The 280,701-nt window shown below is 51.3% G+C and overlaps 8 protein-coding genes and 1 long non-coding RNA gene across 32 annotated transcripts; 6 read left to right on the forward strand and 3 right to left on the reverse strand.

Moving 5' to 3' along the window:
• Positions 1–1,113: 1,113 nt before the first annotated feature.
• On the reverse strand, positions 1,114–12,859 carry ZFTA (zinc finger translocation associated). Of its 4 annotated transcripts, none has more exons than XM_075939109.2 (6): positions 12,598–12,744; positions 11,396–11,668; positions 9,510–9,974; positions 8,735–9,115; positions 8,016–8,450; positions 1,114–6,895 (listed from the first exon to the last, which is right to left on the reverse strand). In XM_075939109.2, the coding sequence occupies exons 2-6, from the start codon at positions 11,460–11,462 to the stop codon at positions 6,363–6,365; spliced, it is 1,881 nt and encodes a 626-aa protein (XP_075795224.1). In that variant the 5' UTR covers positions 11,463–11,668; positions 12,598–12,744; the 3' UTR covers positions 1,114–6,362. The 4 variants fall into 4 exon arrangements, with proteins under 4 accessions (XP_075795224.1, XP_075795226.1, XP_075795227.1 ...); XM_075939111.2 differs by having other exon boundaries at positions 12,650–12,718; XM_075939112.2 differs by lacking the exons at positions 11,396–11,668; positions 12,598–12,744 and adding an exon at positions 12,764–12,859.
• Positions 9,076–18,869, forward strand: SPINDOC (spindlin interactor and repressor of chromatin binding). 7 transcript variants are annotated; one of them, XM_075939113.2, is made up of 8 exons: positions 9,076–9,208; positions 15,548–15,734; positions 15,877–16,137; positions 16,389–16,502; positions 16,616–16,762; positions 17,055–17,174; positions 17,527–17,670; positions 17,860–18,869. In XM_075939113.2, exons 1-8 carry the CDS (start codon positions 9,167–9,169, stop codon positions 18,303–18,305), a joined length of 1,461 nt encoding a protein of 486 aa, XP_075795228.2. In that variant the 5' UTR covers positions 9,076–9,166; the 3' UTR covers positions 18,306–18,869. The 7 variants fall into 7 exon arrangements, with proteins under 7 accessions (XP_075795228.2, XP_075795230.2, XP_075795229.2 ...); XM_025185654.3 differs by lacking the exon at positions 9,076–9,208 and adding an exon at positions 12,832–12,976; XM_089781161.1 differs by lacking the exon at positions 9,076–9,208 and adding an exon at positions 13,662–14,748.
• Positions 18,870–20,687: 1,818 nt separating this feature from the next.
• LOC102460830 (dual specificity protein phosphatase 10-like) lies at positions 20,688–30,950 on the reverse strand. The gene is made up of 4 exons (XM_006125055.5): positions 30,778–30,950; positions 25,498–26,672; positions 23,705–24,037; positions 20,688–22,052 (listed from the first exon to the last, which is right to left on the reverse strand). The coding sequence occupies exons 2-4, from the start codon at positions 26,657–26,659 to the stop codon at positions 21,781–21,783; spliced, it is 1,767 nt and encodes a 588-aa protein (XP_006125117.3). The 5' UTR covers positions 26,660–26,672; positions 30,778–30,950; the 3' UTR covers positions 20,688–21,780.
• Positions 30,951–43,041: 12,091 nt separating this feature from the next.
• Positions 43,042–161,153, forward strand: MARK2 (microtubule affinity regulating kinase 2). 10 transcript variants are annotated; one of them, XM_006125064.5, is made up of 19 exons: positions 43,042–43,061; positions 135,977–136,156; positions 140,007–140,060; positions 145,842–145,890; positions 146,328–146,393; positions 146,519–146,589; positions 147,018–147,074; positions 147,353–147,589; positions 148,008–148,127; positions 149,019–149,118; positions 149,861–149,973; positions 150,278–150,410; positions 151,150–151,325; positions 151,555–151,652; positions 153,201–153,359; positions 154,469–154,720; positions 155,835–155,861; positions 159,152–159,196; positions 159,430–159,448. In XM_006125064.5, exons 1-19 carry the CDS (start codon positions 43,044–43,046, stop codon positions 159,431–159,433), a joined length of 1,959 nt encoding a protein of 652 aa, XP_006125126.3. In that variant the 5' UTR covers positions 43,042–43,043; the 3' UTR covers positions 159,434–159,448. The 10 variants fall into 10 exon arrangements, with proteins under 10 accessions (XP_006125126.3, XP_089637290.1, XP_006125118.1 ...); XM_006125056.4 differs by lacking the exons at positions 43,042–43,061; positions 159,430–159,448 and adding exons at positions 43,710–44,219; positions 159,502–161,153; XM_075939099.2 differs by lacking the exons at positions 43,042–43,061; positions 159,430–159,448 and adding exons at positions 64,702–64,821; positions 159,502–161,153.
• Positions 161,154–164,322: 3,169 nt separating this feature from the next.
• On the reverse strand, positions 164,323–175,010 carry RCOR2 (REST corepressor 2). 2 transcript variants are annotated; one of them, XM_075939100.2, is made up of 12 exons: positions 174,104–175,010; positions 171,774–171,830; positions 170,986–171,066; positions 169,518–169,570; positions 168,950–169,111; positions 167,558–167,682; positions 167,293–167,362; positions 166,820–167,053; positions 166,577–166,654; positions 166,288–166,345; positions 165,856–166,082; positions 164,323–165,600 (listed from the first exon to the last, which is right to left on the reverse strand). In XM_075939100.2, the coding sequence occupies exons 1-12, from the start codon at positions 174,228–174,230 to the stop codon at positions 165,253–165,255; spliced, it is 1,620 nt and encodes a 539-aa protein (XP_075795215.1). In that variant the 5' UTR covers positions 174,231–175,010; the 3' UTR covers positions 164,323–165,252. The 2 variants fall into 2 exon arrangements, with proteins under 2 accessions (XP_075795215.1, XP_075795216.2); XM_075939101.2 differs by lacking the exon at positions 174,104–175,010 and adding an exon at positions 172,278–172,482.
• Positions 175,011–191,564: 16,554 nt separating this feature from the next.
• On the forward strand, positions 191,565–224,181 carry NAA40 (N-alpha-acetyltransferase 40, NatD catalytic subunit). Of its 2 annotated transcripts, none has more exons than XM_006125067.5 (8): positions 191,565–191,732; positions 197,582–197,677; positions 207,225–207,277; positions 208,504–208,599; positions 209,787–209,945; positions 212,515–212,598; positions 215,944–216,021; positions 218,088–224,181. In XM_006125067.5, the coding sequence occupies exons 1-8, from the start codon at positions 191,727–191,729 to the stop codon at positions 218,227–218,229; spliced, it is 714 nt and encodes a 237-aa protein (XP_006125129.1). In that variant the 5' UTR covers positions 191,565–191,726; the 3' UTR covers positions 218,230–224,181. The 2 variants fall into 2 exon arrangements, with proteins under 2 accessions (XP_006125129.1, XP_025041447.1); XM_025185662.3 differs by lacking the exon at positions 191,565–191,732 and adding an exon at positions 203,872–203,929.
• Positions 224,182–236,966: 12,785 nt separating this feature from the next.
• Positions 236,967–241,817, forward strand: LOC142830942 (uncharacterized). The gene is made up of 3 exons (XR_012906503.2): positions 236,967–237,109; positions 238,986–241,494; positions 241,598–241,817. It is a non-coding gene; the product is annotated as an uncharacterized LOC142830942 (long non-coding RNA).
• Positions 241,818–247,034: 5,217 nt separating this feature from the next.
• On the forward strand, positions 247,035–255,617 carry LOC106732155 (uncharacterized). 4 transcript variants are annotated; one of them, XM_075939093.2, is made up of 7 exons: positions 247,035–247,211; positions 248,321–248,377; positions 250,446–251,053; positions 251,651–251,822; positions 252,329–252,499; positions 253,309–253,368; positions 255,213–255,617. In XM_075939093.2, the coding sequence occupies exons 2-6, from the start codon at positions 248,375–248,377 to the stop codon at positions 253,336–253,338; spliced, it is 984 nt and encodes a 327-aa protein (XP_075795208.2). In that variant the 5' UTR covers positions 247,035–247,211; positions 248,321–248,374; the 3' UTR covers positions 253,339–253,368; positions 255,213–255,617. The 4 variants fall into 4 exon arrangements, with proteins under 4 accessions (XP_075795208.2, XP_075795207.2, XP_075795206.2 ...); XM_075939092.2 differs by lacking the exon at positions 247,035–247,211 and adding an exon at positions 247,246–247,285; XM_075939091.2 differs by lacking the exon at positions 247,035–247,211 and adding an exon at positions 247,308–247,605.
• A 3,330-nt stretch (positions 255,618–258,947) lies between these two features.
• Positions 258,948–273,021, forward strand: OTUB1 (OTU deubiquitinase, ubiquitin aldehyde binding 1). Its single transcript, XM_075939089.2, has 7 exons — positions 258,948–259,098; positions 264,538–264,599; positions 267,427–267,525; positions 268,107–268,225; positions 270,084–270,168; positions 271,677–271,871; positions 272,648–273,021. The coding sequence occupies exons 1-7, from the start codon at positions 259,044–259,046 to the stop codon at positions 272,843–272,845; spliced, it is 813 nt and encodes a 270-aa protein (XP_075795204.1). The 5' UTR covers positions 258,948–259,043; the 3' UTR covers positions 272,846–273,021.
• Positions 273,022–280,701: the final 7,680 nt, after the last annotated feature.

The raw sequence follows: 280,701 nt of genomic DNA on the forward strand, positions 1-280,701 counted from the left end.
GGCTGAGAATCATTGGCAGCTCCACTCCAATGGGCCGTTCTGCCTTCCTGCTCTCTGCAGGAGGGTATCAGTGTTCAATTTGAGGCCAGCCTATGGCAACGTGGCCATACTGCCTGGGGCAACAGCTGTGTAAGGTTTTGACATTGCCATGGAGCTAGAAATGCTTACATCATCCATCAATTGAACTGTTCCTACCCATTTGATTAGCACAGGATACCAGTGGCCCTTGTTTAGGAGGAATCCAGACTCATTTCAACACCTGAATCTGCTTTGAAGTGTGTCTGCATTAGGGGGCAAAGCCCTGAATGATTAAATCTGTCTCTACAAGCACTTGGTTCAGCTGGGCCAGGAGGAAACAAAACCATTCTTAAGTGGGGTAAAGTTACTTAAAGAGCATCTGTACGAAGCCGGGTGTTAAATCAGTGCACACAGCTCTGCAACAGAGCCATTTTTTTTCTGAACTCTCGTTCTTTGCACTAAAGAACTACAGTCCATTCCAACAATAAGAATCTAGCCCAGGGCTACTCAACACATGGCCCATGGGTCACATGCAGCCCACAGCCTGTTTGCTTGCAGCCTGCGGTGCAGTTTGGGTTTACATGGGGGCTCAACACGTGGCCTGCAGTTGGGATCCTTTGAACATGGCCTCCACTGGGAACATGCTCCACAACAGCAAGTCCTCTCCCAGGTGGGGTGAGCATTGAAAGACACAAGCAGACGGGCTGGCTGGAACAGATGGGTACAGGGTGTCATTGGTTCTAGCTCTCAGGGAGGAGATGCCGGGAACACCAGGGCATTGTGGGAAGTGCTGGTTGGGTGGAGCTTGAGAGGTGCTGACTGGCTCACACTGGCCATGCTTGGGTCCAGTGCCATGGCTTAAGGTTTAAACTTTGTATTCATTCCCATCAGTGTGAAAGAAGCTATTTGCATATAGATTTGCATGCATACAAAACCACACTTAAGTTGTGGCCCCCAGGGCTTCCAAAGTTGAGTAGCCCTGATCTAGCCAATTTAAGTGGAGAAGCACTGGTGGCAACAGTGTTTTTATTAAGGCAGTACTGCCCTTCCTCCTCCCCTGCCCCCCTCCCCAAATTAATGTACTTCAGAGCTGCATCATTTGAAAGGATTTATTTAACATGTTTACAAAACATAGGCATATAAAATACTGATGCAAAACACTTTTTCACAAGGACCACATACAAATATTCCAATACTGTCACTAAAGTGTAACATAGGCATATAAATATAATTGGTAATAACATTTACATGGTAGCTACAAGGAGCAAGTTGCTCTCTGAAAGGAAGGGTGGTTATAAAAACGTTTCACTTGAAACCACTCAGGCTTCACATAGGTCTTTACTGAGATGATTATAGCCAAGGTGGGCACAGCTAAGTCTGTACCTCAAATGACCCCAACCTGCCACCTGATTTTTCAGTGGTCATTGGCAGGGGAGATTAGGATTTGAATCAAGCTGCTATTCTCCCCATACCTGGAAAACATGAGGCTTCACAGCTGGGCTACCTACCTCCTGTGCTGGCAAGTGCGACTGCTCCTGTGTCTGACCTACCATCTTTCAGTACCTACGCTGTTTGTAAAATGACAATTTATAAGGGCACAAAAACCTAACTCTATGGCAGCTACTAATCACTACAGACATCCCATGAGAGTCTGAAACCTGCTAGCTGGACTTGCCTGCTGCATGTGTAGCCGATGGCAAAATGCCCTGACTTTGCATATCTTTGTATGTTAAGAACTCGCTTTTCCCTGCTGGCCAGAGCAGGGCATTCAGAGCTGGAATGGAAGAAGAGAAGCCCCAAAAGATGGCTCTGAACACCATCCATGCAACCCATTAGGAACCACAGAGACTCGTGGCATCCCTCCTTGGGTAGCCACTTCTGATGAATCTGGTGTGATCCCTAGAGCATGATCTGAGGTGTGGGAACTAGCGCTAACTCAAGGTAAGACTACAAGAAAAATGTCTCTGGTATGCAGACTGCTGCTTCTGCATCCAGAGGGCCAGCCCATGCCAAGGAGGTAGGGGTGTGTTACCCATTGACGCCTGGAATATTCTGGTAGGATCCTTAACTCGTGCCATGGCTTCCATTCTCCCACCAAGCCTGCTGTGTTGGGCAAGGGATTCTTGGGCTCATAGACTTGCTTGGCTCTTTAGGCCTATACCTCAGGGCTGACTGTTTGACCACGATTTGTGGCTGAGCAAATGGGCCCTAGTGCTACTGGCATCCAAGTGTACCCAAGGCAGCATGGCCTGTGTATGAGCTGTGCCAGTCCATGTGCAAACAAGAAGCAGGACTGCACAAAGGCACCTGGACACCAGCTAACTGGGAGGAGCCTCAGCCCTGGCAGTTGCCAGCTTTGGAGGAAAGAGTCAAGGAGTAGCTGTGGTTCTACCAGCTGCCTGATGCTCAGGTCTGTCTTCCTCCTGCTGCGCTCAGCTGTTAAGAGCTCAGAGGCAGCAATGCTGCTGGGACCCCAAGCTAACCTTGAAGAGGGGGATCTTGCATGGAGCGGTAAAGTGAGGCTCACAGTGATGCTGTTAGATTTGCATCAGCCACACACCCACCAGTCCTGGGCTGAAGCTGAGCTTAGCTGGAAGGAGGATCCTGGTGGCTTTGAGCTGGGTGGGGAGAGAAGCTGCAGGGAATTCTGCACCACTCAATACCTCTACTCTTCAAAGCTACAGCCATGTCCCCTGCAAAAGGGACGACGATTCCTCCCACAGGGGGGTTGGTTAGCAGCAGATCCAGCCCTGCATGATTGGCTCCAGGGAGTAATGTGCTAGCTCTGCCCCCTTCCACTGATACAGTGTGAGGCAAGCCAGGGCAGAGGGGTTTCTCCTTGCATTAAAAGGGAGAAGCTGCACGAGACCAATGCATCTCCCCACCATGCTAATCTAACCCTGCTGTAACATCTAAGCACTGTTTTGATTTAGATCATGCAACATGAATCAGAACCAGAGGCTATAGAGCTGGTACCCCCCGCCCACACACACACACAGCCATGTCCCCAGTTCCTTCCCCGGCTCTGAGCAAAGGGCCCAGCCAGGCTGTTCCCCCACTCCCATGCTCCAGATCAGACCCATGGCTCCATCTTCCCTCCAATTCTCATCCGTTCCTACAGCCCACCAGCTGTAACTTTTCAACTAAGGTACCACTGAACGTGAGCCCTTCGGAATCTAAGGCAGGTATCCACCCACCCCCTGGCAAAGAGCACAACCCCTGTTGCCTCCATTGTACAGAGGGGAAACTGAGGCACCACCTAAGTAACTTGCCCAAGGAAACACAGGCAGTTGGTGGAGGAGCAGGGAATTGAGCCCATGTCTTCCAGGACTGAGGTTAATGCTTCCCTCTTACCTCCCATGCAGCACTATCACCCCCATGGGCAACTTCTCTAACCTGAGCCAAGCTGTTAGGCTCGTGCAGCTGCTCTGAGGCAGGGCCTCCAAGGGGACTGCCCGCCCTGGTGACCTTTGAAGAGGAGGCTTGCTTAAACCCCACCACTGTGAAGCCTGGGGACGCACGTGCAGAGCTGCTGCAACACAAGGGGCCAGCTGCTGTATCTGAGAGCGAGACTGGAAAGGGAGCTCCCTCCTCCCCCAGTGTAGAGATGACAAATGGGGGGAAGTGCTGAAAGATTTCCAAACGGGTGGCTAAAGAGTCATGAGCAAAGGTCCTCTGACAGGAGGAGGGAGCAGAACGAGGTTGGTGGGTGTCACCCAGGGCTCCCTTGCATGATCCAAGGTACAGCTCTGCCACTTTGCCAAGGAGCGAGGGGTGGGCCAGTGTGGCTTGGCAACCCTCAACAGGGGGCTGCTGGCAGGTTTGTCTCCATTGGGCTTCCCAGCCCCTAGAGCCGCAAGGCTGGTCCCTCTTCCAGAAAGCCAGTCTAGCATAGGGACAGCCCCTCTGGGCCTCAGTTTCCCCAATGTAATGTGGGTGCCATTTAACCGGGCCCCAGAAAGCAGCAGGGAGGGGCACAGTTGCTAGCGGCTGCAAAGCAGTGGCCGGAACAGGGGGCTCAGTGCACAGCCACGGTGCGTTCTCTGCCCCCAGCAGGAGCAGCCTTGGCAGGCATGCCGGTAGCGTTGCCTGTCTCTCAGCTGCAGGCAGGAGCTGCCAAGGGCTTGCAAGGAGCTTTCACACTGCATCAGACCAGTGACCGTATGGGCCAGGTGCCCCTTCTCCCTGCCCCAGCTCGGACTGCAGGGTCCATCAAAGCCAGTGTACCCCGCCCGCCCAGCATTACAACAGTAGGCCCATCTAGCCATGTACCCGTTGCAAGCCCCAAGAGACTGAGGCAATGCCATGCAGGAGTGCAGCAGGCACAGCAGCGAACCCACCCCGGCAGCGTGGAGCAAAAAATGAGGCTGAGGGATCGCTGCCCCTGCATGGTGAAGGGATAAGGGGCTAGTAGCCGCAAGAGGGGCAGCTTAAGACAGGACTCTTGGGAGCCCTGGCAGCTCAAGCAGACAGTGGCCCCTCCTTTTACAGCTGGCAGCAGGGCATGAGCCCTCAGGGCACGGCTGACACTGGCATGAAAGCAGCAGTGTGGAAGCCAGCAGGGGCTGGGCTGACTCACAGCAGCTGCTGCTCTGCCCCACTGAATCTTCAACTGGGAGCTGGAAGCTCCCTAGGCCAAGCCATTAGTGGGTAAGATGGACCCCGTGGTCAGAGCACTGGCCTGGCCTGCAGGAGATTTGGGTTCAATTCTCTGCTCTGCCCCAGATTCTTTGGGGGATGGTGAGCAAGTTCCCCCCTCTGTAGCAGGCAGGGTGCAGATCTCAGCTCCTGCCAACTGACTTGGAGTGGCAGCTCCTGAGCCACTGGCCAACAGTGGAATCAGCTGTATCTTCACTTCCCCTAAGGCAAAGGTTCCCAACAGTCAGGCCAGGAGGAATGTTAGAGGGGTGCAGGCCTGGCCCAGCCCCCAGCCTCAGTGTGACACTGCACACAGAGAGGGGCCCAGCTACAGCTCTGTTCCTGCTCCTGTCCCTGGTGGCAGCTCCCTCCTCGTCTGCAGTCCTGCCTCAGCCCCCTTAACCAGCCTGACCTGGTCATGGAGTAAATGGGGCGGGGGGCTCACCCCTTAGGTCCCAGTGCCCTCAGGGCAGTTTCCCAGCAGCACAGGGTGGGGGTAAGGACCCCATGAGTTCTTGGCCAGCACTGCAGGGGGCAGGGCCAGTCCGGGTTGCTCAAGCCCTTGCTCTGCCTGACCACAGCTCTGGGGGGATGGAGCTGTCCTTGGCCACCAAGGCTGGGACCTCCAGCTGCAGCCCCTGTTGGCCTCCTTCCATCGAGCCTTTATCAACTCACTGGAGCACTTGAAATTCCAGCCCCCGTGGCGCAAGATGTCGCGTCCCCCGTTACACCAGTCGGAGGGGAGTGCAAAGCCCTCTGTGCCAGCTGGACGACTGGCCACGCACCCTTGGCATGGCGATAAACACCGGCGCATGGGGGCCGAAGCCTTGCGTGGCTTGGGTAAGCAGCACTGCTTGGCGGGCAACAGGGGATCTGGTTACTTACCGCGACCCCCTGGTGCTGGCAAGGGAGGGTTTCACTTCAGCCTACAAAAGGCTCTTAAGATGTTGCATCTAGATTAGGAGCGGTGACTCGAACAGCTAATTAAGCTGCTAAGCATCTTTACAAAGGCCAGTCTGGATGCTCCACGGAGGGCGGCATTTTCCTTGCAGCAGGCAGGGGAGCATCTACAGTTACATCCTGTGAGCTCTGAGGGACACTGATTCCAGCCTGCACCTAAGCCAGGAAGAGGCTGCTTGGGTGAAAACCAGCAGCTGGTGGACAGAAAGGCCCAGATGGGAAGGGGGGGGGACAGGCATTGGAAGCAGCAGCTGTGGCGTATTAGCCTTTCAAAGCAGCTGCCCGGCGGGCCAGGAAGAGTCCCAGGGAGGGATTGGAACGGGCCCTTTAAACAGGGCAGCTGCCCCCTTGCTGACTAGTGAATGCCCTAGTGCCTGCCCTGGGCAAGGAAACAATTTCATCCCTTTCTGCCCCTGCCTTTCCCCACGTCTGGCAAACACCAAAGAGATTGCTTTGTTGCTCGGCCCCAGCTTGGATAGGGGGATATAAAGCTATGGGGGGAGGTCAGCGTAAGGCCCTTTCTACCACCCCGTGCTTGGGCTGAGTATCAGTGCATGAGGACCAGATGCATCAGGATGGGGGTGGGAGAAGGTGCTGTGTAGTTTATGGGGCAATGTCTGTGGCATGGTGGGGTGCAGAACCCCCTATCCTGCTCCCACACAAGCCCCCTAAGGAAGGGGTGTCCCATCCATAGCTTGGACCCCCTCCGGCCCTGCTCCCGGGAGTCAAGATATCCTCTCCATCAACTATGCTGTGCTGGTGGGTGGGGCACAGGTCAACTCCACCCCTTCCTCTTCAGCAGGAGTGGCCTGGAGAAAGGGGCAGGACTTAACTTCCGATTCCTCCTCCTGGGCAGGCTCATAGCGCAGGGCTGTCTCATTGTAGGCCTCCAGGATGGTCTGCCGCTCCTCTGGGGTGAAGTCCAAGGAGAAGGGGTGCACCTGCAGGATGTGGCGCTTGATGGTGCTCACCTTGAGGGTGGCAAGCGCCCCCCCACACACCATGCACACCAGCCCATGCCGTCTGCCATCATAGTCCATCAGATACTCTACCCGCCAGTGCAGCTGGTAGTTCCGCCGCTGCTCCCGCCGCGGTACAGGAGGCGCTGGGCCTGGCTGGGGACCAGCTGTGGCATCTGGGGGGCTTTGTGGGGTAGGTGGAGGCGTCCCCACCACTAACACACTCTCATCCTCCTCTTCCTCCTCCCCCTCTGCAGGCATCTGCACATCTTCATCCAGCTCTTCGGGGCCTGACAGCTGCAAAGGATTGTGGGAATCTCCTGGAAAGGCAACAAAGAGAAAGGTCAAGTCAAGCTAGCTGACATCCGCTGCCCCACCCCCACTCACTGCACTGACTCAGGCTTCATTCTCATGGCCCTGAGCATGGTGGAACTGCTGATCCCGTGATTTCCCAGCACAGCTTCAGGGCCCTGCCCTCACGGCTCAGAGATCAGGGCACTGCTGCTGAACCAGCCTGGCTAGGAGGGGGAGGGAACATTCACAGCATCTATGTGCTGTTCTGATTCAGCCCGAATACAGGGGGATTTAGGGTGCCTCTTGGGCACTGGTTCCAGTTCAGCTTGGCTGTGGGGAGAGGGGCTCTCTGGTGCTGGTTCTGATCCAGACCTTCAAGAGCTTGCTTGGGAGAAGCCAGTTCTCACATGGGTTCTGGGGGGAGTCAGGCATGCAGCTGCTCTGGTGGGGGGGCAGGGGAAGGGTCACTTATGGAACTGGGCGTAATGCTGTCTGCTGCCACCAGGGGGGCTCACAGAACAGCTGCCACCTGGAGGCCTCATGGAACAACTGCCACCTAGAGGGCTCTGAGCTGCTTCTGGGTGCAATGCTGCCCACTGCTACCAGGGGGACTTGTGGAGTTTCTGCAGGGTGCAATAGCCCTGGGGCTGCTGAGGGGAACCCACAAGGGGCTGCAGGGTGCAGAACCCCCTCCTGCCACCGGGTGGTGTTCTGGTCCTTGCAGCCCATGCCCTGCAGGTAACAGGGGGAGGCAGCCCAGGGCTGTTAGAGTTGAGTCCAGGACTTCTGCCCATGGTCCCAGCTGCCTGCACTCCCTTCAGCCCTAGCACTTGCTGAGGCTACTGAGCACCCCGGCATCTTCTGCGGGAGGGGAGGGAGTCACCAGCAGCACTGCTCCCAGCTGACCCTGTCCCTGGCTACTCAAACACAGCCACTGGACACCAGATCTTCTTTGCTTGTCCCCTGCCCCATAAGACACTAGCAGCAGCTCCCTCTGCCATCTTGCCCAAGGCTGGATGGCCAGGCATGACCCTTGGCTTCCACTCCATGGAATACACTGATGCCCAGGGCTGGATGATTCTCTGCTTCTTAAACACCCACGGGAAGGCCAGCAACTGGCTGGCCCCAGCCTCTCCTGCCACTCACCTGAGGCCTGCTCTGGCAGAGGTGTCCCCATCTCCACCAGCTGGGAGACCTTGCGGTTCCACTCCTCCACGATCAGGGCTTTGACCTGGTGGCTGAGCAGGGTGGAGTCGGGATGCCGCTGGCGGATGTGGCGCTTGATGGTGCTCATTTTGAGGGTGGCCAGCGCCCCCCCGCACACCATGCACACCAGCCCGCGCCGCTCGCCGTGGTAGTCCATCAGGTACTCCAGCCGCCAGTGCTCCTGGAAGTGGCGCCGATGGTCCTTACCCCGCAACAGTCCCCCCGTGCCCTCTGCATCCAGCTGCCATGGTGCCTCAGGCTCCTCCTTGGCCCAGCTTTCCGGGGAGGTGCTCTCCTCTGCCTCTGGGGCAGCCACCGCTGGGCACGGCTCAGGGGACTCAGCATCAAGGTCCCAAGGGGAGGGGGCATTGGGCTCTGGAGAGGTCAAGACAGGTGCTGGGGAGTTCACATGTGGGTGCCCCATAGGCACAGAGAGATTCTGCTCCTGCCCCATTCCTCAGATCCCCCACCTTACACACAGCCCCTCCCCACCACTGGTTAAGATTGCCCCCTACCTGTATCACATGCAATTACCCCAGCCCACTCCATAGAGGGGACACAGGATATGGCATGTTCCCCTCACCCACAGGCTCCCCAGCCTGGTCTCCCAGTCCCTGCCCACACAGGGTGTCCCCTAGCCTGTCTCTCTGCCCCCTCACCTGCAGGGGGCTCCTCCTTGCCAGCCGCCAACACCAAGGCTCGGGAATTCCAGGCCTCCAGGATGGCGCTCTTCTCCGCGGGGCTGAAGGACAGCGAGGCGGGATGGGCCTGCAGCACATGGCGCTTGATATCATCCAAGTTGAGGCTAGGCAGCCCACACCCACACATCATGCAGTGCAGCCGGTTGCCCTGGGCATCGTAATCCATGAGGAACTCGGCCTGGAACCAGCTCTGCAGGGACTCGCGCACGTAGCGTTCTAGCCGACGGGTGCTGGGCGATGCCTTCCTGCCCCCAGGCGCCAGCAGCCGGGCAGCGCCCTGTGGAGATGGGCATGGGGTGCGCCGCCGCCGCCGGAACCCATCCCCTGCCAACAGCATCCCTGGGGGAAACAGACTGATCAGCATCCTGCACCACCCCAGGCCTTGGCGAGATGGCCAGGGGGCACAAGTGCCCCTGGAGAAGACAAAGACAGGTCAGTGCCCCAGACATCCCTAACCACGGTCGGTCGGTAATATAGGCAAGGGAAGGCACGGCCTTCCCAAAACTGCCTACACGCCCGACCACCTAAGGCTGGGGCCACCTGAGAAGGGGGATGAGTGCTCACGGGAGGGGGCTGCCTTCAAGAAGCCTGTGGGTGCCCAGGGCAGTGGAGGGGAGCCCAGATGCAGGGGGATGGGTGTTCAGAGATGGGAATGCACAGGAGCAGTGGGGAGAGCTACACAGATCGGGGGATGGGTGCTTGGGGTGACCAGGGCATAGTGCTTGTGCTCTACCTTGTGTGCCCAGCAGGCTATCAGATGCCTGGGCAGAGTCCCTCTGCCCCCTCAGCTCCCCTTTCAGCCCAAGGTGGGTGTCCCAGCTCTGGATGATGACCTGCTTCTCACAGGGCCCCCAAGCCCCTGAGTAGGGGTGCTTCTGGCGGATGTGACGCTTGATGGTGCTCAGCTTGAGGGTGGCCAGGGCACTGCCACACACCATGCAGATCATGCCATGTCGTGCCGGGTTGAAGTCCATCAGGTACTCAGCCCGCCAGTGCTCATGATAATAGCGCCGATGGTCCCGCCCGGGGATGCGACTCTTCCCAGGCCGAGATGCCCGTTCCTCACAGTGATCAGAGTACTTCCGCCCCCCTGGGGCCATGAGAGGGAGTTCCTGGGGGGTACTCCATGACAGGGACCCCCCTAACATCAATTCTGAGTCCTCGGTGCTGCCGGAGTTATCCTGGCTTGGGGATTCCCCTGGTGAAACAAACCACAGAGGTAAGGCCCTATCAAATTCACAGCCATAAAAAACAGGCCACGGAATATGAAATCTGGTCTCCCACCATGAAATCTGGTCTTTTGTGTGCGTCTGCCTTATACTGTAGATTTCACAGGGGAGATCTGCATTTCTCAAATTGGGGGTCCTGACCCAAAAGGGATTTAGTGGGGTCACAAGGTTATTTTAGAGAGGTTGTGGTATTGCCACTTTTATGTCTATGTTGCCTTCAAAGCTGGGCGGCTGGAGAGCGGCAGCTGTTGGCTGGGTGCCCAGCTCTAAAGGAAGCACCCTTCCAGCAGCTGCGCAGAAGTAAGGGTTGCAGGGTTGTAGGACTGCAATCTCCCTACAATAAACTTGTGGATCCCCCTCCACAATTCCTTTTTTGGGTTGGAACCCCTACAATTATAGCACTATGAAATTTCAGATTTAAATAGCTGAAATCATTAAATTTGCATGTTTAAAAATCTACGACGGTGAAATTGACCAAAATGTACCGTGAATTTGGTAGGGCCCTACACATGGGCAGAGGTGTGTGAGAAACGTATCCTGGCACCTGGGCAGAACTGTGTGCATGGGAGGATGGGCCTCAGATCAGGACTGAGGGGGCATCAGCAGAGCTGTGGGGGCAAGCCCAGGGCTGGGATGGCTGGGGACTTCGGGTTGGGATTGAGGGGCATTGGCAGCACTATGGACAGTGTTTGGGGAGGTTGTCCTTTCATGTCCTGGGAAGAAAATGGCCTCTTGCCCCTTTAAAGGGCCTGGAGGGACACAGTGAGGGACACCTGAACCTTCCCTCTGTGCTGCTATGCTACAAAGAGAAGCCCAAGGACCATGTCCTTTAAAACCCCAGCAAAGGGCACTTCTGTCCTGCCCCATAAGAGCTGGGGCTTGAGAGCGCAAGGGGAAGAGGTTACTACTCTTTACATCCCCACCAAAAACGTGGGTACCCCCTCCCGTTTAAATGCCTTAGAGGCCCTCGTATGTCCCCAGGATAAAGGGGCTGGAGGAGCTTACCCCTTTAAGAGACCGGGGGGGGGGGGAGGGCAGGGAAACAGGGGACAAGACTCCTGACCAATAAGATGGGGTGGGGGTGGGGGGGCTTAAAAAGGCAGTGGGAATGGGCGGCAGGGGAGGGGAGACCTGCTCTATAAGACTGCGTGTGTCTTTAAAGGCCGGGGGGGTCTTAAAGTGCCGGGGGGGGCAGGAGAGAGAATTCGCTCCTTATAAAATGGGGGACTTGCTGCTTTAAAGGAGGGGGAGGGAGTCTTAAAGGGGGGGTTGAGGCTTCAGAGAGCCGGAGAAGGGAGTCTTAAAGGGGCCGTCACCCCCACCCGGGTCCCTTGGGCGCCTGCTCACCCCAGGGCCGGCAGGTGGCGCCGGCCGCCCCCTTTGTTCTCACCTGCCTCCGGATCCAGGGGCTCCCGTTTGACGGGGCGGCGCGGGGGAGGGGAGGGAGGCGGCTCCATCCCTCTGTCCGTCCGTCAGCACCCGCCCCCCTCCGGCCGCCTGTCCATCCGCGCCGGGGCCGCGGGGCAGGCTCGGGGCTGCCGCAGAGCCCTGCCCGCGCGGGGAGGGGGCTCCCGGGCTCCGTGCGGCGGCTGCGGCCGAGACAGGCTGCTCCGGCCGGGGTGGGGATTCCTGCCTGGGGCCCCTGGGGCTCCTTTAAGGGCTCCTGGGTAAATTTAAAGGGGCCGCGCTCTATTTCTGCAGCGTGGGGGGAGGAGATGGGGGCACCCCCAGGGTCTCATCCTCCCCCCGACTGCGCGCCTAGCCCTGGAGGGGGGACGGGGATACAAGGGGGCGGTATGGGGCGAACAGGGTGGGATATGGGGTAGAGGGCTGGTGGTAGGTAACGGGGCTCGGATGGTTATTAGCAGCCCCAGGTCTCCCCCCTCGCCACTCACCCCCCTTTGACTCCGAGTCCCCCACCCAGCAAGAAGTCGGGGAGCTGGGCTATAAAGGGGTGTTTGCGATACACTGAGCTGCCCTAGGTCTCTGCTGCTCCCCATCAATGCGCCGCCCAATTCTAACACACAGCGGTGCGCTCCCTGCAAGCCCCCCGTTAACCTAATCTGGAGCCGGGATAGTGGGAGCAACTACCCCACGCAGCACAGAGCCCCCTTCTGAGGGGACCGATCGCTGTGCCTGGGCGAAATCCCCCATACTGTCTCCCACTTCATGGGAACCCCCGTGCAATTACCACACTATCTCACTGCTCCAACCCCCATCCCTTACAAAGAATCCCCCACACGTGCTCCTGGGGATACGGTTCTGCCCCATGGAATAAAGTCTCCTCCCCCTCCTCGTTTCTCGGGTGCGAATCAGTCCCTGTAGAAGCCCCTTTCCCTGGGCTCGCCTAGCCCATATACATTGCCCCTCCCGTGCACGAGGGGGTGGGGCTCAGCCCTATGGAAACTCCATCGCTTAAATTCCCTCGCCTTTTTCCTGACTTGTCCTTCAAGGCAGAGGCGGAGCTTAGCCGCTAAACTATCCCTTCCCCTATAGTCCCCAGGGAACGAGACTCAACCCCTATAGAATTCCCTTCCCTCCCCCTATGGCCGTGGGCTCAGCCACTTCCCTGTCTGGGGGGTGAGCCTCTACCTGCTCCTATAGAATGCCCCCTATAGAAGCCAGTTCCCACTCCTGTCCTCACAGAGCGGGGCTGTCCCCATACAGTCCCCTCTTCCCACGTCCTGCAATCCCCGCTCTCGGTCGGTAGGTGGCGCTTGGCCCAGCCCCGCCCCCCGGCTTCGCCTAATTCTCGTACCCACACGCTGATTGGTTGGCTCTGAAGGAGGCGGAGTTTAGGATGGCTGAATTCTCACGATTGGCTGTGCGCAAACTAGAGAGCCCCTAGCTAGGAGAGCCGGGACAATGAGACCATAGAGTGGGAGATTGGGGGGGCTGGATGGGAGGTGGGTAGTGCCGCTCCTTCCGCCAAACTCTATGGTGCCGGGCCCGGGAGCAGCAGCGCGAGCCGGTGAATGGGGAGGGGTCGCCAGGATGGATCCAGCAGCGAGGGGAGGGGCTGGGATCCGGTGGTGGGCGGGGCTGGGATCTAGCGGGGAGCCTGGGGGATGGGCTGGAATCTGGGGGGGCTGCGGAAGGCGCCGGGGCTGGGATCCAGCGGGGATGCAGGTCACGGGGGGGGGGGGGCTGGGATCCAGCGGGGGTGCAGGTCACATTGGGGGGGCTGGGCCCCAGCGGGGGTGCAGGTCACATGGGGGGGCTGGGATCCAGCGGGGGTGCAGGTCACATGGGGGGGGGCTGGGCCCCAGCGGGGGTGCAGGTCACATTGGGGGACTGGGGGGGGGCTGGGATCCAGCGGGGGTGCAGGTCACATGGGGGGGGCTGGGGGGGGGCTGGGATCCAGCGGGGGTGCAGGTCACATTGGGGGACTGGGACCCAGCGGGGGTGCAGGTCACATTGGGGGACTGGGATCCAGCGGGGGTGCAGGTCACATTGGGGGGGCTGGGATCCAGCGGGGGTGCAGGTCACATGGGGGGGGCTGGGATCCAGCGGGGGTGCTGGTCACATGGGGGGGCTGGGATCCAGCGGGGGTGCAGGTCACATTGGGGGACTGGGATCCAGCGGGGGTGCAGGTCTCACTGGGAAGGGTGGGGGCTGGGATCCAGCAGGCAGGAGGGGGAAGAGCCAGGATCTAGTGGTGCTGCTGGTGGGGCCCATGACTGTGATTTATAGGGACTGGGATCCAGCCAGGGCGTGGTTAACACAGGAAAGGATGGTTGAGATCAGAGGGGCTGGAACAATTTGTATAGTAGGGGTGCTAAGAGCCACTGGACCAAACTATAAACCCCATATAGGATGGAAACCACTTCAAGCCCTAGGGTCCTATCCAGCATCCCGAGTTCCAGCCCCTATAGCTGGGATTCTGTGGGTGTGTGGGAGGAAATAGGGGCTGGGATTTAGTGGAAAGCACAGGCCATACTGAGAAGGAACGAGGGGCTGGGGTCCAGTGGGGTGCACACTGGAGAGGTGGAAGGAACTGAGATCAGGATCCAGTGGATGGTGTGGGTCACTTTGGGGGGCAGGGCCTCGGATCCAGTATGGGAGGAGTTGCACAGCAGAAGAGCTTAGCAATGGGATCTAGGGGCTGTCCCTGTGGAAGGAAAATTAGGGAATTGAACAGACTATCATGGGAAAAATGAGGTCCAGCGGGGGACTAGGTTACTCTGGAGGGGAGAGTGGATTACATAACAGGGGTGGGATGCAGTAGCGGCTGTCATTGTACATGGATTGGGGTCTGGAGGCCAGATTCATAGCAGGATTGCGGGGGTCTCTATTCCTGCAAGTTGAGATCTTGCTTGGTCTGATGTCCTGGGGACCCCTCTTCCATAGCAAAGGATGTCTGGTTATTAAACTGCTTCTGTGGCCTGCACAACTCCACAAATATGGCTGCATCTTAGTGCCTGGTGCATTGGTTATAAACCTCTTTGGGATCTTTTGCAATCTGGGGTGTCCATCTTGGAATCTTTCAGACTCCTGGGTTCTCTTCCCAACTCTGGGAAAAGAGCACTGCCTCTTTGACTCACTTGGAGCTGGTGCCTTAAAGCCTTCTACCCAGGCTCCAGTGGGAGTGACCCCCCCCCCCCTTTTTCTTTTTCCTGATACTGCATGGCCCTGCAGCCATCCCATCCCATGCCATGGGACAGCCACAGAAGGGTGGGGAGGGACATCTGAGCAACTGGATTCTCAGGGTCATTAAAGAACTGGAAAAGAGGGAATCTGCAGGTAATCCCAGGATCAAAGAGGGGGACACTTGGGAAGGGAAAAACCATCATTGGGGCCAACAGTTCCTAGGGGAGAGGGTGACTCCTAAGATTAAGGAGGGGGCTTTGGAGGGGAATCCTAGGATTATGGGGATCTAGGAAGAAGGGGAGGTTTCCAGGGGGTCAGTGGGGAAAGAGGGTTGGGAAGGACATGTTCAGGGCATAGGTGCCAGAACTGGTTTACAGTTTAGTTCAATGGCTCTCAGCACCCCCACTATATAAATTGTTCCAACCCTCCTCATCCAGGAATCACTGAGCCAATGTGGAGTGGAAAGGGGTCACGGTGATTGGAGGGGCCGAGGGATGTATTTCCCAGTGTAAAAAAGGATCTAAGCCCCTGGGAGCGGCCAGACACTGGGTCCTTTGCGGGGTTCCTGGCTATAGTGGCCCGACTGGGCCTGGGATCCCCCAGAGGAGCACAAAGGGGCTGTTGCTAGGCCTGAGTGCCTGGAGATAAGGTGGGAGTGGGACGGCCTTGAGCTGAGGCCTGCGTGGGATTGTGAAGGAGAAGGCAACATGTGGGTGGAGAAGCTCTGCCCAAGGTCAGCCAGCGCCTCAGGGAGGGAGGGAGTGGCTCCCATTCCTGGATTCTCTCCCTAGGTCTGGGCGGGGGAGTGGGACTTGTGGTGAGAGCAGGGCAGGGCAGGACTCCTGGATTCTCAGTGTGAGGGATAACGGCATGCGGCCAGGTTGGCTCTTGTGAAAGGGTCCAGGAGTCTGAATTCCCCTGACTAACTCCCTCCCCCCCACACTGTACTTAGCTCTGCCTCGGCCCAGCCATGGACGTGAAGGCAGAAGCACCCCAGCTGGAGTACATCGCCGTCTCGCTGAAGTGCGAGGCAGAGGAGCCAGTGCCAATTGCAGCCTGTGCCCGACTCTGTGCCCCTCTGGGCGACCTCGCTCCCGCGGTCAAGCTGGAAGAGGCTGACAAGGAGCCTCTAGACAGAGGTATGGACTGTCCAGCCAGGACTGCGGTTTCTAGCCCCCGCTCTGGGAGGGGAATGGTGTCTTCTGCTTAGAGCTGAGGTGGCCGGGTGCCAAGGACTCCTGAGTTCCCGTTCCCCTGAACACATTCTTTCTTCCTTGCTAGGAGGAGCACGAGCAGAGGCAGGGCCTAGTAGGTCCTGGCAGCAGGAGTACCTAGTGGGAGACTGTCCGGGGCGCGGCGGGGCCGTGTGCATGGTCTGTGGCACCTTCCTGGGCACCTGTGGGCCGAGCGCTGCCCGGGAGCATGTTCTGCAGCATCATGCCCACTCATTGGGCCTTAGCCCAGAGGAGAAGCGCAACATTCTAGAGGCCTGGAGCCAGGGGGGCAACCTGCCTGAGGGGGCACCCCCACCTTGCACCCCAGGTATGTCCCCCAGCCCCTCCTGCATTGGTGGGGCCCAGGGCTGGGGCAGCAAGTGAGCTGTGGGTCGGCACTGAAGGGCACCAGCAGAGCTAGCAAAGGAAGGAGCCTAGGGCTGGAGTAGCAGGCAGCTGCAGGCCAGGAGCAAGGAGCACTAGAGCTGGGGTGGGGGTGGGGGACCATGGGTTGGGATCAAAGGGCACCAGCAGGGCTGTGGGTGATGAAGCCATCCCAAAATCTCACTCCCCCTCTAGGTCAGCACCATGGGGCCAGGGAACCAGCGGAGATCGAGGTTCTAATTGATTCAGAGGAGCAGACAGTGACCCGGAAACGTGGGCAGCCCAGAGGGCGCCCTGCCCCCCAGCCAGGTGAGTGGTAGACCTGGGCAAGCACTGGGGGTGGGGACCATGCTCAGCCATTTGGGGGCCCATCTCCTCTTTTTGAGGGGCTGCCCCTCATGACCCCAGGTGTCTCATTGCAGATGCTAGGGCCCTGGAGCCTGGGCAGCGCCTGCGGGGCCAGAGGAGACGACAGAGTGTGGGACCTGTGGAGGGTGTGGCACTGCCAGCCAGGGAGCGGAGGAGCAAGCAGCTGAGGGAGGGACAGGACACGGGCACCGAGAGTCCAGGTGAGTGGTGGGAGGAGCAGGGTTCCTGGGTTCAATTCCACCCAGGAGGGCAGTGGGGCCTGTGGATTAGAGCAGCTGGGGCTGAGATCCAGGATGCTTGGTTCTGCCTGGGCTATGGGACGGGGAGTGGGGTTTAGGAAAGGAGGACCTGGGAGTCAGGGCTCCTGGGGTCTATTCCTGGCTTGGAAAGGAAAGTGGAGTCCAGTGGGTTAGAGCAGGGGAGCTGGGAGTCAGGAGCCTGGGTTCCTTCACAGGCTCTACCCCACCTTTACTGTTGTCTCTCTCCACACAGGGACAATGTCCCACTCAGAGGAGGCTGCCCCCAGTTCGGCACCCCCTGAAATTTGCCTCTTCACTGATGGTTCCTTCCCAGCTGGATTCACACTCAGGTTGTACTGCAGACCCCAGCCAGGTGAGGGTGCTGTGGGAAAGAGAGCATCCCCTGCAGCCACCCTCATATCCCCAGAGCAGAGCTGAAAGCACATCCTCCCCCCATTGTCCTGTCCCTCCAGGGACCCATGCATCCCTCCATGAGCTCAGCTAGCTCCCAGCCTCAGATGCTGCCCCTGAATGGTTCCCCTTGGCTGGGGGCCGACTAAGTTCCAACCCACTGCTGACCCCATCCTGACCTGGGGGAAAAAGGGGCAGGCACTCCCTTCCTGACCAACATGCCGTGGGGCAGCTGGAGAGGACACCCATAGTAGCTGGTGAAGGGCGAGGAGGCCCAGCGATCTCCCACTCGCTGACCCTCTCTCTGCTTGCAGCCTCTGGAGGGAGAGAACTAAGGAAGAATCCAGGCATCCGGGAACAGAAGAGCCCTGGGGACAGGGGCAAAGCCCAGGCACTGGGGAAGAGACAGAAGCAGCAAGGCAAAGCAGGGACTGTGAGACAGGGTGCAGGGAACCAAGGTGAGTGTGGGACGGTGGCTATGTGAGGAGAGTCCCTAGTGGACCACTAGAGTCCACCCCAGAGGCAGCTGCATCTTACTACTGGACAAGGGTCCCCTGTATTAACAGCTCCCATACACCCCATCCCAGAGGCAGCTGCTTCTCGGCACTGGCTGCTGGTTCTCAGCATTAACCTTTTGTCCTCTGCAGTTGGCAGCTGCCCCATCTCTGCACTGCCCAGCCAGGATCTAGACCCAGGAGTCCACCGCCTCCGCCGCAAGGGCTACTCTCACCAAGGCATCACCCGGCGTCTCCGCCTGAGCCCCAGTGCTGTCCACTGCACCCTGCAGAGCTGGCCAGCAAGGGGCAAGGCTCCACCAGCACCTCCCCCATCTCAGGCCAAGCCCTTTGACCCGGCTTGGCGCGCTGACTTCCTGATGGACTACGATGCTGGCGCCGGCACCATGGTGTGTATGGTCTGCGAGTACTCGTTGCTGCCCATTCGCCTGGGCACTGTCATGCGCCACATCCGCCAGTGCCATGCCGAGACCCTGCACCTTCCCCGGGGGGTGCGCAGGGCCATCCGTGAGGTATGGGAGACCCGGGGACCTGTCCCTGCTCCACCCCAGCATGGGGTGCTGCAGGGGAAAGAATGAGGCTGAAGGGGGAATAGGGGCCTGGGACCTGCTCTCACTCCACCCCAGCACAGGGCACTGCAAGGGAAGGAGCGAGGCTGAGGGATGGATAGGGACCCATTCCCACTCTACTCCAGCAGGGGGCGCTGCAGGGGGAAGCTGTCCACATACAGCTGTGGGTGACCTGTGCAGGGCGGGATTATCTTGCGGGGTGAAGTAGGACGCTCCCCTTTGACCCAGCCATACAGGGACACTGAGAAACACCCTCTATGGAAATGGCCTTTGACTTCTGCTTCCTTTGTCCAGCCATCCCCTTCCACTGTCTGGGGGGATGTGGTGCTTTGTTGCCCCCAGCACTGTCCCCCTCCACATACCTGTCCTGGTGCCTGCTGCCAGTGGGGGCAGGGAGCGCTGGGCCCTACCTAGGCTGCAGTTTAGCCCTAGCTGCAGGGGACAAGCCCCCGTCTCCCACCCCACCAGGTCTAGGCAGGAATGGGGTACCCCTGCATTTACCCAGAGAAGCCACACAAGCGCACCCCCACAGAATGTAAATAGAGCCAGGAGCAATAAATTATTTTTGATGAAGTTGATTGGCATTTAATTCTTGGCGTGCCTTGACCCCGGCGCCCTGCGCTGTCTCCAGCCCCTGTCCTGGAGAGGAGCCCTCCTGGCCCTGGTGTTGCAGGTTGTTTGCTGCCCTTTAGGGAAGCTGGATGCATTATAGGCCCCTTCCTTTCAGCCTTGTCCCCACCCAGAGGCAGGGGCTGGAGCAGGAGAGGATGGGCAGAGGAGGAGGCAGGACTCAGGGAGGGGGGCACTAGGCTGGGGCATCAGGCAGGTTGGGTGCTCTCCTTGTTTGGGGGTTGCTCAGCCTGTGCCACATCTCCAGGCTGGAGCCTAGCTGGGGGCTCTCATTGCCCAAGTGAGGGGCTAACTTGCCAACAGCCATTTAGCTGCATCCCCACCTGCCCCTGTCTGAGTTTCAGCGCAGCCCCACACAGGGCTTGTCCCACAGACTCCCATCCCTCCAGGCGAGGTGCTGCAGGATTCGTGGCCGGGGTGCCTGGCACCTGCGGAGTGCCCCTCGATGCCCCCTCCCCACCTGCCAAACAGCTTTGCTGGGTCTCAGCCTAATGCCCAGTGAGTCAGGCTCAGGCAGCCCTCGGGTGCCCCTGATCCGTGTGTGGGGCCTCTGGCCTCCCTCCTAGATTCTCCTCCCTGTGCCTTTCCCTTCCCGCCAGTCGCAGATCCCCTGGGAGGGCCTCCTCAGCGGCTTCCTTTTAGGCCCCTCCCTCCCCAGATCTCCCTGTCCCCTCCCCAGTTACCTCCCCAGAGCACATCACCGCCTTGTTACAAAAATGAATCCACGTTTAATAAATTATTCCTGGCCTCAATAAATAACAACAATTTCCAAAGAGAAACAGCAGAGCTCCCCCCACCCACCTCGGCTCCTCCGCCCAGGGGTGGGAGGGCCTCTTTAAATACAGAGCTCGGAGATCCATGGGGAAAAGGGGGGAGCCCGATACGAGCCCCCTCTGGGGACAAGGGGACAAGGATTCTTGCACACGGTCTAGCCTCTGGCTGTGCAGTGTCCCCTAGCCAGCTCCCAGAGCAGGGCAGGAGATGCATGACTGGCTGTGGGGCAAAGGATTGTGGTCAGTGGCTCATTGGCCACTATGCCAATGGGGCCTGTGCTCTGGGGTCCTGGCTAATTGGGGCCCCAAGAAAAATGGGCCTTAACTTTCTTCTCCTGCCCAGAAGCAAGCTTGGGGTGCTAGGGCTTCCCCTGCCCACCCAGCGCGCCTGCCTCCCTTGCTTGCCCAGCAGGAGAGTGGGCAAGACCCACACACTGACCCTGGCAGGATCACCAGGAGGGGGAAGACTGTAGGCAGAAGGGTGCGATTGTGTGAAGGGGGAGAGCTGAGTCTGCATGGGTGTTGTGAACACGTGCATTGGGCTGGGGCTGTGTAGGGGGGCTTTGGTGTGTTGTGTACGTGCGTGGCTGCCCATAGGTTTGCTGCCCCAGGTGAGGCTCTGCCTTCCCTCGGTGGGGGCTAGGCCCTGTAAAGCCTCTTCTGCAGCCTTAGCTACCAGTTGGGCCTTAAGACCTTTAAGAGCCAGACCCCAGGGGTCCACCCCTGCAGGAAGTCCCAGCCGGGCTGTCCAGACACATGGGAACTCCTGAGTGAGGGCACAGTGGGGTACACGGCCAGACTCGGGGGTGGGGGGCTCTGGGGCCATACCCGGTGCACAGGGCTGTGGGCATGGTGTGTACAGGGTGCCTGAGCGGGGGTGTGGATGAGCGTGCATATGGGGCAGCAGTGTCTCTTGCTGTTCAGAAGTGATGGGCTCTAATCGCTGTCACACACACCCCGGCAGAAATTGGCTCCATCTTTTATTCCACACTCCACCCCCCCCCCCCCCATCTACACCTTCTCTTGTGTGGGGGAGCCAAACGCACTGGACAGAAGGGGGAGGGGATGGAAGACATTAAAAATGGGGGGAAATTTCCCCCAGCTTTTGCAGGACCATTAACTATAGAGTCCCCCTCCCATTTGAGGGAGCAGGGAGAATAAAGGGTTAAAAGCCAAAAATTCCTACTGCATTTCAGATAAATAACCCTCCTCCTATGCGCCCCAGCCTCCACAAATCTTCCCCTCCCCCCAGAGGAGCGCTTCTTAAAGAGACAGTATCCAGCAGCCTCAAGAAGCAGACCAGCATGGTACAAAAGCAAAGGAGGATCTCCCCTTTTGGAGCCCCTCCCTAAGTCGTTAAAAATAAATATCCCCTAATGGAAGACTATTCTGATTTACTATTGCCCTGGAGAAGGGTGTGTCTCCTACACTGGGGGCTGGGATGGGGTAGGAGACTCCCCCCATCCAATTTAATCCCTGCCCCCCATGCACACAGGAAAGGTGCTACTGTCACTTTAAGACAACAGTCAGTATAACAGGTTGACGGTCAGGTATGGAGCAGCAGAGTCCAAAGAATAGGGTGGGGGGGCAATAGGGCCCCCAAAACTCCATCCACTGTTGGCGCTGTGCATCAGTCTGGAAGAAATTCTGTGATCATCCTGAGTTTTCAAATAATTTGCTAGTTTGGGGGGACTGGCCTGTGTCCCCCCAATTCCTGTAGGGTCCCCTTTCTCCACAGTGGACTTCAGCAAAGCAGCACCCAGAGCCAAGAGGCCACGGGAACAACAGGTCATGGGGAACCCCTCCCCCTAATACACACACACACACTCCAATAAATAACAGCAGGCACCAGCCCTCCCCAGCGCGCGTGCACACACACACATATCAGTCTTGGGGTAAAAACTGGCCCCTCTCCTCAGCCTTCTGTCAACGAGCGTGGAGTGGGCAGGGTGGGCATCGGTGCCCTGGTATCTGGCCCGCAGGCCTGGTCTGTTGGAAGCCCGTCTGACCAATTATTGCACACGCTCCTTTCCCTCCCTGCCCCGCCCTGAGATCGGTGGCCTGGCCCAGCCTGGGCCCCCTCACACCTCGGTCTCCACCCCTGTAAGCTTGAGCTTGGGGGTGAGGATGCGGGGCGTGACCCCCGCATTGAGATCTGTCTCGAACTCCAGCAGCTGCCCCATGAAGTTGAGGTTGGGCGAGATGATGGGGCGTTTGCCTTTGACGTACTTGTAGGCATCGCTCATGGTCATCAGCGTGTGCTTCATCAGGTAGGCGATGACGATGGTGGCTGAGCGCGAGACGCCAGCCTGGCAGTGAATCAGCACACCCTTCCCCCGCTGGTGTGCCTCCTCTGGTGGGGCGAGAGAGACGGGGGGTCAGTACAAAGCATGGGTTGGAACCATCTCTTTGCCATCCAGCCCTAAACATAGCCCTATACAACCCCCCTGCATCTTCCACTATCCCCTGAACCCCAAAACCTGCTACCCTACCCTCTGCACTCGACCCCCTGCACCTCCAAACCTGCTACCCTACCCTCTGCACTCGACCCCCTGCACCTCCAAACCTGCTACCCTACCCTCTGCACTTGACCCCCTGCACCCCCAGACCTGCTACCCTACCCTCTGCACTCGACCCCCTGCACCTCTAAACCTGCTACCCTACCCTCTGCACTCCGACCCCCTGCACTCCCAAACCTGCTACCCTGCCCTCTGCACTCCAACCCTCTGCACCCCCAGACCTGCTACCCTGCCCTCTGCACTCGACCCCCTGCACTCCCAAACCTGCTACCCTGCCCTCTGCACCCCCAGACCTGCTACCCTACCCTCTGCACTCTGACCCCATGCACCCCCAGACCTGCTACTCTATCCTCTGCACTCGACCCCCTGCACCCCCAAACCTGCTACCCTACCCTCTGCACTCTGACCCCATGCACCCCCAGACCTGCTACTCTATGCCCTCTGCACTCGACCCCCTGCACCCCCAGACCTGCTACCCTACCCTCTGCACTCTGACCCCCTGCACCCCCAGACCTGCTACCCTACCCTCTGCACTCCGACCCCCGGCACCCCCAGACCTGCTACCCTACCCTCTGCACTCCGACCCCCGGCACCCCCAGACCTGCTACCCTACCCTCTGCACTCGACCCCCTGCACCCCCAAACCTGCTACCCTACCCTCTGCACTCTGACCCCCTGCACCCCCAGACCTGCTACCCTACCCTCTGCACTCTGACCCCCGGCACCCCCAGACCTGCTACCCTACCCTCTGCACTCCGACCCCGCCACCCCCAGACCTGCTACCCTACCCTCTGCACTCTGACCCCCGGCACCCCCAGACCTGCTACCCTACCCTCTGCACTCGACCCCCTGCACCCCCAGACCTGCTACCCTACCCTCTGCACTCTGACCCCCTGCACCCCCAAACCTGCTACCCTACCCTCTGCACTCTGACCCCCGGCACCCCCAGACCTGCTACCCTACCCTCTGCACTCTGACCCCCGGCACCCCCAGACCTGCTACCCTACCCTCTGCACTCTGACCCCCGCCACCCCCAGACCTGCTACCCTACCCTCTGCACTCTGACCCCCGCCACCCCCAGACCTGCTACCCTACCCTCTGCACTCTGACCCCCGGCACCCCCAGACCTGCTACCCTACCCTCTGCACTCTGACCCCCGCCACCCCCAGACCTGCTACCCTACCCTCTGCACTCTGACCCCCGGCACCCCCAGACCTGCTACCCTACCCTCTGCACTCTGACCCCCGGCACCCCCAGACCTGCTACCCTACCCTCTGCACTCGACCCCCTGCACCCCCAGACCTGATACTTAGTCCCCTTCATTCCTCCAGCCCTGCTGTGTCCCCTCCCATGCAGGCCCATCTCATGGTGGGGACGGGCACAGTGTTCAGGAGGATGGTGCAGCCTCCCAACCCCTCCACCTCTGGGGACAACACCCTGCCCGGCACTGCCCTGCTCCCCAGAGCACCCCTGCTAGGCTCCCGCACCGATGAACTCGAAGGCCTCCTCGAAGTACTGGCGCAGGTCCTGGCGGCTGTTGTCGGTGGCGGGCAGGCGCTTGTAGCGCAGGCGCCCGCTGTGGGCATGGTAGAGCGGCAGATGGGTGGTGACGTTCAGCACGTGACCCACGTTGAGACTCAGCATCTGCTCCAGGTCCTGCGCGTCGCGCTCGTTGCCCAGGAACAGGAAGGGCAGGATGGGGCTCAACTCGGCACTCTCCAGGTCAGGGGTGAGGGGTGGCCCCCCGGGGTCCCCATCCAGCCCCTCCAGGGCTCCCCCAGCTTCCTCCAGCGGCTCTGAGGGCAGCACGGCCACACTCCCTGCAGGCAATGGCTCAGCATCACAGAAAGTACTTGGGCCCAAATGTAGACCTGCCCCGATCTGAACCCCCGAGTCCCCCAGCCTGTCCCCTCTGCTGCCCCAAACCCAGACACTCCACCTGACTCCCCAGCCACAGCACCCTAGCTTTGCCTTCCTCAGGGGTAACCATCCCTTAGAACCTCTGAAACTTAGCCTCTCCCCCGCCCCCCGCTCTGGCCCGAGCCTCTAGCTCAGACCTAACAACCTCCAGTTTTCTGAATCCTAAACTCAGAGCCTCCGGGAGTCTCCAGACTCCAGCCCTGCCTCATAACTCAGCTGTCCCTCAGCTCAACTCACAACCCTGGACCCTGCGACCCAGCCAGGTTGCAAACCTGCTGCCACCCAGACTTTTGGTGCCTATGTCCCTCCTTGCCCTGAACAGGCACCCCGTCCCTGACCTTCGACCCCAAACACCCCTAACACTGACTTTCAAGCACTGAACTCCCCTCACCCAGACTAACCCCCAGTCTCTGACCTTCTCCCCACAACCCTTCACCCCAAACTCTGAGCTGCACAAGGTTGGGGAGAGGAAAAGTGTTGACATTTTCTGTTCTGTTCACTGCCCTCCCCTCCCAGGGCCAGCACCTCCCAGCAGGATAAAATGTGGTGGGGTCCCTATGTGGGTCCAAGCTGGGGTGGGTTGTGAACATTGGGAGGAAGGGACTGGGAAGGGGGATGCTGGGAAGAGAGACACATGGGGAGGGGCTTGAGGGAAGGAGGTTGAAGGGGGGGGTCTCTGGGAGAAGGCAGGGCCAGTGGAATTAGCGGTGCTAGGGGCGGTAGCACCCCCAGATTAGATATAATCCCAGCTGCTCAATACCTGGCCCCCATCAAAACCAGGAGTCCCAGTTTTGTTCAGTGGCTGTCAGTGCCTTGCAGGGAACCAGAGAGGGGAGTGATGTCATGTCACCAGCTGGGCTGGGATCAATTCCGCTCAACAGGCTCAGAGCAGGTGGGAGAGGAGGGAGCCTAGACAGCTGCATTGACTGCCCCCCACCCTGTAACTCCACCATCTGTTCCCTCTGGATCCTGCTGGGATGAGGTCAGAGGGTCCTGTGCTGGGGCATGGCGGGAGGGCATGGGAGGGACAGGACGAGGTTTGGGACAAGAAGGGCAGGAAGGGTTCACTGCAGGAGTTGCAGGATCTGGGGGTCAAACCTGGGAGAGGGGAGGGTGCATTGGGAAGGGTGAGTCCTGGGGACTTGTGGGGGGTGGATCTCTCTCCAGCCCTAGGAATCCCTGTGAGAAGCCCTGTCAGGTCTCAGCCAGGACAGGTTTTCTCTTCTCCCCTCTGTGCACCCACTCCCCTGACTCCCCCCCCCCACACACATCCAACCCCCTGAGGCCTCCAGGGGCTGGGGCACCATGTCCACCACAGCCTGCCCCCTTAGCAGCACCATCACCCCCCATGCCCACCTACCTCTCCTGCCCTGCACCTCCTTATTGAGTGAGTCCAACATGAGGTGGAGATTCTGGGCAGGCAGGGTTTTGGGGGGCTCAGGAGGGGCCAGAGGGACAGGGGTCTCCCCCGCTGCGGCACAGCAGCCGTTCTGCTGCTCCTTGGGCCAGAGGCGCTGCAGGGAGTCGTGGGGGTCCTTGGAGGCCATGAAATCCAGCATGGCCAGCTTGCCCTGCTGGAGGCGCCGCCTGCCAGCTGCGTCCGACACACTGAAGTGCATGGCGCCCTGCAGCTGGCTCTTGGTGTACTGCACCAGGTTGCGGCAATCCAGGATCAGGGGCGCCCCCTGCTGCTGGGTGCGGGAGCGGCTCATCTTCTTGGCCAGCTCCTCAGGCCAGATGGTGCGCACACTGTAATCATCCTCGTCGTAGCTGGAGGGGGACGAGCTCCGGGCTGGGGGGTCGTAGGCCACGATGGGGTCGCTGCTGCAGAAGCTGCAGGAGGAGCTGACCGACTTGACCGAGGGGTTGCATGCCAGGCAGGCCAGGGACTTGAGGGCTGATGGGGTGCAGGGCAAGCACCCCAGTTTCTTGACTGAGGGCGGGGAGCAGCTAAGAGAGGCCAGGCTAGAGTGGCAAGACAGGCACCCCAGGGAGCGTAGCCCCGGCTTGGGGCTGGCATCGTCGCAGCGCATCAAGCGCCAGCAGCCGCGGCAGCTGCCTTTCAAGGGGTGCATGGTGCCGGCGCCGGGGCTGGAGAGGCGGGAGGAAGTGGGTGATGGGGTGTCCCGCCCGGCCGGTCGTGAGTTTTCTTTAAAGCAGCGTTTCTTGAGCTTGGCTTGAGGCAGCAGCACCTTGAACTCCGGCCCCCCACAGGATCTGTTGCCGCCCTGCTGGAGGTCGAGCTGCAGAGAGAGGTTGCGCTCGCGTGTCCGGCTCTGCCCGGCCCCCACCGTCAGCTTAATATCAATGGTGTGGGAATGTGGAGGCAGGAGGCAGGCCGGGGGCTCCTGGTAGGGTGGGGCAGCCCCCGTGCGGTCCTTAGGGGGTGGGTGGCTCGGGGGTCTCTGTGCCCGCGGCGACAGAAGTGGCTTGTCGGCAGGGAAGCTGTGGTTCAGGCGCAAAGCCAAGGTCTTGGGGCGCTGGAGGATGGAGAGACGGTCTTCCAGGGGTGACGGAGGCATTGGGAAGGGTGACCTGAGGAGAGGGGAGAGAGGGGGACAGGGGGCTGTGAGATCCTAAGGGGGCACAAAGGGCTGATCCCCACACCAGCAATCCTCCCCCCCGCTCTGCAGGCCTCCCCAAACTGCACCCTGTGCATCACCCCTGGACTGAGATGCAGCAAACTCGTTTTGCACCCTCCCAATAGCTTTTTAACCCTTCACATACTGGCTTTGACATTTCAGGTGACTGGCGCCCTACTGGCTTTGCTGTTCAATAGTCCCTGCCAAAGGCATCTGCACCCCAGTGCTGGGATCCCCGTATAAACCAGAGGTACTGGGCGGGGGAAGGGGAGACAGAGCAGCTGCGTTAGGGTTGCTCTAGGCAAGCCCTCCGGATCCAAGCTCCTAATTGCAGATTTTCTCCCCCCCCCCCCTCCATTTTGGTGCCTTATCAGTTCCAAACAGCCCCTGCTCCCTGAGGCTGTCAGACTCCAAGAGGCCAATTCATCTCCCTTCTCTGCACCAGCCAAGATTAAACTCCCCCTGCCATGTGCCTTGTGGGCTCAAGCAACCTGCAGCCCCACCTTGCCCACACAGCCGGGGCACAGGGCTCTTGGTGGGGAGCATATCCCATTGGGGCCATGAAGGGATCTTGTGGGAAATTACACTCTGTGCCCCGACCCCCACATGCCTCCCCTTCACACACGCCCGCCCACCAGCCCCACACAGCCCTTCCCTGGCCCCCTTAGCGATTCCTTAACCTCCCCTTTCTCCCCGTGTCCCAGGGATGGTCCATCCCCCTCCATTGCCACCCCTCTCCAGCCCCTCCCCATGGTCTCTGCTGTCCCCACACTTCTTGTGTCAGTATCCCCAGGACTCTGCTCTCCAGCTCCCCACCTGGCCAGCCCCAGAGCACTCTCCCCCCAGGACAGCAGCGCTACTCTCAAGTGGGGTGACAGGGCCAGCTATTGCCATCCGCACCCCTGGCAGCAGAGAGAATGGGAGGGACAGACCTGTGGGAACAGGGGGTTCCCCCCATTCCAGTGGAGTGCCTGTGCCCCTTCAGCCTAGGATCCCCCCCGAACCCACCAGGGGCTGTTGAGGGCTGCAGGGCCTGGGCTTGAGCCACTCTTAAGTACCCCCACATGCACCCGCCCAAGGGGACAGCCATGCACACTCACAGCTGTGCATAGCCCTACAGGCTCACACACTCCACACTCAGCCACAGGTGTGCACAGGTCCATGCTTGCACGTGTTCTCACACACACACACACACACACACACACACACACACACACACAGGTGCATGCTCCTAATACTCATGCTCATTTGAATGCACACACTTTTGCAAACTTACACACACACGCTCCTCTGGCTCTTGCCTCCATGCACACGCGCATTTGTACTCATGGAAACACGCGTGCTCACATCGGTGCATACTAATACCAGAGCACGCTTCATCAGTGCACACTCCTGCTGATGCACACGCACCTCCATGTACGTACAGGCACGCTTACATCAGAGCACACTGAGTGGTGCACGCTCAGCCTAATGCAGGCTCACCCATGCACACTCATGCCCACATGCTCTGCTCTTTAGCTGGCAAACCAGGTCCCTGGGGCAGCATGTTCAGTCCCTCCGACAAGAAAAAGCACGGCTCTGCTAAAAATACCCAGCTGAGCTCAGGGGCTGGCAGCGCCCGAGAGGGGCTTGTGCTTCCTCAGGTTACCACCCAGGGTGAGCTCACCAGCTGGCCCCAAAAGTGCTGTGCTGGGCAGAGTGAGGCAGGAGGGCAGGGGACTGTTCAGGCAGCTGTCCCCATCTCTGTCAGCAGGGGGCACTTCTAGCCTCATGAATCAAAGCAACCCCAGCTCTTGGGGATAGGGGGCGGGATCCTTGGCCACCCCACCTCAGGATGTGGTACCCACTGCAGTAAAAGTTCCCTGCAGATTCGGACTGGGGAAAGGGCCGTTCTCCCACCAGTGAAAATTCTGATTAGCTAGGGTCCAGGCTTAGGGTTAGGGTTAGGGTTTTCTAGCTGGAAGGGTGGTGCAGCTGCTCCTGCCCCAATGCCTCTCCCCACCTTACTGCTACAAGGTTCTCCTGTCCCTAGACTCCCCTCCAACTCCTGTCCCCATGCCACTCCTCCTGCTCCCATACCCCCAGTCCTGCCCTCCCTCTTCCTGCACCGCCCCTCGCCAAGTCAGGCTACAGCCCCCATTCCATAGCGCTAGTTTACCTTCTCCCACATTTTGCCCCATTCCAAGATGGGAAATACTCCAAGTGATGGCAGCAAGTGGCTCTTTGGTGAGCAGCTGCCTGTCCCTAAGGTAGAGATTGGGGTAATGAACAAGAGCCTGAGGTGGTTGTGTGTCTGTGTGTGTCAGGGTACTTTATCGTGTGTGTGCACATGTGCACTATGGGATATGTATTTGTACAAGCTTTTGTACATCGTGTGCAGTTCTGTGCATGGTAGGGTGTGAGCGTGCACTAATGTGAGTTGAGTGTGCATCTCTGTGAGCTTTGGTATGCTATCCTGTGCAAATCTCTGTTTATGCACTTGTGCATGTTGTGGCAAATATATATTCTGGTGGATGTGGACACTTTGCAAGCTTTGGCACACTGGGAAATGGGAGCTGTGATAAGGCTAGGTTGTGATGGTGAGGGAGCGTGTGCAAGCTTTGCATATTGTATGTGGGTCTATGTATGCATTTGTGCAAGCTTCATAGCTGATTGTGGGTGTCTATTTATGCAGGCATGGACATGGGTGTGTGTCACAGCACAGGTGAGTTCAATCATGCATGGTCCTCTAGCAGCTATTTCCACACTGGTGTGTGAGATGGGAGTGTAAAGCTCAGGAGCCCATTGGCCAGCCCCAGAAGTGCCACCAATAACTCCCCTCCTGAGCCCCTCAATATGGTATCACAACCCAAAAATAACCCCTTGTGTCAGTGCAGCGCTGAGCGCAGCGTGGGCACAAGCTCCCTGTAAGGTCACAGCTGGCCAGGCTGACAATACCCCCTCCTGCCTGGGTGCTAAGCCATGAACCCAGTTACCACTTGCAGCTAGTAGGATCCCACTCAGCCCCCTCCACAGCCTGACATCACGCTTGTCCTGCACCCCTAGTCTGGCACTGCCACCTGTTCCCCCCACTGTGGCATTGCTCCCTATCTCCCCAGTCAGCCATGGCCTCCCCAGCCTGGCTTCACCCCACACCCATCCGCCCAAGTGCCCATTCCCCTGCCTCTTGCATTGTCCTCAGTCCGCTCCAGCCTGGCATCGCGCCACATCTCCCCAACTTACCATCAACCCCCCAGCCTGGCATCACTGCCCATCCCCTCCTATCCTGGCACCATGCTCCCATACACCCCAGCTTGGCATCACCGCCCATCCCCTCCTATCCTGGCACCATGCTCCCATACACCCCAGCCTGGCATCACCTTCCAGCCCCTCCTATCCTGGCACTATGGTCCCACCCCCCACCCTTAGTCTGGCATCCCTGCCTGGAGCGGGAGCCCGTCTGTCACCCATGATCGCGGCTCCAGCCTTCCCCTCCCACGCACCCCAAAGCTCTGCCGTAGCAAGCTGCGCTGCCAGTCCCCACAAGCCGTGCTGGCCTGTCCCCGCTCCCCGCTCCCTCCTTCCCCGGAGCCCCGTTCAGACAGCAGGATCCCCCGCCATCCCGGCTGCCAGCCGCCACCGTGGACAGCTTCACCCTCCCCTGCCGCCGACCGGCCCTCTGCCCCAGCTGCCCCCATCAGCGCCCTGCGCCCCCGCTCCAGGTGTGCGCCCCCGGCCCCCAAATGTGTTACAACGCACCGTCCAGCTGCTGCCGGCTAGGACCCCCTGCGCCGGGGGTCACCGCTTTCAGGGCTGTCTCCTCTCCCTCCCCCCGCACCCCCGTTCGCCCCACCTCCAAATCTTTGCACCCTCGTCCACAAAGCGCTGCGCCCTCCCCCCGCGGGTTTGCACCCCGGCACCTGGAGCCAGCCAGATGCTGCTCCCCTTGGCCCGGAATCTTCCCTTCCCCAAACAAATCCCCCGGGCAGAGGCAGCCCCGTGCCAAGCCCACCGCGCACTGAGTGCCAATCAGAGCCCCCCATCTCCCCAGGGCACAGGGTACCCAGGCACCCTCTTACCTGCATCAGATCCCTGCACTGGGGCTCCAGCCCATGTGGGCTGAGGGTAGGGGGGTCCTTGGAAGCCAGCCCCTGCGTCCCCCCAGTGCCCAGGCAGGTTCCACCCCCCAAGTTGCTTATTTACTCCCCCCCACCCCCACCACTATCTGGTGCTGAAGCTTTGCTTTGGTGGGAGGGGGAGCCGGGGGAGGAGGGGCTAAGGGGTGACATCATCTGTAGCCAATGAGAGAGAGCCCGGATCTCCGGGATGGTTAGACACAGAGTAGCACGTGACCCAAGCTGGTTTCATTGTGAAAGGAAGGAGTCCCCTTGGCTCTGTCTGTCTGTCTGTCTGTGCACGGCGGCAGGCGCTGGAGAAACACATGGAGAACGACCTATCTGCCTAATCCCATATAGCCATAGATCCATCCAGCTCATAGACAGCAACCAATCTAACCCACAGGTCCCCTAGGTCCATCCATCCAAGTCGATTTATTCATTCATCCCCCACACATCCATCTAACCAGATCTCCATTCAACCCTCCACGTGTATTTATGTACCTATCAATGCCCATTCACCAGCTATCTGTTCCTGCACACATCCATCCAGATCTGGCTATCTATCCATCCCTGGACACATACCCATCTATTCCCATAAAATCTATCTGGTATCCTTCTGTCTATCTATCACTATCCATGCTCCTCCCCACACCTTTTTCCTTACTGTGGTGTTTCCCATGGCAACATATTTTGTTTCAATTTTATAACTATCACTCTCCCTCCCTGAAAGGTTTACAGCTGGGAAAACTGAGGCAGTGTGAGAAGGAAGAGCCTTGTGCTGAGTATTATGCTGTGTGTCTGCAGCAGGGCTGGGAGGAGAACTCAGGAGAAGTCCTATAAATGCTTCATTACAAAGTGTGAGGGGCAGGGTGGCTTAAATGAATTTAGCAAAAAACTCTGAGATCCAGGAGGAGTCAGTACATTAGCATAATGCCTCTTGGTGTCTCCATCCCTAAACTCACTGCTAGGAGCCATCTGTCTGTCCATCCCCAGTAGTACAGGCTTATATCTGAGCTTCCCAGGGACAGTAGGAGTCATATGAGTAAGAAATTTAACAGAATAGTTGGACCTGGATCCTTTGCAGCCCTTGATTCACAACACATCTCCCTTGCCACCCTGCCATGCTGAATGGGAGGGTGGGGCACTGTGGGCCTAGTGTGCAAATACATTGTGCTTGTTTTGCACACCCACTGAATCCCAAATCCAGGCAAGCCACACCCACTGCACACAGCAAACAGATACCAATCCCTGCTCACACCAACACCATGCCATGCTCTGCTGCCCCGAGCATGCTCCACAGGGCAGCACAGGCAGCTTTGCCTTTGCATATCAGTGCCTTTGATGTGAATGCTATTTTCCCTCCCGCTGACATCTCAGGGGTGGACTTTAGCACAGGTGTGGTGGATGACTCCATAGCAGTTACTCACTGAGTGACACATACCTGGGCGGGGACATGGCCAGCCTGGAACTGGCTCAACAAGAAACTCCTTGAGCCAAAGCCAACAAGTTTGTTGGTGAGGTCATGAGGGTGGCAGGGGAGACTCAGACAGCACAAGGTCAGGGGCCAGATCCCCAGCTGGTGTAAACTGGCCACAGTTCCACTGGCATCAATGGGAACTAATGCTCCAAACTGTGTTTCTTTATTGTCTACTGATTTATACGTGTGTGGGCTCGCACGTTGAAGAACCCCTTTCTAGGGAGTGGGGACCCTTCCCACTAGTCTCTAGGCCTGCCACTCCAATCTCTCTGGGGCAGCAGCACCCCAGAGCCAGAGCTGCCTCCATACAGAACCTAACAGCCTGGCCTACCTGGACTAGTCCCATGGGCAGAGCTGGTGCGGGGCAGCGTTTCCAGGCTCTGGCTCTTCTAAAACTTCTTTCAGGAGCAGTCATGTTTCAGGAGTGCTTGCATTGTCCTTTGCACTGGCACTGCTGTGGGAGCGCCCCCCTCAACCTCCCAGGGTGCCTTTCCACACCTATGAGTCACCCGGGTTGATCACAGTCCTGCCCATGTCCACGAGCTAAAGGGGCTTTCCTAGAATTGGCTCCTAGGGGATTTCAAGGAGGAAAGTAGAGAACCAGGCACTATACACTCACTACGACACCCAGCTCAGTTCAAGGGGCCATGCATGTCTGGACCAGATCCTGGGATTAGGTGCAAATTTGTTAGGACTCCAGAGTTATGTCCATAGGTGGAGGGAGAGCAGAATGGGGCATGCTGCCTGGATGGGGAGGGTAATGATGTGGAATCCCTATCACTGATCTGATCCACTGGAAGCCTATTCCAGAGCTAGCCCTACAATTAGACAGATGTCCCTAATACGTGTGTGTATTTGGGTAGGGTATGTGTGCATAGGAGCATGTGGATGCATGGCTGTGAGGCAGGAGTATGCATGCAGGGTAAGTATACATGTAAACATATCTGTGTATGTACAGACATGCAGTCTTGCCCTGGGCCAGGCTGATCCCCCAACCCTATAGCTCTGTGCTAGGTCTGTGCAGTTGAGAGTCGGGGGTTGTTTCAGCAGTGTGTTTGTGCATGTCACAGGGGCACTCTCTAGAGATGCAGAGTCAGACCCACTGTGCACTACCCAGCTGGGCTCATCCACAGAGATCCCACTCCGGGGTCCCAGGGATGAAGTCATCAGCAGCCAATCAGAATGGGTCACTCACGTGCTGAGTTGAAAATCTCTTTCATAATTCTGCAGTGGGCTGGGAGAAGGAGGATTCTCTTGGGACTGTTCCATTGTCACAGCTAAACAAGAGGGGTGGGGGGAGAATGGGACCAACTAACCATTATAACACACATCTGGGGTCTTTGTCTCGCTATCAGATTCGCTCTCCTGCCCTTAGGGAGTCAGGACTGGTTCTATTCACAGCTCTGGAAGGACAGTGGGATCTAGTGGTTGGAGCCAGGGGCAAATGGGGGGCAGATTCCTGGTTCCCCAGTTCAGGGAGGGGAGTTTAGTGGGCTAGAGTGGTGGGGCTGGGAGTGAGGACTCCTGGGTTGCTGTTCCCTGTGTTGCAGAGAGTGGGGTCTAAGTGGGCTGGGGTGGGGTCTGAGCACCAGAACTCCTGCGTTCTATTCCTGATTCTGGAGTAGAGTAAGGTGCAGCCACAGCTCCTCCTGCTCTAACTATGAGATCCCAATTTCATCTGAGAGCTAGAAACAAAACCCTGACACTCAGCCCCATTCTCCCCCTGCTTATTTTGTCACATGCACTGTTTGTAAGCTCTGCTTTGTTACTGAGGCCAGCAGCGGCTGCATAAGCTTATTTCTAATGACCCAGTAGTTATTGAACTCGCACTATAAACAGCTTTTGCTACCACTGACTTGGGGGTGGAGAGTGGAATCTGGAGTCTTTCTTTTTAGGGGGCACTAGCTCTGATTCAGCCTCTGGATGGGGGACTGGAAGGCTAAGAGGGAAGGGAATAGGATATAGTGGATCATCTTAGATGGACAGGATGGCAGCAGTTTCTGGGAATCCTTGGAGGTGCCAACTGAGATGCAGCAGGGCATGTGCTGTTTTAGAGAATCCTGGGAAGGAGGATGTGGCGACAGGTCAGCCCTGCAGGTATCTGCCCCCCCCACTCCCCGCACCTTGCTCCAAGCATGGAGGGAGATTGCTGAAATAAGTGACTTGCCCCACCCACGCATTATCCGGTCGATCTCTGACGCCATCAATCTCTCTGCAGCCAGAAAAAAATCTATCCTGTCCCCTGTGCTGAGAACATGAGCATTTCCCCCCCCAACCCACGTGACAGCACTGCCCCCCTGCACAGAGCTGCCTCCCCCACAATACAACTGCCCCCTCACCCACAGCACCCCAGCCCTTGCACATTATAGTGCTGCCTCCCCATCTATGACAGAATTTCTTCCCTCCCACCCCCTGGCACTGCTGCTTCCCATCCTCTGGTGTGCTGCTGTCATTCCCTCCCCTCCCAGCCAGCCCTTCACGGTCCCAATCCTTGGGAGCAGATACAGCTAAATAACTGCTCCCAGTCGGACTTATGGGCCTTTCCAGCCTGGTATCCCTCCCTCCCTCCACTCCACTCCACTCCACTACCGGGATGATTTCGTTGGGGCTAGTCCTGCTTTGGGCAGGGGGCTGGACTCGATGACCTCCTGAGGTCTCTTCCAGCCCTGGGATTCTATGAGTCTATGACCCTGGAGCAGACTACTGGGCCCCCGTAGGTTCTTCCATCCCCCATAATGTACCTGTCTGGCAGGCCAGTGCTGCAGGTGTGCTAGTGGGACTTTCCTTCCAGAGCCTTAACTGGGATGACCCTGGTGGTACCAAGTACACATGGGCAGTCGGAGGGGATAGCAGAGTGGGTGCCAGCAGGGGGGCAAGGAGCTGGCATGTCAGGTGACAAGGCACATCCTGGCTCACAGTGGGTGGTAACAGCCTTTTCTTACCTTGCATCTTTGCTTCTCAAGCACATGAGCAGGGCATGTGTGCACAGGCTGGCACAGGGTGGGGCAGGAGGATGACTGGATAGTAGCTGGCATCTGCAGAGGTTTAAATGCAAGGAGGAGCATGTGGCTTAATAATTCCCCCGCTCCAGCTGAGAGTCAGGTGCTGCCTTGCAGCTGGGACACAGTGCTGCTGCCACCCTGCCCTCTAATGGGTATCGACACAGACACCGTGTGGGTGGCAATCAGCTGACCTGCCCGTAGGGGATCCATCAACACCACTCCCTGCGAAGGCCTGGGATGTGCCAGCGGCAGGATTTAAAGCAGGCAACACAGGAGGGGATGGGATTCAGATTAACAAAGTGCAAAGCCCGTAGATGCAGCCACCTCTGGAGCAAAGCTTAGGGCTGTTGATACAGTGAGGGAGACCTTGCCTGGTGCTGAGATGCAGCTGCCTCCGGAGTGGGTCACAGGGACTGTTTAACAGCCAAGGGTACAAAGTGAGGAAGACTTGAGGAGGTGGATCCCAGCTGCAGTTAGGCCAGGACACAGGGCTTAACCCTACTGTGTTGTCATTCATTTGACTAGGATATACCCACCTGGTCCCAGAAACCACCTGCCCAAAGCTGCACAGCAGGTTTAACCATTTACTTATGTCATTACCCAGAATGTTTTGCAGGAGAAGATTCTAGATGGCCCAAATCCCACTCCCCTTGCTGTGCTGTGCCTCCCCAGAGCTGGCTGCATCTCAGCTATGGCATGGGGAGAAAGACTAATACTTGCATAGTATATGACTTATTACCCCAGGCCTGCTGTCATGCAGGTGAAGAACAGCATGGCTGTGTCTAGACTGGCAAGTTTTTCTGCAAAATCATGTGATTTTGTGGAAAAACTTGCCAGCTGTCTACACTGGCCATTTGAATTTCCGCAAGAACACTGACGATCTCATGTAAGATCGTCAGTGTTCTTGCGGAAATACTGTGCTGCTCCCGTTTGGGCAAAAGCCCTCTTGCGCAAATGATTTGCGCAAGAGGGCCAGTGTAAACAGCACAGTACTGTTTTCCGCAAAAAAGCCCCGATCGCGAAAATGGTGATCGGGGCTTTTTTGCGGAAAACCGCGTCTAGATTGGCCATGGACGCTTTTCCGCAAAAAGTGCTTTTGCGGAAAAGCGTCCTGCCAATCTAGATGCGATTTTCTGAAAATGCTTTTAACGGAAAACTTTTCCGTTAAAAGCATTTTCGGAAAATCATGCCAGTGTAGACATAGCCCATGTGTATTGCTGTCTTCGTTCATGTTGCCATTGCTAGTGGCAATCCTGGATATGTTAGTATCCACCATGCACTTGGTCACACTTGCTAGCTTTCCATAGATGTGGTCATTCATGTAAGGACTCAGTCATCTTAGCGCTGGATTATGATGTTATGCATATTATACTTCATGTCTGTTGTCATGCACATTAATATCCTCCAGTTATGTTAGTTCCCATGCATATTGTCACATGTTAGTATCCTCCCTTCATGGTAGCATATTTCATGCATGTTGTCACATGTTTTCGCACTTACCATTCATGTTAGCACAATTCATATATGTTGTCATGCATGTTAGCATGCCCGTGGGTGATAATTCCCATGCATGTTGTCATATATGTTAGCAACCTGTGTGTGGGGAGCTCACAGCAGATCCTTGCTGTGGGGTTGGGGATCAACGTTCCCTGCACGACATGTGTGTGTGATTGCATTAGAAAGGGATTGCTGTGGGGAGGGGAGAATGCCCTGGCAGGGGGATGTACTGTGTTCCTCAGGTCTCTGTGGGGGACTAAGGAGATTCCCTGTGTTATGATGCCAGGAATTGCAATGGGAAAGAGGAGCACCACTGGTTCCTAATTCTGGGGGGGATGGGGAAGTCCACAAGTCAGTGGAGGTGGTTCAGGGCCCCTTTGAATTGCAGGCTCTGGGATCAGGGGTGAGGGGTGTCAGACAGTGACAGAAGGGTGTTTTCACGGGGGGGGGGGGTGGCTCTTACACAAGCCAAGAAGGTAGGGGGCTGGCCACCAGGGCCGTCCATAGAAGCTTTGGTGCCCTACGCAGCCCCTTGCTGGCGAGGGGGAGAGCTGCATTCAGAGCTGCAGGGGCCAGGAGCTTACTCCTGCCCTCACAGGCAATGGTGGTTAGTGGAACAACCTGGGCCCTCTGCTCCCCTGGTTCCCAGCTGTGTCACCTAAAGAAGGGAGTTTGGGGGAAGAGACGGAACCACCCCCTGCACTCATGATGGTGGGAAGCGGAGCGGTGTGGCTGGAAGCCAGTGGAGAAGAGCAGGCTGGGCCTGGGTCGCTACCCTTCCCGTCACTGGTGAGTGTGGGACTGGGCCTGTCCCCTGTGCCGGTGCCAGGCCCCCCGCTAGTCCCCTGGGCCAGGTCGCTTGGAGGAGGGGGCTTGGGAGAAGATGTGGAATGTGGTTTTGGGAGGGGCTAGAGCAGGGGTGGGAAGAGACAGGGCAGGGGCAGAGTGGGGTGGGGCTTAAAAGAAGGGGTGGTGTGTAGCCGGGACGAGGGCACAGTAGGGACGGAATTGGATTGTTCCAGGTCCCATCCCCCCCCCCAGGGGTGGCCCTGATGGGTGCAACCTGTTGGGGGGCAACCGAGTGATGGGGCTGGTCACTGGAGCCAGCGCTGCCCCATACGCAGCAGGCAGCTGTGTAAGAACCACACAATGTAAGGCAATGTGGTGCCCCAAATTTCATGGAGCCCTATGCAGCTGTGTATTTTGCATCCAGGTGGGGGCAGCCTTGCTGGCCTCCCATCCACTCGTCCAGTGCATCCTTGGGCACTGGGTGCCTGGGAACTTGCACACTCCTGGTCGTCCTCTTATGCATTGCACCCCATGGCACCCTCCTGTATTGCATGGATGCAATTGAGTGAATTAGTGTGTCCACTCATCCCTCCTGCAGCCTGTACTTAGAGCCCCCTGTGGATAGGATGGCTGGGATTGGGGGGGAGTCACTGGGAGAAGAGCATAAAACTGAAAATCCTAATTTCCCCACCTGGCTGTACCAGCCCAGCCCTGCAGATACCCCTAAATCCCAGCCCACCTTGGCCGTGGCTTCTTGGGGGAAAGTTGTGGGGTGCATATGGACGTTCTGTTTGTGTTTCCTGGGGGGGCTCATATTTGGGGGGGATCTTATTCAGTCTGTGGGGGATGGCCTGGGGCTTCTCTGTATCCCACCCAGGGCCCATGGAGTTCTCTGCAGTGGGACAGTAGGAGGCAAGGCCCTCTCCTGAGCAGTAACAATTGGCCTGTTCCTCCCCCTCCCCTTTGACTTTTGTCTTCCCTGCTGCCATCTGGGGGGATGCCCCTGCTGGTTAGGAGCTGGCACTGCATCCCTGCTGCTGGGAGTGTGCTTCCATGCAGAGGGGAAGGAGGATCCTGTTCACAGGTGACTCTGGCATCCTGACGATTCTGGGACCCAGTGGGCAGGGGGATTATGGGCGTTTGGCCCTTTTTCTCTTGCTACAGTCCCAGGCTGGTGTCAATCCTCTACAGCACAACGGGGCCCAGAAGAATCCCAAGGGCTCCCTCCATTCAAAAGGCAACAGGGCCTGGGAACAGCCTTGGGGAGGTGCCTCCACCCATAATACATGGGGCTGGGAGCAACTATAGGGGTTGCCCCTACCCATAATACACTGGGGCATATGAACCCTACCCTTGACCACAGGGGTTGCATCCCTCACCTCCCTGGGAGGGAGGGGGTTAGGATGCAGACATAGTAGGAGATAACGGGGCCAAGGAAAGTGGTCTAGGGGACATAGGACTAGGGGGATCAGTGGGGAACACATTAGAGAAGAAAGGGCCTGGGGAACACAGGCCTTGGGACTCAGAGGGAGCTGGTGGGGAAGGGGTTTGGGGTCACAGGATTGAGGGGGTTTCAGACAGGTCTGGAGGGGAAAGGGATTTGGAGGGCACAGATTTGGGGGATTCAGAGGGGACTGGAGGGAAAGGGGTCTGAGGGCATAGAACTGGGGGGAGGGCTCAGAGAAGGCTGGAAGGCCCAGAGGGGGCTGGTGGGGAAGGAGTCTGTGGTTACAGAATTATGAGGGCTCTGAGGGGGCTGGAGGGCTCAGAATAGGATGGAGGGGGAGAGGTCTGGGGGCACAGAACTGGGGGGACTCAGAGGGAACTGGAGGGAAGTGGTCTGGGGGGCACAGGACTGGGGGGCTTGATGGGGCTAGAGTAGAGGGGGTCCAAGGCATACAAGACTGGGGATGGGACAAAGGACCCAGAGGGGGGACAGCATGTGTGGTGCCTCTAATGATCCCCAGGGCCATGCCAGCCGGTGGTGGGAGTGTCTTGCTCCTTCCTGCCTTGGCTTTAGACATTGATTTGCTCTGGTTCTCCACCGGGAGCAGGGCTCCTTCTTATGGTCCCTACAAAACCCTCTCCCAGTGCACAAAAACTCTCCCCCCCCCCCATTGGTGTTCAGGACCACCCTCTGCAGCAGGGAAAGCTGAGTCTCCCTCAGTCCAGCAGCCAGAGAAGGGACAGAACAAGAAAGAGTTAACAGCAGAGCAGCTTCCTCCCTCCTCCATCTGACCATGTGACTGCGCCACTAGCACCTCCCTCTTGCCGCGATGGGGCTACATAGTTGGAAACTCCTACTCTAAGGCAGAGCTGGGGTGGGGGTGGGGGAATCCTGACTCACAGCCCCCCTCCAGCCAGCAGGCTTCCTTCCTTTCCTGCCTCCTCTCCCCAGCCTCTAGGTTTCCTTCTGTCCCCCCTCTTTGGCTTTCCCTCCAGCCTGCTGACTGTCTTCTGCTGCCCGCTCCAGCCCTTGAGGTGCCTTTTGCTGCAAGGACCATTCTCTCCATGGCCGTCATAAATCATCCCCGGCAAACACTCCAGAGCCCAGCCCCTGGTTCCTGAGGAAGTCCCAACAAATCAGGAGAACAACGAACTACTGGCTGGCCAGCCTGCAATTGATCCCCCAGGGAACCTAGGACTAGTTCCTTTGCGATCTGCTTTTCCCCAGTTCCCTTCAATTTTGATTGGAAGGTGTTTCTGCTGGACAGCAACCTTGCCCCTGTTGGCAGCTGAGTGGCGCAGTCTCCTGCCCCCATATTGCACATTCTTTGCTCCCTTGGAAGCCACAAGGGATGAGGGACCATATTTTTCTGCACCTCCTGGCTGCTATGGGGCATTCCTTATCCCTGGCATCAACCCCAGGACTCAGGGGTTTGAGACAGGAGTAGAAAGCCAAAGTAACCTCCTTCCAAGCAGGTCAGGCTGGCTCAACAAGCCCTAGCTGCTATTAAACACAGGCTGCTCTGAGTCAACACTCTTGGGTCCAAGCTCTGGCTCTCCCTTTGCCTCTAGGTTTGCAAACCATGGCCCTGGGGAATAATGGGACCCAGTGAGTAGGGCACTGGGTTGGAACTCAGGATGCTTGGGAGTTGTTCCCAGCTCTGCCACTGACCTTGGGGAAAGGGCCTTCTCGTCTCTGGGCCTGCATATCTCCCTCCAACCTTTGTTTAGATTTTAAGCTCTTAGGGGCCCACGCTGCCTTTCCTATAGTGCTGTGATTTCAGCTGGGGGGGAGGTTGTGTCTATGCAGCCTATGGCACAATGGAGACCCTGATCTTGGTCAGTTTGTGAAGCCACAACACAATGGGGTCTTGATCTTGGTCCAGACGATCGTGGATACACAGAACAACAATAAAGCTGCACAAAGTAGTTCCCCACTGCGTGATTCTGGACGGACATTCAAGAGCGGCATGAAGCTCTGTTCATGACTGGGGCCCTCCAGTGGTAGGCTGAAAATTTTGCTTGGTGTGCTACATATTCAATCTGGCTAGGGATCCCTGGGGAACTGGCCCAATCAGCAGTCCCTCCTTGCTGCTGTAGTGCTGTGTGCCAAGCTGCTAAGCAGAGAGGCAGTGTGTAGCTCTGCTGCAGTGTGCAATTTGTCATGGTGTGTTTGAACACAACAGTTTTGATAATCCTCCTGGTGTTGCACTGCACTGGAGGCCTGACTTGCTTCTTTGCTAGCTCACTATGCCCTAACCCTCTGACTGGAATCTCTACCTCTTTACAGGATATTTGGTTCTGGGGGAAGATCAACAGAGACCCAGATTTGGGAACAATTCACAAATGCAAGCATCAGCCAGTCCCACTTGGTGGTGCTAATGTTGGCTACATGATATATGAGCATCCTCTAGTACAGTGTTTCTCAAACTGTGGTTGCATGGACCAGCATTAGACTTGCTGGGAACCAGGGCTGAAGCTGAAGCACATGCTCCACCCCACCCAGGACAGTGGGGCTTGGACTGTGGACCCCTTTCCTCCCACCCAGGGTGGTGGGATTCAGGCTCCAACCTCTCCCCCCCGGATCATGCATTAACTTTATTGTCAGAAGGGGGCTTGTGATGCAATAAGAACCCCTGCTCTAGTGTGTATGTGGATGCAGAGATATTGCACAAGTGTGTGCATGTAGGTGTGAGTATGTGCATGCAGCTGAGACTCTGGGAAGGTATGTGGATGTGTTTGCACATCAACATTGCACAGGTGTGTGTAGGCAGCTGTGACTCAGGGTAGGAGTGCTTGAGTGTGTGCACATGGCTGTGCAAGCAGATGTGTATTTTTGTGTGTGCACAAATTTACATGAGCATGCATGCAACTATAGGTATATGCATGAAGCTGCAGATGTGTCCATGTGCATGAAGCTATGGATGCATCTGCATGTCATTGTGGGTGGGTATCTGTAGCTGTTGGGAGTATTCCCGTATGTCAGGGGTGGGGAACTTTTTTTGGGTCTGGTGCCATGTGACCCATAGAAAAATCAGTCAAGGGCCACACACAAAACACACACACTGAAGCGGCTGATTGAGGAGAAAGACACTCCCTACATTGCCCTTGCACACCAGAGCCTGGCGGGCCCAGCCTAGTAGATTTTGTGTTCTCCAGCCCTGTGGTTGGGCAGCGGGGGGGAGGGGGCACTGGAGCACCAGCACAGGCTCCCCAGTGCAGGGGGGTCCCTGAATCTCGGAGTCCGGATCTGGGCAAGCCGGGGTCCACATCTGATCCCTGGGCCTGAGGTTCCCCACCCGTACTGTATGTGATTGCCACTATGGGCCTGTACCAATGTGAGTGTGCATGATTGTACATGCAGCAGTGAGCATCTGTGGATATGCAGATGTTTGTGTGTGCAGTCCAGCCAGGAAGTGTGTGAAAGAGGCAGTTGGGACCCAGATTGTCTGTGTGTGCACTGCATGCAGCTGTGGCCATGTGCAAGCCATGCGAGGGCTCCCCCTGCCAATTCCTGGAGCTCGTACACTCCGGCTCCGGCTAACTGGGGCGCTGCACGTCGTCACCAGGAATCAGCTCCCATCGCATCTCCAGGACGCTGCAGTGGGTGCTAAGCGCCAGCTGCGTCAGCCTTTGCTGCCGGCCGGCACCAACTGCAGTTCCACCGCTTCACAGCAGGTGGCGCCGCTAGCGCACATCAGCCCGTGGGGCTGGGTGACGAGGCTTGGCAGTAGCAACCGGGAGAAGGCGGGGTCTCGTCGCTTTGGAACGTCACTGCGCGCGCGGGGGAGGGGGGCGGTTGGGTAGCGCCAGCCCCCATGCACGGAAGAGACCACTGGGAGCGGGGGGGGGACCCTGTGCTGTAGGTGGGTGAGGCAGGGACGCGCGGGGGGAGGGGCGTTACGGGTGAGTCTTGCGTCTCCAGGGGGCGCATGAAGCGCAGGTGCAGATGGGAGTGCGAGTGCGAGGACCTCTCCGGCTGGGCACGGGCACTTGCAGGCCTAGGCCGTGTGTCTATGCAGCTGCACTTGCAGGTGTGTGTGTGACGCGCCCAGGTGTACACACACACTTGTGCATGTTTGCACGATGCGGTGTGTACGTGAGCGCATAGCGACTCAATCCGTTGTGTGCCGGGTGTGCATCCTTGTGCGCCCATTTACCCAAATGGCTGATTTAATCTTCCTCCTCTTTAGCCTGGCTCCCCTCCGCACGGGAGAATAAGCCCCCTCGGGGGCACGCGCAAACCACATTTGCGGAAATAGCCGAGGCTAGTCGGCTCCTCCTGTTTTCGCCCCCGGGCTCGGTTATTCGCCTTGGAAAGGCGGAAAGAGTCGAAACCTCTTCGGCTTGTTCGTTGGTTTCCGGAAATTGCCGAAAAGAGCGTCAGCAAGGGGGCGGGGAATATTCCGGAAACTGCCGATCTTCAGCCTTCGGTTACTCTCGGGCGCTCATCCGGAAGTGTCCGATTGCTGTCCCGAAGGCGAACTTCGGGTTTCTCCGGAAGGAGGCGAAGTGACCGATCGCGAAAGGGGCCGCGCCTGCTGTTTCGGATGTTTCCGGAAGGAGGCGCGAACTGGCGATGACAGGGAGGGTGAATCGAGAGTTTCCGTCAGACGGCGGAAGCTGCCGAGAAGGGGTTGGGGGCTGGGGTTTCCGGAACCGGCGGAAACTGGCTCCGACGAGCGGCTCGGATGTTTCCGGAAGGGGGCGGAAATGGCCGAAGGCCGGTGGCGGCGGCCATGTTGGGATCTGCTGCCGCTGCTGCTGTGTGAATGTGAGATGCGCTGAGGGGAGCCGGGTCTCGGGGCGGAGAAGGCGGCTCGGCCAGGGGCACTCGGCCTCCGGGTCTCCTCAGCCCCGGCTCTGTGCAGCCTTCGCTCACGCGTACGCCTGGCTGCCGGCGGCGCGGCCTGGTCCCTGCGCCTCATCCCCGGGTTCGCCTGAGCCGCCGGGCCGGGCTTCCCTCATCGCGGCCCGGCGGAGACCCATGTCCGAGTCCCGGCGGTTTCCGGCTCCCTGAATCCCCCCTCCCCCTTTGGGCTCCCCCATGGTGGTGGCCTGGCCGCCCCCCCCGGTGTGAGGAGAGCCCCAGGAACCGCCGGAGCCCCAGGAGCCGCTGGCCAAGGGGGCCCAAGATGTCGAGCAGCGGCCGGAGCCCCCTCCCCACCGTGAATGAGAGAGACACGGAACAGGTAGGGGGCTGGGGGGCCCCTAACCCGAGGGAGGGAGGGAGCGAGGCAGGGAGGGCGGGATGCCGTATTTTGCTGAGGGAAGGGAATGCAGGGGGGCAGGAGAGGGGTTCCCTGCTCCGGGTGGGGGGAGATAGAGCAAGCATTGACTATAGGGTGGGTAATACCCCATGCCCTGCAGCTCCCCATCCTGTGCTTCTAATGGTTAAGTGAGGGGTGGGAACCTCCTTCTTCATAGATCGATATGCATCCTTCTTGAGTCCTTAAGGGTCCATCTGGTCTTCCCTGTGATGGGGCATGTGGAGCAGGAAGGCAGGAGAGGAGATTCCTACAGAATCCCCTGTGTATGTATACGTATCTTCCACCTAGTAAGTCCCTTCATGCCTCCCAAACTCTGTGGTCTATAGTGTACCTACTGGAGATAGTGCAGATCAGGGAAGAGATTATATGTATTCCCACATACCCAGTACTTCATCACTAACTGCTGTCAATGGAGAATGAGATATTGAGACAAATAAGGGAGAGACTACTATGGATCTGCTCTGTGCACAGAGCTACAGATCCCCTGTGTATCTTCCCTCAAAGTGGATGCAGGGACACTTGGAACCCTGTAATGATTCCCTGGTGAAAGAGAGGCATGCGGCAGGATGATACAAATAAATATCTATATAGTTCTTATTCCCATAGGCTGAGTGGTCCATGCAGGAGTGGCTGTAATCCACTTCTGTGCATTAATGCTCCACTTTCAATCTCCCTGAAATGGGAAGAAGAGAGCAGTGGATTGATTTATTCCCTGTGGCATGCATGAGCAATTGGGAGCAGGGATCTTTTCCATCTTTCCTTCCCCTCCCATATATTAATTGCCTCATCAGCCCATGCTGAATGATGGGGGTTTTGAATGGGCAAGGGAAATGGCCCCCTGCTCTGCCTCTCTTTGCCTTTTCTGCTGCTCCATATCACATCAGGTCCTTCCTTGGCTTTCATAGTGAAGGAAGATCCCACTTCCATGCTCACTCATTATTCCCCTATGCCCTTATTAGGTTTACCTCTCAAGTGCCTCATTCATTTGCAGCTCAAGATGCCTGGTGACATGGTGGTGGTTTGCTTTTTCAGGGGTGCATTTGTGAGAGATGACAACTAGTGAGCAAATTGCATTCCCAACTGAATTTAAGAAACAGCTCATAAAGACACACAAATCTAACCTGTTTTAATCCTCATGACCCTTGTGAGTCGAGACCTGCTGTAGACATGAACTTCCCATAGTCAGTAATTTTTTTTTAGGTGATTTGTGGAGAAAAGAAGGGACTGGCTGTGCAGCCAGGATCTCTCTGGCTGTTGTGTTTAGCTGCATAAGGTAATCAAAACATGGTTTTGGACTTTATTTGTAAAGAGTATTTCACTTGCACTAACAGCCTTCCTTCCATGAAGTCTGATTCATTCTAAGTGGTTGATGCCATATGCTACTTAGTCTCCTCCTTATCTTTGTCCAAAGCAAAGGTATTTTAAAAATGGGCTTCACTCCCAGTCTTGAGATGGCTATGTAGTTTAGGGATGTTAAATATTGGTTAACTGAATAGTCAAGTAACCTCATGAATTCTTATTGATTACTCGACTATTCTATAGTCCTGGGGGGAGGCGGGGGGCAGGTGCCAAGTGGGTGCTGGTCTGTGAGGGGAACCAGTTTAAAAACCAACTTCTCTTGTGGACCAGCTGTTTGTTGCCCTGTGCTGCTGCCTCTAATATAGGGGAGGCAGCAGCCCCTGTCCATGGTGGGAAGAGGTCTGAGCTCCTGGACTCATTGTGAGCCAGAACTGAGCCAAGCTGCCTGCCCACCTACCTCCTAATAATACACTTTAAATGCAGAGCTACAGTGGGGGTAGGTCTCATACCTGTCACGAGCCAGGACTGAGACAGGCTGCTCACCATACTGCTAACAAATTTACTGCCCAGCGGAGGGAATGCATGTAGTCTGTAGCATTAACCTATAAGCTTTTTCTTATTGGTTAATCAACTACACTATTGCATCCCTAATGTGGTTGTATCCCCATTACTAATGAAGCTTGAGGAGGTGTGGAATTGTGTATGTACGCTTGTGTATTGTGTGGCTAAGAGGGCCCTAGCTGCCCTTTGACCACTAATGTATGCTTTATGTTGGTGAAGTTGGTCCTGGTTTCAAAACATGCCCTGGTGCTTCTTAGAATTAATAGAATTTTCTTCTCTGGTACCTTTAAACAAGCAGGAATACAGCTTCAGAATGGGGATCAGCTCCCTCTGTTTCTATTAACTGGTCTCATTTCATCTGGCGTTCTTAACAGTTTCTTCAAAATAACTAAATTTGGCTGACATTTAAGCACAATTGATCTAAAGCTGTTTCCATGATCTCTCTTCAGCTGCCTTAACTTTAAATTGCTAAAGCATAAAAATAAAGCTTCTGCTTCCCTTATCCCTGTATGAATGGCTGGATAATGAGAATTCAGATCTCAGACTGACACTTCAGACCGGCTGTCAATGATTTAGGCTTCTTTAGCTGTGTCCTTCCCTGTTTTCTTTGTGGGTGGAGGGTTGCAAGTAGATTATTATGGTGCATAATAAAGGCAAAAGCAGAACATAATTCAGAGCCAAGATTTCAGTCATCTTCTTCCGTTAAAACTAGAGGTCTGGAGAGTTGGCAGGAATCTGAATGATCAATAATATAAGAATTTATCTTTGTGGCAGTGTTAAGAGGGAATTGTGGAGATGTCAGAGAACTGAAACCAAGGAAGGCAAACTATAGTGCATCTCCATCTCTTGTTGCTTTTTCACTTTGGGGTCATCTTGTGTTTTTAAGAAGATAACAGCATCAGAGGCAGGGTAGGGGGCTTGTACAGAATCCTTTTCCACACAGCTCTACCAACTTAGCTAAATCCTGACTAGGATGTAAAATCCTGTTTAATTTTCAAACGCAGCATTAACACTATGTTTAACTGGTTAACTGATTAAAAAAGGAGTAGGGAGAAGCAGAGGTTGAAATCCTTTTCCTCCTCCCCCGCAGGCAGGAGCTGCTCCGGCTGAGCTGGGAGCAGCTCACCTTTAAAGGTGATGGTTAACTGTAACCAGTTAACTGTTCACATCCCTAGTCCTGACATCCCTAGTCCTGACATTTCCACCCTTGGTTTGTTTTGACCAGAGAGCTATTAACCATCCTAAACTGATCATCTAAACTGAAGAGCAAAACTTTGCCAAAGTTCTCTTTGTTGTGTGGTAGTGGCTTTTCATGATCAAAACTGAGGTGTGCCTTGTCTAAAAAACTGTTTCTAGTGGAAAATGTAGCTTGAGAACCTCTTGCTTTCAAGGTAGAGTCAACTATTTTGAGGTTAAAAACAGGAAGTGTTGTAATTTCTCTTATCTAGAACATTGCAGATGACTGTTTCAGGCATCTGGACCATCAAAACTGATGTATATTTCATCATTGAGTAAAAGCTTAACAGGTTGAACTTCTCTAGTCTGGCACTCTCTGGTCCGGTAACTTCCGTGGTCCGGCATGATTTTAGTTAGCTGGTTCTCCACTTATTATGGGTGTGGCCAAGTTTCCTGTAGTCACATGAAGTTTGTGTTCAGCTACCAGTCCTGGCTCTCAGTGTTCTGTGCAGTTATTTAGCTCTAATTTACCCCAAATGCCTTCTGAGAATCCAGTAAGCAGTGGAAATGTTGGTCATGCAGCTAGACAATATTGTCCTCCCGTAATCCAGAAAATTCTCTGGTTTGGCACCAATCATGTCCTGAGGATGCTGGACAAGAGAGGTTCAACATATACAGGTACCAACTTAGTATCAAACTGTTTCCTCTAACACAAAACTCCCTTTTCGCAGCGTCTTTGCCCATTCTAACCCCTTCCAACAGATTTGTCTATTCTTCTCAATTATCCAAATGCTTTTGCTATCCCAGAAATATTTCCAGTAAACAGGGGTTGTATTGTATTACCTTGTTTGGCCAGGCTGTTTTTACTTGGTGAAATCGTATATGTCTCTCAACCTTCCCCATTGTACCCTCTAGCAGAGGGTGCCCTATTTCAGTAGTCTCCCTGGACATCCATTTTACATTAGGGATGTTAAATTGTGAGTAATTGACTAATTGAATAGTCAGTGCATTTTGCATCACTATTCGATTAGTCGATAGGGCACCTCTGCCTTTGAAGTATAGCAGTAGCCCTAGGGCTGTAGCTACACTTCAAAAGTGAAAGCACTGCTTGGAGCGAGGACTCTCCTGCTGACCCCAGGCTCCATGTGATGCTGCCGCTTTGAAACGCCGTGGGGAGCCCGGGATCAGCTGGGGACCATCCCTCGCATTGGTCCCGGGCTCTGCTCAGCACTACCGCTTTGAAACTCCGCGTGCAGCCTAGGGATACCCCAGATGGCCCTGGGCTGCATGCAGCGTTTCAAAGTGTCAGTGCTGTGTGAAGCCCGGGGTCTGATACCCCCTTCCCTCTCCTCCCCCCGCTGCCTCTTTCTGATAGATGCATCAAGGGAGGAAGTAACTAGTCGACTAGCCTGTTTACTAGTCTGTCACATCCCTAATTTACATGTATGCTTACATCATTTGGAATTGGTGATATTTTAAAATCTATAGTTGAATAATTTAAGGGGTACAAAAAATTGTGAAATCTTTATATTGTCTGTTACTTAAATGAGGACCTCTGGTCCTCTCACTGATGTTTTACAGCTTAAGCATGTTCCTTTGCACCTTTTGCTATCTGCTAATGTGCATCATAATTGAGAATAGAGCTCTCAACTAGAGCAGAAGACCATCTTCTGAGATCCAGAGCAACATACCCACATGATGTACTTCCCACTCTTCCTTTCCTTAAGTTTTATTCTTCAGATTGGCTTCCCAACTGTGGTAGTCCCACTTTCAAGATTATATTAGATACAAGGAGATACTGTAACCCAGCAGTAGGTAAAGATGAGCTAAGTGGGAATACTGTGATGGTACTGTCCAGTTTCATGGATGGAAAGGCCTAACCTAGTGTTTTTCAACATTTTTATTCTGGAGACCCACTTGGGTGTGTTTTTTGTTTTTTTTTTTAAAGAAAAGGATTATTAACCCCGCTACAAAAAATTGTGACTCCCCAGGAATGTTTCCTCTGATTTTTTTCCATCCGTATGCAGAATAAATGTTATGTGCACAGAAGCATGTGTGGATGTGCACCACCAGTAGAAACACGTGCTGCTGGCTGTGGGTGCTTTGCTAATTAGCTGGGCAGCATTTGAATCTCTCTTGGGTGGGCAGCCAAGCTCTCAAGTTACAAGGAACACTGCTCCCCTATCTTAAGCTTTAAGCTTTGGATGTCAGCCCTATGCTGAAATGTGTAAACTAGCTATGTGAGGTAGGGATGTTAGTGAGTTGCCTCTCTGAGAGGCAGAAGGAGTGAGGGACGGAAGCTGGTTTAAAAGCCAGTCCCCCCCTCATCACCCCAGTACCTGTCTCCGTGGTGCTGCCCTGCCCTCCCCCCCCCCCCGCTGTCTTGGGCGGGGGGAGCATAGGGGAGGCAGCTGTGAAGCAGCTCCTGTCTGCGTGGGTCCCAAGGAGGACCTGAGGCTCCCTGCAAACAGGGGCTGCTGTTGCCCAGCAGCCCAGGCTAGCTGCACTCAGGTGCTGCTTTATTAGCAGCCTCTGGCCACTGTGAACAGGCTGGCTGTGGCCAGGGGCTGCTGGACTTAGTGTAAGCCAGGACCAAGCAGTCTTGGCTTACGCTGGTCCAGGACGCTGCGCCTCAGCATTTTAAATGTAGTAAGAGCCTGGCAGTTTCCAGAGCTGGCAGGAGCGGGGAATGTTTGGTCCCAGCTCGAGCCGGCTCCTGTATCTACCTCCGCTGCGGCTCTGCAGAGCAGTCCTTATCGACATCGTGTAGTCAGTACAAATTGTATTGATTACGAGATTAGTCAGATAACTGCAATTTAACATCCTTAATGTGAGGCCCCACTCCAGGCAGTTACCTTGGTTCCTACCCCTTAAGGTCAGCCCTGCTTGTTACTCTCCCTAAATTGGTCCCTCACCTCCAGGTTGGAAGACACTGGCCGAATTGCTCCTTCCCAAGGACAAGGAGATGGTGTGTGAATTCTAAGTCATGCTGATAATCTGGGTGTGTAGTTGCTGCCCCCCTCCCTTAGGAGGTCCAAACTATGGTGATTTTTCATGGTGTGAAATGAGTGTTAATTATGAAGTTAACCAGCAGCCTAGCTGGGCTGAAGCAGACCTCCGTCTGATGGTCATGGTGGGGGGCTGCTCCAGCCCACTGGGCCTGTGGTGTGGTGCAGCAGACCTGTCTGGGCAGGAGCAGCCCTTGCCTGTGGTGGGAGGCCAGGGCCCGCCATGCTGTGCCACGGGTGGCGGGTGTGAGGATAGGCCTGCCACGCTGTGGGTGGGAGAGTAATTACTCGGTTAAAATAATGCTTAAATGATTAACCGATTAAACAGGATTTTACACCCCTAAAATACTGCAGCCCAGCCTCCTATTGATGAATGGACTCAAAGCATGCTGGGTACTTCACATTCTTGCCCCAAAGTAGAGCCCTGGAAAACTCTGGATATTCGCTTTACATGTGCAGACTGTTTGCAGATTGCATGTGGACACACCTTTTGTATCCACGCAGGGCTGTACTCTATAGAGTTTACAATTTAAACTTAGCTTTCAGATTGAGGGAGGGATGTGACTTTATTTTTGTTCTGAGTCCATGCTGAACTGTCGCCTGCCATTTCCTAACCACTTTTTGTTCCCTTTCATTTGGGTGGTTTTGGAATAAGGAAATACCAAAGTCTTGTAAAAATGTCTAGGAATATGTATTCAGTAACTTGTGCTCCTGTATACCTTTCCTTCAGGGATCTCAATGCACTTTATAGATATTAATGCTTGTGGAGGGAGAATCAGTACTAACTCTATTTTTCCTATGGAGAAATTGAGATACCAGGATCTTAGATCTAGTCTATACTTGAAAGTTATACTTGTATAGTTAAACTGGTGCAAATGTTGATGTGGGTTATACTGGTATAAAGATGCCTCATACTGATATAGCTTATCCTGTACTGGAAGGGGAATAAAGCATCTTTATGATGATATAACTGTACCTACAGTAAACTCTACCTGTATTCTAGTATAGATTACGGATGTTAGCAAGTAGTCAACTGGAGTAGCGACTACTTGCTTCCTCCCCAAGAGGAAGTGGGGGACAGGAGCTGCCTCCCCCCTCCCTGCTGCCTCTATCAGAAGCAGTGGGAGGTGGGGGGCAGGGGAGGCTGCTGCCAAGCAGCCCCTGTTTGCAGCAGTCTAGGCTGGCTGCTCTCAGGAGCTGCTCTGGCAGCAGTCCCTGCTTGTGGCAGACAGTGCTGGCCTCCGTGAACAGGATTCAGTGAGAGCCAGGACTGAGCAGTCCTGGCTTGCCCTGGTCTGTCCGGGACCCTGCATCTTTGCATTTTACATATAGTAAAAGCCTGGTGGCTCTTACTACGTTTAAAATGCAGGGCTGCAACGCAGGTGGCTTCTGGAGCCAGCACAAGCTGCGGCTCTGCAGAGCAGCTCTGATTGATTAATCGTGTAGTCAGTACAAATATCGACTACATGATCAATCAGAACCTCAATTTAACATCCCTAGTGTAGATGCAGCCTAAGGGGCAGCCATGTGAGGCATAGAACCCAGGAGTCTTGTACTAACTATTAGACACACAACCTGTCACATGTCCAGCAAGGCTGATATTTTACCTACTGTCTCTTCCAGTTCTGAGTTTCTTAATTCCTGCTGGGAGCTGTATCTGCAGATGTCTGTCTTCTGGTATTTTTTCTCTCCCCTAATTATCCCTGACATTTGATGGGATAAACTCCTGGGGGGCAGAAACAAATGAAACTTCCTCATGAGCCCCAAATGGCTGTTCTGTTTCTTTGCATTATGAAGAAGTGTAATTGTTAAGCAATAGGCTGATATTTTACCAATCACGTGATGGGGGAGTCCCAGCTTCAGAGCTTTGTTCTAGGCTATTAAATCACTCTTTCCTTCCTACTGGGAGGCTAGCATAGGGTAATGCTTGCCAAACAGGTTAGACTCAATGGTGATTTGTGCTTGATAGATGGGAACTTCCTATACCAACAGTGACTACAAATAAAGCCAATGGTGAAGAACATGGGAGCAGCACCTAAAGAATACTGCCCTGCTCCATGCACTAATTTGTTAAGCCATGTGAGGAAAGGATGTGATACTATTGTCTTGTGCACTGAAGCAGAGACAGGATTGCTTTGTGGGCTGGGACTCTGGAGATCAGGGTTTGACTTCTGGTTCTGCCACAGGCTATCTGAAGTACTTATCTAGTCCCTGTTACAGTAGTATCTGAGGCCATGTCTTTTCTTGTCTTGCCAGAGATCAATCTTCTGGCATTCAATTTATCAGGTCTAGTTGAGACCACCTAATTCAAATGCTGAGGATGGCTCTGGTCGGTGCCAGCACTCCTCACACTCGTGAGGAGTAATGGAAACAATTGCTCCTGTTGGTTTCCATTGGCCTCCCTCTGTGAAGATTGTGCCAAGCTTGGCTTAAGGTAAGCCGACTTCAGTTATGTATTTTATGTAGCTGGAGTTGCGTACCTTAACCCAACCTTCCAGGTCTAGTGTAGACTTGGCCTGAGCATCTCACAGCCTTGACTCTATTTATTTTCTCAACCATCTTGCAAGAGAGGCATTATCCTCATTTGACAGATGGAGAACTAAGGCACTGACACTCCATGTGTGACTTTTGGCTTTAGGAATGTAGACAACTAGTTGAGTTGACTACTCTTCCCCCCCTTCTCCCTTGCTGCCTCTATATCAGAGGTAGCAAGTGGGGGCAGGAGCTGGCCCTGGGGGGAGCAGGCTTAAAGGCTGGTTCCCCCCAGCACCATCTCTGTGGTGCTGCCTCCCCTCCCCCACCCTGCTGCCTCTATCAGAGGTAGCAGCAGGGGAAGGTGGGGGTAGGGGAGGCTGCCATGAAGCAGCCCTATTTGCAGCTAGCTCCGGGTTGCTGCGGACAGGGGATGCTTCATGGCCTCAGCCTCTGTCTGCGCAGATGGGGCCCATCTCCCTGCTGTACCCAGCATGATCTGGTACTGAGCAAGCTCGGTTCAGTCCCAGTACACGTCAGTCCGGGACTGCTGCAGCTCTGGATTTTTAAATGTAGTAAGAGCCACCTGGCTCTTACTACATTTAAAATGCAGAGCCATAGCTGGGGTAGCTCCTGGACTGAAGAACCTGGGACAAAGTGCCTTCCTTTATTGATTAATTGTGTAGTTGATACAAATTGTATTGGCTTCACAATTAGTCAATTACCTGCTTTTAACATCCTTATTCTGCGTGTCAGTGACAGAGCAAGGAGGTAAAGATGATATTTGTCTTGTACAATATTTTGATAAACATTTGTAAGATGTTCAGCTCAGTAATATCAAAATTCCATTTGCCTTGGCTCAGAACACTTGTTCTTCAGCTGTGGCCCCTGGCATGCCCACTGGCAATCTTCACAGAGTGGGTTGTGTGGAACTGCCTCTTCTTGCTGAAAGAAGATGGGAGCATGTTAAATATTTCCCTAATATGACTCTTCCATGTTGGCAGTTTCCATAGAGTTGCAGGGATATTTGAGACTGGGAAAGATGATTGGGAAGGAGATCTGTGTAATACCCGTGAGACAAGAAAGTATGGTCCATTTCCCCTCCCCTCCCTTAAAAAATGTTTAAGACCATTTTGCTTAAGATTAAGAGAAGTCACCTATTTCAAATATAGGGAGCAAACATACCCAGAAATGCCACCTGACCCCTCCAGTTACCAATGCTTCACTGGAAGATAGATCATTGTAGTGAGTGGAAACACTGGGAGTAGAACCCAGGAGTCTTAACCAATCCTTTGTTAACCTTTTGGTTACAGCGAGGGCTTGTCTCCGCTTACTGGGGAGAGACACGCTATAAAGATTTATCTCCAGGGGTTTGAGTTAGTGGGTCTAGTAAAGACCCACTAAATTGACTGCTGTTGTCCTCCCACACTCTGGTATTCCAGTGGTGTTGCAAGGAGTGAGGGACGTTGATGGGAGAAGCTGCCATGGAAACTCAACCTAAGGTATGTCGTCTCTCACGTAGTTGGAATTGTGTATCTTAGGTCGACTTTCTCCCCTATTGTGGACCTGGCCTACACTGAGAAAGTTGCCATATATCTCCTGATCTGTGTCTCGGATACTGATTACTGTCAGATAAGCACTATGCTAGTCCTTTTTATTTCTCAAAAATATTTGGATACATTTATTAGGTGGGGGTGGTGGGTTGTACATATTTGGCTGTATAGGAGTTTAAGAAAGGCTAGGTGTGTTAAATGGAAGTGCCTTGAATTTCAAATTAATCTAGTTTTTCTGATGTTCCCATGGAAAGCATCTTTCTCATGGCATTGTGTTTTCATGAAGTTCCCCAATGGCTGATGCTTCACTTTGTGTTTCCTTGAATTCTGTGTTCTTCCTGTGGTAATTTTTTTTTACAGTTGAGAGAGAGGAAAAACTACTGACTTGGTGAGAGATACTTTTGGTCAAAAGCTCAGTCTGCTTCATCATTGCTTGTGAAGGAACTGGACTTCCAAGCATTAGCAGCACTGTTTTTTAAGTAGTGCGTTTCATATTTATCATAAAACCAAACACTTGCAAACAGCACCAGGTTGTGCAATAGCTTAATTGTGTTGAGGGAAGGAACTGTCGTGTCTAAATGTACTTTGAATTGATCTATCTGAATTGGCTGGCTATTCTGTTTACATGTGCTCTTTTTGTTAAATAAGTCTCTCCTGCACATTATCCAGCTTAAACTTTCTTTGCTCTAAGAATGGGGCTGTAATTTGTAGGGGACATTCTGTTACTTTCCTGGTTAGTTTTCCAATGGTGGCTCATTGTGCATGTGCACATGCCCTTTAGATTGTGTGTCTAGGAGAAAGATCTGACATACGGTAGTTTCTGCAGTTATGAAATAAAATACAGGCAGTCCCCGGGTTACGTACAAGATAGGGACTGTAGGTTTGTTCTTAAGTTGAATCTGTATGTAAGTCGGAACTGACGTCCAGATTCAGCCGCTGCTGAAACTGACCGCCAGTTCCGACTTACATACAGAATCAACTTAAGAACCCCAAGCGTCCCCAAGTCAGCTGCTGCTGAAACTGATCAGCAGCTGATTCTAGGAAGCCCGGGGCAGAGCAACTCTGCCTCGGGCTTCCTGTAGTCAGCGCTGGTCAGTTTCAGCAGCAGCTGACTTGGGGACGCCTGGGGCAGAGCAGCTGGGGTGCTGCCAGGTTGGTCCAGTAGCGCCAAGAGCGGCGCTGCGGGACCAACCGGCAGCGCCCCAGCTGCTCTGCCACAGGCGTCCGGAGAAAAGCCTAGTCTGCTTGGGGGGGGGGGGCGTACTAGCTGCGCCCCCCCCCCCCCCAGCAGACCAGGAAGACGCGGGCGGCGGACCGAGATGCATCGCGGTCCCGCCGCCTGGGTCCTCCGCGGCTTTGCTCCCCGTCTCCCTGGTCTGCTGGAGACCAGCAGACCAGGGAGACGGGGAGCAAAGCCTCTGAGGACGCCAGCAGCGGGACAGCCACGGGGCGTACGGGCTGTCCCTCTGCCGGCTTCCCCCGAGGCTTTGCAAAGCCGCGGAGGGGCTCGGGCAGCGAGGCAGCCCAGGCGTACCTGGGCTGCTCCGCTGCCAGCTTCCTCGAGGCTTTGCAAAGCCGCGGAGGGGTTCGGGCAGCGGGGCAGCCCAGGCGCGCCTGGGCTGCCCTGCTGCCCGAACCCCTCCGCGGCTTTGCTCCGCGTCTTCCTGGTCTGCAGACCAGGGAGGCGCGGAGAAAGCCCCGGAATACACGTGGCGAGCCCTGTTCGTAACTGCGGATCCGATGTAAGTCGGGGACTGCCTGTAACCCAAACACTAGTAAATTGGGCTTGGGCTTTCATCAGCACTTTCTTCCTTTGGCTTTATTAGTTTGAGTCTTGGTCTTTGCTGTCGCAGGATGTCATTAGGTCCAGTTCCAAAAGAGATGGATATTTAAATGGATCTCTAGAATATCTGGGGTATTAGTTAATTGGAAACAATTCTGGTTTAAAGAGTATTAAGTGTCATGCTTCAGTCTTTGTTAGGTTTCATCCCAGTCTCTATGTGGGGAGGAAGGTTACCCTACATCTGCCCACTGTCTGGTTCTCATACCACCTTGAATCTAAAGAATCTGGTGCTAGCTGCTGTTGAAAACAGGATACTGGGCTAGATGGACTTGGGTCTGATCCACTCTGGCAATTTCTTTGGCCTTCATAAATCTATGCAAACACAAGCACAACTTCAGTTGGAAGCCTGCTTGAGGTGTAGGTATAGGGATACAGACAAAGTGTGTTTGCTGTCCTTGGTATAGCTGCGGTGTAATGGAAGTGTCATCTCTTCTGTCTTAGTAGGCAGTGTGGGTTAGTGCTGGATGGGGACTCAAGCTTCTGTTCTGGCTCTGCTCTTTGTCTGCTGGGTGACCTTGGGCAGAGAGGGCCCTTCCTCTCTCTGCCTCTGTTTGCCCACCTGTAAAATGAGGATGACGATACTTTGTGAAGCACTTTGAGATCTTTTGATGTAAAGCATTAGATAAGAGTTGGGTATTATCTGTGTCATAAGGTTTCTCTGGGAAGATCCAATTGCTGGAGCAATTGCAGTTGACAAAGTCTCCTGTGGGAATGAGATCCTTGTTTTTAGCTTGGGCAATATAGACAATTGGGCTGTGTGGTGTTCCTTGTGGTGTGGTACCATTATGAACCTTTTGTTTAAGATTTGTCTCATTGGCTTCAGAGCTCTACGGACAGTATCTGACCATATCTAAAAGAAGCTGCACTACCAGCAATTCACAACTAAAGCAACTTGCCCTACAAACTACAGTTGACTGGCCCCACAGTATGCTAACATCTTTATGGCTGACCTAGAACAACGTTTCCTCAACTCCCGTCCCCTTTCACCCCTTCTCTACCTACGGTACATCGATGACATCTTTATGATCTGGACGCATGGCCAAGAAACACTGGAGATATTCCACAGAGATTTCAACAACCTACACCCCACCATCAACCTCAGCCTGGACCATTCTACATGAGAGATCCACTTCCTGGACACCACAGTACAAATCAACAATGGAAAATTAGACACCACTCTCTACAGAAAACCCACCGACTCATACAGTTACCTACATGCTTCCAGCTCCCATCCAGAACACACCATACGATCCATCGTCTTTAGCCAAGCCCTTCGATACAACCGCATCTGCTCTAATCCCACTGACAGAGACCAGAAGCTTCAGGATCTCTACCAAGCATTTATAAACCTCAACTACCCACCCGGAGAAATAAAAAAGCAAATTGAAAGAGCCAGACGAATACCTAGAAACCATCTACTTCAAGACAGACCCAAGAAAACCAACAATAGAACACCACTTGTCATCACCTACAACCCCCAACTTAAACCTGTCCAACACATTATCAATAAACTACAGCCTATACTGGAACAGGATACCATACTCCAAGAGGCTCTGGGAGACAGACCCATAGTCTCCTATAGACAACCTCCTAACCTCAAGATGATTCTTACCAACAACCACAGGACATACCACACTAATACCAACCCTGGTACCTTCCCTTGCAACAAACCCCGTTGCCAGCTTTGTCCACATATTCACTCTGCTGACACCATTATTGGACCTACCCAAGTGAGTTATAAGATCAAGAACACATATTCCTGCACATCCAGAAATATAATTTATGCTATCATGTGCCGAAAGTGTCTGTCTGCTATGTACATTGGACAAACATCTCAGACACTTCGCCAAAGGATTAATGCCCACAAAACAGATATCAGACAAGATCACAAAGAAAAACCAGTTTCTTGCCATTTCAACCAGAAAGGACACTCTTTCAATGACTTAACCACCTGCATTCTGCTACAAAGACCTTTTACATCTGCACTTGAAAGGGAATCCTCTGAACTGTCATTCATGTTAAAATTCGACACTCTCCGGGAAGGAATGAACAAAGGCTCAAACTATCTTACCCATTACCAAGATAGCTTCCCCAATTATCACCTCTAATACCATTAGCTCACAGACATCTAACTCTCCCCACCTCTAATATAATTAGTTCACAGACACTTACCTTCCTCCCCCCCCCTGCATCCCCCTCCTGTTTTGAAATGTGATTTGTCCTTTTCATATGTGTTCGTGTTTTTTTTAATTGTATCCTTTGGTATATATGGTTGTGACTATTTTCTTCCACTATTTGATCTGAGGAAGTGGGTCTGGCCCACGAAAGCTCATCATCTAATAAACCATCTTGTTAGTCTTTAAAATGCTACATAGTCCTGTATTTTGCTTCAGTTGAACCAAGACATTCAAAAATCACTCTCAGGTACTTAACTGGCCCCCGTTACTAAGGATGTTAAAATGTGGTTAATTGACTAGTCAATGGAAAGTTGCCAGCTGACACCTGGCTCCACTGCCGCTTTGAAACGCGCAGAGGCTGTGTAGCGGCTGCCCCTTTGAAATGCTGCCTTAGGATTTCAAAGTGGCAGTGCCACACAGCTGTGCTGCGCTGCCACTTTGAAGTACCTCTTCCTCCCCTTTGCTGCCTCTATCTGATAGAGGCAGCAAGGGGAGCCGGGGAGAATAAACTAGTCAAAAGACTATCCAATAAGCAAATACTTATCAGATAGTCGACTAGTCTTTAACATCCCTACCTGTTACTATAATGCATGAAGTACTTTACAATCATTAATGTATTTATCTTCACAATAGCAGGCAGTGCTATTATCCCTGCTGTACAAATGGGGCAACTGAGGCACGGACACTAACTGATTTACCCAGGGTCACACAGGAAGTCTGTGGTAGAGCAGAGTAATTAAACTGAGGTGTCTCAAGTCCCAGCCTGGTGCGTTAGTCATTGGCCATATTTGACCCTCATGTTGGTTCTGCCTGTGAGTGGCCGTTATACTCATACCTGATGCTACTTCATCCTTGTGGCCACGAGATCTTGCTGACCATATGAAAGAAGCTGTTTGTTGAGTAGGAAGGGTTTGTTCTGGAGATCATTTAGCCATAAAAAGCCAGTTTCATGAAGTTTGAAGCAATTCATCTGTTCCATTTTGGAATCTGACCTGGGTGAGATAGAAAAGCCTTATTTAGCCTTACATAGTCAATATCCCTTCTTCACCATCCTGAGATACCACTGATGGGATTGATCTCTGAAGTGTATACTCCAGTGCTCTGCCTTGTCCTAGTTTCAATCTTTGGCGCTTCAGTGCACCCCTACAGTTTTGTACTTGCTGCTCTGCACAGTGCCTCCTGGAAATCTCCATGTGCACAAGAGCTGATTCTACCCAGATAGTCAGCTATAGTTCACTGTCTTCAAAACAGCAATTTTTTAATTGATCAATTAAACTATTTGGCTTAAATACTTGTGTTCTGATACCAATGATCCCCTTTCTGTCTCTGAAACAACTGCTACTCTTGAGTAGCTACTGCTGTAGTCCCCAAAGGAAATCTAAGAACACTGCTGCTATTTTAAGGTCTAAAAGCGCATTGCCTATCTTTTCTTCCACCATAGCCAGGTAGGTTTGTTTGCAAAATGTTCTGAGTAGCTCCTTTCCTTTCAAAGAACCTCTGCCAACTACAGCAGTTTATCTCAACAGCTTCTTTGTAGCGTGTCTCTTTAGCCTACCTGGCACCCTCTGGGTGTCTGAAGAGGAATAGAAGACTTTCAAGAGCATTTGTTATTTTAAGTGACCAATCCTCAGATGGTTGAAGTTCCAAATCAAAATGTAAGGGCCCTAGAGTCTTGTGAAGTTCAGCTTCCCTGGTAAGTCATAGATTTAAAGTTAAGAAGGGATCCCTTTGATAACCTAATACAACCTTTTGCGTAATACAGGCCCATAGAATGTCACTGATGTTTCCTACATCCTATTTTGTTTGAGCAAGAGAATAGCTTTTAGAAAGACAGCCAATTCTGATTCAATTTTAATTATACAGTAGTAGTGGAGAGTCCACTGTCTTCCTAGGTAAGTTAACCTCACATTTTGAGAACTTGCTGGGAATGCATTTCACAGGAAACTACATCCAAATCTCAAACTGTCTCTTCTGGCAACTTGTGTTATCTAGTGGTCCAGGCTGAGAATTGGGAGTCAGGACTCCTGGGTCGCGTTCCTGCCTCTACTGAGGATTAGCTGTTTGATCTTTAGTTTGAAAATTTAAGAAATCTAAGTTAATTTCAGTCTACTATTCTGTAAAATGGTAGCAAACTAATCTCAAGAGGGAGGAATGCTGAAGCAATTTGAAGATCCTCTTTGGATCTTCTGTACTGTAGATTTACAGAGCGTTCTAGATTCCACCTTGTATTCTTTATTCAGCTGCATGATTTAATTCTAGTGGTCTGAATTCTAATGCCAGTTCTGTCTCAGATTCACTTTGTGGCCTTAAGCAAGTCTATTCCTTGCCTCCTGATCTGTAAAAGGATGATTATATCTACCTGTCTTGTTGGAGTTTTACAGTCATTAACTAATTAAGTATGTAAAGCACTTTGAAGATTAAACTGCTACATAAGCTCTCTCTGTTCTTTGCTCTGGGGAAATGTGCTGTCCTGTATGATGCTAGTTTGAATGGGATTTGTGTGTTTCTGGTGGTAGAATCAATTAAATCTTTGCCCAGTAATATTTACCATTAGTGTGTGTAGTTTGGATAAGTGATAGTGAGGGTATAAAATTCTCATTCTTTGTGATACTCTCCACAGTCTGATTTGTACTTTCAAGCATACAAAAGTGGTCAATCCCTATTAGAGCCACTCAGTCTAAAGTCTGGGAAGGGGACTGAAGGAAGGGAAGTTTATATATGCATCATCAAGATCTACTACCATCAGCATAATAGAATTAAATCTTTTAAGAGGAACTTGAAAGTAAAAGGAGTTTAGCCCTTGCAGGTATTTTCAAGATGGAGATATACAATCCTGGTTAATCAGTTAACTGGTTAAACCTTAGGTTAAACCATGGGAAGTCAGCCTCGCGCAGAGGGGAGCTGGCAGCAGAAGCTGGCAGCCCTGCCTGTGGGGAGGGGTGGCTCCTGCTCCCAGCCCGTCCGTACATGTGTGACTGGCTCCCAACCCCCGTGGAGTTGGAGAAGCCCTCCGCCCGCTGTGGGCTGCTCCTAGGTACCAAGTTAACTGGTACCTGGTAAACTGATTAATACCATGATTAAGGAGCACAGAGATGACTTTGTGGAGACACATAAGGGTAGGAATGTCGGCTCATGGAGGGGTGTGAGAGTCTCTTCTAGGGAATGGCTAAGTTACATAAACCTTAAAGGAGATAACCAACTACCAAGAGATGCCGTGTGAGACTAGTGGATAGAATGCTGCCCAGGGGCTCAGGAAACATAACTTCTGTTCCTGGATCTTCTGCTGGCATGCTTGGTGACCTTGAGTAAATCACTTCTCCCAGTTTCCCATCTGTAAAATGGGGATAATGATTCTTTGCCTTCTTTGTAAAGTACTTTGAAATGTGCTGATGAAAAGTGCTATGTATGAGCTAAGTGCTGGTGTTATTGCAACAAAACCAGTGGAGGGTTTTAGAGAAAGGACTGATGTAACCAAAATGACAGACAGAGATGCCTTTAGCAGCCTCTTTGTATGGGCTGGCAAGGGATGGTAAGTGTGTCCGTTTCTGCAGCAGATGTGAGAGAACATAAGGGTCTGACCAAGAGATCCACCAGCTGTAGGGAGGAAAAGATGGATTTTGGAGCTGATGAATATATATACTTACATTTGTGTGGTGAGGAGGGGCTCAGGGCAGGGCCTGGAGGTGCAGGAGTCAGAACAGGAGGTGGCAGGCTCAGAGCAGTGGGTGGTGATGACTGCTCTCTGGGGTGGGGGGGGCCATACATTTCATCCACCAGCTGCTCTCGGGGTCTGGGGGGCTTGCAACATTAAGGGCGATGCTTATTGGTTAACCTTTCACATCTGATACAGGAATATGAAATGAGTTGCAATTCACGAAAGCTTATGCCATAATAAAAGTGCTAAGTCTTTAAGGTGCCACCAGGCTCCTTGTTTTTGTTGAAACAGACTAACATGGCTATCTCTGAAACCACACAAAGGTTGTAGTCTAAAGTTAGTCTCATGTAGGTAAGACACTGTTCTATGCTCAGGCCTTCAATATGTAGTGTTGCGCTTTGACTTATTTTTGGAGAGAATTCCCATCCCTGTGAAGGGGGAGCACTTTTGAACTTTGGGAGATCAGTAGAAATAGTGAAGTGACTACAGGCACTGTTGGATTCTGTTTCCCAACCACTGGGTTTCTGGCTGGTGAATACAGCAGTGGTGGCAGGAGCCCTCAGGCAGGCCCTCCAGAGGGAAGGGCAGGGGTTTTGTTGGACAGTACCCTATTATAGACAAGACCTTGGCATCACTCTTCCCTCTCCAGTGTGAGAGATTTTCTAGTAGCTTGTCATAATATGTCTTTGTTGTTTTGTGCTAGCTGAGGAAGACACTAGCAGGCTTTGTATCACCAGGAAATAGTTGTTTGAAGGCATGTAAGGTAACAAACTCTACCAAGTTAGATCTCAATTACATGAGCAAATAGCTAAATATTAAGTGTCTTCCTTTTTATTTGGGCAGGCCTTGCCATATACTGTCAAGTTCTTAGGCATGCTTTTGTTAGCTTCTTGACTATGGCATTACTTTGTCTGAGCCTAAATTTGTTAGTTTTCAGAGCTTGCGAAGTCACATCTTTGTTAGATGGTACAAACGAGGGATCAGCAACCTTTCCAAAGTGGAGTGCTAAGATTTAACCCTCCTGCCTTCCATCATGTGCTCTGTGGACCACCTGGGTCAATGTAAACCTTTCCATGGTCTACCAGTTGCTAATGGAAACTCATAGTTAATTACATAATTACGCCCCAGCCATTTTGCTTATGCTGCAGTGGGGAGAACAGTTTAATTTAAATTATTAAACAGATTAAGTGTTTTAACTTTCTCATGTTAGTTTATCAAACTTCATTTTAAATAAAGTAAATCATTATGGCCAACATAAAAAGTTTCAGTGTTTTCTTTACTTACGGCAGGAGTTGGGAACCTTTTTTGGGTCGGCAGTCACTGACCCACAGGAAAATCAGTTGGGGACCAACCAAGTGAGAAGCAAAAAAAACTCCTCCCAAAACCCCCAACCCTCACTGATGTGGCCCCCAACTGAGACACATCACTTCTCAGAGGCTCCAGCCCCCATGCGGCGAGGGGAAGGAACAGGAAGGACTGAGGTTCAGGGCTTTCCATAGGCCAGATTTGCTTTCCTGGCATTCCAGAGTTAGTGATTTTGAGGACCCCCCTTAGGCTCTGGGTTAGGAACAAAAATCAGGGGTTCAGTGTGTGGGACTGGGCTACCAGTGAGTGGAATAGGGATGCAGGATTTGGGTGGGACGTGGGGTGCAGGACAGGGTGAGGAGGGCAGGGTCTGGAAGGCAGTTTGGCAGTAGGAGCGTATGTGGGGTGGGGGTATGAGAGGGAGTTTGGTAGTGGAAGGGAGTTGAGGGAGTAATGCAGGAAAGGTGAGAATGCAGCCAAATAGCTAGTTGGAGAGGGAAGCAAAGAAATGGGGAGCAAAGGAAAGTGCAGCTTCTGCAAAGGAAAATTATATCCTCCCTCACATCTTTCCTCAGCCCCATGATCCCTCCCCCCATGCTGATCCCCTGCATTGCTCCATGCCCCTTAGTGTAACCCTTTCCCCTCTCATCCTGCCCCTGCATCCTCCTTCACCCCCCACCCCTACATTCCTGTGTCCCTAGTGCACCTATCAGCAGAACAGCAGCATTGGGACTCAGTCCTGTCCATCCCCCCCCCCCAGGAGCAGCGCTGGGGCAGGGAGAGGTGAGGGGAGGGCAGAGTATCTTCCCTTCCCAGTCCAGCCCAGCCATTTGGCTGCAGAGCCTGGGACTGCCCAGAGCTGGCTTCAGCCCAGCTGAGCACAGCAGGGCACTGGGGAAGGGGTTCCTTGTCCCTGTACACAGCCCATGGGGAGCAGTGTGGTGCAGCCCGGGTCCTTGGTGTGCCATGTGTGACTGGCTGCCCAGCCCTGGGTCTGCAGAGCAAGCCCAACACTGCCCCCTCCTGAAGCAGGAAGTGGAGCCTGTGCGGAGGGGCGGGGGAGAAGGGGAGGTGTAGCTGGGAGCAGCATATTCAGGCTGAGCAGGGGTAGTCCCAGGGACATGTGCGTGCCTCTCCCGCCCCCACCCCAACAGGAAGCCAGAGCTATTGCTTCAGCCTGCAGCTGTGTGGCTGAGGTTGGAGCCGCAGCAGGAGCTCCAGCATGAGCTCCCCGTTTCACAGGGGGCGGGAGGGGCAGGGCTGAGCTTCTGCCCCGAGTGCCAGTAAAAATTGGCAAGTGGCATGCATGCCAGGGGTTGCTGACCCCTGGTCTAAACTAAGCCATTGTCTTCTAGAGAGGGAGGATAGCACTGTGACCCAGGAGATCTGGGTTCAATTCCTGCCTCTGTCCCAGGCCCTCTGCATGGCTTTGAGTTCATCCATCTCTGAGTGTCGCCATTCCCCATCTATAAAATGTGAGTAGTAATTCTTTTGTCTCGATTTAGATATAAGCTTAAACCCTGCCCCACAATGTCTGGATATACAGCACCTATCACTTTGGAGTCTTGACCTAGATTGGGACTGTTAGATGCCATTTGGATACAAGTATTAACTTTTCTCATTCCTTTTTTGGCCGATATGTGGAGGATTCACACTTCTGTGTTCTGTTGGCCACAAGAGATTGTAAGCTGTTTGGGGGCAAGGACTGCTATGTCCACCTTGCATTTCTAAACATCAGTCTTGAAGTGCACACAGCCTATCACTTGGCTTTTTACTTCATTTACTTCATTACTTGGGCAGTGGCAGTGAGGTCAGGAAAACACATCTCTGAGGTCTGTTCTGTGTTTGGGCTAGGGATGTTAGCTCTCAGGAATTTGTGTAAATGTATAACTGCTGGAAATTTTAGCCATTACATGTTTACATATGTAGGGGAGGTTTTTAAGCTGGCTTTTAAACTGGGAGCACTGGCTCCCACTCCCTTTCACCCCCCACCTCTGATAGAGGCAGCAGAGAGGGGTGGGGGGATGCAGCTCTGCAGGAGCCTTTCCTAACATGGAACTGGCTTTTAAACCAGCTCCATCCAAGCATCAGCTCCCTCCTGCCCCTGCCCCCTCCCCCCCGGCCTCTGTGGGAGTTGGGGCAGTGTCTCCATGGAAGCTGTCATATGTGGGGAACAAGGGGGGGAAGGTGGCTCCCTGCATGTATCTGCTCCCACCTTGCCTTCTTGCTGTCTGATACATAGACAGGAAGTGGGGAATGCATGTAGTCGATGGGTTTAACCCACAAACCCAGGCTTATTGGTTAATCATTAATCGACTACACATTGACATCCCTAGTTTGCAGTACCTGACACAGTTGATCCTGGTCCATAATGGGGACCCTGAGGCCTTACCACTATGCTAATCATAGATGAATGTTCACGCTTGTGACAGGGAATACTTAGTTTTTAAAACTGCTGTTTAACAACCTATTTCTGCTCCAGCCTCTAATCTGTTCATAAGAGCAGCACCTGAGTATTTCATAGCTAATGTTTATCTGAGTTTATTGTTACAGTGCATTGTAGTCAGTCCTCTGGATTCTAAATATTTGTAGTCTTAAACAATCTACCACTGTTGTTGAGAAATGAAGGAGAAACATGAGACACAATCCTACCAATTAATTATGTTGGATCCATGTACAAATAATGTTTTTGGTTCATTCTTAAATAGTTTGCTTACAAGATTCAGCCTCAGAGATGTGCTGTGCTGACTTGATTGCCACTGTCCAAACAATGAAGTAAAGAGCTGGGCAGGTGGGCTGTGTGCACTTCAAGTTTGATGTTTAGAAGTGCAAGGTGGCCACAAACACTTTATCTGAAAGAGTCTGGAAAGTGCTTTTTCAATTAATAGTCTCAGCTCTTCCATTTGTGGTGGATCAGTATTAGCCCTACTTTACAGAGTAAATAGCTTACACTGTAACCATGGGCAAATTATTGGGAATAGAAACTTGCTCCTAGTCCCTGCTTTAATAACTGTGTGACAAGCAGGTGACAGATTCCAATTAGGGTTGAAGGTTCAGGTGCTCCACTTGGAAGGCAGCGTGACCTACTAGATACAATACTAGATTGGGATTCAGGAGACCTACTATTCCCAGCTCTGCCATTAGCCTGCTGGATGACACTGGGCAACTCACTTCCCTCAATTTTTCCATCTATAAAGTGGAAATAGTGATACTTGCATCTGTGAAGCTCATTGAGATCTGCTGATGAACAATGCCATATGAGAACCAGATGTTGTTGTTGTTAATAATAATAATTAATGTGTAACCTACTCGACTGAGAGAGCTTGCGTTCTTTATCCAGCTTGCCATTGACTTGCAGGGGCCTCCACAATTGGGAGAGGTTCCCCGTGATCTTGGTTGGGGTTTCTAGGTGCTACCTAATAATGCAGAGTTCAGACTTTTTTAAATGCCTGCCCTTTGTTTTTTTTTCAAATTGTTCCAAACCCATCTAGGAAGATGTGTTTTCCTAAGGCCAGGACTCATAAGATCTATTTCCATTTTGCTGCCTGACCTTGGAAGTTGCTTCGTCACTCTCATTTTCTGTCTTTCTAGTGGGACGGACCCTTGGCTTTGTCTTGGTGCAGTTGAGAATTGGCTAATATTTGTAAGCACTTGAAATTCTCAGATAAAAGGTGCTATAGAAATGTCAACCATTCTTTTTACGTGGAAGTAGTAAAGGGAATCATGACAAATGCACCCCTGCCTCATCTCTATAAGTACGTTACAAACTAGGAATCATGACAGACTTTTCCTATCACCACCTAATGCTAAAAATGCATGTGGTGCATGAAACCTGTCCCTGGCACTCTGTGTACTTGAGATGAAATGGTGATCCAGGCTTAAGTTAGAAAAGTCTGGTAGCCTTTTAGCTGTTTTTTCTGCATGACAAATCCAGTACCCTGACTTTGCTCTGTGTTTGGTCACACATAACATGGTTGTCTGGATTCCAGCATCCTCCTTTGGAAGTTGCCCGTTTTTATTCCCATCTGTGTTTTGTTTTCTTTAAAATGCCAAGTCTTGCGACAAAGGCCCACTGGAGTTCAGATTTAGAGCACTCTTGTGACTTTGGTTTTTGGCTTTTGTGGAGTGGGCTTAGTAAGCATAGCTCCAAGGGCTTGTTTGAGTACAAGTTGTAGTACCTTAACGACACTAGGATAGTTAAGTCAGTACAACAATCTCTTCCCTGTGGTATGAATGATGCTGTGTCAGATGGAATGTTGCTATTCCAGTGTTGCTATTCTCATGCCAGAAGAGGAGTAAGCTGTAACTCCATCTATACTAGGATTTGTAGTGGTGTAATTAAAGTGGGGTACCTACACTTTGCAGACTATGCCTAATTAGACTAGAGAGGTTTTGGAGGTATATCCTTTATTCACTAGCTGCTGAACAGGGTCCATATAGCTTATGTTTCTTGGGATTCTGCAATGTTCATTATACTCAACAGTTTCCTATTCTAGGTCTGTCAGGGTGCATCTACGTACACTGTAGCTCGAAATAAGATACGCAATTTGAGCTACACAAATTGCGTATCTTATTTCAATCTTATTTTGAAATAGCTGATTTAGTAATTTGGAACTGTCTACACAGTGCAAAATTTTGAAATAACCTGCTGTTCTGAAATGTCCCTTACTCCTCGTGGAATGAGTTTTACAGGAACGTCAGAATAGCAAGTCTGTTATATTTCAAAATAACGGGCTTGCTGATACTCTGGTATCCCGAAATAGCGTTGCAGTGTAGATGTAGCCTCATAGTTCAAACTCTTAATGGAATGAAAACCAAATAAATAGCCCCAGTCCTTCAGAAGGTGCCTATGAACCCATGGATCTGATTGTAGGATCAGAGTTTTTGGCTTGAGGATCAGAAAATTTAGCAGTGCTAAACATACATTTTGGCCCATTTAAATAAAAATCAATGTTTACAAAATTATCCCCCTCTCTGCTTAGATTTTAAAAAAAAAACTTCCACTGCTAAACTAATTTACTTTTTTTTAATCATCCATTCTGCTTACTTTTTGCTCTTAACTCAGTCTGGACAATTAAAACAGATGAGTCATTTTCACTTCTTACTGCCAGTTTTCACTTTCTGGCTCTGGTACAGTATGAGGATGCTATGATTGGGTTTGTGATGCCAGTAGGAAGGCACCTATGTTAACTGACTTGCTTTTGTTAAGAGGAGAACCAATTAAAAAACATTTTTAAAAATAAAAATGTAAATTCTATGTTTAACCTAAACTAAATTCCCCTGTTGGGTACATCTTCATTAGCCAACAAAACAAAATACAGATTTCACCTTAGTTCATGTTGGCTAACTTGGGTAAAATTCTAGTGACATTAAGATAGTTTGTGGTTTTTAACATGCGTGAGCAGGTTGGGGGTAAACCTAGGGTCTCGCACTACTTTACCCTAATTTGCTAACAAATGTTAAAACTACACAATAGCTTGTCTTCTTCACATATATTTAACTTGTATTAGCTATAGAGGTAAAAGACAAACCCATTTTCCTAGTGAAGATGAAACCCCAATATGGAGAAGAGATGAGTCGTGTCAGTATATTGTCTGGCTACATTTGGCCAGTACAGGGAAAATGTAAAAGTTAGCGTAGGTGATACCTTGCCTTGTCATCCAATTTCATTTAGTGAGGTAACCTTATTTAGTATAGCATGAGACCTGGGTAAAAGTCTAGGTAGGTTGCCTTCAGAAGGCTCAAGACTTTGTATTTGTAGCTTTAGTATAATTTCCTATGGTCAAAATACTAGATTTGTCAAACTTCTATGTGGGAAAGAAGAAATTGTATGTTGAAAGAATATACTGCTTAAAAGATAATGTTCTTGCAGTTTTAGGGTTTGTCTACAGTGGGACCACTGCAGCACTTCAGCAAACATGTTACCTTCATGGATAGGAGGGATTCTTTCATTGGTGTAGATAGATAATCATCTTCTTGAATACAGGCAGTCCCCGGGTTACATGGATCCGACTTACATCGGATCCCTACTTACAAACGGGGTGAGACAACCCCGCACTAGCTGCTTCTCCCCAGCAGACCAGGGAGATGCGAAGCTAGCGCCCCCCACAGCAGACCAGGGAGACGCGGAGCAACTTTTCTCAGCAGACACCTCAGCTTGAGAATAAAGGACTGAGGGAAGTGAGGTGTGGGAGAACAGAACTGAGCTCTGGCTAGAGTTTCCCCTATAATATGTACCAGTTCCAACTTACATACAAATTCAACTTAAGAACAAACCTACAGTCCCTATCTTGTGCGTAACCCGGGGGACTGCCTGTAATTGTTTCTGGGTTGACAGCAGAAGTCTCCTGTTGACCTAGTGCTGTGTACAGGGAGGGAGGGAGATTAGGTCAGTTTAACTTTGTCACTTAGGGGTGTGGCTTTTTCACACCAGTGAGTGACAGTGTTATATCAACCTAATTTCCTAGTGTAGACCAGGTGTTTAGCTCTATGCTTTTTCTGTGCCAATTTAGGATTTCTTGCCTTATAGCTCAAGTAAGCACTTGGAGTTGCTTTTGCTACAATATTTTTGGGCTTGTAAGTTATCTGAAAGGGTCAATCCACACTGAAGTCGTCATTGGTGATCCCTGAGGCTGAGAATGATCTCTTTCACAGGCTTTATTTTTCATGGGTCCTTTTGTGACTGAGGATTCTAATCCTTGAGCCACAGGCTCGTTGGCAGATGATGTAGGAAGAGAGGATTGGGCCACAATTACTATGACAGTTGCCTTTCCTTGCTTTTCTGGTATTTTTCTGCAAGCAGGGCAGAGTGGTTTTCCTCTAAAGAAGATATTCCCTCTGAAAAATCTCCACTAGCTATCCCTATCCTGGGCTGCTATCTCCCAGTGTGTGGTTTCAATGATGTTTATCTTGAGTGTGACTTCAGTTTAATTTAAAGCAGTGTTTCTCAAACTGTGCTCCGCGGAGCCATCTCCAGGGGCTCCGCAAAGTTGACAAATTGGAAACATTGATAGATACAACACATACAATCAGTTGACCACTGGGTCTCCACATAAATTTTGATGCATGTAAGGGCTCCGGGACCCAAAAAGTGGAGAACTGCTGGTTTAAAGCATTTTTGGGCTCTTTATTTCCTTTCTCCTTTGGTCGTTCAGCAGTTGTTTTGGTAAATGTAAATCAAGCATTTGTACACAGTGCCAGCTCCACCTCATCTGGGGCTGAAAAATCAGGACCTCAACACTGAAGATGATGGACTGAGAGAGGACAATGACATTAGTACAACAATCCTCCTTAAAGAGCTTAGCTACATGATTGTACTGTTCCTAGCACAATAGTGTCCTGATAGAGGCCTCTGGGCATTACTGTAGTAATAGTCATGGGAATTGGTTCTGATACAGTTGAAGTTCACAGTGAAGACATGTCTTAGGCTTTAGCCCTGTTATGGAGAATGGTTGCGGGAGAGGAGGTCAGCTGACACTTGTTGTGACTGGGAGCCCTGGCTTAGTTGTTTTGTAGCATGCTAGGCCTTTAGAAAGCAACCTCTGACAGTTAGGTCTCTGGCTGATTCCAGAACTTGGCAATCAGCCATTCCCTGAGAATTGTTTCTTCGTGTTTTATTTTCTTCATCTTTAAAGTGGATTTTCTGATTTCTAAGATGCCTCTTGTGATACCAGAGAAGGAACCAGCTGCTATATTCAGATGCTTTGAGGCAAGGTAGGTCTTGGGAAAGACTAGCTCATTTTTCTGTATTATCTGTAGAATGCAGGTTGCTGTGCTATTCTTGCTAATGAAAACAGCATCTTTAATGGGCTGCCTTCAGTGGGTTAGCACTTCACTGCTACATGCGTTTCTTGGGAAGAAAATCTTTACCTTAATTACAAAAATCTTGCCCTTGTAGCGGGGTGGATGCTAATTGATTAGGTGGCAGCCCTTTGTGTTAGTATGACTCCGTTTGACAGGAAGTTTGGTGTAAGACTGTGTTTTGGACACATGCTTCAGTGAATAGTATTCAAATAACTCTTATTTCATTTATTGCAGAAAGCATTAAATTCTAAATTAAGTTAAGTCCCAAGTAGTTTAAACCATATGGTAAGTGATGCCTTTTGCTTGTTACTACAGTAGTTTTTTTTGGCATAACTGCCTCTTTCACCTTTTCAAATAATCTTTAAAAAATAAACATGTTTTCTAAAACCATCCCTATTTGAAATATTGAAAATATTGCTAATGAATATTGCATTCAGCCCCTATCCAACTGAATACAAGCTGTAAAACCCATCCCTTAATGATGAAGTATCAAATACTAGATGTTACATTTTCATTAGGCATTTTTAAAATAAACCATTTAGGCTCTGGATAAAATACCTGTATTTCTAGATACTTGAATTATGGAATGATACCCCCATTTGCTTGTAAATATGTCCAGTTAATATTTATTAGTTTTCTGTGCAGTTAGTTTAATATTAAAACAATGCTTTCATAGTTTTAACTCTGCATGGCTCATTTAAAACATAAACTCTAATCTGTATATTTCTTAGTTGCTTAGGTCTCCATATTGAGGTAAATTATGTTCATGTGCCACTTTAAAAATGTGAGTTGGGGAGCACTTGTGCCCTCACATTTTTTATTTTTTTGCTGACCTAGAGTTTGGATAAGCACACTGCATTAGGGATATAAAATGCCATTTAATCAGTTTAAATGTTTATGCGGGATCGTGGGCAGAAGACCACTCCAGCCTGGAAGCTGTATCTTGTCTCATGGAAAATGAGCCATTGAAAACCACTATTGGTTAGTTACTTTCTCAAGATCTGGAAGGCCCTGTAGAGGAACTAGTCTCATTCCCAGATTTTTCTGTTGGGTTGAGAATTACAGTTGCCAAGATTAGAACAAATAATTTACTCTCAAGGCAGCTGGGGACAGAAGAGCCATGGAAGAGCATGAGGATTTATTATTGCTTACATATGGGGAAGGATACCTGACTTTCTGATTTTTGTGTCTGATGTAATCAGGGCAAACATACGATGCTTTCAGCAAAATCATGGAGGCTGAAACAAATCCATGGCATAATACTCCTTATCAGGGCTGATTAGAAAATTTTGTTCCCCTCCTGAAAACTTTAAGGATTTGGCAAGAAATAAAAAACACATATTTTGATTGTGCAATGCTACCATTTGCCTTGTCAGAATTGTTGTTGAAATACTTCACACTCCCATTCTCCTCTGTAGATTAGGCTTCCTGGGTGGAGCAGATCTCCCTTTTTGATGGGGGGGGGGCAGTGCATCATGGTAGTCATGTGGCTGTTGGGGCATCTTGCAGGCCAACATGGAGATGTAGGCCATCTAGGGAGCCTGGCTTGGAGGAGAATGGGGGCATGAGGCACCCGAACTATAACTCCCAGGAGGCATTGTGGTGGCATTTCAGAATAAAATATTTTTGGTGTTTAGGCAGCTCAGATTTTGCCCCCCCCCCCCAATCAAAATTTTCTGTTGACAGCATGCACAAAACCCATACAATACAGATACTTCTAAAGTGAGATGATGATGGTGGAACAGCACAAAACAGCAAATTAGAGTGGAGAAGAGGAGGAAGCAAACACTGTAGGAAATTGAGATAGCAATGGAATATACCGCCAGCATATAAGCAGTCAATATTTTGGGTCCCCTCCCCACATCCAGATTTCCTGTTGGGGATATACATGGTTGGAAACAACCAGCTCAGTGCTCATCCAAGTGGAGTGCAAACTGCTTTAGCTGCTGTACTGGATGGAATCAGTTGTTTGTTAGGACAGTGGGACCTTGTGATGGAATTGATTGACCAACAAAAAAAGAGCCTGAAAGAATTGTAGAGTCAAAAGCAAACTGAAAGAGTATTTGCAAAAGGATTATGCAGCTTGGCCAGACTGTGAAGGGGTGGGGGAAGCCCCAGGGCACCACAATCAAGAGGCTCTTAATTGACATAGTGGTAGAAATTTACATACAAATGTGTTAAAAGGATTTGTACTCTGTCCTCTTGGAAGAGTCAGAAATCTGTCCTTCCATCCCCAGCTCCTTAGTTGACCAGGTGCCTTATGGGAATGTGGAGGAGGGGAGGGGAAAGAAGGGCTTCCAGTCTTCCACAAAGGCAGCTGCTGAATGTGAGACTTGATATGCTCCTTGGCCCCTACTGGAATGATCATGTGGAACCCACACTTTGCTCCTCAGGCTTTCATCTTCAGTATTGGTTTTGGGGTTTTTTTCAAAGGGAAGGAAGGCGAAGGTCCTCCTTACTTTGGCTTTCCTTTAGACTGCTGTCAGTGAGTGTAAGAGCCACCATGGACAGAATTACAAACTCTCCAAGGATAAATCTTTTGAAATGAATGCATCCTGCGGCCAGGATCCCTCAGGGCATTCTGGAGGAATAAGTATAAAAAATCCTTAAATAAGTACTAGGTTGTGTAGGTCGTGGTCAGCCACCTTTCAGAAGTGGCGTGCCAAGATTTAACTTATTCACGGATTTGTGTGCTTTCTTTATTTATAGCAGGGTCAGGGAACCTTTTCTAGGTCGGGGGTCACTGACCCACAGAAAAATCAGTTGGGGACCACACAATTGAGAAGCAAAAAAAACTCCTCCCAAAACCCCCAACCCTCACTGATGTGTCCCCCAGCTGGGACACCTCACTCCTCTGGTGCTCCAGCCTCACGGGGTGAGAGGACGGGACATGGAGGACTGAGGTTCAGGGTTTCCCATAGGCCAGATTTTCTTTTCTGGGGTCCCAGAGTTACTGGATTTTATGGACCCCCTTTGGCTCAGGGTGTAGGGACAAAAATGAGGGGTTCAGTGTGTGAGACAGGGCTGCCAGCGAGTGGGATAGGGATGGGGGGGTGCAGGACCTGTGTGGGAGATGGGGTGCAGAAGGGGGAGAGGTTGCAAGGTTTGGGTGGGAGGTAGGTTGCAGAAGCAATCTTGTGAGTAGGGTGTCTGTCCAGGTGGAGGGAGCAGAAGCAAGGGAGGGTGTCAGAGCAAGCTAGGGGTGCAGGGTCTTGGCTGGGGGAGGGAAGTGAATCTGGACATGTGGGCAGATGCTTACCTGGCTTCACCCCCCCTTGCAGCAACTGCCATGGCCACAAGGTGCTTGATGGCTGTGGAGGAGCCGCTGCTGCGGCCATGTGGTCCGAGAGAAATCAGAGAAGTGCTCAGAGATCTCAAGTGCTGAGAAAGTTTGCATGAGATTAGCAGAAGGTGGAACTTAAAGAGATGGTGGAAAACTGGAGCTAGAGCCGGGATGTTGCCGAACCTCCTTCAGGAGCCGGTGCTTCTCAGGGCACATACCTGGGCGTCTGGCCCGACACTGCCAGCTTTTGGAGTTCCCGCTGCCCTGCATTTTTCTGAACTCCCCCATAGGGAAGCAGCCCCTCTGCAAAGGGTGCACTGTGAGGAAGCGGCACCAGTGCCGCTTGCGCACAGGGTACGTGGATCTGGACAGGGGTTGGGGGAATAAGGAGGGCTTGGTCCCTCAGGCCCATTGCTGGTGCCCATTGCCGCTCTTACTGCTACTGCTTGGAAGTCGCTCTCAGTCATTTAGACTACATTTAAGAATATTAGCTTGTGGGAAGATACTGGGGGAGGAAGGGTGTTAACTCGGGCACTGAGTCTACCTGTTTCCTCCTATTTTCTGATATTTTCTGAGCTGAGTCTCCCTCGCTCCATGTCTTGCAGACCAGCTGTATTGCAGCAAACCATTGCAGCAGGGGGAAATGAGAAGTAGAGTGCTCCAGTCCAGACTTCCTGTATAACCTTGGGCAGCATTGCATAATTTCTCTGTGCCTTACTTTCTCATCTTTAAAATGGGCATTATAGCATGGCCCTGCCTCAGGGCGTTTGAAGATGATAAATGCATTAAAGATTTTGAGCCTCTTAAGGTTTTAAACTGCGGGGTTTTAAAACTCTGCAGCGTCCAGGGAATGCATTTGCTCTTCCGCTTTTTTTTTGCAGAAGAGCAAACGCGCTCTTTCAGGGAGCCCTGTATACCTCGTTCTATGACGAATAAGGGCTCCTCCGAAAGAGGAGGCTTTTCCACCATTTGGCCCCGTCTAGACATTATGCACCGCAATTTGCGTAGCTTTTTCCAAAAAAAAAAAAAGGCTATAGTGTAGACCTAGCCTTAGCTAATACTGTGGTGGGTGCCAGATAAATATCTACTGGCATGTCAACATGTCAGCCGAAATGGTCAGGGCAGTGTGTGCGTGTGTGTTACACCCAAGTCTTCAACTGCTGAGACGCAAAGTCTTGTTGCAGTGGGCAGCCTAGGAGGCTGGAGGGTGCCCCGAAAATATAGTTTAACGTCTGTGACTTCACTGCTAGGACCAGGGTCCCATTGCAGAGGGCAGCCAACAGGCTCTCAGATGCCCCGAGTTTATAGGAAGAGCTTATTACACCTCAGATTTTAGCTGCTAGGATACAGAAATCCCTTCACAGCGGGCAGCCTGGGGAGGCTGAGAGGTGCCCCAACGGATCTGTCCCCTGGAAGCGACACGATCCAAAATGCCCAAGCTCTTCCTATACCTGTCCCTTTTGACCGGCTGAAGTTCTTTTGTTTGTGTTCGGTTCGGGTACAGCAGCACGGGTTCAAGTCAGAAGCTTGACACGCACTGGCTTATTTATAGGAGAAAGAAAGAGAAAAGAAATAAAGAAACTTGGTTCAGTATATATATATTTATAAGTGAATGAGGACATCCCATTTATTTCCACAGTTTATAACTAAATCACCTTACCAAAGGCATTTTACAATAGAAATGAAGCAGCTTGACTTTATTATAGTTTTCTTAAGTAACTAAACTTACTACAGAGTGACAATTAAAGTGTATACATAAAGAAAACACATTGCAGGTACAATTCTCACTCCTGCGTTCCAGACTTGGTGTGGCCAGCGTCTTTCTCTCAATCCCTCGGGAAGAAGTAGGGCGAGGTTGGGCATCCCACAGACCTCGGGAGACAATCAATACCTGCCAGCAGGTGTAGGTGATTGGAGCTCAAATGGGGTGGGCAACTCAACCCTCTTTATACCCCTTGGGTCACATGGGCTTCTTCCTGGTCTCAAGTGGCCAATTAGGAAAAATGGCTTTGAATGCCAAGTTTCCCACAAAGGGTGCAAAGCATAATTTACACCTGGGAAAATGCAGACAATGGGCACCTCTGGTATGTGATGGGCGAAGATTCCTCTCCTGGGACAGTGCAGGTGTGTCAATTGCTGGTACTAGCCATCCTGGCGACGGGAGGCCTCCCAGTCGTAAGCTAGCCCATTTACTGTCTGGTTTCTGTTTATGGTAGAGTCAGGGACAGGCACCACACCTGCGTTCCCAGGGCATCAAAGGCTGACTGCCGTTCTCTTGCTCTCTGGGGGGGGGGGGGGAAGATGGGGTTTGTGTCTGGCTACACTACACTACAGCTTTAAATTAACCTTTAATTAGGTTGAGTTGCAGCCACCACAGGGGCTGATACCCACACTACTCTCCTGTGAGTGATGTGTGTCCTCACCAGGAGCACTTCCATGGACTGAAGAGAGGCAGTGATGAGGGTCTGAAAGCCAAGGCTCAGCTCTGTTCAGCTCCCTGCTGGGAGCACAGCTGTCGTCTTGGGCTCTTGGCTCCTCGAGCCCAGCCAGGGGCAGGGAGCAGTTGTCTAGGCTTCTCACCTCCCTAATAGGGATGTAAGTGGCTAGTTGAGTGACTACTCGACTAGTCGCTTCAGGGGAGAGGCGACTTAAAAGCCCATTTCCCACCCCCACTGTCTCCAGTGTGGGGCAGGAGAGGAAGAGGCGCAGTGGGGGACTGGACATGAGCCATGAATCCGCTGTCCAAGCTCGTGCCCAGCCCCTGCTGCACCTCTGCCTTTTAAATGTGGTAAGAGCCAGGCAGCTGTTACTACATTTAAAAGGCAAAGCCACAGCGGGGTTAGCTTCCAGGGCTGGAAGCTAACGCTGCTGCGGCTCTGCAGTTTCCCCCTTACTGGCTAATTGAGTAGTCGATGGAAATTCCTACTCGATTAGCTGATTAGATGAAATTTAACATCCCCACTCCCTATGCAGGGAGTCTGCTCACAAGACAGCCAATAGTTGATTCTACATAGACACTGCATCACCCTGACTACACTGACATAAGTGCTATGCCTCTCGTGGTGGCGGAGTCTTGTCGGTGTATAGTAGGGTACTTACATTGCCAGGACAAAGCTGTAGTATGTATGTTGACATAACAAGGTCGATGTAATAAGCTGCCTTATGTTGATCTAATTGTGTAGAGCAGTGTTTCTCAGCCAGTGGTATGAGTACCTTTAGAGGTACTTGAAGTCTGGGGGGTACGTCAACACAACTGAAATTTGGAGAAAACAGAATTTTTGTTTTAAATTTTACAGTGCTTTATTATTTTTGTACATTTGACACCCAAAAATTTCATTGTCCGCCCAGGTATGATTAAGTTGTTTAAACAAATGTATTGCAATGGTAGAAAAAAACGTGCGTCTCTCTCAAAACTGTAGGTACTGGGGGTACTTTTTTTTTTTTTAAGGATTACTTTATGAAAAAAAGGTTGAGAAATACTGGTGTAGAGCAAACCTAAGAGAGAATGACTGACCATTCTCTTGTGTAATTCAGTGAGCCCCTCAAACAGATGCACTAATATACTGGGATTTTAAAAAATTCCCTTTTGAACATCTTTACAGTTTCGTTACTTGAACACAACTTATGAAACCAAAACTATCATCGGGAGTTTCTGGAATCCACCTCCATAGCATGTCTGCTGAGGGGAAGAATTATTCAGAAATCCAAATGCCCCCTCAGTTGATTCTCCCAAGGAACTGAAGGTAATATTGCCAGCTCCCGTCTGTTTCCAGAAAGATTTTTGTTTATTCAGTCAGCAGAGATTTGCTCTTATAGCCTGCATTTTGAAAGTACTTGTTTGGCTGGTCTGCTCACGTTTTATGCCTGATCTCATTTATCGCCTTGGGCAAGTAGGCTGAAACTTCCCACGTTAGTGAGCGCTTAGTCAGTTCCTTCATTTCTTCACCATCTTTAAATGCAGCTGTACAGAGTTAAACTTTCGTTGTATGAGTTTTGGAGGGAGGAGCATCCGGGTTGATCCTGTAGCTACTTGAGCAAGACTAAGTTGTGTGGATGGGAATGTGAACAAGTAGTTATTCACCAAACCTGCCTGTGCCACTTGTTTACTTCTTGTTTTAAACATGCTCATTCTATTTAGCCACTCCCAGGAAGTAGAGAGAGATACTTAACCAACATTTGTAAAATGCTTTGTGATCCCCTCCTTGCATCTGTCTTTGCCTCAATTACCCACACAGTCTCTCACTTCAGTTTAGGCAAGCACACCAGTAGAGCTTTCAGCCTGGGCTGGTCCTGGCTATACTTACGGGTTAGCGCCCAAGTTCTGCTTTCATTTGGGCTGGTAACTGGATAATTTGGGTAGTCCTCCCCTGCATGCCCTGAAGGACAGACAGGTTTTCCCACAATTCACTGGGAAAGAATCAGATCCGCTTGCTACTACATCACAGAGAGCCATGGGATAAGGTCTTAGATGTCCTGGCAACACAGTGGAATGAAGCACTAGTGAGCACAGAGTAGCTCAGTTATGATGCTGCAGTATACCTGCTTCTACCCATGTGAGGCTGTATGTAATCTGGGGCTGATCACCCAGGCTAAGCGCAGTAAGATAGACCCTTTAAGAAGGCAGGCGTAAGAGTTGACTCAGAAATCTGTTTGAAAGGTAATCTAGGACAGTGTTTCTTAACCAGTGGTATGAGCCCCTTAAGGGCACTCAAGAGAAGTCTGTGGGGTACATCAACACAATTGAAATTTGGAGAAAACAGAATTTTTGTTTTAAGTTTTACAGTGCTTTATTATTTTTGTACTTTTTACACCCAAAAATTTCATCACCCGCCTGGCTACGATTAAGTTGTTTAAACAAATGTGTTGAAACGATAGAAAAAAATTGTGTGTCTGAAAACTGAAGATACCGGGGTACTTTTTTTTTTAAAGGGCATATTAAAAAAAAAAAAGTTGAGAAACACTGACCTAGGAGGAGAATTGAGTGAAGGAATTGGATATGTGTGCTTTGATTGCTGCTTCATGGTTTGTAAAAATAGCCTGAAAGGTCTGATTTCAACTGATATCAAACTCTGGCCTGAAAAACACTATGGCTGGGTAGAGAACTCATTGTATTATGAGGCTGTAATCCTGGGGAAGCATCAACCTTATGATAGAGAAGACAATTTTATTTAATTTTTAGAACTCGGGGTGGGGGTTGATTGCTTTAACACACTTGGGAGAAAAGATTCAAGAATTCCACGCCTCTTGCTTTGAGTTTAAACTAGCATCTGAGCACTTCATAATTTTTATTGTATTTATCGTCATAGCCATCTCAGTGAGGTAGGGCAGTGCGCTGTTACCCTTTTATACAGAAATAGACTAGGAACACACATAGACTATATATGACTTGTTGACTGTGACATATGGAGTCTGTGTCAGACCAGGGACTTCAACCGTGGGCCTCCCAGTGCTGGGCTACTGCCCTAAACACAGGGGCTGTGTCTACACTGGCATGAATTTCCAGAAATGCTTAAAACAGAATAGTTTTCGTTATAAGTATTTCCGGAAAAAGAGCGTCTACATTGGCAGGCTGCTTTTCCGGAAAAGCATCTGTGACCAATGTAGACGCGCTTTTCCGGAAAAGAGCCCCGATTGTCATTTTCGCGATCAGGGCTTTTTTCCGGAAAAGACTACTGGACTGTCTACACTGGCCCTTTTCCGGAACAGTGTTCCGGAATAAGGACTTATGCCCGAGCGGGAGCAGAATAGTTTTTCCGGAATAGTGGCTGATTTTGTACAGTAGAGCATCGTTGCTTTTCCGGAAATTCAAGGGCCAGTGTAGACAGCTCGCAGCTTATTCCGGAAAAGCGGCTGATTTTCCGGAATAAGTGGCCCAGTGTAGACACAGCCAGGATCTTCCTTATTCTCTTTACCCCTTAAAGATTATTCTCTTTGCCCCTTCCCCAGAAGCATGATATAGCTCCTCGCCATGAGTTTTTAAATCAGGGGTGGGGAACCTTTTTTGGGTCAGGGACTGTTGACCCACAGAAAAATCAGTCAGGCCCTGGATAGTACATTTTGTGTGTTCCAGCCCCATGGGGGAAACAGCAGAGGGTGGGGGTGTTGGAGTGCCAGGGCAGGGCTCCTCAATGCTATGGGGGAGCCCCAAGTCTCAGGGTCTGGATCCATGCAAGCCTTAGGTTCCTTACCCCTGCTTTACATGAAAATGTCAGATGTGATACTTCCAGAAGGAGGGCTTTGGTGAAAAGATGTTCTGTGCAGGGCTTATCTCAGTGGGGTCCTGATCCATAAGAGGGGCCCCTCAGTGCTGCTGCCATACAGATATTAATAGTAATAGCACTTGAGATCTGAGTTTAATTCCTTGCTCTGCCGCCATCTCCATGTGTGACTTTGAGTAAGTCACATCATACTGTGCCAACATTTTCCCATCTGTCAAATGGCAAAAATAATATTTCCTTTGTTTAAACTCTAAGTTCTTGGGGCCAGGGTGTGTCTTTTGCTACATGTCTGTGCAGTGCCTAGCGTGAGGTAGTAGCATTCTTATTTGGGGGTCTGTGTTGCATCATGATGGGGAGGAGCTTCCATGTTGGCTAGGGTCTCCTAGCACTACTACAATATAGATAACAATTTTACATGTTTTTGTTTGGTTTGTTTTTTTGTTTTAAAAGCAGGGATGAAACCTTCTAGGCCTTCCTTCTAAAGAGTGGCACAAACACAGTGTTTCCTGCACTGGTTCCATTAAAAACCTCCTATTTTAAAAATACTGAATGTACTTTTCTTTCCTATTTCTGTCCCCAAGCTCCAGGAGGGGAGAGGAACAGTTGATTCCCTTTGTAGGGGGATGTGACATTGTCATAAAGGTATCAGATGTTCAGCCATTCTGAGCCCCCTTTAAAATTATTGTTCCCTGCTGACAGGCAGAAATAGAATAGGAGGGCTAAGCCCTCTGCAGAAGTGTCCTCAGCATGTTTTTGTAAAGGAAATGAAGAGGGGAGGAGAACACAAAGTTCAGTCTCAGATTACATGGTAGCTTTGAAGATCAGCCAATAAAACTAAGTCTGTATGGCTCTGGGCATGCACACAGTCTCCGAGAGGGTTTTCATTCAAAAAGTGCTGTGCCCTCTTTGACTCCCCAAAGGGCGGGGACTGATGTATGTTTCCGAGGGGGTTGTCCCATAGTTCCTTGTATTTGGAGCACTCTATTGATGAATCAGGATTCTTGGTTTCTGCTTCCCATCTGGGCTCATGTATCTTTCACTCTATCTTGGGTACTTACATGACCTCTGTTACCATCACAATCTTTGTATTTATCTTGACGAGCTTTGTGTGAGGCATGGCAGTGCTATTATCCCCATTACACAAATGAGGAACTGGAACACAGAGATTAAATGACTTGCTTGCTCACAGTCCCACAGTCCCACAGGGACCAACCTGTTAAGTAGTAGTTCTGCAGAAAAGGACCTGGGGGTTACAGTGGATGAGAAGCTCGATATGAGTCAACAGTGTGCCCTTGTAGCCAAGAAGGCTAATGGCATATTAGGCTGCATTAAGAGGAGCATTGCCAGCAGATCCAGAGATGTCATTATTCCTCTTTATTCGGCTTTGGTGAGGCCACATCTGGAGTACTGTGTCCAGTTCTGGGCCCCCCACTACAAAAAGGATGCGGATGCATTGGAGAGGGTCCAGCGGAGGGCAACCAAAATGATTAGGGGTCTGGAGCATATGACCTACGAGGAGAGGCTGAGGGACTTGGGTCTGTTTAGTCTGCAGAAGCGAAGAGTGAGGGGGGACTTGATAGCAGCCTTCAACTTCCTGAAGGGAGGTTCCAAAGAGGATGGAGAGAGGCTGTTCTCAGTAGTGACAGATGGCAGAACAAGGAGCAATGGTCTCAAGTTGTGGTGGGAGAGGTCCAGATTGGATATTAGGAAAAACTATTTTACTAGGAGGGTAGTGAAGCATTGGAATGGGTTACCTAGGGAAGTAGTGGAGTCTCCATCCCTAGAGGTGTTTAAGTCTCGGCTTGACAAAGCCCTGGCCGGGTTGATTTAGATGGGATTGGTCCTGCCTAGAGCGGAGGGCTGGACTTGACGACCTTCTGAGGTCTCTTCCAGTTCTGATTCTACGATAAGGGGATGGTTGGATGAAATAACATGATCTTGGTAACTAATTGACCATTCATTACCAGTTGGAAATAGGTCAATGGAGGGATGATAGGAGTTGCTATAGGGAACTTTCTGGGTGTCTGGCTGGTGAGTCTTGCCCCCATGCTCAGGGTTTAGCTGATCGCCATATTTGGGGTCAGGAAGGAATTTTCCTCCAGGGTAGATTGGCAGAGGCCCTGGAGGTTTTTCGCCTTCCTCTGTAGCATTGGGCACAGATCACAGCTGAAGGACTCTCTGCATGTTGGGGCCTTCAAAGTATTTGAAGGCTTCAATATCTGAGACATAGGTGAGAGGATTATTCTAAGAGGGGTGGGCGAGATTCTGTGGCCTGCACTGTGCAGGGGGTCAGACTAGATGATCATAATGGTCCCTTCTGACCTTAAAGTCTATGAGTCTATGAGTCTATGAGTCTATGTCTGTGGTGGAACGCCAAATTGAAGCTGGGTCTCAACAGTCCCTAGCAATTGCATCACCCTTCTATCAACTATAGGAGCAAGCCACTTAACCTGTCCATGCATCAGTTTAGCCCTCTGTTATAAATGGAGCTAATTTATACTTCTTGGGATTATGGGTGAGGTTTGCTGAATGACTAAAGGTGATTTGATATCTTCTGGTGAAAGTCACTTTAGAAGCATGAAGTGTTATGAGATAGGACATAGCAGTCAAAGGGTTTGGCAAGTTTGAGTATTAACGGGCTGTATGATGAGTAGGGTGTGTATAAAGGAGGTGCCATAGAATGGTAAATAGTGTTCTTCCCAGCAGCCACCATTGGGGTCCAACACTAGGGATGGAAAAGACTTATCTTGTCCCGGTATGTATAAGGAAGCTGTATTGTCCCAGCGTGGGCATTGAATGGGGGCAATAGTTTTGCTACTTTCCAACAAACCATGCAAACTGTGGAGCACTATGATTCAGTATTGATTTTGAGCCTCATTGTAGAGAAAAGTAACATTCTGTATAGAACGCAAGCATCATGGCTTTCAGGCAGGGTCGATTTGGAGCAACTCACAAATGTTTGGCTTTTAACAGCAGCTTGTGGAATTAAACCAGGAGGTCAAACAAGCAGGATTTTAGTTTGCGACCATCTGTTTCGGCAGATCTCTGGCTGGGGAACACATTGTCTAGAACCAGACAAGATAATCTATGTTCAGATTACTGCCTCTGTCTCAGTGAAAGGGTGTGGCTGGGGAGTGAAAGCAAACTCTGCACATGCATCCTTTTTGGGTATTACCTGCCCCAGATAAGCATGTGCAAGGGCAAGTAGTTGGAAGCCAGTTGGTCATTGTAGATGGGTTGGAGAGGCAGAATAATGAAACCATTGCCACCTCTCTTGAAATTCCTTGTCTGGAGGCAAAGGCTAGAACTTCTGATGGCTCGTTTTGAAGTATTAAAAAGACTGTTCTAGTTTGGGGATTGATACTGTGTAAACCTCTTTTTGTGATATCTTCCATATAAATTGCTTTCCTTGATCTTTTAAAGGTTAGAACTAAAGGCAGAAGTGAGGAAAGCAATTTAGGCATAGGCAGAATTCTCATCTGAGAGAGAATGGAACGGGAAGAAATTATGTTGATGATGGCAATACTGAAGATAGGACCCAAGATCTTGTGAACTAAAGGGATGATGTGGGAGGCTTGTGCTAACCTAGGGGACGTGGAGGGGCATCGAAAGAAACTGAGAGTTAGAAATTAATTTTTTGGAGGCTGAATGTACAACTCTGGAACCGTTGCCCAAATTTGCCAAAAAGCCATTCCAGCTGTGACCTCGTTTGTTTTTTCAATAGTCAGAATCTGTTGGCTGACACTTTGCCAAAGTTACTAGCGATTTTTCTGTGTTCAATTTAAAATGCTTTAGAGCGTTCTGATTTTAAAGAAGTACTGAATGTCCACCCTTGTTTTTGCTCCTCACTTCTTGAAAGCTAGGTCATTAGTTGCTCCTGGGTACCATGGAATACTTTCTCGCACCACTTAAATTGCAGTGCTTCCTCAATCCATCTTTGACTCCTACTCTTGTGATCCAAGCCCATCCTTTCCTCCTGTACTGCCCTGGCAGTGATCACAGCACGTCATTGATAATTTTTGCTGAGGTAGTGGCATTTTAAGTTCCTGGAAAGATGCCAGCCTTCTTCTGATAGGGAGAGAGCACCATCATGGGATGTGTTTTTTCCCTTGTGTGTTTAATTTTCACAGCTTCTAGATTTCTCACGGTTCAGCTGCTTTGCTCTGCACTGCCCAGCTGCAGGAAGTTCCTTTTTTTTTTTCTCTCAAAAGAGCACTCTTACCTCCCCTACACGTCATGGGGGGGAGGAAAGGGCGGTGCTTCAGCACAGGGAAGTAACTTTCAGTTCTCTTATGAAGCTGGGACAAACCGGAGTTACCAGCCATGAGAATTGGGAGCTAGCTTGTCTAACAGCTCCTGATGACCGCCTTGATATGGAAGAAGATTAATGGGCTAGTGAGTACGTGAGACTAGTAGTTGATTGTCATCTCCGGGTTGTGCTTTTTTGGATCTAGCTGGGTGTTTGCAGATTGCAGCTGTCACACCTATTCTAGATCTTCCTGGGACGTGATAGGAGCAGGAAGGTGTTTTGCCTTTTTGTGTCTGAAATACGATAGGATTTCTCAGTGACAAGACTGTAACTAACACCCTCGCTTTCATGTAGGCTGGGTGTGTCAGAATTATTCTTAGAACCCCTGATGGGACACTGAATTTCTTTAAATCAATTAAGTCTTTCCTGTCATAAGCATTTTTCAGTTGTCTTTTGTTCATTCCAACTCCATCTCTCTCTCACCCTCTTTGCTCTGGGATCTAATTGACCAGAATGACATTAAAGCCTCTAATTAGCCTAGTGCAAACAGCATACTCTCAATCTCTCCCTTTGTTGTTCTCAGGAACCAAGAAATCTGCAAATTATAATATAATAAAAGGAAGCTGCTAAGGGAAAAGCTTCAGTGGAAGTGGATTTGGAATTAGGGTCCCAAAGGGGAGTATTTGAACAAGAAGCATGTGCACGTTCATCAGTAAAGGCTCTTTTTGTATCTCAGACTATTTTTATTGATGATGCATTTGGCCTATAGTCTGACGAACAGAACTGAGTGTGGCTCCGTGTTATTTTGGTAATGTTGAATAATCCACAAACTCAGTCTTTTCTCACTTGCAATAGCGGAAAACCTGGGATAATGCTCTGTATTTTATGTTTGAAACTCCCTAGGATCAAAAGTTAGGATCCTAGCAAGGCTGCCTTGGCCTGCCATGTACGCTCATTCTGTAGGATGACATCAACTCTTGTCCCACTGAGTGGGTATTGAACCTCTGGGTAGTGTTCATATTTGTAGCCATTTGAGCAAGTGTCATTGGCTTGTTGTTTGTGTGGTTGGTTACCAGGCTGCAGCTCTAATAACAATCCTTGGCACCTGCCCTTTTACCTTCATCTTAGGCTTTCAGAACTCTCCGGTCTCTAAACCTAAATCTGATCTCCAGCACTATTTTATGGGGGTGACAATTAGCAGCTTCATTTGCTAAGATAAAAATCATTTTTGCAATGGAAAATAGGATTTTGAAAGCCTGCATGAATTGATCCTCAAACACCCCTGTGATGTAGGGGATATCCCCAATGTCTAAGGGAGAAAAGTGAGGTCTGGGAAGTGACTCTACTCTTGCTCTAGCAGTCAGTCTGTGTCAAAGTGAGGATTAGGATTTGAATTATTGGCCCCAAACTCAATCTGTTAGGCCATGTTGCATCTGGAGCAGACTCAGTGAACATGTTTCAGAGTTGTGTGCACTTCTCTCCTGTGTACTGGGATCAGCACAACTACAATAGCACTTTTTATTTTTATTTCGGTAGTGAGTAGGGACCCCATTATGCTGTGCACATTAGTAACAGTAGTGCTATGATATTCCCTAGAAGCATCAACTCAGGGCAGAGACCCCAGTTACTGTGTGTATTATTAACATTACCACAGGACTGCCCTGAGCTCCTCAATTGAGAGCAGATACCTATTAAAGTACAGGTTGGACCTCCCTGGTCTGGCACCCTCAGGACTTGATTGGTCCTGGATGAAGGATTTTGCTGGACCGGGGAGGTTTGCCCTACCTCCTGCTATCCCCGCTGCCCTACTGAGCAGCCCAGCACTGGTACAGAGATTGGTAGCAGTTCCTGGCATTTGGTATGCATCCTGGCCTGGGTTTACAGAGGTGCTGAGCACCAGCAGTTCCCTCTGCCTTGCATGGGAGTTATGGGGTGCTTGGGCTTTGTCACTTTTGCCAGCACAAATATCTGCTTTGTTTCCTTGGACGCTTGGCCGGTGCTGCTTTTTTCAGTCAAGCTATCGCTGAAGAATGTTTTGCTTCCCAGTAACCTTGCTTTGTTAGCACAAGGAGCTGTGAAAACTTAGCAATAACTCCAAGGTCACTTGGTCTTAAGCAGCATCTGGCATACTAGTAAGTGGCCAGTGATATGTATCTGCTTTATGCTTTTCAAAGATCTCTTGGTAGGGGGCCCTCTTGGTATTTCCTTGCTAAAGCTCCCACAGGCTTGTATGGACGTTTCTTCCATTCCCTCCTCCCCCTCAGGTTTTAATCCTTTTGCCTGTAAACAAGTTGAATACAATGTGCCTGCCTGGGTTCATGTGAGCTTTGTTATCTTTCAGCCATGCTGTTGGTGTTGGAGTTTGAGATACAGCAATCAGCTGGCGAGTTAAGTTATCTTAGTAGGAGTGTTGCAGAGTGTAGCTGAAGTGATGAGGCTGGAAGATGCAATGATGACTTTTTTTTTTGGGGGGGGGAGAAGAAATGGGTGAGGGGGTATGTGAAAAATACACCATCAGAAAGTGTTGAGCAGATCTGGATTTCAGTATGGTTGCAGCAGTCTTTGATCACCTCTGTGTTCCTCATTCTCCTCTTCTTGGACACCACTTTCTTCTAGCCCTGCTCATGCTGCAGCACTGGTTTTCCATGAGCAAATGTGTGCCTCAGCTAACAGGTGATTGATTCATGAGAAAACACAGGATGTGTCTCAACCACTTGATTATTAGGACAGAAGGAAAGGCTAGTGCGGCTGTTCTGGTTGCATTCTAGGAGTGCTACAATGTGCTAAAAGATAGAATGTGTTTTCTTTGAGTCATTGACAGTAGGGAACTTGAACCCAAATTTCAGGTTGTTTTTTAAAAAGTCCAAATTCCCTCCCACCACTCTTCTCACTTTATAGTTATCTCCGTGCTGCAATTCCACCAACAGTCTGTCTTGTGGCCCTTGGCTTGACTTTACATGAAGGACAAATGTAATGCTTTAGAAACTGTTCTTGGTGTCCAGCCTGCAGCGCACCAAAGACACTCTGCAGTTTCCCCAAGGAAGGGGATTCTGCAAAAGAGCTATGACCTAGGGAGAGTGCATTGCTCTGCATTCTTACTTCAATTATCATTTCATTGGGTTTTTAAAATGGATTTTTTTGTTCTTGCATCAAACTGACTCTACAATTTAATGGTTGAAGCAGGAAATGCTGGGAGTCAGGATCAATGTTCCCTCTCATCTTTTCCATCCATGTGCAGAATAAATGTTATGTGCACAAAGGAATGTGCAAGTGTGCACCACCAGGAGAAACACAAACCTGGCTGTGGGTGCTTTGTTAATTAGCTGGGTGGCATTGGAATCTCTCCTGAGTGGTTGCACAAGCGCTTGGCATACAGGGAACGCTGATCAAGATGCTTGGGCTCTATCCTCAGCTCTTTGAAGGTCAGGAGCAAGTTCTAGAGCTTAGAAGAAGATGGGATTGGAAGTCAGGATGCCTGGGTTCTAGCCTCAGCTCTGGGACTCCTGTACCGAATCTACAGCAGAGTTCAACCCTAGCTCTGCCATTGCCTTGCCGGATCAGGTGGAATGAGTTACTTCACATTTCTGCCTTAGCTTACCCACTGGCAATATGGTGACTAGGGTCTGGGCTTTTCAGAGTGCTGAGAAGTTAATTCTGAGTTCTTTGGTTAATGAGTCTTACTGGGCAGTAGGAGTGCCTGCAGCAAAGCAGTTTCAGATGGGGATGAGAGAAGGGTTATACTGAATTCACACATCATAAAGCACCAAAACGTGGTTCGTCCAGGAGGTGCTATAAGCAACGCTGGGAAGTTATCTTTCCAGGGCCACTACCTTGGATACATTATAAGTTGCCATCAAGAAGAGAAAATGCCATTGGCACAAACTGGGCTTGCACATCAAGACTAGAATATACTTATCCATTCCCCCATGGGCTAGAGAGAGGCAATCTTGAACCAAGGGTATGTGGGATTTTTCTTGCTGCCTGCCCAGCCCACTGGGGACCCAATGTTCCGGCAGACATGTCTGAGAAGAGACGCTGACATTTCTCTTGCCGTCATGCCTTTGCCTGCTCTATTTGTGAATATCCAAGAGTGAGAGCTGCAGGCTTGGCAGGCTGCCTGTTCCCATATTGCTGGTACACAATCTGCAGCCAACGCAGTGGTACATACCCAGTAGTCCTTCATTTCCGGGCCTCCTCACCAGTTAGTACTTGACTATAACTGGTGTTTCCTCAGGTTAACAAATGAACTGGGCTAGCCCCAAAGTAGCATTATACAGTTTTAATTATCATCTTAGTTCTAATCAATGAGCGTGAGTCAGTGCCTAAGTAGTCTAATACTTCTGGCTGTACATTGTTGGTTGCCAAATAGCCCTCTTACTGATGAGGAGCAGAGACCTGTGTCCATGAAGCACCATATACGCTGAACAGCACTATGTAAGTAATACTCAACACAACTGTAGTGCCACTGAACAGGCAATTTAGACTGCTGTCTATGCTCCAACATGGCAACTTCATTGACCTACCTCACGGTTTTATAAGCACAGGAAGAAGTCCCGAGATATTGCAGTGAATCGGCAGCAGAACTGAGGGTGGAACCTAGGTGTCCAGATTTCCATTACCATATCTGGCGCAAGCTGGTACTCCTCAGACCTGGCTCGCGCCAGGTCCACGAGCTACCTTCACTGTGGCTCTGCAGTTTAAATGTAGTAGGAACTGCCTGCCCATCCGGCTTTTGCTGCATTTAAACTGCATCACCGCAGAGGGGGAAGCTCTGGGATCGGCACAAGCCGGGACAGAGCATCTTCCCTTATAGACTAATCGTTTAGTCGATACAAATTCTATCGAATATACGATTAGTCAGTTACCCGTCTCTTAACATCCTTACTATAAACCGAGGGCCATCAAACATACTTCCACTTGTAAAGTGCGTGGAATTCTCTGGCTGAAATAAGAGTTAAATTTTACACACTGGAGGCATAGTTAGATCCAAGGATGGTGTTTTATATAGACCCTGATAGGGCCTTGATAAAATATCTCTAGGCTAGTAGATTTGTGGGTTTTAGTAATCATGTGGCCGCAACTGTTTTTATCAGTGCACTCCCAGCCCCACTCCATAGAGCCCCTGCCACTCCATGCTGCTTCCTCTGAGACAGGCAGCAGTGCAGGGCGGCAGCAGCCCCTGTCTGCAGGGGGCCTGAGTTCCCCAGGGACAGAGGCTGCTCCAGCATCTTATGGAGCAGTCTTTGTCCACAGCAACCTCTGTCCGCGAGGGTCCCGAGCTCCATGCAGACAGAAGCTATTTCGTGTCAGCCTCCCCTGCACCCGACAACATCCTGCTGCAGCATGGGGGAGGAGAGAAGGCAGCTCCAGGGAGCCAGTGCTTGTGGGAGGCAGTGGCGGGGAGAGGGAGGAGGAGAGGTGGCTCCATGGAACCTGCACACACAGAGAGAGCCCAGACGTATGGGCTCCATTGCTGCTGCCTCTGATAGAGAGGCACCAGTGCAGGGGGTAGAGTAGGTGGCTCTGAGGGATCCGGTGCTCATGGGAAACCTGCTTTTAAGCTGCTCCCCCCAAGCACTGGATCCTGCTTGCCCCTGAGCTGCTGCCTCTGTGGGAGGCAGAAGGAGGGGCGGAGGGGCCTCTGCAGGAATTGGCATGTGGGGGGAGCTGGCTTAAAAGCTGGCTCCCCATGGGCACTGGCTCATGCCTCCCCTTCTCTCCCCCTCACCCCAGTTTGTTGCCTCTGATATAGAGGCAGCAAGTGGGGGTGTTGAACATAGTTGTTTTGGTTTACCAATAAGCCTAGTCATATCTCTTAATCATTTAAACGTCTATAAGCTAACATCCCTAATAAAATATCTATGGCTCTAGTCCTTGTATCTTAAGTCTTGTCTTGTCAATTCATTACAGATAATATTGCTATCGTGCAGTCATTTTCAAAGCCTGTTTCCCTTTGAACAGAGCAGGAGGGAAGGTTAAATCAGTGCAAAGGCTGGGAAGAGGTTGTTGCATAAATGAGGATTTTTTGCTTTGTCCACACCATGGAAGACAAACACAGCCAGAGCTCCAACGAGAGAGCTGAGCATTCAGGGTGAGTCAACAAAGATTCCAGACTCTTACGTCCACTTAATCGGTCCCTCCTGCAGGTAAGCTTTCCTCTGAGGAGCATTCTGTACCTTGCAGCTGGCTTTTGGGCAGGTGCCTATCTCATGTTGCTAATTCTACAGCAGGAGCCATGGCCCATGTAGTGACTCTGTGCTAGAGCATCTAAACATGAATCCCTGGATTTTAAGCTAGAATGGACCATGAGACCCATGGTAACAAAGATGTGATATCATCCAGTCCTGCAGAGAGGTTGGGGGGCTCCTCCAGTTGCTCAGTGGATAAGGTACCCCCCTCCGGAACCACAGGTCTAAGGGTTTGAGCCCCACCCTTAACCAGCCTGGACTCTGCAGGAGTGACTGGATGATATAACATGGAGAATTAAGAGGCTTTGTGTAAGATGGAGCCCACCAGATAAGTGTCACAGCACTCACATACTCACAGTGTACATGGGAGGGCAGTTTGTCAAAGAGGCAAGGGCAGTGGACTGGGAACTATTTCCAGTTCTGCCATTGGCTTGCCCTGTGACCACAGACACCCTGTCCCTCTGGACAAGTCATTTTGCTTCTCTGTGCCTCTGTTTCCCTTCCCCACCCTAGAACTACAGTGTCTGTTTGGCTTATAAGCACTTCCAGGCAGGGATTGTCTCTGTGTCTGTGTAGTACCTGGGCAGTACTAATACAGGGTTTGAAAGTAATTCTGGATGCCTATACTAAAACCTGCTCCTTGTGGGATGATACGAATAGGAGTTTTTTGGAGAGGTTTGAAATGAGATGCTGAGAGGATTTAAACCAGGGTGTCCTAGGTCTAAAATGTGGTGTGGTTTTAAAATTCTGAACTTGCTCACATTGAGTGCCTAACTGTTAGCCGCAGTTGTTTTCTCTAATGACTAGAGGTGTCCAATAGTGATAGAAATGTAGCCGTGTTAGTCTGGGGTAGCTGAAGCAAAATGCAGGACAATGTAGCACTTTAAAGACTAACAAGATGGTTTATTAGATGATGAGCTTTCGTGGGCCAGACCCACTTCCTCAGATCAAATAGTGGAAGAAAGTAGTCACAACCATATATATGTCTGTCTGTATCTGTGCGAGTTTCTTCGTATGGTTGATGGATTTCCATTCCAAACGGCTAAATGTAGTGCCTTGCATGTAGAATAGTGATAGAAATGTAGCTGTGTTAGTAGAGGTGTCCAGTGTGCTTCAGTACTGCCCCCCCCAATAATTGCACCTGTTGAATAGCTTACCCCCAGTGCTGAAGCTTTTCACACCAGAAACTGACAAACCAGGCACACTACCAGCTACAATTGAACTCACTGTGGCCTGAGCCACATCAGTGACTAAATCCTTGTTTAGCCAGTTCTGTGTTGACATGCTTACTGACTCTGCTGTGTATGTTCCCCCAACAGGTGGATTAGGGCTGTTTGAAATCACAGATCACAAAACATTCCCACTAGGTTTCTAAGTGTATTCTGTTTTCCTTATGCATGTCAGCAATCGTCCTGCTAATATGGCAGCTTGTTCTCTGCTCTTTACCACAGTGGTAGAATTCAAAACCTCTTGATGCATGATATTTCTCATTGAAGGAATGTGGATTAGTAGTTAAATAGGGAGCACTAGGAGTCAAGACTCCTGGGTTCTAATCCTGCCTTAGGAAGGAAGTGGACTCTGCTGGTTCGATTACTAGAATTTAAGGCCAGAAGAGTTTGTTACATCCTCTAGTCTAATCTCATGTGTTCCACAGGCCAGAGAATTTCACCCAGTTACTCTTGTGTTGAGCCCAGTAACTTCTGTCCCTGACTATACTTATTCCAGAGAGGCATCTAGTCTGGGTTTAAAGACATCAAGAGATGGAGAATGCAGCCCTTCCCTTGGAAGTTAGTTCCAATGAATGACTCTTATGGCTAAAAACTTCTGCCTTGTTTCTAATTTGAATTTTTTTGGCTTTAACTTCCAGGCAATTAGAGCAAGAGGGTTGGGCTGGGAGTCAGGACTCCTAAACTACGTCTACACTGGCATGATTTTGTGCAAGAACTCTTTTGCGGAAGAGTTCTTGTGCAAAAACTCTTCCAGAAGAGAGCGTCTACACTGACATGTGCGTTTGCGCAAGAGATGTGCTTTTGCGCAAGAACATCCATGCCAGTGTAGATGCTCTTTTGTGCAAGAAAGCTCTGATGGCCATTTTAACCATAGGGCTTTCTTGCGCAAGAAATTCATGTTGCCCGTCTACACTGGCCTCTTGTGCAAGAACTGTTGTGCAAGAGGGGCTTATTCCTGAGTGGGAGCATCAGAGTTCTTGCGCAAGAAGCACTGATTTCATACATTAGAATGTCAGTGTTCTTGCGCAAGAACTCGCGGCCAGTGTAGATAGGCAGCAAGTTTTGGCGCAAAAGCGGCCGCTTTTGCTCAAGAGCGCGCCAATGTAGACACAGCCCTAGGTTCTATTTCTAGTTCTGAGAGAGGAGTGTGGACTAGTGGTTTAGACCTAGGGATGAGGAAAGGAGAACTGAGAATTGGATCTCCTGGTTTTTATTCTCAGCTATGCATTTGCCTCACTGTGAGATTTGAAGCAAGTCTGTCCCGTTCTCTCTGTGACCCAGTTGAAACATTTGTAAAATGGGCATAACATTCCTCTGGGATGTTGAGGCTGAATTAATCTAAATCTAAACTATTATAAAAACAGAGGTGTCCATCATGCCATATGTCACAGAGAACATTTGAGAATACACTGGAAGACTTGAGAAGTTTCTAGAAAATGCCAGAATGAGTGAGAAATGATGAGTTAAGGGGAATCCCACTTTGTGGCAGGTGGCCTGGTAGGCTGTGTTGGGCATAACGTGGCTGGAGCCCCTCCCTTCGAGTTGCCATTGGCAGGGCCCTGATGTCGCCCCAGCAAGTGGCTGGCAGATGTGGCGGGGAGTAGGGATGTTATATTTCAATTAATCAGCTAATTGAGTAGTTGATGGAATTTCCCCCTGCCTCTCTGCCTTCAAAATGTACAAGAGTTGCAGCAGCTCCTGTACATTTCAAAGGGAGAGAGGCAGAGGGAGCAGCGCAGTCCCAGCTGGCATGGGTTCCCCTCTGTGCCTCTTCTTTTAAATGTATAAGAGCTGCAGGTGGCTCTTGTACATTCCAAAGGGAGAGGAGCAGCAGTGGGGCAGTTGCAAGCAGGACTGTTTCAGTCCCTGCGTGCCATTTTCCCACTGCCCTCTGACTGCCCTGCCCTCTGCAGAGAGAGTGCTGGGGGGTGGGGGCAGTACCCCCAGTACCGGCTCCTGCTTTTCCGTCCCCCACCTCCTCCACCTTGCTGCCTCTCTCTGATAGACAGCAAGGGGAGGCAGTGGAAGTGACTAGTCAAGTTCCTACTCCACTACCTACTTACATCCCTAGTGGGGAGCTGGAGGTGGCAGTGGTACCACGCACACCTGTGCCCGCTGGGATGGGCGGCTTGTAGACAGGGACCACGCACCACTCCTGCGCCCCAGGGACGGCATGTCTGTCAGGCGTGGGCAGGGGAGCAACGCCTTGCGGTCCATCGAGCAGCTGCTGCCAGCGCTTGATGACTTCTCTGAGTGGCACATTGGGCCAGGGGACGTATTGAAGTGGGAGGTGCTATGAGTGGTGGGTCTGTCACTAAGTCTCTTCCCGCTGTGCTCCACCCATTCCTCCTTCAGCCCCCTGAGCTGGTGCCCTGCCCTCCCCCATGCCGCCTGTTCGCCCGCCCCTCCTCACCTCCACATCTTCCTGCCTATGCCGCCCCATTGCACCTCAGCCGTGAGGCAGGACTTGGCTAGTGTAAATAAAGAGCTCCTTGTAGTAACGATACACTTTGGAAGGTGCTGTTGTGCTGCACTGTGAGTTGTGATTGTCTGCAAATCTGTTTTGCTAGGAAAGTGTCAGTAGTTTAAACTCTTCATCTGGAAAGTCTGTCCAAGGAACTGGCTGAGAGCCATTCTTCAGAGATGCACAAGTGCCACAATAGCCTTTTATTTTGATATATCTTTGTATGGTGTGTGATCTCAAACTATAAGAGATGTTAAGGAACAGTAAAACCACAAGACTGGACCATGCAGAACTTAACTCCAGTTCTAAACTGGGTCATTTGGTCGGGGCACAACAACCTGACACCAAATGAAAGTAAATGGTTGGTTGTACAGTTAACAGCCCCAAGGGAGATATTTTGGACATTCCCAGAAAAATCCCTTTGAAGCTGTTGTTGCAGAGAATACACAAATAGGACAGCAGGAGATGTCCAGAGGCTGCAAATGCAATCGAAAGCAGCAATAGCATTAGTGTATCAGGCACCAAATAGATCTCCAAGCTGAAGCTTGCTCACACATCCCTGGGGAGAGCTCTGCATTTGGACACAAACTTGAACATTTGAACTTAAAGAACTGGGAGTCTGTGTTCTCTGTTCTGAAGAGAGGAGTCCTTTTGTCAGACTATGGACCACTTTGCAAACATTGACAAATGAGGTCCCCTAGCTTGCCTTGAGGGGTGGTGATATTGCCATTGTGTAGCGGGACAACGGGCTGTGCGTTAGTAGTGAAGTCAGTAATGGAATTGAGGAGCTCATGCCTCTTTCTTCACTCTAACCACCAGGCAGTGCTCCCTCTTGTTACCACAATGAGTAAGATTTCTTGCAGAGTTGTAGCACTGGCGTCTAAGGCCATATGCAGAGCCCTGCACAGATACAAAATTTGTATCCACATCTGTATCTGCAAAAATGAGCTGCTGATATCCATAACCACATCCGGGATGCCTGTGGATATCAGTGGATTTGCAGGGCTCTTACATATATCAGGAGAAGGCCTTTACCCTTACAGTCTTTTCTAGTATAGCTTATTCTGCCTTTTTGGGTGAAACAAGCTAGACCAGATCCCTCCCTCAAAAGGCTCATGCCTGCAAAATGGTAACTCATTTCTGTGGCCCACACGTTGGTCTGGTTGCCCCTGATTTGGTTTTAAAAGGTGTAGTGCTCCATATCTGTGGGACTATTCCTCTCAACATTAGAGACTGTTGTTCCTGAGTTCATTGGCCTAAGATTTGCATATCTGGGTAGTTGGGGCAGACCGGGTGGGTGAAGTAATACCTTTTGTTGAGCAGTTTCTGCTGGTGAGAGAGACAAGCTTTTGAGCTACACAACCCTGAAGAGAACTCTATGTAATTTGAAAGTCTCTCCCTCTCTCCCTCTCCCTCTCACTAGAATCAGCAGAAGTTGGTCCAGTAAAACATATTCCTTCACTCACCTTGTCTTTCTTATATACTGTGACCAATATGGCTGCAACATCACAGCAAACAACATGGGGCAGGGCATTCTCAATTTAGGAGCCTTCTGTGTATTCTCTTTCTCCCACCCCCATGTTTTTCAAGGTGTGAACCTACAGATCTGAGCATTGGGAAGTTTTTAATTAACGTTATAGCAGTATACATTTTAAAGTGTTTTTTTTAAATGGAATGCTCAAGTACAGAGGATTTATTTTATAGACCCAAGTATTTTACCATTTCCAGGGCACTGGAATCGGGCCTGAACCTTGTTAATCCCTTGCTGATGGAATGAGAAGAAGAAATAAAAGATATAAAAAAATCTGACGCAAAGGCTTTAGAAGAGTGCATCTGTTTTGAGGCAACGCCAGCTGTCAGCAAACAAAACTGACTAGAATCAAGCTCTCTAGTGTGCCAGCTATCCCCCCCCCACCTCCTCATCCCCTGTTGGTCTCTCTAACCTGGTGTCTCTTTCTCTCCCTCTTGGTCCCACTGCATAGAGACTAGGAATAAGGGAAAAGATACTAGGATTATAAACAGTCTGTGGGGACTGCAGGGAATTGTGGCTTAACTTTAACATAGACCAAGCCTGGAGTAGTAGGGAGAGAAAAGAAAAGAGAGGTGGAAGGTAGCTTTCCTGGTAGAATCTTGAATCTTTCCCCTAGAAAGAGAGCAAGAGTCACATGTGCTGCAGCAGAACTTGGTCCAAATGTTGTGAGGAATGCTTTATAAAATAATGTATCTAGCTATTTCTGAGATGCATGAAGTACCTAGTTTGGAGAAGGGAGAGGTGTATCATCATATTTTCTCTTTGTCTTCCTCCTCTTTCTGGCCTCTATTCTTGATGGAGGGTACCCTACCCTGCTGGTCTGTGGCCTGTTCTGGTATTTAAATTCAGTGCCTTCCTTTCCTCCTCCTGTGAGGTTCTCTTGGAAACTTGGCTTAAGGGCCTCCTTAGGTTTGTTTTTTTTAGTCTGATTTTAAGGTTGGTTTGGAAATGGTATTACTGTTCTGCTGCTTACCTGTCTGTGCATCTTGAGAGGCCGGCTGAAAGTCCCCTTTAGTGCAGGAAGTGCCTGGTCCATGTAGATTCTGTAGCCAGCTGTGGGGATAATGGATTATTCTTGGACATGCCTGTCACAATAAATCAAATCTGCTACAGCACATAGTAACAATAGGCAGTTTTGTTGCTTGACATGCTCATAACAAGAGGTTTCCCAAGACTGTCTCTGTGGCTCAGTGCTGCAGGCATTTTACTGCAGCTTCCCATTCAAGGTAGTAGAAGCAAAGATCACCCAGTGTGTTTTAAATATTCCCCCAACTCTCAGAAGCTAGGGTTATTTTCTGAGTTTCCATGTGTCCTGAAGAATGAGCATGTGTAATGATTACAGGAAGACCCTGGAATTAGGATACTTGAGGGTTCTGTCCTGTGTAAATTCCCCTCTTTCCCATTATTTCTGTTGGTAAAATGGGCAGGACAGTTCTGTTCCTCAGAGGGATGTTGTAAAGCACCATGTGATCCTTTATGGAGAAGACCAAATCATTATTCATGTTGTCATTGCAGAGTTTTCTGTGACTGCTTTTCAAATGAAGTGGAGTCACCTACAAAAATGTCTCAACTTGGGAGCGAGTAATGAACAGGGTCTCCACTGTAACAGCTACAGACTAAAGTGGTTGCTGCTAACCCAGCCTAGTAATGCTAAATATCTCTAGCACCTTTTATCTGAGGCTCTCCCATATTGTGCAGTGAGGTGACCCTCTCCCTCCATTTTGCATATTAAGCAACAGAGGAACAAAGGGTGGGGGAGTGCCTGGCTCAAGGCTACTCAGAGACTCCTTAGGCCCAGAAGTCCTGTTTGTAGTCCCTGTGCTCTAACCACTAGCCACTCTCCCTGGTGTTAAGAGCTGAGCATTTTTAGAGCCAGACACTGTTGCTGAAGATGGTTCTTCCACAGTGCTATTGTCAGCAGGATAAACTGCTAACCAGCCTGTTGGCTAGCTGGGTGGAATGTGCTTGTCTGGAAGAAGCTATTTATCATTTCATTGACTTGAGGCATCTGATGATAAGCCCTTATGGTAAAAATGGAATAAAAAATGGAAACAGCCATGCCCCTTTCAGTAGTAGTATAAACAATGGCAAGAGTGCTTGCTGCTATCCAAAAGTAGTCCTTGCATCAGTTTGAAATGTTGCTGCAACACCATGCTAAACTGGCAGCATGAACTCTCTGGTAACTTTTGCTGGGCTTCACTGACCGCCCCCTGCCACTTGGAGGAGGGTATCTGGTCATTGCACTGTGATGTCAGGCTGTGTTCTGCAGAGGTATGGTTCCAGCTGTTTGAGCTTTAAAAGGAGAGAAGTGGCATCAGGAGGTTTTCAAAGGCAAGTCTTGTGCTGCTTAGCTCTCATCCAGCATTCCACCTCTTCCACAACTTGTGTAAACATGATCTAATCCTTCACATGCCTTCCCTTATCCCCATTGATCGGATGGTAATGTGAAGCCATGCAGCCTGCATGATTCATTGGGGAAACAGTTGGTGTGTGAATTGGGAGGGGAATATAGGAATTCCTGTCCGCTAGGCTTCTGTTTAGACCAGAGGTGGGCAACCTGTGGCCCTGCATGTGGCCCATCGAAATTCTGTGTGTGGCTTACGAGACGTTCTGTTTGTTGTAATCCATGATTCCATGGACTTAAAGCAAGGGCATGTGAAGTGAGGTGACATGCATGCTGATTGCTTACAACATTGACTGTAAGAGTAATTCTGTATCCAATCAAAGTGCTGCCATGGTTTGATTGGCACATCCCACAAATTCTAGGTATGCAAGCACAGTTATATTATTCTCTAACCTGGGAGACTGTCTTGGTTACAACAGTCTTGCAGCCCACTGAGATGGAGGGTCACTCATGCAGCCCACTCACTAGCCTAGGTTGCCCATCATTGGTTTAGACTGTATGTCTCTCCAGTGGAATCCAAAAGTTTGGGTGCTTTTGGACAGTGTAGAGTTTTTCTTCTCCTGCTCTTGGAGATACTGTTGAACTAGGTTACTTGAATTATAAACTGTTTGGCTAAGGGACAGTATTTTTGTTGTATTTGCAAAGTGTCTCAAACAACGGGATTCCTAAGTGGTCCATTATACCAAAAATGATAGTAGCATGGTGGTTGGAATCTCTCCACTGACTGCTTCCTACCTTCCACAGCAAGTGCCAGTTATGAATCCTGGTGACATTACATGAGTTTCCTCCAGTCTGCATCTGCTCTCCTTTTATTTTCACCACAAACTGTTCTTTGTTCTGCGAGCATCTCCCACCTATTCACTCGTTCTTGCACTCACTTGTCCATGCTGTCTTCAGTGCTGTACCTGGAACTTGCTCAGCCTTAACATGATAGGCTTCCTCCCCTTCAGATCCATCATGGGCACTGTTGGGTCAAACAGGCCCTTTTTATAGCAATGGAGACCATATGAAAAATGCTACCTGGCCCCTTCAGACTTGCTAGCATCATCTGGACATGTCTCACCTAATCGATTCCTGGCCTTTTCTGGGGTCAGACATTGGTGGCCTCTTGAGGTCTCCTGTTCATGCCTTTACCATGTAACAGTTTATCTTCTGAGAACTCAAATGCTAGGATGACCAAATGCGGTAAACAGTTCTCTTATAACTTAAAAGCAAGGTAATTGTTTGGTTGTGCTGGGAAAATGGGATGGTCTTGAAATGGGATTGCGTCTTATAAAACCATACAGTAAAGCAGTGTTTCCCAATTTTATTTGGCCATGAAACCCTTTTAAACTTGGAAGAATTTCGAGGAACCCCTAAAGAGACAGAATCATCAGGCAGGTGAAAGGGGCTGGCTGGGATTGCCCCACACCCAAGCCTTTCACCCCCAGGCATCCTTTGGGGAGGTCAGAAGGACACCCCCCTCCCATTAATAGGGGAACATTGCTGGCTATTCCCCTTTGTCAGGGAGTGAGGGGAAATTGCAGAGTTTGCTTCATTCCAGATTCTGGCTGGGAAGCGCAGGGGGCAGACAAGCCTGGACCTGCCCCAGCTGAGGGACATGCATCCCTGCCCCAGCTGTAACTGTTGGAGCAGCAATGGCCTTGGAGAAGCGCTTCTCACCTGTCCTCAACTTACTGTGGTTAGAGGGGTTTGGGGTTGTCCTCTCTCCCCAGGGCAGCCTGCATACTGAACCCCTCATTCCCAGCCCCACCCCAGAGGAGCAATTTAAATGAAGCCTGGACATTTTCATTTTATTAAAAAAAAAAAAAAAAAAAGAAGTTAAGGACCTGAGCAACACCAGGTAAATCTTCTTGTAATAGATATTATAGATATTTTTTCCTTTCCTTCTTTGCAAGCTGGAGTTGCCATTTAATCTGAAACATACATGGCACAAATGAACCCTTACAGTTCTTGACCCTCATGTAACCGTAAAAACTCTGCCCCCTTGATTTCTCCAATAACTGAATTGTGATCTTGGTTCCCAATTGGCAAAGAGCTATGTGCCTCCTGTTTTCATTAGTCTTCCCTACCCCAGCCTGTTCATTTGCCTCATCCACCTAATATTTTGTCTGACAAACTAAGATCATGTGATGGGGCCCATCAGTTTCTCTGTGCAGCACCTGGCACAATGTTGACTAAAGTTTCTAGGTATCGCTGCAATATAAATGCTAATAACTGGAAGTTTTGGGGGTGATTGGTGCTTATAATTGCATTATATATTGGGATTTAGGCTGAGGCTTCCGTTAAAGCCCATTCCCTCTCCCACTGCTTCAGAACAAAAGGAGTTGTACTTAGAATATGGTGCTTCATACGTTTCAAAGCACTAGATTGTATGTAGCAGAGTTGCATTGGGAATAGAGACAACTGCAGCTGTCCCAGTAGATGATTTTTCAGGCCTTTCTCCTAAAAGTAATTACATTAGAATTCCTTGATCTGATTGTACAACACACCAGACTGTTCTTCACTTTTGATTATTTCTGCATAATACAGCTGGTCTGTAAGAGTAGTTGCTCTTCCAGCAAAGCTGGCTTGAGGTTTCTTCTAAATTCAGTTAGAGTATTTTCTCCTTTTTATTTTAGCAAATCATTTAAACTGTGGCATAAACTCTATTTGTGCCTTGCTCCTGCCAGAAGTACAGTAATGTCTTTATTGCTTTTATTATCTCTCCTTGGACTTGTGCATGGAGCAAAAGATGCAAAGGAAGGTGATAGAAGATGAATACTTGCAGTAACCACATTGGTAGGGGAAGGGAACAGCAGCACAAGGGGGTTGGAAGCTTAATCATGGGGCCTGTTAATTAGTGGCAGGGTTTTCTTGCTGGCTGAGTGACCTCAAGCATTCTACCCTCAGGTTTGGAAAGGTTAATGCGTACCAGTTGTACCAATGTACTGACTGTGTGTCTCTTCAGAGACTTTTCTGCAGGCCACCCAACTAGCCTTCACTTGTGATTCATCCTTACTAGGTTTGAACAGGAAGTCTCACCTCTGATCTCCCTGAAGATAGTGTTCACTGTGAGTTAACATGGGTGATGGGCACTAGAGTCTGAGCACCCACATTAACCTCACCGAGGGGTGAGCAGCCATGCTGCAAAACCCTGCCTGAATGACTGTCTTCAGTGGTGCTGCACTTCTGCACATAGGTGCGGGGAAGTAGGAGTGGGAGGGGGGCTGCAGCATCCTCAGGCTTTGCACCCAGCATAGCCCTGTGCCAAGAGCCTTGGCTGCCCACCCTGCTTCTGCCACTTGGGGTCCGGGCTGCTGGCAGGCTCTACAGCTGCCTTCAACTGTGATCCCTGCTTAAGACAATGAAGGATGTAGACTGGTATGGGGGGGGGGGCACAGTTCAGCACTCTCACCCTCAAAATTGTTCCCATGCCACTGTTTCTCCACGTGTGACTAGTTCTTCTGGGGGCGTGTGTCCTGCAGTGATGAGCTTGAGCCCCTCTGATTCTTTACCAGTGAATTGTGGGGGAAGTCTTTGTGTGGGCATTTGGGCAGAATTGTGGGAAAGACAGTGGAGAATGATCCACACATGAGTGAGTTGGTCTCCATCCTCACTGCAAAGCTGACAGTTTACCAGCCTGAGTGGAAGCCTCACTTGGCTTTTAGCCTATAGGCCAGGGTGGGTTGGTCAGCTGTGTTTGAAAGCACCACTAAGCTTGGGTGAAAGGGATTTATATGTAGATTGGGTGGTGGGAATGGGTGGAACCCTTGGGTGGAAGCACAAGTTAACACTTAATGAAGAGGTATCCTGAGCTAATCTCTCCGCTGGAAAGACTGATGGTATGTTGTGTTACTGTGGTAACAGAGACCAGTGGCAGGTAACCCTGAGCTGTTCCGCTGACTATTCAAGCATCAGATCCAGACTTCTTGACAGAGAGAGAAGATAATCTGGGAGCAACACCCCATTGAGAGTGCTGTGAATCTTGCTTTGGAGTGTCTAATTCAGCCTCCAGGGAAGCCATGTCGTGGCCTGGCCTCCTTGCTGTGCTGAGTTGGTGAGGGAACAGCTCTGAGAGCAAGCAAAAGAGGTGTGTGAATTTGACAGTCCTGCACTTTGCACTCATGGCTGTCACTCTGCATAATCTGCCCAGGGATGCTGGTCAGGGCCAGTTGCACGTGTCCTGCTGTGAGGAGCCTGAACCTGATCACTTTAGAGTAGGAGGTGGTAACCTGACTCTCGGAAATTTCCTCCCTCCAATCCAGAATGGGACCAGGAAGAGGACTTTTGGCTTCATGCCATGACTCTGTGGCCTTGATCTCTGCCTTGTTTGTACCTTGAATTATATTCCAGTAGCATCTGTGAGCCCAGTCATGAACTAGGACCCCATTGTTCTGGGCTTTGTATAGATGAGAGAACTGGGGACTTACCCCAAAGAGCTCACAACATGTTTAAACTAGGAATGTTAGATACCAAGTATTTTAGTAATTTGTGTAGCTAAAACAATTTTTAGCAGTTACACAGTTGCTAAAATACTCCCCGAGGCAAGCTGGTGCCAGTGCATTCCTAGTCCCACTCCCAAGGAGCCCTCTGCCAGCTCCACGTTGCTGCCTCTGTATCAGAGGCAGCAGCATGGGATGGCAGGCGGAGCCTGTTGGCAAGGGGAGTGGGCAGAGTCTGCTTCCCCATGTGCTGCTGCCTCTGATATAGAGGCAGCTGTATGGGAGTGTGGGGGCTCCCCAAAGCCAGTGTTCATGGGGATCTAACTTTTAATCTGGCACCCTCTGATCACCAGTTCCTGCCTGTCCCCCATGCCTTTATGGGAGGCAGTTTGAGGGCAGGCGGCTCCATGGAGTGGCATGCACAGGGAGTGGCTTCTGGAATTGGCTTCTTCCTCCCCACCCTTGCTGCCTCTGATACAGGGGGAGGTTGCGGGTAGTAGTTTGGAGGCTTATCGGTTAATCGTTTAAACAGCTATACACTAACATCCCGAGTTTAAATATTGGTTTCCTATGCTGAATTGTCCTCTCCTATAACTGCCGTCTTGCCCTGGAACAGGATTGAAACTACAGCCGCTTCGTAAGGAATATGTTGGATTTAATTCAGTTTGTTTCCATCTGGTGCAGGCCTCTGGGGACACACTTAACCAAAAGAAGCAATTCTTAAATTAAATTATCTTATCAAAACTGCAACAAAGCTTTTTGGGGGCAGTCCTGGCTCTTGGCAGGATGAAGGCTCCTAGGTCATGTCTGTTTTAGAAATGTTTCACCCAAATCTATTCACAGTCACCTTAAGCTAAACCTCCAAAAAAAAAAACACATTTGAAACTAAATTGGAGTATCCACAAGAGAGATTTATGAGTTTAAGGCAGTGTGTTTTAGGGCATGTCTACACTTGACATTTAATACCTCAAAAGTCCCTTTTTTGCACGAAAACTGCAGGAGCATCTACACCTGCTAATGGCTTTTTGTGGTCACTGTTTTCTTGGCAAGTGCTTACTTATTTGGCCAAGCAGGGCTGTCCCTGGAAATTTTGGTGCCTTGCTCCAGTGTTTCCCAACCTTTTTTATACCGCAAACTGGCAAACCCATTCACAAACTTTTGGCAGACTGGCAACATTTTATTTACACATCTGCATATTTATTATGCAAATAATTAACATGCAAACATGCAAAAAAAATGTTACCGGTCTGCCAAAAGCCCTGGCCCGCAGAGCCGCTGCGAACAGTTAGCTTTAGCTCCAGCAGTCGCCACGTGGTGGGCAGCTACCATGGCTGAAGCTAGCTGTTCACGGCAGCGCTGGGGCTGGGGTACACCCCTGCTCCCTTAGCTCTCCAGTGCCAGCCCTAGCTCCTAGCGCCCCCTACCCCTACACTACCCCCCCCCCAGCGCCAGCCACTAACCCCAGAGTCCGTTGCACCCCCCCATGCCAGCCTCCCACCCTCAGAGCCCCCCAGTGCCAGCCCCCATCCCAAATGCCTCGGTGTCAGCCCCTACCCCTTACAGCCTCCCACCACCAGACCCCCCAGTGCCAGGCACCTGTTTCCAGAGCATCACTGCACCCAATCCCCTTTGGACCTCCCCCAGTGCCAGCCCACAGTCCCTAATATTAGCCCTGCCTTCAGCCCCCCACTACTAGCTCCACTTCCAGAGCCCCCCAGTGCCAGCTCCCCACCATGGGTGCCCCCCAGTGTCAGCCCCCCGCCCCTTAGAGCGCCCCAGCACTAGCCCCACCCCCTCACCTAGCCCTACACTGCCTCCCAGCCACCAGCTGAGTGCTGCTGCCCAGGTTGCAGCTGCTGTAAGGCTGCCATGCTGGGCTCTGTGCAGCCCTTCTGCTTCTCAGCGAACCGCTCTTCTCCCGGACGCAGGAGACCCCAACCCTGCCCGGTGCTGGTTGGCTGAGAGGCGGAGCAGGATACACCTCTCCCAACAGCTGTGGCGGAAGGAGAGGATCTGGGTGGTGTACCCCAGACCCGGCAGTCAGTGGTTCGTGGCCTAACACCGGACCACAAACTGGCAGTTGGGAACTATTGCCTTACTCAACCCTGTGAGGCGATGGGAGGCTGCAGGGGTAAGAGCTGTGGGGGCAGGAGCAGGGCAAGGAGGGAGCAGAGGTTGGGCCCACACTCACTAGCAGCAATGAAAAGCAGAGCAATCTGGCCCCAGGCCACTGTGCTCCCCCAGTTCCTGGGAGGGGGCAGGGCAGGGGCTTGGAAGAAAGGGTGGAGTGGGGGTGCCCCGGGTCATGCACGCCCTAGGGATGGCCCTTCTCAGCACAGCCTGCGGAAAGGCCAGCTGATAGATGGGGCTGGCTGCCCAAAATTTTGCTGTGCCTATATGGCTGCGTATTTTGCATACTGGTAGGGATGGCCTTGTGGCCAGGTGACAATGGCTGCTCCTCAGTGCTCTGCTCTCATTGGGGATAGAAAGCTGCAAATGTGAACGTGATTTGATGCCTGTGGAAATCAAAGAGAACACAAACTAGTGCTTTTCTTTTCCCAGTTCCCTATTACTAGTGAAACTAACAGTGCAAAACTTTGCAAGTGCAGACCTAACCTTAAAGATCCCTTTGGGTTACACTTTCTCGCATAGACTAGCACTGAGTTGGCGTTCACTTTATGTGGCTAGTGGAGGAATGTACAGTTCTGTCTGTCTAGTGGAGTAAACACTGCAATGTGACTGGGTTCTAGTCCAAGCTCTACCACGGGCCTGACGGGTGGACACTAGGCAATCACTTTGCCTCCCTGTGCGTGGGTTATACCATCTGTAAAGTGGGGTAACAATATTGACTCTGTAAAATGACATGAGATCCATGGATTAAATTTAAAGGTAGGTTCAAGTCACCCCATAGTAGGTAGTTATGAAATAAGATGCCCCAAACAGAACTTTCTTCCTAAGCCCTGTTAGTCGGCAGTCAGTTTACACTCTGAAGCATGAGGATTGATATCACTGTACAAACTTTTGTACACAGTGTAATGTGACTGTGGGTTTTTATTATCCATTAAATATCTAAACCTTGTTTGAGATTTAGGAACTCATCTAAGGCATTTGTACTCACACAAGGGGCACCAACCTGAAATCCAAGCTGTTTAAGATTGCTCCAGGTGCAACACGTGCTCCTGAATTTTTTTCCATTTTTTGTGGGGTTTTTTGCAGTTACCTTTTCCTACTCAACTGTTCCCCAAACGAATTCTCTTATTACCATATAGAAGACCCACCCCTAGGGAAATGGCTACCTTCAGATAATGGTGGAGCAGAGCATATGCCAACTGCTGTGAAATGTGCAAAGTAAACAAAAGTAGTAATCTCATTTACAGCTAAAAGTAGGATAAACATTTCCAAGCAGCAGCATCATTAAGTTGATAGTGTCCCTTGAAGCATGATGATGAAATCCAGGTCTAGATATGATGCTTCAGTGCAAAATTCCCTATCCAGCAACTTGCATATGTGACCGCTATCTCAGAATAAGATGATCACAGGCAGCTGTATTTTTAAAGTCTCTCACCAAATGCTGCCTTGCAGTGATCCAGGTGTCTTCCTTGTGTTGTGGGCAGTGTAGTCCAATTTGGGATTGGACTTCAAGGTGAAAATGGGTGGGGTAAGGTTTCTGGAGGGCCTGCATGCATCATCCTTGACTCTATTCCAACTACCAATAGAATGTAGAAAATGGTTTACAAACCTCTCTGTGCTTGTTATTGCCAGATTGGATGCTCAGTCCAAATGAGAGTAAGTTAACTCTTGTCTGGATGTGGGCTACATCTTAAGAGATGCTTCTCCTCCTCCTCAGGATTGCTATTCCCCTTCACTACTGGGGGGGATCAAAGAACAACCCTGTGGTAATTACAGTGGTTGCTGATTTGGAAAAGCAGCATTAGGAATGTGGTGGTAGTTTTCTTGACTGGGAAATACAGAATATGCTATATGACCTGCCAGCTATCCAGCTTTCCACCAAATGTGCCTCAGACCACTAGCGGTCAATGAACCACAGTTAACTAATGAGACTAACATCCCCTCAGGATGTTATTTATTCTGTGATAGCCCTTCACTAAAAGAATGTTAGCTCAGGTGTCTTGGAGGTAAGCAAAGCTTAATAGATCCATCGTTTAAGGCCTGTAGGGATCATTAGATCATCCAGTCTGCCCTTCTGTTTTTCACAGGCTGAAGAGTTTTTCCCCCAATCCCTTTTATTGAGCCCAGAAGCTTACGTAAGGCTAATACATCTTTCAGAAAGACATCCAGCCTGGATTTGAGATGGAGAATCCACCACTTCCCATGGGAGTCTTTTCAGTGGTGAAAGGTGCTTTGTTTCTGATTTGAATTTCAGCTTCCACCATTGGTTGTTCTTGTGTCTTTTTTTCTGCCCTTTTGTTCCCAGTATTTTCTCCCTGTAAAGGTACATGTACACTGTCACTTCTCAATCTTGTGGGGATAAAGAGCTTAGGTCTTAGCTTAGGCCTCTTGCCATAAGACTTTTTCTTCCACCCTTACATTTTTTTTAACTTTTTTGTGCAACCTCTAATTTTTCAACATCCATTTTTAAAAGTTGGGTACTAGGGCTGCAGGCAGTCTTACCAATGGTGTATACAGTGATGAAATCACCTCTGTTTCAACTTGCTGCGCCCCAGATCGTACATCCAAGGATCACACTAGCTCTTTTTTCCACACTCTCATGCTGGGAGCTGTCACTGAGTGTTCTGAGAGAGGATACAGTTGAGTAGATTTTGACTTCAGCGATTCTGACCTTGAATGAATCAGAGGCTTTAGCCTGTTTGTCAACCTGCAGTAAAGCAACATCTGGAGAAATGTGGCATCTGGCACCCAGTTCTGTGCTAACTCTTGGGTTCTGTCCCTGCTTTAAACACCCACTTTTGGAAGCAAAAATCCATAGTTGTGAAGAATTCTGCAAGTAGAGGAGATCACAAGTGTACATTGCAACTGTGAAGAGGCTGTTGGGGCTTCCCCAGGGAATCTCAAGTCTAGGCACTGATGTAGCTGGAGAAGAAGCTGGGCCTTGATAGTCTTATCCAGGGGCCACAGGTTGGGGAGGAGCAGCCAGCTGGTTCACACTTGGCCCTTCAATAGATCCTGTAAAACAGCTGATATGACTAAACTCAGTGTGTCCCAACCAGTCTGTGATCTAGCCTGCACTTTGGTTGGCCAAGGGAAAATTCTCTTCTCCAGTTGGGTGGTAATAGCTTCAAATAGAAGAATAAATAAAGTAATGTCGTAAAAGGATTCAGCCTCAGTTTTTTGGCAGAGCTGCAGTGTATTGTTGCCTCCTGTTTCAGCCAGTTCAACCAGCTGCTTATTCGTTTTTGGACCGTGGTGAGGATCAGACTATTGAGAGGGTACCCCTCTCGCCTTGGATCATCTAGCACTCAGTTCTTTTATCCTTTCAGATACTCCAGGGCTGTTCAACACATGGCCCACATACGGTCCACAGCCCATTTGTTTGCAGCCCACGGCGCGGTTTGGGTTTACGTGGGGCTCAACACGCGACCCGCGGGTGGGATCCTTTGCACATGGCCTCCACTGGGAACATGCTCCACAATGGCAAGGCTTCTCCCAGGCAGGGTGAACATTGGAAGATGCGAGCGGGATGGGCTGGCTGGAACAGACGGGTACAGAGTGTTGGTGTTTCTAGCCCCCAGGAAGGAGGTGCTGGGAGCGCCAGGGCATTGTGGGAAGTGCTCTGTATTCATGCCCTGCAGTGTGAAACAAGCTATTTGCATATATATTTGCATATATGTGCAACCCCACTTAAGTTGTGTCCCTCAGCATGTGCTGTGAGTGTCATTGCAGCCCCCGGGGCTTCCAAAGTTGAGTAGGCCTGAAATACTCTTGGCTGTCAGCCTGAGAGCCTCCTTCTCTGAAGTTCTGGTCACCTGAAATGACCTCCCCAATTTCTTTGCTTTCTTAGCGCTCTCTTGTCTCCTCTCAGACTCAGCTGGAACTGTGTGTTCTGTTGTCTGGGCTCTGTTTGCTCTCCCTCTGGTATTGATGAAGTAACAGTAGCATTAGCGTGTTTGCTATAGTTACAGTTGTGTGCAGACTTCCAGTGCATTCCTAGAGGGATGAATAACCAGGGTGTTGGTAATTGGAGTGTTAGATATTGCTTCCAAGGATCGGCACCGAAAGCACTGGCTGGGACCTTGGGAAACTTGGGATCAAGTCTCTGCTCTGCCACAGAGTCACCGTGTGACCTTGGTCAAGTTACTCAAGCTCCAAAATCACTTGAGTGCTCTGGAAAATTTCACTAAGTCATTATGAAAAGTGATTCTGGAAGAGATTCCTAGTGTTTGAATCACTTTTAAAAATTTGACTTGGGGTGTTTTGAAAAATGTGTCCTTAGTGTCTGTGCCCTGGCTGCCCAGCTGTAAAATGGGAATAATAGGAATTCAAACCAGAAGTGTTGAGAGGATGAATACATTTAAGCTGAGGTGCTCAGAGCCTATGGGAATGGGGGGGATTAGAAGGAAGGAGAAATGCAGATAAGTCTGCTTGGAAGGATGTTTCAGCCAGGCAAAGTAAGAAAGATGCTGCTTCTGAACTTCCTAGAGTTTCATTTAAGCATATTTACTTTGTATATTTAGACACATCATATTGACAATTTGTGTTTTAATGGCCATCAAGCTTTAACTTTTTGAACCTCATCATCTACAGCCATTAAATAATTGTTATCCCCATATGATTTTCTGCAGTTGGGAAAAGTAAATTTTAAAAAATGCTTAAAACGTCCATGTTACCTATTAAAACTATTTTTAAAAATGGAATCCTGCCAAACCTACGTATAATACCTTCTGTTGAATATTCAGTTGTGCGTAAACTGGCAATGTAAATGATATTGTGTACATTGCTTCCACACACTGCAGCCGAGGACATCTGAAGTCTTGATTTTTAACGGGGTATTCAGAAATATCATCAATACTTAGCTTTTACAGAGTACTCTTATTAGTAGCACTCAAAGCACTTTACAAAGGAGAGCAGTATCATCACCTCTATTTTAGGGAGGGGAAACTGAGGTACAATGAAGGGATTTTCCCAACATCACCCAGCAGGCCAGGGGTAGAGACAGGAATAAACACAGGTCTCTTAAGTCCCAGTCCAGTGCCCTGTTCACTAAGTCATATTATCTCTCCAGCACAAGCCTGTTGCGAGGGTGGACTGAATGCAGTTGTAGACTATTATTTGCTTGTTACGTCTTTTCTTGGTGACCTCAAAAGCAGCAGTTGTCAGGCTGTGCCAAGAAATATACCTCAATGCAAGTCCATTGTCTGCAAACCAAATGACCCAGCCCTGCTTGCTTTGTGGCTGCACTAGGGATGTTAAATTTCATTTAATCAGCTAATTGAGAAATTTCCATCGACTACTTGATTAGTCGATAAGGATGGAAACTGCAGAGCCACAGCCGGGTAAACTCCTGAGCCTGCTACAGCTCTGCCTTTTAAATGGAGTAAGATATTTAAAAGGCAGAGGACGGGGCACAAGCTGGGAATCAGCTGTCCTGACTGTTAGTCCCAGCTACGCCCCTGCCCCACCATGGAGATGGTACTGGTAGGAACTGGCTTTTAAGCATATGCTTATCGGGAAGTCGACTAGTCGTTTACATCCTTAGGCTGCATCTTCTTCATGGCATGCAGGATTTACTTAAATCAGATTGATGCATCTTCCCTTGGGAGGTTGTACTTGACATACTAGCCAGAGCTGGGATTGGGTTGCAAGCAGCTGTTCTCTGTCTGAGACGATGTCTTGGCTGCTCCTTTGGCTTAAGGGAATAGGGACGTTCAGGGTGGCCTCCTTGGCTCTTAAATCCCACCCTAAAGTGGAGCTGCTGCCTGTTTGACACACAGCTTGTGGAAGAGGACTGAGTTTTTCTGCTTCAAGTGACAGGCAGAAAAGTTTAAAGGAGGGACAGAAAAGATAAAAGGTGGTTGCTGAGCAAATGAGGCTAAGAGACTTTCAGTGGCTGCAAATCCCTGGTTACAGGGCTTCCCCGCTATGTTGTCCTGGTATACATCTGTTCCTCACTAAAGTTGTTGATGCTTGTAGGAATTGATGCATTATAAGTCCTCCCATTCCTTGCTCTTAAGTCGTGCAAAAAAACCCCAACACCCTAATTTGTGCAAATGGAAGTCAGACGCAAGAGAAAAAAATCCCTGGTTTAAGTAGTTTTACTATAAGTCCAAGTTTTTTGGAATGTATCTTGGACTTATAGCAAGGAAAGCCTGTACTATTATTAAAGCCCAAGTAGCAACATACTAGTTTTATATGGCATGTCTGCAAGTCTAATGGAGCACGAATTGAGCGAGTTAATGGCAGAAGTGTGGCCATGCTGTCATTTCTCAGGGGGACGTCACTTACTAAACATTCTGGAGTCCACATGGGGAGACAGAACACATGGCCTTACCTTGGGGAAGATTGCTGTTAGTTAATAGTCTCTGGCAAGCTACAGGAAGGTCTAATGGGCAGAAGAAAGTATGCAAAGGGTGAGGGAGGTTGTGGTTGACGCATTGATGCTTATTGTTCCCAGGAGGTACTCCTGAGTAGTTCAACATGTTATACTATTTCACTGTTCTCTGGGCTATGGCTCGTGCCACTCAGAGATTGTAGAATTAAATAGGTCTGTAAGGAAAGGAAACCTCCTTACAGCAAAGATCCAGGCTTCAGGAAGAGAGCAGGGCTGTGGTGATTCTGTGTATGAATCCTGCCCCTACCGTCCCTCTGGTTCCGCAGTTTCAAATTCCAACCTCCTCCCCTTCCCAGATAAGAGTTCCAGCATGAGGCTTCTGAACAGATCTCCAGACTGGTCTTAATGGGACAGCAGAAACTCTGAGCCATCATAGTAGTGGGACTCATTGTAGTGTTCCCTTCCCAGTTATACAACGTGGGAAGGATGTTAAGTATTGGGTAACTGACTAATCGAATAGTTGATAGGGCACTTCTGCATGGAGCCTGGGCTCAGCTGGGTACCCTATGGTGACTTTTCAAAGCAGCAGCGCCACATGGAGCCAGGGATCAGCTGGGGATTCCCCAGCTAATCCCAGGTTCCATGCAGCGCTGCCACTTTGAAATGCTGTGAGGAGCTGGGGACACCCCAGCTGGCCCTAGGCTGCACATAGTGTTTCAAAGTGGCAGCGCCACATGGAGCCCAGGGTCTGGCTCCAGGCTTCAAGGGTGCTGCTGCTTTGAATTAACCCCTCTTCTATTCCCCCCCTTTTGTTGTCTCTATCTGATAGAGGCAGAGGGGGCAGAAGCGACTAGTCAACTATCTTGTCGACTATTGGATAAGCATATGCTTATTGGATAGTCGACTAGTCCTTACATCCCTACAATACAGGCCAGTTGTGTACCAGACACCAGAAATGGCTGCTGTTGGCTAGAAGGGATTATAGAACAGAGTGTTAGGCCTTTGCAAGGAGTTTTGCTGTGTAAGGGGGTGTGGGCTAGGGAGTAAAATTCCATTTAAAATGTTAACCTGCTAAACTATATGGTTAACTAGTTAACCGGTCAGTAAGGCAATGCTTACTGGGTAACCGGTAGGGATGTCAGTGCTTAGATGACTACACAATTAACCAATAAGCCTGGGCTTATGTATCAGAAGCAGCAAGGGGGAGGCAGGAGCTAGTGCCTGTGAAGAACTGCCTTTTAAGCTGGTTCTCCATGAGCACCCGATCACTTGGAGCTGCTTCTCTCCCTGCATTGCTGCCTCTGATAAAGAGGCAGCAGTGAGGAGGGTGAGGGGGACAGGTGGGAGTCAATACATGTGGGAAGCCAGCTGCCTGCGTGTATTGGCTCCTGTGGAACCGCCCACCCCTCCACACTGCTGCCTCTCTCTCAGAGGCAGCAGCATGGGGGTGCAGGTGGGAGCCATTATGCATATGGAGCTGGCTTAAAAGCTGGCTCCCCTCAAGCACTGCCTCCGTGCTGCTGCCTGTATCAGAGGCAGTAGTGGGGGGTGGGGGAGGCTGCTGTGGGTTTGGGCTTGCCACAGACAGAGGCTGCTCCATGGATGCCAACACAGCCTCTGTGTGCAGAGAGCCAGTTTTTAAACAGGCTCCCACTTGCCACCCTGCGTTGCTGCCTGTGATAGAGTTGCAGCAGTGCAGGATGGTAGGGGGCTCTCTGGAAGTGGGGCTGAAAATGTGCTGGCTGCTGGCCCTGTCCTTGGAAAACATGAGGTTACATGACTATTCAGATACATGTTTGTTTACCTCAGTAGTGCCCTTGGCTTGGAGTTCTCTGTCTATCTAGCCTCTGCCCAGTTGGCAGAGCTTCTCTTCGGGCTTAAACAACAGCCTTTTGTTATCTCTGGCCGTGGCTAATTTAGTGGTGGTCTTGGAAGAGCAGGAGGTGGCTGTGGTAGGGGATGGAGGAGAGGACACTTCACTCCCACACCTGCAGTTACCACCACCCTTCCTATTTAAGACATGGAAACAGATTTGTCTAGCTAAATGTGCCAGCCTTTTTCTCACATGGTTCAAGTGAGCGTAAGGCACCGTTGGAAGGTGTTCAGCTCGAGGCTTCTAGTGAACTTTGTGCTTTTATTCTCCCACCACCCCTTAGTTCTTGAAACTACCTGGAGAGCAAAATGTCGGTGGGAGATGAATTGCCTACTTGACTTCGATGGACCTAGGAAGCTGACTGCATGCAGAATTTTCAGGGTTGGCATTCAGAGGGGGTGTGAATGGAATATAGAGGAGAGCAGAGGTGGAAGGAAGGAGCAGTGTCTGCATTTTCCAAACCCCACACAGGAGAAATGGTCTTGTCAGCTGGAAACTGTTTCTCCCGGGACTTCTCCATGAAGGGGTCAGGGAAGGAGGTCCCATTTCCCTAATCCTGTTGCTAGTAACATGGTAGATCAATAGCAGATGACTGAAGGCCTCTATGTAGCCCTAGCTAAAGAGCAGTGCTGACAGTTGTGATGCAAGGGAGCACTTCCCACAGCCACAAGCAGTTACATCAACTTTGACCTGCTAGGAACACTCTGGGTTTGATGTCAGCCTCATTGTTGTGCACATGCACTCACCCATCATGGGGGGCAGTGCTTCAGTGACAGAGTGTAAAAACAGTACTGCTGCTGTGGGAAGCTGCCCTTGATCTAATACAAGGGTGGTTGGAGAGGCAGGAACTGCCCCACCTTCAAACCTCAAACTATATAAAGCATTAGCCTTGTATGGAGAAATGACAAAAAGATGAAGGGACTTGTCTGAAGTCTCACAGGCAGTTGAGAAAAGAATCCAGGAGTCCTGGTGCTGCCAGTGCCTTAGTAAAACTGCTAGGTCTCCTTCAGCTGGGGTAGGAGCCCTGACTCCTACTCTCCCTTCTAACCCATTAGACCCCACTCTCCTTACAGAGCTGGGGTTAGAGCCCAGGAGCCCTGCACCCCATCTGCACTACTAGATTGTATTGTCCAGTTGTTGCATCGGTCACTTTCCCATTCTGCAAAGGCTCTCTTGTCTAGGCTGCTCTCCACACCTGTCCAGGGAGGTTCTGCTTACTGCAGGCTTCCTATTAGCATAAGAGCTGTGTATGGCTCTAGGACAGAATAGAGGCCTTACTCTCCTGCTGTTCAGCAGTTCTCTGTTGAAAGCACCTATTAGTGAAGCAGACAGGCGACTGAAGGAACATAATATGCTTGAAGATGCAAGTAATTCTGACAGTGCCTTTGGCTCTGTGACTCCTGCCATCAGCATCAGTACCCTCTCACATTAGCACTGTGTATAGATGCTGTGCATCTGCTGTCTGTCACATTAAAAGGTTAACCCCTTGGCAACTTGAATCAGCTCTTCTCTCTCATGCAGAAATACAAGGATCTGAAAGGACGCTGCTGGAGAAGTTAAGTTGGCAGTCGGTGTGAAAGACAGGTTTCAAAAGGGCTCGTGAGTCATCTGTGTGCAGCAAGTGCTGGGGAGACCATGAGGATTCTGCGCATGTTAGGGTGTGGAAAGGAACTTTGTTTCAGACTTTGTTCTTCTTTCCATGTGCTGGGACTAGCTTCATTGATCCTTGGTGTCTTTGCCTCATGGTGCTCTCCTAGGAAAGGGATGGGATTTATCCCTTCTCTGTAGTGTTACAGTCTGATCTGTGCAGTCAGTGCTCTTTGTTGTCATTCTGGTTTCCCCCGCCAAATCTGACTATTAGGAGCTCTTCAGAGCAAGGAGCATCTTTTTGTTGTGTCTGTACAGCGCCTGGCACGTTGGGCCTCTGTCTATGACTGGACTTCCTAGGGGCCTCTGCCATCCTGCTACTAATAGAAACCTGTCATCTTGCCAAGAAGTTTTCCAAGAACACACTTGTATTTGTATGTATCCGAGGTGCAGACAGTTGAAGATTCTAGGCCAGGGGTCAGCATCCTATGGCTTGTGAGCCAAATATGGCTCACTAGGGAGTCAGATATGACTCTTTTGAAGCTTGAGCCCAACCCTCCTCCCCCCCACGTGCTCCCCCTGCAGTATGGAGCCAGTGCTGGCACTGAAGCCTTACAGCCTTCTGCAAAATTGGAACATCAGTGCCAGCTCCTGCGGGGAGGTGGACAGGGGGAGAAAGCCCCGAGCCTCCTCATCAGATCTGGTGTGCAGAAACAAATGGAGCAAAAAATGTCTTGATGCGCTGCTCTCTTCCTTCCCTTGGCATGTGGGAAACAAGCAGCCAAAAATGAGTCCATGCACACTGGCCTTTTTCATCTCTTGGGAAACACTTCTCTGGAGGCTTCCAGGGAATGGGAGCAGCAGGAGGCCCTGTTACACAATACCTGCCATGTGGCACAAAACCAAGTACCTCCCCAACCCCTTTTGCCCAGACCCCAACTCCTTCACTTACCCCATGGCCAGATGCTCTCTGCCCCCTGGCAAAGAATCTCCCCTGCCCTCTGACCAGGAATCACCCCCTGGCCAGGCAGCAAGCCCCCAGCCTGCACCTACCTCCTGGCAAGGCAGCCTGCCTCCTCCTGCCCCCTGCCCTATGGCCAGGTAGCTGGCCCCCTGGCCAGACCTTGCACCCTCACCCCTTTCTACAGCCCACCTCCATCCATCCAGATTCTACATTCCCATCCCTATTCCATTCACTGGCAGCCCTGTCCCACACACTTAACTCTTCATTTTAGCCCCCCCCTCCCGCCGAGCCTGGGGGGCCCACAAAACTGACTAACTCTGGAACCCCAAAAGAGTAAATCTGGCCTGACACCTTCAATCTCAGTCCTCCTTGCACCTTCCCTCATCATGGGACTGGAGCACCAGGGGGATTGAATGGTTTCAGTTGGGGGTCACATCAGTGAGGGTTTGGGGTTTTTGGAGAGTGTAAATTTTTTTTTTTTTTTGCTTCTCACTTGTGTGGTCCCCAACTGATTTTTCTGTGGGTTAGTGGCCCCTGACCCAAAAAAGGTTCCCCATCCCTATCATAAATCAAGACAATTTTGAAACCTTTTGTGTTGGACATATTTTACTTAATTGAAAAATGAAGCCTGGCTAACAAGCCCCCATTTGGGCCCAGCCCCCATCTAGCCACAGCATCATAACACTCCTGCACCACCACCCCCACACCAACCCTGAGCCCATCATACACCTGAACCCCCTGCCCTGAGCCCCTCATACTTCCACATCCCCAGGCTCTTGCACTCCCACATTCCCAGTCCCCTGCCATAAGATTGACAGAAGAAAGCCTGAATGCATGCCTGAAGTTAGATTTGACCAGTTATGATGTAGACGTCAAAGAAATGTGAAAAGTTGCAGCAGCAAAAGTCCCATTAAGTAGTCTGTGAGTACGTTTCATTTATGCTATTATTAATCATGATGTCACTTATCAATAATATTACGTTGGATATTTTCGGTCATGCAAATGGACATTCTTATACAGCTTTTTGTTGCCCACTTGTTCTGAATTTTGATGTAGTTTGGCTCTCTGGTTTGAAAAGGTTGCTGACCCCTGTTCTAGGCCACCATCTCCATTTGGTCTCCATAAATCCAATTACAGCTGCAATTGTTATGGTTAATATCAGAATGGAGAGGGGTAACTAGTGGTGGTCTCTATGGGTCCGTACTATTCAGCCTATTAATAAATGATCTGGAGAAAGGGGTAAACAGTGAGGTGGCAAAATTTGCAGATGGTACCAAGCTACCCAAGATAGTTAAGACCAATGCAAACTGTGAAGAGCTTCAAAAAGATCTCACCAAACTAAGTGATTGGGCAACAAAATGACAGATGACATTTAATGTTCATAAATGTAAAGTAATGCACATGGGAAAAAATAATCCCAACTGTGCATACAATTTGTTGGGGACTAATTTAACTACATCTATTCAAGAAAGAGATCTTGGCGTCATTAAGTTCTCTGAAAACATCCACTCAATGTGCAGTGGCAGTCAAAAAAGCAAACAATGTTAGGAATCATTAAAAAAGGGATATAGAATAAAACAGAGAATAGCTTATTGCCTCAATATAAAACCATGGTACGCCCACATCTTGAATACTGCATACAGATATGGTCGCCTCATCACAAAAAAAGATATATTGGTATTGGAAAAAGTTCAGAAAAGGGCAACAAAAATGATTAGGGTTTTGGAACGGGTCCTATATGAAGCAAGATTAAAAAGACTTGGACTTTTCAGCTTAGAAAAGAGGAGACTAAGAGGGATATGATAGTTCTATAAAAGCATGACTGGTGTGGAAAAAGTGAATAAAGCAGTGGTCCCCAACCTTTTGAGGTTGTCGGGCGCCAGGGGACGTGGCCAGGCGCCCGGGGGCGTGGCCGTTCGCCCGCCGGGCGCCCGGGGGCGGCCCCCCCATAGCCGCATGCCCGGGGCAGGGGCCCCCCCATAGCCACGGGGCTGGGGCCCCCCCATAGCCGCGCGCCCGGGGGCCGGCGCTTCCCCCCTCCCCGCCCGCAAGCGCCGCGCTCCCGGGGGCTGGCACTTCCCCCCTACCCCCCCCGCAAGCGCCGCGCGCCTGGGGCTGACGCTCCCCGCAAGCGCCGCACCATGTGCCCGGGGCCAGGCCAGCCCCGAGCACCTGGCGGGCACATGCAAATGCCCCCGCGGGCGCCATGACGCCCGCGGGCACCGTGTTGGGGACCACGGGAATAAAGAAAAATGATTTTCTTATAACCATAACATAAGAACTAGGGGTCACCAAATAAAATTGAGTAGCAGGTTTAAAACAAACAAAAGGAAGTTTTTCTTCACACAGTGCACAATCAACCTGTGGAACTCCTTGACAGAGGATGTTGTGAAGACCAGGACTTTAACAGGGTTCAAGAAAGAACTAGATAAATTCATGGAGGTTAGGTCCATCAATGGCTGTTAATCAAGATGGGTAGGAATGGTGTCCCTCGCCTCTGTTTGTCAGAGGCTGGAAATGGATGACAGGAGAAGGATCACATAATGATTACCTCTTCTGCTTACTCTCTCTGGGGCATCTGGTATTGGCCACTGTCAGCAGACAGGATACTGGGCTAGATGGACCTTTGGTCTGACTCAGTATGGCTATTCTTATGTTAAAAGCTGGCCTCCCACACCTATTGGTGCCTATCGGAGGCAACAGCATGGGGGTGGTGGGAGTCAGGTGGATCAAGCCAGCTCCTCATGGGCACTAGCTCCGTTTCCCCCTTCCTTGCTGCCTCTGATACAGACCTCTGGGGAAAGACCGCAAGAATCCTGGCTCTCGGCCTCTTGCTCTAGCTGTTCTCCTACACCCCTTACTACATGGTACACCAGAAAATAAACCTACCAAGCTAAGGAATTTCCATTTTTCTTACTGAATTGAGTCCCCATCTTATAGCATTAAATTACTGATGGGATGGGGCTACTGTGCCAAAGGCCTTGGGGCTGATGATTGTGAGCTCATGTCCTGAACTGGGTAATGCTGAAACATAGCTCTTGACTTCCTTGTAGCCAGGGAAGCTCTCCTCCCACCCATTCAGATGCTGTGACAGCCCCAGCTCATTGTGTTGACTTAGCCATCTTGCCTCTGTGTTCCCCGCCTGTGGCTTGGCTGCTGTTCAAGGATTTCTCAAAAAGGGTGTGTGCACACGGATGTGATGGGCTAGGAGCCACCCACTAGGGGAGTGGAGGTGGCACATCATAGCATTCTACCCTAATCTCCCCCAGCTCCTCACTGGTCTCCCTTGGCAATGTTTGATTTCCTTTTGAACTCAGTCCGGATAGCTGCCTCCAAGCCATTCATCTTGCTTAGGAGCTTGCAGGCCACCTGGTGCAGGTAGAACATTAACTTCAGACGCTTTTCAGGCTGAGCATTTCCTCCTCACGCTCACGGACTGAAAAGCCCTGCCCTTTACAACAAGGGTGGGGCAGGCAGCTTCCTGTGGGGGAAGAATCTGAGTTGCTGTAACTCCCTCCTTCCCCCAGCCAGAGGACAATTCTCCTCCCACCTTGCCCAGGCCGGAAGAAGTGCAAGTGGGCTGTGGGGGAAGTTTGCCTTCCTCCCTAGATTCAGATACAGACAACTGCCTGAAGCTCTCTGTCATCCCAGTGCTTCTGCTACCTGTCAGGCTTTTTAGGGAAGTTGCAGGGCTGGCCTGAAACTGATGAATTGCAAAACAGGCTGGGCTCTGGGTTAGCAATCAGGGAGATTGTGAAAGGTGTGGCTTGCTCAGGTATCGAAGGCGGAGTCCCGCTGCCGGTTGGAGGGGAAGTGGCTTGTCTGGGTTGTTCCTGTACTTTGCTCCTTCTCAAGAGTTTCACTTTGGCTGCTGCCGTTTGTTCGTACACTCCTGCACCACTTCAGAAGACGGATTGTGGAGGATGAGAAGATATGGCGTACCTCTTGCCACAAACACACTTGGAATAAGTTGGAGTTAGTTCTGCTTTCTTCCCAGCTGGCTGAAGTGATATAAATGAGGGAGAAACATTTCCACTTGGGGTCTGGAATGGAGAGCCCATGAGAGACAACGTCTGCCCTTCCAGACTCTACAGAGAAGGCACTTGGGCCAGCATTGCTGATTGTGTGAAGGGAGGGCAAGACGACAGATTTTGATGAGCAGAGGGAGCACATACACAAGACCCATGGCTGGAGTAAGTTTTGGGGGTATGTTGAATCCTGAGATGAATGGGAGAGATGTGATCAGAGAGCTGGGTCTTAGGTTTGGGGGGGCAGAGGAGAAGGATTTGTTGTGAGCCTTAGAGTTCAGCTGTCTGATTTGAAGAGGAAGCCTGTTGAAGGATCATGGGTGTTCTCTACCTATAGCCCATATAGTGTGTCTATACGTTGCCTTCCTCTAGTGCAGGCCATACATGCGATTCCCACCCCCGCATGTGCCGCTTCCGTCACGTCTGAGCTTGTTCAGTGGCTCTACAGCTGTCTGCCTACCTCCCTGGCCAAGTCAGCACTTCATTAGGTGTGCCCTTCTCCCAGGGGGGTTGGGAGCTGCACTTCCTGTGCAGCCCCAGGTCACAGGTGGTGGCTCATTGAGGCTAGAACAGTTCTGTGCCAGGCACCAGGATTTCAGCCTCTGGATTTCGGGAAATTACCCGAGGCAGGGAATTTATCTAGGCCTGTTTGCATCAAGGAACAATGAGACTTAACAAATAAGCTCTTCCTTACCATCCTAACAAGTACTTGGAGAAAGTCCCAAGCCTCCAGTGGCACCAACATCTGAGCCCGTGGATTGGGATGTCCTGGTGGTCTCTCCCATGTTCTACTACTTCAGCCAGACACCATGGATTTCCCTGATCAGTGTTCAGAGTTCCATGCTGCCCCATCCTGAGGCAGATGCTTGCCCAGGACATGCTGCTCTGGTAGTAAAAGCTGTGCAGAAACCCTGGAAGCTTAGGGTTATCATTTGCTTACAGTTATCCAGCATGTAGTGACATCCTGGCAGCTCTGGTGTCAGACTCTGGAGTGCAAAGAGCTATTGAAGATGTTGATTTTAAAATTTACACCTCTCTGAGACTGATGGTAAACCCTTCTTGCTGTGAAATGGAGAGCAAGTGCCTCCTTGACTGTATAGCTCTAATAAACTGGGGGTAAGGCAAGGGAATGAAAGCTACATAGAGATAAGGGATGTTTGCTTTCTTTGCTCCTGTACAGCCACAGCCTAGGAATCGCAAAGCAGTCTAATAATTGAAGATTATCAGGCAAAGCACAATAGAAAGGCACTGGGGTCCCTTGAGGGAGGTGTGGTGGTGGAAATGCAGCCATAGGAAAGGTGAAGTAGCCTTGTGCAAGTTGATCTATAGGTTGTTGAAGAAAGCTGGGAATGGGCTCTCCTAGTCCTGGCTCCCTGGTGGTAACTACTGGACCCCAACTCTTCTGCTAGAGTTGAAAACCGAGCCCTCTACATTATCAGTTAGATGCGTATCTTTCCATATCTGAGATTACTGCTATAAGGGGAAGCTTTTTCTTCTTCTCTGTAGCTCATTGCTCCTTTCCATTACATGCTGGGGGAAGAGGCTTGTCCTCTTGCTTTGTGGACATGGTTTCATATTGGGTAACTTGCTTTAGAGCCCTTCATCCCATATGGGCAGTGGCATCAGAATCTCAACCCTGATGATGAGCCACTTCGCAGTGTGTCTGCCACTGGTTCAGCTGCCAGGCTCCCCTCCTTCCAAACACCCTTTTGTGCTCTTCCTGCTGTGTGTTGCTGACATGCCATGTGTCTCCCTAAGAAAGGAGCTGTTGCTGTGGAAACTAGCTCCCTGCACCTGTTCCAAAAGGGGCCTGCCTGGTGGGCTTCTAGGAGATGGAATATGGTCTGCTGGTTACTGGCTGTCACGCTGTATGACATCTTTGATCCTGTATAATTGAGTTAGTTCAGCTCCCCGAGTGATCCCGCAGCAGATTAGATTGCAATAATTCTGTGTGTTACATTAGCTCTGGGCACGCCAGTCATGTACCACTGTGCTAGGCACTGTACAGACGTGGAACAAAAGGGCGGTCGGTCCTTGCCTCAGAAAGCTTCCAATCTAAGCAGAAGAAAGATAACAAGGGGGTAGAGAGGCCAATGGGGAAATACAAGGAAACAATGAGACAGTATATTTTTAGTCAGCTAGTGACCAGTAGCTATCGAAGGTCACAACGTATAGTGGCTGGAGCTATGGAATCTGTGAATCCCCTTCGCCTTGCAAAGACACTTTGTCCATGCTTCCCAAGCTATAGCCTGACTTTTTGTGAAGAATTCTCTATGGACACGTGGACTGTTAAGCTAATGGCCCTTTGTGGCTGTCATATCTCGCTTTTCTTTCTGGGAGGTGTCCAGTGAAGGATTCGATATTAACCATTCCAGACGGACTGGTCTCCCATCAAATGAGGATTGAGCCCAGTGATGGAGAGGCTACATTGATAGTGGTGCCATCTTCCAGATAAGGCCTAAAACTGAGGTGCTGACCACAAACAACCACAATTTGCATTGTAAGGAATTTCGGTGATGATCCCAGTGTCTTGGCCAAGCCCCAATTTGGGTTATTTTAATCTGCCAATTCAGCTGATGTCTAAATATAACTCAAAATATTTTTGCCCAAATACGCTCAGTGATAAACAGGTACCATGCCCCAACCCAGAGATGGCTACACTTCAGTGGTATATGATATTTTTTTGTATTGGAGGGACTCTTTGAGCCACCTGCTAGAAGAGGTAATACCAGAGCACTAAGGTACAGGGCATCCCCGCTATATGTTCAAGATACGTTCCAAAAAACGTGGACTTATAGCAAAACAACTTAAAGTGGGGAATTTTTTTCCTGTGGTTGACTTTTGTTTGCGCAAATTGGTCTCTCTTTTTTTGTGTGATGTAAGAGTGGGGAATGGGAGGACTTAAAATGCAACAGCTCCTACAAGCATAAATGGCATTGCAGAACCGATGTGTATCGGGGCGATGTATAGCGGACACACCCTGTCCAGAAATTTGGAATTGTAAAACTGGATCAGACCCAAAGTTCATTTAGCCCATTGTCCTGTCTGACAGCAGCCAATTCTAGTTGCTGCAGAGGAAGGTGAAAGATATCCACCATGCATAGATGAGGGGTAATTTCCTCCCATATAAGGCTCAGCTGACCTCTAATAGGCAAACAGAGATCCGCTCAAGCCATGAAGCAAGAGCTTTAATATCCCTCCCCACGTTAGTTATGACTCCTGTTTCCTCTCCCTTCTTGCTTGTTTCCATAGCTGAATTTGGGATGTTTTTAATATGCTCTACAGATATTAGCACAAACATCCTGCAGGATCTCAGCTGCTCCTTGACATGTGACATTTCAAGTAGGGATCTAAAATCCTGTTTAATTAGTTAACTGATTAAACGTTAAATTTAACCACTTAACTGATTAAACAAGGGTGTGTGCGCTCTAGCCTGGCTGCTTCTGCCCCCTCCCCTCTCCACATGGGGCTGCCGGCTCTGCGTGGGGCTGGAAGCAACAGGCCCTGCATGGGGATGCTTCTGCTTCCAGGAGTTGCTGCTATTTATGGCCCCATGCGGGGCTGCCAGCTCCCAGCCTGCATGGGGGCTTGGTGGAACTGCTGACTACCTGTCCACATGGATGCCCAGTGGTGCTGGAGTATTCCTCTACCCATAGTGGGCTGCAGGAAAGGGCTGCGCCCCAGGTACTGGTTAACCAGTTACCTGGTAAGTATCACCCGGTAAGGGTGATGCTTACCAAGTCACTGGTTAACCAGTTACCTGTTAACATCCTTAATTTCAAGGGATCTGTCACCAGCCAGTGCCATGGCTGAGTGTGAGAAATTTCCTAACAGAGCATTCCCAGTGAATCTCTCACAGGAGGCTGCTACAGGCTGCCTGAAGGCTAATGGAATTGACATTTATCCTTATGAAGAGAGAAGGGGATCTCAAAGAGATGGGCAGGTCCTTTGAGATTTTTAAAAATAATCATCCCTAGTTCATCAGTAAATCTCAAAGCTCTTTACAAAGAGATCAAAGTCATTACTGACAGATGGGATACCTGAGGAACAGTGGCCTGCAGCTGAGCTAGAAGTAGGCCACCTGAGTCCCAGTCCAGTACTCTTTCCATTAGGCCATACTGCCTCCCACAGCTTCCTCCTCCTGGAGCTAAGCAGCAAAGCTGTTGATAGTTCAAGCTCTGCTCAGCAGCTGGTCTGCTGGGTGATGACTATTTGGTGACTGTTTGCCCCACACAAAATGAATCAGGCCCTTGATCTTTGTGGGAGGTGATTCCATGTTCCAGATGCCCAGGAGAACAGGCTCTGCTGCTGATCCCTCTGCAGTGGGGGTAGAATAGGCCCTTTTAGAATCAGGGTACCTGCCTACAAGGAAATCAAATAAACCAGCATTCATTTCATTCTAAAACATAAGCTTGCTGAAATGGGAGCTTTTCCACAGCCAATGGTTTAATTAGATGTGTCTGGAGTCGAACCAAGACAGGAGTGGAGAATTCCAGCTTCATTTGTTTCTTAGAGTGCAGCACAGGGTCAGCTGGGAGGTAAAATGGAGACTCAGGGAAGGGGCACTGTGAGCCTGTTTGAAGAGGTAAATGGTGCTGGCCTCCTGCAGGGAGATGTGGGGGGGGTCAAGGGAGTCATAGGCAGAATGTTAATCTGTTCTTGGCAAATAGCTTCCCAGCAAGCTCCCAGAAGAGCAGCTTAGATTTAGACTGTTTGCAGACAGGGTCTGATCCGGGGATCAGTAACAGCACTCAAGCAACTCCAAACACAGCATGGCTCCTTACCCAGGCAACGGTACTCCAGGCATGAAACACCAGGCTCTGGCTCACCTCAGACAGGAGACTTATGAAGCACAGATGTTCAGGCAAAGAGAGCCTGAATTCAGATACTGCCCAGAATTGGAGCTCATAGACTGGGTTAGGGGGCCCTGGGTTAGGGTGTTCTCTTTCTCCTTGTTACTAGCACAGGAAATTATTCCATATACCAGAGGGCAAGGGTTAGATAGTAAATGGGGTGAATCTTGCCATGGTAGGGATGCAGCTCTTAAGGCTGCAGTAGGCAGGAGAATCTTGCTTGTCATAGTCCCCAGTTTAAAAACCGAGCTCTTTTGGTTTTGAACAGGTAATGCTGACAGATCGAATCTCGTGCTCAGCCCTAAGGGCCTGCTGGGTGGATTGTTTTTGCTGTCTCTCATACTAAATTGGTCTCTCCTTCCTATTCGCTTCCTAAGCTAAAGGCTGTGATGAACACAGGGTGGCTTAGAGAAAGCCCTTATGAAGCAGAGGGTAGGCAAGCTAGGAGCACAGTATCTCTTTCCTAAAATGCCTGCTTCATGGCATAGCTAGAACAAAGCTACCTTTGCGGAGTTGCCTCTGTGAGGTGGAGGTTCATGGCATGCCTGCTGTTAGATTGTCACCATGAGGCTGTGATGCCAAGGACTCCTGCAGCTGGCCTGACCTTGTGACGTTGGAATCTGCACAAGTGCAGAGACTGTTACCTTTGGAATGGAAGAACTGTGGCTCCTGCTTTGGCCATGATACCCATTTATCCTGGATAACAGGAATATTCTGTGTTACAGTAGCAAATCCTGGCAAAGCTTTTGGAACATGGATGAGCCTTCTCGTTCTTCAGGGCTTTTAAGCTAACCTTCATTGAGAACTTTTCCAGGGGCCAGGTCTTCCCTTAGCGCCTGCTGCTAGCTTCTTGCACCATTGGCTGAAGCATTAAACAGACCCTGTGTCTGGTACCAGGGTATCAGGCATGGGTCTGATCCTGACTGACATCTCCTTTGCTTCATTTGCCTCAGGTGCAGGAAACCCCAGGTATCTAAGGCTTTGGGGAATAGTCCGTATCTGAGTGTTCATAGGCGGCAGTAAGAACATGTCTTATAAATAGATCCAAAGGCAAACTCCCTTTTGCATTACCCCCAGCCATGCTCAGCTCAAGCTAGGAGGTCTGTGCTCCATGCAGGAACTGCTGGGTGAACATCTCTGGCCTAAGCTATGTGGGAGGTCAGACTGGATGATCAGTGGTGCATTCAGACCTGAACATCTCCATGTCTGTAGAAGAGAGGTGACTCCTTGATTTTTCAGATTGGTAGGCAGTTTTTTCCTGCATGCTTGGCATAGCCCCATTGTGCTAGACACTGGACAGGCTGCCACGATGGTCTGTGTCCCAGAGAACATGCGGCATGGCAGAAAAGGGGGGAAAAGATGCAACAAATAAGCACAGTGATCCATGGTAGCAAATGTCTCAAGATGACTGGCCTTTGTGTGCGTGTGCATGCGCGCGTGCTGAGGCAAGAAGGAAACTAAAGACAGCGATGGGTGGCTCGGCTAGTAGGGAAGAGTCTGGGAAGTAGTAGGGACGCTTACTGTATTTTACATTCTGGATGCTCATTGTCCCTCCTGAGGCCGCTTTAACTCTGCGCCAACCTCTGGGGTGTGATGCAGCAGTAACAGCTCCCAGCAGTGTTGTACGGCAGATTTATGGTAAGGAAGAGGGACACTGTTCCCAGAAAACTGCAGGGCCATTCAGGAGATGGAGCTTGATTGGGATTGACTCAGCATGTGGCATGTGATCTTCCACGATGGTTAGCAGATCAGGACTGCCAATCTTACACCTCTTTGGGGAGACAGCAACTTGGCAGGGCTTTGTCCCCAACTCTGCTGATGCATTGTCAGGTTCTGACATGAGGAAGCAAGGGTCATCCACAACCCCCTGCATTTATCTACCAAATACTGGCCTGGCCCAGCCCCACTAAGCTTGAGTCTCTGCAACCTGTGCCGGCGATGGGCTTGTGCACCCGCAGTCTGTGCCTAGCAAAAGCACGTCCATGCCTGGTACGTAGGGGTTAAAGTGCTCTCTGGCTTTCCCTCTGCTTGGCATTCCCCCGCCCTCCTTCCCTGTCAGGGCATGAATTATAGATGAGCAATGCAGCAGCTCCTTGATGCTGTTAGCATAGTGGCTCACCTGCGGAGGAGGAGTCTGGAGAGCCAGGGCCCACAATGTCCTTGAAGAGCCAGGGCCCAGCAGTGCAGGAGCTCTGAGGGAAGGGTGCATTTGCTGTGTAAATAAATGGCCTTGGCCTACTTCTTCACCCTGTGGAGCCAGCGTCCCTGGGGCACGTAGGGGCGCATGGAGCAGTACCTGGCTTCCAGACCCTTGGGGGCAAGGAAGACCCTCATTTCTACATCTTGCCTTCCCTGGTTAGGGTGTCCCTGTAGAGACAAACAGTTGCAGTCCTGCTCTCTCCAAAACTTCCAGTGCTAGCTAAATTACTAGTGGGCAGCATTGTGTGGCCAAAGAGGAGTTTTGGGAGCTTGTATCCTAGTCTGATGCCTTGACCCTGCTGCCCTGAGCTTGGCGTTGCTGGCTGGTGAGCTGTTCTAGGGATGATATTGTATAGTCGATTAACCAATAAGCAAAAGCTTATTGGTTAATGATATAGATTACATGCATCTTCCCCTGCCCCTCCCCCCCCCCCCCCCCCCCAACCTCCAGCCAGTAAATTTTTTAGAAGGCTGGCCAGCAGCTCAGCTCCATTCCAGCTCGTGTTGGGTCTGGGAGCTCACACTCCCTTCTGAACAGGGGCTACTGCCACCCCACACTGCTGCAGTATCAGATGTAGCAGCGCAGGGTGACAGGCAGCTGGTCTGCGAGGGGGAGCTGGTTTTTAAACTGGCTTCCTTCACAGACCAGGTCCTGCCTGGCATCCCATGCTGCTGCCTCCGATACAGAGGCAGCAGCACAGAATGGCAGGTCTCCTCCGGAGTGGAGCTGGAGCACGCTGGCTGCCGGCCCTGCCCCCAGGGACTATAGACTACAGTATGCTCCAGCTCCGCTCCCAAGGGGTCCCCTGCCACTTCACACTGCTGCCTCTGTATCAGAGGCAGCAGCATGGGGGGGGCAGGTGGGAGCTGGTCTGTGAGGGGAGCAGCACGGGCTGGCAGCAGCTCCTGTCCAGAGCGGGGGGGCTGAGCTCCTGGACCTGGCGTGAGCCGGAACTGAGCCAGGCTGCCTGTCCACCTGGCTCCTAATACACTTTAAATGCAGAACAACTTTGGGGATAGGTCCCAGAGCCAGCATGAGCCAGGCTGCTAGCCAGCCTACTAAAAAAAATTACTGGCGGGGTTGGGGGGATGCGAATAGTCTATAGCATTAACCTATAAGCTTTTGCTTATCAGTTCGACTACATTATTACATCCCTATTATAGAACAGCTGAGTAACCAATAAGAATGCATGAGGTTAATTGACTAGTCCATTAACCAATATTTAACGTCCCTACTCCATTCCGAGAGTGGCAGCTGAAGAAAACATCCCCAGCAGATACAGAGCTGAAACAAGATCGACTGCCCGCAGGTACATTTTGAGGAAGGCCTAATGTGGTTATTTTGCAAGTCCAGAAGCAATTCTGTACCCGAAGCAAACTTCATTTAATTCTTCAGTATCTGAGAGGAGAATCTAACCTTCCTCCGCCTCAGCCTGGGGCCAGAACAGTAGTTAAATGAGCAGGGTGCTGGATGGAAGCTCAGGACAACTGGGTTCCATTCTTGGTTCCGCCACAGATTCCTTATATTTCTTCATATTACCGTAGCACCAAGGAACTCCTATCGAAGACCAGGACCTTCATTGTGCTAGGTGCTGTACAAACACACAACAAAAAGATGATCCCTGTACCAAAGAGTTATGGGATCTTTTTTTCTCAGTCCCTCTGCCCCAGACACTCCCCCAGTAAAATGGGATTAACCCTTCCCTATCTCATCAGAGGAGTGAGTCAATAAATCAGTGGTGGGCAACCTGTGGCCCGTCAGGGCTCTATATGTGGCCCAGAAGGTATTTTCTTTATTGTTGCCCATGTGTAGGGTTTCCAGATTCTGCTGGTTTCTGTCCATAGCTTTTTTTCCTACTGGTATTACTAAACTGACATGAAGTGAGGGGTGTGCTGATTCCACACAACATTAACTATAAGAGCTGTGCACTCCCTCTCCATCCAATCAGAGTGCTGCTACAGTTCAGTTGGCACAGCCTTCAAATTCTAGGTATGCAATCACAGTTAGCAAATCTACCCTATCGCGGGAGATCATCTTTGTCACGACTATTTTGTGGCCCACTGAGATGGAGGGCAACTCCGCCCACTCACTAGCTTAGGTTCCCCATCACTGCCATAAATGATTGTGAGACATTCACATATTACAGAGATGCAGACCTAAATGATGAAATTAAAGTGATTGGCCCTTTTTATGTTGAGTTTGGAGCTGTTTCAGGCAGGGACCATGTCTTTTTTCAGTGTCCGTTCAGCATGTAGTATAGTGAGGTCCCATCCTAGCTGTGGGCACTCTGCTAATCAACTTCAGCATTTGAATTTCTCCTGAGCAGCCCCAAAGAGTCAGCTTACAGTAGGGATGTAACTGTAGTCAATTAGTCGACTACCTGATAAGCTTATTGGGTAGTTGAGTTGACTACTCGCATTTCCCCCCCTTGCTGCCTCTATATCATAGGCAGGAAGGCGGGGGAGATCAGAAGCCGGTGCTGGGAGGTGACAGCTTAAAAGCCAGTTCCCCCCCCAGCACCGTCTTCACTCCGCCCCTGTCTGCAGCAGTCTCAGCAAGGAGCTAAGACCCCTCGCTGACAGGGGCTGCTACCGGCTGGGCAGGCAGCCCTGCTCAGTCCCGACTCATGCCAGGACCAAACCCCACTACAGTTTTGCAATTTAAAAGGCAGTAGGAGCTGGGCAGCCTGCCCCCGGTCCCTACTGCATTTTAAATTGCAGAGCCACAGTGGGGCTTGGTCCTGGCGCAAGCTGGGACTGAACTGGATGCCTTCCCCTACTGAGTAATGGAGTAGTTGATAAAAATTCTATCGACTACTTGATTACTAAAATAACCTAATTTTTAATATCCCCAGCTTACAGGGAACACTGCCTCTGACTCCACAGGACCTCTGCCCATTGCCAGTTCCTCCTGCTCCTTGACCATGCTGTGTAGAGAACAGGCTGGCAGCACTGTAGCCACACCGCCCAGAGCATTGGGGCTGGTGGTGCAGCAACTGCTCCTCCCAGGTGCTGGGGGAGCTGAGGCTGTGGGAGAGAGGAGGCAGAAGGTGAGATCTGGGAGATGGGGCTGTTCACCCCTGATCACCTTGTTACTTGGGAGTTGAGCTGGCTACTCCCAGCAAGTCTGTCCCTACTCTGCTCCCAGGGAGAGTTTGGGGACCAGGCTACAGGGTCCAACTGGCCAGAGGTGGCCTGTGGCCCATAGTTTCCCCCCTCTGACTGAAGGTGAAGGTCCTACTGAAATACAAGCAACACCCTTGCCTGTCCCACATAGGTGCAAGATCAAGATATGTTGATGGGAATATGCCAGCAGGTTCCCCTAAAACAAAGTTTATTGCTAGAGTCCTGCGTGGATACAAAATTTGTGTCCATATCCGCAGAAATGAGCTGTGAATAGTCACAACTACATCCGCGGATATAAAGCAGATAGCCTGGGATTTGCAGGGCTCTTCTTACTGCAGCTTAGTTCTGTCTGTCTAAGGCACTTACCTGGATGCCATCACCATCCCCAGCTGACTCCGAGTTCCGCAGAAATGCCACAGGGAGCCCAGGGTCAGCTAGGGAGTCCCCAGCTGACCCCAGGCTCCACGCGGCGCTGCCACTTTGAAACGCTGTGGCCCCTTTTGCTGCCTATCTGATAGAAGCAGCAAAGGGGGGGAATCGACTATTCGACTTGACTATCTGATAAGCATTTGCTTATCAGATAGTTGACTAGTCCTTAACATCCTTAGTCCACACAAAGAGTGCTCTCCTGTCTAGAGCTCTAAACATGGGGACATCCCTAGATAGAAACTGCCCCTACTGAATTGACCCTGCAGAATCATGGTGACCAGATTCACAACCTTATTCTTCTGACTTTCTCAAAATGTGGCCTGAAACTCCTTCATCTCAGACCAGGAATCCTGAATCAGAATGGCCCCCACTTACCCTTAGCAGGGCTTTGCTTGGAAATTGCATTACAACAATGCCTCGGCACCAGCACAGGGCACAACAGAATCAACATGACTTTTGTAAAGGAAAATCATTCCTCTCTAGTCTATTACAATTCTTTGAAGGGGTTAAAAATCATGTGGAGAAGGAAAATCCAGTGGATACAGTGTTCTTGGACTTCCAGAAACACATTTGACAAGCTCTGTCACCAAAGCTCTTAAGCAAAGTAAATGAGATAAGAGGGAAGGTCCTCTCCTGGACCAGTAATTGGTTAAAAGACAGAAAACAAAGGGTAGGAATAAATAATCAATCTTCACAATGGCGAGAGGTAAATAGTAGTTTCCCCTGAAATCTTTAGTAGAGCCAGCACTGTTCAATATATTCATAAATGTTCTAGAAAAAGGGGCAAACAGTGAGGTGGCAAAATTGACAGACAATATAAAATTACTCTGGAAAGAAAAGTCCAAAGAAGACTGCAAAGAGTTACAAAGGGATCTCACAAAATTGGGTGACTGGCAACAAAATGGCAGATGAAATTAAATGTTGATAAATGCAAAGTAATACACAGTGGAAAACATAATCCCAACTATGCATACAAATGATGGAGTCTAAATTAGCAGTTACCGCTCAAAAAAGAGCTCTTTAAGTCTTCATGGCTAGTTCTCAGAAAACGTCTGCTCATCAATGTTCAGCAGCAGTCAAAAAAGCTAACAATGTTAAGAACCATTAGGAAAGAAATGTGTCTCTCTAAATCTGTGTTACACCCACACTTTGAATACTGTGTGCAATTCTGGTCGCACTCTCTCAGAGATATATTAGTATTGGAAAAGGTACATACAGAGAGGCAAAAAACGATTGGGGGACAGAACCAGTTCCATTTGAGGAGTGATTGAAAAGACTGGTACTGTTCAGCTTGAAAAAGAGACAACGGGAAATATGATAGAGGTCTATAAAATTATTAATGGAGTGGAGAAAGTAAATAAGGATGTGTTATTTACCCCTTCCATAACACAACAACCAGGGGTCACCAGATGTAATTAATAGCAAATTAAAAAGCAAACAAAAGGAAGTACTTCTTTACACAGTGCACAGTCCATCAGTGGCTCTTCCTGCCCGGGGATGTTGTGAAGGCCAAAAACTATAATGGGATTTTAATCTTAGATGCAGGGCCATTGATGGCTGTTAATCAAGATGATTAGGAGCCAACCCCATGCTACGGGTGTCCTAAGCCGCTAACTACCAGAAGCTGGAAATAAAGAGCCCCTGGGACGGATGAGTTGATGATTGTGTGGTGTTCATTCCCTGTGAAGCATCTGGAATTAGGGATCTTTAAAAATGGTTAATTAGGTAACTGTGTAACCATTAAAAATCTTTGCAGTTACACATTGCAGGCTGTGCAGTATAAAGATTATAATACAGAGCCTGCAGCTCAGCTGGCTCCTTGGGAGTGGGGCTGGCAGCCATTGTGCACCGGGAGTTGGCTCCTGGCTGCCGGTTTCACTCCCAGGAAGCTGGCTGCACTGTGAGAGGAGTATGCACCAGCTCCTGCCTGTCGCCCACTCCTGGGGAGTGCTGGGAGCCAGCTTAAAGCCACCCCATGCTGCCACCCCATGCTGGATGCTCTGATACAGAGCCAGCAGTGCAGAGTGGCAGCTGACTTGCCGCTAGCGGCACCAGGAGCCGGTGTGTAACCGTTAGTATAACAATAAGCTCATGCTTATCGGTTAACCATGTAAACAGTTACACTTTTACATCCCTACCTGGCATTGAAGTCAGGATACTGGGCTAGGTGAACCATTGGTCCGATCCAAAAAGCCTTTCTGTGTTGCATTCGACACAGCATAAGGTGGTCCCTCCCCCAGAAAGCTCACTGCCAGAATAGACAAAGGATGGGAGGGAGAACTGAGGCACGGGAGATAGGACTTATACAGCAGATCAATAGCTGAGCCAGTGTCGTCAGTTTCCATGCAGTGCCCTAGCGCTATAACCCAGCCATATGACTCTGTGAGTGTATTGGATGGAGCGGTCATGTCTGAACTCATAGCAATCCATGTGCTAAAGCACTGTGAAGCTGGTTTCTAATGAAGGAGAAAGGAGTATAGTATTGTATGGCTGACAATTTCAGTCACAGAAACCGTTGGTTTTTCGAGGGTCTTGACTGTAGAACACTTCATTGTGTAATCCTGAAAGATGCTTATTGCTCTGGGAAGTGGTAGCCAGGTTGCCTGGGTCTGAGCTGGTAGCTCCCAGGCTGTGTGTGAGAGCTTATGGAAGTATCAGGTTTTGCCACACCTTCTGAGTTGCCTAGCAGGATCCATGAATGTGGAGAGGAAATGATCTCTCAAGGTAACCATGTAATTGATTTACCAAGAGTGAGGGCAGCCGTGCCAGGCACACACCTGCCTGACCTCCAAAGGGTTAAGCTAGTTTTTGGAACAGGTGTGCCTTTAGCTTGCTTGGCAACTTCCTCCCATCTCTGCCTCCTTTGTACTTAATGTTACATGAGTCCCTGGCTGGACAGCACAGTAAGGAAGCAGGCGTGGCTGTTTTTTTGGGGAGTGGATGGGAGCAGAGCTGGACATTCATCTCCCCCGCTCTGTTTCCTTTTCTGCTTTCTCTGGAAACATACAGGGTGCAGTGTAATTGTTCCTGTGTCTGGATGGTGGAGGGTGCAGGGTCAGAGTCAGAAATGGAACCCAGACCCTCCTCATTAAATACCCTTGGAGGGGTCTTTGAAGCTTACTGGAGACAGAAGCTCTCACTGGATCATTTATTTAGTAGGATAGTGGCAGCATCCATCTGTAAAGATACACGCTTGGTATCTTTAACCACTGATCTGTTAAGTCTTACCTCAGTTGGGTTAAGCTGTCCTCTCCCCTGGGGTCAGGATGGAAGGTAGCCCACAGTGGGTTGCATTTGTTTTCCCTTCCTTGAAGAGCATAATTCAGGAACCCACACTAAGCACTGTGCAGTACTAGTGTGGGGCTGGTGCCAGGATCCCCAGCATAAAGAGTTTGTGGTCATTCAGAACACTTGAAGCTGGAAGGGCCTGCTAGATTAACTTGTCTGACTTCCTGTATAACAGGCCAGAGAATCCCTCCTACTGCACCCAGGACTGAGACCTCCTCAGATAGAAAAGCAGTATGAGTAGTGGGACTCTTGTTGTTCCCTCAGTAGGGGGTGGAGAACTACACTTGGAGGTTTACAGGGTTGTTCTTAGAAGTGAAGGGGGGTCCCTGCCCAGCAGTGTCCTGTGACTGCAGCAGAAAGCTGCTGTTTTCCATCTAGCTCCTGCTCCTCCACAAAGCAGTGTGGGATGCTTTTCAGCAGTGGGACTGCAGCATGCCCCAGCTTTAGCCGAATCCTCAGTGGGATCTGCTGTGATCCCTTGACTCTTGGGCAAGTGTGGGCAGGCCAGTGTTCCAGGTATTTTGGGGCTGCTGCCAGCCCACCCAGTTGAATGGTGTGTTGGCTGCAGTCTGTGTGTGGGGAGGTGGATGAGGGCTTAGTACCATGTTTCTCCAGATCCCTGGTGTCCCTGCATGTGGCAGGGCCCAATAAAGTTTAGCCTGTCTTTGGAGGGCTGAGTGCTCTATCTTGCTAGTCATTGTGAGAAGCTGGATATCAGACAGGGTTCCACAAAGCATACTGGGTAGGGTTGCCAGATAGACCCTGCCAAAAAAACGGATACACTTGGTCGGGGGGGGGGGAGAGGGGGCGGGAAGCAGAGCTGCCGGGAGGGGCGGGGGCCAGACAGGAGGAAGGGGGGGGGGCAGGAAGCAGAGCTGGGGAGCGGGGCGGCGGCCGTGGGGCTGGACGGGGGGAGGGGGGCCCAGAGGGGGGCGGGAAGCAGACCTGGCGGTGGGGTGGTGCAGCCACTGGCTACAGCCGGAGTCCTTCGGGCCGCACCCCTGGCAGGCACTCCCTTTAGTGGGGAGCAGAAGCTGGGTGGGGAAGGGGCTGGGAGTCCCGGCCCCCACTCCACCCCACCCAGCTTTTGTGTGTGACCACAGGGCTCCCAGCGCCAATTGCGGCCCCGCTCCCTAGTCGCTCCCCCGCCCCTGCCAGGCTTCAGTCCAGCGCCCCGCCAGGAATTCAGAAAATACCGGACATTGCACATGTCCAATATTTTCTGAATTTTTCTACCAGACAGACGGTGCAAATACCGGACTGTCTGGTAGAAAACGGGACACCTGGCAACCCTAATGCTGAGTGTGGGGACATTGAGCCTCAGTTTGGCAATGGGGCAGAGCACCAGGGAGTGGGGGGGGGGGAAGGGCATGACCTCTAGTACAGGGGTGGGCAAAAGGGCTTCCAAGGGCCGGATCCAGCCCGTGGACGCTCTGCTGCGCCCCCGTCCCCAAGCCAGTTAGGGCCTGGGGGCGTGGGAAGCGCGCAAAGTTTCCTCTGCCCTGTGCTCCTGGCAGGGCGGGAGGAGACTTTGCACACTCCCCCGCCCCCATGCCAGTCAGAGCTTGGGGTTGGGGGCGCACATGAAGTCTCCTCCCGCCCTGCCAGGAGCATGCCACGCACTCCTCGCAGGGGGGGAGGGCAGAGGAAACTTCACGCGCTCCTCCCGCCCCCCGGCCAATCAAGGCTTGGGGGCAGAGGAACACTTGAAGTCTCCTCCCGCCCTGCCAGGAGCGCAGGGTGGAGGAAACTTTGTGCGCTTCCCCCGCCCCTAGGCTCTAATTGGCCTGGGGGTGAGGGAGTGTGTGAAGCCTCTTCCCGTCCTGCCAGGGACCCAGGTGCTTAGTGGGAAGGTGGGGCAAAGGGGCTCCCTCACCCCCAGAGCAATCATGGTCTGTGGGTGGGGAAGCCTGGAAGCATCCTGGCCCCGCCCCTTCCAGGTGGCCCAGGGCCACTTCAGAAATTATTGCCCACACCTGCTCTAGTAGCGTCTAACCTAACCGATGTATGTTTGTCTCCACAGCCGGTGCTGGGCCATACAGAGTCCAAGGCCAGCAACAAGTCCAACATGCTGCGGGGCCGCAACTCTGCCACCTCCACTGATGAGCAGCCGCACATTGGGAATTACCGCTTGCTCAAGACCATCGGCAAGGGCAACTTCGCCAAGGTCAAGCTGGCACGCCACGTCCTGACGGGGAAGGAGGTGAGACCTGTGAGGCGAGGAGGCAGCACAGCACCTGACTGGAGAGGGTGTGGGGCCAAGCCCATCAGCTCGGGTGCAGGCTAGAGGCCAGGGCAGATGTTCCTAGGCTGGGGCAGCATTGCTGCAGGGGGTAGGGGCGTGCGACGATGGAGTGTCTACATGATAGTCTCTCTGAGACTTGGTCTCCTGTGGCGACTAGTGGCTAGTGTATTAGTATCTGGCCTTGCTACTGTGTGACCCTTGGCAAGTCCTTTCTGTCTCTGCCTCTGCCTCTGTTCTTTGTGACAGGCCCCTCGGCCATTCGCCAGGGCCTGATAGGCTACCACTCCTCTGCACTGCATTTGGTGGGAGGGGGTGCCTCCTCTGACAAATGGGTAAGCTGAAGCACGAGAGGAGGCAGAGCCTGGGTCTCCTGACTCCAGTATGTCTACACAGCAGTTAAAAACCTGCCGCTGGCCTGTGCAGGACTAAGGGGCTGTTTCATTTCAGAGGAAACATTTAGACTCACGATGGAGACTGGGCCCTAGGACCCGGCAGGCTGGGAGGGTCCCAGAGCCCCAGTGTTTATACTGCTTTAACCAGCTCATTGGCTAGAGCCTAAGTCCACTAGCACAGACCAGCCCCAGGTAGCTGCTAACTGCAGTGTGTAGACATCCCCTGCCCACCTGCCCTGGAACTGCCGTGTTGTGCTCCCTCCCGCTTGGAGCACTTTGCAAGCCTGCAAGGCCTCCAACCCGGAACAAGTGCGCGCGCTCAGAGATGCCAAGTGCCGTTCATTGCCAAGCTGCCAGGCGCCCAGCCCAGGCTCCCACCCCCTGAAGCAGATGGCAACAGATGCACCCCAGCACGTGGCTCTGCTGCAGCCACTTGGGTGGTTAGAGGCAGCCCTGAATCCTAGCCAGGGACCCTGACAGGTTTATCCCCACTGCCTTAAAGCCTTGTGCACTTGTGGGAATGTGCTAGAATCCTGCTCTGCTCAGCAAGACTGCAGGTGGGTGGAAGAACCCAGCCTTGTTTCTGCCTGGCCTTCCCATCCTGTCCTGCCAGGATAGGCCCTGCTGGTCGGGTGGGAGGTGCCTTGGCCCTGCTACTTCTGCAGCTTCTCTCCCCCCCTCCCCTTCTCAAGATGCTGCCTAGCCTCAGGAAGGGCCCTGGGGCAGAGTGATGTAAACAAAGTGGGCCAAACTGGAGAGTGATCCCGAGGTGGGATCTTCTCTTTGAGATGCTGGAGCCTGCCCCTGTGAGCAGCTCAGCCAGAGCAGATGCCGTTATTTACTTTTCTTTGGGTGTTTGTTTCTTGGGGGGGACTTGTATTTTTCTCTGGAACAGAGCAGGTTCCATCCTGCCTTCTCCCCCAAAGCTCCTAGTGCCCCCTCCCCTCTTCTGGGGCAGGAGATGAACCATCACATTTTTCCCAGCATGGGGAGCAAACAGAACCAACCAGCTCATGGCTAGTTCTGCTGCCCCCTGCCCCCAGTACAGCAGCTCTGCTTAGCTGCCCCTCCTGAGGATGACGGGAATGGGGAAGGGCAGTCTGCGGGGGGCGGGGGGGGGGGGGGGGGCATTGTCCTCCTCAGACTCCCAGGAGGGTATGAAATGTCAGAGAGGTGGTAGATTGGCCTGGCAGGCCTGGGCTCATTTTCCCAGGGGCTCAGAGGCAGCAGCAGGGTAGGGTAGGGCATCCATCCCCCGCCCTCAGCTCTGTAGGCTGTAAATAAGCCTTGGTGGCAGTGTGGAAATACCGGTTTGTTCACATGGCCTCCCTGCTGTTTGCTCAGGCTGAAGAAGCTGGTTATCTGCAGCCTGAAGCCAGGGCCTCTTTCCCAACAGCTCTTGTGGCTTTGTCACTGACACCGGCTGGGAGGGCATCTGCTTTTGCAGCCTGCCCCTGCCTATGCTGCAGCTCAGAGCTCTGGGTTTGGTGCTCACTTAACTTACCCGCCCACGCCAGCTAGCAGAGGAGGGTCTGTATGAGGGGAAGTAAGGGGCTTCCAGTGGGGATGTCTGGGGGCAAAATAGCTTTTGGGGGGGTTGCTGGAAGAGGAGGGTTTTCTCCTCCTGGTTAATCGGCCCGAGCTGGGAAGCCAGGAAGGCATAGATCTGAGAGAGTGTTGGTGGCAACTCCTGGCTCTGAGGTGCTCTCCCTCTGCCCTACTGCAGCACACACAGAGGTGGGATTGACCCAGGTCAGTGATGTGAGACCTAGCTGGGATCCACTTTGTGAGCCACATCCATCCCTGGGAGTCCGCGCAGGGTCATCCCCTCCCCAGTGCCTTGTCTAAGTGTCCTGACCCACAGGGCTCCTGCCACTTCCCCTGGCAGCCAGTTCTATGGCCCAACAGATCTGACCCCTAGCAGGCCTTAGCCTTCTCTTTGGACTGTTTCATCCCACTCACGTCCAGCCCATCATATGACAGCGCCCCCTTTTCCATAACACCCTTCAGACAGCTGTTGCTCCCATCCAGCCCTGGCTTAGCCCGTTGGCCCTCCAGCTCTTTCAGGGTTTCCACTGAACTCTGGCCTCTGGGAAGCGTTAAAGGGGCCTGGCAGGGGTGCAGGCTGTGGTGCTAAGCCAGCAGGGTTTCTACAGCTACACTGGGGCTCAGCTGTTGTCTCGTGGCTCTGAGAGTGATGGGAGAGGAGGCAGTGAAGGGAGGATGAAGCATGGGGGCAGGCTTGCTGGCCTTCTGTTGCTGACGGAGGCACTGGAGGGAAAAGAGGATTGCATTTACCCAAGGGATCCTGGTTGGGTGAAGTGGCAGCTGGCTGTTCCTTTCCTGGATAACAGTTCAGTTGGACTCAAGGAGCTGTAGCTCCCTTTGGGAGACCTGTATTTTTCTGACACGCTGGCTTGCATTGGGCTGCCGTAGCCATTGGCTCATGCAGGCTGGCTCATAGGCACTTGCAGCCATAGGGCCTAGTCTCCATGAGGAAGTGTTTGAGCTACATCCGTCCGCTGCCAAGGATTGGTGGGCTCCAGATTAGCATCGTGACCAAGGGTGATATGGGCTATGTGGAACTCTTCTGCATCTTGCCTTTCCTGGTCCGGGGGATGTCTGCCTGGGGCCTATGTATGCACCAGGTTGTCTTTGGTTGATTTAGCTTTGGCCATGTCTAAATGGGTCAAAGGATCCATGCAGGAGATCAGTGCAAGCTAGGGCGTGTTTGTGGACAAAGCCTGGGCACTAGTGACAGATGGAGCAGCAAGGGTCTGTCTGGCAGAGAGAGGCAGCAGGATGAGAGGGAAGGTGGAAGTACCTTCCCCATAGAGTGCCGTCTCTGTGTTGTGGGTTACTGGGCCAAGCCAGCTAATCCCAGCCTAGCTCACTGGCCTCTTTGGAGCGTTCTGCCACATTCTGCTCTTTGAACCTGCTGCCTTGTGATCTCTTTGCCATCTCTCTGATATTAGCCAGCAGCTCTGGGCTCTTGAGCTGGCTCTTGCAAAAGGATCCAAGTTGCACACTCACTGCAGGTTCCCTGCCTGGCTCTAGGAACCTGCCACATGTATCGGTGTGACACTGAGTTGCTGCTCCCGTCGAGGCTCGTACCCCTTTGGTCCCAGTCTTCAAGCCAGGGTGGAGAACATCCCCCGTAGTCTGTCTGATGCACTCTCTGCCCTGCAATCTGCATTTTCCCAAGGCTGTAAATTTCCCACTGCCCTGCTGTCATCCCTTCGAGGCACTCAGTGGAGTAGAGCTCTGTTGTCATGAATTGGGGTGGTAGAGGCAGCAGCAATCAGCCAGCCTGAGGGTTGTCAGGGCTTCCATCCCAGGATTCTCCCTTGGGCATGTTCTGCTCCAGCATGTCCAACTCTTTGGGCAAGAGAACTGAGCTCCTTTTCCCCATCCAGGTGGCTGTGAAAATCATTGACAAGACGCAGCTCAACTCATCAAGCCTGCAGAAGGTAAGGGCCTCTGGCGTTCTGACAGTGGGCAAAGCACCTTGCCAGCAGGAGGTGCTCCAAGCCTGCCTTCAACCAAGCATTCCCCTTCAAAGTCAACAGTCTCACCTGCTGTGCTCCTTGCCCTGCCCAGCCACATGCCTGCATGGGGGCCCAGGGGTAGCAAAAGCAAGTTGCAAGGGTTTTGCATAACTGCCAAGGCTTGTGCCTCTGTGCTAACCATTGGACTCGAGAGCCAGGGATCCTAGGTTCTCTCCCCTGCTCTGCCTCACACAATGGGGGAGGCTACGTGTTGCGTACCTTTGTGACGAACTGGCTGAGTGACACAACAGAGCTGTGCGCCATGGGGTCAGTGCTAACCAATGGGGTGCCCTGTGCTCTGCCCTGTGGGGGCCTGGAGGTCAGTCAGCCTTGCCATGGTTCCAGGGGATGACCCGTCATTAACAGACTCCTTAGAATGGCGGGGTGAGGGGTGCTGAATGCCCACAGGCAGAGTGGCCTGCCCTGAGAGCTGGCTCTGTGCCCCTCCTCTTGGCTTGTGGGAAGCTTGATCGGCCCAGCGAGTGGCCAGAGCAGAGAGCCCTCACCAGCTGATCCCTTCGGCCTTCTCTGGCCATGACTGCTCCTCTAGCTGCTCTGCAGATAACCCCCAGTCCCTCAGGAGGCAGGCTCCAAATGGCAGAGGCTGTTGCCGCTCCGCCGCCTGCATGGGTCACCAGAAGGCCGAGCAGGAGGTGCAGCACACTGTGCCCAGAGTACTTCGTGTCCCGTTTGACTCTGAGCCTGGCACTAGCAGCCCTGCTTGGCTCGGCAGCTGCTGACACAACCTTGTCAAAAGCCTGAGCAGAGCGGCTGAGCTTGCAGCCACTGTAGCTTGCAGGGCCTGTGAGCACCAGGGAGGGACAGGCACGGGGGCCTGGACCACAAGGCCTCTTGTATCTCATTCCCCCCATGGCAGGATGTTGTCTGCTGCAGCCACCCTGTTGCCTCAGTGGCCCCCAGTACCCTTTGTATGTTTCTCCCCACCAAGATGCAGGTCTCCCATAGCTTCCCCAAGTCTTCATACCACTTCCCAGCACCACCTCTGGTAGTTCTTCCAATCCCCTGCCATGGGCCGGGCCCTTGCCAGATGGGCGCTGTTACCAGAGGAATCCCAGCCCTAGGCACTGCTGGGGCTTCTCCACAGCCAAGCTTGAATAAGGGGAGCTGGGAGACATGTGCTCAGCTTTCCAGATGCCCCCAAGCCTCCTGCCATGTGAGATGGGGCCTGTGGCCCATGTGATCTGGCCCCATAATGCTCCAGGTCAGCTGTGGGGAGGTGATCCTGCCAGCTCCTCTCCCTGGGACCACTGATCCCTGGATTCTCCAGCTCAGGGCACAAGCATGTGGTGCCTTCCCCCAGGAAACCAGAGCGTTCTGCAGAGGAATTGCCCCCTCCCCCATACAGCCAGCCATAGCAACCATAGCATCCCTGGCAACCAGCATGGAGCTGTGCCGCCTACAGACTCAGCCTCTCCAGCTTGTAGGCTCCAGGCTCCTCTTTGGGCACATCCTAGGAGGGGGCGTCTAGTGGGTGAGGGTGAGCTCAGCCCTGGAGCTTCTGCATGGGCACCAAGGCTGCGTTTAACCCCTACCTGTCCAGTGACCTTCCAAGTCACAAGGCAGTTTGGTGTGCTGGGCCCAGCCTCAGTCATCTTGGGGCCGGGCTGAGGCTGGAGAAGATGCAGGAGCTCTCTTTCCTGGGGTCTTCTCACTGGCACAGTGCTCTCTGCCTTATTGTTTACCATGGTGTCCTGTAGGGACCTCTGGCAGATCAGAGCCCCGCCGCCCCAGACAGATGCATGACACAGTCCCTGCCCCAGAGGAGTTACGGTCTAAGCACAAGGCCTCATGCCTGACCCTGGGGAGCAGCTGCGTGCTGAGCAGTGTCTTACAGGAACGTCCTGAGCAGAGGGGAAGGAAACCTTGGCACAGTGGGCAGTGTGGGGGCATGTGCAGGCTTTGGAGCCCCCGGCTGCTTTTCTCTGGTGCTCTGAAGAGTGACATGCCTTGTCCCGCTGGAAGGCTCTGTCGAGGCTCGTGGGCCAGCACAGAAGGGATGTCCCCACCTACTAGCCCCAATGAGGTTTGCACCACTGGATCCACTTCGAGCAGGCATGGCCAAACTGCGGCTCTTTTGCCATGAAAGTGTGACTCCTAAAGCCTTCCACTCTGCCCCCCGTTCTCCACCTACTAGACTGAGGGAGGGAGCTGGGTAGTGAGGCAAGAGACTTCAGCCCTGCACAGAGAAGGGCTTTAGCCAGGTGCGCACCCCAGCAGGCAGGCCCCACGCCCTTGTAGGCGTGCCACGTGGGGAGGAAGCAGTGGCAAGTTGTGAGTATCTTGCAGCTCTCATACATCTGAAAATGATCGAATTTGGCTCAGAAGGTCAGTAAGTTTGGCCACCTCTGCTGTAGAGTCTGAAGTGGCTGGCAGGGGCATGTCTGTGGCATGAGTGGAAGGCAGAGCTGACCCCCTGCTGTTTGTTTGGCCCAAGCTCTCTGCAAGTCCTTGGCTGTACTGTAGCCACAGATGGAGGTGGGGATAATAGGCGGTTGCTAGAGGAAAAGCTTTTGGCTGGAGAGTATCAGTAGAGCCCCCTGCTAGAGCAGGAGGCTGGCAAATAATGCCTGCAAAGCAGCTTGCTGCTTGCAAAGAGGCTTGTCGGCCCAGAGGGTGACTAAGGTCTCTAGTGAGCACTGGCTCATCTGTAGCCCAGATTAGCGGGAAGTGAGCATAGATGTCTGAGGAGCAGGGAGTTCTAGATTCCTAGTGTCTGGGGCTAGCCCGGAGCAAGCACAGGCGCGTGGGGAGAGGGAGCAGCATGTTCTAGATCACCCAGAACCCAGGCTAAGCCAGAGTGAGTGCAGATCTCTGGGAGCATTGTTTTTCTCAGCTCAGTGGACTGTGTGAAAATCTATAGCGGATTCCTCAGGGTAAGGGAGAATACACATGTCAGTGCATCCTGGCTGGGCAGGAACCCAAGTAGACAGCTCCACTTGGAGTATTTGTGGATTAGGTGAATCCAAGGGCATCCAGCTAGGAGCTAGCACTAGCCCCGGCAGCCGGGACGAGTGGCTCTGTGCAAGCAGCCGCGGCGTCTGAACATCTGGCTGCCAGTTCTCAGTTTGGCTCAGTCTCCAGATGTTGGCTGGGGAAGTATTTATAGCTCTCTCCCATGTATGGTCATTAGGGAGCCCACAGACCATTTAATTGCTGTGGTTTTGGGATGCAGGGAGGGGGGTGGGGTGGGATGGGATGTGGTTGTGCTGCCAGCAGAGGGAGGAAGGGGTCTCCTGAAAACCACTTTGTCATGTTCCTGCCAATCCCCAAAGGGAAACCGGGATGTGGAAAACAGGGCCGGGGATGGAGCCTCACTTTGTGCCCAGGCTCCAAGGTGCCTGCCCACTGCAGCCTGGGTAAATACTGCCAAGTTTGTGCCAGCGAGCATGGTAATACTCAGCCTGGGATCCTGAAGGCCTCTGGGTTTTCGTGGCAGGTAAGTAACCCCCCCCCTCTCCTCCCGCCACAAACACACACACACACTTACAGTGTGGAAACTGAGGCACGGCCTTATTGATGTTGAAGGCATTGGTGCAGTGTCCTCCTTCACCATGTAGGAGCACATGCCATATGCTGGGAAGCAGCTCCCCTATTTGGAAGGGTTCGTAGCTGGGGGGGTGGGGTACCTGCTTTCCCATGGGTTTCAAGTGGGTTGCATCCACCCAGTCCTGTCCCACCAGAAGCTGAGCAAGGGCCTGAGAATCCAGAGACTGACCTCAAATTAGCTCAGCTCACAATCTCCTTCCTTCCCCACACACCCGGAGGCTGAGCAAGCAGGGGCCATGGAAGATGCCGAGTGGGCGTCCCTGCAAGCTAAGACATGAAGGGAAGGAACCGAGAAAGCTCTGGGTTGTGTCTGTGCCTCGTTGCCTTGGTAACGAGGCAAGTGTTAGTCAGATCCCTTGGTATCATTACAACAGACAGCTGGGAGAACAGCGCTGGGGCCAGTGTGTGGATGAGGGCTCAGCCCCCAGGCAGAGCTTTGAGGGGATAGCTCAGAGTAGAAGGGAAATCAGCCCAAGGCAGAGTTGGGGCGAGGTGGTGGGAAGCTGTGTGTGGAAGAGGACATGTAGCCCTACATCCCAACCATTCCCGCTGGCCTGCCAGGCATGCACGCTGCCAATCATACTCATAGGCTGGCAGCATCCAGAGCATTGCCCCTTTCCGAGACCTAACAGATGTCCAGGCACGTTGCAGCACCCCTGGGGTCTGGCATCCTGGCCTCCGCTTGGGACCTGTGCCATGGGCTCCCTGTGCTTCCTCTGTGGCCACACCCGCCTGGGGCAGGACATGGGTAGACATCAGCAAACTCCAATATAGCAGTGCTGCCCCTGAGGGCTGTACAAAGCAAGGGGACAACTCCAACCCCTTCTGTCCAAGCGATACCTGCTGTGTGGCTCTCAGACCCACATCTGCTCCCTCTCTGCCCCCAGAGCATTGCCCACTCCGCTTCTCTTTGGGCCCTTCATGGTACACACAGCAGCAGCTCAGGCTGGCTTGACACTCGCATAGAGCCAGACACTCAGGGAGAAGGGGGATCCATGCTCGACCAGTGTTCACATGCTGAAAGCAGCCAAAGCTGTGCAGGGCACCACCCACCCTGTCTGCCCTGTACAGCGCTTCCCACCACAGGAGTTCCTGCCCTAAAATCCTATGCTGGCAGCTGAGGCACTGCACACCAGCACTGCCCCGGGCTCTGCCGTGGCAGAGGGTGCTGCATGAAGTGGCATCTCCTGAGACACAGGCCAAGCTCCATCCCCTGCTGGTTAATTGGTTGTGCTTGGTTCTCTCTTTATCTTTGCGCGGGGGAGACACAGTGCAGAGGCTTGGCTGTGACCAGCCAGCTGAAAGTGAGAGAGTTAGTGTACCTGTGCTCTGCGTGGCAGGAGGTAACGTGAACCCTTCCCCTCCAAATAAAGCAACTGAGACCCTCCTGCATCATGCTCACTTTGAGGCAAGATGGCCACAGCACTAACCTGCAACTCAGAACTTCTGGGTTCTAGTCCCACCTCTGCAGTGACTTGTGCCTCGGTTTCCCCATCTGTAAAATAGGGATAGTGATACACCCATCTTTGTAAAGCGCTTTGAGCTCTGTGGATGAGCAGTGCTAGAGGCATGCTAGGGATTATTAACATAATTGTGTTCGGTGCCTTCGTTACTCTCCTGTTGCAGGTGACAGGAGGATCGGTCTCAGTGCCTAATTACCCGGTCTGGTTACACACAAGCAGATTGCTTTGTTAATCAATGGATTTCAGTAACAAGCTCTGTACTCTGGGGGGGATTCTGACCTGACACCCACTTCAAGGGATTGCTGTGTTGTGCATGCATGCACACACACACATATTACACACACACACACCCTACTCAACAGCCTTGTTAGATGGGCATTGTCTCTCCACTTCCCATTTTCAAGCTCATTTCCTCTCGGACTCCTAGATTCCAGACTCTACTCAGCCTTTGTGGCCTTGGACAAGTCATTTTACCTCCTATGCCAGTGCTGTGAGATCCTCAGCTATTGCCAGGCAGACAGGCCTCTGGCCCTGGTGGTTATCTGGGCTGGTTTCAAGGGTCCTGGTTCTATAGTAGGGGTCTTGGCCTTTGGGGTACACTGGCCTCATGCTGCTGGGGTCCCCCCTTGCTGTTTAACCCCAATTGTGTGCTCTCCTCTCTGCTTTATTCCAGCTCTTCCGGGAAGTGCGAATAATGAAGGTTTTGAATCATCCCAACATAGGTGAGACTGTGCACACAGCTTGTCCCCATCCCATGCTCATGTGCTGGGAAATCGATGGCTGGGATGCCCAGGGGCAAATTCCTGCCCACCCCAGTGGGGAATGCAGGCTCTGGCAGGGGAGGGTGAAATCCCCCAGCCAGCTTCCACTCTCAGGTCTGGAGAGCCATGTACCTCCGCAAGCCCCGGTGAGCTGAATTTCATGCCGTTTGCAGTTGTGTGGTTCTGGGCAGCTGAGGAGCTCCCAGTGCTGATCCAATGCCAGCACTGGATGCCCAAGTGGGCACAACTCCAAGTGATGTCGGTGGGTTGGTGCCTGCCCCAGGTTTGGCCTTGAGATCCTCCTGTCATGACCAGTCTGACACCACAGCCGGCCCGCTGTGTTCCCAGCTCAGGCCAGCACTGCGGGGCACCCACTTCCCCTGCTTTGTGTCTTGCAGTTAAATTATTTGAAGTCATAGAGACGGAGAAGACTCTGTACCTCGTCATGGAGTACGCCAGCGGAGGTAGGTGCCTGCCCAGCTGGGGAATGCCCCCTACCATCCTCCTGCCCTTTGCTAGAGCAGACGGGTTCTGCGGGGCTCTGGACCACACCCTTCTCATATGATCATGTCTCTGTCGCCCACTGCAGGTGAGGTGTTTGACTACTTAGTAGCCCATGGAAGAATGAAAGAGAAAGAAGCCAGGGCAAAATTTCGACAGGTTAGTGCTGGTCCTGGAATATGCGGGTCCCTGATGCCTGGTGTAGGGGTGCTGGCTATTGTGTGGGTGTTAGCACACCAGCGTCTGGACTGAAGGCCATCTGAGACTTGGAGCCCACCATCCCAGCTAAGCCTAAGGCTGCAGAGGAGAGAGTCTGGCCAAAGCCAAGATTAGCCTTGTGACACTGTGGGCTGCTGCAGGAAATGATGGCGTCTGTGTAGAGGGCACACTCGCCTCTCAGCCTGTGCCAGTGTGGTCAATATACCATGGGGCGGGGGGCAGGGTTCAGCTGTCCTTTTGGGCTGTACAGTGAGGTTGAGGGACACATAGGTAGACTGAGTTGTGATTGCGCCCCCTTCCCCTGCATGGGCAGCTCTAATCACGAAACCCCCCATCCCCCTACATCTTCATCATCTCTTCCTTTCCAGATAGTGTCTGCTGTGCAGTACTGTCACCAGAAGTTCATTGTACATAGAGACTTGAAGGTAAGACTCACCCTCTAGCTGCAGGGGCTTGTCCAGCTCCTCTCCCTGCCCCTCAAGTTGACACTCCCACTAGATTGACCCCTGTCCCCCACACTCGCACTCAGTTTTGGCAATGCACCTCCATCCTGACCCGCAGTCCCTACTGGCTCAGCCCTAGGCTCCCCACATACAGAACTTTGCCAGCGCTGCCCCAGACCCATAGGCTGCCCTCTCTCCCTGCCCTGTGAGGAATGCCCAGGCAGTGGCGATACCCCTACCGTATTGCTCGTACCCTGCAGGCTGAGAATCTGCTGCTCGATGCCGACATGAACATTAAAATCGCAGACTTCGGCTTCAGCAATGAGTTCACGTTCGGGAACAAGCTGGACACGTTCTGTGGGAGCCCTCCCTATGCTGCGCCTGAGCTCTTCCAGGGCAAAAAGTACGACGGCCCCGAGGTGGATGTTTGGAGTCTGGGCGTCATCCTCTACACCCTGGTCAGTGGCTCGTTGCCCTTCGACGGGCAGAACCTCAAGGTGAGTGGGCATGGCACCCCCGCCTCTGCTACCAGAGATTCCCCTGTGGGGCACAGGGCAGGGCTCTGGCACCTGTTCTCCTGACCTGCACATGTGCTGAGCATAGCGCAGTTGGGGGTGGGAGCCAGGGAGCGGGTAGAACAGGGAGCTGGGAGTCCTGGGGTCTGGTGGTAAGGGCTGGGAGTCTTGGGGTCTGTTCTTGGTTTCCTGCCTTGTCTGATCCTGGTAAATTGTTGATGGGGGTTGGATGTGCCTCATGCCTCAGTTTCCCCATCTGCCTAATGAGGATAATTGAATCCCACATCTTCCCTTGCATTATAGAGTTGGGGTTTGTGTGAGGTCTTCAAGTATGAGCACATATGAGTCCATGCACCCACCTTCCTGACCATCTCCCCAGCTAACCCCTCTTTCCCCCCAGGAACTGCGGGAGCGGGTCTTGCGGGGCAAGTACCGGATCCCCTTCTACATGTCCACGGACTGTGAGAACCTGCTGAAGAAATTCCTCATTCTCAACCCTAGCAAAAGAGGCACTTTAGAGGTGATTGAGGGGTAGGAGGTCCTGCTAGCCCATCCCAGCCAAGTCTCCTGTGCCCCACTGGCTATTCCCATTGGGCTAGCAGGACTGTTCCCAGACCAAGCACAGGCCCAGCGGTGGCAGCCAAGGGATGGGCTCTGGCTTGGCACTGGAGCTGGGGGTGGTTGTGCACCCTTGGTGTTGTGGGGCCCCCTCTGTGGGGAGCTGTCGTGGAGAGGAAGGCAGGGCCTAGCACGCTGGTCCCAGAAGAGCGGCTCCGGCTGCCAGACCTTATCCCCACTAAGGATGTTAGGACTAATCAACTGTCTGAGGCAGCAAAGGGTGGGGGAGGGAAGAGGAGATATTTCAAAGCGGCAGCACCACATGGAGCCCAGGGTGCGGCTCTTCAGAGCAGCAGTGCCGTCTGGATTCTGGGGTCAGCTGGGGACCCCCTAGCTGTGTGTGGCATTTCCTTGCAACCTGGGATCAACTGAGGACTCCCCTGCTGATCCTGGGTTCTGCGCAGCATTTCCATGTGGAAACGCCACACAGAACCCCACTGGGGCTCTTGTACATTTCAAAGGAGGAATGCGGAAGTGCCTGTCGACTAGTCCTCTTCTCCTCCCCCTGGGCCAAGCCAGCTCAGTAGATCTACCTACCCTCCCTACTGTGGCTCAGATTCACCCATGGGCCTGTGTAGTCCAGTGTCCCTTCCTTCCCCACCCTGCAGTCAGACCCATTAGCTCCTCTGGCCTGGGATGCCTTGATGCTCCCAAGGAAGGCCCGAATCCCTCTCAGTCCCGGGCCCATTGGGTGCTGAACACTCTTGTGGGGAGGGGCTCCTTCAAAGACTGCAATGGGGCTTCCTGGGTGCCTGCTGCCCATCCCAATGCTGATTCCTCCTCTTCACTGCAGCAAATCATGAAAGACCGTTGGATGAATGTGGGGCACGAGGACGATGAGCTGAAGCCTTACATGGAGCCCCAGCCTGACTACAAGGACCCCCGACGGACAGGTACGGTGCCAGCGCTCCTGGGCATGGTGGCTGCGACCCCTGAACTGGCTGTGGAGAGGCAGACAGACCGGTGCCCAGCCTGCCTGCTGTGGGTGGCCAGGCCTGCCTCGCCCCGGCCTGCGTACACCTCCCCGTGCCACCATGGGGAGGGAGATCACTGAGGGTCCAGGGAGCTCTGCTGCAGAGGCAGTGAGGTCTCGTGACTGGGGGGGCTGAGACTCAGTTGCCTGCGTTCCATTGCCCACGCTGGGAGGGGAGCGGGACTTGAGTGTTAGAGGAGTGGGGGCCGAGAGCCAGGGTGCCTGGGTTCAGGCCCAGTCCCGGCACAGAAGCTGTTCCCCACTGAATCAAACTGCCGTGCCCATTTCCCCCATGCCCAGTGTCGTCGTCACCCCCGGTACCTGATGCTCGGGGGCAGTTGGTGCCAGCGTGTGCTTTGAGCCTGCCTTGGAGAGCACTGAGCCACTCAGTGCCGGCTGGGGGCTAGAGCAAGCCAGGCCAAACACCTGGGCCTGCACCCTGCCCAGCTGCCTATCACCTGGGCAAGCCTCCCGGATGAGGCATTCAGTGGGGACCCACATAGCCAGATCCCCCATGCTGTGCACAGTTGGACTAGGGCTGCAAGCTGTCTTGGTGCCAGGGCAGCCCTCTCCCTCCATGCCCAGCGGTGGTCCCCCCGGACCAGGCAGGGTGTGGGGCTGTGCCTGGGGGACTCCTCACCACAGCATGTTTGTTTTCACAGAGCTGATGGTCTCCATGGGGTACACGCGGGAGGAGATCCAGGAGTCGTTGGTCGGGCAGAAGTATAACGAGGTCATGGCCACTTACCTGCTGCTGGGGTACAAGAACTCAGAGGTGGGTGCTATGGGGAGGTGGGCTCCAGTAGTGCTGCCCCACCAGCCCTTCTCCTCCAGCCCTTCCTCTTGACCCCAAGGCTGGACTCCGGTAGGGAGCTGTTTTCTCATTGCCTTGTGATTCAAGGATGATCTTTCTGGGCAGCTACTGGGTTGAGCCCCTGGAACTGGCCACCTCAATGGTGACAACTTGTAGCCAATCCAGGCTTTTGGCAGGCAAGGCTGCTGCAGCACCTCCCCTGTCCAGCTCCCTGCTGGTTCCCTGGAGCTCTCTGGAAACCCTGGCCTGTCTCCTCTTTCTCCAGCTGGACAATGACAACATCACGCTGAAGCCCAGGCCCCAGGCTGAGCTGGCCAATAGCAGCGCCCCCTCCCCCTCGCACAAGGTACAGCGCAGCGTCTCAGCCAACCCCAAGCAGCGGCGCTTCAGCGACCAGGGTGAGTGCCCCTGGACAGTGCCTCTCTGGCCACCCTGGAGCTGAGTAGAGCCGGGACAAACAGCAAAGCTGATGGCTGCTTCGCTCAAGGCGATGTTTCAGTTGGTTACAGCAAAGGAGGCTGGGAATCAGGTGACCTGGGTTCTTTCCCAGCTCTGCTGTGAACTCACATTGTGAGCCAGGGCAGCTGGCTGAACATTGCAGAGGGTGCTGTGAGCTCTGCTAGTGGGAAGGGCTAGAGAAGGGGGCCCTGCTCTCAGCCTTGGCTGGCAGTGGGTTTCCCCTCTGGGGTACCACTCCCCCGGGGTCTGCAGTCTCCCCAGCCTCCTCCCCCACGCCTAGATCCTAGGGCTGTGTGACAGTACAGCCCTCTTTCAGCGGGGGCTGGAGTCCATCAGCAAACAGGAACGCCAGGCTGCTCCAGTCTCCTGGCATGGGGGTGTCCCGGGCAGCTAACCCAGCACATGTGCTGATGGGGGAGAGCCAGAGCCAAGTGGCGCTTGTGGTCTCCAGCCTAGTGGGGCGAGTGGTTCCCGGCCAGGCACTGGAGCAGAGCTTACAGCCCCTGTCTGCTGGGTGATGGGGGCAGTACTGAGGTGGGCTGGTTCCTGGCCAGCCTGGGTAGTAGTGAGGAAATAGGGGACTCGTGGCTTCTGGCTGGCCGGATGGCAGCAGCTCGGGGTGGAGGTTGGGCTGGTTCTGCCCATGCTCAGCCTGCAGGCCGGTCGCTGTCATTGCAGTCCCTGCCATCCCCACCTCCACTTCATACTCTAAGAAGACCCAGAGCAACAACGCGGAGAACAAGCGCCCCGAGGAGGAGCGCGAGGCTGGGCGCAAGGCCAGCAGCACCGTCAAAGTGCCTGCCAGCCCACTGACCGGGCTCGAGAGGAAGAAGAGCACGCCCACCCCATCCACGGTCAGGGCTCCTGGGTGGTGGGCCTGGCTCTGGGGCGGGAGAGGGGCCTAGTGGGTGAGAGCCGGGTGGCGGGGAGCCAGGCTGCTTGGTTCTGTTCCTGACTCGATTGGAGACTTGCTCTGTGGAGCTGAGTCACTTCACCTCTGCCTTGGGGTGGGCCTGGAACGAGTGAAGGGGCAGCAGGTGCCACGCCCCCCCGTTCACTCTGTCTGTCCCCCCCCCCCAACAGAACAGCGTCCTCTCCACCAGCACCAACCGGAGCCGGAATTCCCCCATGCTGGAGCGGGCCAGCCTGGGCCAGAACTCCATACAGAATGGCAAGGACAGGTAGGGAATCCTGGGCACTCCTGGGGGCCACCCCACCCCTGGGAGCCCTGTAATGTCACATGGGAGTCTGTGCTCCCACCTGTGCCACACTGGGGCTTGGCACTACCGCGGTCTTCTCTCGGAGTTGCCCCACTTCCAGGAGCGCACTGCATCCCAGGCTGAGGAGTGGAGATAGCTTCCTTCCTGGGCAGCAGGGGCCCTGGTATGGGTCCTCCCCTTCCAGTGCCCTCGGGAGCTGACTTGCTGCTCCCTGGGGCCAGCTGCTTGCTCATGTTGTGAGCTGGGCAGAGGTAGTAGCTAGGGAGGACAGGTAAGCCATGGGGCCGTGCCAGGCCCACACCCCAAGTTCTGGTGCTCACCGTGTGTCTTCTGCGCCTTCAACTGGAGAAGTCCCACCCCAGCACCCTGCCCACTCCCACAGCAGTTGGGCCCTGCACCTGGGTCCCTCCTCCCATCCTTGCGCCTAGCTTCCCTCTCCCCCCTCATGCCTGCTGGCTCGACTCTGTGCGTCCCACTCTACCCTCCGCCCCACAGTGCCCAGGGACTGGGTCCTGCGATCCCGCGTTACCCCTTCCCGCCCAATGCCAGGTGACTGGGCTCTACCCATCCTGCTCTGTCCCCTTCCCTACCCCCAGTGACTGGGCTCTGGGTGCCCCGCTGCTTCTAGACCACACTGAGCTCAGACTGAGGAGCAGCACAAGGTTCCCATTCTGGAGCAGGACCCCCCCCATCCCTTCCCATTGCTGCTGCTCCATCTCCACTCCCTTTCATTGTGCATTCAGCATCCTCCACTGCTGCAGGGCCCCAGTTGGGGGAGGGGCTCTATGCCCACCTCTGCCCATCTCACCTTCATCAGCACCCGCCCCTTGCCCATTCTGCACCTGAGTGTGTGTCCTCCCTCCCCATATACACATATACTGGGCTGTATATTGTATATCTTGCTCCCTGACCTGTCTCTGCCAGCATGGGGCTGTATCTCTCAGGCAGCACAGGGAGGGGGGTGCAGCTTTCCCTTCCTGAGAGGGGTTAGGGCTTCCTGAAAAGTAGTGGGATTCCAAATAGGGGTGCTCCCACCCCCAATCTCTAGGGGTGGTGGAGGAAGGCAGAGCAGGGCTAGAGGACTGAGCAATTGAGGCCTTTCTCTTCAAAAGGGGTATGGGCTCCAGTCCTGCCCCGGGGCAGGGAATGGGATCTGGTGCCTTTCCCCTTTCGGGGGCGCTGGCTCCACTCGAGCCATAGGGAGGGGCTTTCCTTTTCGGGTGCACACAGCAAGAGTCATTCCCAGATGGCAGAGCCAGTTCAGTTTGGCGCTCAGACTGGTGGCTAGTAGGCAGAAGGCAGCTGATGCTGATTGGCCCCACTGCAGTGCTAGAACTGGGTCCCAAAGAGCAACCCAGCCCCCCCTCATGCGCCAGCATTGTGGGGAGGGTGGGTGGGAGAGCACTATAGCCCCTGAGAGCAGGTGCACCTCTGGATACAGCCTCACATCCCCCTCCCTCCCTTCCCGTCCCTTTAAATCTGTGCTTCTCCCCTGCTTTTGTTTCCTAGTTTAACCACTCCGGGGTCCAGGGCTTCCACGGCTTCCGCTTCCGCCGCCGTGGGCTCCGCGCGCCCACGCCAGCACCAGAAATCCATGTCTGCCTCCGTGCACCCCAACAAGCCCATGCTGCCCCCCACTGAAAATAACTGTGAGGCCCAGAGACCCAGGCAAGTAGGCAGGCAGGGTGTCCCTAGTGTCTGCTCCCCACCACTTCCTGTGCACCCACCCCAAGTGAGCAGGCTGGCCCAACAGAGGGGGAAACCCCCATCTTTGTCCATGGTGGGTGGCACCAGGTGAGCAAGGGCAGCTGATCCCTCAGCCAGTGCTGCCCAGAGACCTGCCCAGTCACTCAGGGAGGAAATGGCTAATCCCACATTCCCTAGGCCAGAGCTGACAAGCCTGTGCAGGTCTGGAGTTTAACATTCCCTTCCCATAGACCCTGCTAGCCACTCCCTACGGCCCCCCCACACTAGCTGTGTGCCCCAGCTGATCTGTGGGCTCAAGCCACAAGGGGAGCCTTTAGGGTCAGCTGCTGGAGATAACTAGATGCACAGCACAAGGTTGTCAGGTGACGGTCCCCTGAGGCTTTATGCAGCAAGTGCTGGAGGCCCTGGGACCACTGGCCGCCTCGATACCTCCCCTCCTGCATGTGAGAGTGCCCAACCCCCGGGCACAAAGGCGCTGCGCAGCGGGGGGCGGGGGCGGCGGCGGGTTTGTGCCTTGTGGTCAGGATCCTGGACTGACATGGCTTTCAGAGCTGCCTGTGTTTGCTGCACTTAATGACACTAAGGTATGTCCACGCTGCAGTGAAACACCCGCATTTGGCCCGTGCCAGCTGGCTCGGGCTGTGGGGCTGTAGAACTGCAGTGTGGACTCCCAGGCTCAGATTCCAGAGCCCTGTGAGCGTGAACCAGCTGGCACAGGCCAGCCACAGGGGAGGAGGGAGTCCAGGGAATGGGTCATTCCCTGCCATGGAGCCCCAGCTCTGATCTGGCCCTGGGTTGGGGGAACTGGCTTGCTTAGGTGGATGGGGAATGAGGTACAGGCCCATTCCTCTTCAGGGGGCACCAGCTCAAATCTGGCTCCAGGTTGCCCCACCAGCAGTGTCTTGGATCCATCTGGTCCTCAGGGAGCAGATGCCCAGTGTCTGGATTGGCAGCAGATGGCACCTGTGTCAGGAAGTGAGTGGATGCTGACAGTCCATGCCCCCTAGAGGCTGGGGGGAGGGCATGTCTCCCAGCACTGCCCCCTGACTGGATCTCTACCCCCACCATAGCACTGCACCCCAGAGGGTCCCGGTGGCTTCACCCTCTGCCCACAACATCAGCAGTGCCATCGCAGAACGTACCAACTTCCCACGGGGTGTCTCCAGCCGCAGCACGTTCCACGCCGGGCAGCTCCGGCAGGTCCGGGACCAGCAGAACCTCCCCTACAACATGCCGCCTGCTTCACCCTCTGGGAACAGCCAGGGGCGCCGGGGCGCCTCCGGCAGCATCTTCAGCAAGTTCACCTCCAAGTTTGTGCGCAGGTGAGCCTGGGGGGGGTGTCTGTGTGTGTGGGGGGGGGGGGTATTGCTTCTGGTAGTTTGCCTGCTTCTAGAATCCCTACGTCCCCAGGCCAGGGAGCAGCACAGAGCCCCCTGTGTGTCTCTGGCAAAGGCACCTCAAAGCAAGCTGTGTATTGTGCTGTGCCAGGCACAAGGGTTGGCAACCCCGGGGCTCCCAGCTGGCTCACTGCCCCTCTGTGCTATCGTCTGCGGCTGTCTGTGTTGTGCAATCCTGATCTGGCTTAGCCTGTCCTCAGCATGGGTTGTAAAGTCCTGTATTGCAGAACCACCGTGTGCCCATGGCAGGGGCAATGCAGAGCTGTGTTTGGGAATGGGGGTCTGGGATGATGAGGGCTGCTGCTTGGGTTCTGGGGCACGGGCAGAGCTGTGGGGCCTTGTGAAATGCTTGCAGTCGGTATGGTCTCATGGGTTAGAGCAGAGGGAGGAGGCTGGGGGCCAGGACGCTGGTTCTGTTCCCAGCTCAGAAAGGGAAGGGTGCTGTCTAGGTGGATAGTTGGGCGGAGGGGGAGACTGGGAGCCAGGACTCTCGGGTTCTATTCCCAGCTCTGCGTCCAGTGACACTGAGGGACTCTGCTGCTATGTCCGAGTGGCCGATTTCCCCCAGTAAAATGGGGCTGATTTCAGGGGGCAGTTTGGGCAAGTGCTCTGAGCTTTACAACCGGGCAGGCCTGTCCTCAGGCCAAGCCTCTGCCCTGATTCCTCCTGGGGAACCCCATTCACTGGCTGCTTCCAGGAGCCTGGGCGAGGCATCAGGAATCCCCAGAACCAACACTCCCCGTCCTTCCTCATAGGCACTAAGCCACACTCCACCCAGCACTGGCTGCTTGCTTCTGTTCCCAGGTGGAGGTGGGGAAGAGCCATTGGATTGGGGGGGCAGAGCACCTGGGTTCTAGTCCCAGCTCTGGAGGGTTGGGGCTGAGAGCCTGGTGCCATGGGTAGATGTGTAGGGGTGGAGCTGCCCTGCCCCTGTGGCATGGCACCTTCACATCCCCACAGCTCTCCCCTCCCTGGGGCCTGGGTCTCACAGCGACATACCCAACGTTCTCCCTTCTCTTCTCTGTTTGTGTCTTTGTAGAAATGTGTCTTTCAGGTTTGCCAGAAGGTAGGCGTCTCTTCGGATTGTCCTGTCCCTCCTGTACTAATCCCCTCCCACCCGGCAGCAGCTTAAAGGGACAGTGGCCTTACTGGCTCTCTGCCTGGCATCACCCCCCTCGAGCCAAGTGAGCTGGCTAGAATCCCCTCTCCTGAGGGCAGTCGGCTCAGGAGGCGGCACCACTTTGGGCATGTGGCCCTGCACCTGACTTTGAATCTTCCAATCCCCTGCATCCGTGGGGCTGGGGGAAGGGTCTCTGCCATCCCAGCCATAGCCTAGCACAGGTGGCAGGGTGGCATGGCACGGCACAGGGCCTGAGAGTGCACTGTCCCTTTAAGGGGGCCCTGCCTCTCCCTGGTGAGCAGTGCTGGGGCTCTGATCTCTAGCTGGGCCTGCCCCCAGACTAACCCTCTCCCCGTGCATGTGGCACTAGGAGTGGGGCTTTGTGGGTGCTCGCCATGGCTGCTAACCCGCTGGGGATCTGCTCTGGGGGCTGCTCTGATGGATGCTTGGCTGCTCTTGGAGCCTCAGATCCTCCCCAGTGCTCCAGTCTCAGGTCTGCAGGGTTGGCAGTGGCAGGGTCCCCCCGTACAGTGGCTGGCAGACACGGCCGGACCCTTCCCCAGCCTGGCCTCCCGCCTGTGGCCTTGGCTGTCAGCACTCGTCACTTGTCAGGAGAGCAAGGAGTGGGGCCCCCACCCTGGCACTGCTAAGAAATGAGTCCCCAAGGTCCCCTCCCACACACACACACACACGTTCAAGGGGCCTCAAAGTGGTCGCTCGTCCTAGCAGGTGGAGCAGTGGCTGTGCTTGCTTCCATGAGAAAATAGAAGAGAATAGGTCTCCCTGTTCCCCGGAGGGCAGCATCAGGCTGGTGGGCAGAGCAGAGGGGGCTGGAAGTGAGGACTCCTGGCAGGGTTGAAATAGCAAGGGGCTGTGGGTCAGGATTGGGGGCAGGGCTGGAGCAGTGGGGAGGCTGAGTTGGGTGGAAGAGTGCAAGCAGGGCTGGGACAGTGGGGGTGTCGGGACGGAGGGGCACAGGCAGGCGTTGGCAGTGGAGGGGTTGGGAAGGAGGGGCACAGGCAGGCTGGAAAGCAGGGGAGATGGGATAGGACAAAGGGGTGAAAGCAGGCCACAGCGGCAGAGGGATGAGACAGAAGGGCATAGGCAGGCTCGGGTGCAGGGGGGGACAGGGAGTGGCACAGGTAGCCCTAGGTGGCAGGGGGATGGAACAGGATGGAACGGGGGCACGGGCAGGCCTGGGCGGTGGGGGGATGGAACCGGGGCACAAGCCGGCCTGGGCGGTGGGGGGATGGAACCGGGGCACGGGCAGGCCTGGGCGGTGGGGGGATGGAACCGGGGCACAAGCCGGCCTGGGCGGTGGGGGGATGGAACCGGGGCACGGGCAGGCCTGGGCGGTGGGGGGATGGAACCGGGGCACGGGCAGGCCTGGGCGGTGGGGGGATGGAACCGGGGCACGGGCAGGCCTGGGCGGTGGGGGGATGGAACCGGGGCAGGGGCAGGCCTGGGCGGTGGGGGGATGGAACCGGGGCAGGGGCAGGCCTGGGCGGTGGGGGGATGGAACCGGGGCAGGGGCAGGCCTGGGCGGTGGGGGGATGGAACCGGGGCAGGGGCAGGCCTGGGCCGTGGGGGGATGGAACCGGGGCAGGGGCAGGCCTGGGCGGTGGGGGGATGGAACCGGGGCAGGGGCAGGCCTGGGCGGTGGGGGGATGGGACGGGCAGAGCCTTGGAGCGTAGCTGCTCTTGGCCCTGGGAGTGTGTGGGAGGAGGTGGCTGCGCCGTGCTGCATGGCTCCCTGCATGGCTGTGCACCCGTAACTGCCCCAGCAAAGGGAGCCAGCTGGGCAGCACAGGCTGTGCTGAGCGGCTGGACCTTATGGGCTGCGCAGGGCGCGGGTGGGAGGGTTGGGACTTGCCCAGGGTTTACGTTGTGTTTGCCTCTGTCCTCACTTCTGTGCCATTTCCTCACTAGCCATCAGAGCTGGGGTCAGGGCCTGGCGCAGTTTGTGCTCCAGGTTGGACTGCGTCCTTGGGGATCCTCCCACGAGGAGCTGGGCAGCAGGGCTCCAGCAGGAGAGGGCTGATGCAGGGGTTAGGTGGCTGCTCTGGCCCTGCAGGGGCACCCGTCCCTTGGCCCTGAGTGCCAGGCGCTGGGCTGTGATGTCCTCATGAGTGGGCGTGAGGCTGCGTGGGCTGGGGGCCCCCAAGGGAAGCGAGGGCTGGCGGGTGGGGCAGCGGTTAATCGCAGAGCAGCAGTGGTGCCCCTAGTGGGGGGTGCAGGGCTGGGCTGGGGCTGCCTTATCTGAGCTGGGGCTTGATGTAGGTCAGGGCTCCGGGGTGCAGCTTCCTGCATTTTGGGGGGAGTTGGATGGCAGATGGGGGGTCCCTGGAGCCTGCCCTTTCCTCTGCTACTGGGCGGTTGTGCCCTTGGCCCAGGGGCTGTGCAGCAGAGGGGCTCAGGACAGGGATCAGCAGCAGCATGTGACGGGCACCCCGAGAGGCCATGGAGAAGAGCCTCTATTAGCGCTCCTCCAAGCAGATCTGGGGAGACAGAGGATGGGGGGTTGGAGGTGTCTGGCTCTGAGCCACTTCTGCTCGTCATAGTGGGGGGGGGGGGTGCCAAGCCTGCTCCTGCTCCTGCCCCCACCCCCAGATTGCTTCTGAATGGACCCTGGCTCTGGGGGTGAGCGGCTCTAATGGGCTATCGTGGCTGGTGGCAGGACTCCTCCTGGGCTCAGGTCCAGAACTCACTGGGCAGGGCTGTGGGAAGATCCCTGGTCCATCCAACTGGCCCGATCCCTGCAGTGCAGGGGTGAGCGCTGCCTGGTGGTTTCCTGGTCTCATGCCAGGTGGCAGCTGGGTGATGCCCCTTCTGCCCTGCAGCGCACTCACCCCCAGCATGGCCGTAGCTCCTTTCCTCCCTGGGGGGAGAGGAGGCAGTGGGCATGCGGCGTTCTCCCTGGTGTGGCTCACAGCAGCCGAGTGCCTCCTGCTCCGGCCTCCCTTGCCTTTGGGAGCTCCTGTGTGCCCTGGTGTGGGGCGCCCTCCCGGTGCAGCAGGACCCCCGCAAGCCCTTCTCCACGGAACCCTTCCCAGCATGCACTGCTCCTCCTTGCCAAGCGCGAGGCTGCTGGAACAGGGCCTGCAGGGAGCTGTTGTGTGCCAGTGCTCCGGCTGACACTGCTCCCTTGCAATTGAGGGATGCCCCCAGGATGGGGCCATCAGCGTTCTCGCTCCCCAGACTCCTCCAAACTAAACTCTCCCGCTCTGTTTTTTGAGGAACCCGCATGAGCCAGAGAGCAAAGACCGAGTGGAGACCCTCAGGTGAGAACAGAGCCGCCTCCCTGCTCCCTAGGGCCCCCCAGCCATGGGATCAGGGGGGTGCAGCTCAGCTTTACTTTGCCTGTCTGGCTCTGTGGGGGGACCCTGGCTTGGGGCTCCCTCTTTTCTAGGGTCCCGGCTGGCTGGGGGCTCCCTTGGGACCCTTGGCTGGAGTGCACCCTCTCTCAGCCCTTACTCCGTCTATCTGTCTGTAACGCTGCCTCTGTCTCCTCCAGCTGACAGGTTGGGTGCTGGGCAGCCCGGGGGTGGGGCACCCCCGCTGCACTGATGCTGTCTCCCCCTTGCAGGCCTCATATGGTGGGTGGGGACAAGGAGCGGGACGAGAACCGGGAGGCCAAGCCTCGCTCGCTGCGCTTCACCTGGAGCATGAAGACGACGAGCTCCATGGAGCCCAACGAGATGATGAAGGAGATCCGCAAGGTGCTGGACGCCAACAGCTGCCAGTGCGAGCTGCAGGAGAAGTACATGCTGCTGTGCATGCACGGGGCACCCGGGCACGACTCCTTTGTGCAGTGGGAGATGGAGGTGTGCAAGCTGCCGCGGCTGTCGCTCAACGGCGTGCGCTTCAAACGGATAACGGGCACCTCCATGGCCTTCAAGAACATTGCCTCCAAGGTGGCCAACGAGCTCAAGCTTTAACGAGCCCCTGCTGCGCTGCGCCCCTGAGCCCTGGGCCGGGACACGGGGACCCTGAGCAGCAGGGTCTCTCCACAGCGGTGTGCCGGGGGCAGAGCCGGAGACCCTCCCCTCAGGCTGCGTGCTGGGGAAGGGCACTGGAGAGGCTCCTTGCCCACCTTGCAAAGACCCAGAGCCGTGCACCAGGACGGGGGTGCAGAATCCTGCCGCCTCTGCTCCACTGCTGCGCCGAGACACCGCTGGCCGCGCACCGGGGCGGGGGCAAGCTGCTCCCCATGCAGTCGTGCGCCGCCCGCACACTCCTCCCCCGCAGGACTGTAATTAATTGGAGAAATGTTTATTTTTTGATACCCCGGTGGGGGCAGCAGCAAAGACAGTGGCGGGGGGAGGGCTGGGGGACAGCATTTCCCCCCTTGCCGCTAGCATGCGGGCTCCCAGCAAATCGTGGTACTGCCCTTCAGGCGCCCGCCATGCTGGCCTGGAGCTCTTACCAAAAAGAGAAGTGGTTCAAAAGCCAGAGAAGTCTGGCCCCCTTTCCCACAATGCCTTTCACCCGTCGCCTCACCCCTCTTCCCACAATGCCTTTCACCCAGCCCCCTGCAGGCACCGATTTGCCCTTTTCCCCCGGGGGCAGGCTACTTGGGGCTGGGCCTGCTGTGCTGGGGGCAGCCCCCACAGGGTGGGGCAGCAGCAGGGAGCTGGGAACGCCGGGCCCCACCTTTCTGCGGGTGCCCCCTATTGGGCATTAATATGGGGGCAGGGCTGTTCGCAGCTTCTCCCCTGGCCAGCTGTAGCATGCACGCTCCCAGGCTGAGCCCCTGCCCTGGGTGGGGGGGGATCAGGCCCCACCGCCCCTCCCCAGCTCTGCTCCCGCTGGGGGAATGGGGAGGGGTGCTGCGGCTGGGCTGTGAGCTCCCCCTCCTCTGGCCTGGAGCACTTGGCTGACAGGCTCCCTCCCCCTTGGTCTGACCGTAGCGACCCCCCAGCCTTTGAATGGGCGCCCAGCTGGTCCGTGCTAGAGACCTAACGGGGCGGTCTGAGCTCAGGGCCTGGCTGTGGTTGGGGGGCTCTTGGCTGCAACCTCCCCTCCCCCCACTGCCTGTCCCTTACTTGGATGGAGGATGCAGATAGATGCATTCCCACTGGCCCGTGTGCTTCTCCACTGGGGGTGATAAATACTGTCTCCCCCGGGCCAGGACGGGCGGGGGTGTCAGGCTGGAGGGTCTGAGGCCTTTTCCCCAGAGGGGCTCTGCGGTGAGCTGAGCCTGTCACAGGCACAATAAAAGAATGTTTTTAACCTGCACTGCAGCTTTGGTGTTCTTGCCCCTGGGCGCCAGGACTGACTCCCCCCCATCCCTGCACCAGGCTGCCCTTGCCTCGCATTGGGTACAGCTGGACCCACGGGGGCGGCTGCTGGGTATCAGGGAGCCCTGAGCGCTCAGTTAGGGCCCTTCTCTCAACCAGCTCTTCCCCCCCTTCCACTGTAGCTGGCTGCATCCTGTGGTCCCCTTGGGCAGGACAGGGTCTCCCTGGGACTGGCTGAGGGCGGTGGGTGGACCCCCCTGCTCTGTTCCCAGCAGCAGTGTGGGCTGTGGGTGTATCTTGAGCAGTGGAAGGGGCCTAGTGGGGAGGGGCAGGACTCCTGTATCTAGTGAGTCAATGTCCAGTGTGACGCTAGTGACACCTTCCCCCCATGCTGTGAGCTTGGCTCTGGCTCCCCTCTGCCCCAGCAGGGGCACAGGATGCCTTGCCCACAAAACTGAGGTGGTTTTGGGGGATTCCCTGCAGACAGTCCCCAGTGAAACTTGAGTCCCCTTCCTATGTCTGTCCTGGCTGAGCCCAGAACTGCCCCCTCTGCCCCGGTTTCTGGGTATGCATTGGCTGGGGGAAGGTCACTGCCTTGGCGCATTGGGGGCACAGGTACTTGAAGAATAGGCAGGGGGAAAGCACCAGTTGTGTGATGCTAGGGGAGAGGGTCTAACATCCCCTCCAATCAGGGCTGGCCCTGGCTTAGCAGAGACCCCTGGCTTTATATTACCCAGCCCCCAACATGGGCTACAGGATTCCTCATTCTTTCCCCCCACTGGTTGCATTCACACACACACCCTCCCGCCGCTTCATCCATCAAAGCATATTTGTGATGCTAAAAAATGTACTCCTTGCCCCTAGGGCTGCTCCTGCCCTCGCCCCCACCCCCAGCCTGTATATATCTGTACTGATACCTCAGTTGTGTGAGTGGTTTTTTTTTGTTTGTTTTATTCTGATCAGAAAATGCCTTTTTTTTTTAAAATAAAAGCAACAAAAATCTGCTCTGGCCCCGACGCCGCCCCCTGCTGGTGGGTCAGGGAATGGGCTCTGTGTGGCCCCCTTCTGGGGGGAGGGAATGGGTCCTGCCATTGCCCCCTCCTGGAGGGCCGTGGCCCAGCTGGGGTCCTGGAGCAGAGCTGTGATTCAATGTAGTTTTCCAGGTTCTAGATTAAAACTTTCCAGAAAGAGCCACTGCAGCCTCCTGTTTTGTATTCCTCTGCCCATGCCCCGTCCTTGATCTCATGGCAGCCCCCTCCCAATGCTTGAGGAACAACAACTGGGCCCTCTGGACACTCCCCCAGAGGCAACCATGCAGCAGCAGGTGAGGGAATCCCTGCATGAACAGCCCCCTTCCCCAGCAGCAAGGGAGCTGGTTTGGCCAGAGCTTAGGCTGGGAGGTGCTGTAGAAATACTGTTTATAGGTGGAACCTGGGCCTCTTTCATGCCCATCCTGGGTTCATTAGCCCTGCTTTTTGTTCTGGAGCCAAACACCTGTGGGGTTGGGCCCCAGTTCTGCCCCTCCTCCAGGCCCCTTTACAGTCAGCAGTAGAGGTGCAGGAGCTGCAAGGTCCCTGGTGCTGCAGCCTCAGACCAGCCCAAGAGGTGGGGGGGGGGCTAGCTGGCTCCCCTAGAGAAGTGCTGGGCCACCTGTGGCCCATTGAGGTTCTGTGTGGCCCTTGAGACGTTACCGTTTGCCCACACATGGGGTTGCCAGATTCTGCTGGTTTGCGGCCACATGGGGCAGTGTTACTGAAGTGACGTGCGTAGAACAAGGGCAAGTGAAGTGAGGTGCCTGCTGATTGCAGACAAGAGCGTGAGAGCCCCGCGCTCCCTCGGCAGCTCATCAGAGCACTGCCACGGTTCCAGCGACAGCCCGTCAGCAAAACTGCCCTAGCCCAGGAGACCGTCTGGGATATGACAGGCCTGCGGCCACTGAGGAGGACCACTCCTGTGCCCCCCTCATTCGCCTAGGTTGCTTGGCTGCCCTAGAGCCACAAGGCTCCCCTTCTGCCATGTTCTATCACTGGCAGGGCCCTCGTCCCAGGCTTGAGAGGCTAGATGTATAGGTCCAGCCCAGCTCCAGGGCTGTTGGCCCCTTAGACTGTCCCTGTCCAAGTGAATGTTTCTTTCTCAGCCCTAGCTGCTGGTGGGTCCCCATCCTGTCCTTGGCCCCACCTGCAGGCAGCTGGGCAGTGCAAGGGCTCCAGGCTCCTCTGGCTGGAAGTGCCCAACCTTCTCCTTCAAGAAGCAGCCACTCCAATGCCGCAGCCCACTGGCAAAGTGGGTGAGGCAATAGCTCTTATTGGTCCAGCTTCTGTGGGGATGGGGGCTGCCAGCCAGTTACTTGAAGCTCCAGACCCAGAGAAAAGCAGCTCTGGGGCTTGCCTCTGCCCCCAGAGCAAAGCTGGTCCAGTAGAGAGACTGCAGTTAATCTACAAATGTAACCCTGTTACGCTGGGACTGACTGGTTAGTGCACTACAAAGCCAATTTCCCTGGCCTTTACAGCCACATTTTCACATCAGAAGCTACCAATGGGATATATCCAGCCCACTTAGCCTCATTAACACTGGTCCCATAACTAACAGGTACTGCTTTCTGTTAGAGATCTTGGTTTCTGTAATTTCTACTCCCATCTCATCGGATGAAGTAGGTTTTACCCACAAAAGCTCATGATACTCGCCTGCCTTGTCTCTGCTAGCTTGGCTTGGGCCCGGCTATGCTGCATCCAGCCGGGAGGGTCCAGAGCCAGTGCTCCCAGGGCCCAGAGGTGCTGGCTGCTACTCCCAGAGGTTTGCCTAAGTCCTCGCAGAAGCTATCCTATCAGTGTCTGCCTTGGCCAGGCTTGGGGAGCAGACATTGGCCCAGGGCACTGAGAGAAAGTGGGTTGTGGGCTTAGCCTGGTGTGCCCATTGACCAAGTACTTGCCCTTCCTGCCCCAGGCAGTGGGAGAGGGAGGCTCAAGGGTATGCATGGCACCCCTGCCGTGCAGGAGTTGGGGCAGTTGATGTTTGGGAGGCTGGCTGGCAGCACCAGTGATCTGGGGCCTGGGAGGGTGGCTGAGGGAGGTGGAGGGCTGGGAGTAGCAGGGTGTGGGGGTGGCATGAGAAGATGTCCTGCGGGTGAGGGCAGAGGGGTGGGAGAGCTGCACAGCGACGACTCGGGACATAGTAAAATACTTTTATTCAAAATGCAACATGAACATAACTCCACCCCCTGTAGCATCTACTTCCCCACCACCACCCCAGGGCCACAAGCCCTGTCTACAAATGCCCCGTTGCCCACACACCAGCAGAGCAGCATGCACCCAACGCGGGAGGGAGGGATGTGCCGTGGCTGTGCAGGTCCTGCCAAGCTGCTGTCCTCTAGCCTGACCCCTCCAGTTCTGTGCTTCTTCCAAGGCCTCTTCAATGCTGCCCCCTCAACGGTCCTGCTCGTGCCTCACCCGGGGTTCTTACTGGTTGCCCCCCACCTGGACCCCGGCACTCAGGTCCTCCCTGGGAGCCAGCGCTGCCGCCCCAGGTGAGGGAGCTGGGCCCCATTTGAGGGGGGGCTTTTGTGCTACTCCTGCCCCACAACATATAATCTCCCTAGCAACTGCTCGGCCAGTCTGGGGCCAGTCTCAGCTCCCCGCCCCCAGCACAAGACCATTCCTCCCAGGAGTCAGTACAGCCCCAGGGAGGAGCATCCCCACCCCAGCTCCCAGGTTGAGGAGGGTCCCTGCTGTGCACTGGGCATGGCTCACCAGCAGGAGTGTGCCACCCTACATGTCCCTCTACAAGTAAAGAACCCCCTACCCCAAGCTCCCCACAGCTGGCATTGGTACCCACTCCCCTTCCTGGACCCCATCCAGAGCCCACATGGGCCACGGTGTGGGGGCTTCTGCTCCCCAGGGGGGTTGGGCTCAGCTAATGCACATCTGTCAGTCTCTCCCCTCCCTGGAGGAGGGAGGGTTTCCAATCCCAGCTGGTGGAGTGAGTCCTAGAGACACCACCCAGTGTATCGCTATGGGGCAGCCAGAACCCCTGAGCCCTCAGCCAAGCAGGATCCAGGGCACTAAAGAAGGGGGCTTCAGCTATCCTCTTCCCCCCTCGCCTCAGAGGGAACTGGAGGAGGAGGAGGAGGAAGGTGGCTCCAGGGTCGCACCCACCAATGAGGAAGGGAGCTGGGGCCCCCGTCCGGGGTGGCGGGAGGCAGCAGGCCGGATGAGTGGCGGAGGGGGCTGGTTGGGAGATAGTCTAGGCTGCAGGAAGCGTCCCTGCTGCAGGGGAGGTGGCTGGCGGTGCAGCGTGGGCGCGGTGGGCAACGAGGGCCGCAGCAAGGGGGGAGGCTGCGACAGTGTGGTGGGTGGCAGCCGGGGGGAGGCGGAGGGTGGAACCACTGTGGTGGATGCAGGGGCCTGCGGCTGCTGCTGGGCAGAGCGGGACACGGCTGTGATCTGCACCTGCAAGGAGAGACCAGAGTGAGTGGGAGCCGTGTGGGACGGATGCCAGGCACGGTGGATGGGCCTTGTCTGAGTCGTGCAGGGCCTATGGCAGGGCAGGGGGCCACAGATCAGACTGTGTGAAGGGCAGGGGGCCATGAGGCAGACCGAGGGAAGCGGCAGAGCTGGGGCTGCGTGTTGGATTGAGGGACGTGAGCTGGGCTAGGGGCAGCAAGGGGGTCTGTGGGTGCAGGTTGGGGCCCTCCCTTTCCTCACCTCATCGTCCTCCTCGCTGCTGGCCAGTGAGACACTGGAGCTCTTGGTGTCGTGGGGGGGGGAGCGGGCCCCTGGAGACTCCCCCTGCTCAGCTTCCCACTCCTGCAGCACTTCCTCCAGGTTGAAGCGGCGCCGGTAGCTGACAAAGAAGGTTTTCACCTGGGCCAGCGTCTTGTTACCAATCACCCCGGCGACAGCTTGGAAATCTTTACCGTACCTGCGGATGGCTGGGGAGAGGGCAGAGGATCAGCTACCCAGGGGAAGCACCAGCATGCTGGAGGGAGTGGGCCCTCTGGGGGGGAGACGGGGCACCAGGTACATCCCTAGGCTGGGGTCACTTAGATACCCAGGGCACAGCCACAATGGGAGGGGCCCTAAGCCCCCAACCCTCACTCCCTGGACATCCCCCCCACTCCCACGTTCCCAGCTCACCCTGCACAGCCAGCAGCTGCTCATCCGTTGTCCAGCGCGAGTTGAATTTGCCGTTTCCCTGGCGGGAGAGGGGAGAGCGTTGGGCCGGGACTCAGACCTGCCTTCTCCCACTGCCCTTCCCCTTGGGGCTGGTCCCCCCACTCACTCCTCCATGGGTATCATACTAGGCTTGTACTTCCTCTCCCCAAACCCTGTGCCCATGAGAGCTAAGCCCAGCACCTCCCTTCCCCCAACAGGGCCTGGTTCCTTCTCCCCTGCCTGGGGGTTTGTGTCTGTGCGCCCATCTCACCTCTGGAGGCCGCAGCTTGTCAATTCCACCTTCCAGGGCCTGCTTCATGCTACTGTTGATCTGCTTGATGCACTGGACCTGGGCGGGTGGGACAAAAGGGGGCTGTTAATGAGAGCTGGAGGCAAAGGTGGCTCCAGGCTTCTCTGGCACTCGAGGGGGATGAGCTGCGGTTGGAGGTGATGCAGCACCAGGGTGCCCGTGTCAGGGCTGGGAGACTGGCAGGGGTGAGGGGGTGGGAGTTACCTGGCGTTTGAGGGAGATGAGCTGCGAGTCAAGGTGGCGCAGTGCCAGGGTGCCCACATCAGGGCTGGCCGAGATGCCAGCGATGTCATCCTGACTCAGGTACATGCCCTTGGGGGGGCGCCGACGTGAGCGCAGTGGGTGGTGCCGATACTGTGACAGCTGCACCTCCTTCCTCACAGGCCCCGAGCCCGATCCTGGACCCGGCCGGCTGCTCTGCAGCTTCTGGTAGCTTGGCTGGCCAAGGCAGGGAATGGAGCTAGTCTGAATACAGCACCCCTAGAAAGCCTTGCTGCAGAACATAGCCATGGGCTGGCTCCTCCCACCATACTCCTGCAGCACAGCTTCCCCCACCCCACTCCATGTGCCCTGCACTCTGCCACCCATCAAGGCAGAGCCCCAGCACGTGGGCGATGTGCCCAACGTGCCATTCAGCACCCACCTGCCTATGAGCCATCCCACCCCCAACCCCTCACCTCCTTCTTGGAGTCCATGGCATCAAACTCCCCCTCGCTGGCAGCCCGTCCCTCCTCCATCTCGTCGTTACTGGGGGGAGCATGGCATGAGTTAGAGGGGATGGTACCGAGACCCCCAGCCTGCCCCACAACCACACTCCCTTGCCCCTGCCCTCCACCCCCTCCATGACCATCCAACCTGCCTCCCCTTCCCTCATCCAGAACCTGCGTCAACACATGTGCCCTGGGATCAGTGCAGCCCTACACCTCCCCCCTCCAACCCTACCTGTCATCCCGCTCCTTCTTGCTGAGCAGCCGGCGCGCTTGCCGGTCCATGACACTCGTACGGCTCCTTGTCTTCTTCCAGGAGTAGTAATACTTCACCAAGCTGGGGATCAGCTTGTCAGGCAGCTGAGGCAGATAGGGGAGGGGATCAGCTGCCTGGAGGTTATGGGGGGGTTGACATGCTTGGTAGGAGGATGAGAGGGGGAAATACAATATCTGGGAATGGAGGGGTGAGGTGCTTGGGGAGACTGAATAGTGCAAGGAGGGCAGGGATGATAGGAAGGGGAAGGAGGAGAGGAAACACTTGTTGAGGAGCAAGAGAGACTCAAGGGAGGAGTGGGATGCTGGGTGGGCAGGGGTTGGAGGAGATGCCAGGTGCAGTGAGACTGGAAGGAGGGATGGATGCTGAGGGGCTGAGGTGATGAGAGATGGGGCAGAAGGGTCAGTATCCCAAGGGCAGAGCATCATCCTGGGGCTTCTGTGTTGGAGACTGGGGAAGGATGGGATGCTGGGGTGGGGTGAAGAGATGCTGGGGGGTGGAGATTGGAGGGAGGGATCAGATGCCAGGTGGGTGAGGGGGGAGAGCCTGGCGGGAGGAGTGTGGGGGGGCAGAGGTGGGAGAAGATGCCTGCATGGGGAAAAAGTAGAGGGGGAGAGGAAGGAGAGGCCTGCCCAGGACCCCCATGGGAAGGAAGGTGGCCCCTCAGCTATGGAGAGCTATGGAAGTCCCTGCCTCCATACCAGGCCCCTATGGAGTGAGGTGGCACCATCACAAAGGTAGGGGGTTGGCACAGGTGGAGATGGGGACATGGTGGCATACACCATCTGCTGGGGATGTGTGGTGTGCAGTCATTGGCACATACCATCTACTGGCTGCAGAGGGAGAGACTGTGGCAAATGCCATTTGGTCACTATGGAGGAAGAGGAGGGAGCCCTATACTATTAGCTGCAGCAGGGCGGTGGGGCACATACCATCCACTGGCTACGGCAGCAGGGCTTGGCACAAGCTCTCTTTAGTAGCTGCCAGGTGGTAGTTGGTTGCACGTACCATTTTTGCTCAGTAGGGGTACATGGAACATATTATGTGATGTTGGGGGAGCAGTTGTAGCATATGCCAACTCTTAGCTGCAGGAGAGATGGCAGGTACCATCTGCTGGCGGGGGGAGGGAACAGGCATATCAGATACCATCTGCTGGTTGTGCAGGTGGGGATGGCAGGGACCAATTGCTGGGGAAGCAGGGAGGCAGGTGCCATGTGCCTGCTGCAAGGAGACTGTAAGTATCATGTGCTGGTTATGTGGGGAGAAGGATGCGCTGGAATGTACCATCTCCTTATTTATAAGGGGTGAGTTGCAGGTTCTATCTGCTGGCTGGGGGGCATGATAGGCACGTACCATCTGCTGGATGCGCGCGAAGCTCTTGCCATGGAAGCTGAAGGCCTGCTCAAATAGCACTTTGTCCTCCACTGTCCACTCGTCTGGAAAGGGTGTGAAGTTGGCCAGGTCAGCCAGAGACTTCTCCACGTCATGTTTGTGCCACAGCAGCATCCCCAGGGCCTGGGACGAGATGGGGGTGAGAGGGGCAGCAGCATCCGCAGGATGGGGAGGGAAGAGGGGGATCCCCAGGATGAAAAGAGGGAGGACTGGCATGTTCTTGGGGTAGGGTGGGGGAAATGTGTTCTTGGGGTTGGGGAAGATGGGGAGATGGAGTGGGAGGGGTCAATGTCCTCAGCCCAATGGAGGGCAGGAGAGATGGGGGCAGAAGGGTTAGTATCCCAAGGGCAGAGCATCATCCTGGGGCTTCTGTGTTGGAGAGTCAGATCAAGCTCCCCAGGACATGGTGAGGTAAGATGGGGTAGCATCCCTGGGACCTGGTAGACACAGGAATCAAAAGCCCCCAACTTTGGGGGCTTTATCCCCACATAACTAATCCATTCAGTGCAGGGGCGGGGAATGTCCCTACCTGCTCAATGTTGTAGCCATGCTTGTCTTTGGCCATTGCAATGTATTTGTCCACTGGGGAGAGAGAAGAAACAAATCATCAGGACAACTCCTTCCTATAGGACCCTCCCCTCCACACCAACTTAGGTATCACATTCACTGTGCAGACCATCCTGAGACAGCACAACACATGCATGGCAGGGAGTGTCTGATGCCAGGTGTGTGCAGGGTGGGGGTTGGTGGGATATTGAATGTGGGGGAAGGCATCTAACACCGGATCTGTGTATGGGAAGGATCTGATACTGGTCATATGTACATAGCTGTGCTTGATGGGGGTAGGTGCAGATGGGAGCATGCCTGATGAGGTAGTGTTCATGCAGGGAGGTGTTTGCTGGGGGGGGAGCATGCACATCAAAGAGTGTCTAATACAATGGGGTGTGCACGCATGGGATGAGTCTGATATGGATCTCTGCATGTGGGGCAGGTGTGTGATACAGAAGGGATACGAGGAGGGGTCTGATGCAGTGGGGCTGAATATTTGTCTCTGTGTCGGGATCGGATATCAGCAAGTGTGGGACCCATCCAGGCCTCCCTCCCCTGCCCCAATGGCTGTGTGGGAGCAACAAGCCAGACATTCCACCTAAGTTCACCCTCCTCCTGCACCAGTGCAGTGCACAGCGTGACCCCCAGCCTAGGCTCTTCCCTGTTCCATTTCTCTGATCCCAGCCTTGCCATCCCCTGCAGGATAGGGAAGCAGGGTTTGGGGCAGTGAATATTCATAGAGAAGGAGAGCTGCTGTGAGTTGACGGGACTCCATGGCCACCTCACCCAGGTCCTAAATCTCACCAGAACAAGTTCTGAAGGGGGAAGGAAGCATGCCTGATGGGGGCGGGGTGGCTGGCAGCAAATGTGGGTGCTCATCTAGAGCATCTATGTGGGTAAGGGAAGAGGCCAGGGGAGGGGTAAACATGCTGGGCAGGGTGGAGGGATTGCTGGGGTAAGGAAAGGGGTAGAGAGGGAAAGAGAGGCAGCACACCGGGCTTGAGGGGGAGGGGTTGGATGAGGGGATTTGTGTGCCAGGCTAGGGAAGGCATGCTGGACAGGGAGGAGGTGCAGCATTCGGGGCTGTGGGGGTTGCTGGGTGGACCTGGGGGCACAGAAGAGGTTGCAGGACTTGGGGAGGGGAGGAAATAGCATGCTGGGCTGAAAAATGAGGAACTGAGCTATGGGAGGCAGGCAGTGCGTTGGGCTGGAGGCAGTGCACTGGGTCAGAGGAAAGAGGCAGTGAACTAGGGTTGGCAGAAAGGAAGAAACCTAGTCTGAGTTGGTGTACTGATCAGCAGACATGGAGGGGGTTGATGGGCCAGAGGAGGGGGCCAGAGGGGTTTCTGGGCTTGCGCCTTGCCCAGATGGGAGTGGAACAGCCCCAGTCAACAGGTGCCCTGGCTGCAGTGCCCATTTGCCAATGATAGGGGCCTGGGGCTACTCACGTTTGGCATCAGACACACAGTGGTTGGGTGACCAGACCAGCATCCCCTTCAGCTCCTTGTTGCTGTAGCGAGCGGGGCTTTCTGCATCAGACAGACAGGAGAGAAAGGGTCAGCACAGAGCTTTTCACGCCAGAATCTACTGGGCCCCACCCATCACAGAGCCCTCTTCTCCCTGCTCTGCTATAGGACACCTCACAAAATAGGGAGCAAGACTCCACAGCTCTGCCAGTGTCCCTCAGTCCTGACCCGCAGCCCTCTGCTATGCCAGCCCTGGTCTCCAGCCACCACACAACTCTGATGATGCCCGTCAACCCTAATCTGCAGCCCCAGTGAAAAAAGCTGAGCCCCCAGCAGCCCAGCTGACACTGGAAGCAGCTGTGGCTCTATGCCAGGAAAAGCTTCTCACTGTGTCAATATGTAAGTGGGAGGAAGGAGAAACTATGGGTAAAGTCAAGCCCAGAGAATGTTGCTCTGCTCCCAGAGATGGGGGAGATGGGGCACTGGTAGGTGCAGACACCATGCAAGGAGGAAGCGAGTACACTTTCCCCCTCTGCTCCTCCACCCTTTGGAACCTTAACAAAGCCAAGCACCCCCATTCAATCCCATCCAGGCACTAAGGGGAGGGGTCTCCCACATGAGGGGAGAAGGCTTCCTGCAAACAGACCAACTGGGGGAGGGGGAGCCATTGATGCTGGGAGCCTGGAGGGAGATTTTCCAAGGAGTGGTGCCCCTGCTATCTCTGCATTCCTCTGCCCCCACAGGAAACCAGACAGCATCAGTGCCCTTACCTGGCTTGCACTCAGGGATCACAGCTTGGTAATCGGCCCCGACCCGAATCATGCTGTCTATAAGGGAAGGAGAGGGACAGGTGTGAGGGTGCCGAAGGAGAGAACCCAGGAGTTAGGCCCCCAGCCCGTTGTTCCCCTCTCCCAAGGAGGGGAAGTCTTGGACCCTCAGCTGACCTAGAGTAGGGCTGGGCTGTGGCCCAGGTTGGTTAGGAGGCCCCCCAAGGTGCTGCAGGAAGTGATGGCTGTATAGGGTGTGCTCTCCCCTGCATTGAGTGCTGACCCCAGTGCAGCGCTAGGTGGTGCTGTGCTGCAGGGAGCTGGGCATGGGGCTCAGTAAGGGGTTCTCTCCCCTGCAGTCAGGGCTGACCCCAATGCCCCAGTGAAGCGCTAGGGGGCGCTGTGCTGCAGGAAGAGCCATGCAACTCAGTGGGGGGCTTGCCCTCCCAGTCAGTGCTGGCTAATGCAGTATTAACTCCCAGCTCTAGCAGCCTTCTCCCTAAATACCCTGCCAAGCAAGTACGGCTTCTCTTCGCTTCCCAACTCCGGTGGAGCTTGTGCTGGGGAGCTGTGCATCCGCGCCGGCAGCCCTCCCGAGAGGTGGCTGCATCCCAGCTCCTGGTAGATCAACAGCCCCCCTCCCCGCGTCTGCAGCTCAGAGCTGGACAAGTCATGTAGCCCCGCACGCACTGGTTCAGGGGCTGCTCTATCCCATTCCCCTTTCTACCGCCCGCCCCTCGCTCCCTTTCCCAGGGAACCTGACTTGTCACAGCTGCAGCCTGATCTGGAAGCATTTAGCCAGCTCCTGCCAAGGAGCTGCCCTGCTTTCACTTTCCGGCACAGGGCCCAAGAAACACACGCGAGGGAGGGGAAGATGGAGAGTGGAGGGTGGGGTGTCTGCTCCTAGAAGGAGGATCCCGTAACCACAGGGAAGATAAACGTGGGAAGGCTCCAGTTGTTCTTGAGTACCACCCAGGTAGCTGCCCCCCTTCCTGCACACTGACCCCCACCTTCTAGGACACACACTCCTCCCCTCCCTCCCAGCAGGGGGTGGTGGCTGGCTGCGCCGCAGCTGTGACAGACTCTCTCGCTGGGGAGGAGGGGGTGTCTTTGGCAGAATTTCCCAACAGCTTGGCCAGCTGGGGGCGGTGGGACGCCACCCCCCGCGCACTTGGGGGACCATACGAGGTCTCGGAGGTGAGACCCTTTCTCCTTAGTGATGGGCTAACAGGGCTGGCAAGGGAGGATGCCCAGACCAGCCAGCACTCCACCCTGTTGACACCCTCACCATCTTCTTGGGTTGCTTGTGCCTCCCCAGAGCCAGCACCAAAGGGGCGTAACTGCCCCCCCACCACACACACACACGTTCCCCGAACGGATTCCACATGGTCGGTAGGAGGAATCGGCCGCTCCAGTATCCTTGGACCCCCAGCACATCCCTAGCTGGCGCTGGTGTGCGGCGCGGGGGAGGGGGGCTAACAAAGCCGGCTGACGCTGGGAGGCAGGCACACACGAGGGCGCCAGGGGACAATGGGGTCGAAGCTGTTAGCAAAACCAACCTTCCAGTGATGCCCCGGCTCTTTGTTCGGTCGGGAGCGCTGCTGCACTCCCCCTGGAGCTAAGTTTGGGAACAGGTTGGCCCCCGATACTCCATTGTTATTCTGCCCCCCTCCGCCCCCACTCCCAGGGATCGGGTCCCAGATGGAATTGCAGGAGCAATTATATATCCAGCATTGTTGCATTCGACACTGTGTTTGAGTCCCGGTCCTCCCCGCCAACCCCAGGAGCCACGGGGAAAGGGGGGAGGGGTCACCAAGTCTCCCCGTTGGACGCCAGGTGAGGAGGGGATTCCGAGGCACCTTTGAAAGTGGGATTCATTCAAGTCACTAGGGAAGCAGCATCGCACTCCGATTCTCCCCCGCCCGCGCACCTCCTGGTACTGGGGGAACCGGGTCACTCCCTGTCCCTTCCCCAGACCCGGGAAGTTGTCGCCAGCTCCCTATCCCTGACCCTTAGGGCCTCGCACTCCAGCGGAGTTTTTCTCCTCCTCGGGGAGGTGCTGTGTACTACAAGTGTGGCGTGACACACACACCCCGTCCACAAGCGCGGCGTGTCACAAGCCTTCCCCCCATCACACGCGTGGCGTGAGCCCCCACCCCTCTTAGTCCACACTCGTGGCGTGTTACAAGCCCCCACTCTCCCCAAACCACATGCGTGTCGCAAGTGAATCATTCTCAGCTCCCGTTCCGGGACACGCACGCGTGATCCGCGTGTGGACCGTAGCTAGCTCCCTGCCCCTTGCACAATAGCTGTGCCCCCAATCTGGCACTTACCGTGCGAATGCTCTTCTTCGCTGCTCTCATCCTCCGAGGTCTGATGATTGCCATTGGTGGCCGATTTCGCCCGGCTCCTCGACAGGATCCCGGAGGCCGGGGCGGATTTTTCCATCACGGAAGGCATTTCCCCCCAGCTCCCCCTGCTTTGCGGCCCCCTCCACCACAGGAATCCCCCCTTGAGCCCTGGTGCAGGGTGGAGGACTCGCGCGCGCTGGTCGGTGGCGATTTGAAATAATCCAAAATTAAAACAGCGAGGGGGCGAAATTTACAATCTCAGAAAAATCCATGGGGGGGACGGATCCCAGGATGGAGGGATCCCCAAAATTTGCTGCAAAGAGGGGAGGATTTCAGGGTTTCCTTTCTCAGACTGAATTTTTTCCTCCCCTTCAAAAGTTTCCTAAACTCCCCTGAATTGGGGGGGGGGACTTTGTAACAAACCCCTTTGCTCCCAACACCTGAAATTCCAGATGCTTCCCTGCCCCCCGCAAAAAATAATCTACCAAACGCAAAAAAGGGAGGAGGAAGTTGGGCTAAAAATGAGGGATTTCCCCCCAACTCTCTCCCCTGGGGACGATTTGACCTCAGTTTCCTTCTATGGCTTCTTTCTTCCTCCAAAGATGTAGCAACTTGTGCACAAAAATAAAAGTGACCTCCAGGAGTAGGGAGTGGAAATGGGGGGGTCCTGATTCCAGGGCCTGGAGATGCAGCAAGAGAAGGGGTGTTACTCAGTGTGTGTGGTGGAGGGGGGAACCCTGGTGGGAAAGTTGCGTGGGCAGGCGGCTTTACAGAAGCTCCTGTGCCTGCCTCCGTCTCTCCTCACACACACACACAATGAGAGTCAGACTATAGCTTCCTCGGTCGGCTCCTGCTGCTTGCTGCTGCTGGGGAAAAGTAGTTCCAGCTCCCCTGGCCTCAGCACCTCCCAGCTGAACCCCTCCGCCTGGATGCACATCTGGCCAGAGGGGGGCAGACAGGGGCAAGAGGCAGGCGGAAGGAGCGGAGAGAGTTGAGCCCAGATGTGTATGGAGGGAGGGGGGAGTCTGCGAGTCTTTATTGAATGAAGGGAGGGGCTGGGTGGGTCTTTATGTTTTCTTTTAAAATGCCATTCTCCCTGCAGAAGGGATGAAAGGGAGAGAATGAGAGAGATGGAGGGCTGTTCAGAGACAGACACCCCCCCTTCCAGTAGGAGGCTAGAGGGGCTAGATTTTGGAATGGATATATTTCTCCCCACCCAATAGGCACCCCACTTTCTGCCTATTGCACTATATGCCTTTTTGGACCAGATGTGCTTAGCATAGATGGATGAGTATAGATGAATGAATATAGATGGATAGATGAAGATATATATAATAAATATGGATACATAGATTTAAATATGTATATAGATAGCTAGGTTAGATAAATGAGTAAATATGGGGAGAGACAGCTAGAGATGGGTAGAAGGAGGGATATGTAGGGTAATAGATGGATATTTATGGATAGATGGATTAATAGGTAGAAATGTATGAATGGGAATGGAGGGTAGATAAAGGGGTGGATAAGGCAATAAAGACCTATAACGTCTATTTTCTGAGTCCCTTACTTCTAGGATAATCCTTTGTTATATATCTATTAACATTGTTTTCTTATATGTTTATGTAAAGTAAATAAATGCTTCCTTCAATTTGTTTCTTTCTGGCTTTCTAGCCCTTCTGTCACCTGATGGCCACCCAGTCCCTGGAAATACATGGCAGAATATAAACCAGAAGCTGTTCATTGACACTTTTAAGTAACACAACAGTAAGTAACACTGCATTACAAAAATCTTAAAACTTGAACCTTTCAAAAATGGGTAGGGAGAGAAGTGGGCATCATCAAACGAAACTCAAAATCTATCTATCTAATTAGTATAGGCAGAGCTCACACTTACCCAACACTTCCCATTATTAAACACTGTTTCTAGTTGCCTATAGCAACTTTGCCAAACTTTAACCATTTTTCCATGTCAGGTATCTGCTTCAGGAAAAACTTTTCTGGCAAATCTCAGCTAAAACAGTTCAACCATTCTTGAGATTAAGGGAAAATACATTATTTGGCCCACAATGAGAATATAAGAATAAACTTACACCCTGCTCACACCTCAACCTCAGGAAGGGATCAAAGGGGTTAATAATCTAATGGAGATTTTAAGCATACACCTTTACTAGTAGCTGCATTTTGCCACCTGGTTTTAAACCTTTCCCCACTTTTGCATAAAGTTCCTGAGGTCCCAAAAGGAAAACCAGATCCCTCTCCATAGGAGGGAGAATAGAAGGAAGTGAGAGGAGACTCTGTTTAACCCTAAACTGTGATCTTCTAGTAGTTTGGGTGCTGGGTTACTCTCTAGCATAGGTTATTTGTATATTCACAGTGCTGGTATTGCTGGGGGTCAGGTAGGTATGGCGTGGAAGCTCTCAGACCTGAGGCTTACCAAGATGTCTGGGGGAGATTTGCATTTCCCCAGCTGATTAGCTGGATTGGAATGTGATAGTTAGGTACTGATTTGCATTACTTTGATGTAAATAGGTTACTCCAGATTTATACCACACAGCAGAACCTCAGATCAGGAGTAGGACTGTGGTGGAAACATGCAACAGTGTGAAAAAACCACCAACTCACATGCATACATAACCAACTCACACAAGTAACTAACACAATCAAATAACATGTATCACACACAATCACAATACAGTGGTCCCAGTTCATCTTGTGCAAAGCAAGTGCCCAGTGCTGCCATTCTGTGCTGTTGGTTCTTCATACCTACTGTGCCCTGGCCTCTGACCATGTCTCTGTGGGCTGTGGCTGAGAACCAGGCCCAGGAATTGTGTTGTATTGGTGAGTCTGCTGGAGGGCTAATGATATTGAATCTCACTGAGGAAGGAAGAGGGAGATTGGTTTCTGCAGACCACCAGCAAACAGCTTGGCTCAAGCAGCAAAGAACAGAGTGAGGGTGGGAACAGGGACATAGATAATGAGGGGGGATTTGGCTGACTGCATAGCTTCCACTGCAGCAGACATCTCCAGGTCCTGGCTGGGTGGGGTGAGAGGAAGAGGATCCCAGTCCCTGGTTCCCCTGATGCTATCGGGATCCTGGCCTGCCCAGCTAGCATTGTGTTTAAAGACAACAACAACAGTGGGTCAAACACTATCCTTTCATCCATCCCTATATACACTCCTCTAAACTACCCATCTAGCTAGCTAGCTAGCTCACTAGTACAGGCAGAGCTGGTAGCCAAGTTTACCCAGCATTTCTAAATATGAGCCCCTGTTTCTAGTTGCTTATAGCTTTAGCAAACCTCTAGTCCCTGGCCTCCTCTCTATGCACAAGTGTCTGCTTCCTCATGCACACACTTCTATACACTCCTTCATCCTCCCATCCACGTTCTTTATCCATCCATCCCTGCATCCATCTGTTCCTCCCTCTTTCCTCATACACACCTCTACATCTCAAATGCCCCCATCCTGGCAGTATTCTAGTCCCTGCCCCAATACCACAAACTCCCTCCATTACATGCTCCCATAATCACTGGCAGCCTACACTGTTATCAACTGGAAGATGCAGCTCAGGCTCCATCTCCCAGTGTAAGGGAAGCTCTCTGCTGACCTTTTTTTTTTTCTCTCTTTCTCCTTCTCCTCTCCCCGCCCCCTCCCCCTGCAGCCCAACAAAGCAGCGCCATTGTCTGAGCAGACACCTGCTCGCCTGGCCCTCCCTCTCCACCACTGAGACAGGCCTGGAGAAAGGGCTGTAGGAGGGAGTCTGTAAACACATTACTGGTGGGTGGCAGAAGGGAGGGGCGGGAAGAGACACAATAGGAGCAGTGGGTTGGGAGAAAGCTGGTATAGGGATGGTGGGGAACTCCAGTGGAACAGAGCTATGGGGCAGCTCCTCCCCACCTAGCTTGTGCTACTGGCGCTGTGCAGGGGTGGAAGGGATCCCCAGAACTAATGTAGGCAGAACAGCAGCAGCAAACAGGAGTGAAAGGCCACCCTGTTTTCTTTCCATATGTGGTATATCATCTGACTCCCTGCTGAATGTGTGCTGCCACCCTCCTCCCTGCTTTGAGTGATGCTCCAGGAATGGGGGTAGGAGGCTAAATGTCTCAACAGAGACATCAGATTGGCACTGGGTCCAATTCTTCTCTTGCCAGGAGGCCAGATTTAGGGTCCCTTTCCCCTCCCCATCAGGTAGCACAGGGCTCAGACCCCCTCTTCCCTGGGGGATGTTCCAAAGATGGAGGGAGCTATTTTCAGAAGCTCCGTGTCAGGGCAGGAGATAGAAGCAGCTGGGAGCTCTGGCCGCCCACTCTTTTTGTAGAGGAGAAATGGCAGGGGGTGTGCCTAGGAGATGCTGTTGGGGAGGCTGAGACACAGGCCCACAGTTCGTTCCCATGGCAGCAGTGAATTGGGTTGAGTCATCCCCTCAACACCAGCCCCTGAGTTAGTGCCCCCTGGGCTTTTTGGGCAGTTGAAGCACTTACTGCTCTCCCCCCCCCCCACACACACAAGGGCCATCCATGGGGCTCCTCCCAGGACCTCACCTACCCTGGAAGTCTGGTTCCCTTGCTCTCAACCCACTTAACATACAACACCTGTCACAGGGAGTCAGCAGGAGGAGGGGGCAGGGTCACCAGGGTTGGGGGTTGTTTCCCTCTGCAGGATCACTGAGCCAGCTGGCCCTTGACAGATAGGACTGGGGGTGAGGGTGAGTGATGCTGTGTATATGAGATTCAAACTGTGTGTGAGAGAGAGACTGTGGCAGAGATTTTGTGTATGTGATTGTTGTGTGAGAGCCTACCAGGGTATGTGACTGTGACACTGTGTACATGTCTCACGCACTCAAACTGCATGTGCCTCTGTCTCACACGTGCACTCATGCCCTGCGTCTATTCAGTGGGAATTTTCCTCTCTCCTTTCCAAACCCCAAACTATAATCAGTCTCCTAAATTTAGCAGCCACCAATGAGGGCAGTCCTGGCCCCCGCCCGCCTGCGGAGCATGAGGCCACTGGGGCCTGCCTACCACTGTCAGCAGGAGTGCTTGATTCATCCACCCGCCCTCCAGCTGCAGCTGTGGGATCAGGCAGGCACAGGCTGGGAAGAATGGAGTTCCTGCTGCAAAATACCTGCTCCTCCCAGCATGCAGGCCACTTACCAGGGATATTCACAGCTGGGGATTCAGACTGCATGTGTGTGTGTGCACGTGCATGTTTGTGCATGCATGTGCATCTACATGCATGTTTGTATTTGTGCATGCATGTGAGCAGATTATGTGTACATTCATGATTGTGTATATTTATGTTTGCATGCATGTTTGTGTGGATGTGTCTGTGCAACACACACACTACAGGGTCTGAATTCCCAGGGTGTTTCACCATACAGAGGCTGATAATCAAAGCCAAAGGGCTGGGGAGGAGCGGGGGAGATGATGCAAGGCTCGCAAGAGAAGAGCTCTATCCAGCTCCAGCCACTCTCCGTCCTGTTGCAGATGAAAGGACGCCATGCCCCCCTCCTGGGAGCTGTTGGGCAGTGCTGCAACCAGCCTGGATCAGCAGGGAGGGGGGCCTGACTGGGGTCAAACACATACACACAGAGAGTCTCCACACACACTGCCAGTAGACACAACACAGCCTGTCCCCCGCCCCAATATGCAGCCACTATACACACACAGCATCACACTATCACTGTCCTTACATACATGCAGCACCACACACTGTCACCATCCAGCAACACATAGCACCACATTCTGCTAACACACACACACACAGCACCATACACCATCCAACACACATAGCACCACACACTGCCATCGTCCAACACATACACACACAGCACTGCACAATCACCTTCATTATACACATGCAGCAGTGTTCCCTGAAAGCTGTGTGCTTGTGCAGCCACCCAGGAAAAATTCAAATGCCGTCCAGCTGATTAGCAGAGCGCCCACAGATGGCACAATGTGTTTCTATTGGTAGTGCACATATGATCGTGCCTCAGTACACATAACAAAATTTATTCTGCACATGGATGGAAAAAAAATTAGAGTGAACATTGACTTGCAGCACCACACACTGCTACCATCTCACATGAAAACAGCAGCACACACTGCCACCATCCAACACACACACAGCAGCACACTCTGCCACTGTCCAACACACCCACACAGCAGCACACACTGCCACCATCCAACACACACACAGCAGCACACGTTGCCACTGCCCAACACACCCACACAGCAGCACACACTGCCACCATCCAACACACCCACAGCAGCACACACTGCCACTATCCAACACATTCACAGCAGCACACACTGCCACCATCCTACACACACACAGCAGCACACACTGCCACTACCCAACACGTACAGCACCACATACTGCCACTATCCAACACACTCACAGCAGCATACACTGCCACCATCCAGCACACACACAGCAGCACACACTGCCACTGCCCAAGACACACAATACCACACATTGCCACCTCAACACACACACACAGCACCACAGTGCCACTGTTCAACACACATGCAGCACTGCACACTGCCACCCCAAATACGCACATATAACACCACACTGCCACTTCCCAAACACACACATACGCAAGCAGACACAACATATACTGCCTCGCCCCACCACACGCTGCATGCCCTGCAAGCCCCCCCCCAGCCACTATACACCTACTCAGCACCACACTGCCTCTTTTCCCCCCTCCTACACACAGTCTCACACGCAGATACCACATGCTGCCTCTCCCCCAAAGCCAATCAGACATCTTCCTCCCCACAGCTATACACACAAAGGCATCATGTTTCCTACTCCTCACCCCTCCAATACACAAACATACTACTACTAATATTACTAATACTACATACACACACACACACCATCACACCACATGACTCTTGTTTCCCACCCCATCACATACCCCGTTCCTTCACACAGATGCACTGCTACTTTACATATATTCCTTGCAATCATGCGTGCATTCAGGCTTCAGAACACAGTCCAACACTCCCACAACCTTCCACACACTCACATGTACTTCCCCCATATCCATACACATCCACCCCAGTCTCAACAGGCAAAAACACCCACATCCCACCATACATTCACCTGCTTCTCCATTGCTCCCTCTCTAATACATACTCACACCACAACATACAATCCTCTCACACACTCTGACATTCATTTCTTCCTCCGGTTTTAAGGCTATTGTTTGATAACTTTATCCAATCCACTAGTTGGTGTTCCCAGTGTTATCCCCCCAGCCTCAATCCTCCCCCCCCCCCCCCCGCTGCAACCTCTCACAAACCTGTGCAACCCAAGCTCTAAACTTCTGCAGCCAAGCAAATTGTGACCTCAGCCCCCCCACCCCGTCAGAAATGTGCGTTGGAGGGGGAAGAGGGGTTTATATCTATGCTGTGCAGTACAGACAATGGTTGCACCTGGTGGCTGGCTCCCAGAATTCTGTTTGTGGGTGGAGGAGGGAACTGGATGGGATTTTAAGGGAGACATTTAGACAGTAGTTGGGGGGGGCTACATGGAATTTGAGGGGTTGGACTGGATGGGATTTATGGGGGACTCTGAATTTTAGGAGTATGTATTTTATGGAATTTTGGGGGTGTGTATGGGATTTATTTTGGGGGCTTATGGGGGTGTGTATGAGATTGGGGCTGAATGGGATTTTTAGGAAGCTCTGGATATATTTTAGGGGGAGGCACAATGGGAATTATGGGTTACTGCATAGGATTGGGGGAGTTAGATAGGATTTGTTTGGGAGGCTCTATAAAGGATCTTGGGGATGGAAGGGATTTATGAGGGACCATAGATGGGATTTTAGGGTGAGGGTATTTATGTGGGCTGTAGATGAGATTTAGGGGGCTGGATAGGATTTATGGGGACTGTAAATGAAATGGTATACTCATCATGACTGTTAAAGGGGAAGAAGTCTGTGCAACAAATGTCCTGATCTGTTCCATTCTCCAGTGCACATGGCCTGGCAAATCCAAGTTTACTTTTTGCAATAAATCTTCCCTCGACCCCATGCATCTTAATATGCCCCCCTCCTCTATGGTGTGTATGGGGGGGTAAGATCAGGAGAGACAGACTCCCTCTTTTGTGCAGCCACACAAAGAACAAGGACTGGAAGCAGATGCCATCTGCTCCCTGCAACCTGATGGTCTTAAAGAGATACCAACCCTTTTTCCTTCCCCTTATTCTCCCTGCCTCATCCTACCCCGAGCTGCTACAGAGATGGAGGGAGGGTGCTAGACCTACCATTGTTCTGATCCAAATATGGGACGGGGGTGTCAGCAGGAGTCTCTCTCTACGCCCCAGACCTGATTGCATGAGGCACTTTTACAACTGGGAGGAAGCTAACTGGAACAAACATGCACACACCCTCATGCTGGGTACCACTAGGCTGAGGCCGAGGGATAAAAGTTTAGATGAATATGGAAAATCCACATGGAAAATCATAGGCACGCCCAGAGCTATGTATGCCCACATTATCTGGCTACAGGGGCTCCTGTAGTCATATGTCACCACACCTGGGTGATGAGAGCCCAAAGCCCCAGAAACGGTGGCTGATCCTTACTCATTCTGTGCCAAGCCATGATGCTGCCTGCTCTACAAGAGTGGGAGGGGAATGAGCCAGGCTGCCCCCTCAGAAACCTTCTCTTCCCTCAGATTAAGGCTGGCAAAGAGAATGCAGAGTTTATGAGTAAAGCCACATGAAAGGGAGTGAAAATAATCCCCAATGCTAGGCTGCTATGGGATGTTGGGTAAGATGGGGAGATTTTATGGAAGAGGGGGCAGTGTGTGTTCTGGGTCTGGGCAATGGGAGTAGAAGGGGCTAGGTGATGGAAATCTCAGCATAGAAGGGGATAGACTTCCCAGGTCCATGCACATGCAATATTGGTGGGGAGAGCAATATGGATGATAAAATGGGAGTTCCTAGTGCAGGATTCCCTGGGAATGGCACTGATGCAGCAATAAAGGGCAGAACAATGTGGCAGGGGGTTAAGATAGGGATGAGATGTAGCACTAGAGGACAGTGAAAGAGAGAGAGAGAGTGTTGTTCTGTTTGGGATTAGCTGCTCCCCCTCCTATCTCAGGCTCCAGTTTCTAACTGAGGCAGGGCCCCAGGGGCATTTTCATCTGGACTCCAGGGTTGTCCCCCACACTCCGGAAGAAGGACACAGGAACTTGCTGTCTCTAGCAGCCCAGGAAAGGAGCCAACGTGGCACAACGCCCCCCCACACCACCCTCGTCCTTTCCCCGGAGACAGGATACATGAGCTGCCTGCATGCAGAGCTGAGGAAAGGCGATCTAGCCCTGCATGGCCCCCCTGCTCCCACCCCCTCCTCCACCCACAAGAGGATGGATCCAATTCCTGGATAGCAAACTCAAGCTCTCTCAAAAGCCAGGCTGGATGGAAGAGATGGGAGAGGCAGACTGCTGGGATATTCACGGGTGCAGGGGTTGGAGGGTATAATGCAGTGATGGGAGTTTGAAGGATGTTGGTCAGAGTATCCCCCTCTTTTAAACCCTGCATGTAAGTGGAGTTTGTGGGCAAAATCAAGGCCACAAACTATTCTTTATGATCCATCCAGCACAATCTTTCCTACTCAGGAGGAATTTTCAGTCAGGACTGAGGGAAATGTGCAGTGCTTTGTGGGTGCATAAGAAGTCCAGGGCTGGGATAGCAAGGGTCTGCGGAATGGATTGAGAAGTCATCTCTCGCCCTGTGTCCTGGGAGCTCTGTAATCTTTTAAGTCACTTGTTATCCTTCCTTGGCCCCTGCTCCCCTCAGCCTGGGGTTTGTGTTGATACCTTGAGAGCCAGAACCCTGTGGCATGCTGCCTGGTAAACAACCAATCTCGCTAGGCTACCATGAGCATGTCTCAGAGTTAGGGTAAAGTGAGTTCATTCACACAAACAGAAAGAACATGGGGCTGGAAAATCTGAAGCATGCTACTTTGGCCATGCTGGTTCTGTGCCTCAGTTTCCCTGAGAATAGGGATACTGCTATGGAAGAGATTTATTGAGACCTTCTCAGAGGAGCCAGGGGGTGTTTCCATGCCTACAGAGGGCCCCCATGCTTAGTGATTCCTTTCCCCACAGCTCAGCAGCTGTGAAATGGTTCTTTTCGTCTGAGAGCATTTTCTCTAAAGATGACACTTGGTCTGGTAGCACAACCTAAGACTAGGATCATATAACCTAGCCAAGCCAGGCATTCATCCCACAATGCAATGGAGCAAAGGCCTCATTATGCACTCCCTATCAGTCCTCTCCCGACCCACTTCCATGCATTCACCGCTTAGTAGGCTTGCTCTCAGTCCTCCCCCTTACCATCTCCACTAGCCTTGATGAAGGGACCCTGCAACGCTGACGCCCTCTGGTGTCTGCTTGAGCCCAGGTCATCAATTGATTCATCAAAATTGTTACTACTAATTATTTGTATTGTAGGGGTGCAGAACAAAAAGACAGTGCCTGCTCCAATCTAAGTAAATTTTAGATCATTAGGCAATTAGTCTTATCTCACCTCAAACCTGCTGCCAAAAAGAGGGTCATGAACATTCAGTAGCCAGAGCACAAAATCTACCTGCCTGAGGGCAATCAAAAATGCTCCAAAAATATCTCCATCCTGGAGAAATAGATGTAGAGGGTGTTGCACTCTGCAGTACAGAGCAGCTGACAGGCAGAGCTATTAACTATTTTTGTTGAGATTCTAACAGGATCATTTTGAACCCTGCTCTATATTTAGATAACAAGATGAGTAATATAATCTAATCTTTTGGAATTATGGATGGGGACACTGAAGTACAGAGAGGCAAAAGGACCCACCTGAATTCACCAGCCATCTGGAATCAAACACAGAGTTCCTAATTCCCAGTTCCATGTCTGTAGAATTTATACACCCAGAACGCTCCTGAGATGCCACTGCCTCTTGGGTGGGCATGTAATGAGTTCAAGGGGCACTAAGGCAAATGCCAAGTGCCAGGGGATTTTAAGTATTTGGAGACATGGTAATCAGTACAACTACCCCAGCATCCTAGTGACAGTAGGACTGTGAAGCTGATGCTATGGGCTGAAGCCAATGCCTCTATTGTCTTCCAAGGAGAGTCCTTCCAAAGCCTGTGGACTGTGAGCCCATCACCAGCCAGATCCACTTCATCTGCTGCCCTTCTCTACAATATCCCTGCTTTATCCATCACCCTCCTTTACAACTCCATCCCTGTCTTCTCTCTTTCCTCCTTGCCCAGTCCCCTCTTTTCCCCCTGTGACTTTCCACCTCCCACTTCCTTCTGCCCCATGTCCTCCGCTTCTGCCCTCAGGCTATATCTACACAGCAGCATTATTTTGGAATAACTGAAATGATTCTGAAATAACATAGTCCACGTCTACACACAAGCAGTTATTTCAACATAATGTCAAAATAATGTTGAGCTGGAGGACTGCTTACTATGACTCCTGTAATCTTCATTATATGAGGAGTAAGAGAAGTCGGGGAACGAGTGCTCTCTCTTGAAATAACTGGTGTGTAGACAGTGTAAAAAGTTGAAATAAGCTATTTTGACTTAAGATACACAATTAGTGTAGCTCAAATTGTGTAGCTTATTTTGAGTTTAGCCCAGCTGTGTAGACATGCCTTCTGGTGCAGGGTCAGTTTTTAGAGTAGGAGTGCTGAGTCCCTTACTGCCCCCTAGAGCTGGGTCCCAGAGCAGGGTCATGTCTTCACGAGGGCAGGACACAGACAGGGAAAGAGGACCAATGCTGGAGCCACAGCTGGAGGAGAGTGTGGATCCTTGGGACAGGGACAGGCACAGAGCCCCAGCCATTGAGCTAGCAGCCTGAACCCTGGGTGTGGCACCAGGAGTGGAGCCTCAGATGCTGGACTAGCTGTCAGTACTCTGCATGTGGACTGGGAGCAAAGCCTCAGACACTGGGCCAGCAGCCAGGACTGAGGCCAATAGCAGAACCCTCGAGTGTGGGGCCAGCAGCTGAGACCCCAGGCTGGCAACCAGGACCCTGCACAAAACCTGAAGATGCTACAGCACTCCCTGCACCCTTAGTTCCTGTGCCCATGTGCTCTTCTCTCCCGTGCTTCCTCTTCCTTCCCTGTATCTTCCCCTTCACTACATGTCTGCTCACATTACATGTTCTTATTTACCTCTTCATCATACACACTCTCCTCTTATCTCCTTTTCGGGCTTGTCTGTAGGAGGGAAATTAAGGAGGCAAAGTAGAAGAGGAGGAATGGAATGATAAAGAGGGACCATAGGGGCATATGGATGCAGGTCAGGGGGCCAAATGGGGTACAGACAGAGGAGGTGCGAGGGATGCATTTAGGAAGTGAGGCATGATGTGCAGAGAGGAAGCATAGGGAGAGGCATGGGGATATTAGATTTACAAGAGGAAGCTTCAGGTGGCCAGAAATGGGGAAAGGGCATAGAAAGGAGGCTTGGGTTTCTGGGTGCATAAGGAGGGGAAACGAGACAGGGGCATTGGGTGGAGGCATCAGTTTCTGAGGAGGAGATCTAGGTAGGGGCCATGAGGATACATAGATTCCTACTTTAATCCAGAAGGCACCATTAGCTGGGCTTCTGTACATAACAGGAAATTAAATCTCACCAAGTTACCCCTGTAATGAGCACAATAACTTGTTTACTAAAGCATCCTTCAGAAAGATAGCCAGTCTGGATTTGAAGACATCAATAGAGAGAGAATCCCACTCCCTCCAAGAGTCTGCCATCCCCACCCACCTCCACTGTCAAACACTGCTGTCTTATTTACTTCCAACTTTATTTTGCAAACATTGGTTCTTGCTCTGCTTTTCTACACTAACCTAAAGAGACCTTTAGTGCCTCGAGTATTCGCTCTCTAAAGGTGCTTATACACTGTGTTCAACTCACCTCTCAATCTTCTTTTCGAGAAACTAAATAGATTGAGCTTCATAGGTCTCCCCCATAGAGCACTTTCTTCCATCTTCAAATAATTTGTGTGGCTCTTTTCAGCACCTGTTCCAATTTTTCAATGTTTTTTTACAAATATGGTCTCACGAACTGGATGAAGTACTCCAGTCTCACTATTGCCATTGTGACAGGTTTTATCACAGAGGTCCCCTTGGGGCTGTCACCAGGTGTGCTGATCATATCACTGAGCTTGCCTACCTACCCTCTGGGGCACCTCATTACCCAGTCCTGCAGGGCCAGAAGTAGGGTTGCCAAGTGTCCGGTTTTCTACCGGACAGTCCACTGTTTGCACCATCTGTCCGGTAGAAAAATTCAGAAAATACCAGACATGTGTAATGTCTGGTACACATGTCTGGTATTTTCTGAATTCCCGGCTGGGCACCGGACTGAAGCCTGGTGGGGGCGGGGGAGCAACTGGGAGGTGGGGCTGCGATTGGCGCTGGGAGCCCTGTGGTCGCATGCAAAAGCCTGGTGGGGCAGGGCGGGGGCCGGGACTCCCAGCCACTCCCTTCGCCCGGCTTCTGCACGTGACCAGAGGCTCCCCGTGCCGATCGCGGCCCCGCCTCCCAGCTGGGAGCCTCTGGTTGCGTGCACAAGCCAGGCGAGGGGAGTGGCTGGGAGTCCCAGCCCCCGCCCCGCCCACCTCCCAGCCGGTTCTCCCCTCCTCCCCCCCCCCGACCACGACCACGACCAAATGTCTGGTTTTTTGGCAGGGTCTACCTGGCAACCCTAGCCAGAAGCTTTGGTCTCCCCCAGAAAAAGCATAGAGTGAGGTAACCACCCCCGAATATATCAGCACAGATACTGAACCAGCTCAGCTCTGGGACGGCTCATCTATAGGGATTGGATAGCACCCAGGACCACAACTCTCAGAAGGGACCAAAACCCCAGATAAATCTATTTTACTCTGTATAAAAGTCTTACACCAGTGAGGAACAACCTAGGCTAGTGTGTGGGCCACATGAGTGTCCCTCCATCTCAGTGGGCTGCAAGATTGTTGTAATCAAGACTCCTGGGATAGGGTAGTTTTGCTAACTACTCTTGTGTACCTATAATTCGCAGGGTGTACTGATTGAACCATAGCAGCACTTTGATTGGCTGCAGAGGGAGTGCAGGGCTCTCACAATATTGTGTGCAATCAGCATGCACCTCACTTCACATGCCCTTGCTTTAAGTTTAAAAAGCTACACAGACAAACAACAGCAGAACCTGGCAATCCTGTATGTGGGCAACGGTAAACACAATGTTCCGTGGACCACACACAATCCCAATGGGCCGCATGTGGCTCTCAGGCTGCAAGTTGCCCACCATCCTCTTACACAGAGAAAGCTCATAAGGCTCATTCTCTTTATGCAAAAGAGATATGCACAGCTGTGGCTCCCCCCACAGGTAACAATTATTTACATTAGGATTGATAATAAATAAAAGTGTTTTCATTAAGTATAAAAATTAGGATTTAAGTGAATGCACGTGAAAACAGACAGATCAGCGTTACTAAACCAAAATAAACAAAATATACCAATTAAACCATTACACTGAGTAACTTGTTACATGCAAATTCTTACCCTATCAGTAGTTCTATCATCTTTTTACAAGCTAGGCAGCCTTTTAGCTTGCGATGGTTCCTTCCCCTATTCACAGACATTTTGGGTGTCCAGCAACTGACTCTATTGTTTGGTTTCCCACCCATGGGTGTCCAGTAATGTAGGCAAGGGGGTGGACAGGGTTTGGCTCCAGGGCCAGGGCCAGGGCCAGGGTTTGCCTTCTCCTGCTACGCCTTCACCTGCTGCCCATGTTTCCACCTTTATAACCCCTTTGCTCATGGCCAGAATTCTTTGTGTTCAGTTAAAACTTTTCTCACCTTGAGTGAAAAAGTACAAGATCCAAAATTGGTTCCAGCATCAGATGGTCTGACCACATATTGTAGGAGGGCCAACCACAATCCAAGCTTACAGAAAAAAAAACAAGACTATTTGCAGGTCATTGGTGGGAGTACCAAGCCATTATGTTTTCCGAGTATCACTAATGGCCCTCATTAGAACATCCAGAATTATAAACAGTTTCACATTTCATAATTTTAACTTCACACACAAAAATGATACATGCACAGAAATAGAATAGACACATTCAGCAGATTGTAACTTTAAAAATGGTGTCACATGATGCATTTTACCTAAAGCGTCTTTGAGTTAAGCATATTCATATCCACAAGCCAATTTTCATAAAGCATGGGGGGGCCATATACAAAAATAAAACCATCTCTCTATTCCTAATCTCATTATTTCTGTTTTATACATCAGAGGATGGCATCCTATTTTTTACCCCAATACCCTTTTTTACCCCAACATAACTGACAACTCATGTTGAGTTGTTTGTTCACTGTGACCCCAAATCCTTTTTGCATTCCAGGATACAGTTCCCTACTCTGTAGGAATGGCTGCCATGACTTTTTCTTAGATGAATAACTTTGCATTTGGCTATATTCAAACACATTTTTTTGGAATGGGCACAATTTACCAAGCAATCCTGATTTCTGTGTAGGACTGTCTTCCTCATTCTACTCATCATACCACTCCAACAATCTTTGTGTCATTTACAAATTTTATCAGCAATGATTTAATTTACACTTGTTCCAGGTCACTGATGGAAATGTTGAATAGCATTGAGCATAGAGTGAGAGTGTAGGGAAAGGGCATTAAGATGGGATCAGGGCATTGGTTTGGGATGAAGTGTCACAGGAATGTTGTGTAAGAGTCTTGGGGGCATTGGGTTTGGGGCCATCAGAAGTACAGGCTGGTCAAGGAACACAGGGAGAGGGAGCAGGGGATGTTTGTGTAACCCACCCACCTAGTGGGTGTGATTCACTGTCCCCATGTAGTGGCACTTAGACCACTTACAGTGAGAGATCAGAAATGAGTGAGCTCTACAGCCTAAACTGAGAGCCAGCTGGTTTTATAGCTCAAGCTGTAGAGGCTCCTACACTAAGCTCCAGAGGTTCAAATCCACCTGGTGGTGATGTTGGACTGGGGTCAAGGGCAAAGAGAGCATTGAGTCTCAGTTACAAGGACTGTTGCATTGGGGTACAAGGAAGGGGTATCAGAGTCAGGATTTGAGGAGTGTTTGGTTTGAATCAAAGGGTGCAGGGAGAATTAGGTCAGGGACATGGGAGTAGTGGGCCAGCCAGGATACCTGGGGGCACTGGGCAGGGAGGTAGGGTGTCTGGTATTGACTCTTTGTGTGTGTGTGTGTGTGTGCGTGTGTGTTTTCTCAACAAGTTTGGTCCCCCGTTTGTTTTTGTTTTGTTGGGGTTTTTTTGCTTAACAAGTTCAGTCCCTCAATCAATTTTTTCCTGCCATGTTCGGTATTTTTTGTGAAAGTACCTGGAAACCCTAGTAGAAGGCATGGGGCTGTTGAGTCAGGAGCCTGGGAATCACTGGATCAGATGATATGGGACACTGAGCAGGCGCATAGGGAGCAATGTGTTGGAGGTGCAGGAGGCAATTGCCAAGCAGGGTCATCCCTACTAGTGCTGGTGCCCTATGCAACCCAACGATGGCACTAGCACCTCACCCTGAGTGGCTGCTTTGCATAGGGAGGCTGAAGCTGTGAGAAAAGGGGTTACCAATTCTCCTGGACCAGATGCCATTTACTGCAATTGCATCCAGTCTGGGAGATTTGGCAATACACACAGGAGCAGGGCTGGGAGGGAGGCGCAGGCCAGAACAGCAGTGGGCAGTTACACAGCCAGCAGGAGAGAAGTGGCACTTTTAATGGGAAAGAGCTGCTTCTCTCCAACTCCCCCCTGCTCTGTGTCCTCCATCCCCGAGAGTGCCACTTGGTGAGTGGGCACTGAGCCCTGTGGGAGATGGGACATGGGGCCCCTTGAGGAGCAGTTGGAGGGCTGCCAGAGCCTCAGGACTGAATCTGTGGGGCAGGGACTGCTGGAGCCCATAGGATCATAGGCCCATTTGGTGTCCTAAATTTTGGGGTGCTCTGTGCAGCTGCATGTTTTGCATTTAGATAGGGAGGCCCCTGCGGCCAAGGGGACATTGGGCCAGGTGAAGGGAGCCAGGTGTTGGGATGAGGTCAGGGGTTACAGGCAGGCAATGCAAGGATGTTGGGAAGGGGGCGAATATAGGCTGAGTGACAAGATGGAGGAGTCAATCACCCCATAGCATGGGCCACGGGGACGGGTCCAGAGGGAAGAGCTTGAGCAGCGGGAGGCGCCTCTCTTGGCGCCCATACCGATGTGGAGAGATGTTGGACTCTCACGCTACGACCAATCAGAGGAGCACTGTCCTCGCGCCGACCGTTGGTCGCGAGCTCGACCGTTAGACACGCTCACCCATCTCTCGCTCTCGCTCTCGCTCGCGCGCGCCGGTTATGCGCAGTTCTGCGCTTGCGCAACATGTCCTCTTTTTTTTCCCCCATATGCTTTTGGCTTTGCGCCTGCGTACAGCATCCCTCACGGTCCCCCTTCCCCTTCCCTCTCCGTCCGCGGGCTCCACGCAGGCGCAGTGCGTGCTTACCGACCGTTCTCTTTTCCCCCTTCGCCCCCTCCCCCTGGTGGGTTCCCCCCTCCCGCGGATTTGTGAGGAGTCGGTGGGGTCCCGCTTGTCGCCGCCATGGGGGTGAGTGAGGCCCGGGTCAGGGTCCCCTAGCCCTGGCGGAGGGTCCAGGCCGGAGAGGGAGAGCAGAGGCCTAGGGTCAGGCGGGGTGATCCATGAGGGGCTGGGAGGAAGGAAAGGTGCAGGTGGTTCTGGGGGGAGCATCCCTGCAGGGGTCGTGAGAGGGTCTGGCGCTGGGGGTCCATGGAGGGTGCGAGGGAAGCCCATGAAGTGTCACTGAGGAGTAGTTGCGGGTCCAGCGGTGGGAGAATTGGAGGGGGAGCACACACGAGGGAGTGTCCATAGGGGCGACTTGGGAGGGACATGCGGGGTCTGTGTGGTGGGAGCTGGGGGGGGGGGGGGTTGAACGGATAATTGAGGGTTCCAGCGAAGGAGTCCAAGGGTATGACTGGGTGGAGTGGGGGACTGTGAGGGGATAAGTTGGGTGTCAGGACAGGGGAACTGGGATGGGTAAGGGGAAGAGAGGAGCAGGAGGGGGCCAACATAGATGTCATGGAGCAGGAGACTTAGGGAGAGTGTGAGGCACATGGGTGAGAGACCTGAGGTAGGAGCTGGGGATGGCCCAGGGAGGAGATTTGGGGAGGGGGAGCATCAGTTGTGTGTGTTTTGAGGGGGGGGGGAAGTGGAGAGTTGAGTCTGAAGAGCTAGAGGACAGAGATGAGAGAATAGTGAAAATGCAAGCTGGGCAGTCCCATGCAAATGGGGAGACTTTGGGGGGAGTTGTGGGGACAGGGGGAAGGCCTCAGTGGGATAAGGGAGAAGTTGTGGTTAAATGGTGAAAAGGTGTGAAGAGGCTTATGGAAAGGAGGGATGATGATCTACATCTCCCTTGATGATGAGAAAAGGTCATGAAGGTGGGGGGGGGGGGCATGGACTGTGCATTTACCTTTCTGCAGAGGGAGGATGGCATAAATGGGTCTTAGGGTTGTAATTTTTCCCTTCAGTTCATAATCGTATTCAAGCCCTGCTCCCAAACACTTGCCCCACTCCAAAGAAAGAGGTGGCAGTAGAATGTGTTTATGAGCGTGCACACATGGCTGGACTGCACATATTATGAAATACAAGCTAAAGAAAATCTGTCAGTACATGTGAGAGAGATCCTGGCCACACTGCACTAATGTCAATTCTCTCAATGGATGGTATGATGTCTAATAGTTAAGTGTTTGTGCTGGATGCGTGGACTCTTGGGTACTAGCTCTTGGAGGAGAGTGGTGTCTAATTGGGATCCACTCTAATCTCTTGCTGCTCTAGGGTGGGAGCTGGGTCTAGTGGTAGACTAGGAGGGAAACCAGGAACTGGTTACTCGCTGAGTGACCTTGAATCATTGCTTCCCCTATGCGTGCCTTAGTTTCCCCATCTATGTAATGGGGAAAATGCCTGTTTCATTGCAGTGAAGAATTGGAAAGTTCTTTGAATGCTACTGTGGAAATGGGTTAAAGAAATGCAAACCATATGAGACACAACTCTCTTCAGACCTGCTACTAAAGATGTATCTGCACTCATATTATGCTACTTTAACTGTACCAGTATATTAACTCAGTACAGTTCTCCAATTCTGATGTAGTTAGACCAATAGAAACTTGTTTATATGGCAAAGAGTGTTGCCATATGGAAATGGAACTAAGCTATACTGGTGTAAGGCACCTTTGTTGTGATATAATTGTGTCCACACTGCACATGTACCTGTAAAACAAAATCACAACCGTAATGGAGAGGGCTACACTGGTACAAAAACTAAGTTTAAAAATATTAATGCAAGTGGGAAGATATATTTTAGAGCAAGCTAAAAAGATAAGTTTATTAATGGATTTCTATGCTTTAAGAATACTCTTTCTTTGTCAAGTTGCTCTTACACATTCTGCCACAAAAGTGGCAACAGACTTTTGTGTTTGACTCAGATTCAGGGGTAAAGTTTTAGAGCAATCTCTCTATTTAAAACCAATAAAGTATTTTTTTCTGCTTGCTGTCCACTTCAGAGATGCAGTATTGAATGGGAATAAGACTGGCTCAGGTAACCTAGCTCCAAGAGCAAACTCTCAGAAATGATAGATACACTCCTGAACTGAAATGTTTTGATTTTTCTCTCCCTGGGACTCAATCACATGTATAGTGAAAATTGTAGGGAAGAGGCTATATCGATATCTATGGAAGAATGAAAACTTTTGTGGGTATCGATTCTATGAGGGGAGGGGTTTTTTTTGGTGTATAACCAAGGAATCTGTTCAGCATTTTAAATTTTGATTCTTTCCCTGCGTCTAGTTGTACTTTGGGTACCAGGGTCTATTTAAAAATATGTACATCCCCCAACTCTCTTCAATTTAAATCTCTGAAAATAAACTTTATGAAGCCCACTGGAGTCTTTATTTTCATTGGCCTTTATTTCTTATAGTGGTGTGGATGTCTTAAAAATAGACTGAGTTATTTAATTTGAATAAGAGGCTTTTGCATCTGAGCTACGTTCACTAATTCTTCATGTGTTCTAGAGACTAGAGGATGGCATGGAGTCAAGGCTGCTGAGTTGTATTCCTAGCTCTTGGGAAGGGAAGCATGGTCTATGAGTTAAATCAGGGTGCTTGGTTTCTATTCCTAGCTTTGGTAGGAGTGTAGGGCGTAATGTGTTGGGAAGTAGAGTTGGGACTTAAGACTCAGTTCTAGCCCTGGGTTTGGGAAGAGAAAAGAAGAAATACTTTAAAAATGCTGGACAGTTTGTTTTTCTTTTGGCCACATTTTTGTAGTAGGGTAGTGTTTCTTCCTTCCTCCCCTCTCCAAGTAAATCACTCTTCTATGTGGTAAATGGTTTCTGAGGTGAAAAGGTATTAAGTCTTTATTTTAAAATTGTGTTCAAGATGTATGTTTGGATCTGACTATAGATACCTTATCAGAATGCCATTAAACTTTAACAGCAGGGCTGATTGTTGAAGCAGCTTTGGGAAAGTTGCAGGTTTTAAGACTCATAGGTAATTCTGAGAGAAACAAGCTAAGTTAACTTCAGCCCCCTCCCCATACTCCAAACCCTATCTTGTCAATTTAGATCACTGCAGCATTAGCAGGATTTTCAATAATAGTGCATCATCCATGTGGATGTTCCTTTCTCCAAAGTATTAGAATTTGAGGTAACACTTCCCAGATCCCTGATTTCTAGGTGACATGAGCCAAGTAAGCGTGCTGTGTTGCTTCCTTATTTAGCTAGCTTAAAGTTCAAGTACTGCATAGATGCCTTGTGTGTTTTGCTTGGTGCTTTCTGGAAGCATCAGCTAAGTGGAGGATATTGATGTGTGACCTTAATCTGGCCCATCAACAGACAGTACTCTAGCTGGCCCAAACCATCAATGTAACACTGAAGCTAGATTTTGCTATACAAAGCTTGCCCATGGTCTTTCTGAATCTGTGGTAGATCATAATGGAATTGCATCCTTCCATGGTTGAGCTGTTTACTCAACAATTGGTGCCAGGTGTTTTTTTGGTACCAGCCTCCTTTTCTTTAGTGTCAGACAGGTGTTTATTTTTCCTGTGGTTTGTCCCAATAAACATTTGTGTCTGGCCAAAGGGAAATCTCTTTCTTGCACTCCACTGTCTGGATGGCAGATGAGATTGGAAATTAGTCTTTTACTTCTAGGTCAACAGTTCCCATCTGGCCTGCAGTCAGGAACAACTGAGTCATTCCCATCTGATGGTCTTTTGGTGGACCCCGTGGAATGATTTGTTGATCTCATCCTTGGTCCCCAGTGAGAAAATGTTCACATTACAGAAAGAACCTCTAGCACTGGTGCTTGGCTTCCTTGTTGAGAGGCTGAAGATTAACTAAGCCATTTCCCTCTTTGTCTAGTATCATGATGGCTGGAAACCACGTGGAAAGCTTGCCTACTGCTATCCATGTTCTTGGAACAGGAAGAAAGAAGATAGACTATGCCAACCTGCACTTTAAGGAGATTAAAAATCACCTTTCTGCATTAGAATAAAGATGGTCTCCAAATCAGAGTGGAGAATGCAAGCTACAGTACACTTCACCGTAACTTAAGTACTAAAATAAGGGATAGTTAAGGGTGAACTTACCATTTGCCATAATGATCTATTAAACTACTGGCAATCTTGCCCTGACTGGCCCCAGTCAGAATGGATCAAATGAAATAAGTGCTGAAGTTTGCTAATCAGGACATGAGTCTGCTGTGAGCCCATGCTTTCAGTTCACTGGGAGGAGTTTTGAATCAATCATGGGTGAAAGGAAGTTCATTCCACTGAGTCTATTTTAGTGTCCTCAAGGAAAGTATCCATATCTGCTTTCCCTGGTGTCAGGCAGCATAAAATTGTGCATGCAAGGGATTTGGGTTTTCCCGTTGACAGGGATTTGGGTTAGGCAATTTCAGGAATACAACTTTTAGTGTTGTCTGTGAAAACGAGGTGTATGAGAGGTTCTGCTGTCATGTGATTATGTAGCTTACTGCCTGGCAGCTTTCCTGCCTCATTTCTCCTTGGTTCATGTGCAGACTGAACATGTTTGCCAGGCACGTGTCAGGAGAAATGGTGTCCTGATTTGAACTTGGGTGGTTTATTATTTTATGTGAGCATTAAGGTTAAGCATAGTATTGGCTCACACCCACCAGTATTTAGTAGCTTGCAGACCCTGCTAAACTTTACAGCACTGCAGAAAACAAATGCCTTATGGCAGAATTTCCAAGCATGATTGCAGCAGAGTGAGTAGGGGACCAGGGTAAAATTACTATTGTGATCCCTAAGTGATGGTGATCTGAGTTAGATTCCCAGTATTGATTTCCCCAAACCACCAGTGCTATGGGGGACAAGTTCACATGTTTCATAAAGCAATTTCTTCATCTGGATGATCAGCTCCAAAGCAAATGCTGGCCAGGATGCAGGGCTGCGTGTGCAGCAATTCTGAGGCTGTGAAGCAACCATAAATCCAACAGATTGTACAGCAACAGCTGTGCTAACTGCATAGCTCATCTTCCGCCAGATGTCATTGTTTGCCTTTCTCCTCTTGTTCTGAAAATCTTTACAGCAAATATGCTTCTGTAGAGGTGTGTTGCAGGGCTTACCTTTTTCCCACTATGTTTTCATCTTATCCCAATATAATGCTTTCCTTGAAAGTACCCAGAGTGCCTGCATGTGCTTCATAAATATTAAAAGATAGTCGTTTTTTATTTTAAAAAGGAAAACTTTAAACAGCATATGAAGGAAGTCTAAACTGTGTACATTATAATAAACAAGTAATTTCTTCTGCTTTGGGGAAATAGTAAAATTATTTGATAAATTCCTAAAATTAAGCTGGTTGTTTCTCACAGATCTAAACCTTAGATTATGGTTTTTCATGCCTGTGGGTCTCTGCTAGTGAAAAGGATGTCTGCTCAACCATTTGTGGGCAGTATTTTAAAATAAAACTAATATAAAATATTTGCATTGATAGTTCAACAAAAAAAGCCCCAACAGCCTACCTTAGTATAAAACAGTTTTCATTGGAAGCAGCTATAAAATGGCTTTTTAAAGTACCAAGTCTGAATTTCTGTGGTCTGTGTTGCAGTAACAAGAACTGTATTGCTGAACAATATCTGATCTGTTTCAGTCATAAAACTTGGCATGATGTAGGAATGGGGAGACAGCAGCCACTGGCTTCTTTCTGCAGCATTGCGTGCAGTTGTCCTCTAATGCCCCATGGAGACTACAGATCTCCAAGTGCAATAATGTGTCTTGATCAATGCAAATGATTCTTGGACCATTGCATATTGAGATATGTAGTCTTTTGGGCCAGATTGGCAGATTAATTTTATGCCCATTAATGCCCTTGAGTTCCAGACAAGGTGAGGGTTGTCCTACTGTAACCCTGAGTCATTCTGTTTCAGAGAAAGTCAAGTAAAGCCAAGGAGAAGAAACAGAAGCGACTGGAGGAACGGGCTGCCATGGATGCTGTATGTGCTAAGGTAGAAGCAGCCAATAAAGTAAGTATCTCCTCTGCCCTCCCACCCCTCCATAAGTATTTACTTCACCACACTATAATTTGAGAACTAGCTGGCCTTGAGATTTGTAATTGGGGTACATTAAGACTGGTACTTGAGACCCAATCTTCCCTAGTGGGTTTGGGCCAGGGTGGATCGATTTAAATCAAGGAGATTTAAATAACTGATTTAAATCATCAACAAAAATTGATTTAAATCAAGTTTCACACTGATACTACTTCACCTCCCTTCTCCATGCTCCATGGGAGCTGCAAGCCATGCAGCCTCCCCCGTTCTCGGACCTGTCCCAGCGAGGCCTGGCGTGGCCTGAGTTGTGTGGCTCCCGGGGCATTTGGCTTCCCCCCTCCCCGGTGTTCTGGGGAGGGGCCTGTGTGGCTGCCCTCCTTTGTCCCTTTCCCCCGCCCCCTTCACAGGCCAGAGGTTAACTCCTCCCCCACATGCTGCCGGCCCCTGAACATCGGTCCAGCAGTTGCCATGTGAGTGGGCAGCTGCCGGAATTTAAATTGAACCGTGCAGCTCCTCTGCTGTCCGGGGCAGGGAAGGAGAGATGTGGAGGGGCTGGAGAGGGGGGACATGCGGGGGCTAGGAGGGTTCGGGGGGTGGGAGGGAAAGAGTGTGTGGGAGCGGTAGGGGGAGGGAGCGTCTGGGAGCCATGGGGGGGCGTCTCGGGGACTGGGGGGGGGGCATGCACAGGAATCATATGACCTCTCGGAGGTTCGGGGGGGGTGGCATATGGGAGCCATTAGGTGGTGGGGGCTGGGAACTGTTTGACCTCTCGGGAGAGTAGGGGGGTGGGGCATGAGAGTAGGGGGGTGGGGCATGTGGAAGCCACACAGCCTTGCAGGAGCTCAAGTTGGGGAAGGGAGCATGCAGGGGCCACAAGGGCTTCAGTGGAGGGAGGTGAGAAAGGGGGGTGTCCAGGAGCCATGGGGGGGGGGAGCTGCACAGCCTTGTGGGGGATGCAGGAGCAGCAGGGGCTTGGGTGGGGAGAAGTGGGGGGTAGGATCCGTGCTACCTCGCTGGAGCGGGGATGTACGGGAACCGCAGAGCCTTGTGTGGGGAGGGGGCGCACAGGACATGTGAGGTGTCACTGGTGGTCCAGGGAGAGGGGGCACACAGGAGCCATGTAGCCTTGCCCCTGGTCAGCAGGGGGCTGGAGCTGCAGGCCCTCCCCCCTCACAGCCAGAGGGAGAATGCTATGCACCATGCCCCCTCCTTGCCAGAGAGAGAGGGCTGGATGCTGTGGCCCCTTCCCCCTCCCTGTCCCTGCCAGAGGGCCAGCCGCAGTCTTGGCCCAGCACAGCCCCCCGGTGGCTGGAGGGGAGAGAGCCGGGCCAGCTTTGGTCCTGCCCAACCTCTGGATGGAGGTGAGAGAGCTGGGACAGGCCAGGGGTGCTACACTTCAACCTGGTCTTCTTCGGTGGCTGAGAGGGAGCCAGGGTGGCCTACCCCCAAAGAGGGAGGTTGGTGAGCATAACGAGCAGAGGGCACCACCCTCTAGTATTTCTTAAACAAAGGAGCAAATCTGATCACTAAAACATGTTAATTTACAACTACAGCACTTTACAACATCTAAGAGGGTACACTTTGTATAATTTTTTTAGATAACTTCGGGTTTCATTAATTTGGAAATAGTACATAATAATCATTACCTGTGTAAAGCTGCAGTTGTAGCAGCAGTACATTAGGAATCATCTAAATCACACTGGCTTTTAAGCACGCTCTCTGCAAGCACTGGCTCCTAGGGAACCGCCCGCAGCCCATGTAAATGTTTACCTGAATAAATGCATTTTAACTACCGCTAAATATTAAATCTAGATGTATGAGAAAGTTTGTCTTCCTGTTCAAGAACTCCTCCTAAACAGTAAGAGCTAGGACCACCAGATTTGGTATACAGCTTTCTCTTATCATAACTTAAAGCAAGATAAGGGCTTGGTTGTACCAGGAAAATAGGATGTGCATGGAATGAAGTTGCTTCTCATAAAACAATACAGAAAAGAGAGAGAATCGCCAGGCAGGTGAAAGGAGCTGGCTGGGGGCATGTTCCCACTCCCAGCCCTATCCAGGACTCCCCCAGACTTGAGTTTCCACACCACCCCCCCATGCTCCCTTTAGAGAGGGCAGTGGGGTTGAAGCTCCTCTTCCAGCCCCCAGTTCATATGGGAACATTGCTGTCTGTTCATCTGCATCAAGGAATGAGGCAAGGGTGCCATTTAGAGGGTATTGGGGGGGCAGTTTGAGCCATGGATTTCATACTTGAGGTCTGCTTAAAGCTGCGTGCCCGGGCTCCAGAGGCAGTTCTTAAATGTAACAGAGTTTGTTTGAGCTGCTTGCAGCCTCATTCAAGTAATTGTAGGATCCTTAGATCATAATGAAAACATTGTCAGGTACTTAAAAGATGGGGGGGGGGAAGAGTAGCAATTAGTGTTGTGCTGTTGGGATTTGAATTTGGACCAGTACTGTTAAATGTATAAATGTTCTTGAAAAAACGGTAAATAATGAGGTGGCAAAATTTGCAGGTACTAGAGATGTTAGTTATAATGTAATTGAATAGTCATGTAATTGCATGAAATCTTATTGGTTATACAACTATTTAATAGTCCCCGGGGTGGGGCCAGCAGTCAGTGCGCTCCTGGCCCCACTCCCTGGGATCTCCTTGCCACCCCACGCAGCTGTCTCTCTATCCGAGGCAGCACCGCAGGGTAGCAGGTGAGAGCCGATCCATGCGAGGGGAGTCAGTTTAAAAACCGGCTCCTCGCGCAGACTGGCTGTCCATAGGAGGCAGCAAGAGGGGGCAGGTGGGTCCACGAGAGCCAATATGCATGGGGAGCTGGCCAGTGGTCGTGGGGAGCCTTCTTAAAGCCATCTCCTCATAGGCACCGGCTCCCGCTCCCCACAGCAAGGGGGAGGGGGAGTGTGTGTAGTGTGTGTAGTCAATAGGATTAAACCAGTTTTGTCAGTTAATTGTTTACTTGACTATATTCTAACATCCCTAAAAATTACTCAAAATAATTAAGCTGACAGCAAAGAGTTACAAAGGGATCTCACAATACTGGGTGACTGGGAAACACAAGGGCAGATGGAATTCAGTGTTGATAAATGCAAAGTAATGCACGTGGAAAAATATAATCCCAACTATACATACAACAATGACGGGGTCTAAATTAGCTATTATTCAAGAAAGAGATCTTGGAATCATTGCAGATAGTTCCCTAAAAACATCATCTCAATGTGCAGTGGCAGACTAAAAAAATAACAAAATATTGGGAATCATTAGGAAAGGAATAGATAATAAGACAGAAAATATTATATTGCCTCTCTTAAAACATCATGGTATGCCTACAGCTTGAATACTGTGTGTAGATTTGGTCACCCCATCTTAAAAAATGATATATTGGATTTGGAAAAGGTATAGAAAGGGCAACAGAAATGATTAGGGGTAAGGAATAGGGATGTTAACATGTAGACGACTAAATAATTAACTGACAAGCCTGGGCTTATCAATTACAGCTTCTCTCTGAGTTACGAACGAGTTACGGACCAAACACTTAGCCGTAACTCGATCCGTTTGTAACTCGGACCCCATTGAGTTACACACGACCGCTCTGTTGGGAGCTTTGGTCGTAAGTGTGAACGGTCATAACTCGACCGTTTGCCAGTCGGGGAGCGGCTGTACTCCTGTCGACGACTCACATTTCGCCCCCCCTTGCTGCCTCTGTATCAGAGGCAGCAAGGACAGGGGAGGCAGGAGTCGGTGCCCAAGGAGAGGCAGCTTTAAGCTGACTCCCCACGAGCACTGGATCTGCCTCTTCTCCCCACCCCCATGCTGCTGCCTCTGATAGAGAGGCAGCGGCACAGAAGGTGAAGTAGGAAAGCAGGAGCCAATACACATGGAGAGCCTGCTTTCAAGCCAGCTCTCCGTGCATGCTGGCTCTGGGGACCCACCTGCCCCACTGTTTACTGCCTCCTACAGAGGCAGCTGATGGAACAGGCAGAAGCTGGTGCAGCCTGTGCCACCCCTTATCCCCGGCGCTGCTGCCTCTATGAAAGTGCCCTTCCCTCCCCCCCCCCCAGATCACTGGATCCCGTGGCGCCACCCCTCATACTCCAGATCCCTTTATCCAAGACCAGAGCCTGAACCCAACCCTCTTCCTCAGCCTGATGAAAGTCAATGAGGATGGGCAAGAGAAGGAGGATGGAGTGAGCAGGGACGGGGCCTCGTATAAGGGGAAGGAAGGAGGCGGGGCAAGGGTATTTATATTTGTGGTAGATCTTGGATTGCACTTAAATTAAAAAAATGATCTTGTGCTTAAAAGGGTTGGAGACCACTGATTTAAACGAAGCATGTATGTTTTCATTTTATTGTCCAAAAAACAAAAATTGAGTTAAGGACCTGATCAACACTGGATAAATCTTCTAGTGTAATATAAAATAAGAAAGTGAAACTTGGTGGCAACTGGCAACTCTAGATTTCTCTTACTGCAGCTTTCTGTATTCCCTAATACATGGGAATATTAAATATCGGTTAATTGAATAGTCAGTTAACTTCATTAATTCTTACTGGTTACTTGACTATTCTATAATCTCCAGCTCCTTCCCACTTCCAAGGAGCCCCCTGCCACTCTGTGCTGTGGCCTCTGTATCAGAGGCAGCAGCTTGGGATGCCAGGCAGGAGCTGGTCTGCGAGGAGAGCCACTTTAAAAAATAGCTTCCCTCACAGACCGGCTGCCAGTCTCTGCAGTAGCCCCTGTTGGGGGTGGGAGGTCTGAGCTTCCAGACCCAGTGCGAGCCGAGCTGCCTGCCCACCTGGCTCTTAATACACTTTAAATGTAGAGCTGCAGTGGGGTAGGTCCTGGATCCAGTGCAAGCCTGGACAGAGCCAGGCTGCGGGCCAGCCTGCTATAATATTTACTGGCAGAATGGGAGGGGGAAATGCATGTAGTCTATAGCATTACACTATACATTTTTTCACTGGATCCAGTCTGTGAAGACAGCAGGGAGCCCTAGGCAGGCTCCCCAGCAGCCCTGTGCACAGGGCAGAATCACAGCTGCAGGGCTCCCTTTCTATTTTAAAACTGGAAAAGAGGGGGGGGGTTAGGAACTGTCCCACCTCCAGCACATTCCCATTGGCCGGTTTCTGGCAGAAACCAGCCAATGGGAGCTGCTTGTTAGAATAACAGGCAGCTAAGAAGAATCACGCTGCCTCTCCTGGGGTCAGTTATTCATGAAGCACATGGCCAGGCAGGCTCGCTTGCTGGCTGGGAAACATTTTAAGCTCTGCAGGAAGGCAGGCTAGTTTGGCAGCTGGCAAGTAAATCTCTTGGCCACAGCCAGCTTCTGGCACCCCAGCCCTTTCCTTCCCCAAATCTCTGCCCCCCCACACTCAACATACCCAAACCCTCTGTCCCCCTCTTACACCCATACCCCCTCCCAGATCTGGTACCTCAATCTCCTGCCCCATATCACAATCCCCTTCTACCCTAGGTCACATCCCAAACCCCTGCACTCCAGTCCCTGGCTCTAGGTCACAACCGTCTGCTTCATCCCAACTCCCTCCCAGACTCCAGTCTCCCTCCTGTACCCCAGTCCCTTACCCCAAGCTCCCTTCTGCACCCAACCTCCATCCCAGACCCTGCATCTCCTCCATTAATATCATGGAAGAGTGCAGCCCTCAACCACTTTCCAAAATCTTGGAGTGATTTCCCCCCCACCCTCCCATCAAAAATTATTGCCCACCTCTGAACTAGTAGTTAGACTGGACAGAAAAAAGCTCTTAATTAATTTTGAGGCTCTAAGTGTATGTTTAGCAAATTTGTGATGAGATTCAATTGAAGCTGTTTTTAAATGAGAAATTTAATATTTTATTGAGGATTTAAAAAAAATTAAAAATATTTTTAAATTTAAAAATCACATTTTTATTTTAAAAAATAATCAATTTCAGGGTGGATTTGATTTAAATCACTGGTCAGGAAGATTAGATGTAATCATGGTTTTCTTCATAAAAGTGCATTCTTGTTAATTGTTATAACCTTAGTACATATTCTTCACGACTCAAAGATGGATGTAGGTTTTGTTTTTAGAAGGTACACACTATATATTTTTAGACAGTGATTTATTTTGAAAACTTTTCACGGCTATATCAGAAAATGAATGATTGATTATTTCGTTTTCCAAAGGCAATTGAAGAAGATATTTATGAAGTCATTGGGAGGTGAACTATCTGCAATTCAACAGGTTAATTATTAGTATTTGGAGAATTTTCTGTATTAGGAGGAGAACGTCATCAGACAGACATTGTTTTATTTAACAAAAAATAATTTTTTTGGGGGGGGGGTCATTCCAAGAATTTGGTAAGTCATCAAAGGCCACACTCTTCCATGGAATTATGGGTGCAGGAGGGTGTGCAGGGTCTGGGAAGGGATTATGACTGGGGTGCAAGAGGAGATGCAAGGATCTGGGTTGTGACCAGAGGTAGGGAATTGGCATGCAGTGTGTTGGAGGATGTTGTAACCTGGAGGAGGTGTAGTAGGAGGGGATGCAGGATCTGGGAGGAGGTAGGAATGTAGGAGAGGAGCAAAGAGTTGGAGGGAGGGAGCGGCTGGGGTGCCAAAGACAGGCTGTGGTCAGGAGACACTTACCTGGCTGGCTCCCGACCATCAGCCCAGCAGGTTCCTCAGCCAGGGTCCCTGCCTTCCATGCCCCTGCACTGGCTGTGGGGGTAATGTGAATTCTGTGAGCCTGTAGAGAGAGGGGTACTTTGTGTGCTGCCCGTCTTGCAAACAGACAGCTCCTATTGGCCAGAAACCGGCCATTAGGAGCTGTGAGATTGTGCAAGGGGTAGGGGCAGCTCTCAAAGCCTCTGCTCTTCTCCTCTTGGGTTCACAGCATATAGAGAGTTTCTCTGAGCAGCATGCGGGGGCGGAGCCAGCAGGGAGCTGGCTGAGACTTCTGTGGGCCAGATCTAGTGGCCACATTGGTGACGTAACGGGAAGAAGGGGGTGCCCCGTCTATGTCCCCCTGTCCCCTCTATCCAGAGAAGGGCTGGAACAGCCATCTTCTGCTTTGGGCCCTGCTTCTCCCTCTGCCTTCCTTTGGGCCCTGCTTCTCCCTCTGCCATGCTCCACCTGGGGGACTGACTGGCTGTGACAGAGGTCTACACTGCACTGAGGCTGTGACAGAGGTCTACACTGCACCCCTCCTGTACTCACTGATGGCAACAGGAAAGGTGTGGGCTGGAGTCACCTGGCCTGTGCCTTCTCCACTGCAGGTGGGTGCCCCACTGGACCCCCTGCGTGTCTGTGCTATGGCCCTACCCCTACATTTACCAGCAGTGGTGGGGAGGCTCAATCTGTCCTACCCCTCCCCTGGAGCAACGTGGCTGGCTAGCAGTGCCACTTGGACTGACCCGCCTGGCCTGTGCCTTCTGCACCACCAGCGAGTGTGGGAGGATGGGACACTCCTGCTGCCAATGCTGGCCCCCTGGGTGCTAGCCCCCCCTGCCAGGTTCTGGCCGGCCCCTTCCCCTCTTGGGAGGTGCATGTGGCCCTGCATGCACTCCCTACGTATTGCCTGTGGTGGGCTAGATCTGGCCCACTGGCCATATTTTGCCCACCCCAGTCTAATGGTTATGGTGTTAACTAATCTCCTTAACCCCTGGTTCAATTCCCTCCTGTGTCCCAGGTTCCCCTGAGACTTTGCGTTAGTCTTTGCTAGGCCTGGCTTTTATGACCTGTAAAATTTAGGTAACCCTGCTCTGCCCGATGGGTATTGTGACAATAAATACATTACAGATTGTGAGATACACAGATAATATGGTAACGGGTGCTATACAAGTTCCACTGTAGTGTAGAATCTTCCTATATCAACAAAAAGGGATTTTCCCCTCAGTGTAATTAATTCACCTCTACAAGAGGCAGTATCTAGTTTGATGGAAGAATTATTCCATCGATTTGGCCATTTCTACAGCCTGGGCAAGGTTGACCTAACTATGTCACACAAGTCATAAAAGTTTTCTCAGCCCTGATAGATGCAGTTAGGTTGATCTAATTTTTACATGTAGTTCAGACCTTAAATGAAGAATATAGGAAAATAGTGGTTTTCTTGTTTATGCTTGGTTTTGGCTATGGAATGGAATGGTAGGGGTCCAACGTCTAGTAAAGCTGTGTATGGAATCAAGCAGTTAATCCATCATGATGAATGTATTCAAAGACAATAAAGAATCTAATGTGCAAGAGGAGCAGTGGTCATGTATTCTGCAAGCAAAGATGGGCAAGATGTGCCATATGCTACTTGCTGACTGCTTGACCTGTGCCTGTACTGTGGTGCCCTCAGTTTTCAGAAATGCTTTCCAACTTGACTTTTAAACTAAGCTAACAGTCTAGAAAACGAGCTGCTCCCTATAAATTCAGCCCACAAGCTACCATTTTAACTGCAGAATAAGCTACTGTTCTGTTCCTTCCTATGGCACTGACCCTTCAGTCATTTATTTCTGATGGCTGTGCATGAAAAAAATCCAAATAATCTGTGTGAAGTACTAGCTCCTTCTGACTTTCTGCAGCTTACTCTACTGCCCTGATGCCCCCCAGCTTCATCCTATCACAGAGCTCCTCTTGTAGCTCTAATGTGACTGCTTGTGAAATAAGTCAGGATTGAGGAATTATGGCCTGTTGGAGGGTTGATGTGGAGTGCACAATAACACTTCTCAGGTTCTGGCTGAAGTTCAGCTGTTGTGATTGAACATAGGGACGTTAAGAAGCATGTAATTTGTAAATCGTGTAGTTGACAAAAATGTTGTCCACTACACAATTAATTAGTAAGGGTTAGCATTGCAAGCACTCAGTCCCAATTCTTACCCCCTGTGGCTCTGCATTAGAAGCACTCTAACAGCCGGTGGACAGGCAGACTGGCTCAGTCCTAGCTCGAGTCAAGTCCCGGCAGCTACCCCTGCTGTGGCTCTGCATTAGAAGCACTCTGCAGTGGGGGTTGATGCTGGGCACGAGCCAGGACTTAACCAGTCTGCCTGTGCACCGGCTCTTAAAGTGTTTCTAATGTAGAGCTGCAGTAGGGGTTGCTGCCAGGATCCAGACTGAGCCAGCCTGTTTGCCAGACCGCTACAAAATTTACTTGAAAAGCTGTGGGGGATGGAGGATTGCATGTAGCCAATAGCGTTAACCAATAAGCACCTGCTTATCAGTTAATTGTTTAATCGACTACACTATTACATTGCTAGTTGAACATAGATCTGTTGAAAGAACAAAGCTCCTCTCTTGTTTTTTCTAAACAGCTATAATCTCCTTTCCTCTTCCCCTTTCAAGAAATCAGTGCCTCATGTAGACAAGAGGGCTAGCAATCCTTCAGAGCATTTCAGGAAACATGGTAAAACAGAGTCTTAAAGCTATGAAAGGAGGAGACTCATAAGCAGAGGCAGACACCCAGTATTCACCCAGCATCATTCTGTAGCTTGACTGCTTCACATGCATTAACATTTCAATTTCTATGGTGTGATTTCTCTTTTTTTTTCCCCCTGTAGCTTGGAGACCCCTTAGAAGCCTTCCCAGTGTTCAAGAAATACGACAGGAATGGGTGAGCTCCTTACATACTCCTTCACAACAGCATGGTCCAGTGGCTAAGGCAATGCACTGGAACCAACTGAACTTTAATCCCAGATTTGCCACTGTCCTGTTTTCTGACCTCAGGAAAGTCCCTTCTATGCTATGTACCTCATGTTTCTCTTCCCCACGCTTTACCTGTTTATACTGCACGCTCTTCAGGGCAGAGGCTCTCTTACCATGGGCCTGTGCTGCACCTGGCACAACAAGGCTCTCCCATCCTAGTTCCAGTTGTATGAATGTGCACTTTAGATCCTACCATAATATAGCTACTAAAAATAAAGTTTTTTGAGCAACTTTGAGGTAGTGAGGGGAAGATAAAGCCACTGTTGATGCTAGAACAGGTTGTGAAGGAAAATATAACACAAAGTATTTGCCTTGTCTGCTAATGCCCATCATTTTCTGTGAAAGATGAGGTTACAGCATAGAGAGAGATAATTTGGTTTCAGTTGTGGGAAGAAGTAGATTCAACTAGGCAGTGGATATGTTGGGACTTTAATTACTAGTGGTATGTTAGTCCTGTAAGGCCCCAAATGAAGGATGGGGTCAGCATGGACCCCGTGAGACGATACAATCTGTATCTTAAAGAGCTTCCAATCTGAATAACCAAAGGAAGGATTATTCTTCCCACATTATGACGGGAGGAACTGAGGCCCAGAAAAGTTCAGTGACTTGGCCAACGTCTCACAGGAAGTCTGCCATAGAACTGGCAATTGACCTTCGGTCTCCTGAATTCCAGCATGAGGCCAGCCTCTGTCTACCTGGCTCTTTTTTGTCATCTTCATGCCCATAATGGTAGGCTGAATTCCTGGTGCTAGGATAGTACAGTGTCTGGGTGTTTTTAGATACGTAAATTCAACAGAAACGTCTCTTGCTTGTGTGTAAAGCTGAGGTCAGGATACAAATGCCCTCTTCATCATCTGTGGCTGGGTAGGCTTTCCTGTACAGTTAGTGTGACCCACTGGTGAGTGTGTTTTACAGATCCTTTTGTATGCCTAATCTGCACAGAGGGGTGTCTGCTATAGCCCTAGCTAGGAAGCTTTTGGTTTTGAGCTCAAGTTGTAATAGCTAATGCTTTGAACTCTGGAGATCCCTGGTTCAGTCTGACCAGCCAGCCATCTTAAAAAAAAGCTGAAATTGCTTGAGTATGTTGGTGCTTGCCTGGTGCTAAATGCTGCTTTCCCATCTCTCTCTCCACAGTTTAAACGTTTCCATCGAGTGTAAAAGAGTGTCGGGCATGAACCAGGCTACAGTTGACTGGGCTTTCGAACTAACCAAAACAAATATGCAAACTCTGTAAGTCCCAAGACAAAATGGGGACCCTGTTCTTGGGGCAAGCTGGTGCTGAAAAGATTTCTGAGGGCTCTCTGGCAGCCACAGATACTGAAGTAAAACCTCCCCAACTTCAAGGCTACCAATGAGAACTGAACACCAGCCCTTGGGGATATAGTGAAGAAGTCCTGTCCCCTTCCACAATGCACACATCCTGGCAGATGCTTTCCTAGGCTATTGTAAAATAGCTTCAGTTCCACTGGCTGTGCTTGTTGTGTTGTTCTGATCAACCTTGCATGGGGGCAGATGTCCTTCCTTTCATTCGAGACTGAATTCTGACTGGACTAGATGACCAATCATAGTCCCTTTGAATGCATCTACACAGCACCCTTACCTCGAAATAAACTATGCAATTTGTGCTATGCAAATAGTGTAGCTTATTTCGAGGTAATTTCAAAATAAATCACTAATCCGAAACATCCCTTAACTCTCATGCGATGAGGTTTACAGGGACATCAGAATAGCGAGCCCATTATATTTTTAACAGTATTATCTCAGGAGGAAAGGCAACAAGGGAGATTAGAACTGGGAATGAGCATGATTAACCAGCAAAATAACATAGTGATATTGTGGATTCTCTATCACTTGGATTTTTCAGATTAAGATCACATGTCTCTTACTAAAAATTATACATTCTTAACTTTGCTGTGTGTGGGAATCTGTGGGTGAGATTCTCTACCCTTTGTTGTGCAGGAGGTCTGGCTATGGGTATATCTAGATGAACAAGGCAAACAAAGGTGTAAATCTATAGCACTCCAGTATGCTGCAGTGCACTAAAAGTTCCCTAGTGTGCTTTGAATAATGCAGTTTGAAACAGAAGTAGATCAAAATGCACTAGGAAACTTTTTAGTGTGCAGTAACAGAGTCTGCACAGATATGTAGGGTGTGGCCTGCTGGAGTGCTGTATATTTGCACCCCAAATTATCTTGCAGTAAGCATTTGTCTAGAAGTGCCCTAGATGATCATAATGGTTCCTCTGGCCTTGAAACCTATGTACCTTCTCATCTGGGTTTCTGTAGCTGGAAGGGAACATCAAGAGAGATTTTGAGAACAGTGTACGCAAGCAGCAAGGGGACGAGAGTGCTGAAACCCATCATGCTTTCTACAGAAGGAGCATTGAATGCTATTGTTCCTCTTCTCCCTGTCTGCAGGTACGAGCAGAGTGAATGGGGCTGGAAAGACCGTGAGAAGCGGGAGGAGATGACAGACGACAGAGCTTGGTATCTGATCGCTTGGGAAGATAGCTCTGTCCCTGTAGCATTCTCACACTTCCGCTTTGACGTGGAGTGTGGGGATGAAGTCCTGTACTGGTATGTGTCCCAGCACCTGCTCTCTTTGTTTTAGGAACAAGCATTGCCTTCTGCTCATCTCCTTTAAACAGAGAGAGAGAGAGAGAGAGAGAGTAGGGAAGTGATTTGACACAGCATGATCTCTTGTCAAGAACAACCTAGAGAGGGAGCAGGGAGAAGAGGGCATGTCAGTGCCAAAGCCAGAAGTAGACTTCTCTATCTATCTGATTTCCAGTGCAGCCCCATCAGCTAGATCAGTGGTTCCCAACTTTTTTTATACCACGGACTGGCAAATTCATTAAAAAATCATTGGCGGACCAGCACGGAAATATTTGTATATTCATTATGGTAATTAATTAATGTTTATATTTGCATATTCGTTACGGTAATTTTAGCCCATGGTATATCAGGCAAATCAAACGAAGGGGGACATGATGGTTAACAAGAATTTGAAAAACTGCTGCACGCACACATTTAAAAAAAACAAAATAGTTGCTGATACTTGTTAAAGGGTATTCTCCAGTCCAAACCTTTTGCCTCAATTGCACCAGAATTAGAGAGGCAGTATTTACAAGTCTGACAATGCTGACACGTTCATATTTTCCTATGCACTTAATAATACATCATCATAATGTGTGTACCTGCTGACTGGGAGCAGCTGGAGGCCAGAGGAGGCTCTTGCCGAGTGGGGAGGGATGAGAATGCAGTTGTAGGAGCAGCCACCCTGCGTGTGGCACTTGGCCCTGCCGGCCAGGGCAGCCACTCTGCACAGTTTATCTTCCCCCTGTATTCCCCAGCCAGAGTAAGGAATGCAGAAAATTGTGCACTTTTCCCTTGCTCCCTGATAAAGGGGAACAGGAAGCAATGTCCCCATACGAATCTAGGGGGTGGGAGGCTCGGGTGTGGGGAAGTCCTAGACAGAGAGGAGCTTACCTTCAGCCAGCCCTTGCACCTGCCCGGTGATTCTGTCTCTCTTCTTTATTTTTTTTATGTGAAGTAATCCCATTTTCCTTGCACAACCAAACCCTTGCCTTGCTTTAAGTTATGATAAGAAGAAGTTGTATTTTGAATTTGGTGGTCCCAGCTCTTACAGTTTAAGAGGAGATTTTGAACAGAGAGACAAACACAGACAGACACTCAAATATATAAGAGATGTAAAAACCTAAACATTCCCTCTGTCATACTGTTTAAACATACCATTGAGAGATTCTGTCTGTTCAAGAATTCCTAAACAGTAAAAGTTAGGACCACCAAATTCGGTATACAGCTTCCTCTTATCATAACTTAAAACAAGATAAGGGTTTAGTTGTGCCAGGAAAATGGGATGTGCCTGGAGTGGGATTGCTTCTCATAAAGCCATACAGAAAAGAGACAGAATCACCAAGTAGGTGAAATGGGCTGGCTGGGGGTGCCCACCTGCCCCCCCATCCCCAGTTCAGGACGGCTGCAGCCCCGAGTCTCCCCCAGGTGCCCTTTAGGGAGGGTGGAGGGGGGCTGAGGCTTCCCTTCCCCCCCGTTCATATGGGAACATTGTTGGCTGTTCACTCCCTGATGAAAGGGAGGGGAAAGTGCAGAGCTTGCTGCATTCCCCACTCTAGCTAGGGACCACAAGGGGCAGACGAACTTGGACGTGGCACAGCTGGGCAACATGCATCCCTTCCACGGCTGTGCCCTTTGCTGCAGCCATGGAGAGGCACTTGTCATCTATCCCTAAGCTTCTGCAGTGAGTGAGGGTTGGGGTAGTCATCTCTCCCTGGGGCAACCTGCATATTGAACCCCTTCATCCCAGGCTCACCTCAGAATAGGGATGTCAATGGTTAACTGGTTAACAGGGGCCCAGCTGGCTGGAGCAGCCCACCACACCATGGGAAGGGGAGACACTCCAGCCCAACCAGAGCAGCCGCTGCCCACAGTGAGAGGATGCTCCAGCCCTGTCAGCCCCCTGCTGCCCTCATTTAAGTAGTTAATTGATTAAACAGGATTTTACATCCCTACCCCAGAACAATGATTTCACTATTGTGGCTCTTTTGGGTAATGTTGCTCACTTATTTAGCTCCTGAACCACTGAGGACAGAGTATCACTGTCTTAGACATAGAACTAAGAGTTGGGAAATCTGGCTTCTAATTTTGGCAATTTGCTGACCTTCCCCTCAGTGTGCCACAAACTACAAAATACGGCTGCTGCCTGATGTGGGCTGCAAGGCTGGTTTAACATTCAAGAGAGACTTCTGGCTCAGGTACTTGATGAGATGGAAATTAGGTGAAGTACAGAATTATAGAAAGGCTGGTCTCACCCCAACAGCGATGGGAGTGGGATGATGAGATCAGCTGGAATGAGTGCATAGCAAGCAATTGTGAATTGTATTGTAAATTAAATGGGGGATTTTTTCTGTGTTAGGAGGCAAGTTATGTTTTGCATCTGCTAATGTCTGCAGAACAAAGATGTGAAGAATTTGAGCAATACACGTATGTATGGGTATGCATAAACATTGCTAGTGTGATGCCTGCACATTTTCTGACCGCATATATAAGATCTTAAAACTTCATGTTACAAAGTATAATTTACTCCCCCCTCCCACTTTTTTCCCAGTTATGAAGTGCAGTTGGAAAGCAAAGTCAGAAGAAAAGGTCTTGGCAAGTTTCTCATACAGATTCTGCAACTCATGGCGAACAGGTGAGTTGCAGTTCTACATGGCATGTAAAGTCTAACTTGAAATAATTGTCACTTTCATAGCCTTCAGTTTAAAGTGTCTATTTGTCAAAAAGAAGATTAAGGGGAACATGTGGGGTACCAAAAGTTCCTTTAGCATTATGGAGAAAGGCAGAACAAGAACCAAACATGAGACCGGGACAGCTATAACCACCCCCCCTTGAGCACTGGCTCCCGCCTCTCTCTCCTGCACTGCTGTCTCTGTAGGAGGCAGCAAGCAGGGGGCAGGCGACTCCACAGGAGCTAGTACATGCGGAGAGCTGGCTTAAAAGCTGGCTCCCCATGCGTATCAGCTTCTGCCTGTCTCTCCCCATCCCCAACCCGCTCTGCTGCTTCTGATATAGAGGCAGCAATGCAGGGACAGGGGAGGCGGCTGCATGGAAGCCAGTATACACAGGGAGCGGGCTTGAAATCTGGCTTCTTGCATGTACCGGCTCCTGCCTGTCCCCCTTGTGCCTGCTGCCTTTCTATCAGAGGCTGCTGCTTCTGATACAGAGGCAGCAAAGGGAGGGATTGTGTGTAGTTGTTAGGATTAAGCGATGAGCCCAGGCTTATCAGTTAATTGTATAAACGACTACACGCTAACATCCCTAGCACTGACTGGAGCATTTCAACCAGGTACCAGTTACATTCAGCCCAAAAATTCTTCCAGAAAGGCAGCTAGTCTTGAATCTGTTAAGAGATGGAGAATCTGCCACTTCCCTTGGTAACGTGTTCCAAAGTTAATCACCCTCACAATTAAAAAAAAAAAGTGTGAAACCAAATATTAGGAAAAACGATTCAGTGAACAAATCATGTGTTGTCAGAGTGTGTTCGGCTGTATAAATAACATTTGTAGTCTGAGATCTGTGTCTTGCAAACACATAATGCCTTGTTACATACACAAGTTCCCTGGCATTTAACTATACTAGTGTAATTAAAGTGATGTAACCCTCCTAGTGTGGGTTCAGTTACATTGGTTTAAAAGTGCTTATACCAGTACAGCTATTCCTATCTGAGCAAGGGAATGTTTAACACAACTTTATACTGCTATAACTGCACCTGTCCACATTAGGGATTGTACTGGTGTAATAATATATTGGTGAAAATCACTTCCCAACCTGTTATAATAAATAGCTGCCCAAGACAGAGTGCTCCCCTGTGATTATGCACTAGATTTTCCTGGTGTTGCTCGGGTCTTTCAGGGCAGGGGGCTGGTGGTGTGCAGGGTGCAGAAATTAGGGCAGGCTTGGAGTACTGGTTAATTAAAGTGAAGGGCTTTTCTCGGAGTACCAGTTAATTCGAGTTAAGGGATTTTCTCAGAGTACCGCGTCTATACGCAGCAAGTTAAATCGGACTAGTCAATTTCCAAAATGGCGACTGGCCGCGACTGTGCTAATCAAGCGCGGGATATTTAAATCCCGCGCTTCGTTAGCAACTTCATAGAATCATAGAATACTAGGACCGGAAGGGACCTCAAGAAGTCGTCGAGTCCAGTCCCCTGCCCTCGTGGCAGGACCAAATACTTTCTAGACCATCCCTGATAGACATTTATCTAACCTACTCTTAAATATCTCCACAGATGGAGATTCCACAACCTCCCTGGGCAATTTATTCCAGTGTTTGACTACCCTGACAGTTAGGAACTTTTTCCTAATGTCCAACCTAAACCTTCCTTGCTGCAGTTTAAGCCCATTGCTTCTTATTCTATCCCCAGAGGCCAAGATGAACAAGTTTTCTCCCTCCTCCTTATGACACCCTTTTAGATACCTGAAAACTGCTATCATGTCCCCCCTCAATCTTCTCTTTTCTAAACTAAACCAACCTAATTCCTTCAGCCTTCCCTCATAGGTCATGTTCTCTAGACCTTTAATCAGTCTCGTTTCTCTTCTCTGGACCCTCTCCAATTTCTCCACATCTTTCTTGAAATGCGGTGCCCAGAACTGAACACAATACAGTACTCCAATTGAGGCCTAACCAGCGCAGAGTAGAGCGGAAGAATGACTTCTCGTGTCTTGCTCACAACTTCAGTCGCCTTCATTTGCCTCCCTAGTTCAAACTAGGGGGCAAGTGTAGACGTACCCTCTGGGACAGTTCCTCAGATTTGTTACCTAAAAAAAATGCCTTGAGTTTGGGAATCTCCCTCGCGTCTTCAGCAGTGAAGATCGCTGCAAAGAATTCATTTAGTTTCTTCACAATGACTTTATCATCCTTGACTGCTCCTTTAGCATCCTGCTCCTGATATACTTAAAAAAATTGCTTATTACTTTTTGAGTTTTTGGCTAGCTGTTCTTCAGATTCCTTTTTGGCCTTCTTAATTTTATTCTTACACTTTGACAGAGTTTCTGCTCCTATTTTCCTCACTAGGATTTAACTTCCACTCTTTGAACTATGCGTATTTATCTCTCTCTGCTTCTTTTACTTTGTTGTTAAGCTATGGTGGCACTTTTTTGGTTCTTATTATCTAAAACTTTTAAGTGACTGTAGACCATGCCTTAGCTATATCTTGTCTTTGAGTTGTCCTGCTGAAGTCAACAAGACAACTTTCATGTGCAAAGTTTAGCAGGCATATAAGTGTTAACAGGTCAGTCCCTGAAATGTTGCTTTGCTGCATTTGGAGCCCAATCTCTACCCAGCGGAATGGTGCCACGTCCTGGGAACCTGGAAGTGGAACTGACAGAAAAATAAGATTAAAAGTGACTAAGGCTTGGTCTTCACTACAGCATTTAGTTGACATAAAGCAGCTTACATTGACCTAATTATGTCAGGGTACACACTACCACCTTATTGCTGCTGATATAAGTACCCAACTACATTGACAACTCCATTTCCACAAGAAGCACAGGGCTTATGAGGTGGTGTTAAAGTGATGCAAGGTCTGTGTGGACACTGATACTTATATCAGAAGTTGGCTCTCTTGTCAACTTCACATCTCTACCACAGAGTCATGAAATTGACAAGAACACTGGACTGTCACCCCTGGAGCAGGTGGGGTCCAACTGTCCCATAGGCTCCCTACTCCCAACCAGACTGTGTCCACCCCACTCAGAGCCACATGGCCCCCCCAAGTCACAGCTCTCCCAGTACAGTTGCTGCCTGGGCTCCAAGCTCTGAGCTGAATTGTGCCCACTTGGCTCCCTGCTCCCAGGTTGACTGCCCATTTGGCTACCCAATCTCAGATGGGCTGTGTTCTAAGCTTCCCACAGGGGGGCCCAGCAGCTGCCTGGAGGCTTCCAGCTCACCTCAGGATCCTTAGGTGTCAGTATCCCTTAGATTTCTTTTGTATTATTCCTTTGATTCTGACGGTTGTACCTTTCTCTTGCCTTTCAGCACACAGATGAAGAAAGTCATGCTAACAGTATTTAAACACAATCATGGGGCCTATCAATTCTTCAGAGAAGCGTTACAGTAAGGAACTTACCCTAATTTTGGTTTTCCTGCTTTCCATGGGGGGAGGTCGGTGGGATAGCCTGTTATTTATTTAATATGGACACTGACTGCTCCGTCATTTCCATTTGTAACACGTTGTTCACACAACTGTCTTTCAGTGCTATGGCAACGTAACGCTAAAGGGGAGAGGCCGTGGGGACGGTAGACTAGGATGGAAGGGAATGGGTGGTGGTGATAAGGACGGGTGCACGAGGACCTGGCCATCTACTCACTACTTAAAGGCAGCATAGAGAGGTGGGTTTTCAAGTCTCTCTGCTTCCCTTGCTTACTAGCAGCCCTTCTTGTAAGCTACCTCCCAGCCCAAGTTACAGAAGTAGCTCCATTGGAACTGAATTGCATAAGTTATAGCCAACGCTTGTTCCCTTGTCATTTGAGCTTTCTTTTTATTGTCCCTGTAGTGAAGAGGAGGGTTATTTTAGCTACTGACTCTCTAGCACATTTAATCTACAAAGCTCATAGTTAACCATGACTACCCGTTTTACAGTTGAACCAAGAGGGAAAATGACTTGAGAATAGATCCAGTCTCTCCCCATCCCCCAGTCCTGTGCCCTTTCTGTAGGGTCATACTGTCTAAAACTATATTGTCTTTAGAGTGGTTCTTGGATCTCATAGGTAATTCTTGCCTAGAGAAAAAAGTGAGAGGGGAAGAAACACATTTGCCAACTAAAATTGGATGCAGCCACACTCAAATGCTTCTTTTTGGATGATGTGTTTGTTATCACTTCAGACTTAGCAACAGTGTTTTGCTCTTCTCCATCAGTTTTCATTCCCCATTGTGTATGCCATGCTGGAGGACAAGGAGGGGATTTAGATAATGCAAGGATCATATAAGAGAGCAGAGATCCCTGGCTAGGAGGAGGCGCATCCAGCCAGTTTGAGGCCACCCTGCTGCTGAATGGCTCCTATGACAGCACAAGGAGCCTTCTCCAGTACCACTGTCCCTTGAGTGATTGACAGCAGAGCTGCAGAGGTTTTCCTGCACTGCCACAGGGCCTGTGGTACATGATCTCTGCATCCCTATAAGCAGGTGGAAGAAGCTGCTGTGGTCCTGGTGGAAAGAGCAGAGTCCTGGCTGGATGGGGTCTCTTCTCTGTCTCCCCTTCCTCTTTTTGTGCTTATAGGGATCCAGGATCACTGGTCATGCAGCAGTGCAGGTAGCCCTGTGCAGCTCTAGAGCAGAGGCCTCCCCAGCCAGAACTGTGGACTAAAGCAGAGATCCCCCTCCCCCCAGCCAGAACTGTGGACTAGAGCAGAGACCCCCCCTCCCCCCAGCCAGAACTGTGGACTAGAGCAGAGACACACACACACCCACACCCCCCAGCCAGAACTGTGAGAAGGAGGAATTCCCAGTGTGGGAGGAGTTGCCAGTAGGGATGTAAAATGCCATTTAATCAGTTAACCAGTTAAACAAATGTTTAACCAGTTAACCACTTAAATGGGTCAGGCAAGGGGAAGTTCCAGCCCAGCTGGTCTGGAGCAGCCTGTAGCATGGCATGGTGGGCTGGCTGGACTGAAGTGACTCCTGCCCACAGGGATGGATGGGGGGCTGGTCCAGCCTGGCTGGGCCACCGGCTAATTGTAACTGGTATGCATTACCCTGTAATGCTTACTGGTTAGCTATTCAGATCCCTAGTTCCCAGCCTGCTGCTGAATGGCTCCTGATTCTTGATTAGCCAAACTTCTGATTAGCCAAATAAAATCTGTGTTCCCATGCTATTTGGATAATTGAGAGTAGACTGAACCAGGGCATTATGAGTGCAGGACCTCACCTTTACAATCCATCAAATGCAGAAGTAGGCAGAAATCTATACTCTGATTCCTTTTTGTGAATTGAGGCTAATGCAGAGAAGAGTGCAATGGCTCTAGATAACCCAGTAAGTGTACCATTGGCAGAGGTCAGGGCAAGATCCCTAATGCTAACTGAAAGTAACTAATGTTAAGCAGTCTCTAACATGAGTTGTTTCCTAAATTCCTAGGTGCTAGGAAGTAGCTTCTCTCTCTCTCTTTGTTTTGTACCTCTGTAGGTTTGAAATTGATGACACCTCGCCCAGCATGTCTGGCTGCTGCGGGGATGACTGCTCCTATGAGATCCTCAGCCGAAGAACTAAATTTGGTGAGAGCCAGCACTCTCACTCGGGCAGCCACTGTGGAGGCTGCTGCCACTGAGTTTGAACCACCTCTGTGTAGTCCTTCTCACAACACATACCTTCATCTTCCTTCCCTGCCATCCCCATCCTCACATACTCCTTAAGATAGGCCACTGCCTGCCTCTCAGTCAAGAGACTTAGACCACGTTCCGGAGCGTGGATGAAATTGCTCTCCTCTGTGCAGGAGGCACTAGAAATCAAAGTCCTATCCAGCTCTTGGACCTAGTGCTGTGACCTCAGAAAGGAAGCACCAGACGTGTCAATCTGAGGACACTAAATGAAAGCAACTTCAAAGCATAGGTTAAGGAAGCGGCGGGGCATGCAATGAGGACAGTGAGCCAGTAGCTTCTCTTTCCCCCAGTATCCCTCCATTCAACCTACGAGATGTAAATGGTTTGGAGCAAGAGCAATGACATGGCTTTATTACCCACGTCTCAATCCCTGCATATACCATCTGAGGATTAACATTGTTCTTTCCCAAGGTGCTCCATAGAGCTTTAGAACCAATTACAATGCAAATACAAGATTCTGAGCCAAAAATAACCCAGGCATATCTTAGAACCTTTGAGAATGTTTTTATGCTTCACTCAACCCTCATGGGTCCCAAGTTCAGGGTTCCATGTAACACCTGTAACACCTTAATGGTGATGGCTTCTGCAGAAGAAATGCAGAGAGTCATGCTCAGGTATTGATGGGCAATTTCCAGCTCTTCCTGGCTGTAAAATGTAAGATACAGCCTGTAACTTTTGGGATCTTAAGATGGATGAAAAAACACACCCCAACAACTTTGTGAGCAAAACTGCTTTCACTTTCTTTGCTAGAGCAAGGAGAGTCTGTTTCATGTTTTTGTTTCCCTGCAGTTGGTACCAAGTACTAAAAAGAAATAGAAATGGATTGTAAGATCAGTGCATTGGGAACATTTGTGGCTCAGCTGAAATGCCCATGGCCTGCCAATTACATGTAGCAGTCAAGGATTGAGTGTAGAAGAGCACTGGCTTTCAGTCCGAGGCTGTCATGCCACAGTCCTGTTGCTTTTTTGTGTTCTAGCTATCGCGTGCTCTCCACTGAAGCAAGGCAGAACTGGGAGCTCTGTAAGGCTGAGGGAGCTAGCAGTGGTAATGGGCTTACTTGATTGTACTGACTGTGTGTGATCAGTAATAGTCAGATCTCATGTGAGGGCCCTATCCTCTCTGCAGTGGCTGCTCTGCACTGTTAGAGCATGTGTCTAAGCTGGAAACTTCTGTGTTCTGCAGACACCCCAGTCAAGTCATTTTTCTTCTCCGTGCCTCAGTTTCCTCATCTGTAACATCAGGATTGTACTGACCCAGCTAATGTCTGTAAACACTTTACAATACGTGGCTGGCATGTGCTAGGAAGCACAAAATCTTTCTGGCTGAGTATAACCCAAGGAGGAGAGGGTGGAGAAGGGCTTTCTCCACACCGGTGCTGGCTGGAACAAGTCACATAACTTAGTGCTCTACTGGAAACATGTTGAGAATCAGGTTAGCATAAAGGATCCATAATGTAGGACCAGCCATGGTCTGTTGACTTAATGGAAGGGAGGTTGTAGAAAGCAGTCAGTGGTAGAAACGGTCTGAATCTTGTGATTTTTTTTTTTAAGGCCTCTCTCTAACTTTTTCTTTCTTCTCAAGGATAAGAAACAGTCATGGAGTCTGTGACTCCTTTTTATTCTTAAGCTACTCACAGAAGTCCCACCCCACTCCATGGGGGAGGACAGTTCTCGTCTCCCATACACCTAAGGGCAGGCCAGTGGCTCACCGCTTGAGTTCCAGCCTCTATTTATACCAAATCCAAACCCTTTCAGTAGGAACAGCAGCAAGTTCCTTTTTGCAGCAGATGCCTTTTGCCCTTCCTCAGAGCATGGCTTCCCATTCTGAGCCAGGGAGTAGGAGGGCACCTTTCACCTCAATGAGGTGTGTTGGCATCTTCACTTTGGGGCTCCTGGTGGGGCCCAGCTGGAGTCGACGGGACTTTAAATCTCCTTTGTCTCAGAGCAGTTGTTGTGGTAAAGTTCTTTGTCTTCATCTTATCAGGTGCCTCTGTTCCGAGTAGAACTTTTATCTGCATTGCACCCATTGGGGGGTTCAGACTTATACTTGTTCCAGCCATGGGGAGTAGGACCTCTGCTTGTCTCATACCAGATGTTGCACCTATAGGGGAGTAATGACCTCTACCTGCATTGCACATGCTGGGGTAGGACTTCATCTTGCGCTAAGTATTGCACCTGCTAGTGGGTAGGACCTCTATCCATGTTGCGCCATGCACACCCAGTTTCAAATACCTTCCACAGTTAGATCTGATGCATTTGTTAAGTGTTGCCATTCTTTGCCCATCCCATCTTCCAGTTGGTCCAGTATAGGCTCCTTTGTTTTTGGTCCCTCCCCTTCATCAATCATTTTTATCTCCGCTATTCCCAGACTCCCATGCCCTGTGGCAGCCCCGGCACTTCACTGCCAGAGTCTAGATGCAGGAGTGCTTTGCTTTATCTGCCATAGTTAGACAGTTTAAACTCAGCTGCAATTTAGCCTCTTTCTGGGGTGAGAGAGTTCTCTGTTGGAATTGTGAAATGTATCCAATTGAGCTAGCTACTTTCTAGCTCTGAAAGCCACCATTCACAGGGCTTGCTGCATGGAAACATAATATGGACATGATTTTTCAGGGAGTCAAACATCCTATTTACAGGGGGAATTGGACACACAATTTTGATAGGCACATGTGAAATTCCAGCCATCGCTCTTCTACAAAGGCATGTTATTTAGGCCCAGGGAATAACCTGTTTGTTTTTATAGGGATGGTTTTTTCCTTGAAACCTGCTTCTCTCTTTCTAACCATTTGCATCCATCCACCGCTGCCAAGTTGCACTTTGAGAGAAAGATGCTTTAAACTTTGGCCTACACAACCCTGCAATTTCAGATCTCAGCGAACAGAAGTGTTCATTTTGAAGGGAGATTGGGGCAGAAATGGGATAAATCCTGCTGTTCACTCTTCAGATTTGCTGGGCATGGAAGCCAGGATTTTTGAAGGGACTAGTGATTTTGGGTATACCTCTATTTATATTCTTAACTCAGACACCTGAAAAGAGGCCTTGTTTGCAGAAAGTACTGAACATCGGGTCTCTGAGGCCTCTGTAGATGGGCAGAATCAAAAATAAACTAGTCACTGTAGAAAATGTTACTGACCCATGCACACTTTTCTCCCTTTGCTGTGGCTGACATCTTTCAAACACAAATGCAGACCAATTAACCTTCAGTTTGTGCTGTAGGGGATCAACAATGACATGAAAGTTTCCACCCATTTATGAGGGATTTTTAAGACTTTTTTTCTGCATCAGCAATGTCCAGTTTCATTTGCTGGCAGTGTTTAGTATGCACCCAGTCATTAAACTGATGGGAGATGCTTTCTTAATGACCACTACATCTCCTACTTTGCTCAAGGTCAGAGGCATTCAATCTCAGTAGTGCGATTATTTTGGATTGTCTCATCCTGTCTTGACCAGTTCAGTCTGGTTAATGCTTGTGGCTACAGTGTTTAATGTTGCCTCACTTTTAAGAGTGTTTCTCTCTCATGTCTGACTTCTCCTGCAGTGTGGACATGACAGATGGTGCTGCATCTCCTCAGTGCCTCCCTTGTACATGAAAGCCTTAGGCCCCTACTGCTGCTGCCTTTTCTGGCTCTTTACACCAGCCATGGGCTTACATCCTCTTCTACGTAGCCATCTGTGATTGCTGCTGCTTTTGTCACCCCCTGCTTAAATGCTGCCCCTCTGCTCTATGCCTCTGAGGGCAGAGGAACCACTGCTGGCAACCAGGGAGCATCTGTTCCTGAATCAAAATCATCACAATCCCTTAAATGCTGAAGACCCTATAAACTGCAAGTCAGCTTCTGTTTGTGCTCAACTTCCACTTCCTGCCTATCCATCAGACAGGCTAAACTCCCCACCAGAATGGCATCCCCTTTTCAGCCAAATGAGAAACCCTTCCTCCTCCTTTCTAACAAGGTGCATCAGCAGCCCACATTAGCCCTCTTTCTCCCACCCTTTAGCAAAGCCTTGTCACCACATTATCAATGACAGAGGATTACTTTGGCACCACGTTTTAGCTACAAAGCAGGATGCATTTTCGTGGCACATGGATGGGGAGCATCTAGTGCAGGGGTGGGCAAGATGCAGCCTGCGGGCCGAATCTGGCCTGCCAAGCCATTTGCTCCCACCCTCAGCCCATCCTGCCAATCTGAGATCTGGGGGTGGGGAAGTGTGCAAAGTCATTCACTCTTCAAAGTGGCTGGTGGCTCCCTCCCCCGCCAGGGGTGCATAGCACCTAGAGGGAGCCACCAGCCATTTTGAACAGCAAATGACTTCACACACTCCCTTGCCCCCAGGTCCCAATTAGCCTGGAGAGTGCGTGAAGTCTCCTTCCCCCACCAGGGACGTGTGGTGTCTAGAGGGAACTGCTCAAGGCCCCGTCCCTTCCGGGGTGGAAAGTGGAGCCGGCCTGCGACCATGAACCAAAGTTCATGAAGTGGCCCCCCTGCAAAAATGATTGCCCATCCCTGATCTAGTGCTATTCCTCTGCTGTTATGTCTGAGATGATTGTGACTCTGGTTTATTAGCTAAATCCTAAGATGGTTTTAACTCCTTGGCACCTAGTATTTGTCTTTCAGTGGACACGTGTATCATTCTGTTGATATTGGGTTTTAATTAATATCAAAGAACACAGAAGCATTTGAAGGAGTCAAACTGCATTAAGAATTGCATAGACTTTGTATAGGGAAATTTAATTTGAAACCTGACAACTTTTGGCCTGTAGTTTTGGCATCTATGTCCCAATCAGATTTGTACTGAAAAATCTAGCACTATGTAGACCAGACACTTGACTCTGTACAGTCTAAACCTTATTTTGACTCCTTAGTCCAACTCAGTCAAAGCACTTCGTGCCTGCTTGACACTAAGCGTGTTCTCTGATACTTTCCCACATAGGGAAGCTTTGCTGAATCTGGGTAGCTCTCTGCCTGGCAGTGAATTCCAACAAATACAAGGATTCTAGGGTTTTTAATGATTCCCTTGCCATTTTTTCCTTGACCTAGTCTCCTTTTATAACAGCCCAATAACTACTCTGTGGCATGTGTGATAGTGGGTGAATTTTATAACTAGCTGCAGTTAGGCCTGCTTAAAAAAGTAAAAGTAATTTCCCTTCTTGGCAGTCTCCTTACTCTCCCCACTGTCTCTGCCTATCGTAAATGGAGTCACCAGTTAGATCCCAAAGCAAATTGATGTGAGTGTGTGATACTTTCCTTTAGCCATCTCTTTACCAGCTCATTCTCTTCATTGTGAAAAGACAGACAGGTGGAAGGAGTGGAAGGTTCTAAAACAACCCCGATTTTTTTATTTTGTTCTTTTTAAAGAAAATTCCTCCCTTATTCCCTTTTTACATGAGGGACTCTTACCTCCTCTCTTCCTCTTTTGCTCCAGTTTATTCTAACTATGGCTAAACAAAAAGGGCTCCTCAGAAAATTCCTGTCTCCCTTGTCCCCTTTAATGAATATATTCTTTGACGTAGCAAGTTGATCTATACTTTTGTTTGTCTTCTTGGTACCTTTTGAGGTAGGATCTCATGCCAAGTCTAGTTTGACAGACATAGCTGACCTGTTTGTACTGTATCATTTGTACTGGGGCAGGGCATGTTAAGTTTTTTCCCTAAGCCTTGTCTCTCTTTATTTCACTTTTTACGTTGATCATGTGTTGGGACTTCTGCGTGCGTGTGCATGTGTAAGGTCATTTTATTTGCGTTTTTTCCCCTTTCCGTTTCTAAAGGAAAATTTAAAATAAAACCTCACTTCTGATGATGTTGGGTTTTTTTTAACTAGTAATTATTCTCACTGGAATCAAAGGGAAAAAGCTAATCTTTTTGCATTGGTTTTATTTGTACGTTACAAATAAAAACAGTTTGTTCAATGTCTGGTGTATTTTCTGCTGCAGGGGTGGGGCAGCAAAGCTTATAGAGGTAGAGAAAACTTGATTCCTGAGTGGATTGGGGGAGGGTAGGTGGGTGGGATCAGGACACTTCCATGTTGTACCAATCTCTGGGAGAGGAGTGAGGTCTAATGTGTTAGAACAGGGCCCCTGAGAGTCAGTACTCCTGGTTTCCATCACCTCCTTTAGGAGATGGTGTGCTTTGGAAATATTAAATGCAGAGGGCAAGATTCCAGCTTTCTCTTCTCCTCTATGGGAGAGGAATGGGGTCTAATGGTTAGAGCAGGTGGTCAGGGGTCAGGACACCTGGCTGTGGGTGGGAAATGGGACCTAAAGGTTGGAGAAAAGTGGGACTGAGAGCCAGGACTCCTGGATTTTATTTCTAAGTGATGACCCAAATTACATAAACCTTTTTCTTCTGAGATACATAGTGAGTTTGTAATTTCAGAGTTCAGAGTAGTTTCAGGTTTCATGCCATGTTTTCCTAAAATAGCTTTTTTTTCCCTCCCCAGTTTCCGTGTGAAAGATCAGCCACAAAAAGATTTAACTATTTTTATTTTGGGAACGAATGAAATGGAATAGACAGCAAGCATTGTAGGATGCATGAAGTATATTGAAAGGAGATTCTTACCCTTTGCTTACTGGGGGCTAAGGAAAATGATGGGAATTAGTATTAGACCAAAGTAGTTGTAGACTGGAGGCACTTAAACTTAATAAAAGCTGTTTGCCTACCTTTATAAATGCAGTTTTTTATCTTTCTCTCAGCTATGTTAAAACTAAAATTGCCTCTCTGCATTTACAGGTAGAAAGATTAGTATGTCTTGTAGATATTTTTGTAAGGCCAGAAGGGCGCATTAGATCATGTAGTGTGAGCTCCTATAGCACAAGCAATAGAATTTCACCCTGTTATTCCTGTAATAAGCCCAATAATTCACTTGTTGTTAAAGTCTTTGTTTTCCATTAAGGCATCCAGTCTTGATCTGAAGATGGCAAGAGAAGAAGAATCTACCACTGTCCCAGGGAAATTTGTTTCAGTGGTTAATCACCTTTGGCAGGATTGCTGACAGAACTTTTTGGGCCCCTGGGCAAGGTTGCAGCGGGGAGGGGAGGAGAGCCAGGCTCTGGGTCCCTGAAAGGGGCAGGGCCTTGGATGGGAGCAGGGCTGGGGTTAGTGCCCCCCAGCCAGACCTTCAGTGTTGCCTAGCCTACACCACTTTGGGTTCCAGTCACTTAGCAATGGCAGAAAGGGGTCTTGGACAGGGGTCTTTTTAAGTGGCTGGACTCTGGGGCAGCTTCACCTTTTGCTGCTCCCACCTCACCCCAGCAGTAGCCCTGACCTTAATTGTTACAGGGCCACACTACTTCTAATTATGGGTACACTTAACGAGTGTTCTTTGCAGGTGCCTGAGGCACAGCAATGGAGTTTTCCCCTTTTCTAGTGGATGAGGGTTAATTTAATGGAACATTTCTGGTTTCCCAGGCTGTTGAATGGGAGCTAAATTGTGAGAGTCATAAGCAAAGCTGCTTGTTTACTTGTTATACTTGACATGTACAAAAAAAAGTGATTTCCTCTGTTCTATATTTCTGTATTCTTTTAACCTTTGTAAAGTCTGGGTACAGTCAGGAAATAGACCAAACTACCACTATTGCCAACCAATCATGTCACATTTGTTCTGATCACCAATTACCATTTGTGTAAAGTGCCCTGTTTTATGTCTCTGTATGGATACAGAGTAGGCTTTGTTGTAATGCAAACAGTCTGTGAACAGGTCAGTTCTTTGCCCTGAAGAACTCACCATTTTGGTAGACCAGCGGTTCCCAACCTTTTCCAGATGGGGACCCATTTTGACAATTCAGGAAGACTTAGTGACCCTAGGCAATTCAAAAACGGGGGGAGAAGGGAGGACAGAGCCACCTGGGGAGACACTTGGCGACCCTTTTGAAATGGAATGGTGACCCATATTTGGGTCCCAACCCATAGGTTGGGAAACCCTATGGTAGACAAAAGGGCAGGCAGGAAAATTGAGGTGCAGAAAGGGAAAGAAACTGTGGCACATGTCAAATGGAAGACAGGCATTCTGAGTGGCAGTCTTGTGGACAATCCTGCATCAAAAGAGTTTTCTGTCTTCTAGCAACCATACAACTTGCCCCGAAGGTAAATCAAGCTGCTGGATGGCAAGGAAGGAGGCCTTGCCCGGAAAAAGAACTGAGCCCTGCATCAGGACAGGAGAGCGAGTACAGTGTATGCAATGTGGAGGGAGGAAAGTGCCTGTCCATAAATTATTTGATGGGGATGGGGAGAGGGGATTTAATGAATAAAAAAGCTCCATTAAGACACCAAAAAAACTGATATGAAGGGAGGAGACATGGTGCTAATGGAATCAGCCGTGGCCCAAACACACATTGCACGAGGGTAAATGTGGTGGAAATTGAGGTATTTAAATACTTCATGTAGATTGCTTTCTACCTGCCCTCTGTGGGAGTGATAGTTTGCTTGGAATTTGATTTCCTTTGCATGGCAGGTGGCTCCAGCTGCATGTCATGGGGAGAGCATAGGCTGAGACACACGAGCACTAACCAAGGTGAAATTGATGGCTGTGACAGGAAGATGCCATTTAGAAGCACTTCCTATGGACAATGGATGGACCCACCTCATCAGACTCTTTGTTTGCTGATCCACATCTGCTAGAAAATGGAGAGGGATGCCAGGATGTAGTCCCCTATACAGTCTGCATATTTACACTTGGGAGGACTGAACAGGGGAAGATAGGAAGAGAAGTTAGTGGTAACAGCTAGATGGCTCAGCCCTGCTGTGATAAGGTCTGTGCAAAGGAGATGCCAGCCCTTGGAGAGCTTGCATATTTGATACAGATTCGTGCACTCTGAGGCTAGAAAGGATTGCTCTGATCATCCAGTCCGTGGGTGGGGGAACTTTTTCAATTAGGGGCCACTAGCCAACAGAAAAATCAGTCCAGGGCCACACAAGCAAAAAACAAATCCCTCATTACTTATGTGCTCCCAGTGCTCCTAGGACGGGAAGAAAAAACTCCACTCCTCACTCACACTTAATTCAGCATGCACCATGCTTGAGCCTTAAGACTCAGGGCTTCCAGCCCACAGAGCAAAAACTTGTCATGAACCAGTTCAAATTAAGCCTGGGGCTGGATCTAGCCTGCAGGCCATAGGTTCCCCACCCCTGATTTAGTCTGAATTAGTCTGTACACAGAAGCTGTAGATTTTTTTGCCTTGGAAGCTAGATTAAAACATGGCATTTTAAGTGATTTAATCCCCTATGAAAGACTCCATGTGATGAAGTCCACCACCTCCCTGGTGACTCTTGTATTTAATCACCTTTACTGCTAGGAAGTTATGTCCTATTTCATTTGTCTCCACTGACACCTCCCTCTCAAGCCTGGTTATTTTGCTTCACCACAACAGTGGGAAGCAAAGCAGCCCAGCTCCCTGGCTGGCTTGGGAGATGGCAGCAGAGTGGGCCAAATTTGTGTGTCACTCCACTTCCCTGTGGCTCCTGTTGCTGTAGTGAGTGCTGGGGGGTCTGATCCCTGTTGTCAGCCCCAGCCCACCAGGGCCCTGTGGGCTAACCTGAGTGTGGGGGACTTTCACATCCCTTGGACAGTTGGGATGATTCCATGGCACCCCCCTGAAATGCAGGGCCCAGGGCAGCGACTCCAAACCAACCTATGGATGGGATGGCTCTGCACACACCTACCCTGGGCCACAGAGATGTGCTGGAAGCAGGGCAGAGTTAGCAGCTGGAAGCTTCAGTGGTGGTGGGAACCCTTGGGGGAGGGGGTGTTAAATCCCCTGAAAGGGGCAGGCGGGGCTGGGAGATGTGCAGAGGGGTGGAACATGTGGAGACTCCTGCCCTTCCTGGCTTGCTAGGAGGATTTGAGGACTGGCACCAGCCCTAAGGTAAATTGGGTTTGAGAACCCTGCCTAACGCTGTTTTGGTCACAGTGGTAAACTCCACTGCCTAGGCATTAGAGAAACCAGAAGCTCCCCCACCACCACTTTAAAACTAGGGATGTTAAATATTGGGTAATTGAATACTTGAGTAACTGCAAGAATTCTTATCAGTTACTCAACTATTCTATAGTCCCTGGGGGCGGGGCTGGCAGTAAGGGTGCTCTGGCCCCACTCCCAGGGAGCCCCCTTCCATTCCACACTACTGCCTCTGTATCAGAGGCAGCAGTGCAGGGTGCCAGGCAGGAGCCAGTTTAAAAACCAGCTCCCCATGAAGACCAAGCTGCCTGGCGCCCTGCATTGCAGCCTCTGATACAGAGGCTGCAGCGGGGAGTAGCAGCAGCCCCTTTCTGGGGGGGAGGGGTCTGAGCTCCTTGCAGACAGAGGCTAGGCAGCAGCATGCAGGGGAAGGTGACACCGTAGAGCCAGAGCTGGGGGAAGCCAGCTCCCCCCATCACTGACTCCTGCTACCCTCTTTGCTGCTTCTGATACAGAGGCAGCAAGAGGCAGGGAGGAAATGCGTGTAGTCGACAAGATAAACCAATAAGCCTAGGCTTATTGGTTAATCTTATAGTCAGCTGCATGTCAACATCCCTATTTAAAACCTCTGAATATTTCTGAAATGTCTTTTCCTGATTGCCCAGCTTGATGAATGTCTGTAGGAGCTCTCGCTGATGGGTGCAACTACCCGATTGACGGTGCCAGCTGCATACACTACAAGCACTCCTGCTTGAACTGGACAGGAAATACTGCATCCCCTGGTCCTGTGGGGGAGAAGAGGCCATGTGTAAACAGTAATGGACAAGCCACAGAAACAAGGCCATCTATGAGCAGATAGCACATGGGAATGCAGGCAAAAAGGGTACAATGGGCCGGCAGCAATGTTCCCTTTAATTTTTTCTATCAATGTGCAGAATAATTTTTATTACTCATCAAGGCATGTGCAGATGTGCACCACTAATAGAAACACATGCTGCCAGCCTTGGACACTCTGCTAATCATCTGAGCAGCATTTGAATCTTGGGTGGCTTCCCAAGTGCTCAGCTTATAGGGAACATTGGTCAGCAGCAGTAGTGTGTGAAACTGAACAACCTGCACCAGCCCTACCGCAATGGCAGGGCAGCCAACATTTGAGCTGGGGCCATGCTGTAGACATGCTGTTTTTATAATAAGCTTCAGGCCATATTTAGCAGAAACCTACACCAGTGCCCCACAGAAAACTGTAAATACCTCCTTGGAGCTGGAGACAGAGACCCCAGATGTGAACATTGAGAAGAAGGGATGCGTGGCAGGTGGGGGTCCAGCTATCCTGCAAGCTAGAGCTGTTCCAAGACTCCAGTGCAATCTAGCCAGTCTCATTAGCTGAATGCAGATGAGACCAATCCAAAGGAAGGAGCTTCTGGTAAACCTGTGCATGCATTCTGCCTTACGATGTTTAAATGTGAAAATGGCACCTGGCCTAACCCTAAGCTAGCAGGACACAGGTATTTGCTTTTCATTATTTTACTCATAGTAGAGAATGATACAACAGAAATAAGAATTGTCTGCTTTTCATTCCCCTCTAGGAATGGGAGGGAGGGTCATGAGGAGCTATTTATCTTTGTGTCCTCCTGAGAGATATCACTGAAACTTTCCTCCACAAGTCTAGAATGACTTCAGCATGGACCATTGCAGTCAACATGCTAGTAGCATAGGAGCTTGGCTAACTTCAGGATGTCACAGCAGCTCTGCTCTCTGTGCCTTTGTCACCCTCAAGAGTGATACCACCTAAAATGACCACCACTGATGGAAAATAGTGTCAGTACAATCAAGTCCCTCTTCTCCTTCACCCTCACGGGTTGTATGCACCATGTCTGTAGCTGAGCAGAGCCACTCCAAAGCTGAAATATAAATAAGCAAGTCTGATTTAAAATTTGTATGGTGCCATTGTGACTCTAAATCGGTGGAGCTGCCAGAAAGCAGGCTTGGAGTGGGAGGGAGGGTGAAGGAGTGTGTTGAGGATTGATGGACCTGGGAAAGTGGTGGGCTACTGGCATGATTTTCCGGAAATTTTTTTTACGGAAAAGTTTTCCCTTAAAAGCACTTTCGGAAAAGCACATCTAGATTGTCAGGATGCTTTTCCGCAAAAGTATTTTTTGCGGAAAAGCGTCCGTGGCCAATCGAGATGCTCTTTTCCGCAAAAAAGCCCCGATTGCCATTTTCGCGATCAGGGCTTTTTTGCGGAAAACAAATCTCTGCTGTCTACACTGGCCCTTTTGCGCAAAAGTTTTTCGGAAAAAGACTTTTGCCCGAACGGGAGCAGCACAGTATTTCCGCAAAAGCACTGACAATCTTACATGAGATCATCAGTGCTTTTGCGGAAATTCAAGCTGCCAGTGTAGACAGCTGGAAAGTTTTTCCGGAAAAGCGGCTGCTAATACAGTCTAGACTCAGCCCTCGTGTGCAGGAGTGAAGTGGAGGGCGTAGGACGGGAGGGGGGATGAAGGAGCGGGCTGGGAGGTGGGGGATCTGGGTGGGAGGTAGAGTGCAGGAGCGTAGTTGGGGAATGGGGTCTAGGCAATGGAAGGCACTTACCTGGGGATGCTCTTGGCTCTGTCCCCACACTGCTTTCAGGTACTGCCTCCTGCTCCTCCTATTGGCCATGATTACAGCCAGTCAGAGCAGCGAGGGAAAAGCCTCCAGGCAGTGCTGTTTTGCTGCGCTGCTGTTTCCCCAGCCAGGGGGAGGGGAAATGGTAGGGTGAGGAGCCACTTCCTTACCCTGCCAGGCAGAACCCATGGTTTGAATCTGACCATGCTGCTGCCATAGTAGCAGCGGTGGTGGTCTGGAGCCCAGGGCCCTTTTAAATCACCAGGCTTTGGGGCACCTGCATCCTTTACCACCCCACAGCCTTCCCACACTGGTGATCCCCTATTCCTTCTTACCCCGTGACAGTTGGTCCCAGCACGTTAGAGTATTAGCCGTTCTTACAGTCCATTGTTCGGTCTCCTTGGTTGTTAGTTGATAGGCACTTTGAGATTTAAGTTAAGTAACGAATAGTAGCACCTTAAAGACTAACAAAACATGTAGATAGCATGAGCTTCCATGGGCAAAAGCCACTTCTTCAGATGACTGAAGTATTAAAAGTCCAGATCCAATAATTTTTTGATCTGGACTTTTAATACTCCAGTCCTCTGAAGAAGTGGGTTTTGCCTATTAAAGCCCATACCATCTACATGTTTTGTTAGTCTTTAAGGTGCTACTAGACTATTTGTTGTTTAAGTTTTTCCAGTTCCAAACTAACTCGGCTATCCCTCTGAAGCTTTTAAGTTAAGTGTTAGAGTAGTTGTTTAGGTGGTAGAGTTCCAGCTGAGACTTGGCCTTGGAGAGGGATATGCCCCATTCCCCAGGCCTTAAGCCATGTTCGTCATGCAGTCAGCCGATGCCCATTAGTGACCCCCATGACTCATGAGAGCTGCTTAAAGTATGTGGGGGAGTCCTACGGAAAGGATTAAGTGCAGGCTTTGCAAAAGCTTTTGCCCTGCAACTTGGAAAGAGCAGGATATTGCTTTAGGGCCCTCCTTGGGAGGCTGCACTTCATCCTGCTTTGGAGTCCTCTCAATTAGACTCCGCTCCTGGCACCTTAGCTTTGGTGCACAGCGCACCACCAGAACCAGAAGCCTCTCTCACTGTTTCCTCCTCCCCAGTATTTAGGAAGCAGTCAAAGTTGATGGGTACAGGTCCGAAAAAGAAAGCTTCAGGCAAAGAACCTGTGTCAGGCCATGTGCATGCCTGTCCTAGAGCTGGTCAGGGGTGCTGCTGCAGTCGGACCCCCCTAGTTCAGCCAGGGACCCCCCTCTGACTCTTGGAAGCAGCAGTGGGTCTCAGCCTCTAGTAGGGTCACCTGTGCCCAAAGCAGACCCAGTGGCCAAAAAGTAAGTAGGCCAACTGGCACCGCAGAAGCCATACCAGGTAACTGACCTGGCACCTATGGGCAAGTTGGTTTTGGGATCCTAAAGCAGCAGAGTGGTCCTGATCCCTGGATCACAGGCATCAGTCCCTATCACCACATTTTCAGGCCCTGGTACTGCATGCTCAGGCCCTGGATAGAAGATACAGCATCCTGACACCAAGCCATGGGGCACAGGAGCGACAATGCCAATCCCCATATTCAAGGTACCATCAGGACTCTGGCCAGAGTTCACCATGGCACAGATCACCATCACCTAGGTCAGTGTTTCCAAGGCAGTCGGAGGTGTGCCACAGAGAACAGAGTTCAAAATGGACACCCTTAAAGGGGCAGGTATCCTTTTTTTTTTTTTGTTTGTTCAACACCTTCCCTCCGCCCCTTTATTTTTTCCCTCTCAACAAAAACTCCTTGGTGTTCCATATTAAAAAAAATATTGTTTGGTGTTCCTCGGTCTTAAAAAGTTTAAGAAACACTGGCTTACATGGTTTCCGAGGCACTTATCTCCCTTGGTGCAGAATTGTTCCCAGTCACAGTGCTGGTCTCCAGCTCCCCTGTACTCTTCAGGCAGGCACTGATCCTCACCCTCTCCTTACCAGTCTGACAAGAGTCAGTCAGCTGACAGGTATCTACTGCTCTGCCTTTGTCACCGAAAGGGCATTGTTCTGAGCCTGAAGGGGGGCTCGGACCTACCTCAGGCCCCTGCAGGTTTGTCTGGCATTGGTCTGCCTTCCTCACCCTCATGGCCAAGGCTGCCAAGTTTACAGGATTTTTGGTGGTGCCAGGATTAGGTCCACTCCCTTCCCACCTCCAACACCAGCCTAAAGCTCTGGAAGGGGGTAGGGAGTGTGGGGTCTAAGCTGGAACAGGGTGCTGGGGTGCAGAAGGGGGTGAGGGATCCAGTGCTTACCTGGGATGGTTCCTATAAGTGACCTGCACCTCCTTGGACAGTGGCTCTTAAGCAGGGGTCAGGGGGGTTTCAGTGCACCACTGCCAGCAAGGTGCCATTTGGGGGGGAAGTGGGCTATAGTCCCCCTAAATTTCCTACCGTAGCAGGACAGTGTCTCCTGCCTCTCCTCTAGCCAGAGTAAGAGCAATGCAGGCAGCTTTCTTTGTTTACTCCTCTCCCCCTCCCCTTCATCCTTATCAAGCATAACATGAGACCCAATCAATTGCAAACTGCTGCTTGGCGCCTGGCTGAAATCAGGAGCTGCTGGGTTAGAATCAGAGCTCCTGAGATACTGGTTCCACCTTGGCAAGAACAGAACTGCAGCAGCAAATGCAAAACACAAAAGTGAGCAGTCACCTCCTTGGGCTTACTCTTCTCCCCTCACCAGCCAGCCAAAAGCTACCTATGCTATGCTGCTCTTCCTCTCTTAGCTCTCTCCTCCCATGCTCAGCCACACTGATTGAAAAGGCAGCTCACTCTTCTCCTCCCCCTGCCCCGGGGCTGGCTATTCTTTGCTTTACCAACAGGAATGCAGAGGTGTATCTATCTGGCAGACCCATTAGCAGGGCTGGGAGTTTCTGCTGCACTTTTTTCAAAAAGCCTGGGAGAAGCAAGCCCCTTGTGAATGTGCATGAGGAGGCAGGATCCTCCCAGGGCAGGGGAGGAGGCTGCTGCCCCAAGCACATTCAAGTTATCCCAGCTTTGGCTGTTTCAGTGCCTCACTGCAAGAGCAGCTCTGCTAAAGAATGACCACCTGGGAATTTTCCCTGCTGTCAAGAAAGAATCATGAGGTGTCACACCACAAACATTGCTTAAATTACCCTTAAAACGTACCCATTTTTTCCAGATCTCCAGTTTTTTGAGGAATGGCAATTCCCCAGGGCGGTCAGCTATTCTTCCATTTAGTCCCACTGGTCTGTGAGAGTCTTTACATAAGAATGACCATACTGGGTCAGACCAAAGGTCCACCTAGCCCAGTATCCTGTCTGCCGACAGTGGCCAGTGCCAGGTGCCCCAGAGGAAGTGCACAGAACAGGCAATCATCAAGTGATCCCTGTCCTGTCACCTATTCTCAGCTTCTGACCAACAGAGGCTAGGGACACCATTCCTACCCATCCTGGCTAATAAGTATTGATGGACCTAACATCCATGAACTTATCTGGTTCTTTTTTGAACCCTGTTCAAGTCCTGGTCTTCACAACATCCTTTCCTTTTACTACAATGGGTTTTGAGTCAGGATACCAGGTAGGGCCTATACAGATCGCTACACACAAAGGCTGCGTCTAGACTGGCAAGTTTTTCCGCAAAAGCAACTGCTTTTGCGGAAAAACTTGCCAGCTCTCTACACTGGCCGCTTGAATTTCTGCAAGAACACTGACGATCTCATGTAAGATTGTCAGTGTTCTTGTGGAAATGCTATTTTGCTCCCCTTCGGGCAAAAGCCCTCTTGCACAAATGCTTTTGCACAAGAGGGCCAATGTAGAAAACGCGGTATTGTTTTGCGCAAAAAAGCCCTGATGGCGAAAATGGCGATCGGGGCTTTCTTGCACAAAAAGTGCTTTTGCGGAAAAGCGTCTGTGCCAATCTAGACGCTCTTTTCTGCAAATGCTTTTAACGGAAAAACTTCCGTTAAAAGGAATTTAGGAAAATCACGCCAGTCTAGACATAGCCAAATAGTAATAGAGATGTAGCTGTGTTAGTCTGGTCTTGCTGAAACAAAAGACAGGACTATGCAGCACTTTAAAGACTAACGAGATGGTTAGCAGATTTGATCTGAGGAAGTGGGTCTGGCCCACGAAAGCTCATCACCTAATAAACCATCTAGTTAGTCTTTAAAGTGCTACATAGTCCTGTCTTTTGTTTCTACACACAAATACTGATTCCTCAGCAGGGTGGCAATTGCACTTTTTAATTCTAGGACTTTTCCCCAGAACACCTTTTAAGGAACTGTTGGTCTTTTACATATGCAGATACAAAGAAATGCTGCCCAAAGCTGTCAGCCATTTTCTAGTTGTGTGTCTGGTGTGCTGTATGTCCTCCTCCTCTTTCAATTGATGTCATCTTTAGCTCCTATTTACTTACTCTTTATCATTTCCGAGCATGGCAGAATCTCACAAACTTGAGTACTTCCAGTGAGTGTCATGGAGGTGATGTTTATACTCAAATCCTTAGAGCAACACACGGAACCTCCTTCCAGTCCTTTGTATTTATTCATAACTATTTGCATAAACCCTTTAGTGCACATAAATAAACCGAAGCCAAGATTTGGCTGACAAAATGTGTTTGCTATAGATCTATGCTGCTAACATCCATCATTTAATTATACTTTTGATAATGGTTCTTTTTAAAGGTATTCCAATGTGGTAATAAAATTTTTTAAAATAAATATATTAGGCTACTTTTGCACTACTTTTTTTGTTTAAGTGACTGTGGCTTATTAATTCAGTAGAAATCTGGCAATTCTGGTTTTGCTGATTTTCCCCAGCCAAGATGGAGCCCACGGTATTATCCTTTTCTTTAGCTCATATCTAGTGTGTTTGTTTTTCAGTAATTTATTTACTTTTAAACATTCCTGGATGAAATTAACTATCTCATTTTCCTCTTCACAATGTGGACTATAAGATATTTAGAAAAATAACAATAATAGCAAGGCTAAGCAGATTTTAAGCAAATTTTATTTATCACTGCTAAAGATAGTGTACAAAGTATCAAACTTGAGTTTAGGCTCCAAAACTGACACCTCAAGATTTGGCACTGGAAATATCTCGCTGTTGATTGTTCTAAATTTACAAATAAACTTAAAATATGGCTTTAATTGGTATTTGTTATATTTTTTCTTTATATGAAAATTAGTAACACTGTTCCTGCCAATTAATGTCTACATTATCACCTGCAAAAAACACAGGAGTTTTCAGGTGCTTAACTACCCTCTGGAATGGTTAAAGCTGCCCCCCCTTCCAAAATCTGAAATGGCCGCCCCTGTGCAGGCACTGTCCCCAGAGCTCCCATTGGCCATAGGGGCACTCAAGGCAGGGCAGCATGCAGAGATAGCCCACCCCAGGGGCCGCAGAGATTTGCCAACAGTCACTTCCGGATTCAGAAACAGTGCAGAGTGGACAGGCAGGAAGCTGCTTTAGCCCCACAGTGCTGCTGGTGATGGTATCGGGCTTCTGAGCCCTTTTAAGTTGCCCAATGGACAGGTAGAGCTGGGTTTGCACTGGGGGAGGCATGTGGCGGTGGCAGATGGGGCTGGGGGAAAGACCTGGCCCTGAACTTTGGTGGAACCAGGCCCTTGTGCTCTCATGTTTATGGAGCATGGGCACATACAACTTGCCACCGTTAGACTCAATGTGGACTGTGTGGTCAGGGTCCTAGATCATGTACTGTTGTCACTCACATGGTGGTGGAATCCTGCATCAGTGTTGCGGGGGGGCTCCGTCCCTGTCACTGACCCTTGTCTCCAATGCCTTGGACTTGAGGTGGGGAGTCCACCTGGGACATAACTGCCAAGTTTTGTAAAGGCTTTGAGCACCTCTACTTGCACGTCAGGGACCCTGTTCCACCATGTGACCTTAATTTTCTGCTGTCATGGCTCACAGGTCCCCCCCTTCAAGCCTCTGGGTTCCTGCTCTCTCCTCCTCCTGTCCTGGAAGGTTGTGTTCCTAGTTGCAATAACATCCACCTGCCAGGTCTCTGAGATTAGGGCTCTTACCTTGGAGCCGCCCTAAATAGTCTTCTGTAAAGACAAAGCCCAGCTGTGGCTGCACCTGCCTTTCCTGCCCAAGGTGGCCTCACAGTTTCATATGGGCCAGGACATTTACTCCCCTGTCTTTTTTTCAAAGCTGCACAAATCAGAAGAGGAGTACGGGTTGCGTTCCCGGGGTGACGGGAGGGCACTGACCTTCTACATTGACAGGACCAAGCCATTCCGCAAGTCGACACAAGTGTTCGTCGCAGTGTCTGCTCAAAGAATTTCTTGGATCACTGCCTGCATTCACGGCAGCTACGATCAGGCAAAGGTGCCGCCTCTGGTGAGTGTCACTGCCCATTCAGTCAGGGAGCAAGCCTCTCTGGAAGCTCAGCTTCCCTAGCTCAAGTGCTTAGCCAGGACATCTGCAGGGTGGCCATCGGGTTGTCAATCCGCACGTTCACATTCATAGGAGGGTTCATGGCGGCCGCCCTGCACCCGGTGCTTTGGGGGGTTCTGCAGTGCCCAGGGCGACCAGTGGGATTGACCTGGCACTGGCAACAGGAGTTGGGCTTCCCCCGCCCTGCACTCACCAGTGTCAGGAGCAGCCCAGCCCCAGCCTGCACCACACTGCAGGGCCAGGGCCTGCTCCACTCAGAGAGTGCAGGGCCAGGGACAACTTCCCCCTCTATCTAGGCCCCACCCTGCCATCTCCCAAACGAGCTGGTTGCTCCTTTTCACTGCAGCAGTGGGAAGCACAGCAACCTGGCACCAGCTCTTTCTGTTCCCCAAGTAATGTGGCTGGGAGCTGTGCTCTGGGGAGCGCAACAGGCTGGGGCCAGATTGCTCCACTTCCCAGCTCTGCTGTGACTGCAGAGGGCCCTGATCCCAGCTGCCAGTGCAAGGTTCCCTGGTAATCCCCCAGATCACTTGACTGGGGGGAGGGGGTTAGGAGAAATGCTCCAATGAAGGCAGAAGGGTGCAGAGCTGGGGTGGATGAGGCAGAGCAGGGATGGAGTGGGGGTGGGGGTAGGATGAGGGTGAAGCAGGGGCAGGAAGAGGCAGAGTGGTGCCTGGACGGAGGGGGAAGTTGTCCCTGGCCCTGCACTCTCTGAGTGCCAGCGCTGCTCACATCCCATTACGCACTTACCCAGCTGGCCCTCGAAAGTGCTGGCTTCGGTACAGCAGTACTGCAAGCTGCTAGCTAGACAATGAACTCTGAGTCCATCTCCAAGGATGCTGCTTGTGGCTCACCTAGAATGGAATGAACACGAGCAAGCACTGGATGAAGGGAAAACTGTTACCTACCTTTTCATAACTGTTGTTCTTTGAAATGTGTTGCTCATGTCCAGTCCAGTCATGTCGAGTCCCCCTAGCCCTCGGTCAGAATTGCAAGAAAGAAGGAACTGAGAGGGAGTGGGGTTGGCAGTGCCTAATATACCAACACATGGGTGCATCACGCAAAGGGGATACTGCAAAAGCAAAAATCTCTGATGACTGTGCACATGGGCGTGGACACATCTAGAATGGAATGGACATGAGCAACACACCTCAAAGAACTCATTACAAAAAAGTAGATAACCGATTTTTCTCCTTGATGTCCCACACGGTCTCCCAGTTGGCTGCAGAGCCAGAGCCCAAGGTGTGGTCAAGCAGGATGAAACAGGAGCCTGGGCACTTACCCAGAGGTGACAGTGGATGGCTAACCACCTGGCCCATGGGCTCCCAGCTCAACTTGGGAGGAAGGCAGAGGGGCAGCAAGATGGGGTGTGGATGGGAGTGTGGATGAGAAGTGCTGGGAGAGGCCTTGAATTTTGATAGCTCTAGACCACCATGACCAGAATCCCAGCTAGTCTAGGGCATTGGGGGGTAGGGCGGGGAAACTATGTGCTGCGACTGCAGGAATGGAGGCAGAGGAAAACGGAAGTGCTGCTCCTCTCCTGCAGTTCTCTTCCTTCGGGCCTGCCCTGCCATAGAGCCCCCCTGAAATCTGAACTCTGCCATAGAGGGAGAGAGGTAACACATTGCAGCTGCCTGTAGTGCACCTCCTCCCTGTGCTCGCTGCAGTCCATACGCTGCAAGACCCAAACCCCATCCAGTGGCAGTAGGTGGTATCGCATCTTGTCTGCTTGCCGCCGCTCCAATCCTCCCCCCCCAACACACACCTCCCAGACCCAGAAGGGCACCCCAGTCTCAAGACGTCTTTTTTCTCCACTCAGCTGCCCTCATGTCCAGGAGCCCCCACTTGTGGTGGTGAAGGAGTAGCCACGCTCAGTCAAATCTTCATGAGGTAATGGGTGGGTGTTGTCCACCTAAGTCCAGGTTTTGGAGGATGTGGAGCAGGGCATAGTAACCCTTATCGATGGGCACATTGTGGGTGATCCCTTCCATCACCACAGTTCAGCACTATACTTGCAGGGCAAGGAAGGGGAGCCCAGATGAAGGGAAAGGCCAAGCTGTGAAGGAAGCAGTCCTAGTGGTAAGAGCATGGGTTCTAGGAGGCAGGACTCTCCTGAGTTCTCTCCCTAAGCCAGGGAGAGGAATGGAGTTTAATAGTCTGAGCAGGTGGTGCTGGGAGGATTCTTGGATGCTATTCCTTTTGAAGTAGGAATAAGAGATCCTCCGGAAAAGGGCTTTTTTCCGGAGGATCGGGGCTAGTGTAGACGCTCTTTTCCAGCTTTTCTAAAAGCTGGAAAAAAGCGGCGGACATTTTTATTTAAATGCCGCGGGGGATATTTAAATCCCCCGTGGATTTCCCTATTACGACCTGTGAAATTAGCATGCCCCTTTCGGAAAAGGGGCCAGTGTAGACGAGCCCCATGACTTATCCATGCATCCTGCACTCGGCCTGGCATCCTTAGCAAGGGGGTGGGTCTGGGTCCTGGAAAGGGAAGAGCTTTGGGTGAAAAGGGCTGGCCTGGGGGCCAGACCCCTCCCAGCTAGTCCTTCATGGCCAACAGCCAGGGCTGCAGTGGTGGAATCCAGGACTCCTGGTGTTCTGGAGGTGATCTGAAATGCCTTGGGCAGCGATGTGCAACCCAGACTAGTGAGTGGACCCCATGAGTGGCCCTCCTTCAACTCAGTGGGCCGAAAGTAGTAACCAGGATAGTCTTCCAGGATAGGGTGGCGTTGCTAATGGTGCTTGTGTAGCTAGATTTTGCAGGGTGTGCCAACTGAACTGTAGCAGCTCTTTGATTGGATGCAATTACTCTCACAGTTAATGTTGTGTGCAGTCAGCAGGCATCTCACTTCACATGCCCTTTTGCAATATGTGCAGGTCATGTTAGTAATACAGGTAGGAAAAAATCCTACATGGTGGAAGCCAGCAGAATCGAACAACCTTGTGCATGGGCATCAGGAAGCAAAATATCATGTGAGTCACACACAGAACCTCGATGGGCTGCTTGAGGCACACAGACTGCAGGTTGTCTATCACTGGCCCAGGGCTTCTGGCCACTGCTGCAATGGCTGGGAGCCCCAAGCCCTTTTTGCTTTCCTCTGTGGGTGGCCCTGTTGATAGGGTCTGACCGCACTTTAACATTACTGCCCCTTTTACTCCAGGGCTATGTCTACACTCGCAGCTTCTTGCGCAAGTACAGACATTCTTGCGCAAGAATCTGCAGAGCGTCCACACGGCCTGCCTGCTCTTGCGCAAGGAAATTTACAGTACGGCGTGGTAAGAGAGGGCTTCTTGCGCAAGAACTATGCTCTTTTTAACTGGTGTAAGCCCTCTTGCGCAGGAGCTCTTGCTCAAGAGGGCAGTGCAGATGCTCGGCAGGAGTTTTTTGTGCAAGAAACCCTTATGGCTAAAATGTCCATCGGAGCTTTCTTGTGCAAGAGAGTGTCCACACTGCCAAGGATGCTCTGCGCAAAAGCACAGCTGGCACATGGCAGTGTGGACGTTTTCTTGCACAAGACTTCTTGCACAAGAACCTCTGCGCAAGAAGCCGCCGGTGTAGACATAGCCCAGGAGTGAAGTGCAATAGGTCCAGTGAGAGAGAGAGAGAGTGTGTGTGTATGTGTGTGTGTGTGCGTGCGCACAGTAAGAAGCCCCGCTGCCCATGCAGTGAGCAATGTCCTGGGGACCCATGTTAGGTGTGGAGAATCCCCCAGTCCTGGGAGTGTTGTGGTATCCTGCGCTGTGATGGGGAGGCATTGAAATGGGGCAGGAATATCCTGGGCCCCATGTTCAGGCTGGGACCCCTGTGCTGCGATGGGGCTGTGGGGGGGGGGGAGCAGCCTCTGCACCATTTTGGGTGGGGGGGGGCTTCTCCCTGCCCTGCAGTTACCCAGTGGGGCGGGGGGGGTGAATCCACGGGCGCGGCCTGCTCGGGGGAGCTGTGCCATGTATGCCCCCCCCCGGCCCCACACTGGCTTGAGGGGGCTGCACAGCGGGGCGATCCCCAGCCCGGGTTGACACGTGACCCTCGGCACCCGGGGCTGCCGCTACTTGGAGTCTATTGGTTGCGGGCGGGGCTACTCACCGTGTGACCCCGCCCGCCCGTCGCGACGTCACACAAGCCAAACCAACCCAGGCCACTTCCGGCCCCGCTCCCTTTATATCCGGCCCTTTTCCCTCCGTCACTTCCGACCCGGCCGCTCCCTTGTCCGTGAGCTGCTGCCGCCATGGCCGCGTTCCCGCTGCTCCGCGCCCTGCTCCGCCCCCGCCTCGCGCCGCCCGCGCGCGCCGTGCACACGCACCCGCCGGAGAGCCACGTGGGGCCGCTGGTGAGAGGGGCGGGGGCGGGAGCATCGCGGGGGGTGGGGGCCCCCCAGGATAGCGCCCCCCTGCGGGCCCCGCCCTGAGCTCTGCCCTCTTCTCCCTGCGCAGGAGTCCGTCGTCGGCCTCAGCACCTTCTTCCTGGCCTTCATGGTGCCGGCGGGCTGGGTCCTGGCCAACCTGGAGCACTACAAGAAGCACGAGTGAGCGGGCCGGTTCCGAGCCGCGCCGGGGCCCCCATCCCGCACTCGGCCCGTGGGCCGCTAACTTATTCCGGGACCCCACGTGGGCCTGACTTGCTTCTGTTACAATAAACGCTGTTACACACTGACTCGCTGCCTCCTCTTCCCTGCGGTGTGAGCCCTGCGCCGGGTCAGACCTCCAGCTACTCTGACCCCCGTGGGTGGGGAGCCCCAGGATGTACCTGAACTCTCAACTCCTCTCCATCCAGGACTTGTGTAATCCCTCTGATCCTTTGTCCTTGGGCTTGTGGGGTGGGGTCCTGCCCATCCCTCTGATCCTTTGTCCTTGGGCTTGTGGGGTGGGGTCCTGCCCGTCCCTCTGATCCTTTGTCCTTGGGCTTGTGGGGTGGGGTCCTGCCCATCCCTCTGATCCTTTGTCCTTGGGCAGGACCCCACCCCACAAGCCCAAGGACAAAAGATCAGAGGGATGGGCAGGACCCCACCCCACAAGCCCATGCTTTCAACTCAAAGTACAAATGCCTTCTGGAGAAAGGTGGTAGAGGATAGGGTTTGCTGAGAAGCTGACACTCATGTAGGTCATGAAATCACTGGTGTGGGATGAAGCCATCTCCTGACAGTTACAGCAAGCAGCAGAATTCCAAGTCCTACCTATAGCTGCTGGGTGAGCTGTCTTGAAGTATCAGCTTGGCTAGTGCTGCTCTGAATAGTTTTAACCCTTTTCTGAACCCTGGGGCTATGTCTAGACTGGCATGATTTTCCGCAAATGCTTCTACTGGAAATTGTTTTTCTGTTAAAAGCATTTGTGGAAAAGAGCATCTAGATTGGCAGGACGCTTTTCCACAAAAGCACTTTTTGCAGAAAAGTGCCCATGCCAATCTAGATACCGTTTTGCACAAGAAAGTCCTGATTGCCATTTTCACGATCGGGGCTTTTTTGCGCAAAACAATACCGCGTTGTCTACACTGGCCCTCTTGTGCAAAAGCATTTGCGCAAGAGGGCTTTTGCCTGAACGGGAGCAGCATCGCACTTCCGCAAGAACACTGACAATCTTACATGAGAGAGTCAGTGTTCTTGTGGAAATTCAAGCAGCCACTGTAGACAATTAGCAAGTTTTTCTGCAGAAGCAGCTGCTTTTGGGGAAAGACTTGCCAGTCTAGATGCAGCCTGGTTGTCTGTATTTGCAATGGTGGTAATTCCCCCTGCTGTATCAGTATTTAAAACATTGGGTTGGATCAGGAGTCAGATGCTCTAGTTCTTAACTTTTTCCCTCTGTTTAGCTGCTTGAGAATAATGGTAGATGGAAGACTTTTTTTAGCCTTAAGATGACTGTTCCCCTTTTCCTCCCTGCCCCCCACAACACCATTCACACCCACCCTCTTTAGTGGAGAGTCCAAGAAGGAAAGTCTGACTCTGCTGTGTGTACAGATCAGATTAAAAGGGTCATGTGGTGGATCAAGTGTCTACAGCCCCACAAAATGAAAAGGGTTTAGAGAAAGGATGCTCTTGATGCTGCTTAATTCTTCATGGGATGCTCTCATGGCTTTGTGATAGAGGGTAGGTGTTACCCTTGCACTCCCCTTTCCTGTAGGCTGAGGCTAAGCACATTGGGCTGTCCTTTTTAAGATGCTCTTACAGTGGGGTACATTGGACTTACATAAGATTTCCCAGCCTATGCTAGAGAGGAGATGGCAGCCTTACCATACCCTGCAGCAGAGAATTAACCTCAGGGCAAAATTCCTCTCCCTGTTTCAGTTGCACTCAAATCTTCACTTCTGTACTGAACAGCAGCTTCTGGGGTCATACACTGCTTGTGCCGTCAGGGTGACCTAACAGGAGGTATTCCAGCAGTAACAAAGGGTGATTCTACTATGCCTCATGCATGGTATGTGGGACTTCTATGGCAGGGCAGCTAATCACCATGGAGTCAACTGTTAAATGTAAGAGGCAGCAACAGCTTTTCCTTCCCTTAGCTAAGCAAGGTATTAGGTTGGAAAGGGCAGAAATGCCAGCTGAGAACAGGGCCTCATTTCCAAATGCCCAGCTCCTTCCTTGCAAGGCATTTGCTCCATACTCCTATTATATTTCCATACTCATATTTGCAATTACAAAGGGGATGCACCCCATTTGAATGCAGGAGGCTTGAATGCACCAACCAACCTCCAGGTGTGATTGTGTTAATAGGCTGTTATTCTTGCAGTTGGCTTGGGAAGCACTTTAGCTTAACAGGGTGCCATTCTAGCTGTGTTCTTCCTAAAGGGGCAAGAGAATATATGGAGATATGCCTATCTCATAGAGCTGGAAGGGACCTTGAGAGGTCATCAAGTCTACTCCCCTGCCCTCACAGCAGGACCAAGTACTATCCCTGACAGAAAATACAGGACTATGCAGCACTTTAAAGACCAACAAGGTGGTTTATTAGATGATGAGCTTTCGTGGGCCAGACCTACTTCTTCAGATCAAATAGTAGAAGAAAATTGTCACAACCATATATACCAAAGGATACAATTAAAAAAAAATGAACACATATGAAAAGGACAAATCAAATTTCAGAACAGAAGGGGGTTGGGGGGGAAGGTAAATGTCTGTGAGCTAATGATATTAGCGGTGATAATTATCATTAGCTCACAGACATTTACCCCCCCCATCCTGTTCTGAAATTTGATTTCTTTCTCATATGTGTTAATTTTTTTTAATTGTATCCTTTGGTATATATGGTTGTGACAATTTTCTTCCACTATTTGATCTGAGGAAGTGGGTCTGGCCTACAAAAGCTCATCACCTAATAAACCATCTTGTTAGTCTTTAAAGTGCTACATTGTACTGTTTTTTGTTTCAGCTACACCAGACTAACATGGCTACATTTCTATCACTATCCCTGACAGATTTGTCCCAAAGGGCCTCTCTCCTTCAAGGATTGAGCTCATGACCTTGGGTTTAACAGGCCAATGCTCAAACCACTGAGCTACCTTTCACCCTGAAGATGGAGACTTTGATTCTACTTAAGATCCATCATGGCAGGCTTCTTTATTCTGAATCTGCAACCATGCCCCCTCACCGCAGGGCCATAACACTCCATCTATCTGCAGCAGCTGTTTGCAGTCAGATCACAGCACTAGATCAGCAAGGAGTCAGCTAGGCTATGTCTACACTGGTGCAATCTTGCGCCAGAGATATGCAAATGAGGCTAAGCATGGAATATTGCTGAGCCTCATTTACATACCTAATGAGCTGCCATTTTTGCGGAAGAGGCTCTTGCACTAGAAGGAGCTGTCTACACTGCCTCTTCTTGCACAAGAAAAACCCTCTTGCGCAATGCCGCTACGCTGATTATTTTCAGGAATAATGGCATGGCTCGTTAGGTATGCAAATGAGGTATGCAAATGAGGCTCGGCAATATTCCACACTTAGCCTCATTTGCATATCTGGTGCAAGATCGCGCCAGTGTAAACGTAGCCCTAGGGTGCGTCTAGACTGGCAAGATTTTGCTTTGCGCAAAATCTTGCCGCCTGTCTACACTGGCCGCGAGTATTTGCGCAAGAACACTGACTTTGTATTGTACAAAATCAGTGGTTCTTGCGCAAATACTCCAATGCTCCCACTCAGGGATAAGCCCAAGAGGGCCAGTGTAGACAGCCAAGTTAATTTCTTGCGCAAGAAAGCCCGATCGCCAAAATGGCCATCGGAGCTTTCTTGCGCAAGAGAGCGTCTACACTGGCACTGATGCTTTTGCGCAAAAGCACATGCCAGCATAAACGCTTTCTTGCACAAATACTTTTAACGGAAAAACTTTTCCGTTAAAAGTATTTGCGCAAAATCATGCTAGTCTAGACGCAGCCCTAGAGTCTCCGTAGATGGAGGAAGTGTTTCTCTGTGCCCAGGAGAGGCTGTTAGAGATCAGCACAGAGATAATTTAAGGGGCTGGAAGGAAGTTAAATGAAAGACCCTGTAACATGGCTCAGCAGCGGGAGAGGTTAACTCTTCAAATACCCTAATGGAGAAACATCCCCCTAGCAGTTTTTAGAGTGTACACTTGCTTAGCAGCATAATGTGGGGCATAAATTTCCCTGAGGGATGGGAGGTTATATATTTAGGATTCCATGCCTTTAATTTGCAAGGCCCCCTCACACTGGATAAGTTCTCACTGTTTAACATAGAAAGCTGAGATGTGGATGGGTGTCACTGCTGTTCACAGAGGGAGTTGGGTTGAGCCAAAATTAGAACCTGGAAGTCCTGGAGCTGTTTCATACCTATTTTGCAGCTACGTAAGCTCAGAGTCTTCAGGGTGCACTGCTCAAAGCTTTCCCAGCTTGCTAGAGATCTCTCAAACATGCTGTCTGTGGCAAGGAGGTGGGACTTTTCACATAGCTAGTAGATTTTATTTTCTGCAGCAGAACCTGGATGAGCCAGTTGAGGTCAGGGCCCTATTGTGTCAGATGCTGTAGCCAAAACATGAAAGCCAGTCCCTGCCTCAGAGAGTTTACAATTCAGTCAGTCAAAGGAGAGAGGGGAAGAAGGGCCATTCAGTGGCAGAGCTGGGACTAGAACTCAAGCATCTGAGTCACTTTCCAACATCCTATTCACTGAAAGAGCTACAGAAACTCATCCAAAATTCAGCGGCTGTGTCTACACTGCACCCCTTTTCCAGAAAAGGGATGCAGATGAGACAAATCGGAATTGCAAATGAAGCAGGGGATTTAAATTTTCCCCGCTTCATTTGTATAAACATGGCTGCCACTTTTTTCTGGCTCGGGGCTTTGCCAGAAAAAAGTGCCAGTCTAGACGGGGATCTTTTGGAAAATAAAGCCTTTTCCAAAAAGTCCCTTATTCCTGATTTTAAGAGGAATAAGGGACCTTTCGGAAAAGGCTTTATTTTCCGAAAGATCCCCGTCTAGACTGGCACTTTTCTCCGGCAAAGCCCCGAGCTGGAAAAAAGCGGCAGCCATGTTTATACAAATGAAGCGGGGAAAATTTAAACCCCCTCTTCATTTGCAATTCTGACTTCTCATCTGCATCCCTTTTCTGGAAAAGGGGTGCAGTGTAGACATAGCCAGCCTGTTTGGAAGAAGCTGCTTGCCTGCTCCAGGGTCTAGACTGAGACCAGGGATGTTCAAGATCTCCTCCACTTGCTTCCCCTGGAGGTGGAATGGGATCTGAGATAGGGAACAGCTAGGTGGATGGGCTTATGGCCTCTCAGGAAGCTTGTTGACTCATATGCTAAGCCAGAGAGATCAGCAGTTCACTTTATCTAAGAAGCCAAAGCTACATTTCCATTCCCCCCCACACACCTAGACCCAGAAAACCATGATTATTCCAAACATGCCCCCTTTATCTATTTAATGGGACATTGCCCTGCCAGACCCCTCCTTCCTGAGGAGTGGGGTCAGCTGTTCAGCCAATATCATGTGGAGATAGCTGGGTGGGTCCTCAAATCCCTATTGACCAACAACATCCTGACACTGATTGGCTGGATGATTAGAGAAATACAGGTTTGGGAGCAGAGGTAGCTGGGAGGCTGATAAAAGGTAGGAAAAGGACCTACAAGGAGTCGGTCGGTCGGTGTGTGTAGGGCCTAGTGTAGTGGCTGAGCTTGTTTATGGTAAACTGTTTTTGCAGCTTTGGTTCACTGGATGATTCCCTCCGGGAGGGAGGGTGCATGTGTTTATCTGGGCTTGTAAGGGACTTACTAACCATCTCACTTTGAAGGCTCCCACCTATTGTAAAAGGAGCGCTGGGGTGTAATGCAGCCTCTGTTAAGGGAAAAGCAACAAATCCGAGGGTTGCCCTACTCTAGACTCTGTGTTCCCTAAGGCTCATTTCCCTCCCTCCCCCCACTCTTGTCTGCAGTGGAAGGTGTTGTGGGCCCTGTTTAATGCAAGTGATTGGTACCTCACTTCTTGTGTGTTAAGAGTTACTGGGGTAAGTTTGGCTTGTGCGGTGCCACCTGCAAAGCTCACCCTGGGGTGTCTGTGCTCATGCTGCATTGGTGGAAGACTGGTGCATGGTGGACAGGCATCCTAGCGTCTTCTGAGTGGGTCACCTTGTGGAAAGCTGCTGTGTGTTGTGGGGTGCCTACATAGCTCTGAGTAGCTCTTTGTGCCAGCTGGGTTGGCTGCAAACAAGCCTGAGGTAAAGCTTCCTGGGGGGTTCTGGGAGATCAGTTTGGAGATGTGGGGATGACCCCCCACAAACCCTAACTCCCCTTTGTTCTCCTATCCCAGTCTGTGCACTCCTGTGGCTTCCTGCAAAGCTTGATTCTCTACCCCAGCTTGTGCATCTCTTTGCAAAGCTTGACCCATCTATCCTAGGCCATGACTGACAAACACCAATCCACCACCAGCCACAACCCCCTTCCCTACTTATGGAAAATAGCTGCCCACCTCTGTGGTTCCTGGCATGTGGGTGTCATGGCTTGCAGGCTGTTAAGGCAGGGGGTCCCACCCTTTGTATTCCTGACCCAGGGGATCTCTACAGGTGCTCAGTGGCTGTTATTATCAGGTGTGAAGTAGCCAGTGCTGACTCCATGCACACAAGTGGGCATGAGATAATGTGGTTGTTCCAAGCCATGCCCATATTGTATTTCTGGGGCTGGAGCTACAGAGCTGGGTAAACTAATGTAGCTTTTCTCTTCCAGTGACAGTAACTGGGCAGGGACTGCCAGCCAGGGGCCTTGGATGCTGCAAGGGAAATGGTAAGCTACTCCCATGTGGGAGGTTGCCAATGGGCTGGCTGACATGCGTACTGTGACAGACTGGTGTGGCTGGCACACTTATGCCAGCTCATGTTAGTGTCCTGTGTTGCAGCACAGGACTGGAGTGTATTAGCTCAAGTAGCTCATGTAAAACGCAAGAGATGAGAAGATGGGGTGGGGGGCAGTTGTCCTCCACTGCCACTGAGGTCAAGAAAGTGGGTTTGCAGCACTGGGCATTCAGGTGTCTGGCCCCTGGAAGTGAAGCGGATCACTGGGCTGCAAGAGGTGCTCCCACCAGGCTGTTTAGGAGGGCAGAGCAGGACCAGGGCTTGCAGGGGGTAATAGAGAATCAGAGCTCAGGTGCAAGTGGGATGCCAGTGGCAGTCAGGGTACCTGGTGAGGCAGAGGTAGCAGAAGCCAGGACAGGCAAGAGCTGCTGGAGCCAGAAAGTATTTCCTGGGGGAAGCTGAAGGCAAGGAGGGGAGCAAGAGGGCTCTGTGGGCTGAGCTGCCGAGCCAGAGCATGGCTAGAGAGGCTTGAGACTATAAGAGTGGCAACAGAAAGGGTTGCCTGCTGGCTCTAAACCAGAGAGCCAATGCTGGGGGCCAAAGGCAGGGGAGAGGCAGAGGGGTTCACCTGATCATGTCTTGTCCTCCAGTCCAGCTTTCTGGTGCCTAGTGAGAGAGGGCAGGGACAATCTCCCAATGGAGAGGCCAGAGGGAGGTTCCTAGTAGGAAAAGCAGGGTTGCACTCCAGCTGGAAGGCCTGGGGTGACCATCCAGGCAGAGGGACAGAAGACCCACCAGGAGCCTAGGTGTGGCTGAAGACACTGGAGCATGGTGTGGAAGGACAGTGGGGCTGCTGGGGTGCCTGCTCTGAGGAGCAGGGTTTTGTGGGCTGTTCTCACTGGGTCTGAGAAGTGACCTTTGGGATTCTTGTTCTGCCCTGACTTGCACTATGGGTTCAATAGCAAACTGCCCTCACAGAAGGGTATTGGAGCATGAGAGCCTGAAGTGGAGTCTCTCCCTGCCTGAGAAGGGAAACTAAGGCAGGGGCATTTGCTGGGCTGTGGCCTGTTGCAAGAGAGTGCACTGTCTGGCAGGGCAGTTAAGCTGTGGAACAGGCTTCCAGGGGAGGCTATGGAATCTCCCCCCTCCCCCAATTGGGATTTAAGAATAGGTTGGATAAAGGCCTGTTGGGGATGGACTAGGCTGATCCCACCCCCATGCTGAGGCAAAGCCAATATATGGTGACCTGTCCAGGTCCCTGCCAAACCCTACGTGGCTATGAAATCCCTCTTGATTTTGCCTGCCCTGGATGTAGCGCTGTGACACTGGACTTGCCCAGAAGCTGCTCCACAGGAGAGTTGGGTGAGCTTTTTGGTTCTGGCCAAAGAGTTGGGCTGGAAAAATGCAGATTTGGCAGCGTGTTTAGTAAATTCATGCTGATTTGCTGAATGGTTTTGGTTGTGGGAGGTGAGTAGGAGGGAGCAACCAAAACCATGCCAACCTGCACTCCCAATCTTTCCACTTTCTTTATAAAAAAAAAAGAATTCTGCACAAATTGCAATAAGTGGAATTAAAACTAAAATAATTTGGGTCAATAGCGACTCTTGGGCAAACTTCCACAAAAGTGGAATAATTTGGGTCAAATTTAACTTTTGATTTGTTCAGAATTGCCCAGAAAGGAAAAACCTGTTGTATGCCCAATTCCATTTCCAGCTCCTGGGGACTGGTAATCACGAGACAAGTGGGGTTGGGGGTTGGGGTGTCTGAACAACTCCTGGGCTGATTCAAGCAGTTTGCTACTCAGGTGCATAATGGGATGGAGTTTGAGTCTCTCAAGAGAGTCCCTGCAGCTGGGGGTGAGAGGAAATTGCTTTCCTCAATGCACAGTTGGCTTAGTGTCACCTGGGGTTTTCTGAGCCTCAGAGCAGTGATACTCAGACCAGAACCAAGGCTCTGGGGTCTGTCCCTGTAGCTGATGCACCACCCAGGGCTGTCCCATAGTGCCTGGCTTGAAGCATGAATGGTTGGGCTCTGAATTGGGTCCCCCTCTTGCTTTCCAGACCCAGAAAGACGTTGCATCCTGCTGTAGCATCCCCCTTTCCAGGATCTCCCCGCTGGAGGCTGTGGTTGGCGCTGGTAGCTCAGGGGAGGATCCCAGCACCCTCATCAGAGCTGGCAAGCCAGGGGACAGGCCTGCATCTCTCATGAAGCCCCTGAGGAGCCAGAAGGAGAAGCAAAGCATTGCCAAGCGGCTGAGTCTTGGCTTCACCTTGGTGCCCAGGAAGTCTCCGCTGGGCTGTTATATGGGCAGGCCTGTGCCTGCTAAGACCTGCTCCTTCCGTCGAAGCCTGCCTGTGGATGCCCGCCTGGGTGTTCCCTGGCAGCCTGCAGTGGTCTCTTCCAGCACCATTCCCTTCCACAGGGCTTCTGCAGTGTCCTGGTGGGCCGGCACCGCCCTGAGAACAGGCCATGCCACTGACCAGGCCTGGCTCAGGGGGAGCAGAATCCCTCTGCTGCACCCAACCAAGCCATCTCTGAGTAGAGTGAGACCTGTCTCTTCCCCTGTGGCAGTGATGCTGTTTGAGCCACCCAGTCCTGTGACCCGGGAGCCCAAACCCACAAGCAGGAGCAAGCTTGCTCTGGTCAAAGCTGCCATAGATTCCAGGAGGTGAGTGGGGCACTGAGGCCCCTCTGCCTTCCACCCTACTCAGATGGCGGGGTTAGAGGGTGGGGAGGGGGGCTCCTCTTGCAGGCAGTCATGAGCCCCTCTCCCTGTGTTCCTCTCACCAGAGAAGCAAGTTTGGCAGCAAAAGGGACCCCACTATGTTCCTCCGCAGTGATGGCATTGTCCTCCCATGGCATCCCACTGGGCCTAGATGCTCCAAGGGAGGCTTGTATCTCTCTCAGTGGGGTTCAGTGGGCCCCTGTAGATCCCAGCTTGCACTAGGGGGGCAGCTGCTGTTGGGTGGCAATCTAGATATTCAGTGTGGCAAAACCAGCCATGATTCAAGGCCTCTCCAAGGCCATTTTGGGGTGCAGCTGTGCATCTCTCGGTCCTAATTTGGAGTCCCTTGGTCTCAGTGCTCATCAGAGAGCCTCGCCCAAAATGCCCTGTGCTCTTCTTTGAGGCTTGTCTCAAAATAGGGTGAGGCAGCTGGATTGAGAGGGGCTGCCTGGGGAGCTGTCTTGCTGTAACCCCACCCTTCCTAGAGGCTGGGGAGTGTTGAGGGGTGGATATTCACCCCTTCTCCTGCTCTGCCCCCAGAGCCCAGCAGGCAGAGTGTCAAGCTGCTAAGGGCGAGGTGGTGAAGAAACCTTTATCCAAGGAGCTGCCTCTCCTATCCTCCTGGCCCACCATCCTGGATGAAGAGGAGGTGGGATCGGAGTTGGACCAAGCCAGCCTGGCAGTTCCAGAGCTGCCCAACCAAGCTGGCAAGGTATCAGTTCCCTGCCTGGCTGGAGACAGCTGTGGAGGATTTCACTGGAGGGGGTTTTGGGGAGGAGCAGCAGGGGAGGTGTCTGGCTGCAGCGTGTACTGGAGTGAATTGGAAGGTTAGGCAGTGGCCAGAGAATTGATGGTGGGGAGGAGAGAGGAAGGTGCTAGATGGGGCTAGTGGAGTGGTAGTGGTGGTAAGCCATTTGGGGTGGAAGGGTTGCGGACAAGGATGATGGATATAGCAGATGGCACTGACCGAATGGTCAAGATTTAAAAAGGGGGGGGGGGGGCGGCGCTGGTGACATTACAAGGAAATACCTGGGCAGAGGAAGCAGGCTGCTGAGTGAAGGGTGGGGGGACAGGCCTGGGGACAGCAGAACTTGAGAGGCTATGTGGTATTTGGGGGGGAGGATTGTGGGGTGGGGTGTGCGTGATGGGGCAAAGGCCTGTACTGTGCTGCTTGGGCAGGGGGACACTAATGGGCAAGAACCTTCCTTATCTGGAGAGGAGCCAGTCTGCTCCCATCTCCCTCTGTTCCAGGGTGCCTGCTGGGAGGATGAAATAGCACTGGAGGACCCAGTGACTCAGGAGGCCCAGAACTTGGAGGTGGACCCAGCTTTCAGCCAACAGCCTGCAGGGGCTACTGGCAACACTTCCCCTGCTGGCAAGGGGGGTCAGGTGAGGCATCTGGCTGCCACAGAAACCTCCCCCTTAAAATCCACCTCAGTGCTGTGACTGGCTTGAAATCTGGGGGGCTGCTACAGAGGCTGAGGTAGCTCTGTGTCATGACTCTGTGCTGGCCTCTTGGTCCTGGGTTCTAGAGACCGAGCTCCTCCATGTCTTCCTTTTAGTGGTCTGAAATCCTGCAACCACAGAGTTTCCGCTCAGCCCCTTCTCAGGGACCAGTGGCTTAGGCTTTTGGGGATTAAACTCTGGGGGTAAGGAGGAGCCTGGGGCAGTGTCCCAACTCTGCAGCCAGGGTTTGGTCTTCTGTGGGGACTGAAATACCCTGTGACCCAATCCTCTTGACCTTTTCACTAGCCGATCTCAAAGTGCTTCACAAAGATGGTCAGTCTCCCTTCCCCACACAATTTCCCACCTGGGGGAACTGAGGCACCAGAAGTCAAAGTGACTGGCCCCTAACAAAGTTGGAATAGAACCTGGTTGTCCTGGTATGTCCAGTGCTCTAGCCACTAGGCCACATGGCCTCCCCTAGTATGGATTCAGAGTATAAAGATGTTTCATGCTGGTATAACTCCCTACCATCTAGGAAGGGGAACAAGCTATTCCAGGATAAGGACTTTATCCTGGATTAACTGCCTCTAGGAGTTGTCCAGTATAAGTATATAGGCTTCTTCTAAAACCTGTCCCCTGAATCACAGCTGTACAGAACAGCCTGCATAGAATAGGCTGAAGCTGGTGGTAAGCCCCATAAGCTCAGTGGGATGTGGGTCTCACCCATGTCCTTTTTCTCTATTACCTCGCAGATACTTACAGTGGATCAGCGAGGTCTGTAGACAATGGCAAGAAACTACTTTAGGCATCTGGTAAGTGATCCCCTTGGCTGACCTGAGGCCTGGGAATAGGTAGATGGGGAATCCTGAGTGGATCTGGTTTTTCCTGCCTCTGGGTCTGAATTCCATTGTGGGTCTAAGTGCTGCTGCTTTACATGGGGCTGAGATGACCTAATGGGCCCTTCAGATCTGAGGGTCTGTATGCAGGAATTCCTATGGGAAGTGCTTTGCTGCTTTTGTGTGTGTGTGTGTGTGTGGGTGTGTGGGTGGGGGTGGGGGGGGTAAAGGTGGACTGCAAGAGTGTGACTTCACTGCTTCCCCCCCCCCCCCCACACACACACACAGTCCCTTAAGTACGTGGGGAAATCAGCCCCAGCATTCCCCCTGGCAGGCCAGAGCACAGGGGAGGGAGGCTTGGGCAGTGTGCTACTCCGGCCTTCCCCATGCCAGCCAGAACATGCTTAATGTGGAGAACATGGAGGTGCAGGGGGGGGGGAGGGAGAATGCTTTCACACCCTTCACACACCCCTTAAGTGCAGGCTGCATACTGTGGCTCCTGGCAGAACCCAAGGGCCGAAGCAGGGTTGTAATGGGTTGGTCCTTGGGTAGGTGACTGTGCAAGCCCCATGGTGCCTGGGAGTCAGGGGTGGCCTCAGTGTGCTACTAGGCAGTGTTGTAGGGAGGGGGTGTTTTCACCTCTGTGGACCCAGGTGTGATGGACAGTTGGGGTGCTGTGCACTCCCAGTTGGTGCTGCCCCACTGCCTGCCATTAGGGGGTGCTGTGCTGCTGGAGGTGCACTCTTCCAGCCCTGCGCTCTGGTCATTGATCACCGAAGACTGCCTGGCATGTATCCTGGGGCTGGACTGGAATAGGTCTGTATGTAAGAGTTGCACGGGTGTAGCTCTCCCAACACGGTAGAGATGCTGACATACAAGGAGAGGCTGGCAGCACCCCCATCCCTGTGAGGATGTAGGTGAGTAGGCACAGTTGTGCATGGCAAAAGCCCTTGTTTGGGTCTCTGATACGTCACTTACAAGGCTATGTCTATACTGCGCTGTCTTGTGCAAGAAAATATGCAAATGAGGCAAAGCAGTGAATATCGCTGTGCCTCATCTGCATACTTATTGAGACACCATTTTTGCGCAAGGGGCTTTTGTGCAAAAAGGAGCCATCTACACAGCTCCTTTTTTGCACAAAAACCCCCTCTTGCGCAAGAGCTGTTCTGCCTGGGAGGAAAAAAGTGGCAGCTCATTAAGTATGCAAATGAGGCACGGCGAGAGTCACTGCTTTGCCTAATTTGCATATTTTCTTGCATAAGAGCACAGTATAGACATAGCCACAGTCGGCAGCCGGCCCATCCTGAGGCTCACTGCTGTAGATTGGGAGGAGGGGAATTCATGACAGCTGTTCTAGGAGGGGATGGCTGGGTGGATTTCTGATATAGGTCTGGCTATAGTAAGTTCCAGTTCACTGTGGTGGGAACCTCACCCACATTGTCCATTTCTGCACAGGCTCAGGAGGGATTGGGGTTTCCTAGCAAGTGGTGAAGGGCGGGCTGGGCTGGGGTGTCAGTGGGAAGGGCATAGGGTGGCCCAACATAATATTATTGTGACCATGCCAATTTTAGGGTCTGTCTTGTTCACAATTATTGCTCCCTCCACTGCTTCCAGGGGAAAGCCTGTTTTTCAAACTTAACAGGTGGTCACATAGCAGGATGGGTTTTAAGCTTGCCTGGGATGGGGTGTGTGTGTGTACATCTAGAAACTGAGAGGGACAAGCAGCATATGCAGGATTCCTAACCTAAGAGGGGGCTAAGTTGGGCTTGGTGCTGGCTGAACTGATGCCCTGATGGTGTAATTATTCCTTTTGTCTCTAGCACTGCAGGCCAGTGTGTGGAAGAGACTATCCAAGTGGTCATGCCCTGCTCCGGATTCATCTTCTCTCGCCGCAGAGTGAACAAGTTGTGGCCCTGGCCTGTATCCCTTGCTCCCTCTGTCCTTGCTGATCTTTCCTTCCCAAATGCTTATCAGAAGAGATCCCATCCTGTCTGCATTCAGAAGTTTCCAGAGCTGTTCTTAGCCTCCCAGTTGCATACAAGCTGTAACCTCTGAAACAGCTGTGGAGCTAAATGTATCTATTTGGTTCAGAGCTACAGCCTTCCAAAACTGTCAGTGTTGCTCCCTTCTAGCTTTTATATCTGTCTGTACCTGAAATCTTTGCAAAACCATGTTTTATGTGACCTGTACTGAATTCTTAATAAAAGTCTTTAATAAAGGTCCAACATGGTGGTGGAAATTGTGTTGAGGAACTGGAGAAGCTGTGGTGTATTATCTTCTGAAAGGGGGGGGCCAAGAGGTGACTTGAGCAGTCTAAGGCTGTCTACACTGCAAGGTTTTTGCACAAAAACCTGTGGAGCATCCACACCTCAAATAAGCTTTTGCACAAGTAAATCAACAGTAAAACAGCAGAAGAGGGCTTTTTCTGGCGTAGGTAAACCTCATTCTATGAGGCATAATTCTTTTTGCACTACAGCTATTGCGCAAAAAGGCAAGGGTGGATGCAAGAAGCCCCTATGGGGAAAAAGCACAGGTGCTCTGATGGCCATTCACAGTTTTCTTGCGCAAGAGCGTCCATGCAATGTGGATGCTCTCTTGCGCAAAAGCACATCGCTTTTGTGATGTGCTTTGAGGTGTGGACGTGCTCTTGCACCAGACATTTTTGCGCAAGAAGCATGTAGTGTAGACTTAGCCGAAGTGAGTGTCTCCATGGGAAGAGATGTTGAGCTGACTAAAACTTCCTTTTAACCTCATTTGGAACAAAAAAAAATGGAATTTTTGTTTAGGAAATAGTTAAATTATATTGTTGAAGAGCTTCCCTTTGTCTTATGGTTTATCCGTTGTTGCTTGGGTACTTAACTCTAAGTGTTCTCTTCCCCCCACCCCCCTTCAGTTAATCATTGCTCTGGAGTGGAGGTAGAAATGAGGGGTTCAGTATGCCCTGGGAAGAGAAGATAACACAGCCTTCTCACAGCAGCAACTTGGGGCCAGGTGGAAAATGCTTGTTGATGGCAGCTGAAGCAGGCACAACTGGGGGAGGGGTGCATGTCTTCCCCCCCCCCCCATAGGGGACTGCTATAGTGTTTGTCTATCAATAGTTGTCCCTTTTTCCACCTCTGCCCCCTGCTGACATAATGGGGTTATAGATGTCCCAATCTCCCTCTCTGGCTCCTTGCTGCCTCCTTGTAGTCATTCTGTAGTACAGTATAGTTCCCTTCCACCAGACCCCCCCTCTGTTTCTCATAAAATGGAAAAGATCTAATTCAATGCACATCCCGCTATCATGGCACAACCAAATCATGACCTTGCTTTCAGTTAAGAGAAAGCTACATATAAACTACAACCGAATTTTTTACCAGTTAGGAGGAGTTCTTGGATGGATGGACAGATGCACATTTCTAAAATATATAGTATGATCTTATGCAGTAGAAACTTAGTTACACAAACAGTGGGAATGGAGATTGTTCATAACTATGAATGTTAAGATGGTTCTTTTAAAAGTTTACAACTGAACATTGACTTAATAGAGCCTTGAAACTTTACTATGCAGAAGATAAATGCTATGTTTAACTATCTTAATTTACATAAAATAGGCACAAGTTTCCTTACTTTAAAAAAAATCAATTAATGCACCATAGATACTAAAGATGCATCAAGGCATTTATTCAACTTTTCCACCCTTAAAGCCTGGTGATCTAGCCAGACCATTTGCAAGTTGTCTACCATTAGTGTCAATCTCCTTATACCCCCAGTCTGTGTGATGGCTGTAGAAATCTCTGATATAGACAGCTGGATGTGGCAGACTTGATAGAATCTGTTGGTTCCTGTTGACACTTGGCTGCTTGTAAATATTTGCCAGCCAGAAATTGCAGCCTGGATGGTGTCAAAGAATTAGTGGACATCAGCTAAATGGCATCTGCAGTGTCAGACTGAATGGCTGTGTCTAGACTGGCCAGTTTTTCTGGAAAATCAGATGCTTTTCCGGAAAAACTTGCCAGCTGTCTACACTGGCCGCTTGAATTTCCGCAAAAGCACTGACTTCCTACTGTAAGAAATCAGTGCTTTTTGCAGAAATACCATGCTGCTCCCATTTGGGCAAAAGTCCCTTTTGCGCAAAAGGGCCAGTGTAGACAGCTGAGATTTGTTTTGCGCAAAAAAGCCCCGATCGTGAAAATGGCGATCGAGGCTTTTTTGCGCAAAAGCGTGTCTAGATTGGCCATGGACGCTTTTCCACAAAAAGTGCTTTTGTGGAAAAGCGTCCGTGCCAATCTAGATGCTCTTTTCTGAAAATGCTTTTAACGGAAAACTTTTCCATTAAAAGCATTTCCGGAAAATCATGTCAGTCTAGACGTAGCCAATGTGTGTGGTTCAGCCATATTTTGGGTGGAGTCATGTGGCACAACAGGTTGCAGGCATCAATACTGTAACACCCAGCTTTGGCTGTTGCTATTGTGTCTCTTGCAAGCAAATTATGTCAATAGTACATCAATGAGCAATAATGCTGAGTAAATCATATTTGGCAACTGATAAACCCTCCACTTTGAGTTGTAACACGCATAGAGCTGGTCCAATGACATAGAAATCACCCGGCTGAACATTGGGGTTGTTGGTGATTATAGTGCCGGTGTTCTTTGAGTGAGCGTTTATGGAATTTGGCTTACTGCTTGGACCATTAGCTTCCCTGACAATTGGCAGGTATTGGTGGGTGGCATGATGAGAATGCTGATCCATTGCCCTAGCGAGGCTGAAGGTGTATCATTCAGTGCTGGAATGATGGGCTGATGGAAGAAAGATACAATGTCATAATGAAGCAGGAGCCGAGGCTGGGTGAACCCATGATCTCATAACATGCAATAACCTCACAGTGAGATGTGACAGTCAGGTCAAGAGAGCCTGTTGTGATGTTGCATAATGATGTGATGGTGGGTTGACAATAGACTGCCATGATATCACATGATGACATCCTAGCAAAGTGCCATGCTAATGGTGGTAAATGCAAAGTGGTGTGGTGCCACATGAGGTTATAGCAACACAGCCTGTGGAAGGTGTATTAGGCTATTGCAATGTTGAATGATGATGTTATAAGAATGCAGTTATGGTGTTTTGTTGCAAGGTTGCTTTAATGGCATGAAGGTATGTTGTCATAAGGTCCTTTATGATGTCATGTGATTATATGACAAGGGCACAAGAATGGGGGTGATGCAAAGCTATTGTGATGTCACTGGAGGGTGTCCTTGGAATGTGACATGCTGATAGGGTGGATATGAAGCTGCTGTGGTGACACTGGAGGGTTCATAGCGACAGGCGATGGTGGATTGATGTGAGGCCCCTGAGGTTATGTGATGACATCACAATGGCACATCAATGATAGGTTGCATGAGGTCGCTATGGTGTCATAGCAACAGAAGAGAGGCTTGAGTGGGATGCTATGATGTAACACAATGACATCACCACACATGCCTACGTTGCATGGGGTGTCATACTGTTCCCATGGCTCGCCCACCCCTCCTTCCATCCCCACCAGTGGCCTAGCCTGGGCTTGTGGTGCTACGTGGGGGAAGGGTCTAGTGGCAGTTGCTGGGAGGAAGCGCTTCCGTCGTAGACCCGATGTGCCCCGGAAGCGCTTGCTGGGTGCGGGCTGCAGCTCCAAGATGGCGGCGGAGGACCCTCTGCAGAAGCCGGAGCCGCTGGGGGGGGACACGGATGGTAATGGGGGGAGGGGCGGCCGGGGAGCCCCCCAAAACGCACTGAGGGGAGAGGGGCGGCCCCGACCCCGGCAATACCCCCGACCCCAGCCCGAGGGAAGGCTCTGCCGCCCCCCGCGGGCCGGGACAAGGGCCCCCGGCCGAGAGCGGCCTTGCCCTGGAACAGAGGGCGGGGCAGGACGGCGCGGGGACCCCCTCGGAGAGAACCCCCCGCCCGATCCGCCGCCTCCTGACAGGCTCTGTCCCTCCCCAGGCCTGGCTTCCCCTCCCCCGGGTCAGGACCCCTCCCCCCTCAACCTCCACAGACAAGGTTCGCCCCGAATCCAGCGCCCAGCCCCCTACACGAAACTCCTTCCCTGGTTCTGCCTTCCTGCTGCTGCTAGCATCTCCATAGGAAACTCCTGCCCCAGGTCACCCCTTCCCAGAACTGGCTCCCCCGGGTTTTAGAGAGAAGATTTCTTCCCTTGACTCACTCACCTACCCTCCGCTCCCTCTTTCTGTAGGACCCACATCCCCCCCAACCTTTCCCCAAGGGTCAAGATCTCCCCCCCCACCCCCGCCTCTTCGCAAGGAGCTGCTCCCCTCTCTCCAAAGTCCAGAGAAAAGATTTCTTCCCAAATCCCAGACATGCTTCTCCACCATAGGAGACAGTTGCCTTGCCTTTTCTTTAGGAACTGCACCCTCCTCCCCCCACCGTTTCCAGCTTTCATCAAAGGCAATTCCTCCCCTTGCTTTCACACACACAAAGGATCTGCCTCCTCCCAATCCCTCCAGGAAAGTCCTCTCCTCACCCCAAATCTCAGGCAACCCCCCAGCACACAAGATCTTTCTCCTTTTCTGGAAGCTGCTCTCTGACCCCATGCACAATCAGCAAATTCCGCCTCCCTATACCTGATTTCCCCCCTCCCATAATCCCCATGGAAAAGGTTACCCCAACTTCCTTCTTTTTCCAAGTATACAGGGATTCCTTCACACCCCAAAGGCAGGATTCTCCAGGAAGTGCTCTAAGGCCTACTGCTCCTCCTCCTGCACTGTGCATCAACCAGTTCTGCCCTGCTCCTGCAATGGTAGCAGTCAACCCACTCTACCCTCTTGAGGCAGGATCCAGCCCCATCTGTGCCTTGAGGCCTAGAGTTGTGGTTGCCCATATGATACAGGATTCCCCAATCTCTTTATAACCCATGCCATAGGCTGCCCTGTGCCATTGCATTCGAAGATGTGCCCCCCTCCAAACCTGGCAATGAGAATTCCCACCCACTCTGCTCATTCACTGGCTGTAGGCATCCCACCCACTGCAGCTCCTCTCAGGGACTGGATCGCTCTCTCTACCACCATTCCTATCGGGGATAAGATTCCACCATCTGTGCCTTGAGATCTAGAGTCTTGGCCCCTGCATTCCAACCTTCCTGCAGTTCATGTCAGCCCACTCCACCTCCCATTGGCAGGGATCATGCCCAGCCCAGCCCTGACTTCCATGGGAAGCAGGATTCTGGCCTGGCCCCCGAAGACATTCCCTCTATTGCATGTCTCTTATTACCATGTGATGAGGCTTAGGAAACTTGGTGTGGGTGGGTGAGGAAAAGAACCTTCAAACCAAATCATGTGTGGCAAGGGAGTCCTAAATCTCCCATTGGTGTGCCTGCCTCTTAACACAGCTCCTAGTACTGTCCAGTTACTTCCCTACCTCCCTGAAGCTCAGCACTCCGCATTCCCCCACTCCCATCAAGCATCCCAGATGGTTTGGCTTAAAACCTTGCTTGGGTTATCCTTACCTGAGAGCAATAAATAATGTATTATTTGTTTAAAGGTGGAGGGGGGGGACTGTTAGAAAAAGTTGCTCTGAATAACAAGGGGCATTTGGGATGCCTTGGGGGAAAAAACCAGACTTACCCTTTCCCCTCTTAATTGCAGTCTCTTCCCCTAGAATGTTATCAGTAGACACAGTTTATATTCTTTGTTACAACATAAAAACTATTTTGGTTGAGCTGTCCCCAGTAGAGTCTGCTTGGTTCACATCAGCAGGAAAAGTTCTGGACTTTCTTCCAGGTGGTTCTGTTGATTAAAAAAGGGCCGTGGTCTGCCTGGATCTGCTCTGGGGAAGACTCTTGTAGAAAGTCTCAGTGGGATAGCTGTGTTAGTCTGTAACTTTAAAAACAACAAGTAGTACTGTGGCATCTTAGAGACTAAGGGTGCAGGACTTAACTCAAAATAAGCTATGCAAATTGAGCTACTTCAATTGCATAGCTTATTTTGAAATTGAGAGTTTCTACACAGCACTTATTTCTGAATAGAGCCCTCTTCCTCTGACTTCCCTTACTCCTCGTACAATGCGGGTTACAGGAGTCGGAGTAAGAAGCCCTCCAGCTTGACTGTATTTCAACATTATTTTGAAATAACTGCCTGCTGTGTAGACGCAGACGAAGTTATTTTGAAATAGTGTTGCTGGGTAGACATACTCTAACACATTTATTAGGGTAAAATCCGCTTCATCAGATGAGTTGGAGTGGAAATTTCAGAATCTGGGGTATATATAACAGCAAAAGATGTTACCTGTCAATTGAAGGACCAATGTTAATGAATGAAGTCAGGATGGATGTGTCTCATTCACAGCATTTGATGTGGAGAGGCAAATATCAAAAGCAGGGAAGTTGCCTTTGTGGGATGTTAGCCAGTTAAGATCTTTATTCAAGCCTACGTTGACAGTGTTGAATTTGTAAATGAACTCCCAAGTTCAGCTGTCTCCCTCTGCAATCAGGTAATAAAATTCTTTTCTAGAAGGATGGCAACTTTTAAATCCTTTATTGAATGTCCAGGGGAGGTAAAATAATCCCCTACAGGTTTATGTTTGTTACTATTTTTGATGTCTGATTTGTGTGACTTTGTCCATTGGTGCAAGTGGGCGGAGGAAAATGGGTGTGTGTGCACCCCACGTGGTACTTTCCACCCTGTAGTACCTGGCCTTTGGATAAATTTATGGAGGTTAAGTCTATTAATGGCTATTAGCCAGTATGGGTAAGGAATGGTGTCCCCTAGCCTCTGTTTGTCAGAGGGTGGAGATGGATGGTAGGAGAGAGATCACTTGATCATTACATGTTCGGTTCATTCCCTCTGGGGCACCTGGCATTGGTCACTGTCGGCAAACAGGATACTGGGCTGGATGGACCTTTGGTCTGACCCAGTTGGCCATTCTTATGTTCTTATGAGCAAGACCAGGGATCTGTACTGCCTAAGCAGGGAAACATGCCTTTGGGCTGGAAGTCAGAAGCTGCACTCCCGTCTGCTGGTGATGTATGCAATGGAACCGGCCCAGATTGCTTTCTCATCTTCCTGCGGAGCTGGCAACGCTCATCTCTGTCTTTGAACAAGACTGAGAGGTGAACTGGCAGTAGTGATAAATGGGGCTGTTTACACCTCAAAGTTACCTTCTTTGAGGGACTTGTTTGAGATGATTCTCAGTAGGGTTTTGGGTTCCAAGCTTGGCTCAAAATCATTATCCCTTAGTTTCTCCATCTGCAAACGTGGGGATGACATCTGCATCGCTGGATATAGAGGAGATTGAGGGAGGACAGGAGAGCAGTTTTAATGGGCCATATCCACATCCGGTGTACGTTGCATTAGCTCTGGAGACGCAAGCTGAGCTAGGGTCATTAACACAAGTTAAGTATCTAGCTCAATGAGTTGATATAATTTCAGCTAACTCATTATTGCTTATTATTCATAGGTTTTTTTTTTAGGCCAGGAGGAGGGATTAATCCAACTTCACCCCCAAGTTTCCCTGTGATTTTGGTGATTTTTACAGTCCCATTGTTTAGCCTAGCCAGAGGAAGGATGAGGGAGGATCTGGCTGTGTTCCGTAAATACACCAGGGGTTAACCCCAGGGAGGAGAAGAGCTACTGAAGCTAAAGGACAGTGTTAGCACAGAACAGATGGGGTTAATTAGACAGGAATTGATGGAGGCTGGAAATGAAAAGGTTTTTGCTCATTACAGGAGGGAGGTTCTGGATCAGCCTCCCTTAGGAGTAGTGGGTGCCAAACAATCCAACTAGTTTGAACATGGATCTGGATAATTTTTCTAAGTCGGATGATATGACAGGGCTGTCTGTGCTAGCATAGTCTGGCTGCCATGACCCAAGAGGTCCCTTTGAGTCTTCTGTCCAGGAATAAATTCCAGTGTAAAGCATCAGTATACTGGTATTAACTGCCTCCATGCTAGGGATTGCGCTGCTCTAGCTATTCTGGTGTAGTTTGAGATTCATAGAGTACAAGGCATGAAGGAACCATGAGCTCCTCTGATCTAAGCTCCTGTATAGGGCAGGCCAGGCCATTTCATCCACTTTCCTCTGCATGGAGCCCAGTTGCTTATATTTGACTCAAGCCTCTTTCAGAAAGAGTTTGGAACTGACATGGAGAATCCATCACTTTGCAGGCGAGTTTATATTAATGGTTAATCACAGAGCCTGGTAAAAATTGGTGCCTTTACTTAAAGTGACAACCGCTGTGCATCAACACGAACATCAACATTTTAGCTGCTAATTGTGCCAAACTCTTTTGGACAGAAGTGTGGCTGTTTGGAAGCTAGGGGTGTGACATTAATATCTGCAAAGCCTGTAATAGCAAAACCACACTGGATTCACCTAGAGGCATTCACAGCTTCGGTTTCTGTCTGCAAAAGAGCCCCTTGTGTCTGTAATGAGTTAGGGTCAAAAGGACTTTTTCTGACCTCTCCAGAGGCCATTTACCAGAGCTGCACAGAGAGCTGCATTGCTTAGTCACAGCTACTGAGTACTGTTACTTTACAGAAGGCATTTGTAAAGGAAGCTCTGTTTGGTGTCTCGGCTTGCGGGTCAGTGCTGGCTTCTTTGCATTGGGTTTACTCCATTTGCTCTACCTTTTTTTGGGAGAATATTTGCTGTTGGAACTGTAAAATTAACCCTCAAAGGGAAATGGGTCATTTTGGCAATACAATACATGAACTGATCTCTGACCTTGATTGAGGGCCCTGTTCTGTTGAGTGCTGTGCAAGTCTCTCTGAGCCAGAGAGGGGGAGAAAAGCCTGCTGGATTGGGATCTGGGCAGGATCCCTCCACCTCTGCTGATGGAGATCATGGAACCCCTCATGCGGGCCACTGCAGATACCTAGTGAGACACAGTCCCCAAAGAGCTCACAGCGTAATAGCAAAGAAAGGGTAATTAGCCCGTTTTGCAGCAAGGGAAGATGGAGGCTCAGAGAGATTAAAGGACTTGCTCAAATGCTATGTCCGAACCAGAAACTGAACCCACATCTCCTGAGTCTCAGCCCAGTGACCTGATCTGAAGGACCAGCCTTCCCTCTCCAGCCATGCAGATGATAATCTTGGGCAGTGTCTGTACCCCCACCGTGAGGGAAGGGTGCAGCTGGTGTGGGATAACCAGCTCATTCCATCTCTTCTTCTCTTCCAGGAGTTAACTGTCTGGCATATGATGAAGCCATCATGGCTCAGCAGGATCGCATCCAGCAGGAGGTGAGCTTCCAGAGGGTTGTTGGGTGCAGGGCAGTGTTCTCTCTCATTTTTATGTCCACTTCCGTTATGTGCTCCAGTATGGAGGTGATGTAACACATAACAAAAGTCATTCTGCACACGGACAGTATGTGTTCGGGGTGGCGCTGAAGGTTTGGGCTGGAGGAGGGGGCTCAGGAGTAGGGCAAAGGGTTGAGTTGTGGGATGAGGGCTCTGGCTGGGGATGCAGGCACTGGGCTGGAGTCAGAGATGAGGGGTTTTGGGGTGCAGGCTGTCCCAAGGAGAGAAGACAACCCCCAGTCCTCTCACCACAGTAGCTTGGGGCCAGGTGAGAGGTGCCTTTGCATGGCCGCTGCAGCTCCACTGGGCACAACTGGGGGATGGATACCTGTTCCCTGACTGGGGCAGGTTCATGCTAGGCTGAGTGGTGGCCCAGAAAGTGGCGTCTGTCCACCCCCCCCCCCAAATGCTGGGGCAGCTCCGGTTAGGTTCTGTGGCCGAGGGAAAGGCGCCAGGTCCTGCATGGAGCTGCCATAGCTGAGGGGAAAGGTATCCCTTCCCCCAGTCTCCCGGTCCTGGTGTGGAGCGGCCACAGCCAGTGGGGAGAGGCCAAATGGAAATGCTTCTCCTCCTGGGCCCCTCCCCTTCTTCTGAACTACCTTCCATCCGTGAAGACGTTGGGATTTGCTCTCAGTTCCATTCAGGTCCACATAACAGTTATCTGCACTCCACTCCCCTGTGGAAGGGCATTCCATTCATGCCTAGCCATTGGCTGCCAGGTTTTGGAAGGGCCTCCTCAGAACCATTTCATCTGTTCAACCTGGTGCTCCCCAATGGGACCTCAGGCTTGTTCTCTCAACATTAATGAAGTTGCCCTTCAAGTCACTAGCTTCCTGCTCCCTGTCCCTCCTTTCCATGAAGCTATTCCTTCTGTGAAAAGAGTAGGTTCACTGTGGCTATCATGGCAGACACTCCATTCACCATGTTACATAAGGACAAAATTTCCCTGCGCTTGCACCCTGAGTTTTTGCCAACAGTTGTATTCTGCTTTCAACTCAGTCAACCCATATACTTAATGGCTCTCTTTCCGAAGCCACATGCCTCAGTGGAGGAGCGGTGCCTGTGCTTCATCAACATCCACAGGGTCCTGGCATTCTGCCTGCAGAGGACAAGACCATTCTAGAAACCCCCAGACTTGTTACTGTACTGAAAGACTTAGGGGCAAGCGATCTCCACACAGTGGATTTCAGGGTATTTTACATTCTGTTATTGGGACTGTCTCCTCTCCTCAGTGTGAGCGCCCATTTCTCAAGAGCGCAAGCATTGACTGCAGTCACCCATCACCATATGCTGCATTCGGGCATATGCCAAGTGGCTATGTGGCATTGGGGTCAATGTGCCTTTGCTTCATATTACACCGTGGTACAAGATTCTGACAGATGCTTCGTTTGGCTTGGCTGTCCTCAGTTCAGCCCTTCCACTCCCTTCCTCTTAATTTGTTTCCAAATTAAGTACTGCTTGTTAATCTCCCTCTGGCAAATATAATAGGGACTGTCTCTTTTGAAGGATGGAGGTTATTTACCTGTAACTGAGGGTATTTTGAGAAGTGTGGTCCAGATCTGTATTCCACTTCCTGTCCTCCTTGTCCATGGCATCCTTTATCACAGTGGTCCCCAACGTTGCGTGGCTGCCGGGCGCCCGGGGGCGGGGCCACGCACGAGCTGCGTGCCCGGGGGTGGGGCCACGCACGAGCCGCGCACCCGGGGGCGGCACTGCGCATGTGCCGCGTGCCCGGGGCAGGGGCCGGCAACGCACCCGGGGCCGCCCACGAGCCACGTGCACCAGGCCGGCACCGCACATGTGCCCTGGGGCTGGGGCTGGGGCCGGGGCCGCCCACGCGCCTCGGGCCGGCCCTGCGCATGTGCCGCGCGCCCAGGGGAGGGGCCGCCCATGCGTCCCGCGCCTGGAGCCGGCACCATGCATGTGCCGCGCGCCGGGGGCGGGGCCAGCCCAGATGTTTCAGCGGGCGCCCAGAAATCCCCCGGCGGGCGCCATGGCGCCCGCGGGCACCGCGTTGGGGACCACGGCTTTATCATCTCGCATAAAACTATGAGGCGAAACAAGGTGAATGTGTGGGCTGACAGACACAACTATTCTTGAAAATCTTCAGCTGTGGACACATGACACTTGCAAAAATGCTCAGTGGAATATATATATATATAGGGGCCACACATCTTGGAGAACCTCTAGTGGCAGGTGAGTAACTTCCTCCTCTCTAGGAAAAACATTGTGCATTTGTTTTTCTGACAAAAACTCCATCCTGAATGTCCATAAACTGAAAGGTTTTGATTGTGAAATGCTGTTGCAGTGCCTCATGGGAGTTGAAGGTGCCTTGTGCTCCCATTCTCTGTGTTTGGGCTTTCTAGTTGAATTACATCTCCCGTGGTGCACCAGGGCTGTTGCATCCCCTTGCGTAGAGGCGGACTGTGGTCCATGGTGGGAGGAGTGCGCCAACCCAGAAGCCTGAAGTGGAGAATAGGTGCATGATTCCTCTGGACTACAATTCCCAAGAGGCACGGCAGGGGCTCGGCAAGAAGGTGAAGGCATTAGTAAGAGATGTAGATCAGCGGGGGCCCCCTGGCCTATGGAAGGGAATGGGGGCATGAGGTAGCCAGACTACAGTTCCCATGAGGCAGTGTAGTCAGCTCTAGGTCTCCTGCAGCAGGCCTTGTGTCTCTTTTAGTTTGGGGTGCATCCATAGCGAGGTTGGGGAGCCCCAGCTGTCGCTTTCCTCTCTCTAGTCTCTCAATGTCTCCTTTTGTCCTTTCAGATCGCCGTCCAGAACCCCCTGGTGTCGGACAGACTGGAGCTGTCGGTTCTGTACAAAGAGTACGCAGAGGACGATCACATCTATCAACAGAAGATCAAGGTAGAGGCAGCCGGGTACTCTCTAATCTGGGACCCTCCTCACCCAGTCCCAGCCCCACACCTCCAGGTCTTTCCTCCTTAGTCCCTCTGCCAGATCGCCCTAGATCCCCTGTTCCCCCTGGCTTCCCCATTTCCGATTAATTGCAGGCTCCAGCCTGCCTCACCCTGACACCTAAATGCCAGCCCTTTCTCCCTCCATAGTCCCCCAGCCTCTCTGCGAGCTCTGCCTCGCACCCCCTCAATCTTGGCCCTCCCTTTCCCCCACCATTCCTCAGTTTCCCTTCACTAGATTCACTTCCCACTGAAAATCCTGGGTTCTCTGCCCATGTAGTTCCCCAGCCTCTCTGCTCCTACCCACTAAATCCTGCCCCTCCTCAGCATTGTCCATCAAGCTCCCCTCCCTAAATTACCTGTTCCTCATTCCCCGAATTGGGCCTTCCCCCAGGTGCTCCCTCCAGTCTCAACAGGCTTTGGCAGGAGTGGAAGTGTAATAACATGTAGAATTTATGTGGCACTATCAGACACTAACTCCCCAGCCCCTTTGCATATGGGGGAATAATTGTGCCCCTCCCCACTGCTCAGGACCTGCTCAAAAAGTACTCGTATATTCGGAAGACGCGGCCCGACGGCAATTGCTTCTACCGAGCGTTTGGCTTCTCGCACCTGGAGGCCCTGCTGGAGGACAGCAAGGAGCTGCAACGGTAGGCTGGGGTCCCACAGAAGACTAGAGTCTAGGGGCATCAGTGTGGTAGGAGGGCAGTGAGGAGACGCCAGCTGTCTATGACTGGTGGAGGGAAAGGTGGGGAGGGCTCACAGCTACTGAGGAAGGAGTTGCTTGGGAGGAGGTTATGGAAAGGCGGTCGTGGAAGAAGTAGCTGTAGCAGTGACGCGTGGTGGTTGTGTGAACATGGGTGATGGTGGAGTCAGGTGGGCGCTGCGGGTGCATTTGTTATGTAGCTCAGGGATGGGATCGGAAGGACAACCAATGGAGGTGGTGAGCTATTGTTTTTCCCGGGGAGGAAGGCTTTAAAGTCTACCAGCTTAGAGTATGAAAGGAAATCCTTGGTAGCTGGTCCTATAAATTTGGAGGCCAGTAGAGGAATAGACCTTGCAGGGTGGCCCAGTCAGGTGGCATGGAAGGGAAGTGTTGGCAGGCCAGCTTGATCACAGCTTATACCACCTGCATATTGGGGGTGGCTGTAGAAGAGAAAGTCCATGTCCTTAATAGGCACAAAGTAGCAGCACTCTTTTCCTTTCTCTTCCTTGAAAGGCTGTGCTCGGAGGCAGAGCCGGAGGTGTGCCAAACAGCTTGGGCTGGCTGCACAGGAGCATCATGAGTAGGGAGGGGAGTGTGGGAGGGGCCAGGAGGTTGCAGGAATTTTCAACTGGCAGATTGAGGACTGCGCTGAAGCAAGTCCTAACCTGCATGTGGTCACTGGGGGAGAGAGAGAGCATGGGTGGGCTAAGAGCATCATCAGTGGATGAAGAGGCACCTGTATGGACCAGAGGAGGTGATGGATCCACCAGGGTGGAAATGGGAAGAGGCTCCTTGTACACAGAGAAGAGCAGTGAAGCAGGCACCTCAGTGCAGAGATTCCAGGCAGTCCAGTATGGCCAAGCACAACAGTTGCCAGGCACTGGCAATTCCCATGGGTAGTAGAACAAGGGATCAGCTGGATCAGACAGCTGATGGTACAGGTTATACAGCCAGGCAGGAGAGACACTGCAACACTTTTGAAAATAACTTATTCCGTGTGTACACAGCAGGCAGTTATTTTGAAATAGTGTCAAGCTGGAGGACTTCTTACTCCAACTCCTGTAACCCTCCTTGTACTAGGAATAAGGGAAGTCGGAGGAAGAGGGCTCTATCTCGAAATAAGTGCTGTGTGGACACTCCCTATTTTGAAATAAGATACAATTGACATAACTCAATTTGCGTAGCTTATTTCGAATTAAGCTCTGCAATGTAGACGTACTCTTGGGGTCCAAAGAGGTCTGGTAGGGCGAGGCTGTCGGAGCTGGCAGTGCGGGGTAGAAGAAGGCCAGGAGAGCTGAGAGTTTGTCCAAAGGGGCTGGCAGAGAACGGAGGGAGATGCTCATCCTGCAGAAAACAGCTGCTGAAAGGTGCCTGAAGGAATGGGGTGGAGGTGAGCCAGCATTCAACAACATGAGGTCAGCCATGGGCAAAAGAGGGGACAGACTTCCTGGAATGCACAGGGCCAGGTGAACAAATTGATGGTCCTGGCAGAGTGGAAGGAGCTGGAGATAGTGGTGGTGGATCAGTCACTGGGGCTGGCAGGAGCGCTGGTTGGACATGGTGCTTGGTTATGTGCTTTGTGTGGGATTTCTCCAGAGCAGGAGTATCCAGATTGGTGTGTGATGTCTCACCTGACCTGGCACGACTCAGGGAGGCAGTGCTGTGCTCAGAAGCCGTCCCTGTTGCGGTGGGGCTGGTGGCCTGTGATACAGAGGAAGTCTGACTAGATGATAGGATGGTCCTTCTAGCTGTAAACTCGATGACGTTCCTCCTTGATGCCTGTCTCATTCCATCTTATGCAGGTTCAAGGAGATCTCTGCCAAAAGCAAGGAGGACCTGGTGTCCCAGGGCTTCACAGAGTTCACAATCGAGGATTTCCATAACACGGTGAGTACCATTTCCCTGTGGGATGGGGAAGATCTCATTGGATAGGACGGGATGATCAGAGCAGATTGGTACTCCTGAGACTTGCGTTCGATTCTTGGATTTCCTGCAGGCTCCCTGGGTCGCTTCCCCCCTGCTCCTCAGTTAGGCCCTCGGTTTCCCTAGGACCGTGGTCTCCACCTTTTTCACCACAAGATCACTTTTTCAATTTAAATGCAATGTAAGATCTACCTCAGACCCAAATACCCTTGTTCTACTTCCTTCCCACCTCTTCCTTGAGGCCCTGCCCCTGCTCCACCCCTTCTCTGAGGCCTTACCCTGCTCACTCCATCCCCTTTCCTCTCCCATCCTCACTCACTTTCACCAAGCTGAGGTAGGGGGTTGTGGTGCAAGTTCTGGCCTTGGGCCAAGGGGTTCAGAGTGTGAGCAGGGCTCAGGGCTTAGCCCAGGGTGGGGGATTGGGGTCCAGGAGGGGTTTCAGGGTGCAAGCTCTGGAAAGGAGTTTGGGTGCAGGGGGACTCATGTCTGGGGCAGGAGGTTGGGTGCAGGAGGAGGTTCAGGACTGGAACAGAGATTCAGGAAGCAGGCTCTGGCTGGGCACAGTTTAACTGAGACTGTTTCTGGGTGGTGGAGCAGCGGGGTCAAGGCAGGCTTACTCCTGCCCTGGCCCTGCACCACTCCTGAAAGCAGCTGGCACATACAGCCATGGCGCCTTGTGCTGCCCCTCATCTACAGACACTGAGCCCACAGCTTCTACTGGACATGGTTCCCTTTTATTGATCATTGGGAGCTGCAGGATGGACATGCCAGCCACTTCCAGGAGCAGCAATTACCATAGGGATAACTACTCCAGCCATGCCAGGTTAGGCATTTTAGAACTCACCACTCAAAGAATTAAATGTAAGCATAAGAGAGAAATGAAAATGATGAAATGCACAGACCAGTCAAAAACCAAAAATAACCCACTTTGCAAGTAATAAAAGAAGTAACAACAAAAACACACGTGTGTTGGGTTGGGAGATGAGTGTGTGTTTGTGAGAATGACAGACACAGTGTGTGAGCGTGACAGATTTGCATTGCCAAGCTCCCTCCATCCCCTTCTCTCTGTGTGGAGACAGGGTACAGGAGTGGGGGGAGGAGGGACACCCTGACATCAGCGCCTCCCCTCTTCTCCCTCTCACACGCTGCACAGCAAGCAGGAGGTTCCCAAGGAGCAGCTCCAAGGCAGAGGGCAGAAGCAGCATGACAGGGGGGAGGGGGGGAGCAGCTGAAGTGCCAGCACTTGATAGCTTCCCGGCCAAACCAGTCAGGATCACCTGTCAGAGGCTCCAAGATCTACCAGTAGATCCTGATCCACTGGTTGGTGACCACTGCCTTAGGATGAGGACACCAGCTCATGCTAGTGCCACTGACCAGAGTCCAGCCTGTTTAGTCTGACTCAGAGCTCATGGTGGTGGGAGGGGTGGTGAAGCAAAGGGGCTGCCTCTGACACTCTTTCTTGTGCCCTGCAGTTCATGGACCTGATAGAGCAAGTGGAAAAGCAGACCACGGTGCCTGAGCTCCTGGCCTCTTTCAACGACCAGAGTACCTCCGACTATCTGGTGGTGTACCTGAGACTGCTGACCTCTGGCTACCTACAGCGTGAGAGCAAGTTCTTCGAGCACTTCATTGAGGGCGGCCGTAGCATCAAGGAGTTCTGCCAGCAGGTAGGGGCAGCTCGCGGGACTGTAGGGGGTAGTAGGTTCCGATCCTAGAGTTTGCCCTCCCTGCTGTGTCTCATACCTGTGCCAACACCACACTGAGCACGAGGAGTTGGGAGGGGAGGGTGAAGGATCCATGGTACGATTTTGCTCCGTTCCTCCTAAACTGTCATGGAGTGTAGCTTGGAGCTACAACCCAACTCCTCCCTGTGTCGAGGACATTTCTCGGTAGCGAGGCTGAGGCCCAGGCGACTTGTGATCTGAGGGGAATTAGGCAGGGGTGTGTGTGTGCTGAAACCCAGTGACCTCATGATCTCAGTAGCATCCACATGCAGTTGTTTCCTGGGGCAGGAGATGGGACAAGCCCTGCCCCTGGAAACAATCAGTGTGTGATCTGAGTAGGATTCCTAGCTTGTTCCTTGGGGGGGAACCCCTGTCCATTTAGAGAGGGTGCTAAGAACCAGCTGATTCATGATCTCATTCAGATCCCTAGCTAATTCCCCTGGGGGGATCCCCTGTGTGGCGGGAGGGGGCGCAGCACCCTGGGCAATTGGATAGGCAGCTGGGGGTGGGAAGGTTTGCCAACCTGTGATTGGCATAGGAGCCAGAGGTAGGTTCCTGGAGGTGGGGCCTGTTGAACTCCAGCTGAGGCAGGATGTTAGTAATATCCTAGGTGAGTCCCCTGGCTGTGTGGAGCGGGGAGAGGGGCACGGTGCCCTCAGTCAGCACCTGGACTTTAATCTTCTGTGTGCTTGTTTTGCCTCCCTCTCAATCCCTTCCAGGAGGTGGAACCCATGTGCAAAGAGAGTGACCACATCCACATCATCGCCCTGGCTCAGGCCCTGAACGTGTCTATCCTGGTGGAGTACATGGACCGGGGTGAGGGTGGAGGCACCAACCCCCATGTCTTCCCAGAGGGCTCGGAGCCTAAGGTGTATCTACTGTACAGACCGGGACACTACGACATCCTGTATAAATAGGTGCTGGCCAGCTGCCTCTGTTCCCTCCCTGCAGATGTTCCACAGGCCCCCCGCCCTGCTCCCACCGGCAGTCTCTGTGGTTGTAAATGGTAATCTCGTGCCCTGATCTCGCTCTTTGTTTTCCGTTGTTACACTCGCCCTTCTGTGTTTTATTAAAGGGGATGCTGGTGAATGGAGCCCACTTGTCTGGTGGATTTGTTCAGGTTGCAAGAAGCAGTTCACTGTGGTTGCCCCGACCCTGCCTGTGGTCCCATGTACTCTGTTGTCTAGTTTTCTCTGTGCCAGTGCCTGTCACGGGCTCTTTCAGGGGACAGTGCCTGAGAACCCAGCCAAGAAAGCTGCTGCGGAGCCTCGAGCTGCAATCATCCCGTGGCTCCTTGTGTGTCTGAGGGGCATGGGGGAACCCCTGAACGTGGCTGAGGCCATTGTTCACCCAGGCCACGTCTAATCTTCGGTGAACACGCCCTGAATGTTTTTGCCTTTCCTCTGATACCTTGTGGCAGCGGGCCCGCAAGGCCGAGAAGTACATTGAAGTTGCATCTGAAAAGGCCACCTGAAAGAACTGTATTGAGAGTGCAAAGCAGAGTGTGTGGCAGTTGGAAAATGCCTATCCATGCTACCGTCATCTTCATTCTCCAGGATGAAGGGAGCTTGCCAGCTGGGTGGCTAGTCAGTCTGTCTTTTGGTCCTCATCTAGCCCCGACATCTCTGTGGTTTGCTGCTCTGCCCCCGCCCCGTGGCAGAGCTCTGAAGAAGTTCTATGGATTTTGACAAAGTGCCTCCAGTGTGGGAGGAAGTGGCAGTTTGCCTATTGGACACATGGAGAGACAGGCCAGCTCCTGCCAGTGGCCCAGATGCCAAGTCGGGCCTGCTTCTGGAAAGTTGGGTGGAGGCGCCTTACTAGCTTGGCAGAGGGAGGGATGGAGCGTCCCCGTGTCCAGTCAGCAGAGAGAGTTGGGCTGTAGGCAGTCGTGTCAATGCAGCATGCCTGGATTTGAATTGCCCCAGTGGAAAGTGCTGATTGCAATCATTGATTTATAATCAGTGTTTCCAGGTGGACCTCACTTATTAGAGAACAGAGCCTTTATGTGGGTCAATTTACAGCTCAGCAGTGGTGGTGTGTTCAGGGGCTGGGCTATCCTGAGAGCTCATTATGTCAGGGAGCTATTGCAGAGCCTGCTGTTTTCAGATTTGTTAGAAAATAGCGAAGGCTCCTTTGCTTACGTTGGAAATGCATCAAGCCCTCAAGACAGAGCAAGGCTACTAGGTAAGGTTCCTGCAGTTACTTCTATGTGCCCTACGTTCAGACCTCGCCTTGTGAGGGCCGTAAGAGTTTGTGCTCCCACAGGAACAGTTGAGCTCTACCTACAGGAGGATCTACTCCTTCCACATGACTGCACACCTGGCAGAAGCCCCTCCCCTCATCAGTGAGTTCACTACTACCCTTGGAAATCGTCAGCTAGAAGAGGCTCCTTTATTCAGAAATGGATAATTGTGAGTGTCAAACTAGAAATCCAAGTCAGAGCAAGCTGAACAAACCAAACAGGACAAGATGACTTAGCAAGATCCTGCTCCCACTAGAAACTGGCACCATGCACCAAGTCCAGCTTCCTGCTCCCTCCAGGACTCAGCTGAGCAGTAGGGAAGTACTTTGGAACCTTCAAGCTGACACACAACATGGTGCTGCAAAGCTGGGCCATCATCCGCCCGACTATTTAAGTCAGTTTATGAATATAGAAGTGGATTTCAGATCACGGTTTTGTTAGGCGTGGCCTAAAAAGTGTTCTAGATTGCATGGCTTTCACATTGCGATGTGTCTTGGCTCTGCTTGGCAAACCGATGAGAGTTCAGCATTTCCCTGTAAACTCCCACACCGTGTTTTGACTCCCCCTCCCCAAGTAATAAAGCACATTGTATTAATTCCTGCTGCAGGGCTTTTGGGGAGGAGGGGCAGGCTCTGTACACACACACAGCTGGCCAAGATCATCCAGGTCCTGGCTCAGGTCCAGCTGAATAGGGCAGAAACCTGTGAGATCATGGGGGATGTCATTTTGACTTCTGTAATGTATGCTGGAGTTCTCACACTGCCAGTACTAAAACAGCCTTGGTACCTCTTAACAGCAGAGGACAGCTTCCTAATCTTAAATGAGAAGGCACTGCAGCTAATCCGGGGTAGAATTCTTTCTTAGACCTTAACAGAGCAGAACGGCTACAGAACAAACAGTTATCGGTAGCTTTGGTACAAGTGCTCATAGCTTGATCACATTTACAAATTGCATGTGCCCAGCATGCCAGTTTCACACAGCTGAGAATAATTTTAATTAAATCAGCTGGAAGGAAAAATTTAATCAGAAAAATATTAATTGGTAAAAGAACCTTATGAGATGCCCAGAAAGCTGCAAGCCCACATGTGTGGAAGACGGCTGGGCTGGCTAAGAGCATTTAGAGGGGAACTGAAGGCAGCAATCACTAGATCATAACCAGAGGAAGAAGAGAGAAGGTGACAGTAATGAATGTGAGTCCTAAGCTAGGCAGTGTAGGACACTGATCAAGTAAGCCCCAAGGAGCAAGCTATGGAGGTTTTTTTAAAGCTGTACCTGGAACTAAGAATTGGGAGGGTTTCAGTTCATTATTAGATGGAAGTGGTAGTATTTCCAGTAGCATACAATCAATGTTTGTTGTGTTTGAGGGGAAAAAGGACGATTAGTCTCAGTATCCTTCCCATGCTCCTGGGCTCTCCAGAGGCTGCTCAGACACTAGTGAAGTCGGTCATTTTACAAAATCAGCAGGTCCAGATCTCTGGGATGCAAGTTTGAACAGAGCTAGGTGACGAGCTCTGGCACTGTTACTCTCGATTAAGTCTTGGAGCACTGGGGAAATTTCAGAAGACTGGAAGAAAGCTAAATGACATGCCAGTTTTTAAAAAAGGAGAGGGGAGGTAAATGGGACAATAGGGTGAGTTATAGGCCTACCAGCAATCCTAGGCAAGATAATAGAGCAGCAGAGAGGTGACTTGATCGAGTTAAATGAGCAGAACATAACATGGGTTAACATAGGTTCCTGGCAGATAGCTTCCACCTCATTCCCTTATTTCGAGGAATTTTGGTAAAGATAACAGCACTGCGGTAGGAGATGTTTCCTTAATGCATTTGAATCTATTAAAACCCAAGCTATCCAGAGTTAGCATGCCCCACATGCCAGGAATTAAAAACTAACTCACCAATGGGTGTCACCATGTAACTGATGGGGACAGTCAGTAAATGGGTCTGCTTCCAGTGCGGTCCTGCAGGACTTGGTTCTTGGGTCTATGCTAACTACCACTTCTATCCAGCTCACAGTGAAAGTCTGCCTTGACAAAAATGCAGGAGTGGTAAATAAGGGCGCAGGTCATCCATTGAGAACTGTTTGGATAGTCTTGAGAGCCTGTTCATAACCCAACTATGCAAATGTTTACATCTAGGAGCAGAATGTGTAGGCCATACACACAGGCTGCGTCTAGACTGGCAAATTTTTCCACAAAAGCAGCTGCTTTTGCAGAAAAACTTGCCAGCTGTCTACACTGGCCACTTGAATTTCTGCAAGAACACTGACTTCCTACTGTCTGAAATCAGTGCTTCTTGCGGAAATACTATGCTGCTCCCGTTCGGGCAAAAGTCCCTTTTGTGCAAAGCTTTTGCGCAAAAGGGCCAGTGTAGACAGCTCAGATTTGTTTTGCGCAAAAAAGTCTCGATCACGAAAATGGCGATCGGGGCTTTTTTGCGCGAAAGCGCGTCTAGATTGGCATGGACGCTTTTCCGCAAAAAGTGCTTTTGCAGAAAAGTGTCCGTGCCAATCTAGACGCTCTTTTCCGCAAATACTTTTAACGGAAAACTTTTCCATTAAAAGCATTTGCAGAAAATCATGCCAGTTTAGACGTAGCCACACAGTGGAGGTGGGCTTCTGGGAAGTTTGACTGATAGATTTGTGGCTCATTGTTCATAATCAACTGAACACAAGATCTGCGTGGCCAGAAGAGCTAATGTGAGCCTGGGATGCCCAAACTGGGGACTCTGGAGCCGGTTGAGCCTTTTACCTTTGCATTTGGCAGCTGCTGGAATTCTGCCTCCTGTTCTGGGGCCTACAATTGAAGAAGGCTGTTGAGAAACTAGTTGGGTTCTGAGAAGAGCACCAGGAATGATCGCAGGGTTGCAAAACAGGCCTTCTAATGAGACTCCATCTATTTAACTTGCCCAAGGAAAGGTTAAGGGGTGACTTAAAACACAGTCTGCAAGTAGCTACATGGGGAACAAATCTTTAATGGGCGCTCCAGTCTAGCACAGAAAGGTCACCAGTCCACAGGGTGGAATTGAGTCTACACAGACTGGCACTAGGGCACTTTTCCTTAGAGTGCACTTGAGTAATTAGTGAAATGCTTTCCGGGGGTAAAGGTGGAGTGTTCCTTGCTGACAGTTCTGAAATCCAGGTGGGCTGTTTCTCTAAAGAGATATGCTCCGGGAATTATTTTAGGGCAGTTCTTCGGCCTGTGTCCTACGGGAGGGTAGAAAATAGGACCTTAAATGGTGGCTTTTGGGCTGTAGAATTATCAAGGTAAAATAGTAGATGTCAAAAGAGTTTTTAGTTTAATGTCCGGGGAGAGCCAACTGGGGTGGAGGTATGCGAATCAGCCAGAGACACCCCCTCCAGGAAGAATTAGAGGGGGAAATTTATTTCCTAGGAAAGAGAAGAGGAGAGAGATTGATAAAATACTGGTAGGACCCGAAGAAAAATGGTTAAATAAAAGAAGTCCCTGTCAGTTAAGTCACATGAAAGCGACTGAGTAAATACAGGCAGTCCCCGGGTTACGTACAAGATAGGGACTGTAGGTTTGTTCTTAAGTTGAATCTGTATGTAAGTCGGAACTGGCGTCCAGATTCAGACGCTGCTGAAACTGACCGCCAGTTCTGACTTACATACAGATTCAACTTAAGAACCCCAAGCTTCCCCAAGTCAGCTGCTGCTGAAACTGATCAGCACTGATTCCAGGAAGCCTGGGGCAGAGCAACTCTGCCTCGGGCTTCCTGTAGTCAGCGCTGGTCAGTTTCAGCAGTGGCTGACTTGGGGACGCCTGGGGCAGAGCAGCTGGGGTGCTGCTGGGTTGCTCCAGTAGCACCGCTCCTCAGCGCTACTGGACCACCCCAGCTGCTCTGCCCCAGGCGTCCTGATTCAGCCACTGCTGAAACTGACCAGCAGCGGCTGAATCAGGACCTGGGGCAGAGCAGCTGGGGTGCTGCCGGGTTGGTCCAGTAGTGCCCAGAGCAGCGCTGCAGGACCAATCGGCAGCACCCCAGCTGCTCTGCTCCAGGGTCCAAAACAAAAGCCTGGTCTGCTGGGGGGGGGACGGTCCCCAGCAGACCACAGGCACCCGGACTGAAGCGGCAGCAGCGGCGGGTTCCCGCGCTTCTGAGGCTTTGCTCTGGCAAAGCCTCAGAAGCGCGGGAACCCGCCCGGTGCCCCTGATCTGCTGAAGACGGTCTCCAGCAGACCGGGGCACCAGAGCAGCTTACGAACGGGGCTTTCTCGCCCTGGAGCTCGCAGGTAGCAATCCGCTACCTCGACCTCCGGGGCAAGAAAGCCCCGTTCGTAAGTGCGGATCCGACATAAGTCGGATCCGCGTAAGTTGGGGTCTGCCTGTAGCGATTTTGTAAGTGCTTCTATACATGTGTTAGAAGGCTGAAGTCTAAGATAGGCATACTAAAATGGCTGGTTTGAAGTAAGGATACAGCAACAGCAGATATCACAGAAATGTGGAGGAAAGAGAATTAGCAGGACACTAATGCTAGTGTGAGAAACTGACCCAGTAGGCAGTGCTGGTGGGGGAGTGGCACTGTGTTATTCCAATAAGGTAAATCTAGCTGTACCAGGGAATCACTACTTGCAGTATGTCCTCGCTTGAAAAGTGTCAGAGGAGTTGCCGTGTTAGTCTGTAACTTTAAAAGCAATGAGTAGTCCTGTAGCACCTTTGGGTGTGTCTAAACTACATGGCTCCGTCGACAGAGCCATGTAGTTTAGACACACCCAAAGGTGATTGGCAGAGGGAAATGAAGCCGCGATTTAAATAATTGTGGCTTCATTTAAATTTAAATGGCTGCCGCGCTCTGCCAACCAGCTGATGATCAGCTGTTTGTTGGCAGATCGGGGCAGTCTGGACGCACCGCTGTCAACTAGGAAGCCTTTGTCGACCTGCGCAGGTATGCCTCATGAAAGAAGTCCTCGTTTCGTGAGGCATACCTGCGCTGGTCGACAAAGGCTTCCTTGTCAACAGCGGCGCATCCAGACTGCCCCGATCTGCTGACAAACAGCTGATCATCGGCTGGTCGGCAGAGCGCGGCAGCCATTTAAATTTAAATGAAGCCGCAATTATTTAAATCACGGCTTCATTTCCCTTTGTTGAACAAACAAATCTACATGGTTCTGTCGATGGAGTCATGTAGTTTAGACGTACCCTAAGGTGCTACAGGACTAGTTGTTTCTGTAAAGTTACAGACTAACACAGCTACCCCTCTGAGATTGATCAGAAGGGTGAGGGTGATTCCATAATGCTCAGGGAGATGAGAGGCTATACAAAATGGGAGAATACAACAGTCATTCTACTGACTGTGAACACAGCCCCTTGGCATGGGATATAGAGAAAATGTCTAGCCACCATTAATGGCTACTTCTCACAGCAGTTTCTCCTGGGACTCACGAGGGGAGAGGCAATTCTTGGTTTGAGCCAAACTGGTGCACGGAATGTGGTTCAAGAGGTGACAACAGTTGAACTGCTTGATAATACTGACCATAAGGTGATTGAATAAACATCCTTGTTGATATTTCTGCTCTAAAAACCCATCCCAGAAGCATTTAACTTTCAAAGGGAGAACTGCTCAACCGGGAGTAAGCTAGTGAAATAGAAATTTAAAGGAACAGCTCCAAGAACAAAGTGTCTGCAAACTGCATGGAAACTACTTCAAAACCCATACCGGGTGCTCAAACTACAGGTATTGTGATTGCCACCCTCTCTTCCTCCCTCCTCCCCCCTGAAAACCCCCCGGAAATCAGTAAGAGGAGCAAAAATGCCACCCTGGCTAAACAGCAGAATAAGAGGCAGTTAAGAGGCAAAGAAGCAACCTTTGAAAAGTGGAAGTCAAATCCAAGTGAGGAAAATAGAAAGGAACTCTCTCTAGCAGGTCAAGTGTAAAAGCGTATCTAGGTACAAGGCAACTCAAAGAGCAGCTAGAAAAAGACAAAAACTAGCAGCTAAAAATGTTAAGTACCGCAGAAGCAGGAAGCCTGCCAAACAGTGAGGTCACTGGAGGATTGAGTTGCTAAAGAAGCACCTGAAGAAAAGGCTGTTGCAGAGAAACTTAATGATTCCTTTGCATCGCTCTCCGTTTGCAGAGCTTCTGCGGGACGTTCCTACACCTGAGCCATTCTTTTTCAGTGACAAATACAAGGAACTGCTCCATACTGAGGTATTGATAGGTGCAAAGTAATGCACATTGGAAAACATAATCCCAATCAGTGCTCTCAATTTTTCCATCCATGTGCAAAATAAATTGTGTTAGGGGCACCAAGGCACCTGCATCTGTGCACCACCAGCAGAAACACATGCTGCTTGTTGTAGGTGCTCTGCTAATGAGCTGGGTGGTGCCTGGATCTTTCCTGCATGGCCACTCAGGGAACACTGATCCCAACCATACATGCAAAACAATAGGGTCTAAATTAGCTATTACCACTTAGGAGAGCTCTTGGGCTATGTCTACACTGGCAGGTTCTTGTGCAAGAACAGCCGTTCAGTACAGTGTTAGAGGACAGGGCTTCTTGTGCAAGAGCTACGC

The sequence above is a fragment of the Pelodiscus sinensis genome, chromosome 11 (assembly GCF_052426305.1).
Source record: "Pelodiscus sinensis isolate ZL-2025 chromosome 11, ASM5242630v1, whole genome shotgun sequence".
NCBI lineage: Eukaryota > Metazoa > Chordata > Testudines > Trionychidae > Pelodiscus > Pelodiscus sinensis.

Coding starts and splice junctions, on each gene's coding strand:
- SPINDOC (XM_075939113.2), top strand. CDS start 9,167: ATGGCCAGGGGGCACAAGTGCCCCTGGAGAAGACAAAGACAG. Junction 15,735..15,876: donor CAAGGAGCCTCTAGACAGAG/GTATGGACTGTC, acceptor CTTCCTTGCTAG/GAGGAGCACGAGCAGAGGCA. Junction 17,671..17,859: donor ACAGGGTGCAGGGAACCAAG/GTGAGTGTGGGA, acceptor TGTCCTCTGCAG/TTGGCAGCTGCCCCATCTCT.
- ZFTA (XM_075939109.2), bottom strand. CDS start 11,462: ATGGAGCCGCCTCCCTCCCCTCCCCCGCGCCGCCCCGTCAAACGGGAG. Junction 9,116..9,509: donor TAGCCTGCTGGGCACACAAG/GTAGAGCACAAG, acceptor TGTTTCCCCCAG/GGATGCTGTTGGCAGGGGAT. Junction 6,896..8,015: donor TCTGCCAGAGCAGGCCTCAG/GTGAGTGGCAGG, acceptor TTGCCTTTCCAG/GAGATTCCCACAATCCTTTG.
- LOC102460830 (XM_006125055.5), bottom strand. CDS start 26,659: ATGCCTCCGTCACCCCTGGAAGACCGTCTCTCCATCCTCCAGCGCCCC. Junction 24,038..25,497: donor GGAGGTGCAGGGCAGGAGAG/GTAGGTGGGCAT, acceptor CATTGCCTGCAG/GGAGTGTGGCCGTGCTGCCC. Junction 22,053..23,704: donor GGAGGCCTTCGAGTTCATCG/GTGCGGGAGCCT, acceptor TCGCCCCACCAG/AGGAGGCACACCAGCGGGGG.
- MARK2 (XM_006125056.4), top strand. CDS start 44,163: ATGTCGAGCAGCGGCCGGAGCCCCCTCCCCACCGTGAATGAGAGAGAC. Junction 140,061..145,841: donor ACTCATCAAGCCTGCAGAAG/GTAAGGGCCTCT, acceptor GCTTTATTCCAG/CTCTTCCGGGAAGTGCGAAT. Junction 151,653..153,200: donor ATACAGAATGGCAAGGACAG/GTAGGGAATCCT, acceptor TTTGTTTCCTAG/TTTAACCACTCCGGGGTCCA.
- RCOR2 (XM_075939100.2), bottom strand. CDS start 174,230: ATGCCTTCCGTGATGGAAAAATCCGCCCCGGCCTCCGGGATCCTGTCG. Junction 169,112..169,517: donor ATGGCTACAACATTGAGCAG/GTAGGGACATTC, acceptor ATCTCGTCCCAG/GCCCTGGGGATGCTGCTGTG. Junction 165,601..165,855: donor GCAGCGAGGAGGACGATGAG/GTGAGGAAAGGG, acceptor CTCTCCTTGCAG/GTGCAGATCACAGCCGTGTC.
- NAA40 (XM_006125067.5), top strand. Junction 209,946..212,514: donor GGGGATGAAGTCCTGTACTG/GTATGTGTCCCA, acceptor CTTTTTTCCCAG/TTATGAAGTGCAGTTGGAAA. Junction 212,599..215,943: donor CTGCAACTCATGGCGAACAG/GTGAGTTGCAGT, acceptor CTTGCCTTTCAG/CACACAGATGAAGAAAGTCA.
- LOC106732155 (XM_075939093.2), top strand. Junction 251,823..252,328: donor TGCCCAACCAAGCTGGCAAG/GTATCAGTTCCC, acceptor TTATCTGGAGAG/GAGCCAGTCTGCTCCCATCT. Junction 252,500..253,308: donor CTGCTGGCAAGGGGGGTCAG/GTGAGGCATCTG, acceptor ATTACCTCGCAG/ATACTTACAGTGGATCAGCG.
- OTUB1 (XM_075939089.2), top strand. CDS start 259,044: ATGGCGGCGGAGGACCCTCTGCAGAAGCCGGAGCCGCTGGGGGGGGAC. Junction 259,099..264,537: donor GCTGGGGGGGGACACGGATG/GTAATGGGGGGA, acceptor CTTCTCTTCCAG/GAGTTAACTGTCTGGCATAT. Junction 271,872..272,647: donor TCAAGGAGTTCTGCCAGCAG/GTAGGGGCAGCT, acceptor AATCCCTTCCAG/GAGGTGGAACCCATGTGCAA.